We start from the raw sequence: 250645 nt of genomic DNA, 5'->3' as shown, positions 1-250645 counted from the left end.
AGTGGGAGGAGGATTTATCGCTGTGCCAGGGAGGAAGAAAGTCTTAATTTCAAATGAAGGGTTTAAAGTTCAGATCTTTAGAGAGGCCCCAAAAAGCTTTTATGTCTTTGTTCAAAATTTGGCATCCGCATTAGGCAACACGGCATTATCACTGCAGGGCCGGCAACAAAGTAGGAAACCATAGATGGAAACGTGATTCTGAAGTGCATTGCCTGGTATCAAAGGATTATTTATTTAAAAAAAAATAAAAAGCCAAATGGAGTTGTGGAGGGAGATACTTAGTATTTAAACAATACTTATTAAATAATGAGCTAAAATACCCAAAGCAAAACAAACCTTCTTCCAATACTGCATGCAAGATCTAGGATTGCACAGAACTGACTATAGAAAAGCCTCTCTTATAAATCAAGGCCAGTTGCAAACAGAAAACGCACTTTTCTCTGCATTTACCCGAGTGCTAACGATCTCAGAAGCAATCACCACAAATAAAACTGATGCCCTCTCTTAGCTCCAGCCAGCATCTTTTGCGATATAACTGCTTTACCACACAAACCTCTTTGCTTGAGATCCGATGTGACTCAGACATATACAGTAAAATTAATAATCCTACTCTGCGTTGTCCCATACTGCATTGATCGTTTCTTGAGATACCATTGCCACAGGAAAACTGCCAAACCATCCTGTCACTGTGCTTACATTTTTTTTGTGTTCTTGCGTTTTGTGCTGCAACAGTGGATTAACAGCCCAGAGTATAAATTCTCATCTCATAAGTAATTCTGGATTCCCTGCTGGAAGCATTTTCCCTTTTTAGCATTGGCAATGTTTTTCCAGGGCAGGGAGCAGGAAGGCTCATGGATTATGCTGGCAGTTTGTTCTGTTTTAGGAATGCAGCAGAAACTAGAGAGTGCTGCTATAAAGGGAATCACACAGCCCACTCCAGCAGTAGGAGCACACTGGAAATGCATGACATCCAAGTGCATACTTACATCAGTTTTAGCAGTTCAAACCACTCAAGACAGAGTGGTTTGGTTTCTTTTTAACTGCATACCTAGGCCTACAACAACCCCAAATTTTGAACCGTGAGGATTGGCATCCATTAACATTTATGTTCATTGATTGACTGCTTTACTCTAATATTATTCTTAAAAAAAATAAATAAATCCTAATCTCTATGAAGTACAGCAAGGGAGCAAAACTGTATACACTGCATTTGTCAATCCTTTGTGCTGATCAAGACCCGACTCTGGGAATGCAGTAATGCTGATGGTGACTGGGAACGCAGCCAAACTGACACACTTGGACTATCAGAGAGAATCAGCATGCGGCAGATAGAACAGAAGCAGCCTTAGAAAAGGCCTGAGGCCCTGTCCTCTTGATTCAAGGAAATGGTGGCCCAAATGCAAAAGGAAAATTTACAAACCTTCAGTCATTAGCAAGAACAAAAACCTGGAAAGTGTATCAGGCAGAATATAGCTTTTGTATTCAGCCACTGGGCTACTCTGTTAGACAAAAGAATTCTGCCAGGAATCAGCAGGGGAAAGCTTGAAATATCTTTCTCTTTACATTCTTGTCCACACACATATTTTGCAACAGGAGGTACAAGCCCTGCGTATGGACACACAGGTACACCTGGAAAATTCCGAAGATTTTGTCGTTAAGTCACAGTGTTGGCCTGTCCTACTGCAGCTTGACCGACTCTTTTAAGTAGGAGTGGTGAATTTTTTTCAAGGGGGAAGGGAAAGAAAGGTAAAGAAAACAAAGAAGAGAGGGGGAAGGTAAAAGCTTTGTTAAAGCAGAAGAGATGGAGGAGAGATTAGATTAGCCAGTATTTGTCCTTTTCAATGCTTTGGAGATGCTAAGGAAAAACAGAGCTGCAGGCAGGAAAACAAAAAAAAGCTAAAGAGGGAAAACAAATGAAAGATGGGAAGCAGGAATTCAGTCAAAAGGAAATTAAAAAATAGTGTTAGAAGTGCAACCCACTGTTCTTTGTGAAGAGCTGTGCCCGCTGTGCAGAATCTCCAGAAAGCAGACGCATCAAGCACCACAGTCTTGTAAGGGGACTGTGCTACTTAATACACACTGAAAGCCTCAAAATTAAACAAATACCAGTAAGGAAGTGGTTTGTCTGTATGACAGAAACGGGGCATTTGATATGTACTCCTACAGGGGGTGACTCATCACTGGCAGAGAAGAAACAGTAGGTGATGGACAAAAGGTAGAGCTTTAAAAATGACATTTTGAACAGAAGGAAAGGGGTAATGTCATATTTTTTCAAGGATAATGATAATAATAATTATAATAACAACAACAAACCAGGTAAGAAGTTGCCGTAAGGGCTTGTAGCTTGGTCCTGGATTTCCAAGGCATTGACTGACAAACCTAATCTCTAGAATAAGAACAGGAAACATTGTAATTCAGTGTCTTTCCTTTTAAGTGTTTTTCCCACTTTTCCGCCTTATCCTAAATGCGCCAAAGTATCAGTAACTGCTTAGAGACCAGAAGATAAGGCTGCGTCTGATACAGAATCCAACAATAAATGTCAATAAAGGCAGTTCTCAAATTTTTAAAAGTAGGCTGGATGCTAAAAATAGTGACCTACCCAAAAAGATTGGCAATCTTGTAAATTATCAGAAGCTACTGGAGAATGTGTTTATGGCTTTGTGGTCAGACACATGCTTGCATTTGTCTTTCTGAGCAATATCTTTCAATGCTTTTAGTTTACGTTACTTGTTCTGGATCATAATGGTCACACATAGTTGATTTTCTTTGTAACAGACACTGAATATCTAGTGTGTTATGAAAGTTTCTCTTGACAGCCATTTTTAGTATTCTGTGCTGCTTCCTCATTTACATTTCCTTCCAAAGAAAATCCCCACTTGTACTCAATCATCTTCCAAAAATACCTGAAAAAAATGCACCCTTGAGCCCCTTCTTTTAGCAGCTGAGCTTTTTTAAAAGAGGTGCTACAGCCTATGTTATCTTAAGGCATAAGCCCACACGTTTAATGTCTTTCATGCCCAATTTGAACCATTCTCTCTTAAGATTTAATAGCTGGGCTGTTGGATATCCTGTATAAAACAGGGTTTTCATTGTTATATATTCAAATTATATGTTCTATATTAAGAGCCTAACCGATACAATTTATTTCATATTTCATTTGCAGTGGAATACCTTTTCAATTGCCTGGAAAGCAGCTGGGAGACATATGCAGACACACTGTAAGTCAGACCTAAAAAATACCAGCCCTGTCATTGAACTGCAACTGTGTAGTAAGTGGGTTTATCGTACCTGCTGTGTGGTAACACCATAATGAGTCCAGCTCTGCCCATGCAGGGTCCGTGGCTGTGGGAATGTAAATACTCTGCATGAGAACTCTGCACAAAATCCCTAAAGAAGTCTGTGTTTCACCAAGGGATTCCTATACCCAAGTGTGATACATCCTGCATCAAGTAGTTATTCAGACATCAAGGTCTTTCCTAGGAAAACAGATGAAAGTTGCTACTGTAAGGCAAGAATTGTTTGGACCAGGTCTGGATAATGCTAAACTCTAGTCCTATTACTATGAGGATTTTTTCTCTTCTGATTTTGTCACATTCAGGATCATTCAGTTAGCAGTAATGACATACTCGACTTTTTTGTTGTCTTGTTTGTTTAATGAAAACTGTTCATCTCACATGAGAATCCAGCAGCTAAAACTCACACCAAATATATACACTGATGGAATTGCAAACATACTGTCATTACAGTAATTTTTCCTCTCTCATAGGCTTATGTCTTATCACAACCCACTGCAGATTTAGACTATATCACTCTCACTTTTAACTCAATTTCCGGCTCCACACTACATTTGGAGTCTGGCTTCAGTTTTAAGGCTCTGCATATTCACACCTTTCCCCTCCCTATCTGCTATTCCAATTCCTATATTCATCTCATTTTTTCAGTTTGCTTCTCACCAGCAGACAGTCCTTTCTTTTCCCACCACAAATGTTCAATACAGTCACTTTCACAAAGACTTAACCCATAGTTTCGGCAACTTTTTTTCTTTTTTTAATTAGCCAAACCCGCTTAAGCACCTGACTGTTCCTTCCAGCCACAGCACTCAGCTCAGTCACACTTCTGGCCAGTCTCTATATGGTTACACAGAGAACAGGATTGGTGAATCAAATATTTGCTGTGTTAACTTTAACCCAGAAAAGGCCCCAATTCACAATAGTTCACAAGGCTGCTGCGGTAACAGCTGTAGTGGCATGACTGAGAGAGCAGGAGTGAGCAGCTGGAGTTATAACTTAAACTATCACTTCCAATAAAAAGAAATGTTGTGAAACTCTGTTATCAAGCACTGCATCCATATTTGCACTGGATTTGTGATATTGACTAGGTTTCCTTCATGCACAAATGACACTGTAAATCTGTCCTTGTCTCTTCAACTTTAAGAAAGGGCAGGGAGAAAGAAAGAAAGCCCTTGAAATATAATCATGTCTCTGAAAAGAAGCAACATGTTTTCCAGCTGTGGCTTTGTCTTCTGAAGCCGGGTGAAAGACTTGCCCATAACTACCACACATTTTACTCACATTAACTAACATCTGCAGGAGCTGTTGAATCCATTTTAGCACCTTTATAGATTATAATTTTTCATGCACTGTTGGACTTACAGAGGATGTTTACTAACACTTGCTTATCAGGTGACAGAAATGAGGATACTCCTGTGCTAATATCACTGTAAAGTTTCTTCCAAAAGGGAGGCTTACTGTAAATAAATCTATACCCACATCAAAACCCATAGTTCTGTAAGGACTGTTAATTAGGTACACAAATGAATCTTAATTATGTGACTAGTCTGCAATCTTTTTTATTAAATGAACAGGAATATCTTTTTTTTTTAAAGCCACAATATCCTCATATGACATCAGAGGGGACAGATGTTGGCGTTTAGGTGTTTCAAAAGTGAAGTTGAATGCAAGATTTCAACCACATAAAGAGCAACAGAACAAAAGTATAGGGGAAATAAATATATTTCCGCGTTGAAGTGACTGTAGGCCCAAAGAGAACTCAAGCATAAATGTCAGTTTACCCTTTTAGAAAGTATTATACTGACTTCTTGCTTAATCCTGTCTTTTAAAGATATGCTGGAATATAACATTCCAGGCCCCACAATGCATACGGAAAACAAGTTGTGAGGCTACTGTGCTTTTCAGTGTCATTAGTTATTCAGGAAATGCCAAGGTATTTCACAGAGGAGGAAGAAGAAATCTGCAAATATTTCTTAAGCAATTCTATGCAACATCCATTCACAAACGGGGGATAAAATTAGTACTGCGATCCTTGTTTTACTGTCTCTCTCTCCATCTGTCAGCTGTATTTCTCTTAAAATCACTCAGATTTCAGTCCTGCAATCCGCACATTTTTAATCTCTTCTGTGCATTCAGATAACTGCTTGTTCTTTCAAGGGATGTGAGAATGTTTTTGGAAAACAACCAATCCTAGGCATTAGCACAGTGCAAACATCATAACACAGCAGAAAAACATAATTCGGGGGAAAAAAGTTCCTAGTTGTTATAATTCTGGTTTACAGTGTGTTTTTCTTCATATTTATGTGATGGCAGAAACATATTTAAAATACAAAAGGAAAACTTATACCAATCATTTTAACTTTAGGATGTAAAGCTAAATAATTTTCATGACCTAAATAAAGACTGACAAAGGAGATGCTTGCAACTTGCTCCGCCAAAATAATGTAAAGTGGATACAGATTATCAACTCCTATTGTACTCCCATGCTTGTATACTTCACATAGGGAAAACCATTAATTCAGGATGATGAACACTATGCTTTCTAAAGTGCAAATTTATCAAACTAGAGACACTTACCAGCACATGCATCTTGGATCCAGCTCCGGAATAAGGCCTTAGAATTTAGTTAAGCAAGAGGGTTATATTTTATATAAAACTCTATTGCCACCGAAAGGGGTAATATTGTTGTCAAGACCATTCCCAGCTACATATTCCAACTGCTTCCATTGCAGTGGGTTTTTATTTGTAGAAACCTGCATTCAATCAGTTCAGATGGCCCAGCCAGCAGAGAACTAGATGCAATGGTGGTGTTAGACTCTGCAGCCACAAATAGTAAAGAGAGAGGAAGGGAGGGAAGCAGATCACCCCTTTCAACAGTTAGAGGCAGTTGGATCATTTTGAGTCATCTGTACATATGTCTCGCTTTTCCCCAAAGTCAATGCTACAAAAAGAAAACTACATAGAAACATTGGCCAGCTCTCCAGACTTGCTTTATTTTGACTTCCCAATGGTTTTTACTACCTACAGTGGTTTGGGTAAGATCAGTTCTCTACATTCCCATGAGCAGAATGAACCTTTTAACACTTGGCCTATTCTGTTTTTTCTCTGTGAGAGTCTATAGTAAAACCAAAACAAAACCATGAAACACAAACCTCACAGTATATTTGCAGCCAACACTTAGGTAAATTTCCATGTGTATGCATTTGTTTAGGAAAATTTAGATCTTGATGGATGGATAGCATAGCATACTGCCAGCATTTCAGATCACATCCAAAAATTGATATTGACGTTTTCTCTGACAGCCCAGAAAAGAACAAAGGGACTGAATGATGAACAAATGTTATGCTCTCTTTTTAAGAACTGAGCAGCACGGCTGTATAAGGCAGGACTATCAGTGGAAAACTTGAATAAGTTTGTCTGTATAATTTAAAATATTAAAAACTGGTCTTATGTAACTCGTATATAATAACTGAAAATTCTCTTTAGCATTGCTCCTGTATGCAAAGATGTGTAAAGCAAATGCCGTAACAGGCAATTTCGAAATTGGAATTTCTTTGAAGTGTAAGGTTGCCATTCCTGCTTGTTCTTAGGACGTTTTTTTAATTACTGATGTCATCTACATACATTTTTACGTTTTGTTCTTCATATTAAAATAAGATGAATGTTTACGTAATTGTCCAACAAACAAATATTTCCATTTAATATAGTTTTTATAAGCACTTAAAACCAAGGTACATTATTTAAAGGAAAAACAAGCTCTAGTGCAGAACAACGGGGCTTGTCCTGTAACAAATTTCAAACCTGTTAGCTTTTTCGTACTTGTTCTCAAAGGAGTTTCTAAGACTGGAGACCTGACTAGACAACTCTATAGCTTTGTATACAGCGTATCTAAACTGTTCTTCACCTACGTTTGCATGTTATCTATTGAAATGGAATCCTAATCATGAGTTAGACGTTTATAGATGGGATATTTTAAGATTATCATATTTTTACATACATAAACACCCTGGTTCCTGGCTTTGGCGGCGGCGCAGCATCCCCTAGCGCTGATGTGCTGCCCTGCAAACTATTCAGAACAGTCTTTGCCACAGGATTCAATATTTATTTTCGCTTCCAGATTTTGGCAGAGAGACTTCACTGATCTCTGTGATAACCGTAAAAAAAAAAAATCTGAGGATGGAGTTTCCCTCAAGGGACACGGATGTCTCTTTGTTGCATCATCATGAAGAGAAGCAATCAAAAAGCATGTTTAAACCGGTATACTGGTCAGTGTCAACACCAAGATTACAGATGAGCCATCCTATACTGACCTGCCTGGCTCTTATCTCAGCAGTCACCATTCTGGGTGTCCAGGAGCGCCCTGGCTGTCAGTGTTCAATGCTTTCATAGTGAGGTAACCACGGAACGATGTCCTGCGCTTTGGTGGAAAAGAAGAGCTCACACAGCTCTCATTACGCCAAGGCATAATCTTCCTCTAGCCACATCAAATGTCTTGTGTAAATCTAATTCTAGGAAGACAAACGAGCAAATGCCAAGCTGCTCAGTTTTGAAATTCAAAAGCCAAAGGACTTGATTTGGTCCCATTCCCCTCAAAATCTTCCTATGTCAACATTCAGACAACTAGAGAAATATCTAGCAATGGTGTAGATGTCCCAGAATATTCCATTTGGCCTCTAATTTCTACTCTCCAGGACCAAGAGTCTCTCTCAAGTCCTGCGTCATGTGTGTCAGCCCCATGAAGACAACTCAGCTAATTTTTTCTAATTTTTTCTTTAATGCTTAATTGGTGTAGCCATTGCACGAGAAGGGAGATGATTCTATTATTTATGGAGTATAAGAGCAGATGCTTTTACTGAATATATTATTGGTCAACAGCTGTGACGGAATATTCTCTGCTATAGGATAAAAGCTGACATGAAAAAAAAGTCCCTGAAAGCAAGATATCAGGGTTTCTGTGCATCTGGCACTTAGCTGTTATTATCTGTGCTACCCAGGCTCAATTGGCAAATTGCATGTCTGTGATCTGAGCCCATGGTTTGTACCAACCTCACATAAACTTCCAATTTGTGATATGAACAGTGGTAAATCGTGACTTGAAATCCAGGATTAAAAGAATGAAAATCTCCTTTCAAGTCCCTTCTGAAGTCTGTGTTTTACTGTGCTTTTAGGAGTGATAAATGTCAATAATGGATTAATTTCTTTTTATTGTATTATCCCTCTTTAGGACACTTGCTGCTAGGCAGTTCCACAACTAAGCAATACCAGTGTAATATGCTGACACACTCCTACAGAGACACGAGCTCAGCAAATATCCAAGAAAGCATAACATATGTTTTTAAGTATAGACTTTGATACAACAATCCTTAGAAAGGTTTAAAAAATAAGGGAATTTATATCCACCCAGACAAAAGATAAGGAAACAACGGATTATCTTTTTTTCTTAAAAAGGCTTATTTTCAGTTTAAATTATTTCTAGTCATTAGTTTTTCCTTGACAGACTACTTAACGTATTAATGCATGAATGAAATATTAGTCTTCGCATTGCAGGGTCATCTATTTAAATATCACTTTAATAGCTTAATACATAAAACCCTAGGGTGAAATCCAGGCCCTATTATCTCTAGCAGGTCCAGAGTTTCACCCAGGATATTAATCTGTTTTTTCAGTGCATGGAAATTAGAGTCTTTCAAGGACAATAAAATCTTCTCTAGGCAAATTAAAAATTATTAATGTCTCTAAGTCCTTCTTGGTCTGTTGAGTAGGTTGTGTACAATACCAGTTAATAGAAATGTTGACAGAAATAATGAAGGGAATTGGAAGAGTTTTTCCAACTGCAGACTCATATTTTATTTTTTGTTAGTCTGTTTTCCTGTGTTACTGTTTCTACTTTGCAACTATCAATACTTTGTTTTTTTATGCAAAACACTTTACAAAGGTATTACTATGTCCATTTAATAAGTGGTTAAATCATGGAAGGAAGAGTAAATTACTGCCCCCACACACACTCTGAATGACAAGAGAGCTCAGTATCGTGACCTGAGTGATCAGCGTGGACTACAGAAGCAGGGAGCAGAGGGTGGGAGAAGAAGGGGTATGTTCTTGCTTCAGTTCAGATCCCTTTGGAGCCTCCTGACCCTCCACCAGATCTACGCTGCCACCCAGCTTAGTGTCATCCACAAACTTGCTAAGGGTGCACTCAGTGCCTTCCTCCAGGTCATTGATAAAGACATTGAACAGGGCTGGACCCAGCACTGAGCCCTGGGGACACCACTTGTCACTGGCCTCCAGCTGGAGTTAACTCCATCTCCCACCACTCTCTGGGCCCTCCAGCCAACCAGTTTCCCCCCCAGGAGAGTGTGCGCCTGGCCAGGCCAGAGGTGACAGTTTCCGAAGCAGAATGCTGGGAGAAACCGTGTCAAAGGCTTTACTGAAGTCCAGGAAGATCCATCCACAGCCTTTCCCTCATCCAGCAGTCGAGTCACTAATGTAAGAGCCTGAAAAGTTACCAATCTATTATCGTTACCCCAGCTCTACAGAACCCCCGCTCCCGGGCTCCTTTCCGCTGGGCGGAGGGGGGCGGGGGCGGTCCCGGGGCGGTCCCGGCGCGTGTAGCCGCGCGGTTCCGGTGGCCATGGCGGCCTTGGAGAGCCTGGGGCTGGTGGGGACGATCGCGGAGGGAGACGAGGGGCCCGAGGACCCCGAGTCCGGGAGCTCTGAGGATGAGCAGGTGGGGCCGCGCGGGGCCGGGGCGGGGTGGGGGTGTGGGGCCGGAGGGGCCGAGGCCGCCGCTCACCCGCGTTCCCGCAGGAGCCGCTCCGGGCGCCGGGACTCGGGCGCCGGGGCCGCGCGGGCGGGGACTTCAGCGCCGCCTTCGAGTTCGGAGAGGCCGAGGCCGGCGGGGAGGGCGCCTGGGCGGCGGCGCTGCGGCAGCTCCGCGGAAAGGTGAGACCGGGCCGGGCCGGGCCGGGCCGGGCGGGGGCGGGGGGGGGGGGGTCGCCAGTCGCCGCTCGCCTCACGGCCCCTCTCCCCTCGCTCCCTGCCCAGAGAGCGGCCACGACGCTGGACGAGAAGATCGAAAAGGTGCGGCAGGCGCGGAAGCGGCAGGTGAGCGCTCTTCCCTCCCGTTACCAGCGGCCCAGGGAGCTGGGAGCAGGTCTACATAACAAGCAGAGCTCACACGGATGGAAGGTTCTACTTTATGCCCTTTGTGGACGGTAGTAAACTGGGTGGAAGCGTGGATCTGCTGGAGGGTCGGGAGGCTCCAAAGGGATCTGAACAGGCTGGACCGCTGGGCTGAGACCAATGGCAGGAGGTTCAACAAGGCCAAATGCCGGGTCCTGCACTTGGGGCACAACAACCCTGAGCAGCTAGAGACTAGGAGAAGTCTGGCTGGAAAGCTGCCTGGAGGAGAGGGACCTGGGGGTGTTGGTTGACAGCAACTTAACAGGAGCCAGCAGTGGCCCAGGTGGCCAAGAAGGCCAAGGGCATCTTGGCTTGGATCAGAAACGGCGTGGCCAGCAGGTCCAGGGAGGATCTTCTCCCTCTGTACTCGGCACTGGTGAGACCGCTCCTCGAATCCTGTGTTCAGTTCTGGGCCCCTCACCACAAGAAGGATGTTGAGGCTCTGGAGCGAGTCCAGAGAAGAGCAACGAAGCTGGTGAAGGGGCTGGAGAACAGGCCTTATGAGGAACGGCTGAGAGAGCTGGGGGTGTTTAGCCTGGAGAAGAGGAGGCTGAGGGGAGACCTCATTGCTCTCTCCAACTACCTGAAAGGAGGTTGTGGAGAGGAGGGAGCTGGGCTCTTCTCCCAAGTGACAGGGGACAGGATGAGAGAGAATGGCCTCAAGCTTCACCAGGGGAGGTTTAGGCTGGACATTAGGAAAAAATTTTTCACAGAAAGTGTCATTGGGCACTGGCAGAGGCTGCCCAGGAAGGTGGTTGAGTCCCCTTCCCTGGAGGTGTTTAAGGGATGGGTGGACCAGGCACTGAGGGACATGGTTTAGTGTTTGATGGGAATGGTTGGACTCGATGATCCGGTGGGTCTTTTCCAACCTGGTGATTCTATGATTCTATGATTTTAAAGCTTTTTAAAATTCTTTTCTAGGAAAAAGAAGCCAAACAAGTTAAAGTGAAGGATGAAGATGTGGATGCTGAGGATGTTCAAACCGAAAAGAGGGAGTGTGAGGATGTCAGTAGGAATGAAGAAGATACAGAGTCTCAGTATTCACTGGATGATGAAACCATCTTCACCAAAGCAGGTATTGGCCATACACAGTGCAAGAATGTCTTGTCAGGACCAAGAATCTGAAAGATTGGCTCACTGGAGGAAAGTCTACAGCGAAGCTGTGCTGGAGTGGGCAAGAACCACTTACTTTTTGTTGCTTTCTTCTGTGACATTCTTTCTGATTTTGGTCAGGCTCATCTTAGATGGTAGCCATGGCACTTCAATTGAACTCATCCCCGAGAAAGGATATTTGCCTGGCATTTTACTCCATTGCATGCCTGTATTCATTCCTGAGGCTTCTCCCTCAAAAACTGAGATGAAGGGAGTCACCGTCTCTTGTTGTACATTTAGCTGTGATTGCTAATTCTTGTCACGTTTCTCTTTGCAGATACAGTCAAAGTGAAGGAGAAGAGGAGAGCAAAAAAGGGAGAAATGGTAAGTATTGGACAAAATGACACTAAATCATTCCGTAGCATTTCTGCTGGAGGAGTTTGACTTTGGTTAACAAACTAGCTCAAAACCCTCTCAGAGCACTGTGATAACAGGTTGTGTTGCTGCCCGTTTTGTTCCAGTTTTGTTGTTCTTGCTGTTTCTAGGAAGCAGAGAGCTTTTTCGAAGATGCTTCTCAATATGATGATAACTTGTCATTCCAGGATATGAATCTCTCACGACCTCTGCTAAAGGTAATTCAACTACTTCTGTTATTGCATATGTTACTTTGAAAAATGATGTACAGCCTCCTCTCTGAACTGTCAAATTGCTTTTTGCTGCCTCTCTGAGAAGGAAATTATGTGGAAGATACTGTATTCATGATTTAGGAGCTGTTATTCCCAAATAATGGATACCATTCTTTTTATTTGCAATGTCAATGCTATCTTAAGTGAGACTTGGCACAGAATTGTAGATTGTTTGAGTTGAAATGGGCCTTTGCAGCTTGTCTTGTCCAACCCCTGCTCAAGCAGGGCCTCCCAGAGCTGGTTGTCCAGGACTGTGTCCCAGTAGCTTTCGAATATCTCCAAGGATGGAGACTCTGCAGCCTCTCTGGGCAGCCTGTGCTAGTGCTCAGTCACCCTTACAGTAGAAAAAGGTTTTCCTGACGTTCAGAGGGAACCTCCTGTGTTTCAGTCTGTGCCCCTTGCCTCTGGTCCCATCTTTGGGCACCACTGACAAGAGCCTGTCTCTGTGCTCTTTTCTCCCTCCCTTCAGGTATTTATGTACATGGACAAGAACCCCCCCCAAGGCCTTCTCTTCTCCAAGGCTGAATGGTCCCAACTCTGTCAGCCTTTCCTAATACACAGGGTGTGCCGGTCCCTTCTGTCATCTCTGGGCCTTTGCTGGACTCTTTCCAGCATGTCCATGTCTCTTGTACCAGGGAGCTCAGCGCTGGGCACAGCAGACCAGATGTGATTTCTGGTACCAGAGACAGAGTTTAATTGCTCTATCTCCTTTGCAGGCAATCACAGCTCTTGGCTTCAAGCAACCAACCCCAATTCAAAAGGCTTGTATCCCAGTGGGACTTCTGGGGAAGGATATTTGTGCCTGTGCTGCCACTGGGACAGGTAGGGAGTCGAGCAGGGCTCAGGAAAAATGGAGAATTAGCTCCTCTCAATGATGCATAATTCTTGGTGATTCTTCTTAATTTTATTCTTTAGGTAAAACAGCTGCCTTCATCTTGCCGGTCCTTGAGCGTCTGATTTACAAACCTCGTCAGGCTCCGATAACACGGGTGTTGGTTCTAGTGCCAACACGAGAACTGGGTATTCAGGTGCACTCTGTCACCAAACAGCTGGCGCAGTTCAGCAGTGTCACAACTTGCCTTGCTGTAGGTGAGTATTGAGTTGCTTGTGTGAACTGTACGGTCCTGTACAGAACTGTGAATTCCTCTTGTGGTTATTGCAGGCCTAGTAGGTGTGCTGTGGTTTAAAATCTCAATTTCTAGTACCGTGCTGTACTTTTTATTTGTTGGATTCTCGAAAAAAAAGGTAGGATCGCTTCAAACTTTGACTGTGGTATTAATCTGAGTTGTTTCCCATTCCTTGGGCAATTTAAATCTGTGCTCTGCTGCATCCCGCTCGGTGAGTCAGTAGTCTATGTTTGCTCTCTTTCAGGTGGCCTAGATGTGAAGACTCAGGAGGCAGCTCTGCGTTCTGGGCCAGACATTCTTGTTGCCACTCCTGGGCGACTGATTGATCACCTCCACAACTGCCCTTCTTTCCACCTGAGCAGTGTTGAGGTGCTGATTTTGGATGAAGCGGACAGGTAGGCTAAGCAGGACAGCGGTGAAAAATGAGAGGGCATTTTTTTGTGTTCCTGTTCTGAGGCTATAGGGCAGTCTTTGTTGCCCTGCCTTAAGTCATGTCTCTTAGCTAGAAACAGATAAAGATGCCTTCCCTTGCTGTTTTTCCTCTGCGTAGGATGCTGGATGAATACTTTGAGGAGCAGATGAAGGAAATAATTAGGTTGTGCTCCAACCATCGTCAGACAATGCTTTTCTCTGCCACAATGACAGAGGAGGTAAGACGGGCTGCTGCAAAATATATTGAAGCAGAAGGCTGAATAGACTGAGAGTGGGGTTGTCCAGCCTGGGAAAGAGGAGGCTCCAGTGAGACCTTAGAGCACTTTTCCAGTACTGAAAGGAATACAGAAAAGCTGGGGAGGGGCTCTTGATCAGGGAGTGCAGGCATGGGATGAGGGGGAATGGTTTTAAGCTGAAGAGAGGGAGAGATTGAGATGAGATACTGGGAAGATGTGTTTTCTTGTGAGGGTGGGGAGGCCCTGGCCTAGGTTGGCTAGAGCAGTGGTGGCTGCCCCATCCCTGGAGGTGTTCAAGGCCAGGTTGGATGGGGCTTGGAGTACCCTGATCCAGGCAGGTGGAACTGGATGGGCTTTAAGATCTCTTCCAACCCAAACTATTTCACGATTCTATGAATAAAATTTGTCTGGTCTTTTACCAGAGATTATGTGGACACTTTTTTTTCTTACACTGCTTTGACAGGTGAAAGAATTGGCATCTGTTTCCTTGAAAAATCCCGTCCGAATTTTTGTCAACAGCAACACAGATGTGGCCCCTTTCCTGCGGCAGGAATTTATCCGGATCAGACCCAACCGAGAGGGGGACCGTGAGGCCATTGTATCAGGTTAGTGATGAGCAAAGAAAAGCTGGAATCAGTCGGTGACTGTGAAGCCAGCCTCTGAGAGGACTTTCTTTCAGCTCTACTGACACGGACCTTCCCCGATCATGTGATGCTTTTCACTCAAACCAAGAAACAAGCTCACCGTATGCACATCCTTCTTGGGCTGATGGGTCTGCGGGTTGGGGAGCTTCACGGGAACCTCTCTCAGGCACAGCGGCTGGAAGCACTCAGGTATTAGTAGGCTTAGTTGGCAATTGTAGGCAAAAAAGAAGTTAGGAGCTGGAAGTTTTAGGGCAGAAGTGGATTGCTGTATTCATTGCTGATGCATTTGCTCTCTCTGCTTAGGCGCTTCAAGGATGAGCAGATTGATATTCTTGTAGCCACAGATGTGGCTGCTCGTGGACTTGATATTGAAGGTGTTAAAACAGTGAGTATTGGTGGTGCTGAGCTTTCTAATGAGTCCTCCAATATTGTTTCCCTGCGAACACTGTTTCTGTTACAGGTAATCAATTTTACCATGCCCAACACCACCAAACACTATGTTCATCGAGTGGGTCGAACAGCAAGAGCAGGCAGGGCTGGTCGTTCGGTTTCACTTGTGGGTGAGGAAGAGCGCAAGATGCTGAAGGATATTGTGAAGAATGCCAAAACACCAGTGAAAGCCAGAATCCTCCCCCAAGGTACTCACTTTGCTGAGGCAAAAAGCAGGAGAGTAGGTGGGATGTCACAGTACAGAGGGACAATAAAAGAGGCGCTGAAAAACAGCATGAACTCTACATGAGCTGCTTCTGATGTTCATGCTGTATCATTTTCAGATGTCATACTAAAGTTTCGAGAGAAGATTGAGAATCTAGAGAAAGATGTGTATGCAGTTCTTTGCTTGGAGCGTGAGGAACGTGAGATGCAGCAGTCGGAGGCCCAGGTAAGGGTTGTTCTAGGATTTATTTATTTTTACCTTAGTTTTTATTAGGACCTGGAGTAGATTCAGTGCATAAGGAATTTACCCTAGTGTACTTAACTTGCCTTCTTTAGTAAGGGAAGCGATAGATATTTGTAACCACCGTGACCTTACTTCTGGCCTGTATTATCTCAGATCAATAAGGCAAAGAAACAGCTGGAGACAGGAAAAAAAGAGGCTGTGGGTGAGGGTTTGGAGCGGAGCTGGTTCCAGACGCGGGAGGAGAGGAAGAAAGAGAAATGTGAGTCATAATACTGCTATCATGGTAAATTCCATAGCTGAAACTAACTGGACTCTGCTCTGTACTTAAACAGATTCTTTATTCTGTGATTTCCTTTTTTCTCCAGTGTCTAAAGCCCTGCAGGAGTTTGACCTAGCATTACGAGGCAAAAAGAAGAGGAAGAAATTTATGGAGGACAGTCAGAAAAAAGTGCAAATGACAGTGAGTATATTTAGGGACAATTGGGACCCTGGCTGGACTACCCTGGCTTTCCCTTAGCAAAACCTCGCAGCACTGTGAATTCGCATTTTAACACTTTTCAGCCAGAGGAGAGGTCACAGTTTGAAATCTTGAAGTCTCAAATGTACGCTGAGCGGCTGGCAAAAAGGAATCGCCGAGCAAAGCGAGCCAGAGCCTTGCCAGAAGAGGAACCAGCAGCAGCACCAGCAGGTGGAGACATTTGTTTTACCTTATGTCAGTGACTTTGTTACCAACAGGTGAACTGAAAACATGCAGGGAGGCACTGATCTTGGAAGGAACGGCCTCCGTGCTGGCCAGGGTGTGTGCTTGCAGAGAGGAGCCATTGCTTTTCCTGACTGTTGTGTCTCTGTTAGGCCCCAAGCGGAAGAAAAAAGTTTCTGTGTTTGATGAAGAGCTTACCAACACAAGCAGGAAGGCTTTGAAACAGTACCGTGCTGGGTAAGGTCTTTGCAGTAGTACACTAGTCCAGACCTTAGCAGGCGGCTTTTTTTTGGATCTCTAGTTTCTCCGGGATAATTTGACTGATACTGGGGCAAAAAGTGGGCAGAGCAGAGAAAGGATTATTCAGTGGACACATTTCTGGTTTTTTTGTCTTACCTCCTCCCCTCCTCTCTCTTACGAAGTCCATCATTTGAAGATCGAAAACGCTTGGGCATGGCCCAACGCAGGAAAGGAGGAAACTTCAAATCCAAGTCCAGGTACAGCTCCCTTTACTTTCTTATTCATGACTTTTCCCCCCCCGCTTTCTGTTTCCCCTTGTGATTGTGGAAAGGTCCTCACTAAAAGTTGATTCTGCAGTAGCTGACCCGCCTACTGCAGGCCTGGTGCTGGGGTGATCAAAGATGGTGCTGTTAATAGTTGCCTAGAAGCAGCTCAGTGTTTTTTCCATCATTTCAAATGTTTTCTCTTCAGGTACAAGAGAAAATAAGAACTGTTGGCAGTTACCAGATGGGCAGTTCCAGACGCTTTTTCCCAGGCCTGGATTTCTTTGTACTGTGAGGAGACAACTTCAGTAAAACTTGCATAGTTTTTCCATCAGGTGGTGGAAGAGCTTTGGGATGTTCATTAATACTTCAGTGAAGACTTTGTGTAAAAACATCTTCAGCAGCCTATGCAATAAAGGATTGTTTTTTCTCTAAAACATTTGGTCTGTTTTGTAGGATAGCTGAGATCTTTATCAGACTTCTAGTTCATGCAAGTCGTCTTTAGGACAAAACCTGGAGAACCCGTATTGCTTTGTTCATACACTTCTGTGATTTCAAACTAACGTGGCTGAGCAGCAGAGCCTCTTTCTAAAACAGGGAGAAGTTTTTCAGGCTGTGTGTCACAAAGATGGCTTCAGAGGGAAGCATGAAAGCACAGCTCCCAGAGGCTGCGGAGGAAAGGATTACTGAGGGGGAGCTGTAAGCTGAGGCAAGAATGGAAGACCACAGCCAGAGAAAGGGCAGGTCTTAATGATAAGTTTGCTCATCCTGGTTTGTTTTTTTGTTTTTTTGACTAGAAGCAATGCAGCTTCCCATAAAGACTTAACAGGTTTACTGCAGCCTAACACACAGCACCAGGATCACTATTCCTCATACAGGCACCATTGTATGAGGGAGAATTAAGATCAGTAACTCAACTGTTGGACTCTGCGAATTTTTATTATCTCCACCATCCCAACAACTTTCTTTTCATCAGCCTTGCTAAATTTCTTTGATACAGACCTAAAGGACCAAAGTGGCCCAGGCCAGCCATGAATTCTGAGCTGTGGATACAAACTGTGGTTTTTTGCTTCAACCCTGCTCTATTGGGGTAACCAAAGTGCAGCAGTGAAAGGCAACAGCTGTGCTCCTGGAACAGTACAACAGTGGCTCCAAGGACTGGTGTTTACAACTTTTATTAAAAAGGGCAAACTTTACAAGCAGTAAATATAAAATATACATAGCTAAGCTGTGACAGGTGGTACTGCTCGGTGTATTCCCTTAATCCGTCTTCTCACAGCCCAAAGGTACACTACGGGATATCTTATGGCCTTGGTGGACGCATGCCAGGCGGAGGGGGTCCTAGGAACAAAGGGAAGAGCTGAATATTGAAGAGGAAAGCAGCAGCAAGGCTAAGCCAGACAGATGTCTTCCCCATGCCTAAAGCAGCCCTAGGAACACATTTTTGGCACAGAAGCATTTTCATAGAAACGTTAAGGTATTTCATAGAAACACTAGGTTGGAAAAGACCTTATTACAAGCACAACTGGGGAGGCACTGGAATACGTTGCCCCTCACATGTTCCATTTATGTTATGGCCTCTCCCAGCTTCCAGGCACTGAAGACGACCTTTGCTCACCTCTCATTCCTGGGGGTGGTGGTCTCATGCCTGGTGGGGGCATTCCCATAGGAGCACCTCGGCCAGGTGGCATTCCCATCGGTGGGCCCATAGGAGGTCTCATGCCCGGAGGAGGTCCCATCATCCCTTAAGCCAGAGAAAGAATATGCACGTAAATCCAGCTGAATATTCAAGGCATTAGTTAAGACATCCAAATAAGCTTCCATAATACCAGTTTTTGCCACGCGGTGCAAGCTCCTTGCTGCCTCATTCCAAGGAGTAATTTACCTGGAGGAGGAGCTCCTCTGCTCATGGGCGGAGGAGGACCCCCACGGCCCGGTGTGTACTGGGTCGGGGCTCCTGCTATGCTGGCAGTAGCGGCTGCAGCAGCAGCTGCCACTGTTCCACGACCCTGAGGCGTCATCACCTGCAAACAGAGCAAACGGGCTGGCAGGGAGAGCACACCATCTGCTTAACCTTAATAAGCACAATTTAAATTATCCCTTCAGACAATTAGGCCAGTCTCCTCTCAATGCATTAAATAATTCTACAAACCAATGGATGCCACTTGAATTCTGTGCAAAAAGCTACACTTTTCAAGCCTCTTCTTCCATCATAAGATAGAATTCCCTAGGGAAACCTCAGACCAAAAAAGCTTTGCTAGGCTCAAACTGCCAAGTGACGGAAACTCAGATTGTAGTCTTCCATTCCACCACATCAGTAACAACTATTAAAACCCATCCCAGCATCCAAACAATGCTTTTAACGGCGCACAGATTCTCACCTGCTGGGATGGTCCTCCCACTCCTCTGACAGGGCCAGCCAATCCTGCTGGCGCCTGTGGCATGGGTGCACCAGCCGGTACTCCCCTGCCTGCTGCTCTTCCAACTCCAGGTCCTCCAGCAGCTCCAGCAAGAGGTACCCGGGCGATTCCAGTCTGAAAAGAGACATCCCCCCAAAAGAAAGATCTATCAAAACGAGTGTCCTCAGATTCCAGGGATGCGCACAGCCCTCCTTTGTTCAATTAATGCCTGAGCCCACCAAGGAATCCCAACTTTCAGTAGTGAGATTGGCTAGACTGAGTCACAACAGCATCTGGTAGCCCGAGACAGTGCCGTTGTGGTGTTCCCCTGCAAGGAAGCAAATCTATCAGACATCCCTTCCCTTTCTCCTCAGCTCTGCACTCATTCTTCTTACGTCTTTTGGAGGTGGTCCTTCAACTGTCATGGACACCAGGTTTTCTCCTCGCAGCAGCACGAGACCAAGAACTCGTTTCTCTTCCCGCTCTGGCTGTTTCGAGTTTTTAGGTCTAGTGAGAACAGAAAGAAAATATTGCAAGACAGAGAACAAGAAAGTCAATGCTGTTCCTTGAATTTGCAACAGGACCCACGTAGCGATTAAGGCACGGACATCGTTGATGGGGGCGACAATTGAGATCAACTTTATTGAGAGGGTGCAAACCTTATATAGTGCTTCTGTATCCAGCAACAGCTACTCCAGCGAATTTCCACCCGTGAAAATCCCACAGTTCAGCGACAGAGTACAACCCCCCTGTTTTCCACAGATGTCCCCCTGATATTTGTGTTTTCTGACTAGTACATTCCTTTCCTATTAACCCACAGGTCTTAATAAAGGTTCCAAGGTCTCAACAACCTAGCAAGCATGAGAACATCAGCCGTTTGTTCTGTGCTTGTCGCTAATACTGCACGTACACCAAGGCATCAGCCATTTGCCCCAGCACACACGCAATACTGGAATCTTTATAGAATCACAGAATAACCAGGTTGGAAGAGACCCACCGGATCATCGAGTCCAACCATTCCTATCAATCACTAAACCATGTCTCTCAGCACCTCATCCACCCGTGTCTTAAACGCCTCCAGGGAAGGGGACTCAACCCCCTCCCTGGGCAGCCTCTGCCAGTGCCCAATGACCCTTTCTGTGAAGAATTTTTTCCTAATGTCCAGCCTAAACCTCCCCTGGTGGAGCTTGAGGCCATTCCCTCTCGTCCTGTCCCCTGTCACGTGGGAGAAGAGGCCAGCACCCTCCTCTCTACAACCTCAGACCGACAACCCAGGCTACTCCAGAGAAGAGAATCTACTGCGTACCCTGCATTCTATGTGCCTCAAAACGAGCACCCAGTGAAGTCTAAACACAAGATGCGCGTGATCTCCATGATCTTTTGCCCGTGATACTTAGCCACCACAGCGACTGTGGGAGTCACGCAGAGGCAGATTTTGGTTATTAGAAAAGAACTGAACAAAGCACCCTCGAGCCTCACCCCCTCCCCCGGATCAGAGCTGCTGGTCGCACACGCAGAGCCCCGCCCCCCCGGCCCGGCAGCCCCGCTCACTTGATCTTGCGGAACTCGTCGCAGTCGCAGAGGATGAGGTTCATGTGCTTGTCGAAGGCCTTGAAGGTGCCGATGAAGACGCGGCCGTCCTGCAGGATGCACCGCATGCGGTAGTCGATGTGCTGCAGCATCTTGCTGCTCTTCCCCACCGTCTGCAAGAGAGAAAGCGCCGTCACACCGAGCGGGGCCCGGGAGCCGGCCCAGGGCGGCGGGGCCCGCCCGGCTCACCATGGTTGCGGCTCCCCACGCTCCTCTCGCTGACACGAATCCCGCTCCCGCCGCCTCCGCCTCCCTCCCGCCCGGAAGTCGCTACGCGCGGCGCCCGCCACTTCCGCCCGCTGCACGCGGCCCCCTCGCCGGCGCCCCGCCCCTTCCGGCGCACGCAGGGGCCGCTTCCGGCGGGCGGGGCGGCCGCTCCGGGTTTGCCGCCGGCCGTGAGGGGCGGCGGGGGCTGAGCGAGCGCCCGGAGCGGCGCAGGGCCCGGCAGCCCCGGTCGCCGCCGCCGCCGCGGTCCATGGCAGCGCCGCGGGTGCGTGACGCGCGGGGTGAACGGCAGCCGGGGGGCGCCGAGGGCCGGGGCAGCGCGGAGCGGCCGCGGCGGAGCCGGCTGAGCGCGGGGGCGCAGGGTCCCCCCTGCCCGGGCCCGCCGCTGCCGGGCTCTGCGGGAGAAGCGCGTTCGCTCGTCTCGGGGCCGCGGAGCACGAGCCCCGCTGCGCCGCGCCCGGAATGCGGAGCGGGGCTCGGCCGAGCGGCGGGCGCCGGGCTGGCAGGCGGGGCGAACGCGCCGCCCTCCGGTTCCGCTGCTGCCCGGGGTCCTGTCGGCGTTACGGGGCGGCCCCTGCCCGGCTGCGCTGTGGTGCGCGGGGCCGGGGCCCGGTGCGACGCACAACTGCAGCGTGCCAGGCCTTTGGACGAATGCAGAGTTCCAGAGAAACTGAGCTGCCTGGTTCTCTGGTTTCCTTTGTGGAGTGTGATTCGCTCTGCCTGTTCTCTGAGGTGATGTAGAAGCAGCCCTCGGCTGGACTCTGCTGTCTGTCCTTCTGTGCCGCAGGCTCTGGGCAGCCCAGCTCACCTGCCAGACCCATTCTGCACCCCTCACCTGGCTGAGGGGCTGGCCCCCTTGTATCAGGGCCTTGCCGAGAACTGACCAGGGTGTTTTGTTGCATCTGCAGGATTCCGAGAGCTGCAGCTCAGCTTGTTGAGTGCACGAATCTACTAGACAGCTTTTCTTTTTCATTGAATGTTCTTTCATCCTCCTCATTTTCATTCTGTGCACAGCACATTTTGTTCTCTCTCTGTAATGAAAAGAAGACTGAATTTCTGAATAGGGGAAATTCTCTTTAAAATACTCTAGTTGTTTTGACTTGCGGCTTCCCAGAAGCCTCTTGAACGGGTGTGCTGTTCGTGGCTCTGCAGGTTTCTTCTTGCCTTGCAGCTACCCTGCACCACTGCTGTGTGTGAAGGAGCTGTCTCTGCAGAAGCAGAGTGCATTTGGCTTTGGTGCATTTCAGCTTGCCTGCCCACCTCCCTGTATGAAGCTGAGAATTGCTTACATGCTATTGGTGAGAAAACTGTGCTGTGAGAGACCTGTAAGGGACAGACAGTCACAATTATGCAAAAATGTAGCCTGTTGTTCTTCCCAAGAGCTTTTGAATGGTTGTTTTGTCAGATACATCACTGATGGGCTGCAGAACATCCATTGTAAAATTCCACACCTGGACTCAATGACCTCAAGGGTCTTTTCCAACATAAATTATTTTATGATTTCTGCAGAATTTCCCATAACATCCATGTGTTCGTTCTAATGTGCCCTTCCTCTCTCCAAATGATGCCTGTTCTTTGCAAGGGGGAAAACAAGGTAGAGATCTGTAAGGGCTTCTGCTGACAGTAATTGGAGCATCTGTGTTGTGGCATAAAGAGGGCTGGATTTCCTTCTGCTCTTCGTTAGCCACTCACTGAGTCCTTCTGCTCTTCATTAGCCACTTGCCGAGTAACAACTGCAGTACAAACGAAAGGCTATGACTGTACTCCAAGAGGCTGATGGGAGAAGTGGTAATTAGATGCTAATTACTCATGAGTATATTAGTTAATAGTTGCAAATTCAGTTCTGAATAGTTGAGGGAGTGATCTTTGAGCCCTGCCTCTTCACTGTGTATTTGCTGTGCCTTGAAAGCTTAATGGATTTTGATGGTTCCTCGTCATGAGCTGGATCAGTTGTGGGAGATGTAATTATTTGTTCAGTGATCACAAGCCAATCTTATGGTTGGTGATGACATGTGCTTATGCTGTATGGCTAAAATTTCTCAGGCTTTTAGGTTTAGGCCATCATGGGCTGTAGTTGCTCAGTGGAGAACAGCAAGTGGAATTCACGTGCCATTTGAGAACTAACTCTCTTTCTAGGCTTAGTGGATTGAAACCTATACATCCTGCAGGTCTGGGGTGTTGTGCAAATCGAGCACTTTGTCTGGAGAATATGTGCAGAGCTGTATTGTTGCTTGTTTGTTGTTAATTACCAGAGTGTACTTAAAGATCTAGTTGATGAATTCTACCTGTTTTGAGCCATTGCTGCAAAAGCCATTTGAAAATCTCCACCTTAGTATCTCTTTCCCAGTTGATCAAGGAGGTTGGGAAAGTACGTTAATCATGAACAATGTCCCTGCGCAGCACTGTCTCATCTCTTTTCTGGGAAAGGGAGATTGTGTTGCTCCAGGAGGGGAAATAGGAGCTTCTGTAGGAGCTGGGAAATGGTTCCTTGGATGCTTACCATCTCATTCAGCGTATGCTGAAATTGAGTCTGAGGAGCAGTCCTTAAGGATAGTGCTACTTCTGTGTCCAGTCAGATCTCATTTTTGACAGCTTGAAGCCTTTGTTCCCAAGAGCTGCTGATGGGGAGGGGTGTCTCTCTCATGGGACTTTCTCCCTATGGCTCTATGGGAGAGAGCGGGCCTACTCCCTCCACCCAGGCGAGTATTAAAAAGGAACTGATCAAGTGTGTTTCTTTACAGCCTCTTGCTACCGGATGAAGCGCAAACCAGCATGTCTGACAGCTGTCTGGGACCAAACCCTGAACACAAGCTTGTGCTCTAAGGCAGATAAAGGAGTGAAAGGTAGACTGCCAGAGCAAATGCTGAGTTTATTTTTGTTCTGTAATAAGTATTCGTATTTTGGATTTATGATGTTATAGGAAAGGAATGGGATAAAATTGCTACTCTTCCTAGAAGCCTGTTTGGGTATCTTGGGTGGATCAAGGTGTCCAACGAATATGAATGAGGCATCAGTAAACACCAGTCTGTGGGAGGAAGGCTGCCAGGACAGTATGTTCCCTCTTCACCTACAGATGGTAGCTGAGCTATTGCTTTACTAGACCTGGCACTACAGACCATGGGTGGGAGATGGGGCTTTGCTGAGCAGTGGCTCTCCTTCTCGTATGAGTACCCCAACAAACCCTCAGAAATATTCCTTAGGTGATAAGGTTGGACATATTGTCTCATAAGGTGCTTTTTTAGTATGAGGTCTGGATGTTTTGTCCCTAGCAGGCCCAGCAAGCCATTAGGCTGGTCTTACGTAGAGCTTTGAAGCTTGGTGTTTGGTGCAATGTAACAACTGGAATAGTTTTCAGAGAGCTGCTCGCTAACCTTTCTTTTGACAGGTGTGGAGGAGCACGCTGTTGTAAAGGCACTTGGAGGAGTCCAGAGCAATGCCGCCACCTTCGGACATTGTGAAAGTAGCTGTTGAGTGGCCAGGTGCCAATGCCCAGCTGCTGGAAATAGATCAGGTGAGGCCTGGTAAGCAGGTGGGGGAGGAAATGCACCACAAACTTGATAGTGGAACGTGGGGGACATAGAAGTGGGCAGTATTTCCTTCTGATTGAAGGGAATATGGCTGCTGAGGACTCTCTCTTTCTATTATAGAAAAGGCCTCTTGCATCCATCATCAAGGAGGTCTGTGATGGGTGAGTAGTTCTCTGGGTGCCCTTATGGAGAAGTCTGTCTTCGTGACAGTCCTTGCTGGGGTATCGTACAAAGTCTTTCTGCTTGTCAATGTGCTGCTAGCATGATCCATGCTGCCTGCTGCCAGTTTTGGCCATGGAATGGGCCAAGTTTAAATTGGGAAGAAAAGGTTCTCCTGGATAGCAGGGGCTTGGCATCCAGGTCTGAGTGTGTGCATATCTATGCCCATAGGGTCAGTGTCTCTGAGGACTGGCCCCTGAAGTGCAGGACTCTTCAGACATTCCATAGCTTGACTTAAAATAGGCTGAAGTCCCATTCAGGAGTAAGGTGTTTTCTCTCCTCTTTGGGAGAACTAATTTCCCTTTGCTAAAGCTTTGCTTGAGAGCTCTCTTCCATGCTCCTGGAATCAAGCTGTTGTTCCTAATGGATATCCAGATAAAAGAGGAGGAAGAAGCTTATGTATCCTTCTTCCTCTGCCAGGTGGTCGTTGCCAAACCCTGAATACTACACCTTACGGTATGCGGATGGTCCTCAGCTGTACATCACAGAGCAGGTCAGTGTGAGAGGCAGCAGTGTGCTGCTGTCCTGGGCAAGAGTGCAGAAAGCCTTGGACTAATGAGTGTTATGGAATAATACTGTCACTAATCCTTGAGGGGCAGCATCTCTGCTATCAGAAATACTGACTTGAATGGTGTCATTCCACTGAGAAGCCTTGCGCTTCTCCCTTTGCATGCCTGTAGGTGCAGGGACCTAGTGACGCAGTTCAGTATCATGAGCAGGGCTGTGTGGTATAGGAACCCCTTTACATGTGCATACGAATGTGCACTGTAGATCCTGCTGCATTCTTTCCCTTCACTTTTCTGCAATTTAAAAGTTTATGTTTACTTTCAGACTCGCTGTGACATTAAGAATGGAACTATCCTACAGCTGGCGGTCTCCCCAGTAAGTGCTGGCTCACATCCCTCTGTCTCGATGGCTGTCCTCGTATGACAGGCTGTTTCTTGCCTCTCAGCTTTCTTGTCTTTTTCTCCTCAAATTGCTGGGGCTTACCTTTTTTGTGGGCTGTCCTGCACAATGAAGTGCACCCTCTTGTTTTCCTTCCTGTTTGTGGTGTGTAGCTTTCCTTTGGATGCTTGAACTGTAGCTGTTGCTGAGTGCAGCCTTCTTTAGTCTGTCTTAGACCTGCTGACTGCTGCTACTTCCCTGTCATTGCTAGTGTCTCTGCCCTTGCTGCGCTTTCTCTGCCCATCCAGGGGCTGCTGACAGAACGCTGATGCTGCCACAGCTCAGCCTGTACCTGGCATCATCCCTCTTTCCTTACAGTCCAGGGCAGCTCGCCAGCTGATGGAGAGGATCCAGTCGCACAGTATGGAAGCCCGACTGGATGCCATGAAGGAACTTGCTAAACTTTCAGCAGATGTGACCTTTGCCACAGAGTTCATCAACATGGAAGGGATTACAATGCTGACACGGCTTGTGGAGAGCGGGACCAAGCTTCTGTCCCAGTAAGTTTCCTTTATTCCAGGACTCTGGAACTGGGCCTCAAATAAGGGGCTAATTTTCCTTGCTATAGTGGCAGCAGCTAACTAACTTCATAGCAAATGCTGGTCCATTCATTGAGACAAAGTATTTCTAGTCGTTTGTTAAACATCATGAGGCAAAAGAGGAGACGCTTACGATGTGTGAAACCTCGGTTGAAAGGTCACCGATAATTTAAACTACTTTTATTACCTTTCTTGTGGTCAAAATCTCCTCTAGTAGTTACTCTGTGGTCAAAAGGAGAAGGCATTCTGTGAAAAACCCACATGGAGTTGAATGTAGAACATTCCCGTGGAACAAGTGGTGGATCAGTGCCAGTCAGCAGCAAGCATTTTGCTGGCTCTTGTGTGTGTGGTCAGTGCTTTCTGACTTCCAGCATCAGAAGAGTTGCTATGAAGGCCAAAGGTCTGTTTGTTTACCTTAGGAAACAGAAAGGGCTGAAGAACTGATAGCAGAGAAAGTATCAGTCTTCAATCTGCAACAGTTTTCAACTTTTGGATTGCCTTAGCAGAAATTGTTTCTCTTAGTTTCAAGAACTTTTGGGTGTGTTTTCCATAGATTTTTCTTCTTCATTTTAACAACAGTTTATCTTTTTGACATGTACAGCACTGTGCGGAAATGAAGTTCTACAGTTAATTGTCCTAGAATATAGAAATACTTCCTTTATTTTAAACATGTTACCTTATTTGTTATGAGAAATTGTAAATTCTTCTGTCTTTTCCATACCATTCATAACCGTACAGATCTCTCTTTCATATCAACCCTTAACTGTGCCTTTCTTAGTGGTAGTCTTAGTCCATTAGCACTGCGACTATGGCAGCCACTCCGGAATGCTGATTGTTCTTTCCATGCTTCCCCTGGCTCTCAGCTTTTTTCAATACTATTGTGTTGTTGTGGAGAAATTTGTTTGTAACTTTTCATCAGTTTGAAACCTGACCATTTAATTTCTACCCTTTTGCTTCTTGTCTTTCAGTCAGTTATTAATGCGAGAAAAGGCTTTTGGTTTTACCTTGTAGCAGCTGAGTGGTTTGGGTTTTTCAAAATGCTTTAGTGAAGCATCTCATAAAAATCTTAAACATCCAGGAGCTGCACTTAACTGTTCTCATTCTGATTTCTTGATCTGTTCAGAGACCTTCAGTGCTATGGTGGGTTAACCTCTGCTGGCTGCCAGCAGCCCACCAAGCCACTCTCTCACTCCCCCTCTTCAACAGGACACCGTTCCCCTCCTCTTTCACCAACCTTGAGGTCTGCAGGGCTGTTTCTCCCTTGGTTTTTTTGCTTCTCCCACACAGTTGCTCTGTAGCATTTTTTACCCTTTCTTTAATGGTCTTACACAGAAGTGCCACCAGCTCCTCTTTGGCCAGTCAGTAGTGGGCTCATCACAGCATTGCTGGCACCCACATATCCAGCATGGTGCAGCCATGGGGCAAACCTATCATTCCTAGTTGTAATTGGTTCTTATGAGTCCATAAAACAATAAAATTATCTTCATAAATGCAAATACTTTATTGCTTCCTCAGCTCCCAAACTGTAGCCTGTTTTATTAGGTGATGGTGGTGACATTTTTCTCTTACACAGCTTATTCAACTTGGACAGGCTTTTTCCTTGCTACTGGATCTCTTGTAACTGCATTCTTCACTTTCGCAGTTACAGTGAGATGTTGGCTTTCACCCTGACTGCCTTCTTGGAGCTCATGGACCATGGTATTGTTTCGTGGGACATGGTCTCAATAACTTTCATCAAACAGGTGAGTCTGGATAGAGTGAGTGCTATTTCTTTTTGTGCTTTAAAGAAGCTTCCAGAAAGAGCAAGATGACTCTGAGAACTGAATATTCACTGAGAGCACTGTGCACCCAGCTTTCTGAGCCTTTTCTCCCTTATCTTGTCTCACTCATCACAAGGTTTACTGGATGTGCACTAACCTGCTGATTTCTCTGTTTTTAGATTGCAGGGTATGTGAGTCAGCCTATGGTAGATGTCTCCATCCTCCAACGGTCCCTAGCCATTCTAGAAAGCATGGTGCTAAACAGTCAGACTCTATATCAGAAGATAGCAGAAGAGATCACCGTGGGGCAGCTCATTTCTCATCTGCAAGTGTAAGTGTCTACCCAACAGCCGTGTGATTTAAATTTTATGACTATCTGCTAATCTGTAAACACATCCTTTTACATTTAAAACGCTGAAAGATGTGTTCTGGAAGCACTTGGGTAAATGAGTAGATGTCTCCAACAAAAATATTTTGCTTTAACAACTGCACAGGTATGTTCAGTGTTAGCACCAAACACACATTTTACTGAAACAGCTTCCCAAAGCTGCATCCAGTCATCTTTCACCTTCACCACTCTTTAAACTGTCTCTGCTAGAATATGGAAGCTCATTATCTTCTGGTTTTTGTTCTGCATATTAAGGAATAAAACAGCAGCATTTCCTGCCTTTTTTTTCTCCACCTCCTATTCCTCTCTTTCCAATTGAACTGACAAATGAATATCTGTTTTTTTAGGAAGTTCTCTTCTGTAAAAAAAAAAGCATGCATTTGTTATTGCTTTAAGTACTTTTTTCTCCCTCAAGCCTATTAATTGTGGAAATGTGGAAAAGCACCATTTGTGAATATGGTTAATATTAATCAACAAACAGTAGTTTAACAAAATTATATGTTTTGCATTGGTGTCACTGTGCACTTAGGGTGTTTATGAATTTGAACTTGATTAACAGAAAAAAAGTTCTCATGAACTCTGCAGCAACTTCTTTTTGCAAAAAGTATATGTTCTTTGAGCTTTATAATTTCTATTTTAGTAAAAGCTTATTCAAAGCACACAGGTAAAACCACAGACAGTGCATGATCTCAGAAGGGATTAAGGACCCTTTACCTGAAAAAGGTCTTCAGTGAAAATATGTGAGACGTGTGGGTTGGGCCCAGCTATTGAAGGTGGAAGGCAATGTGGTAGAGAGAGGCTTGCTTCCCCCTACGTTCCTTTTGCCTTTGGTGGCTTCCATTGACAAAGGGGATCTGTAGCCATATATCAGACTGCAGTATAACTAGGCTTTACAGAAGTGGTTTCAGCATTGGAAACAAACTCTGGTGGTGCTGAACTCCAGGCTCCGTGGGGCTGTGATCTACACTATCTTCTGAATAATGGAGGTATCAGTCAGTGATTTCTGTGAGATTTTTCCAGGCCTTACGAAGAGTTGAGTGGCATGAAAGTGGATTACTTGAATCCTGCTTTTCTGTTGGAATGCAAGATAGCTGCAGTAAATGTCCTCACGGTGCAACCAAAGCAGCAAGGTGTGGTGTTCTGTACTGTCTGTTCTGTTATGATCCTCCCATTTTCGTTTCTGCAGCTCAAATCAAGAGATTCAGACATATGCCATTGCCCTGATCAATGCCCTCTTCCTAAAGGCGCCTGAGGACAAGAGACAGGTTTGTTCTTGCTTTTTGTTATTAAACCTGAATAATGGTTACTGACTGGCTGTTTACTTCATACCTCAAAACTGTTCTGTCAGAGCAAGGAGGACCTCAGGTCTTGCCAAGAACTTTCATAGCTGTTTCAGCATGGCAACGTAGGAGAAAAAGTACCATCCCATTAATAATGTGTTGTGGAGTGGCACATCTATGTTTAGGAGATGCTCAGAAAGGAGTCTGCAAGGCCTTGAAAGACAGAAAGTAATCCTCTATACAGCATGACGATTGTTTTTGAGGAGGGTTAATTCTGTGTGGTAGAGATAGGCTGGGCAGAGTCCCTGGGATTGTATGTACTTCCTGAACAAGCACCCCACCTTCCCTCCCCAGCAAAGGGATCTATTTTAAGTCATAGAGGGGTATTTCTGCTGGCAAATCAAATGCCTGTCTAGTGCCGAGGAAACTCCAGAGATCTCAGCTACTTACAAGATGTGTACATGTCTGTATTGTGCGGCTTTGCTGTGTTAAGCCTTTCTTCTCTAGTACCCCGTTTGTGCCTTATTTCTGGACTCTGAGCTAAATCCTATCTGCTTCTCTTTGTGCCTCTTTCTGCTTTCTGCCAGCAGGACAAGCTGCTTAACCCGCTAGACCTGCCCATCACTGTAAGTAACTCGAGCCTTGGGGGCTGGTCATGCAGAATTTTAGTCATGTTAGCTTTTCCCCAGTTACACCTCCTTTTATCTCAGAAGTGATGGATATAGGCTTCAGGTAGTGGATGAGCCTATGGAGAAGAGCGGGAGGACTCCTGGGGAGGTACTCGGATTGTGAAGGGGAGAAGAATCAGTAGCAGGAGAAACCTTGAATGGCTTATTGTGCACACAAGACAATAAAGATGATTGTAAAAGGAAACTGATACTACAAAACTAACCAGGTGAACCAATTTTAAAACTAGTATTAGTTCTGTAGGAGTCTGGATCTCCTTAAACTTACTACAGCCTGATTTTATACCCCAAATATCGTGTTAATGACAGTTCATATCCAGCTGCGTCCTTCTGAAACAAAGCTGTTTGTCTGTGAAGAGCAGTCACAAAAATTGGTGCTGACTAGGGGCTAGCGCGTACATTCTGCCTAATCTGTGACTTCTCCCTTTGGGAATTGTACTATAAGAATGTTTTTTGCCCTATGCTGTCTTCAAGGGAGTTGCCATTCTTGCTAACAGGTTGATCTAGAACCTGCTGTACCTTGAGATGCTGGTACAGTTTTTAGATTTTTCTGGGTGGCACAGAGAATGCTGCACTTTTGCCAGGAATGCAGTGCCCTCAGGAGGGAAACTGTGGTCCCCACAAATGCTACATAATTTCTAAAATGAATGGGCATGCTTAACACATGAAAATAAGGAAGAATGTATTCCTCTGTTGGTAATTTGGCCAAGATACTAAACTTCATAGCAAACAGAATTCCAAGGGATCTGTCGCTTCTCTTTTCCCCTTGAACACAGCCCATGTGACCACAAAGGGTCATGAAGGTAGTGAAAGGACTGGAATAGAGGCTGCAAGATTTGGGATTGTTTAGCCTTAAGAAGAAAAGGCTCAGGGGGTCTTATCAATGTGTATAAATATCTGATGGAAGGCAATAAATAAGAGGGAGCCTGACTTCTCGGTAGTGCCTGCTGACAGGCAACAGGCAGAGCTTAAAACCCAAGAAATTCCACCTGAACACACAGACATACAAACACATGCAAACAAACAAAAAATAATATGAGCACGTTCAAACCCCAGGATAGGTTACCCAGAGAAATAGTGGAGAAATTAAAAATCTGACTGGACACAGTCCTGTACAACCTGCTCTGTCTGACAATGCTTGAACCAGGGGAGTTTGACTAGATTATCTCAAGACATCTCTTCTGATGTAAATGATTGTGACCCCCATCAAGCAGCAAACTGGCGTTATTGGGCTCAGCAGAACACAGATCCCTTAGCAGTGGTTAGGCTGTGTGCATGTTCATGCTTCTTACTATGCTGTTTAGAATTGTTTGGTTGTCTTTGTCCTTCCCCCTGTTTATCTGCTTCAGTCACCTGTTACTTCATCCCATGTAGAAACTAATTCCTTCAGAGCAAGGATTCTTTGCGTTGCATGTGTGAACAAATCCTAATGACAGGCCTTGTTCTCGTACTATGTCTCACAAATCATAGTGAAAAATGATGACTCGAAGGGCAATGTATTATCTCCAAAGCCACTTCCTGCATCATCTAGATGCTGCTTAGGTATCTTCCACTGGAGCACTGACTCATTTTGGTTGTAACATGAGTGCTGCTGAACTTGCAGCCATTATGGCTTGGCTATCAGCCAGTATATCACTTTCTTGGTTTAGGAGGTTTCTGTCTGGAGCAAAAGTGATAGCAGGGACTTGGAATGAAGCTATTATACACGTTTTACCAGACCCCTTAAAACTTGTCAAGAGGAGTTGATATGAGCAGTTGGAACAGTCTGGGATTGCTCAGAATGTACAGCTGATTGAGTGTAATTGTTTAAGACTGCACATCTGCTTCCAGCTCTCAGTCTGCGCTGCACAGGAATGTGAAGAGATCTCAGACTCTTCCAGATGATGTTTTGCCAAACAGATTTTTCTTACCCAAAGATTTTGCTTAGAACAGCAAACTTCTGATAATATTCCATCTTTACATTAGCGCTTGTGCCACTGCTTTTCATTGGAAGCTTTTCATTATGCATGAATATTATTTACCCTTTATTTTTGTAAACTGAAATGCTTCTGAAAAGTGTTCTTAAACTGACTTCTAAATGTGTCTTTAGGAACTGCAACAAAGGAAGTGTTAATTTCAGAGGGATTTTTTGAGAGGAAGGAGACCCGAACGCTGCTTCCTCAAGAGTTAACTATGTTACCTCTTGCCCTTGTTCTCTTGGGTGTATGCCTAGGCTGTGAAATGGTGATGGAAGGAACCTCTTGTAGATGACAGGTTCTTCTTGACAGCCTACAGTATGGTCCCTGCTGCCGCATCTCCTCATATTGAAGTACCTTTAGGTGACCAGTGTTAAGATAAATTTTCTTCTGATCTTTGACTGCCCTAGTGCCTTTCTCCACATTGATGATGTTTTGTAGGGTGGCCGTCCATGAGTTATACTGTATAAAAATGACCTTTGTGTCCCAACTCCACACTTGCTTCGTGGTGAGATGACTTGATATATTGACAGTCTATAGTAAAGGCACTTTGTTGTGTGCCAGTGCTATCTCCAATTCACAGGCTTAATTCTTTCTCTCCTTTCTGCACAATATGGGCTTTTTGTTTATATTTCACTTATTTATTTCTAAATTCCTCAACAGGAAATGGCTAATGCATTTGCTCAGAAGCACCTGAGGTCTATAATCCTGAATGTGAGTATGTCTGAAATGATGATGAAATGAATGCTTTCTATAGAGGTTTCGCCTGTGCAGAGTGTAAATTCTGCTGCCCTTGGGGCCCTTCCAGAAAAGTGACTCTTTCAAAGGTGAAATTGGAGCCACTTGTTCAAAAGGAAGTTACTAGGGCGCTGCTTTCTGCTGTTAGAGAGAGTTATTGTTACGCTTCTGATGGAATATGGAGATTAAACAGCTGAATCTTCATATACAGAGATGTTTATGGAGCCTGGCATATGCCTGCAGTATTAGTATTCTCTTTATTTCTACCTTATCCTTTATTTTGCAGCATGTGATCAGAGGAAACCGCCCAATTAAAACAGAAATGGCACATCAGCTCTATGTGCTACAGGTCCTGACCTTTAATCTCCTGGAAGAGAGAATGATGACCAAGATGGATCCCAATGATCAGGTAAGAGTAAGATCTGATAAAATGGGTTGTACAAGCAGCCTTATTCCTGAGCTTCTTAGCTCCATAGAATTTGCAACAGATTGCGCATAAAGTTTAAAAACCACCCCTCATATTGTAGTCCTTGAGATTACAGTGTGCTCATGAAAACCCTGCTGTATGCTGTGGGACTTTCAGAGACATAAGTGGTCGCTGGAAGCCACTTATTGCTTTCTTGACCAGTGTGATACCAGCTGTTGGACTCCACCTTTATGGAGGACACATCCTTTTATCTGCTTCCTTGCAGTATACAAAGAAGCTGGGCATTTTTCATATGTCTGTTAAACAGTTCTTAGATGTGTTGTTGCCTTGAGTGAGAAATGCCTTAGCACTGGGGCAGTTAAAGGAAAATGCAAATGAATATTACACTTTCCCAGTATACTGAAACGCGTACTTTTGAAATGGATTGCCTCTTCTTACATAAAGTTAATGACCTTTGGCATCTCACTGTATTCACTGTGTGAGCTCTTGAGAGAGAGGTGGGTTAGTGCATTATGTGAAAATACTACCCCCGTGATTGATTGCATGTTACCATTTCCCTGCCTTCTGTTCTTCAGGCACAGAGAGACATCATATTTGAGTTGAGAAGAATTGCATTCGATGCAGAGTCTGACAGCAACACCGTCCCTGGCAGTGGAACAGAAAAACGCAAAGCCATGTACACCAAGGACTACAAGATGCTGGGATTCACTGTATGCATCTACAGGGAGTGCTGACTGTGAAGCGTGTAAAGGCAATCTAAGCAACCTGCATCAGAGTTGTGGGGAAATAATGAACAGAAATAGTGTTTGCTTCACCATACTTCTGTACCAGAGTTTTAGAAATTCAGCTACACTCAGACTCCCGGGGAAGATCATTATGAACTTGCTAATGCAATACCAGGGCTCATTAGGCATGTTCTTTGGAGGCGTTTACTTACCATACGCACCTATTCTATGAAGAACTTGGAATCAGACTCTCTTCTAGGAATTTTGGATAGCGTAGTCAGCACATGTCCAAGGTTAATCTCTTGGATAGATGTGGAGGAGCGCTTGATGGACAGGCGATTGTACAATTCATTCAGAAAATGTTCTTACACAGTTTCTTTGAGCTAATTTTGGGTTTGGTTTCTTTCTACACACAGAATCACATCAATCCAGCCATGGATTTTACTCAGACTCCTCCAGGGATGCTGGCATTGGACAACATGCTCTACTTGGCCAAATTTCATCAGGACACCTATATCAGGGTAAATGAATCTGCTGGTTTTTGCAGATACAAACATCTCAGCAGCTGGTTTTAGTGTGTGTTGCATCCTCTTCGTGTAGATTGTTCTGGAGAACAGCAGTCGAGAAGATAAGCATGAGTGTCCCTTCGGGCGAAGTGCCATTGAGCTTACCAGGATGCTTTGTGAGATCCTGCAAGTTGGGGAGCTCCGTAAGTACTATTTATTACCCCAGCTTTCTGAGTTGCCGGGCTGATGCTTCTGGAAGTAGCTTATGGGCTGCCCAATATTCACAAGCATTTGTACCTCAAGTTCACTTCCTGAAGACTGAGCAGGGTGCTGTACTAAAAAAAAACCACTCTAGAAACCGTCATGAAATTGAGAAAAGTTTAGTAGCTCTGACAGTCTTAAAGCAGCATTCTGAGACAACGAAACCAGTGTAAGAAATTCTGCCAGAGAGTGGGAAACAACTGCAAGCAGTCATTTGCGGGAGTTGTATGAAAAAGGCACACGAGTCACAGCGGTTTGCATGGTGAAGCATGGAGATAGTTGCCATTCCCAGTATAGACAGTCTGTGGGGAGATGAAGCATCAAACTGCCTTAATCTCTTTGAATTAGTACTATTGTATACCATCTGGTTTCTGTCACTGTAGTGGGTTTTAGTTACTTGTAGAAGCTCTTGTGCAATGTGCTCACATGGTTGTGGTTTCTGTTTCTTCCTGAAGCCAATGAAGGACGAAATGACTATCATCCCATGTTTTTCACCCATGATCGTGCATTTGAAGAGCTATTTGCCATCTGCATCCAGCTGTTGAACAAGACCTGGAAAGAAATGAGGGCGACAGCAGAAGATTTTAATAAGGTCAGAGTGAAGAAGAGGTATTTTTGTACAACATTTTGCAGTGCAGCATGTGTTCACTCAGCTTGTACACTTGGTCAGAGAGTAGGGCACAGAAGGTATGGCAGGGCATTGATGTGGGGTGTAAGGAAGGATGGTCTAACTCCTCTTTAGTATGAGCTGAAGTCATTCTTTGTTTTTCAGGATCTTCAAAGTCACTAGTATGTTGACATTCCTGGCCCTGGCTATTCTGTGTCAGTTCTTTGCTGCCACTGAGCTGTACCCTGGTTCTCTGCTGCCATTAAGCAGCAAGAACGTGACTTGCTTTTCTCCCTCTCCAACCTCTTTAGGTTATGCAGGTTGTAAGGGAACAGATCACGCGGGCTCTCCCCTCTAAACCAAACTCCTTGGACCAGTTCAAGAGCAAACTGCGCAGCTTGAGTTATTCTGAGATTCTCCGACTACGCCAGTCAGAGAGAATGAGCCAAGATGACTTCCAGTCACCACCTATTGTGTAAGTGCCTAGCACTTCTGTGTTTGCTCTTATCTCCATTTTCTGCTTACTTATTCTTCCAATTTGATTATCAGGGAACTGAGAGAGAAAATCCAACCTGAGATCTTGGAGCTGATAAAGCAGCAGCGCCTGAACAGGCTTTGTGAGGGAAGTAGCTTTAGAAAAATTGGAAATCGCAGAAGACAAGGTAAGGTGACAGCACCTACTGCATTTTTTTTAATGTGGAAAACTTTAGATAAATAAAGTCTAGTGGATTAATCTGTCACCAGGCATGTTGCCAGAATGGAAAGCTAGTTACCTAGGCTGTCTATACCAGCCGGGTGTTTGGGATGGAACAGATAATAATTTCCAAGGATATAGCCATTCCCTCACAAACAGGAAGCAGTGCAGAGGAATTGGGGGAGTAGAGGGATCGGATGGGTGACTATAATGTAGTGGCTGTGAGACCTTCTGTGGATGATCTTGCTCAGCTTACCCTACCCCGTGTGTTCCAGAAAGGTTTTGGTATTGTCGCCTGGCTCTGAATCACAAGGTGCTACATTATGGTGATCTGGAAGATAATGCCCAGGGGGAAGTGACCTTTGAATCTCTACAGGAAAAAAGTAAGTCCCGATCTCAGAGCACACTGTACAGTGTTCTGTGTTCTGCCATCTGAGGCTGTTTTGAGTACCAGCCTAGAGATGAGAGAAAAAGAGCTGCGGCTGAAGCCCTGACTGCTCAATTTATGGTCCTTGCCCAGATCCTCTGAGTCTTGGAATTGCTTTATATTTCCTGTAACAGCTGACTAGGGATGTGTTGCTGTGAATGTGTTTTGGAAAACTTCAGTAACAAGCTACAAGAACAGGAACAATGCTGATTGCAAAGACAAAACAGTTCTCTTTTCATAGTTAGGATTTCTTGTTTGTAAGTTTCACTTTTTCACTGTTAGTTCCAGTTGCAGACATCAAAGCTGTTGTCACAGGGAAGGATTGTCCACACATGAAGGAGAAAAGTGCACTGAAACAGAACAAGGTAAGTGCTCCCTTTTTGCCTGTAATTAATATCCAGTGCTATAGAGCTGAAGACTGACAGCAAGCACCAGGAGCAAATGATGTTCTATGCTGCAGGTGATTGTTTGCAAAGCGTATTTCATACCTGGGCCTTTCCCTGGTGCTTATCTGTGATTGATGGGTGCTGTGAGCATGCTGTTTGTGCTCCAGGCTGTTCAGAGCTGCTGGGAACACTGATACAGGGAAGTGCACTGAGTGGCAGCTAGGCAGCTCCTCTGGGTGTGGTCAGCAGGCAGAAGGCGCTGTGATGTTTGTTCAGTCCGTGAGTGAAAGATTCTTTTCCATTCAGGAAGTGTTAGAATTGGCCTTCTCGATACTGTACGATCCTGATGAGACCTTGAACTTCATTGCACCTAATAAATATGAGGTAAGAAACATAGTGGCTAAACAGTAGAATATAAAACAATTAAAAGAAGGATCAGTGGCTTCTAGTAAAAAGCCTGAGCAGGATGTCTCCCACCAGGTTCATTCTTGGAAAATGTTACCAATGCTTAGTGTGATTTTTTTTTTTTTTTTTTTAAAAACTGGTTACCTTCTTTTTTAAAAAACCAATCATTCCTTCACCAATTTCCCTCAGTCTGGACTGCCCATTCTTTCCTCCTATGCAGTCAGTTGTCCCCACCTTCCCCATTCCATAAGAATGCTGATGCCTAAAATAGCTTTGCTTTCCTCTCTTGTTCTACCACAGCAGAAACTCTTGTCCCTCTCCTGGACCCATGGGGTCCTGCTTACCTCTGGGCTTCAGCCTTCCATTGGAATTCCCTGTGGGCACTGTTTTGGGGGTGGGTTTTTTCCTGTCCCCCATGGGTTAACTCCCTCCCACGGTTCCCGTTTCTGAGCTGTACGGGAGCGTCTCCGATGGTTGCAGAGATGGAAAGGTTCGACATAGACCATCACTGGTGCCTGGAATTGTGAAGGATCTTTTCCCCACAGTACTGTATCTGGATCGACGGCCTGAATGCTCTGCTGGGGAAGGACATGTCCAGCGAGCTGACCAAGAGCGACCTGGACACGTTGCTCAGCATGGAGATGAAGCTGAGGCTGCTGGACCTGGAGAACATCCAGATCCCCGAGGCGCCGCCGCCCATCCCCAAGGAGCCCAGCAGCTATGACTTCGTGTACCACTACGGCTGAGGGACCCGAGCCCCGCCGCTCTGCAGCCACAATAATAACCAGTCCTGCTCCGCCGCCTCCGCCTCTTTTGCTCCGGGCCCACCTCGTGCAGGCCCCTCCCGCCCCTGCGCGTCTCCCCCTGCCGCCCACACCCTGCCGCTTCCCCTCACAGGGACCCCTCGGGCTCGGGGCAGCGGCGCTGTTGCTTCATAGAATCATAGAAGCACCGGGTTGGGAAAGACCCACTGGATCATCGAGTCCAACCATTCCCATCAAACACTAAACCATGTCCCTCAGCACCTCATCCACCCCTCCCTTAAACACCCCCAGGGAAGGTGACTCAACACCCTCCCTGGGCAGCCTCTGCCAGGTGCCCAATGACCCTTTCTGGGAAAAATTGTTTCCTAATGTCCAGCCTGAACCTCCCCTGGCAGAGCTGGAGGCCATTCCCTCTCATCCTGTCCCCTGTCCCTTGGGAGAAGAGGCCAGCTCCCTCCTCTCCACAACCTCCTTTCAGGTAGTTGGAGAGAGCAATGAGGTCTCCCCTCAGCCTCCTCTTCTCCAGGCTAAACAACCCCAGCTCTCTCAGCCATTCCTCATAAGGCCTGTTCTCCAGCCCCTTCACCAGCTTCGTTGCTCTTCTCTGGACTCGCTCCAGAGCCTCAACATCCTTCTTGTGGTGAGGGGCCCAGAATTGAACACAGGATTCGAGGAGCGGTCTCACTAGGGCCGAATACAGAGGGAGAAGAACCTCCCCAGATCTGCTGGTCAAGCTGTTTATGATCCAAACCAAGATGCCATTGGCCTTGGCCACCTGGGCCACTGCTGGCTCATGGTCAGTCACTGTCAACCAACACCCCCAGGTCTTTCTCCTCCAAGCAGCTTTCTAGACAGACTTCTCCTAGTCTGTAGCTGCTCAGGGTTGTTGTGCCCCAAGTGCAGGGCCCGGCATTTGGCCTTGTTAAACCTCCTGCCATTGGTCTCAGCCCAGCGGTCCAGCCTGTTCAGATCCCTTTGGAGCCTCCTGACCCTCCAGCAGATCGACACTTCCACCCAGCTTAGTGTCATCCACAAACTTGCTAAGGGTGCCTTCAAAGCCTTCATCCAGGTCATTGATGAAGACATTGAACAAGGCTGGGCGCAGCACTGAGCCTTGGGGACACCACTTGGAACTGGCCTCCAGCTGGAGTTAACGCCATTTAGCACCACTCTCCCTTCCTCCAGCCGGTGGCTGTTCGTCCCGCGGGGCATCCCCTCGCTGTTGCTCGTGCTGCTCTGGCTGAGCTCCGGCGGCCGCAGGGCACCTCACCCGCGTGTGAAGGCACCCTCGCGTCCCTGGGGGTTTTGCAGCGGAATGGGAGGGCGAGGGTGAGCAGTGCCCATCGTGCGGCGTCTCTGTGGTGTGGAGCCGGGCTGAAATCACAGTGCGGAAACAGGAGCAGCTGACGATGTCCAAGATACGCTAGTACTGAAAAGTTCACCTGAGGGCAACGCTGTGTTTTTCTGTCTGCTTTGCTCTCTGTGTTTGTGGTCAAGAAGCAGGGGTCTGTTCAGGCTTTTTTTAACAGACATTTTCCAGGATTTTTTCTTTGATCCTTCAGCTCTATCAACTTCCTTGGATATTGGGCCAAGTAACTGGAGCTTTCTGTAGGTCACTGTCTCCCTGTGAGTACCAACAGCATCTTCCCTGGGAAGCCTCGGCTGGAATTAGAAGGTGCTTTGCCAGTTGCTTTGTTTCTTGAACACGTGTGGCTCGGTGGGGTCAGTGCGCAGGATCTACTACAGCTTGCTGGCAGTAGAAGTGGATGATTTGGTGGTTCCTAGCAGTATTTTGCTGGGAAGGACTGCAGTGGAGGAGGCTGATAGTGTATTTTGGTCCCTACAGCTACGCGATGACCAAATCCTCTGCCATTCTCTTTATCCTGCTTTTTTCACTACTCTTCGAGCTGGCCAAAGTGGTAAGGATCCTATGGGAAGGAGAAGATCAGGCCCAGGGAAGCAGGCAGTACATGCAAAAGACACACAAGTAGAGGAAGAAAGCAGTTATGTGGATGAATCTGAAAGAGCGGAGGTGCCTGCTCTGCTCCACGAGTCTGCGTTTGCTCTTGTTCAGAGGGCATCATTGCTACTGGTGGTTCTGCTTGTCGCTGGTGGGCTCTTCGTGTTCACCTACAATTCCATGCAGTACAAAGCACAGGGCTAGTGCTGTGTGCCTCTTTCCTTGAGGGTGTTCACTGGACTCTGATGCAGATACTTATGCAGAAGGCTGGACAGGGTTTGTAGGGTGTTAGGAAGGGGGTGATGCTGGTACCAGGGAGTAAGGAGGTGGTAGCTCTTGCTGCAGAAACAAGCCAACTTGTGCAAAGGACAGCATTTGGGACCTGGGCAGAGGGTATCTATTGATGGGTAATGAAGTTGGCTTGGCCTCTGCAGCAGCACAGATACAGGCATTACAAATAAAGTGTGTGTCTAGGAATGGTATTAATAAAGGCCGTAGGAGCTATATTATTCCCTGGCTTGTTGCTACCTGGTCTGTTACTGATTCTTCTCTGTCAGGACTTCAGAACCCCATTGACATCATGTTTCACCTGCAGTCATTCATGTTCTTGGGGCTCTTGCCACTCTTTGCAGTGTTTGAGGGTGCGTGAGTTAATTAGGGAAAGCAGTCATGGCTTTATAGAGTGGTTGGGAAGATTGCTTAGTAGCTTGTTTGAGATGTCATTTAGATAAGTGAACGGCTGTGAACTTTATGTAGTAGTTAGAGACCTGGAATTGTAAGGACACAGATGTATCTTATGCTGGCAGAGTGTTAAAGAATGCATAGGAATAGCAGCCTGACGCACTTGTGAATGAAGCCATAAATTCCAAAGGTGACTGTTTTAAATCCCTCTCTGTTTTTCTGTAAGCATTCTCACAGTGTCACTTAAAGTGACTTGAAGTTAAAGTGAACTTCTCATGTTCTGTTTAAGAACCTGAATAATTTTGACTAGACTGTCCCTCTTGGTCTTGCTTGATAGCTTTCAGATATGAAGTCCTGCGAAAAACTGAGTCATAGAAAACCGGGTTGGAAGGGATCTTAAGGATCACCTGGTCCAACCTTTCTTGGCAAAAACACAGTCTAGACAAGCCGACCCAGCACCCTGTCCAGATGAATCTTAAGTGTCCAATGTTGGGGAATCCACCACTTCCCTGGGGAGATTATTCCAACTGGTTCTGGAGAAGAACACTTTTGATGATCATCTTTTATGATGTGCTAATAGACACTGGTGTCTTGCTTCGGAGCAGACAGTAGGTGGTGCAGCCACTTTATGAAAAGCTATCAAACCAGCAATTCCAGTCTGGACTGGCAGATGAAGGGAACTTGTGCATTCAGTACGATGCCTGGAGCTGAGAATAGCTTGATCTGCCCCAGCTGGATTTTCCAGTAGCTGGAACTTGTGATGCTTACAGCAGGATTCACCCTGTTTACCCTACTGATAGGTGTAAGCCCTAAAGCACTGAATACTCGGTACTTGGTGTGGAGCAGGATGCTTTCTCCATGGAAACTGTGTTTAGCTACACTGCAGCTGCTCTTTGCATTTCACTTTCCACTTTCCTGGATCTGAACTTCAGGCATCCTTTTACTGTGTCACACTCAGATTGGGATTTGAGGTCCCTTTAAATCCAATGTAAAGGCAACTTTGTTCACAGGACAAGATTTGCATGACATACAGTGCTAGTAGATGAAATCTGATTGTGCCAATGCAAGTGCTTGTGAATCGTAGTCTGTTGTTTCCAGCCTTGTTTCTTCTTTAAGAGAGAGGGGATGCCTTAGGGCCTAGTGTCCACATTTAGCTTTCCTCATCTTGACACAACTTTTAGACAACAAATACGATACTGGCACTCACTTCAATGAAGGGTGCTCGGAACGGCTTTTGGGACAAGCAGTTCTGCACCCTTCCCTGGACAGTTACTTTCCTGCATACCTGTAGGAGATTAAGTTAATGGGTACATGGCTTTTCTACTCCTTTTTTGTCTGTTTTGTGCTAGAACTACTCCTACCATTCAGATGAAATGGCGCATTGATTTAATAACATCACTTGGGATGGTGTATTCCCTGCCGGTCAAAGCTCCAGAATGTTAGAGTCGCAAGATCTAGATTCAGTCAGGCTTACGAGAATAAGGTAGGAAGGGCATCACAGCATCTTCAGGACTCATTTGGGGCATAAAAGACAATCCCCTAGGTGAGTGTAATTGGAAAATACAATTTCTTTTTGAGCCTAAATTGCTTTGGGAGTCTTCATGTGATAGGACTCTTCAAATCACCTTGCCTGTGATTTAGCCACTGAATCTCTGTTCCATTAGCTTCTCCTTTAACTGTTAGATAAGAGTTGTGTTACAAGCAGAGACCCATCTCTGTACTAGCCCTGAGTCAGGTCGCTGTGACATGAAGGCTCGTGGTCTGCCCTCAGCATGTTACAAAGAGGTGAGAATAGACGCTGTTCACCCTCATTCCACAAGCGACCTAAACAAGCACGCTAACAAAACTAAGTACTCAGCAGGAATGCTAAACATATGTACCCAGCTGTGTATTAAAGACATGGTGCTGCCCTTTGGTTGAAGAGAGGATTTTTGGAGTCCTGTCAGGAACCATGCAGCCTGGCTAATTTTGAGAGTCTGCTGCGGCTAGGGGTTCTTTCGGCATCTGTGCATCAGTGTGTTTGAGCAATAGTCCTGTATCTAAATTGCATTATCTAGCCTGGAGCATTCCTGGTGAGATCTATGTGCACCCGCCCTCACAGTGCTGCCATGTGTGCAGGGGTAGCTGTAGATCTGTAATTTAGGAACTGAAATTTACCTTCCTCACTGGCTTTCAGAGCTCCAGCATGGAAGTTTGCATTTAAAAACAGCATAATATTGGGTGTAAATGTCATTGTTGCAGGTGCCTGACTTTGGTTACCAAACAATAAGCAGTGAGCAGCTCTGCCTAAGTCCTTTCATCTTCCTGCCATTAACTGGCCAAACAGAGGGGGCTTTTGCACTCCAAACTGTTGTTGAGCACTTGGTGTTGCCTGGGAAACGTGGAATGAAAATGAAAGGATCCTATTGTTTCTGGATTTATCTTGCTTTTGTAGCAGCTTCTAGTGTGAGCCTGAACTTTGCAAGAGAGGGAGCACAGTGTGTATGTTCTCCACTCCCCATATCTCCTGTCCCAGCACTGCTGTTCTTGGTCCAAGATCTGCTTGCTCCACTTCTGTTCACCTGCATCTACTGTGTCTGTCTGCTCTGCCTCCTCCAGCACCAGCAGGAGCACCATGATAGAGGGTGGGCACATCCTGCGATTTCCGATGAGTGGAACTTGCCACTCGGTGACCTGAAACCAGTCCTCCATCACAAATTTCAAGGCTCTGATTAGAGGAGATGCAGAGGTGTGAGGCACAGAGACAACAGAATAGGGAAGCAGTGTTGGTACTTTGGGGAAATGGACCAAGACTGACATCAAAGCAACGAGGTGCAGCCATCCTGTTGGCCAGAGCTGTCTTCCCCTATCCACTGGACCTCTGAGCTTTCCAGAAACACTTCCATTCCCTGCATTTGGAAAAGCAACAAGTTGTAAGCTCTATTCTTGCCTGTAAGACCAAGTGTTTAGGTCTACGCTGTTTTTTCCCCCCCTGCCCATTCCCCTAGGAGATCTCTTTATCTGAAGAACAGATACTTGGCTTCCTGCTGAAATTTCAGTACAGTGGACATCCCGAGGGCCAGGGGGAAGTGCTTGTTGCAAACCCCTTTGCATTCCTCTGGTCCTCTGCCCAGCAAACGTGGGGTCATCATCAAGCTTACTGCGGGAAAGCCAGCCTGGCTCCAAAGAACACAGGAGCAGCAAGACAGAGCAGCAGCAGAGGGCCTAGTGCCCAGCGGTGGAGCTACCTCAAGCCATGCTTCATTTCTTGTTTCTAGTTTTCATTATGTGGTTTGTGGTTGGTACACAGTGAGATGGGGAAAGAGGGGCTTGGGGTAAAGACAGCTGGAGGTCTGGTTAACCACCCAGCCTGTGGCTGCAAAGGGCTTGCATTCATATGTGATCTTTGCAGTAGAAAATAATTGCCACGAGCTCTATACCACTGCTTCTGCACAGAAGCTCTTGTTTTTTTTCATTGTTGGGGTATGCAGGCTTTCATGTTCACTGCCTTGGGTCTCTGCAGTCCAAGGCAAGTGTTTTCTCCAACCTCCCAATCTCATTTGTAATTATTCTGCACATCCTGCATTTTGTCAAAATCCTGGGCACCCATTTGCAGCACCGTGCAGGGGGGATCCTTGCCAGCCTGTTCCCCTCGTTGCTCCCCATACACGTCTCTGAGCCTGCTACCAGCGTATCACCTACCAAGGGTGTATAGGAGGCAAAGGGTGCTCTGTGTGGAGTAAAAATGACTCTGATGTGGTCCCATGAAAGACTAATTTCCCCCCTCTACTTGACGCTGGCCCAGGTAGGTCAACCTTCTCTTCATCACCCCCTGAGGTTCTCTCAACGCACTGTCTCTCCAGGTCAGCAGTTACTGGAGGATAAAAGACCAAGGAGCAGCAGATTTTTGCTGGGAATTGTGCCTACTGTTGTTCTCTTCCTGCCATCACCACACTACCCCTTCCTCACTGCCACATCACCCCCAGAAAGGCTGACAAATGGGGGCTTTGGGCAGAGAAGAGGGAGCAAAGGCAGCTGGCCAGGAAAGGTCAAGAAACCAGGCACAGAAAACAAGGAATGTGGGTGGTTAAGAGCCCACAGTCACAGAATGGTTGAGGTTGGAAGAGACCTCTGGAGCTCGTCCTGTCCAACCCCTGCTCAAGCAAGGGCACTCAGAGCTGGTTGTCCAGGACTGTGCCCAGACAGCTTTTGAGTATCTCCAAGGATGGAGACTCCACAGTCCATTTGGGCCACCTGTGCTAGTGCTCAGTCACCCTCACAGTGAAAAAAGGTTTTCCTGGTGTTCAGAGGGAACCTCCTGTGTTTCAGTCTGCGCCCCTTGCCTCTGGTTCTATCCCCAGGCTCCACCGACAAGAGCTTGTCTCTGTCCTCTTTTCACCCTCCCTTCAGGTATTTACGTGCATGGACAAGTTCCCCCCTACAAGCCTCCTCTTCTCCAAGGCTGAACGGTCCCAACCCTTCAGCTTCTCCTTATACGTGGGGTGCTCCAGCCCTTTCATCTCTGGCCCGTTGCTGGACTCTTTCCAGCGTGTCCGTGCCTCTTGTACTGGGGAGCCCGGTGCTGGGCACAGCTCTCCAGGCGCGGCCTCACCAGTGCTGACTAAAGGCGAAGGATCTCCTCCACTGAGCTGCTGTCAATGCTTTGCCTAATGCACCCCAGTAACATCAGTAGCATTTTCTGGAGGGTATGAATGCAATAACCTGCCCTGTCTAGTGCTGCACGAAGGTTTGCTGGAAGCCCCACCGTTTTAGCTTGTGCTTTCCAGCCCAGCACAGCTGAGTAATTGCCGTATCTATCAGAGCCCCTTGCATTAACAGGCAGTAATTGGCATCTGTGTCAGAGAGCCTGGTTTCAATTACTGCTGAATTGAAAGAGCTGGGAGGTTACACAGGGGAGAGCCAGTCCTGCTCCTGGTTACTCTCTGTCTTTCCACCAGGTGCTCCTCTTCTCCCACCATAGAAGAATTTTTAGCATTTCTTGCTTGTGCCTGGAATCTGCAAAACCACCAGCAAGGGCTGCATGGGACGTGTAACCATGTGCCTCCAAGGAGCACAGGGAACATGCTTGACTGGCACAGGGCTTGACTCTATTCATCCTCACGTGGATGCCTCAAAGCCTCTGCTGCAAATCCTGCACTGAATGGTGGGGTAGCGAGTTGTGGGAGGGAATTGGTCTTTGTAGATGGTGGTGTTCTCCTAGCCCCATGCAACAGCAATCCTGGGAGCTTTTCCAGACTCTTCCCTCAGCTTTCTATCTCTCTGGCTTCCTTTGCATCCGTGTTCTGCTGTATGCTGGGCCCACCCAGCCCCCTTCTGCTGCCATTCATCATTTCTGAGCCAGTGAATTACAGCACTGTTAAAATGCACAGGGAATTTTTTTTCTGTGTTTTAGAGCCATGAGCCCTTAAATTTCCATTTGTTTAGTGGGTGATGAATGGACAGTTGTGGTTGATGCTAGAGCCGCGTGGAGGGGTGGCAGAGCTCTGACTACAGTGCGACTGGTGCTTGCTCCCACAAGCTTTGCACCAATGATGCTTTACCATTTTGTGGCTGTGGCTGTCTGGGGCTCCCCTTTCCCTCAGAACTCCCTGGTTCAGTTTATAACAGGGGTAAAGGGAGGGGTTTGGAGGGGCTAAGGCAGAGTGTTCAGGCTTTATTCCAGTGCTGTGGGGAGAGCTTTATGTCTGATGTCTGGAATAGGGAAGGGATGCTAGGGCCAGAGCAATCAGTTGTGCTACAGAAGCAGGGCTGGGAGTCTCAGCACTGTGACTGCCTGAAGAATGTTCAGACAGTGGGTAGGAGTCCTAACATCAGGAAACAGAGATAACTGGAGATCCTCATCACAGAGTGAGAGCAGTGGAAGAAGGAAGAGGGCTGGCTGCAGGCATCTGGGGAAAGACTGTGCTGTTATCCAAGGAATGCTGTAGCTAAGTGGTTTCCCAGTGGTGGTGAAGGGAGAAGTCTTGCTGGATGCTGGAAGTTAGGTGGCTCTTGTAAGAGAACCACTGCTAACAGCAAAGTCCAGCAAAGGATTGCTGGGAGCAGGCACCAACCAACCATCCTTGGGGAGGCTGCTCTTCAGCAACCCCAGAATACAGCGACAGGGGAAGACACAAAGTGTTCGACTCGACAGCTGTTGTCCAGTGCTGAGAATGGCCCTGCAAAGGACAGTGAGGTTAGTTACCACTGATCTGTATGAGCAATAATAAATTCCTGATCTAAGCCTGTGCTGCTGATGCATTTCATTTTTTTCACCTCTTCCCTGCCTCTTCAGGCTGCAGGCCACTGGGAAAAGCCTGTGAGAGGCCCCTGGTTCTATTCTCTCTGCAGCACAGTGCAGCAGCCATTCTGCTGCCCTGCACTTTCAGCGCTAGCGTAAGTGGCAGGAGTAGGCACAGAAGGAGTTAAACAGTGCTGGAAAAATTGGTATTTAATCCATTACTGTCCCTTCTAGCAAACCTAGATGGGAAAATGCCTCCCTGTTGGAAATAGTACCTCTCGGAAATGGAAATGCAGGATGGCTGGGGATTATGGTGCCTATCGCTGGAAATGGGTTTCTTATCGTCTCTCTGAGCTGAATTGGTGGGACAGCCTCTGAAAACTGAATTGCCTTCCCCGTTTCTGTCTCTGCCATTACATTCCTCCTGTGCTCCAGGTTTCCACCTGCCTTCCCTACCTCTGCTCTCTCTTGTCTCTATCCTTAGCAGAGCAGGGGCTGCCTCTGAGGGGGTTCGTGTCTGTGGAGAGAGACTCTTGTGGCTGGAAGGTGGGCAGGACTGACTATAACTGGAAAGGTTAATCCTTTGGGTTCTCAAGGCCAGGAGGATGCAGTCCCTCATTCAAGCTTTCTTCTGAGTTTGCGAGGACAGTTGTGGCCTGGCAGAGCCTGGCAGCATGAGTGATCAGAAGACATCAGCACAACTGGAAATGAGAGCTGGTAAAGAGGAACTGGGGGTGCAGCAGTGAGGAGGCAGAGGGGTATATGAGAGTAGCTGGAACAGATCAAAGAGAGACTATGTTGAACACATCAGAGCAGGAATAAGAATGACTGTGAGACTAGGAACAGCCCAAACCCTGGGTCTTTGCTTTACCAGGTGCAGGCATCTCTTTCCCATCAGCACTCAGGCTCTGTCCTGGGATGGCCAAGGTGGTTCTTTCGGTTTCTCCTCGCATTCTCCATTTGTGGTTTGAAACATCCCACACCACAAGCATTAGCCAGGTGGTACTGAGCTCTGCGCTGGCTCCAGTTGTTCCCACAGAGCCTAGGTTGTCCCCTGCTCCCTTGGCCCACAGCAGGTTTGGCTGAACGCACTGAACACCTCCTTGCTGTGCAGACTGCAAGCTGCAGCCAGGGCTGAGGGTATCCAGGCACAGTGCCAGGGATTTGTTTCCAGGGTTTGGGATAATTGTATTTTACCAAGCTGCATTTTACCATAGGTTGCCAGCACCCGATTTTATCCTTGTCTCTGTCACAGTACATTTTCTTTTAGTTCCCCATCTCTGTTAGAGTCACGTGTGAGCCCTAAGCACAAGAGGTGCTGAGCGTAGACCCACCGATGGCTTTTCAAAGCACCAGCCTGCAGACATGGTGCTTCACCAGCACATGGCTGCTGCCCTTGATTCTTTGTCTGCCAGAACACATTGAGTTTGAAAATAAAAAATACTTAGGATTAATGGGGAAGGTTTTTTGCTGCTCTTACAGTGTTACCATCCATCATGGATAGAATCTGAAGCAGATCTCTCTTTCAGAATGGCCCCTGTGCACTGAGCCAGAATGCATGTAGTGATTGCCGGCCATCAGAGCAAACCCTGAGCCCAGGGCCCGGTTTCTCCTGCAAGAGCATGCTGTGCTGAGGTTGCAGGGGCTTGCTCCCTGCCCTGCGAAAGAGTAGAAGTCCTTCCTTCTACCTGCAATGTTGTTCTTGCCCTTTGTGGAAGTACAGACTCAAATTGCTGACAAATAGTAGGAAAAAGGTTAACTTTAATTGTGCAAGAGCTTCCTTACATGCTGAGGGGCAAACACAGCCAGGTTGAGCTGCATCAGAGGCTGGACGATGGGGCTTTATTTTTGCAGCAAAGGAGGTTATGGACAAAGGCATTATGTTATTTGAGGACCCTATTAAAGAGTAAATTCCTGGAGTGGAATGGAGGCTTGTTCATTGATCCCTAGCACCAGCCACACTTGCATGGCAGGACAATGGTTTGATAGGTGTGGTGCAGGCTCTTCCAGCCCTGCATGCTTCTGCGCAGCGTCAGACCTGCCCCATGGCCCTGTGCCTGGGGAACAGAACCATGGAGCATCCCAGGAGTATTTTGCGAGCGGGTTGCTTCCCCAGCTCTCGGTCCTGGGCCCTGTCCCCTAGTGTCCAGGTCCACCTGCATGCTGGCACAGGAGCAGGCTTGGTGGGGCCAGAACAGAGCTGCTCCTGTGTCCCCTGCAGCTGTGAAGGGTCACCTAGCTGGGCACTGCCATGCCTGGCATAGACGTATGTTTTGCCCTATGGGGCCATAAGAGCCCCTGCACGTGATTGTGTGTTTAACAGTTTATCCAAGGCAACTCCTGTTTCATTTTGGGTTAAAACTGAAAAATCAAGGTGACTTTGGGGAGAGAAATAATTCCTTTCCCAGGATTTGCATAATCCTGGCTGGTGATATGATAATGGTGTTTGTAAAGACAGAACACAATGAATTAATACTGTTAAGTTGCTGCTGCAAAATGCAAAGCAGGTAATTTACTGGGGATGCAAGGAAGAGTGGGAGTACAGCAGGCAGGGCTGTGGTAGCACTGGGCACAGGAGACTTGTTGCCACAGGCAGGAACAGGGTGTAGCCCACACTCAACCGCAGTTGCCCCTTACACTCTTCTGGGCTGGGCTAGAGGCTGTGCTGAGCTTGTCCAGGGAAGGATCACCTGTTTCAGTCCCTTTGCCTGCTCTCTCTGTGGGGCTGAGACCTGCTTTGTCCCCCAGATCACTCCTGAGAGTCAGCCACTCGGGACCAGTCCCTGCTTGAGGAGGGACAGGGAGCTGAGTGTGACCTGCATTGTGCTGGTGCTGAAGGGGCCTCTGGGCGCAGAGATGCCCCAGTGGATTTCAGTGATGAGGAGATAGGCCCTGGCACTGCACTTCGTGCCACCTTGCCCACCCCCACCAGCTAAGAGACTTTGATGCCATTCAGCCCCTGCAAGGTTTTCCTGCCCCTGCCAAGAGTGCAGGTCCTGTGGTGGATAAGTCAACCTGGAGATCTGCTGGCTCTAACCCCAGTCCTCAGCTTTCACCCTGAGCAGCCAGGCTTAACTGAGGGAGCGGTGCTGCAATACGAGCAAAGAGGAAAGGTTGGTATGAGGCAGAAGTGGAGAGAGGGGCTTGGGAAAGGCACACTGGTGCCTCATTCATTCCCTGGGCTGATGCTGCAGTTCCAAACCCCTTCTTGCCTGCCAGACCCCACTGGAATCCTAATGCACCGTTTATCTCTGCAGCTCCCCAGCTCCATCAGAGGGAGATGCTGTGCAGGAGCCAGGGCAGGATTTCAAGCTAATTGGATTCTGTGTCTCCGTGGTTTCCCGTGTAGGCGTGCGACAGGGATTAGTGCAGTGTTTCTGAGGAACAGAGTGAGGCTGACCTGCACAGGGATTTCCTCCTGCTGCTCCTTTCAGCAAAGGACTTCTTTGGACAGGCAGTTGAGGTGGAAGGGCCCAAAGCAGCGGGTCCCTGCTCTGTGGCAGCATTGCTGTCCAAATCACTTGTGCTCTTCCTAAATCTTTCCATCAGGTGCAGTCGCCATCCCAGGGCAGGAAACGGCTCCAACACCTCCTGAACCAAAGGAAGACTTGCAATAGTCTGGGCTCCCCTGCTAATTCTATGTTAATCAAAGAACTGGTGGCTCCTGCACACAGCCCGCCAGCTGCCTGGGTCTGCTTCCCCTTCTCCCCTCCACCCGTGCCTTCCCTGGCTGAGCTACTGTCTGGGAGCAGCTGAACCTTCTCCCCTTCCCCTACATTCCTAGCCTTGTTTTAGAGTCCAGCGTCTCTGCTGTGCTGAGGAACAGCCCTCAAGCACCTGGTTGATGGGATGGAGTCCTGGTGCAGCAAGAGAGAGGTCCAGTTTTCTCAGGGCTTCTTGGCTTCTCTGGGTGATGGGATCTGCTTGGAGTCACTGTTTCTTGGCTCCTGGCACAGCAGCACATGATCTGCGATTTGTGGAAAAATGCATTCCCCAGGTCCCATTGCTTTGCCAGATTCAGTGCTTGCTCAGACAGCACAGACTGAGACATGCGGAAAGCTGAGGATGGGGAGAGGGCCTGAGCCTTCCTGTCTGCTCCAAGCCAGACTGAGGGGAAATGGTCCCAGCACTAGAGCCAGGGAGTGATCTCATAAGGAGAGCTGCCATGTGGCTTGTTCCTGCCCTTGTCACTTACTCCCCACGGCACTACCAAAATGCCACCACCTCCTGAAAGCTCCCTGGCAGCCCCTTCCCGGCAAGAGGGCAGCTCTGGGGCAGCGAGGTGTCGGTGCAGGAGGATGCACCCAGTCAAGGGTGATTACTGGGCTCTGGGTGCAGGGGTGGCAGGTGCTTGCCCAGCCTGCTGCTGCAGTTCATAGTCTCTATTCTCTCAAATGCTTATCCGAATGTTAATTTTGTGGATGCCTTTGTAAAGCTTGCAGCTTTTCTATCACAGGCTACATAGATTTCATGTTGTTGAGAGGTGACACTTCTGGCTTTTGATACCAGGCTATCCATATTAACTCGCAATTACTCTGCTGCTCCTTCCTCTAACTCCTTGTGCCATCTGAAATCCTAGGATGCTGAATCAGTGCCTCAGCTTCTGGCAGAGCCACAGGCTTGGGACAGCAACAGCCAGAGACAGCCTCCCAGCTGGAACAACTGCATGGTTTCCAAATGGTGAGCTGCTCTTCTGCTTGCCAAGAAGATGGAGGTTTGTGCCCTCTCTGTTAGACCTAGAAATCTGGAGAAATGCCTGTATCCCACCTCCGAGACCCTTCTGTGTGTGCTGAGCAGGGGACACCTGTGAGTCTGCCAGCCACACAGCGTATTGATTTGCCAGGCTGAAAGGAAAAGCATTTCTCTGTTTGCTGGGAGACAGCCTTGCTGCTGACAGGCCTGAAAGAACATGTTTAGTTCATTCCATCAATGTAAAGGTTAAATGTTCAGCTGCAGCAATTGAAAACACAGTAACAGCAGCAGCAACAACAGCAAAAGATTTGGATGCCTTATCAATGCTTGGGTTTAAGACCTGCATCGACACACCTACCAGCTACAGTGCACTGAGGTCCTCCCTGGGCACTCTCAGCACTTTTTCACCTCTGGGCTGCTGTGCAACAGCTCAGGCCCACTTCACCCCAGTTGATGGCTTTGCAAAATGGATTTTTGGCCTCAAATTTTTGCCTGGGGATTTTGAAGAAGCATCTGATGTTTTTAAGCATGTCCATACAATTTCTGCTCTTTCTGCTGATTAAGAGGGCCTCTTTATGTTGTAGCCTTACTTTCAGCCACTTAACTTCTATGAGAATGCCAGTGACCTACTCAAAGAGTTATTTGTATATAGGTCTTCTGTTGAGTAAATACGGTCCTGAAAAAGTAATTTTTCTACCCTGCGCATCTACTGTTGCAGTAAATCTCTAGATTTCTCATACATTTAACTTGTATTGCAAAAACACTTTATATTTTAGCACTGTAAAGCAGGGTGTCTTTTAGACAGCATGGTGCACAGCTTTCATGACTTCATAACAACTTGCAATACTCATATTATTAACAGAAAAAAGAACCCTAAAACCTCATCATGATGCAATATGTTCAACAATTCCATTCCCTCTTCCTGTCACGTTTGTGGGCATGTCACAGCAACTATCGTGCTGCCAGGCCATTGCCTCTGGAGTCCAGGCTCACCCTTTGCAGTCCTGTGCCTAGAAGACATGCATAATCCAAGGTAAACTTCAGGAGACACTTCTTTCAAGACAGGTCACAGGTCCTGCTCCATGCTTATTCCTCCCTGTGCTCTATCTCTCTGTGTGCTTTTTCTTGTCACCCTGTCTGCCCAGGGCTGAAGCTCTTCCAGGCTCTTGATGGCTTTGTGTGCCTGCGATTGGGCCCGTTGTGCTTCAGCTGTGTCCCAGTCAAACTGGCTGGCCCCAGTGCCAAGAGAGGCAGAGCAGGCTGTTGCAGGGACTTAATGGAAAAGCTCTGTGGGGAAGCAGAGCCTTGTGGCTCTGCCGACTCATAAACTGGGCTCCAGCGTGATGCCCTGGCCCCAAGCTGCTGTGCATCAGCCCAGCCACAGGGTGCAGCCACGTAAGGTCGGCTCTGGTGTGCAGGCACCCGGCGAGCACCCAGATCCCAGCTGAGCTGTCACCTCAGCGGCAGCAGTAGATAGATGTGGAAAGCCTTTGAATTCAGCACATGATCAATACTAAACTGATCGTCTGGAGTCTCTTATGCGATTACCCCAGCCTCATGCATCCAATTGTAAAAAAAATCACTCAGCACGCTAGGGAGATGTGGGAAACGCCGCAGACCCCATTTAGGATGTGCAGAGCCAGAGTAAGTGACTTCACAATTGTTTCTTGCAGTAAATAATTCATCCACTTTACATTTGGTTTTATTGCTACCCCCATGCCTCTACCTCAGTTGCTTTCTAACAGTTTCCCTCTCTTGTCCTGAAATGCCTGTGCGTGGTAGTTTCTGTCATGATTCCCTACTATACACACGTGTGTGCTTGTACACACACAGACAGACACAAATCTGTCCCAGCCCAACTGTTACTGATTGCTGTGCCAGGGAGAACGGTGCTGGGGTAGAGACAATGCTGTTTTGCTGCTCAGTGTCACAGAACAGAGCTGGGCTCAGTTGCAACCCTGGCTGGGCTTTGCCACCTTGGCCTCTGCCCCACCTGGTGCCAGCATGCAGAACTGTTTGGAATGCATTAGTGATGCTAATAGCACTTCTATACTAATTGGTAAAGTCATTTGAACAAACTTCCTCTTATGACACCAATTATCAGCCAGCCTGGTGCAGAGCAGGGGCTGCAGCTGAGACACAGGGAGCAGCAGTGAAGGGGTAGAATGCTGCACAGAAGCAGGCTGTGGTGGGCTTACCTCCCCTGCTGCTCATCTGGAAGCCCTGGGCTTCCTCGCGTGGTCAGAGCCAGGAGCGACAAGACAGCAGCTGGTGTGTGGGGTGATGGTGTCTGGTGGGCTCTGCCTCGATCACACACATGTCACAGTGTGGACTCTGGTGCGCTGGCTAAACCAGGCGCCTCATGGGTCAATGAAGGTTGCTACAGCTACTGGAAGCAGATTGGTGGGAGTCTCTGCCATGGAACCAAGGTTATCTGGCCCTGTCACCTGAGGCATATCTGTTAGATGCATCTCTGAAGCCCTTGGCAGCATGCTAGCTCTTGGGGCATCCTAGATAGTTTGTGGAGAGAACATGTGGCATGTGTCTCTGAGCTGAAAATTGTTGGAGTCTAGGAGAGCATCAGGAAGGGCATCAGGCCTGCTTGCCCTTTCCCTGCTCTGCCCCTTCCTGACCACTGCTGCTCCCTGCACAGGGATCTGTTTGCAAAGGGGCTGCCCTTCAGCGAGGTGTGAGTCCAGGGCCTCCAGCACCTTGGGCATGCAGAGCATTGCACTCCGAGCAGCTCTGGGTAGGTACCTGCACCTCACGGGCAGCGTCTAAGCCGTGCAAAGAGAGTCTCCACCCAGCCTTGGCCTGAGGTTGCCTGTTGTGATCTCAGCAAAGCCTGGTCCCTAACCTGGGACCCTAACAGCTTGGGAAGGATGAAGAGGGTGAGGCCACAGTGCTGCTGGAGGAGCATAGGGCAGGCACTTGGCATCTCTGCAGTCTCTGGGCCCAGACCCTGGAGCAGAACACTCTGGATCCCCCTGCAGATGACAGCTGGTGGCACTCAGCACCTCTGGAGCCATCCTCAAAGCTCTCGGTTTGCTTTCCATTGGAGGCGTGTGTCTGGACCGGACCCCACATGCTTCCCATGGGTTTAGGCGCGCAGTGCCATGGGCTGGTGGCTGAGCCCCAGCATGGCACCAGCCGGGGGGCTGCGGGGCCGGGGCTGCATGCAGCCACATCAGGCTGGGCTGACAGGCCTGGCGTGAAAAAAGATGAATGGGCTGAAGTTGGTGAAAACGATTCTAATTTATAATCTGCTGCTTTGTGGAGCTCCCCAATTAATTCTCTGTAGATACGTAAGTAGGCCACATGTTTGCTTTGCTTCAGATGTAATAAACATTGCACTCCATCCCCTGCTTTTGGTGCTGGTTCCTGTCAGAGTGTTAGTCCCTTTAGCTAATTCCTCACACCTGTCTCCCTGGCTCCTGGGACCTGGGCTGAGCACGAGGCGGAAACACAAAGCTCTAGGAAACTTGTGGCATGGAGAGATAAACTGCTGATCAAAGGGCTAGTGCACAGTGCCTCTAAATATTTAGTTGCAGGCAAGGCAGCCCAGCCCACTCAGGAAAGGGCTTTGTTCCTGCCCAGCTGTGCCTGGCTCTGCTCTGCGGCAGCGAGCAGCTGGGGTGGGATGAGGTGCTAGGATCTGCACACCCGCGGGTTATGGAGAACTGGCAAAGGGGGGGATCAGTGGGGAGGCTGTTCTTTGCAGCTCTGCTGTGGCCTGGATGTCATCACCATAGGGCTGCTGCAGAACTGAGTCACTGGCCTTGTGCAGGAAGGTCTCTCCAACCACTGCAGAAATGTCAGCTGCATCCATCTTCAGGGTAAGAGTGCTGCCTGCTTTGGCATCGTGTGCTTCTTGCTGCTGCTTCTACCCTTCCCTGGTGCTGTGGGGCAGGAGCTGAGCACAGCCCGTGCCATGGAACCAGGTCGGGAGCTGCTGCTCTGTTGCCCAAACCTCCTGGAAAAGCCAGAAAGAGGTGTAGAGGGTCCCAGCAGGTAGTGGGGAGCCTGCTGGGACATTCGGGGCCCTGCAGTTCCGAATTGCCCAAAGAAAGGCCTGTACTACCTTTACAGCCAAGAACAGAACCTCCCAAGAGTTTGGGCACTATTGGCCCAGGAAGCGCTGGTGCCTTTGTCAGGTGGAAATAGAGGCAACAGGCAATCCCTTCGTATGCATCTGAAAATAGAACCAATTTTGCAATGCCTTGCTGATCTCCCTCACCTGCTTCCTTACCTGCGGGGATGGAGGTTGATTCAGATTTGTTTATGACAAAGGTGCAGAGAGGTTTGCATGAGAAAAAAACAAGTGCTGGACCTTGGTCTTTAGTTGTTGGTTTGATGTTTTGTGACTGATCTTTACTGATCTTTGTTTTGGGACAATCTTTACTCTTTCTGCCTGTTTTTTCTACTTGCTTCAGGTAAAACCATTGTGGTCTCTTCACCTACTTAACAAATCTAGCCCACTTAACAGGCTCTGAGTGCACAAAGGGTTGAAACCCCCAGATTTTGCCTTTGCCATCAAATAGATCCTCCATCTATAAATTGCAAGAATGAGTCAGCAAGTTGTGATGTGGCAGCACGCATAAACTTTTGCTGAACTAGTGACTCTCCTTTTATGTCCTGTTCCCTGTGGCTTCCATGGTCCGTGGGCATCAGGAGACCTTTCCCAGACCTTCTTCCCCTTTCCACACCCAGTCAACATCCTTCATTCAGCCCCAGCCTGCTCAGTACCCTGACCTTTCTTTGGTGCAGTGTTGGTTCAGCAGGTGAAGAAACATAGAGCTGCTTTTCTTGTTGAGATGCCTTTGGTGGAAGTTGAATGAATTGGAATTGGTGTGTGCTGGGTGAAGGTGCCCACTTCCATCTGGTTTGATGCAATGAAGAGTTATTGACTGCTGTGCAGAAAAGTGGGGGCAATTTACTTGACCCTGTATTTTCACCATTTCACCACCTCCAGAGAAAGGGAACTTTAAAAATCAGTTTAGAGTGTAGTTTAACAGTGAATTTCAGCACTCCTGCCACTAATAGCCAGGCCTTGCTCTTCTCTCTCACCTGGCTTAACCCCTTGCATCCACAGCTTCTCTGCTGGCATTGCAGTGCAAGCAAAGCACTTGCCTGGCCCTGGTCTCCCATCTGGCCCCGGGTGGTCCAAAGCCAGCCACTCCATGTCCTTCTGTCCTCCTCAAGGCAGGTACAGAATCCTTGAGCCCTGGTAGGGAAGAGGTGCTGGTTCCTCACTCTGTGCCACAGCATCCAGCTCTGTGCTTGCTGTAGGCATCACGAGCCTGGCTCAGCATCTGCAACGTGCCTGACTGCACCACAGGTGCGCAAGTCCCACCTGTGCTGTGGGGTGAGCATCCACTCTGCCCTCCCTGGGGAGGTTCTAGCAGGAGGAGACGTGTTCGTGTCTCTCAAGGACAGAGATGCCAGGCTGGCCTCAGGGCACATGGTCCCCCTTTTCCTGGAGCCCTAGACAGTGGCACTGGTGGGCCCCATGCAGGTCTGCCAGGGAGAGGAGCCAAGCAGCAGCTGTTATCATGCACACACAGATCTCCCCATCTGGCTGCTTTTCTGAGGAGTGATCTGTGCTCCCTGCAGGTGCTGGGCAGCCCTCACTAGGAGGTGTAGACAAGATGGGAGGTGGAGCTGCTCTGTCTGCAGAGTCTTGGGGAGGAACAGTCTGAGCTTGCCCCTTTCATCTTAGGCGGGTGCAAACCTGGCAGTGCCTGCAGCTTCCGTCTGCTCCAGCAGTGACTGCTCAATCACCTCAGATATGCAGCTGGGAGCTGATATGGAGCCCTGGGATTTGAGTCAGCTCAGGCAGTTTGAGCTGTGTCGCAAGCTGCTGGAAACAAAAAGCTCAGCCAGGGTGTGGGTCCAGAGCACTGAGGATAGGGCCCGTGGGCTGCAAGAAGAGGGTGCACAAGGTCCTTGAGACTCCAAAGCTACCACTTCTCCCAATTGCTGTGAGCGTCAGTCCTCTCCAAGCCCTCCCCTCTGCCAGGGCACGGAACACCTGGGAACAGGAATCTGCTGGCAGGCATGGTCAGTGTTGCTTTGATGCTCTCTGTCTGTTCCCCTCAGCCATTTGCAGCTGAAGACCTTCCTGGTGGTGTTGTCAAGCTCTGTGACTGCAGAGCTGCTGAGACTGCATCAGGACATTGTCATGTCTCCTGAAGCTATCTCCAGAGGCTTTGGGAAGGGCTGGCTATGGACCCTCAGCCTGGGCTGGACACTCCTAGCACAGCTCTACTCCCTCTGCATGTGTTTCCTGCTCTTTTCTCACTCCACCTACACCATGGAGAGAACATAAAAGACTGTGAGGAGTTAGAAGAGTTAACAGTACTGAGCATTCACAGAATCACAGAATAACCAGGTTGGAAGAGACCCACCGGATCATCGAGTCCAACCGTTCCCACCAAGCCCCACAAGCCTTCTCAGCCTCAGGTTCCCTCAGCTTTTGTGGTACCCCCTTCATGCTCAGAGAGCTGCCAGTGTCAGAACCTGCTTGCACCCAGCTTCCTCATTCTGGTCTGGCTCCTGTCCTGACTGTATTTTTTACACTTTATGAGTCTCAGAGGTTTTTAAATTTAATGGGTTCCTTTTTTTTTTTCTTTCTTCCTTCTTATCACCTGAGTTGGATCCTCTCTGAGCTGCTGCCAGCTCAGGGGATTACAAGTGAATAATTTAGGTCTGATGGTACGTTTGAAGTTTTAGGAGAAGGAAGTGGCATGTGTAGGCTGCTCCTCAATCCGTGCTCCAGGGCCATGGTGCAGGCTGCTGCTGTTTCCCAAACACAATATCAAGGATTCCCTAAGGAGCCAAATATTGAACATTGAACATTGTCACGGAGCCAAACATCGAACATTGCATAGCCCTGCTCAGACATGGCCTTCCAGATCCTCGCATCCTGGAGGCCGGGATGCAAGGCTTTAAGGGTACCAGAGGGACAATGCCTTCCTTTTCAGCCAGCTGCCCGTACAGCCTGCTGCTCTGCAAGGAGGAAGCTCCCCAGTGCCAGCACTGGAGGCTGGCTGTGTGCTCCGCCGAGCGAGCCACGGCACCCTGCCTGTGTGAGCGACTCAGAGCCTCGCTTGCCAGCCCAGGGCCAGGAGGGGTTGAATGCCATACCAGTGTGTGTGTCTTGGCTGCTGTGAAGCATAGTGAAGGTGGCAATGGGCAAACATGACCTGCTGGAGAGCTGACTAGCTGCCTAGCTGCTGCTGGTCAAAAGAAGATGCCTCTAGGGTCACCAGTCTGTTGTGTCCGATAGTGGTGGAGGGAGGAAGGACTTGCAGTGGCTGAGCAGTGGCAATGCCAAGTTTTTGCCTGGCTTTCTCATCATTGCTAGGTGCAGAACATGCTGCTGCTTGGCTCTCCTAGGGTGCATAGAAGTCTGCAGGGTCTGGAAGCAGCCCCTCATGTCCTGGAAGGCTGCTGCCATCAGCGGTCTCTGTGCTTGCACAATGTCAAGTGTTGCTAGTTCTCAGAACAGGGAGCACAGAAAGATACTCTGAGAAATTATTTTCACACCCCTGGAATTCACTGTTCAGAGAACTCAGTCAGTTCTGCCAAGGCTGGTTCAGTAGTGCCGATGGAGGCAATCTTTGCCTCATATATAAACTTCTCTGTGCAAGGTGGCTCTGACATTTATGTATGAACTTTAGTAGTGTCCAGAAGCTCTCGGAAGAACTAACAAGCATATCGCAGAGTCCAGTGTTAAATCCTTCCCTGCTGGGATGCACTAGAGAACAGAAACTGTCAGGCAGTTTGAGATCCACTTAATAGCAATTAGTGCAGATGAAAGAAGCACTAATGAGAAAGGCCCAGTCTCTGTGCCTCAGGTAGGAGGAGGAAAGAAATGTGTAAGAGAAAATGTAAACATGACAAAATGTGGCTCTGTATCCTACAAAACAATGAATCATTTTAACATTTCCAATCCTTTTCGTGCAAGCAGAAACAGTCCATCAATATGTGACAGAATTAAAGACCTGCAGTAAAAGCTTGGAGCTTGGGGGATTCGTGAGAATTGTTAATACACACTGACTGGTGGAATTCTGCATACAGCATGAAAGTAAAGACAAGGTGTATGTATAAGAGCTAGAAGCTGCAACAGCACAAGTCTGCTGGGCAAGGGGGCTCCTCTGCCCACCCAGAGGTGCACCCATTGGAGAGCAGAAACCATCAATGGCAATGGCTATGGAGCACCTATAGAAAGCAGGAGTATTTCCCAGAAAACTCAGAAGTTACAACCAATATGACCCTAAACCGTATCCTTGTAAAAACCTGCAAAATGTTGTTCAGAATGCGTGTTCATAAAAGCTGCAGCCACAGCCATGGCTGTAAAGGACATTTGGACATCGAGAACACCTTATAGACTTCACCCTGTCAAGAGATGCCATTCTATGATTCTGTACAACAGCTAATATCAAGATGAAGGCAATTTCAAGGTAGGTTAGTAGGTCAGTATCCCTGGAAAAAGGAAAGGCTAAACAACAGCTAAATAAGTGAATACTTAGGTCTGTGCGTAAAGGGTGTGATGGACTGTGTTTGAATCTGTTCTAAAAGTATCTGTTCTAAGCCATTTGAAAAGTAGCAGGGGAGGCACAATTGCATGGTTTGGAAATACTAATGTTTTTAGAAAGATAGAATCATTCTCTGAATCCTGGTAACTCAGTGAGCAGAGGAGCTCAACATGATGCACTTATAACATGTCTTTTGGGAGGTTCACATTCCTGCAGTTGCACTTTGGCTAAGCTATAGAAGCTTATTGTATACACAGAGAAGCCTGCTACTGGCAACAGCAACAATTTGCGGCACAAGGAAACTTTAAAGAGAAGTCAGTACAACAGGGGCTGCCAGGGGATTGACTGGATATACACAGATATTGTGTGTTAAAAGTAGTGGATCTGATCGTGGTGGCGGCTGAGCAGGATTTGAGTCAGAAGGGACTGGGCACGATAGAAGATAAGCTGAGCTGGGTCTGATGCTGCACCTTCCAGGCATGCACACTGGATAGGGCTTCCTTTCCCTTCAGTGTAGAACGGCTTTGGTGGTCCCTCCCAACCACATCACGGTAGTCTTCCCAATTCACAGTGCCTACCCGTAAGAGTTCTGGACTCAGTACTCCAGAAGTGGTCATACCACATTGCCTTTCTGGGATGTGAGTCCAAAGACCATCCCAGTATCAGAAATAAACAGCCGTTTTCCAGCTTACATCCTCTCTACAGCTTTTTGCAGCCAGATTGTGGCTTTCACTTCACCACAGTTCTCCTACCATTGTTAAAGGATGATTCCAATTGCTTTGATCCTTCTTTATCAGCTCTTGGCTGGTGTCAGGGCCACAGAAGAGTGTGTGTATGTGTGCGAGAAAGAGAGAGTGTGCATGCATGTGAGTTTACTAGGGAGAGAATGGCAAAAGGAGTTGGTATCATGCTACTCCTGCCAGTTAGCCCCATTCTAAGCTTTCTGGCTAGCTGGGACCCTTGGATGCAACCCAGACCTGATAGCCTGAAGCTGCACCTTTCCTCTGTTTTCTTTGCTCCTTTATTATATTGCTATCTGGGGCATAGCTTCAATTATCCACTCTCTTGCAATGCCTAGGTGGGTTGCTGTGCCTCTAGCTGTAGGTCTCGGGAACAAACAACTTGGAACAAGTGCCTGTGCCACCAAGGGAAGGGATTGGGTGAACACGTCCCACAGCAGGGACTCATTCTTCCCAGCTCACCTCTCAGTCATACTGGCTGCCTGCCCACTAGCAAAGCCAAACACTTGCCATTGGGCTTTCTTCAGGCTGTAGTCTGGGACTGGACCAGCAAGGCAAATGCTGAATGACTGCTGCATATACCTACCCCAACCATTAATTTTTACAGGCTGAGTGGCAGCATTTCATGCTGGGCACAACCAGCAGTAGAGATGAAAGCTCGAAGCCAAATAGATGTCACAGAGCCAGTAAAAATGCTATTTATTAAAGAAATATCTGGATTGCAGAGGAAGCAGAAAGGTGTGTCTTGAAAGGAAACTTTAACACCTGTGAGTGAAAAGCAAGAAGGGCTGGGAATCGGGGTCAGCTGCAAGAGGCAACAGCTAATGGATCTGGTCCTGGGCAAGCCGGCAGCACAGGGCTGGGAGCCAAAGGGTAAGTTGTGCTGCTTCTTCCGTAGCCATAAAAGCCAGGGCTGAGTGAAGGGGCTGATCTGAAAGGTAAGGAAGTGCTGTTGGGGAAGGGGATAGCTCATGCTTCCAGAGGGGCCTGCTGTTCATTACTATGGTCTATGCAGAGAAGCTAATAACCACGCACTCCTGTCAGCAGGGTAGTCTGCGTTTCTGCAGGCTTCAGCAACAGAGCTGGCCCTCCGGCTCCCACCATGTGGTCCAGATCCAGTGCCTCAGCTGCTGAGCTCATCTGAGCAGGCTTCCCATCCATCCCTTCCCAGTGTGACAGCACGGCCACTCCAGACTAAGCTACACACCCTCCTTCCCCCATCACTGCACAGAGGCCTGTCTCACGCAAGGGCAAGTTTCCAGCTTCTGACAGCTAACCAGTCTCCCTCTTCCAGGTGTATATAGCCTGGCTGTGTTTAGGGTATTCATGGGGGTGTGTCACACAGGCTGCTGTCACCTTCTTCCCCAACATCTCCCTGGCCTCAGGCCTCACGCTTTCCCTTGCTGCCCCCCGAGTGCAAAGCAGCCCACCCCATCGTGCCAGTCTCTCCGCTGGTGCTGCACACGCATGCCTGGCCCCAGCCCCAGAGTCGCTCTGAGCAACAGAATCCGCTGCATTAGGTCGATTTCAAGAGCCCCTCCAGGTCAGTTAGCAATTACCTGCACCAGATACGCGCTTGGGAAAGAGCTTCTGATCTCTTCAATGCACTCGTTTTCCTCTTTCAATTTCAAATTCGCCTCACTGGAAATAGGCACTTCAGCCTCTTTTACAGACCATGGTAAATTAGGATTTCGTCCAGTTCTGTTGGTTTTGCTGATACAGATGTTTTCCCCTACAGAGGCAACACCATGGCCAATCCGAGGTGTGTCCAGACTCCTTCCTTTCAAACACCTCCAGCTGAGCCTGCAGGTGATGTCATGGTACCCTGAGTATTTCTGCATGGACTGCTGCCCACTGTGTGCTGAGAAGCCTCTCCCAGGATGGGCACCCGGGTGCCAAAGCTCTTGTTATCAATCCAGACTAGTACCCTCTGTTGTTGAAATGTGGCCAGAGAGCAAAGGCATTCGCCTACCTTTGAAGAGTCAGCTGCGGTGCAAGTTTCTTATCTGCATACTCCAGTTTTGTCCTGGAAGGAAAAGGACTGGAAAGAAGGCAAGTCAGTGTTTTCGCATCTGTCCTTAACCTTGTGTTGAAACCTGACTGTCAACAACTTGTCGCAAAGATGTTTTCTACAGTGACATACTTCGTGCTCGCCTTTTCATAGAATCATAGAATCACCAGGTTGGAAAAGACCCACCGGATCATCGAGTCCAACCATTCCCATCAAACACTAAACCATGTCCCTCAGCACCTCATCCACCTGTGCCTTAAACACCTCCAGGAAAGGTGACTCAACCCCCTCCCTGGGCAGCCTCTGCCAGTGCCCAATGACCCTTTCCGGGAAAAATTGTTTCCTAATGTTCAGCCTGAACCTCCCCTGGTGGAGCTTGAGGCCATTCCCTCTCGTCCTGTCCCCTGTCACTTGGGAGAAGAGGCCAGCTCCCTCCTCTCCACAACCTCCTTTCAGGTAGTTGAAGAGAGCAATGAGGTCTCCCCTCAGCCTCCTCTTCTCCAGACTAAACACCCCCAGCTCTCTCAGCTGTTCCTCATAAGGCCTGTTCTCCAGCCCCCTCCCCAGCTTCGTTGCTCTTCTCTGGACTTGCTCCAGAGCCTCAACATCCTTCTTGTGGTGAGGGGCCCAGAACTGAACACAGGATTCGAGGAGCGGTCTCACCAGTGCCGAGTACAGAGGGAGAATAACCTCCCTGGACCTGCTGGCCACGCCGTGTCTGATCCAAGCCAAGATGCCATTGGCCTTCTTGGCCACCTGGGCCACTGCTGGCTCATGTTCAGTCACTGTCAACCAACACCCCCAGGTCCTTCTCCTCCAGGCCACACTGGCCACACTGTGGGAATGCTCCAGCTGATAGGCTCTGCTGCTCAGCTGGGGAACACACGTTCTCCTGCTGGTTTCCAGGACGTGCTCCCAAGGAAAAAGAGCTGCCCTGCAATCTTGCAGCTGCTGCATCGGTGGCGGCTGGGCCCCAGTGCAGACTAGCCCCTTGCTCTCTGCTCCACGGGCTTGGTGGGGAGCGGCCAGGCCCAGCAGGCTTCTGGGAACGGGCTCCCACGAGTTGCTGCCAGCCTCTTCACAGGGCTCTGGGGCCTGGAGTGGCCACACAGTGCCTGTCCCAAACAGTGGTTCAGTGCTCAGAGGCAGAAGCAATTTTATATGAAGTTCAATTAAATATTTGCTTTATAATTGTGCAACAAATTATTCATAAAGGCATTGGAATCTAATCACAATGTTGACACCGTGGAGTCTGCAAATGATACGGTACTTGGGGAGAATAAAGATGGGGGAAGCTGCCAGGCTCTGGTGACAGGCAGGACCTAAAAATGTGGGATAACGGGACTGCTCCTAGGAAAAGGCTCAAGCCGCAGCAGCAAGGCAGGGCTGGCTGGCTGGCAGATGTGCCTCTGGGCAACTGACTGGGGATTTTGGCCCATATGTGCCCAGCAAATTTAGGGCAGCACTGGGCTGTACCCTTGCCAACCATGCTGTGGCAGTTCCAGCTTTGCATGGCCACGCTCCATGGAGTGGTAAGGAATGGCTGAGCAATGCAGGACCTGTATGAGCCCAGAATTGCTGCCTATCTCTAGCAGGAATCACAGTGCAGGGCCGTTTTGGGGGAGTAGAGGCATCTCCCCAGCTACGGGGTATGAAGGAAGTCATGTGGTGCAACCAGCCCGTGGGGTTCATCTTTCTAGACCTGTGTCAGAGCAGCATCCAGGAAAAGGCAAGAAGCAATCTGGGCATGTAGCGTGGCATCCTACGTTGCAGCCCCCAGGAGATGGGCAGTGTGAGGCAACGACACTGCTCCAAAGAGGTGGCTGCTAAGCACAGCAGGAGCAAATGTGACCCCCCAGGGCCCTCTGCAGGGAGTTTGGCAGAGGGACTTGCTTGATGCAGCCTTCATGGCATCGTGCGCTGCAGCTCTGGGAGCAAATCCATCTCTGCCAGCCCTAACACCCAGCGTTCAGCTCCTTTCAGGGTGATCTTGAAAGGCAACAGGCTGAATCCTGCACCCCATGAAGAGCAAGACTGGTGGGACTGAGCTATATGAATCTGTTTGTTCTACAGAGATGAGTCGGGGTAGGGTCAGAGAATGAAAACAGGTAGATACTGAGACCAACTGCCACTGTAGCCATACGTGGCTTTGCCTGGCAAGCATCTATCCGTCCCACTGTCTGTCCCCTGCTGCCATCCTGGGCTGCAGATTGCTCCCATCCCACCAAGGAGAAGCCCGTCAAGGCACCCAGCATGAGGGAGGCTCTGACTGACAGGGGAACTGGATCCTGGAGGGAGCTGGTCTGGAGATGGATTGCCTGCCAGCAAAATGTAGACATGAGACAGAGAGTTAGATTAATGGGAGCTAGCTCTGCCAACAGAGAGGTGAGTCACAGAGCTTGTCCTGTGTTGAATCTGTTTCTCCAGTAGGGAAGAAGTAGGATTTAGTGAGATAAATCTCATTGAGTTGTGAGAATAGCCAGGATTCATACGCTTCTCAGCAACAAATTTTTAAGTAAGCAGACAGCACTTCGATTTGCTCCATATGACGCAGCACATATCTATACTGGTAACTCTGTAATTCCTTGCCACTGGTCACAGGTAAGATCGACCATACTTCCATACTCACGTGTGAACCCTGCAAAGCACAGGCTGCACAGAAGCATCAAGAGAGCAGTGGCTCCAAAGCACTCTTCCCTGAATTTTCCTAAAGTCATTGCCCACAGCTGCTCTGTCCCAAACAATGCAGAATGCTGCATGTAACACACAAGAAACTGGTAAGAAAGAACTCTTTTTGGCAGCTGGGAGGAGTTGGTGACACATCACCTGAGAGAGCTTGCCATCTCTGCATGAAGGAGAAGCAGATAGCAGGAGTGGACCAGAGCCAGAGCATCTTTCCTGGTGCGATCAACTCTTCGCTCTGGCTCACAGTTTGTGATGCAGCAGGAATGACAAACCTGGCAGAAGCTGCTAGTGGGAGGGAATGGAGAGCTGGTCGGTCATGGCTACCTATTGGCAGGACCTGATGGGGAGCCCTCTGGCACCTCTGTGTCTGCCCCTCCCAGCACTGAACTCACCAGGGAGGAGGGTGAGGCCAGGAAAGGAAATCTTGGTAAACACCTTTGTGTTGTGTTTACAGGGACTGTGGAGAAAAAACTTCAGTGCTAGTGAACCAGGGAGATTTCCTTGGAGAAGGCCAATTTCCATCCCATTTTGGGAGTCCTGTTTCTCCCTGATATTTCTTTAGTTGTTCACGTCGTGGCTCTTCAGTCTGAGCAGTTTTACAAATGTGTGTGGAGATGAAAGCACCAGGGAAAGCTGCTCAGGATCAAGTTGGAAAAGCTTTTAACTTTCAACTCCTTACAGACAAAGGTACGGGGGGTGGGGGTGGGGGGTGGGGGTGGAAAGGGGGAGTGTAAAGACTGGGAAAAGGAAGAGGAAGAAGCAAAAACAGATAAGGAGAATAGATGAGTGAAAGGGACAGAGCAGAGCAGAAAAATCACAACAAGAAAAGAAGTCACTAGCAGAAAGAAAGGGAGATAGGCAGAGAACAAAGCAAAGGGAGCTCAATGAGATGGGGAGAGTATATCAGAATAAGGGAAGAGTGCTGCAAGTAGAGGAGAGCTAAGAAATACAAAAGAGCTATTTGAATGCTGGGATAAAGCAATGATGGGAATAAGAGGAAAGGAGAAGCCAGATGAGGACTAAATTCCCATGAAGATAAAGGGGATGGCAGCAAAGTCAAAGGCTAAGCCATTCGTCCTTCTGTGACTGAGAACAGAAGACATGACATGGAAATGACAGGTCAGCTTTGGAGAGGCTGTGGGATGGTCCTGGCCTGTGCTGCTGTGTGACTTGGGCATTCTCTGAAGCGTTGCTGGTTCCTGGGCTCAGGGAAGGACTGTTGTATTGTGCTCTCTCCCAGCGCTCTCGGGGAGCTGGGCTGGGGCAGGGCTGGCTGCCCTGCTGGGCAGCAGCAACAGGGCATAGAATCACTGAATGGTTTGGGCTGGAAGGGACATCTAGTCATCTAGTCTGACTCTCACTGCAATGAGCAGGGACTTCTTCCACTAGATCGACTGGGCATGGAGCAGCTGTGGCACGGGAGAGCGGGTGATGGCAGGAGAGACAAACCTTCCCTGGCTCAAGGGCAAGGAGATCTTAGCAAAAACAGATTGAAAAAGGGCACCACAACTACAGACAAGTGCTGGAACCATCTCCACATGGTATCACACCAGCTTATCGGGTGCTTTCTGCCAGGTGGGCTCAGCTCCCTCAGTGCTGCTGCGCTGTGGGATGCAGCCTCTTCAGTGTCCCAGGGAAAGGATCTGGGTATTCCCAGTGCCTGTGTCAATGTTGGCAGAAGAGCCTAGCAGCTGCCCTAGGGCTAGCCTGGCACTGAGAAAGGCCTGTGTTTGCAGACAGCGTTAGTGGTGGCGCAGCTGTGCTCCGGCCTTTGCTCTGTTCCCTACGAGAGCATCAGGCACAAGTGGGATCTACTTTGGCAGCAGTGCCTGCAGCAGGGAGGTTTCTCACTCCAGTGCTGGGGTTGAAGATATTTCTAGATGTTTCCGTGTCTGGAGGGGCTGGTATAGAGCATTTCCTAGGTTTTTTTCAGGGCCCCATTGGCCTCTGAAGGTGGGAGTCATGCAGCAGTCTGAGGATGGGAAGCCTTATGCTGGTGGAGAGGAGAGCCGAGCCTGCTACTGGAACCATGCCCTGCTGAACTCGGTCACGGAGAGGAGTCACTCCTGGATTCATGCTGTAGCTATAACCACACTCTTTTTGCTTTCCATGGCAGGGGCAATGGAACCGGATGATCTTTAATGTCCCTTCCAACCCAAATCATTCTATGATTCCATCCCCTGACCTGCTGGCCCCCTGCCTGTGGAGGAAGCACCAGACCATCATCTGCTCTGGCTTACCGCAGTTTCTTGGCTATATTGGCCAAGCAGAGGATTTGTTGGCCTTGTGTAAGGCACTGCAAATGTGGAGCAACAGGGCATTCCCTTCTCTCAGCCATTCCTCATAAGGCCTGTTCTCCAGCCCCTTCACCAGCTTCGTTGCTCTTCTCTGGACTCGCTCCAGAGCCTCAACATCCTTCTTGTGCTGAGGGGCCCAGGACTGAACACAGGATTTGAGGAGCGGTCTCACCAGTGCCAAGTCCAGAGGGAGAAGAACCTCCCTGGACCTGCTGGTCATGCCGTTTCTGATCCAAGCCAAGATGCCCTTGGCCTTCTTGGCCACCTGGGCCACTGCTGGCTCATGTTCAGTCGCTGTCAACCAGCACCCCCAGGTCCCTCTCCTCCTGGCAGCTTTCTAGACAGACTTCTCCTAGTCTGTAGCTGCTCAGGGTTGTTGTGCCCCAAGTGCAGGACCCGGCATTTGGCCTTGTTGAACCTCCTGCCATTGGTCTCAGCCCAGGGGTCCAGCCTGTTCAGATCCCTTTGGAGCCTCCCGACCCTCCAGCAGATCCACACTTCCACCCAGCTCAGTGTCATCCACAAACTTGCTAAGGGTGTATTTGATCCCCTCATCCAGGTCATTGATAAAGGCATTGAACAGGGCTGGACCCAGCACTGAGCCCTGGGGACACCACTTGTCACTGGCCTCCAGCTGGAGTTCACGCCATTTAGCACCCGCCCCAGTTGCACCTGCATCCTCAGCCCCAACCGCAGCCCCCGCGGTGCCGACCCCGCCTGTAGTGCCCGCAGCGCCCCCGCAGCCCCTGGGCCGTCAGGCTCTGTCCCCCCCCAGGGCTGAGAAGGGTGGGCTGGGGTCTCCCTGCGCTGCCGGACGGCCCGGCCCGGCGCCGCTCTCCCACGCACTGAGCTTGCCCGCTCTCAGCCCCGGGCCCCGCTCAGCGGTCGCTCTCGAGGGTCCGGGCGGGGCCTGGGGTCAGCGGGGGCGGCGCGGGGGCGGTGCGGGGGTTCGGTGCCCGGTGCCCGGGGCCGGGCGGGAGCCGGCGCTGCATTCTCAGAGTCTCCAGCAGAGGCTGGGCTGGGCTGGGCTGGGCTGGCGGGGAAGGCAGGGAGCGAAGGCAGCGAGAGGGAGGAAGGCGGCTCCCGCCGCACATGCATCCCCGGCCGCGCACCCCGCGCCCCGCCTCGCGCCCTGCCCGCCCGGCGCCCGCAGCCCCCGCGGAGGGGGGAGCCGGGAGACCCGCGAGACCCGCTCGGAGCCGGGGGAGCGGGGCCGCCGGCAGATCCGCTCGGAGCCGGGGGAGCGGGGCGCTCGCTCGGAGCGGGGGCTGCGATGCCGCGGGCGGCCGAGCTCCCCGCGCGGGGAGGGGAGGCGCCGCGGCCACCGCCCCAGGTAAGGGACCCGCGGGCGGCGGGGGCGGCTCCGCGGGCACCGGCCGCCGCAACTTCGCCGGCCCCGGCCGCGCCGCAAACTTTGCCGGCGCTCGGCTCGGTGGGGGGGGGGGGGGCGGGGGGGAGCCCCCCGGGAGCCCCGGACTCCGCCCCGGAGCGTTGGGGCGGTTGGGTGTCGGGGCGCAGGCAAAGCCGGGGGGTCGTGTCCTTCGGAGCATCGCTCCCCGGGTTCTGAGTGCGCGGTGCTGGGGCTCCGGCACCTGCTCTGCCAGCATCGGGGCTAAGGCACAGCCTTCGCTTAAAGCGCTTGGGTGCGTACGGAGCCGCAGCTCTTCTTTAAACCGGTGCTGCCTTAAAACACCCTCTCCGGGCTCCTTCCTAGCCAAGAGCTGCCTCCCCATCTTTCTGAGCAGAGCCCTCGTGCCAGTTCCCACGGGGGTCGTGCTGGGGGGGTGTGTAACGCAGCCGAGATGCCTGAGGAGTCCTGTCCGAGTCCTTTCAGCAGGCAGGGTACATCTGTCTATTTACAGAGCCACGTTTTTTCTAACAACAAACTAAAAATAACTGTGCTAAAACTAGCACTTTCCCCATTTAAGACGTGGTTCCCAAATGGCTGCACACAGGCCACCTGGGAACAAGTACTGCAGCCACGGCCGCTCCCGCATCCCAGCCACGGCCGCTCCCGCATCCCAGCCACGGCTTCTCCTGCATCCCAGCCACAGCCGCTTGCCCAGGCCCCGTGCTGCACGCCAAGCCCCTTGCTGAGTGTCCTGGGAGATCATCCTGTGGCAGCCAGGCTCCTGCGGCCGCTCGCTGTGCCAGTGGGGCAAGGAGTGATGAATTACATGCCTCTGTTCTCTCTTTTGTTGGATTTCTGACAGTTGTAACATCCCTTACAATCTGGGGTGATCTGCATTTGTCTTTTCTTCTAATCTCATTTTATGCTTAAACAAGACCAGTTAAAGGGATGGTGGTGTAGATAATAGCAAGGAGGGGCAGGCTCAGAGTTCAGACGTAACTTCATAAGACAGTGCGGTGCATCTCAGAGAAGCCTTTGGACCTGGGAGGGCTGAGAAGGATGGCTTCACTGGAGCCCTGGTTCTCCAGAGCTTGTTTGCATGGCCTGACAAAATAAATGGGAAATTATACCTCTCTCTGCCCTGCTACTGGGCTGGTACCGTGCTGTTGAAATAGGATGTATTGGAACGACAGCCAGTCCCATGGTCTTGCATGATGATCATCTTGGATGGTGACTGTTTCTTTGGGTCCTGTTTCTATCTCTTCAGAGTCCCTGATGTGTTCAGAGAATGGCTGAAGCCTGCAGACTCTGTACTTGTGGCTCGTGTGCCCAGCTCAGAGGGAGCCTGGGCTTTGCCAGGTTTTCCCTGTGAGACTGGTGGACGCTCTTTCATGAGCACGGGGTAAGGAGTATTGGTAGCAAACGATTGTCAGGGTTGGAGATCACGATCAAGGTACATCAGTTTTCAAATAGTGATAATAAAGTGCTTCCCTGGCTTTGGGTATCGCCTGGCAGGGGAAAATGGAAATGAATGTGTGAAATGGCTTTCCTGTGCTGATACTGTGTTTGTGTTCAAGGCCAGAGGGCAGTTCTGCTCCTAAGTGATGAAACCCCTGGAAGTGTTGAAAGTGCAGTGCAGGGCAGAGCCCACTAAAACCTGGACAAGCTGTCCCAGGTTCTGTATAGACTCTTGTATTGCCTGCACCCCGTCGCTCCAGTGAGGTGGGGTCCGATAAAGCAAGGTTCAGTCTCTGTATGAAATGCCGGTTGTTGTATAATACAGTGTTGAAATAGGTAGGCTTGGGAAAGGAAAAGTATGTGCTGTTTCATAGGTAAAAAGGGCCAGCTTTGTTCCTGCAAAAAATAAGCCCTTTGCTTTTTGGTGCACGGACTCTTAATAATGTGATACTGTGATTTCATGCCTAGGATGGAAAAGTGGCCACTGAAACAAGGTAGATTTTAAAACTCTTTTTCAAAAGAAGCCAGCAGGTCTCCAGAAAAAACAGAAAAGGCTATCAGTGGGTTAAAAATAACAGTTAATATCCTGTTTTTCCCTGTTCTGTATCAACTAATATGATATTTTCATGATTTAAAATGCAATATCATATTTGAAAAAGTCTATAGTTTCTTGCTTGTGTGTAAGGATTCTCAGAACAGGGTCATCATTTACTGTTTGTTGTGTACATTGTCCGATCAGCTTTTTGGCTTTTTGCACGTCAAAAATGATATTGAGCTAGCAGACTTTTTGCCTTGAGAATTTTAATTTTGTGCTCGTAATCACTAGCCCGCAGTAGTAAAATTGGGTTGCAAATACTGGGGGGGGAATGTTTGTTGAAACCTGTTTTGCTACCCGTGGACTTAGTTTCATTTGTTTCATTAGATTGTTCATGGAAGCTTTGAATCAAAACTGGACTTTTAAGTGGGATTCAGTCCAGTCTTCCGTATTTTGGAATTAATTGCTTTTTTATTCTAAAAGCCCGTATTTGGAAAGTAATGAAAAACAGATTGAAGAAGGAATAGTGTGGTGGCGGGTGTGTTCTTTTGGCTTCAGGTTGCTGAATGGTGTTTATATGTAAGAGTACAACCGTGTATGAATTTGCATCGCTGTCTTTTACCTGTGTGTTACGCAACTGCGTTTGGGTTTATGGGCAGTGACTTCTCTGCGGATAAGCCCATGCATACACTGAGGCACAGGCCGTTTCTAGTGGGCTGCTTTTTCCAAACAGCACATGGAAAGTAAGCGAGTCTCAACAAGAGTCTTTGCCAGCAGTGGGAGGGGAACAGGGCGTGCAGGACCTTGGTGTTCGTGAGGTCTTTTTGTCCCTGCCCCCAGTTTATTTCATGGCCTCCCATTGCAGGGAAGGCTGGTGATGGGGAAGGCTGGTGATGGGGAAGGCTGGTGATGGGGAGGGATGTCACCCTGGCTGTAAGCCCTGAGTGAGCCCTGCCCTGCACCCTGGGCATGTGCTGGCTGCTCTGCCGCTGGCAGGACCCCCGTTCTAACTTGTCCTTGGCCAGTGTCTGTGTGTGGCTGTGCCCAGGGCTGCCCGTGAGGGTGCAGAGTTCTCCCCCTCAGGTCTGGCTGCTGTGGCATTTGCAGGGCTTGCCTCGTTGCTTGTGAACACAGTTCCTGCTACACCCTGCAGAAAAAGCTGGGGCTTGGTATCTGGATTTGGGCAGCAAATTGCTGCCTCTCAGCCTTCTCTGCTCCCATGCAGACCTGGCACAGGGGGAGCTTGCTTCAGGGGTCTGGACAGGACTCACCCGCTCACCTGGCATGGGCTGGGTGCCCACTGCCTGCTCAGCCCGGCGGGGCATCTGCATTTGCAGTGGTGTCCAGTTTGTGGGTTGGCTTCTGCTTCAGAGAGCTGTGGAGGGGCTCTCTGTTCCTGCCGGTAGCCACCGCAGGCACCCAGCCTCCCAATTCACAATTTCTTTTTCATTTAACGATCATCTTTATTATTTGCCAAGTCTGTAAAAGGCATACAGCACATTACAGTAATTTCAGCCTTATCCTTTGCAACAACCCTGTTTGCAGAGACTAATCCAGACTTAACTTTAGTCTGGCTCTGTGTCTCCTTAATTTTTCTTTATTTTCATTGTCTTTTGTGCTGCAGCTGAGAGCAGGTTGTTCTGTGTTATCCTGTTGGGGAAGGGTCGTTGGATGGCACTTTATTGCTGGTTCTATAGTGCAATGTCTGGGTAGCAAAAGTAGATGCCTTCAGCAATCTCTGCCTTCTCTAATCACACAAGGGATGCCCACAGAATGTGTAGGTTCTTTCTTCTTCTGTGAAGCTGTGGGTTTTTCTCTTGGTGATGCTGTTCCTCTGAGCCTCTCGCAGTGTGGTTTGGGTTCTCCCTGCACATGAATGCGTGTGGCTCTTTGACAGCGTTATGGCACCTTCTCTCTTTTCCTCGGAGGGCCTGTGGGACTCTGCGGGCATTGGCTTGTGGTGGGTGGCAGACAGGTGCAGAGCTCGCTGCAGCTGCATGACTCCCTTTGCTGTCAATATTACCTGGTATGTGTAAGGCACATGGGGATCCAGGACACTACCAGGAGGTGGGAGTGTGAGGAGAGACTGTTCACAGTGCGTGTGTTGCCTGTGCCTCAGTGGGCTGAGCGTGGCTTTTACCTTCCAACGCTGGGTTTCAGGGTGCTGGCTGTGCCACCTCCTTGCTGTGTTCCCCAGCCTTTGCTCGTGCTGCACCAGCGTGGGGAAGCACCACGGCGGTGAGCGTGGGCACTGGTACCACCTGGGAAGAGAAGTAGCCCCCAGAGCTTTTGTAAGGACTCGATGAACAAGAGGTGGAGGACAGACCCTGCTCAGCTGAAGCCCCATGCTCTTTTCTGAGAGGTGGTGGAGTTGCGCCCTTGGGCACAGGGAAGGCAGCCAGCCCAAGGGCAAATTTGGCCCAGATCATCCACTGCTGCTAAAGCTGCCAGCAGTGCTGAAAAACAAGGTGCTTTTCAGAAAGTGTCTGCTTTCTGCTGGCTGCCCCATCTCAGGTCCGCTCACTGAATGCAAGAGAAGTGTAATTCTCATTGCAACCTAACAATGTTTTTTTTTTCTGGGAAAGGGCAGCACTTCTCTGAATGCCCAGTCCTGCCCTGCTTCTCTTGTCTGTGGGAAACCTGCATTTGCCTCCTCTCTGCATGTGGTGTCCGTTCTGCTGCCCTGCTTTTACGGTCTTCTTGCCCCTCGCTCTGACTCTGGCAGTGCCAATAAGCCTGGAAAAATAAGCCCAGCAGAACTTACTCTGTTTTGACTTTACTTAGCACTACACTTCCTAATTTCAGCTCTCTTGTGAGAGAGCTGTGCTTTAGCTCACACACTGCAGACTGAGACTAGGCAAAGTACCTATTAACACTGCTGTCAAACTGCTGTGTGGAGGGTCTGCTTCACAGAGAGCAAACTTGCCTGGCTCACACACGCTCTGTCGCTGCTGTTGCTTGTGCTGAATTCCTCCCCGACTGGCTGATAATGGAAGCTGAGGATGGGATGGAGGTGATGCTGGGCCTGGTGCTTGGCAGCAATGGCCATAGCTCTGCAGCTGCCCTGTAGAAACATTTAGCCAGGTGCTTCCCAAGCAAAGCTGAGAGCACCCTGCCCCTGGATTGGGAAGTGGGGTGTCAGGGCCAGCCGCTGCATAGGGTGAAGTGGTCCTGTGCTCTGGCTACAGCAGCTGTGTGAGTCATGCTGGTTAGGAATTCCTTCCAGGTAATCGCAAAAGCAGGACTGTTTGTCCAGCATCTTTCTGCAGATACCCTCTACCTCTCTTTGTTGCTCCTCTCTGCTACCAGGGTCCAGGGGACACCAAGGGAAAAAGAGACATGGGATCACTGTTCATTATTGGCTGACATTGCCTATTCACCATTGCCTTTTCAGGTGGGTTTTTGTTAATCTCTTCCTAATTAACTGTAGCTGGTGGCATTAACAACTGCAGGTGACTTGAAGGCCTTCAACTCACCTGAAGCTGTTGATGGCCAGAAGCTCTCTGCAGCCAATGATGGGATGTGAAGGGAGTCGCCATAGAAACATCTTGGGCAATAAATGGAGCCTCAAAAGCTTTAAACTTCTTTAACATAAGCCTATGCATGAATGTGGGCACAGGCAGGTAGTGGTGTGCGTGTGGATGGGGAAAAGTGTGTACACCCAGCAGAGCGAGGATGTGAGACGTTTGGAAACAGCAGCTGCAGGAGCAAGTGCAGGATTTAAACACCACTTTGGTAAGTTAGCATTTCCTTGAGGTTTTGCTTGCACAACTAAATCAGAGCAGGAGTGTGTGATGTGGTCCTGGTAGTGATCTGGCAGGAGAGAGCTCATTCTTGCAGATGAGCTGAGGCCCTGTGCCCACCAGAGAGGAGCTGGAGTTGGATATCCTTGGACATGCATTCAACACCCCCAGGCCCTCTCCTGGCTCTGCTCTTCTCTGTGGCCCCCTGCTGCCTTTTCTGGATTCCTCTTGCTGGCTGTTGGCTCACAGGTCGCTTAGGGGCTGCGTGTTGGCTGGGGAGCCTGGGCTTCCTGATCATGGGCTGTAGGACAGATTGTTCCTCTGGGTCTGAGTCTCCCCATGGGCCAGTGTCGGGAGGGACAGATGAAGGTTTGGCTGCTCCAGAGGCTTAGAAACCCTTATGGACTGGCCCTCCTAGGACAGAGAGATGCTGGAAGCCCTGGACCAGGCCCTTGTTCTGGCAGCTGCTTTCTGCTGTGGGACAGCTGCACCCCTTGTGCGGGATGCCCTGTGGTAGACAGTAGCTTCTGTGTGTGCCTGGGGATGCTGCAACCCCTTCTCCAGTCCTGCTTCCTTGCTTCTCTGTCACACTGGGATTATCTCCCTCTACTCCTACTGCAGCTGCTTCCTGGAATCCTAAATCCCCAAAATGCTGTTACTCCAGTAATCCTTGTCATTAAAAGTGGTTCCTAAGCTCAGAGCACCTCCTCCTCTCCACAACCAGCACCCTGTCACCCCCTCTAGAGAGCAGCAGTTTGAGACGGGCACATTCTAAAAGTGAGCAAATGAGGTTGTTAACCTGGGACGGAACCCTGTCCTCTGGTACAAAACTTCAGAGTTACCTTTGGCCTTGGATCCTTCTGGATTTTCACTGTTCTACTTTTTAGCAGGATGAAAGCAACCCCAGTTGTGGTGGCTCTGTCGTGGCACGTGGCTGTTGGTGATGGTGTCGTGCATGTGTGGGAGAGGGAGTTGTTTCTCCTGTCACTGGAGTCTAAAAGGTTGAGGAATGTGACGAGTTCCTTCAGGAGCAGGACTTCACCAGCTTTCCGAGCTTGGCTGCCTTCCCACTTATGAAATACAGCTGAACCTTTAGATAGCAGGCAGGTAAGAATAGCTGAGCATCAGCAGAGTGCTGAAGAAATTATGTCCCCGCTTAAACTTCTAAAAGTCAACCGAACACTCGCTTGCTGCAGCCCTCCTGGGCTGGTCCCCAGTGGCGGGTGCCTTTTGCAGTAACGGTCCTGCCGCAGCAGAGCCGTCCCGAGGCAGGGGACGGGATCCTCGCTGCCGGGTCTCGAACCCCGGTCCCGGGGGGGGCGGGCGGCGCGGTTCCCGGGCTCTCGGCGGGGAGAGGGCGGGGGGCTCCTCCCGGGCCGGTGCCGGCAGAGGGAGCCCTGCACCCTCCTTTCCCGTGCGCAGCCCGGCGGCCCAATTAACGAGTTAATTTGAGAGGTGCAGGGAGAGATGAGATCAGAACCAGGGTCATAGAATCACCAGGTTGGAAAAGACCCACCGGATCATCGAGTCCAACCATTCCCATCAAACACTAAACCATGTCCCTCAGCACCTCGTCCACCCGTCCCTTAAACACCTCCAGGGAAGGTGACTCAACCCCCTCCCTGGGCAGCCTCTGCCAGTGCCCAATGACCCTTTCCGTGAAAAATTTCTTCCTGATGTTCAGCCTGAACCTCCCCTGGCGGAGCTTGAGGCCATTCCCTCTCATCCTGTCCCCTGTCACTTGGGAGAAGAGCCCAGCTCCCTCCTCTCCACAACCTCCTTTCAGGTAGTTGGAGAGAGCAATGAGGTCTCCCCTCAGCCTCCTCTTCTCCAGGCTAAACACCCCCAGCTCTCTCAGCCGTTCCTCATAAGGCCTGTTCTCCAGCCCCTTCACCAGCTTCGTTGCTCTTCTCTGGACTCGCTCCAGAGCCTCAACATCCTTCTTGTGGTGAGGGGCCCAGAACTGAACACAGGATTCGAGGAGCGGTCTCCCCAGTGCCGAGCACAGAGGGAGAAGAACCTCCCTGGACCTGCTGGTCACGCCATTTCTGGTCTGAGCCAAGATGCCCTTGGCCTTCTTGGCCACCTGGTCCACTGCTGGCTCATGTTCCGTCGCTGTCAACCAACACCCCCAGGTCCTTCTCCTCCAGGCAGCTTTCCAGCCAGACTTCTCCTAGTCTGTAGCTGCCCAGGGTTGTTGTGCCCCGAGTGCAGGACCCGGCATTTGGCCTTGTTAAACCTCATGCCATTGGTCTCAGCCCAGCGGTCCAGCCTGTTTGGATCCCTTTGGAGCCTCCCGACCCTCCATCAGATCCACACTTCCACCCAGCTTAGTATCATCTGCAAACTTGCTAAGGGTGCACTCGATGCCTGCATCAGCCATCTCCTCTGGGCAATGGCTCTGCTGGTCTCACTGAGGCTTGGGAGTGACCACATCTTTCCCAAATCCCTCCTCTCTGCGTGCCCCCTGAGTCCATCTCCCAGGTTAACCCTTGGGGGGCTTCATCTGGCCTGGCTTCTGGGGGCCCTGTAGAAGGGACCAGGTATGGTGAGATGCCAGCACTGTGGGCAGCAGGTGAGCCACAGGCACCGGTGCAGGGCTGTGAGCTTCCCCGGGCTGTGGGATGAGTGACTGGGGGACTGAGGCTGGCCCTCAGATGTGGCCGTGGCCTTGCTTTGCCTTGCCAGGACTTGCCGATGGATTAGCTAAGGCAGACGGGAGATTGTGAGCTGGAGCTAGGGCTGAGGACTGCGGCATCGTCGGTTCTGTCTCAGCTGGCTGTGCTTGGAGGTGATGCTGCTCCTTTCCCTGGTACCACAAAGCGGTTGAGGCATGAAGTGCAAGCACTGAACCTTCCCCAGCTGGAGGAGCACCCACAGGTGAGCAGTTATGGACTTGGTCTGAAGAAGCTGTTTACATTTTTGTGCAATGGGATACTTGTGTCTGGCTTGGAAGGATGCTGGAACCATCAGTTCAGGCTTGAATTCATTCTGCATCTACAGTGCTGATGGGCTTTGGTGAATTAGAGATAGATGCAGGTTGCTTCACTGGGAGTTGCTGGCAGCTGGATGCTGGTGGTGCTGGGCTGCTCCAGGACAGGAGGTATGAGCTCACCTCACAGGACTGAAAGGCTCAAAGTTTTGTGCAAGGAGAGTGGCAGCTTCTCTCTGTGCTGTGCCCGCTGCTCTTTGGCTCCTGCATTCAGAACAGGGTCAGTCTGACTTCCTCTGCCCTGGCAGCGAGCATGGCCAGCAGTGGTGCTGTCGGGTGTTCTGGGACTGTTATGGGTTAACCCTGATAAGCAGCCAAGCACCACACAGCTGCTTGCTCACTCCCTCTCCTACTTCCAAGTGGGACGAAGGAAAAAGAAAGGAAGAGTTAAAGAAAGTAAATGTGTGAGTTGAGATAAAAAATGGTTTAGTAAGTGAAGGAGAAGTAAAAGAAGAGAGAAAGAAAACAAAACAAGGGATGCAAATGCAAACACTCACCACCTTTCATGGGTAGATCGATTCCTAGCCAGTTCCTGAGCAAAAGGTGATTAAGCCTTCTGAGCTCCCTCTCTCCCATACTGTTGCTGAGTATGATTTTAGATGGCAGAGGGTACCTCTTTTGTCAGCTTGTGTCATCCGCCTGCTCGTGTCCCCACCCCAAGTGCTTGTGCACCCCCAGTCTCTCTACTGGGGGGCAGAGTGAGAAACGGAGAAGGCCATGATGCTGGGCAAACACTGTGCAGCAAGAGCTAAACCATTATATTATCAGCACTGTTTTGGTCACAAAACAAAGCACAGCACCATATGAGCTGCAGTGAAGCAAATTAACTCCATCTCAGCCAGACCCAAAAGAGGGATTGTTAAATATCTTTTATTTACCATGCCTTTGGGGTTGCCTGCGCTGTAGGAAGGTACCTGGTGGCCTTTGCAGAAAAGCCCTTGTCAGACCTGAGCAACGCAGTGGAGATGTGTCCTCTGCCCTGGGGGCTGATGGCAGAAGCTCACCCCTGCCTGCAGTGCTGCCGCGCGTGCTTTCTGTTATGAGCTAGAGGCACAACCAAGTGCCAGGAAGCAAGCCTGACCGAGCAGGGCTTCCCTGCACGCAGTGCTGCTAGCTCAGGGGGTGTAAATCAGCCAGAGTCCATCATAGTGGTGGGGCTGCAGGACAGGATCTGACCTGTGACCACTCTCAGGGCTGTGACTGCTCCCGAGTGTCTTCCAGGGCCTGGGCACAGGTTTGGTGTTTCTAGGGAAGCCTTTTCCAAACCTTGTGCCATCCCAGAACCAGAAAATCCTGCAGCTGAGTCTGTGTTGCTTTTACCAAGGACTGTCCTGGTTGTGAAAAGCTGTCTGCTGGGACATAGAAATGAGAGGGAGGGACTGTGAAGCACCAGGCCGGGAGGCCTTTTCTTTAGACAACAGCTGAGCTGGGCTTACGCAGAGGTAGGACACAATGTCTGGTCCTGGCTTCCATGAAGCAGCACGTGAGTTTCCCTTGTGAGCCATCAAAGGCTGGTACTGAGACTCCTCTCTGTCTTTTTTTATCTAGTCCATCACTGTGCTATCTGATGACTCTCAAGTATATTTAGAAATAGTAATGACAGTTTTTCCTTCTCCTTTTCTAGCTGGTGCATGAAGTGTTTATTAATTTATACATCTTATATGTTTTTGTGCGTGAAGTGTGAAGTCTACCTGCATCTCTGTGCACCAGGGTGAGGAAAGCTGCCTCGTGAGTCAATGCTTTTGGTGCACCTGGCCGTGGGGGGCGGAGGACTGGACAGATGCAGTGCTCAATCCTGAACCAGCTGAAAGTTTGGTATCGGCTGTGTCTAAGACAGCTGTGTCTTGTTATTCTGTTTTTGAATCACAGCGACTGCATGTTCAGGAGTGAGTTTTGGTGTTAATTCACTGTGAAGTCCGGTAGGAGAGGTGGGTGGCAAGAGATGTGAACAGCTCCCAGATTGATGTGGAGGAGAATGGCTTTTTGACTGGACACCACTTGGCTTTGGAAGCCCAAACTCTGCCTCAGGTTGCCAGCCCAGCAGCCTGCAAAAAGTGGTTGTTTGGAGGGGAGGATACAAAGGAGCATGTTTGCGTTGTGTGCTCCTATCTGACTTCAGCTTAGTTGGCTTCAGCCAGTCCAATGTTTACCTCCTCTGTTGGAAATGATGGGACCTGGGGGATGGTGGGGGGACGTACAGGGAATAGCTGGAATAAAGGTGCCTGTGCAATTCCAGATGTCAGTGCTTTTGCATCTTGCTGCTTGGATTAAGGGTGGTGGGTGCTGGGTGGAGCTGTCCTACTCAGGCACGTATTAGGGACTTTGGGGTTATATGTATGAGTTCTAATGTAATTGTCATCAAACAAGCTACAGAGGAGTGTGGAGAGGGAAGGGGACGTGAAATAGCCCATGGAATAAAGGAAGAGACAGCAAGGGTCTGCAATGTAGTGACAGAAAGTGTAGGATGTACACGGACAAAGTGTGTGGGGATGACAAAGCCAGAGAAAGCCGTGTTTGCATGTGGGGAAGTGGGAGGGTGTGTGAGTGCTGCCAATTCTTCCCTCTCAAGTATGGAACTGCTATGGTGAAAGGGTGGGCACTGCTGGTGAGCATACTCGGAGCCAGCTGCTTTCCAAATTTTGGCTGTGAAGATCTTTCACTGTTACCAGTATGGAGTGGCCATTGGGCTGTATGCTGGATGGAGTGAATTAGGACATGGGAGTCCTGTGTGGGATTCGTAATGGGGGAGGTCCTTTGCTGAAGCAGGTCAAGGCTGCAAATGTGCACCAGGTCTGAGGAGTCAGAGCTGCAAAGCACTGCACCAGCCCGGGTGGTTTCCATGCTGCCTCCTGTGTGGAAACACACACGCACGTGTTCCAGCATGATCCTACCTGCTCACGTGTATGCATATCTTTCCTTGGCTCTATTCTTTCACATGCACTTTGTCCATTTGCTTTTCTGTCCTCCCTGTTGCTGCTGTAATCTCTGTCTCTCTTTTTTCCTCCCTTTGTTCCCTGGGCTGCTTTGCTGCCTCTTACTTCACCATGTCCCTCTTTATTCTTTTTGATAATAATAACATTAGAACCTACATACAAGGCCCCAAGGTCCTTGCTTTGTGCAGATACATCAAGAAAGGCCCTTCAAAGCCTGTGTGCTGAAGAGAGAAGTTTCTCATAGTCTCACTATTGCCAGGGCTGGCTGAGGCAAGGGGTCTGAGTGTGAAATATGACCTGTACAAAACCCCACATCAAATCCTGTGTCCATCCTGGAATGTCAGAGGTGAAGATGTTGGTCTTGTTTGATTGAATTTTACACCAGAGCTCTGAACCTTTCTGCCTGATTGAGGAATTGGCCAGTCAGTCTCCCTTTATCATCTGTGCTGAGCAGAGTGATTGTTCCCAGAGTTCCGAGTCTGTCCCTCCCTCATTGTACCATTGGTAGTGATGTTAAGGTGAAGCTACCTGTGGACTCTGTTCTAGTCTGCTGTATTCACATGCTTTGAGCTACAGAGATGTTCTTTTCGAATGCAGTTTGGCCTCCGCTGAGAGCTGATGCTTCTGTGGGACGCTGAAGTCTGATGGCTGGAAAGCAGCGTTCCTAGTGGCACACTGAGACTATCTTGTTTTGTACAGGTGGGACCCACTACATTGCCTCTGCTTAAAGGTCCTACGCGAGTGCTGGATGCTGGTCCACAGTCTATGCAAATACAAAACTGAAAGGGGTGGAGGAGGAGGAATAAAGGTTTTTTTTCACGTGCAAAAGTGGTCATTGTCTTGCAGAGGGAAGGCTTGTACTGTATCTTGCTAGCAGAATCCTATCCAGAAACCTATGGTGTTCTTGTTGATTTAGTGTAAGGACACAGCTCTGCTGTGCTAGTCCATCATGATCTTGATTCAGACTCTTGCCAGGGAAAGGACTTTGGAATCAGAAGGAAGAGTTAACACTGTAATTTTTTTTCCTCCTAACGTCCTCCAAGAAATGTGCATCCTGTCTGTGGTGGTCTCTTTCAGCTTTGCTCAGCCACATTCCACGCTCTTCTGATGCTGTTTCCACTCTTTCATAGGTGGTCCTGTGTCATGCATGTGTCAGTGCTTATGTCCTCAACCTCCTTGCTGAGAAGTGGGTTTTGGAAAGGGCGAGCAGTAGGCAGTAAAACCAAAAGTTATCACCCATTCTGGGAGTCTGCTGCTGCCTGCAGCCCGTTTGATTTACACACAGCAAAGGTCATTGAAGCAACAGGCCATTTTGGCATATTTGCTTACCCTGTGTATTCTCTTCCAGCAGCACGACCTGTGTGGTGTCATTACTTGAGAAGAGTAAAGTGAAACTGGGGGTGAGGTAAACCAGTTCTTGTTGCTCTCCAAGAAAGGGTAGAAAGCTCAGGGAGGCTGGGAAGCCCATGCCAGCTTCTTTCTTGGGCATTTCTGGTCACTTTTTTCTTGCACTTATGTTGGTGGCTGTATTGGGACTGGCTGCCATCAGGACCATCTCCTCATCTTTTGGGCTTTGAAGGGTCTTTCCTGATGTATGTGCACGGAGGATAAACTTGACCTCTTCTGAGCCACAGACTTGGGGGATGGTGTCATTTGCTGTGTCAGCAGCAACACTGGCAACTCTGCTCGGTCCTAAACATGAAGGTGTTGGGGATCCAGACGGGGAGCACCTGTAAGTCAGTGCTGGCAGGAGACAGCAAAGCAGGAGGGTACTATAGTGGGTGGCCAAAGTCTCTCTTGATGAGGTGTCTGGGTCCCATCCCAGGCTCATCATCCTCCAAGAGAGGAATGGATGATTTGCCTTTCTCCAGTGTTGCCTGTTACTACCCTTAGATGTGCCCATGGCATTCAGAGTTCTCATCTGCTCTGGGCTGATCTGCGCCTGCCTGCAGCTCTTGAAAGAGCCTCTCATAGCTGAAGGTGGAGGAAGGAGAGTGATAACTGCCTGGACAAAGGCTTGCTAGTAAAAAATTAACTGGATCTGGCCAGATGAAGTCTTTGAACAGCACCTGTAAGTACTGATGGTGCTGCTCTGTGGTGTCTGTGTCTCCAAAGGTCTGTGTACCTTTGGACTCAGGCAGAACTTGTTTGCGATGTGGAGCATGACAGGCATCAGCCTGCTTGCAGGGGGTATGTGAGAAACATGATGGGGCTGGCAAAGTAGGGAAAGCCTGTGACTGGCCAACACAGGGCACAGTCTCTGGGCCACGCCAGATGTGGAGCAGAGCCTTGTACCCCTGCTGTAGCTTTTCCTGGTGCGTCTTGGAATGCACGTCTTGGATCTGCCCTTCCTTAAATGGAGGTGAGAGAAGCAGTGCTTCTCACCTCTCTGCACTGGGGAAAGCAGTGGGACTGGCATGCTTCTCCTCAAACTGTCCCTCCTTGGTTTGCAAATTCTTCTCCTCTGGCTAGTTAGTATTAGTATTCAGTTTGTGGAACGGGCTGCGCAATTAACACAAAGGTACAGTCATTCATTCTGACTTCAGGGCTCATGGGATCAGATGTACTGGGGATAGGAAGCGGAGGCTTTCTGCTGGGAAAGAATGTCACAGCACAGCGGACACAGAAATGAAAAGCTATTAATAATGATCCCGGAACTTCACTTCCATCAGCTGTTTATTTAAAGGTGCTCCGTATTCAAAGCCTCCTGATTTATGTGGGCAATAACACTCGCAGTCTTGGGATCACTTTTTTAAGCAAGGCTAATGGGGTGAAACCATCATACCGCGACAGTAGAGATCAAGCTGGGAAAATGATACTGGAGAGAAAAATAAACTATTGCCTAGATTATCCAAGAGCTGCGCTGGGCTGGGAGTTGATGTGAGCTCTCTGCTCTTCCAGCATTTATTAAGGCTTTTACTTCCGTTTTTCTTGTTCTTTGTGAACAGAATTTACCGGGCATGGGAGGATATAAAAATTTGATCCTACCAGGCAGGATGCTAAAAGCTTCTGGTTTTGCATTCAAGTGCAGTGTTGTACGTAGAACGGCTGCGTGTAACTGTTCGGCTGTGCGAGGCCCTGGGGGAGGCAGCCTCCCTGTCCTTGTCTCCAGGGGTTCCCATCCTGACTCAGCCGTGTTCCTGGGGGACTGGTCCCTCCGGAGAAAGCAGTTTCTGCCCTCTTCTGTCCTATGCTTTGGTTTTTGCTTGCACAGCTGTGGTATCGGGGCACCTCTGCCCTCGGCTGTGTGCCTGGAGGGGTGGAGATGGAGTGTTGGGGGCTGTGACAAGGAGGAGGTGGAGGGGCCACTCTTCTCTGACGGGAGGGCAGCTTCCATGCAAATTTTCATCATGACCCCGTGAGCTTTGGGACGGCACTGACCTGGCTAGTGGATTTGACACAAACTTGTAATGTTTACCTCTTCCTGCAGCAGAGAGATTGGGTTGCAGATGCAAGGAGGTCTTGGGGTGGGAGGAGTGCGAGAGCGCTGTGCCAGTTTCTTCTGAATCTGCTGAGCAAGCCCTTAGGGGATGAGAGTTGGTTTCATAGAATCACCAGGTTGGAAAAGACCCACCAGATCATCGAGTCCGACCATTCCCATCAAACACTAAACCATGTCCCTCAGCATCTCGTCCACCTGTCCCTTAAACCCCTCCAGGGAAGGTGACTCAACCCCCTCCCTGGGCAGCCTCTGCCAGTGACCAATGACCCTTTCCGTGAAAAATTTGTTCCTAATGTCCAGCCTGAACCTCCCCTGGTGGAGCTTGACTCCCCCTGGACATCTGGCAGTGTGCAGAATGGGTCTCTACCAGCTTGAGTGCCCAGAGGCCCTTTTGGGTCTGTGAGGCTCTGGTGCCTTTTCTCAAGAGCACCTGTGTGTTACTGGCCTATTTCTGCTCCAAATGCAGCCTTGGGAATGAGCAGAGGGACCCAGCAGGGCTCCGATCGCCTGGGACAGCCCCAAGGGGTGTGTGCTGGCTCAGTTCTTGCTGTGCTCCTCTTGCAGATGCAGACTTTCAAACAGACTTTGCCAAAACATGATACCTCTAGGAGAATCAGCTATTAGGGATTCCTGCCACCTGTGATAGATTTTTCTGAGCGACGCTGCATCTTAAAGAGTATTTGCTTCTTGTTTGGCTGATGAGGCTGTGCAACGTTTTTGCTTTGGGTTCCCGAATTTCTGTGGTGCTAAGATTCCTTCCTTTCTCCCCATTGTGTTTGCTCAGGAATTTCTGGAGAGTGGGAAGATGTGGGGCTGGAGCATCTTCTTCCACATGCCAGAAAGCCTGTGTTTAGGCAGGGCAGTACTGCACGGGTGGTGGTGGTTGATGGTGATGACTATTTATGACTGACGTGTGCTGGCATAGTGCACAGATGCTACAGAAAAACATAGTGGCCTGGGTGGCTGAGGAGGGCACATGCAGAACAGTGGATTTTGGCAGGACATGCTGCAGAAATAATTTCTTCTCTGTTATACTATCTTGTTTCTAATTATTATTTAACCAGCTCCTCTGAAAATAAGAAATTAATTGTAACGGTTTTCTTAAGTGTGAATGATCAGACTGGAATTGGCATTAAAGAGACTAATTACTCTCATTCTTCCACCTTTCTGACAGCTATTTATTGCTGCAGGCTTTGTCCTGAGGTGCTGAGGAAACCACTTTGCCTCTTCAGGCTGCTTTTGGCCGAAGGCACCTGCAAAATAAACAGGGTGACTGGTGCCTGCTTCTAATTTGGACTGTGCACAACCTGATTGCCCTGTTTCACAGGAAGAAAGCACCCTGAAGCTTCAGGTGTGAGACCTGAAGTGCAGCTCCCCTGGCTTTGTCCCACTCCTCACTGCTCTCTTTTTCTCCCCACTCCGGCCCAGGTGATCCTATGCTGGCTGGGTCTTAGCCTCAAAATGACAGCGCTGCCACGGGAAGGGAGTCCCTGGTGGTCTCACACATTCTGTAAAGGGGCTTGTGTGTCTCCTGCCATGAGGATTGAGAGATTTCCAGGGACAAAATTGCCAAAAGGATTGTATAGAGAAGAGTGAACAGCAGACGGTGCCTGCCATGGTATTGATTTAGGCAGAGGACAGACTCCGAGCCTGACCGCAAAGCCTGAGGAACAAGTTGAAGGAATTTGCTTTGAACCCCTCTGGCTCAATGTAATGCCCACTTGTTATTCTCTGTAGGAGTTTGGGGAGACTTTCACAAGAGGTGGAAAGTTGCAGACAAGAAAACTGTGAATATCTTCAGTTTTCCATTTGATCACACAATATTGAATGATAAATAATTCATAAATCTGCCAAACGTTTGCTTAAAGGAACCAAATTCCCTCCACATTTGTCAACGTAAGAATTCAGGTTTGTGTTCTTTTACTTTTAATCTCCTTTAACTCCTCTGCAGATGCCCCCTTGTCTGGGCTGCCAGCCTGGATTCCACTCGCCCTGTTTTGGGTGCTTGTGCCTTGCCTTTCTTGTCACTTCTGGCCTCTGGGGCCCAGAGAAGTGGCAGCAGGAGGGGAGCAGTGGTGGTTCTTGTGTGTCTGTGGGCTGTGCCGTGGGGATCAGCTCTGGTGGTGGCAGCGGCTTGTGGGGTTCTGCCCCGCTGTATGGGAACATTTCTGGCTCTTCATGAGGCAGCAGGGCATAAAAGATGTGAGGCTGTTGGGAATGCAAGGTCTGAGCCTATACAGAGCGTTTGTAAGGGGATCACTGTCAGATGCATCTATCTATCCAGTTCCTAAAGCTCAAGACTCACTCTGGAGCTTTCACTGCACAGCAGCAGGAATTCTGCCCACCCCAGTGTTGTGACAGATGCTGCCATGGCTGCAGACATCCTTCCGATGACCAGAGCACCCTTGGCCTGTGAGGGCAAAGGATCTCTGATGCTCTCCCTGCTGGTGATGCTGAGCCCAGGACAAGGATGTGCAGGGAGTGTGGTAGCTGGGCCAGGGTCTGTCCGTGTAGGCAGCTACTGAGGCAGTAGCAATGTCAGTGTCCTCCTGTCCAGCTAGAGATGGGGACTCCATGTGCCCTCTTTCAGCCTTACCTGGGTTTTAACACCAGTTTGGCACCAGCTTTCAGTTCTGTTTGACCAGTTCCCTGGCTCAGTCCAGTTCTTTAGAAATTTCTAGCAATAGCCTCAAATAAGATAATCTAACTTATGGATTTTGCTCCTATGTGGGGTCCCTTGTCATTTTCTGCCAGCCATGATTGAACTCATTGCTTGTTTTTTCCCCCCTTTCAGTTTTTATCTCCCATCTGGGCTCATGGCACCGGGGCTTCTCTTTTCATTTGGTTGGGTTTTTTTGTATCTCTGAACAGATCTGCTGCCTTTCCTTCTCTGCTGGAGCTGATGGTGAGTCCTAGCACGCATGGTGCCCGGCGCCAGGCAGCTTTCTTCTGCAATGGAAAGGCTAGCCATGCCCTGTCAGATCTGAGTGCTCAAGTGCTTTGTTTTGCTTGTTCAATAGCACTTCAGGCAGTTTGTCAAGCTCGCAGGAAAGTGTGACTTGCCTGCAATCCCCTGAATCATCCCTTGGGATGAGTTTTCTCTCTCCCATGGGGTCAGATGCCAGTGCTGTGGTGCGTGGGGCTCAGTGGGTGGCAGCAGGCATGTGCGCTGCTGGGGCTTTGTGCTCTGCCAGTGTCTGTGTCCTGCTGTGTTGCTGCTGGTGGGGGTACCCTGAGCTGCCAGATACCCAGGCATTAGTGCCGTACCGAGTTGGAGAGGGACAAAACGACCAGGGCCTGCTGGCACCTTGTTGCCTCTGGTGTTGGAGGCTTCCAACTGGAACAGGCTGCCCAGGGAGGGGGTTGAGTCCCCTTCCCTGGAGGTGTTTAAGGGATGGGTGGACGAGGTGCTGAGGGACATGGTTTAGTATTTGATAGGAATGGTTGGACTCGATGATCCTGTGGGTCTTTTCCAACCTGGTGATTCTATGATTTTTCTGCCTCTGGAGCAAGCAGGGTCCTGAGGGGAGAGACAGAAATGAGCAGGAGGGGCTGGTGTGGGGCTGCCAGGGCTGATGTGTAACAGATGGGCAGTGCAAGCACTTGCAGTCCCTTGTGTGGAATGGTGGGAAGGGACCTGGTGTGCTCAAGGACTCGGAGGGGAAACCACAAGCTGCACAGCAGAGCAGTGGCTGCTGTCCCCGGCTTCAAGCAGTTCCTGGGCTCTGGACAGAGACAATAATCCTGTCTGGGCTGTACCTGCTCCCATCTTTGGTGCTGGGAGACAAGAGTTTTTGCGTGCTCAGCTGGGGCAGTGGTTTGTCCTGGAGGCTGGTGGCTCTGCCTGGTCGGTTTATAGCACTGCAGGCTGTGGTCAGCTGGGGACTGGTCTAGGGACACTGATGGTGCAAAACTGTTCCTGGCATTTGCCTCCATGGCTTGGATGTGGTTTCTTCTAGGCCTGCGCAGAGGGAATCGTGCATGTGTTCAGGACCACAGCCTTTGCTTCCACCCCCTCTCAGAGATTGCTTTTAAAGACAAATTAAAAGTATTGTATTCACGTCGACAAGGCGTGAAAATTCCATATTTGGAAAAGAATTGCTGCAGAGCGAGACCGTTATGGCTGTAAAACCCGCTTCCCTAAGGCAGACTTTGAGATTTTCTTTGCAATTAAAATTTCTTTGAAACTTGGACCAAAGAAGATTTGGAGGAAAAAATCTCCTGAACTTTGAAAATACTTCTTTTTTCCAAACAATGCTTGCGTGAAAGCTTTAACAAATCCTGTTCCTCCCAGTGTGTCTGATAGTAGAAAGTGACTGAACACGAGAAGTCAAAAGGTTGTGAATAGCTCCTGCTTTGACGGTTGCTGCACTCTTCTATTAGAATTTCTTCAGGCAGCATCAAGAGGGACAATAATTAAACTTAAAGCAACTTAAAAAGAAGGAAGAAAATAGATGTTTAGTCATACAGTCCTGAGCATTGTGTAGGTAGAAGTTCCTCTGGAAAAACAACTTTACTAGGACTGTGTGCAAGTTTATCTGGAGAAAAGCAAAGGAAGAAGTTCCCTGCTGGGAGAATGATTCAAAGGAAGCAGAAAGAGGAAACCCAGAGATTTTCTCTGAGAACAAGCACGACTAAACTTTTGTTAAGTATAATGGGCTTTCTACTCTGTCGTCAAAGCTGAGGCTTGGGTGACATCAGTAAGAAAACGTGATTTCACCATTATCTGCCTCTCTTCTGTCTCCTGCATCAGGGCTGAAGGCAGATTGCTATCAGACTTTGCTTTGTGCTATCTGGACCTGCATTTGGGATATGTTCATCCAGTAACTGTGGTTACACAAGCCTTTCACTGCATAAAGAAAAATAACAGTATTTTAAATATCCTCTTCCAAAAGCCTCCACAGTTTTGAATCCTTTGGCCACTTATCTCTAGTGTTTAAATACACTGTGATGCTATGTGCTCTCTGGATCAATATCTCTAGCCATCTCTCACTTGATTGGCAAAATGCGATGAGATTTTGGAAAGGACGCTGAACAGGAGTCTGCCTCCTGCAGAATGTGTTTCAGCAGAGTGATACTGGGGGGGTTCTAGAGCTTGCTGTGCTGAAAAGCCCTCTACCTTGCAGGTGATTTCTGCAGCACCACAGTGTTCTGAAATGTTATCCTGCTTTGTTTTATCTGAACATTGGGCCTTAAGTATTGCATCACTGATGAGATCCGCTATGGAATGGGAACTTGCAGTGCAGTGGCTGTGATCGTAATCTTTGTCAGTCGGTATCTCATGGCTTTGCTCTCACTAGTGCTGGTGTCCCACACAGAATTAGCAATGAGTGTTAATGTGTTCCAGCCACAGATGGTGGTTTATGGTGACTGTGGGTTCTGCAGTGGGAATTGAAGCAGCAGCTGGGTTACAGTGTTGGTCCCTAGTGTTTTACATTTGCAGAGCACTCCCTGTGAGGCAGAGGGCTGGATGCTCTGACTACTCCATTGTCCAGCCCAAAGGGGTAATCTTACAATTCCTCTTGAGGGCTAGGAAGGAGCTATGGGAAATTATGGGGATATAGGTGGTGCTTGGCCATGGTGCAGCGGTTCAGGGTTGGTCTGCTACTGAGATGCATTGTCAGAGGCAGCATCTGGAATGTTGGATGCTTGCATGTGGTATGCTTGCCATATGGCCTAGTCTGGCCTTGATAGTATCTTATGTCTGGGAAGATTGCCTCCTCCGTCCTCTTTAGATTTCCAGAAGTTCATATAAGAGAAAGTATCTTTGCCTCATCTTGTCTTACAATATCCAGCGCAGAAAGTGAGCTCCAGAGAGCCTCCATTCTTGTCTTAGCCTTAGGTGTGGAGATTATGAACCACCTTAAAGCTTTGCAGCAGCCTCGCCATGCTTGTATTACCTCCATATGGGAGATACTGGAAGTGTGCTCTAGCCGGCTTGCTCCTTTTCCCAGGAAGAGGAGCATTAAGTGGATTTGAGTTCTGTTTAACAGGAGGAGACATGGTTACACACTGCGTGCTGCACTGTAGGCAGCACTAGAGAAGAATTGCTGTTGAAGTAATTGCAGGCTTTTTGCTGCCCTGTCTCCCAGCAAGATCTGTCTGTGGCTGAGCTGTCGTGCCACCTGCATGCTTGGCTGGGAGGCGGGGCTCCCTGTGGCTGCAGGCTCTGAGTTGGCAGTGGTGTGGTCCCCAGAGCTGCTGCTGTGCTTGCTTGTGGCCTCGGCTGTTCCCTTGCAGCTGACACTACTGGCACGCATGGACTACTGGCACGCGTGGGTGGTGCTGGGACCTGTGCTGGGCTCCCTAGTCCCTGCTGTTATGGCTGCATGCAGGAGGTGGCAGAGCTGCCCTTTGGGCTCAGCCTCTGAGCTCTTTGGTAAAGGTAATTTGGGGTCAGGAGGTGCTGAGCAGAGAATGGAGGGGCCCGGTTGATGCTGGAGGTCTGCCCTGCTGTTTGGAGAGGTTCTCCAGGTAGACTTGTGTGTCTGGAGAAGGGCCTGGTGTGAAGCTGTGCTCTTTTGGCTGCTCTGACAGCGAGGCATTTCTGGCTGCTTGTTGAGGAGCCCGACAGGAACTGTTGTGCATCTGACTTCTGTCTTGGTTTGTCTCCAAAGATGTTGTCCTGCCTGTTGGAAGCAGCACTGCAAACCGCTGACAAAGCTGTGTTTGTGCCTTGCATCCATGTCCCACCTGCCTTACATGTCCCCGTGCTTTTCTCCACACCCTTCCCATATAGAAGCTATGCTTGATGCCATGCAAAATCAGGAGAAGATGCAAGCTTTTTGGAGCTCCTGTGTTGTGACTCGTATTCATTCTGTGGCTCTGTCTTCCTGAGGGTGGCACAAACAGTGCCTTACTCTAGCCTTACTTCCCAGCGGCTTTTGTAGCATCCTTGTGGCCATTCCAATCAGATGAAGCAGTCCTGGTCCTTGTGCACGCAGATCAATGCAGCTCTGCTGGAAGGCGCCCATACATCTAGTTGGGGTCAAGGAGGGAAGCCTCCCCTACCACTCTGTTGCATCTTTTGTAGCTGATAGGGAGCTTTGTGTTTTCTGATAATAAATGCTTGTCTTACAGGAACAGCACTGGTGAAGCGGTCCTTCCAGTAGAGCTGCAGGCACAGGGAGCTCCCTGAGCTCCCAGGGCACTCACCTGGCCTCTGATTGGGATTGCCTGTCCCGTTGCTCCTGAGGCACTGCTGCCCTTGCTCTGGGACTGCAGCTCTGCTGGGCAGTAGTGCAGTTCGGAGGTGTAGGGCTGTGATGTGTTGGGCAGTGCTATCTTCTGTGCTGTTGCTTGCCAGTGTTTTACCTCTCCCCCTGCCTGCATTCCCCTGCATCAGCCTGAATTCGTAAAATGAAATAAATATTGACACGGACGGGATGCTATTCAATTTGTCCTGATCACTGGGCTGCGGTGAGTTCTGACAGAGCACAGTGTAAAACATAAGCTCAGGATGTAATTTCTACTGTCAACATGATGTACAGTATGGCTGTGCCAAATACACACCGACAAACTGCACAAGCTCTTGTGGAGAGGGGAGGGAAGAGTTGTGCTGAGACTTGGGAAGCGGGGCTGGCAGAGCAGCAGGGGAGAGGGCGTCAGCCTGGGCCTGGGGCAGTGTGAGAGTCTGATGCTTCACTGAATGCATGAAAGCCTGCCTGGCACGGACAGTGCCTGGGCACGCTGCCACACGGGTGCCTGCATGCCGTGCACCTGCAGCCACCACATGCTGCTGCCTGCTTGTGATGCTGTGCTCTGGGCTGGTTCTGGCTGCCACAGCAGCAGCTCCTGCCTAGTTATTCATGGCTGTGTGCTCATGTATGGCAGAGAGAAGTGGCACTTGAAGCTGTTGGTGAAAGGTCTTCGATAATACAGGGAAATAAATGTTGTGCTGCTCTTGGCTCCTGTGCACAGGACCTTCTGTGGTGCTGTGCAGCCCCTGGGTGCGTTGGCTCCTGCTGCAGCATGTGCAGGCTACTGCAAGGACACAAGTGGGACTTGCAGCTCTTGGCTCCATTGCCCTGGAAGAGGTCTGCGATGTGACAGCCAGAAAAAGAGAGATGGCACTGACCCTGGCTGTGGCCTGAAGCTGTGACAGAACAGAAACAGGCTGAGGATTTGAGTGGAGAAGAATCCAGTTTGAAGCCGCATTAGTTCAGACGTGGCAATAAGATGAGAGATCTGTTGAATGTAAAAAGCAGAATGATGGCTGAGACTGAAGCGCAGGGTTGTGGTTCCCACAGCAACAGCAGCCCAGCCCATGCATACTCAGTGGGACTTTCCATGGCAGTAGCTGCTCTGTGGAGTCCTCGGATGCAACAGGGCTGAGCAAGTTGCCTTGGGAACTGTGGGCCACCTTGTCCACCGGCCAGGGAGCAGTTATACTGGAGCTGTGCTCGCCTACTGCGGCACCTTTTGCCCTCACTTCCCTTTCTCTTCTGTCTTGCGCATTTAAATTGTTGCTTTTACTGGTTTATTGATACTGCTTAGGATTTAGCTGCTTCCATTTATATGCTATAACTCTGGCCAGACTGAAAGAAAAGTCTCGGTGCCTGTTTTGGAATGAGTAGCAGAGCCATCCCTGCATGCACACAGATCTGGCTTCAGGATGGGGCTCAGGCTGTGGAGGCAATGGGCGGCTTGCAGCTCCACTCGGGTGTGAAACAGTGGGATGAGAGGAACGAGGATGGCTCTTGCTGCCCTCCCAGAGCCAGTGTGGATGCTGTTTGCCAGCTGTGTGCACCGAGCCCTGTGTGCTGGAGTTGGCCAGGTCCATGTACCTCCTTCCTGCCAGCTCAGGCCCTAGGGTGCTGGCAGCACTTGGAGTGCCTGCATTTGCACCCTGGGGTTGGCTTTCTCTCAGCCTCCCCACATGCTCAGGAGGTTGTCAGTGGTTGCAGAACTGCTCTCTGGCAGTTGCATTGCTGCCTTGTCAGGCTGCCTGAAGGGCTTTATAAAATAACGTGGAGCAGCCTGGATGGCAAGGAGAAGATGTTAGGGTGGGCAGAGTGGGAGGCATCAGGAGCTGGTAACTGCCTCTTCCCAGGGCTCTGCTTGCACAGCGGTCCTGAAGAACATGTGCAGACGGACTAGTTGTTCCATTCTTATTCTGGCAGTTACATTTACCAGGTACAGCCTGTTTGTACTTGGACTTTGTGAACGTCTGGAGGCATTGCCCACAGAAGTGCTGCGGAGTGGCAGGAAAGAGATGCTGGATAAATTGACCCACGCTTACCATTTACCTTGGGTGCTGGCCTGAAGCTCTTGCTCTGAGTTTGGTTCCCTCGCTTCTGGGATACCTGTGAGGCTGGGCTCTGTTGTGGGGCAGAGCAGGGTGGGAGATGTTGACCGAGGCTGCAGGGGTGGCACGGGGTCCTTCTCTCACACCAGCACTGACACCTTGGCCTTTTCCAGGCTCCTGAGGATACTGCCAGTTGCCCTGCACCTCCCTGCATGAGCCAGCAGAGGATGGAAATGACTGGCATCAGCTGGGCAAAGGACTCTTCACCAGATGCTGGGATGGCATCCCCCTGAAGACAGGAATTACAAATGGGCTTGTGAACTGCATGTGCAGCACGGACACCTGCGCTTCCAGACCACTCCTGCAGTAGTTTGGGACAGACGTTGGCAACAGCAGCTCATCCTGGTAACTTCTCTGTGAAACTGTGGAAAAGCTTCCCTTGCTGCCTGTGAATGACGGCTGCAGGTGCCTGTGCCCTGCTCGCTGCTGCGGAGCTCCTTGCCTGCTGGGAGAGTGGGCAGCAGGCCGTGTGTGACCCTGCTCCCCGGTGAGACCAGTGACAGCCAAGCACGGAGCCAGGTAGCTCTGTCCCAGGGACAAATGCCAGCTGCCAGACTCTTCTCTGGAGACCCAGGGGCAGCCTGCAAGGCACCAGCACTGACTGTTCCTGTGATAGCAGTGGGCAGTCTGAGACACCTGTTGCCACTGGTGTGACTCCAGCCTGCTTGGACAGGAGTGCTCCAGCTGTAGGACACGGAATGCAGCAGGGATGGAGGTGCTCTGCATCAACCGGTGAGCCTCACGCTGCAGGTGTGGACTTCCCTCCTCCTTTTTCCTAAAGGATGCTAGTTGCCAGTCCAAAAGCTACTGCTCATGCAGCCTGCTAGAGTGCAATGGCGAAGGGTCTGCAGGGCTTCTCGTGGACCATGCTGCTGCTGTTCTGCGCCATCCAGGAGCTGGGGGCCTGGGCCATGCACACAGCGGTGGAGGGCCCTGGCCTAGGGCAGCCGGGGGACCCTACGCTGCTGGCCAGTGGGCGAGTGAAGCGTGGCTGGGTCTGGAATCAATTCTTCGTGGTGGAGGAGTACACGGGCACCGAGCCCCTGTATGTGGGGAAGGTAAGGTAACTCTGTTTCTACGGGGCTGACCAAGCTAGTGGCTGAGCAGGGCACGCTGACAGCATTTTCGAGCCTGGTACGGGAGGGAGGAGCTGCATGAGGATTGCTCATGGGGCTTGGTTAGAGAAGTACTCTGTGGACTGGTCTTCGCTGGGGAGCGAGGAGTTTAATGTGCTCCCAGGGAGCCTGTGGCAGGAGCACACCGAGATTCGCATCTCTGTCCTTCCTGTTGTGTGCTGGGTTCCTTTGGTGTTTGGGGTGGGTGCAGCTCTGGGTGTTGTGGGGGCAGTGGGGAAGGCTCAGCCCCATCTCTGTGGGTGGACCTGCTGGGCTGGAGCAGATGAGCAGACTGGGCTGGGGAGGCAAGGTGGGCATTTGCTTGTGCTGATCCCTGCTGTGTCTTGGGAGTCAAAGTGCTGCTGCAGCACCAAGGGCCTCCCAGCCCCAGCGGTTACTGCAATAGGTGCAGCCCTGACTTCCTGATGGTGGACCGTCCGTGGTCCTGTAGACCTTTCAGCTCCAGGATGATGTTTCTGGGTTCTGTGGCCCCTCCCTGTGGATCCCTCCTGGTCTGGGAAGGACTGTGCTCCATTGGACCTGCAGGCTGCAGCTGATATTTCCTAGAAAATTTTCTCTGCAAACTGAAGCTGGCAGAGGAGGTGTCCTCTCTGGTTGTAGTGAGAAAATCCTGCTCTTGTTTATGGCCAGAGTGAGGTTGTTGCAGGATTTATGTATCTCAGGCTGGCCTGCACTGTGCAGTGTGGACGGTGGTTGGTGTGGGTGTGCAGGGCTTAGAGGGACCCTGAGGGCCGGCACTGGTGGTGAAGCTTTCCTGTGGCTTGACAGGAGCTCTGCCCATCCTGCCTGGACTGCGGGCGTTCGGGGGTCCCAGTGAGAGCTGTGCTGTTACTCTCGTGCTCCCAAGGCCAGAGCCTTGCTGGACTTTGTGCAGGTGTTGGCACTGATGAACTTCCAGGGAGAGGCACTGGGAAATTTCGGGCTTGTTATAGCCAGTACATCCTACTCTGCTGCGAAGGTTTGATTATGGTTCCTGGAGCACGTTGGTCTCTCTGTGCTGGCAGAGCCCTGATCTCCCTCCAGCAGTCTCCCGTTTCTGCAAGGGGGTGGCTGTTTGTGCTGTCCTGGCTCTTGCTGCTGCTTGTGCACCCTGTGGAGGAGGAGCGCTGCAAACCTGGAGCTGCTGGCTGCACCAGTGCCTTGCTGGGCAGGACTGGGGCTTTCCTGGGGAACTCGCTGTTCTCCGGTGTGTGACCTGCTGGGGCATGGGAAGGGTGGACGTGGACCTCTGCTCCCTCTGCACCTGGAGCATTTTGCCTTGGGGTTGCTGGGCTTTGTCCTGTTCTGGGAGCTGTGGAGAAGCTGCTGTGTGGCTCCTACGCACTGGGAGGCTGTGCTGTCCGCGTAGGGATGAGTGTGCTGCCAGCAGCTGGAGCTGTCCCTATGGGGGCACAGGCTCTTCCCAAAGGAAAGTGCCCAAGAGCTCCTGCAGCAGGGCTGTCTGATGGCCTCAGTCTTCTGGTCCAGGTCTGAAGGAGGCTTGAAAATGGGCTTCTTGGCTAGGGGCCAGCTGGGATTTCAGTGGTGATTTGTGTCCGTTTCAGCAGACACTTGAAAGCCGCACTCCTCTGCCACGACGCTCAATGCAGTTACAGCTAATTCACAGCTCCCCTGGGAAGCGACTCGAAGCATCAGGCCTTGTCAAACTCCAGCGGTAGCCTAGCAACCACCTCATCTCCAAAATGAACCTGGGAACCTACAACTAACCCATTTTACAGCCCCTTTCCACATCATTCACCACATCACCTACCCTGCTCAGAATAAACAGCCACCCTGTGCTGGAAACCATTCCCAGGGAATATTGCTCCCAAGGGCCAAAAGCATCCTGGGGCCAAGATTTTCCCTGGGGCTGACAGAAGCTGGGGTGCCTGCCTGGGAAATTCAGAGCTGGCGTGGTCCCAGGGCAATGTTCCAGCCCTCTCAGCACAGTCTCTGTACCCAGGAGCTTTCCTGCACGGGGCACGCATGGCTCCCTGTGGCATAGCTGGGGCTTGCCCTCTGTGCATGCCTCTTGCACACCTACGTGTGCTTTCCGAAGGACTGATACCATTTCCATAAAATCTGGGTTCTCTAGCTAATCCTTCCTCTGAACTGTAATTTCCCCTGAGGCTGCTGTCAGTTTGATGTGGATTTCTTTGGGTTTTTTAAATAGAATTATGGGGTCAGCACTAGTTACAAACTTCTGCATGTGGACAGATCTATTTTAGATAGAGGAGAGGATTAAAGGGAAAAAAAGCAGATTTAATTAAGTTGCTAATATTTAAAGAGAATTGATGAACTCGGGCTTTATGAGTTGGAGCAAACAGTGTGCTTTTATTGCAGGCTAGTTTTTATTTAATTTTTTTTTTATTTTCTAGCCTCAGAGTAATTTTTTATTTGTATATCTCTGCTTTCTGCTTAACCTCTTTTAATAAGGAATGTGCACCTCTGTTCATGTTTAATTTTGATTTAATTATTAGTAAGTAGTTAATAGATTTGTATAATTCCTGGCTGTAGCTTTTTAGGGCAAGGAAACTATTTTCCTGTGTGTCAGTCTGAACAGATCAGCCTCTTGTTCGCCTCCCAGGCAGCCCTGGCTGCTGCGGATGCTCCTTCATCTGGCCAGAGGGGCTGAGCTGTGGGTGACCCTGGGGTGGGAGGCAGCTGGGGCAAAGTTGCAGTGTCCCCAAGGCCAGCACAGGTCTCTGCACTGCCAGAGCTGCCTGGCTGCGCTCACCTGTGTGGGAGTGTGGTGCTCTGTGAGGCTGCCTGCTGCAACGGTGAGGCCAGGCAGGAGAAAGCATCCCTGGGATGCAGTCTGGGCCAGTGGCATCTTCCCGCAGATGTCTGCAGTCTGTTACCCGGCCCTCCCCCATTAGTTGTTGTTTAGTCAAGCAGCACAGATTTAGCTCTTTTAATCTTCCCTTGTAAATCAATCTCTGCAGCCCCTTGAGCCCAGGCTCCATTTTTCTTCCTAGTGTTCCAGCGTGCAGGGATGCCGGTGTCTGCTCCAAGCAGTCAGCGATGAGCAAATATGTGAAGGGGGTGTGCTGAGAGCTCAGTGTGGTTCTGGGAAGAGGTGCTGGGTAGATTATCCCTGGCATAATTATTAATCACAAGCCTGGTGTGTAGCAGAAAAATGCAGGTTTCCGTTACCGGTGCTGTGCAGACCAAGAGCACTTTTTTCTTTCTGAAAAGCTTGATCTCCAGCAGAGTAGGTGTGAACATTAGAGAAGAGGGTTATAAAGTGGGGGGGATGGCAGGGCTTGAGCAGGATGGCCAGGGCAGGATGCTTCTGCAGGCTGGGGCAGAGCATCCCTGCAGGTGCTTTCCAAGAGTGTTGCCCCAGCAGGTCTGTGGCCAAGCTACCACAGTGGTCCTGGTGCTGGGCTCGCGGCTCCGTTTGCCAGCTGAGTGAAGGTCCCCTTCCCAGGCAAACCCTGGGAGATATTTCAACATGGGCAGTAATATGTGAATGGTGTGTAAAATACATTGAATTGTCTAATGCATGGGCCCCTCACTCATGAAATAAATACATAAACTATATCTAACAAGACAAATATAATGAAGGCATCATAAAAAAGAGGCAGCTCTGGTATAAATTCTTGCTGGTGGAGCTGTATCTCTGAAAGGTGGATTATAGAACTGCAGTTTGGAAGATTGAATGGCCCATAAACATTTTCATATTTCATTAGCCGATTAATGGACGGCTTTTTTCTTTCTTTTCAGCGGGGACACACACACACAGACACACACGCACACGCACACAAAACTTTGCTGATTCTAAGCAGAAATTATAGGAAGCAAATGAAAGCAGTTGATGAAACCTTTCCGGAGGCCTGTCCCGTTATGGATTGTCCCAATTAATGCCCATGCTGCTCTCTGTCAGGATGCATTCTGCCTGTCCAGTTACTGTTAATAGATTTCTCATAAGTGGCTGGATTGTAAAAACCTCATAACTCAGTTTAATGACACCAATAAAATTATCTATGGACGTCTGGCCTGGATTCCAGTCAGCTCCTTGTCTGTGGGGAGCTGCTATTCACCCTTTCTTTTCCTAGTTTCAAGCCTTGTCTTAATTAGAAAATGAAGCAGAGATTGGCTACAAAAACGTCTTCCCCTAGGGTCTGTTTTTCATACTGAGCACAGGCCTAATTTCCTACATTATACTGCGGGCTTTGCTCAGGTGGGTGCTCTGGGTGGGATGTTGAGGGGCTGACCCCCCTGCCACCTTGCCATGTAAAGCACATCATAGATGTGCAATGAATGCGTGAGCTCTGGGGCAGGGAGACCTGTCGGTACCAATTGCACAGCAAATTGAGGCTGTGGCTGGAGCAGAGCTGGCCAGTGAGGATGGGCTTTGTGCTGCTGGCTGAGCTAACCAGGACAGATGCTGGTGGTGAGCTGCCTCTGCAGCCCAGTCTGCCTCGCAGCATGGAAGAGGTGATGCTGCACTGACAGCGCCCTGGGTCCTTGACCACAGGGAAGCCTCTTATTCTCAAGTGCTGTTGAGTTGTCCTTCCCCTTTCCAGCATTTCCTAGCCTCACAGTGGTGGGGTTTGTCGCTTGGTTTGTGGTGTGGGTGGGTACTGACAGGATTTATGGTTTTCCAGGCGTACAGGGGCATAGACAGGACTGAAGTTCCAGTTTATTTGGCCTTGCTCCATGCATAGGCATTGTTTGGTGCTCTGCACAGCTCCCCAGTCCAGCAGTAGCAAAGGGAGCAGTCAGGCATCATGCAGGGTCCATGGCTCCTCGCACCAGGGGCTCCACACCCATGTGGTCTTGGCTGTGGGGGCACAAACATGGCCCCGGCCTGCTCCCTCTGCACCCTCTCCCTCTTTCCCTGGCAGATTCACTCGGACTCGGATGAGGGGGACGGCTCCATCAAGTACACTATCTCCGGGGAGGGCGCAGGGACTATCTTCCTCATCGATGAGATCACAGGTGACATCCATGCCACCGAGCGGCTGGACCGGGAGCAGAAAACCTTCTACACCCTACGGGCTCAGGCCCGTGACCGGCAGACGGACCAGCTGCTGGAGCCAGAGTCAGAGTTCATCATCAAGGTGCAAGACATCAACGACAGCGAACCACGCTTCCTGGAGGGGCCCTACATCGGCAGCGTGGCTGAGCTGTCCCCCATCGGTAGGTCTCCTGGGTGGGAGGAAGTGGGCTGGGAAACCCTTGTGTCTCTCCTGTCAAACTCCCTGCAAATCCCAGAGATTCCAGCTAAGACCAGAGCTAGGGAGCCAAAAGGGAAAAATAAATAAAGTGGCTTAAGGAAAACAAGTGAATAAATCCTCTGAGCTGATTGCTAGCATGTGGCTGAGCGTTCAATCTCAGCCCTAAGCTGACACTTAAAAAGGAAGAAATTTTTGACTCTGAGTATTAGACAAGGATCCCAGTTCTTTGAAAATCACTAACAATTATGGAGCTGCCTGATCAGACTGATGTGAACAAGACATATCAAAGGAGACAGTTTCTATGCGAAATTGGAGATCAGAGGGAGAAAGAAACATGGTTTCACAACATGAAAGGAGGCGATTCCTGCAAATTAAAATACTAAGAAGTTAAAAGTAAAGAGTAGTGCTGTGAACAGCATGGGCTGCGCGTCCAAGCTGCATGCTCAGAGAAGGGAGCCAGAGCCAAGAGCCTGTTCTGCTTCCTAGGCTTGTGACAACTTAGAGTTTTCTGTAGCCTGGTCACCCCAGAGAATGTAAGGGCTTCTGTGTAGCAGCCTAGCCCTGGAAATGGCCCAGCTAACGGGGCAGGAACAGCTTCACACAGCATTTTCAAGTGGTGCTGCTGCATGGTCCCCTGCAGCACGAATGCAGAGCTGGAGGGTACCCATGTGCTGCTGCTGCACCTCCTGGTTCTCCGTTCCTTTATAAGTACTGTGCCCAGGAACAGGCAGCACAGAGGACAGGATGGACATATCCTGTGAAAGCATAAACAGGCCAGCCTGAAAGGAATTTTCTCCTCAACCCTCTGGAGTTCAGCAGCTGCCCTGCCTCCTCCACCGTGGTCCTTGTGGGGACACAGAGGTAGAGGGGGCTGGTCATGGACCTGGTGTTTGAAGTTCCAGCTGCTCTATGAAGGGACTGAGGAAACAGGACATGGGATGCTGCCTGGGTGAAGAAGATAAAGTTCAGGACCTTCTTATGGGTAATACTCTACTAGACCCTGTTTGTGTGGGAGCACTCTGCTTGTGTCAAGGCCTGGTGCAGCTGTGATCATGGCTCTGTTGTGGTTGGTATTGGTAGTACTGTTTGTCTCTGAGCCGGACAGGTCATCTTCCCTAGACCCAAGGGGTGTTTTCATAGGAGTGAATGGGGAGCGTGCCTCGCTGTCTTCCTGAATGCAGATAGAGGTGATCCATACCAGCCAAGCAGAAGTAGGAAGGTTGAGCAGCTTGGGGAGAGCTTGGATTGGCGGTTAATACATCAAGATCAAGGTCAAAGCTTGGGAACCTACTGGTGAACATGCCTGGTCTTGGCTCCATTTGGGTTGACGTGTTTTCCCAGTCTCCAGCATTTCTGGTTCAGCTGTGCTCTCTGCTGGGGAAGGGGCTGGGATAGGGCCACTGCAGGATGCAGGGCTACTCTCCAGCTTGGAGCTGCTTTGTAGGGGGCTGTTAATTCCCTGGTTTTGCTGTGCAGACAGCCTTTTCTCTGCAGCACAGCCTGAAAAATGAAGGGTAACCCCCTTCTTCCTCCTCTCATGCTCTTGCCTTCCCAGAGCTTGCTGGGGTTTGTGCTTGGGGCTGCCAAGGCGGGTGTTTGTTCTCACTCATGGCAGCTATCAGCTGCAGCTCCCCATTCCCTGCCAAAACCTTAATCCCTGCTCCCAGAGGTGGGTACCTTCCTGGAGCATAAAGAGGAAAAAAAAACAAATGCAGTCAGATCCGCTCAGTGACAGCAGGAGCAGATCAAAGGACATTATTTGCATAATGAAGGAGTACTAATTGGTAGGGAAAGTCATTTGATTTCCTAGCGTCTAAGAGAGATGAGACAAATGAGAACTACACAAACTCTTAGAGTAGCTGGGAGTGCTTTGCCTGCCCCTTGCTCTGCACTGGAGCCAGGGCAGCATGTTTTGGTAGTGACAGCTTACGTGCTGCTTGAGACTAAGTCAGGCTGAACTGACGGGCTTGCTCTTCCAGGATCTTGTCTTGGCAGTAGTCAGAGTGGATGCTGACAGAGCAGGAGGAATAGCGTACACAGCATGTATGATTCTCCTCTTAATATGCACAGCCAGCAGCCAGTTCCAGCTTGGAGATTTCTTCAGCTGTGGGTGGTTTCCATGGGTTTAGGCAACTTCAGTGTCCATCTTCCATGAACTCATCCAGACTCGCTGTAAACCTCTGCAATGAGGAAGGGAAAGGGCTTGCTTTTGCTATCTGATGGATCAAAAATGTCAGCTGCAAGGTGGCCAGGAAGGTAAGGCTGTCCTGTCACCTCCAGAAGAAACAGTGGACTAAGAGCTTGCAGGCTGCTCTGTGTTGGCACCTGGTGCTTGTCCACTGCATGGGCACCCCAGTGCAGATCACTCCAAAGTGTCTGAGTTGAGCAGAGTCTAGTACCTAAGAGACATGAAGGTGCAGAAGAAGGTAGGATGCGACCCAGGCAACTGCCTGGGAACTGCAGGAACTTCACCTTGTAACAGGAGATGCTAAAATGAGCTGTGTTTTGGGACTCCCTTCCTGAGCTCCCTAGGGTCTGCTTAACAGTTGTCTACTGAACAAAAGCACGAGCCCAAATCAGCACACGCTGTCCCCTGCAAGGCAACTCCATTAGTTGCACAGAGTGGGTATTGCAGCCCAGAGCTTGCTTCTGAGCTGTCTGAGGAGCATGCAGAGCCTGGAGTGAAGCAAATGCTAGGAAATGTGCATCCTTTCATCAGAATAGCACTTCTTCCTTGGTGCATTTTGCTCTCCCTTATTTCTGTGTAGCACCAAGTCCAGATTAGAGATGATTTGGCTGTACAGACAGAAACTTGGGGTCAAGCCCTGAATCTAGTGCAAAGCTGGCTGAATGCAGAAGTGATTATTGTGAAGAGAAATTGTTTAATCTCCATGCTGGAAGCAGAGAAAAAGACTTTGTTTAACGTGTAGGCAGCACATTTGCAGGCAGTCTGATCTCTTTTTTTTTTTTTTCCTCCTTGATAGAAAGTGCTAAAATCACTTGTATGCATCTGGAAGCTGCTGGGGCAGCAACTAGCTAGTACTCAGTGAGAACACTCTTTCCCCTCCAGCACTGCACTCTAAATCCATGGTGCAAGCTCTGAGCTCTCTGCCCTGCATGTCCAAGCACCTTCTGAACCCTCTCATCCAGAAACCTGTGCTAAGCCCCGTAGTGAACACGTGCCTTCTTCATTTAATGCTTTGGTTTGCTCCCCAAGACACCGCTTTTACTTGCTTCATGCCAGGAGCTGGGATGCCTCGTGCAGTGCATTTCTCTGGCCAGACATTCCAAAGAATGTTTCCATAGCTGTATATTTGAATGATTCCTCTGCAGCCAGATTGGCTCCCTCGGGCTTGTCCTACAGGGCTTGAGGTCTCTGCAGTGAATCTCCTCTGAGTTGGATTTGGCTTTCTACCAAGTCAGGATGTTCCTGAGACTGCAAGAAACTCACTTCTGCTCCAGTAATTTTTAAGCTCAGCTCCTCTGGTGTATTTTCTTCCTGGATGTCCTGTTTCTGGGGTGCATCAGCCACTGCCTGTGTTGGAGCAAAAGGAAAGCTCTAAATCACATTGTTTATAAAATCTCAGCTGCTTCCCACTCCCACAGCAGCCACATCCCTGAGATGAGAGTGCTGCACTCTGGCATCAGTCCAGGGCATGTGGCTTTGTGTGCCAAAGCACTCCTCTCGGGTCCTTTATATTCTGCAGGGCTGAAGTGACCACGTGTGGTCTTGGAGGTGGCTGGCTCTACACAGAAAGGTGCTCTAAGCATGGGCAGCGCATTGTCCCTGGGCTCAGGCTGGGCTGGAGATGCAGGCGGCAGTCCAAGAGCTGGGCTGGAGAGCTGCTTCGGGCTCCTGCCTGCAACAGGGTGAGGGCTGCCCTGAGGAGGGGCAGTCACATTTAGTACATGTTGGGTTTTCCTGTGCTGCTTTGGCTCTTTGCAAGTCTGGAGGTTGGCTATGCTGCTGTCCCTGGGGAAGCGACAGGTCCTGCTCGTTTGCTTTTGGATTCAATCTGGGGCCTCTTTACTCTTGGATGTGTTTGGAGTTTGCTTGTTGACATTTCCTCTGTGCTCGGCACTGGTGAGACCGCTCCTCGAATCCTGTGTTCAGTTCTGGGCCCCTCACCACAAGAAGGATGTTGAGGCTCTCGAACGAGTCCAGAGAAGAGCAACAAAGCTGGTGAGGGGGCTGGAGAACAGGCCTTATGAGGAATGGCTGAGAGAGCTGGGGGTGTTTAGCCTGGAGAAGAGGAGGCTGAGGGGAGACCTCATTGCTCTCTCCAACTCCCTGAAAGGAGGTTGTGGAGAGGAGGGAGCTGGGCTCTTCTCCCAAGTGACAGGGGACAGGATGAGAGGGAATGGCCTCAAGCTCCACCAGGGGAGGTTTAGGCTGGACATTAGGAAAAAATTTTTCCCGGAAAGGGTCATTGGGCACTGGCAGAGGCTGCCCAGGGAGGTGGTTGAGTCACCTTCCCTGGGGGTGTTTAAGGAACGGGTGGACGAGGCGCTGAGGGACATGGTTTAGTGTTTGATAGGAATGGTTGGACTCGATGATCCGGTGGGTCTTTTCCAACCTGGTGATTCTATGATTCTATGACAGGTGTCCAGGACAGTTGTGGGTGGGGAACAGGGATGGCAGGGCCTGTGGAGCTGGAGGATGGTTGGTGGCCAGGGTCTGTGTATTCTCCTGCACTCAACCTGTAGGTGCTGGGTCAGCCAGCTGCTCTGTGGCCCCAGCGCAGGCTGCGGGGGGATTGCTCTGGAGGTCTTGGTCTCCCTTCCCTCTTGGGGAGAACACAGTTTGTTTATTCTGCTGTGCCAGATCGCTACCTTGCAGCAGCAGAGTGAGAATTTAATTCTGACTCATTAATTTTTATGTTAAATTGTTGGTTTCCTCTGATTCTGTGGGGTGAGCTGGTGAGGGGAGGAACTGAGGTCTTTATCTCATTTTACGTGTTTAATTATCCCTGTGGATATGAGTTTCAGCTTCCTGGTTAAGGGAGGTGGGCTATACAGTACATGACGGATGTTTAGGTTTTATTTATTGTATCTTTTATGGCTAAGGTACATGCCAGAAGACTAAATAGAAGTCGTACACACTGTACTTGCTGCGGGCAGTGCTGTGCCTGTAGAGCAGGGACTGGTATCAGAGCAGAGGTGGGAGCCGGTGTTCCTGGGCTTGTCTCTGCAGCAAGGAGGGGATCAGATTAAACCAGAATTCAAGACCTTTGTTCTTCAGATTGAAAGAGAGGGAGATGGAGGACTGGAAAATTGCTAATTAAGGTTAAGAGAGGAAGCTGGAAAATTGGACTCCGAGATTCCTGATATCCTTTAGGTAACCTTGAGCGGGCTGCATTGCATCTTCCCAAACTGGGAGTCAGGGGACAAAGTGGGGCCGATGTTCCCTACCTGCCCATTATTGCTTATCTGTTAGAGGTGCTATGAGAGCAAATGGGGAATGGCAGAGCCTTCGTCACCTTTGGGGTTGCTGGCTTCACCTAAGGGCAGTGTGCCATGATCCTGCTGCCTCTGAACTGAAGGTGTCTTGCTGCAATGCTCCTCACGTTGCTTGGTTTCCCCTCGCACTAGAGTGGAAAGTGCTGATTCCAAATATGCAGCTCACATTTAGGACCATGCAGCCTTGTTGGTCCAGTGCCTGGGAACCTCCTGTACTGGCACTGGAAAACTGAGCATTGCAACCCGCTTGGCTTGTCCAGGGCGTGGCTTAAAATTGAGAAACAGACCTCGCCTCTGAGTGGGCGTGGGTCCTGCCTTCCTGTTGGGCTCTGGCACCAGTGCAGTTTTGTGATGTTCAGGTCAATACTGGAACCCAAGGAATCTAGCTGTTTGATAGGGATGGATTAGTAGGTGAATTATGCATCTGGGGAGAAGCAGCATGAGATGCAGAGCCTGATTCAAAATTATTGTGGCGTAGTGCCCCACTTTAGTGATCACTGAGCTGGCACATGTGGGGTGACAGCACTGAGGTGGCTGGATTGAGGGCTGGGGCACAGTCTTAGGGGCACTTGCTCCATCTGCATGTGTGCAGCCCTGATGCAGGTTGTACAGGGTAAGTGCATCAAATAACTCTGATGGGGTTTATGTATGAGTTTTGCATCTCCTAACACTTTGCCTCTGAGGTGCCTAGGCAAGAGCAGGTGATTCTTGGAGTGTGGGATGTTTGTGCAAGATCAACAGGTTCTACTTTTGGTGATGGTGGGTGCTGCAGGTTGCAGGTGGAGTGCTGCTGTGAACACTGAGCATGGACTCCAAGCTGGCTGCTGCCAGGTTGGGCACAGAAGGAGCCCTCCCTTTTGCCAGGGGCAGATGCTGCTTTTCTTGATTTTCAGACTTCGGCACCTCCAGCATCCCTTGCAGGGTTTCTGTGCTGCAGCTGGGAGAGTGGTGCTTGGAGACCCTGGTGCCATGTACTTTCCCTTCTCTGATCCCTTCCTTCTCAGCTTTTTGATCAGAAGCTTCCCAAGGGGATGTGCAGGTACTGGTGTGCGTGTGATCTACCTTCGCTCAGATCTGGTGAAGGAGTTGTATGATGGCAGGCACGGGAAAGAGGAGGAGGAGGCAGAACAAACCCATTAGAGGAAATGCAGCAACTATTTCTTCAACAGTCGTTTGCAAGGCAGGGAGCTAGTGTTGCTGTGGTGTAATCTGGATGTGCCTGGCAGGGATGCACCGTAACTTCACTGGAGACAGCAAAACATAAATAAGTCAACTTGAACTAGCTTGTTGCTGAAGACCAGTGAGGGGGATTCTCATGTTATCAGCAGAGCTGCAGCTCTGAGAAAGAGAGCCAGGGAGAATGAAAAGCAACCATGGTAACTGATCATTTTCTTCAGTGAACATTCTTTCCAGGAGATCAGAAGTGAACTGGGCTGGGGGAATGTGTGCATCCCAGCTGCTTGCAGTAGTGTTGCTCCACTGTGTCATCATCTGACTGAGTCCAGGCTGGGCTGGTGCAGAAGCGCCCTGTCTGCCTGGCTTGCCTGCAAGCTGTAGGCTTGCAATTTCCTGACTGGAGGATAGGAAGGCACCAGGGACTCAAGGTCCTCATACTCCATCTGGATGGTTCCAGCTCCATTTCTGCCAACTCTGACACGGGAGCAGAGGCTGCTCCTGACTTCATGTATCTTGTGTGGGGCTATTCTTCTCATCCTGCACCTCATTCCACCAGGCAGGTGACTGGTACCAGTGCTTAACCTCTGGGGCATGGATGCTCTGAGTCTCATGCTAGAGCTGGAAGTGGGTAGCCTGTCCTCACAGGTCTTTGGTCACACAATCTCCTTTCTCAGAGGTGTCTGTAGGTAGAATTAGGCTTCCCCTCTTTCCTCCCTCCCGTTGTGTTTGTAAGATCTCAGCCCCTTTGCTCCTGGCCCCATTCTCCTGCCCTGGGTCCTGCTTTTGTCAAATTAAACATGATGTCAAATTAAAGCTATCACAGGGGCAGTTGGAGTGAAGCATCCAGTTTAATGAGGCGGCGTTGAAAATCAATAACTTAATTGCAGATGTTTGATGGACTTTTACCAAATTTATAGTCGTCCTGCCCTGCTATATGTAGAGCATGAGGACGTGATGCTGTGTCTGGCCTGACCAAACAAAAGCCTTTCCTCTCCCATGGCCCTTGTCCCTTTGTAGGTCTGCCTGCTGCACAGATGTGGTGCTGCAGTGTGGTTCAGGCTCTGTCTGGAAGGTCCCCTGCAGGCTGTGGGGGACAGTGTTGCTCAGTGCTGATGGGAAAGGGGCAATTGTGGTGGTAACATCTCATCCCCAGCTCCTTCCCAGATGGTTCAGTAAAAGTCTGCTGGGAGAAAACCTCCCAGCTGTCCAGACCAGTGATTTGGAGAGCAGGTCCTGCCCAGACAGCAAAGCCAAGGTGGCCCAAGGTCTTGGCCCTCCTTCTGCTCTGCGGGACAGCAGGGGCCTTTGCAGCAGTGTCTGGAGTCCTGGCTCTCAGGCTGTCGTGGGAGGGGGGTGCTGCATTTACACCCAACTGCTCTCCTTTGCATCAGCATGGGAGTGATCAGTACTGGCCCTTGCTCTCCTGTTCCAGCAGCCCCTGGCCCTGAGGTTTGCATTGCTCTTCTTGCCTGCTCCCTGACCTTTTCTCTTCCTCCTTGTCTCTGCTGCAGGCACCTCAGTGATGCAGGTGATGGCATCTGATGCTGATGACCCCACATACGGGAGCAGTGCCCGGGTAGTCTATAGCGTGCTGGACGGCGAGCAGCATTTCACTGTGGACAGTAAAACAGGTGAGCAGCACCCAGCAGAGCTGGGGTGGCCAGGGTGACATCAGGAGATTGGACTATGGTCATGTGTCCTGAATCAGTTTGGTGTAGGGCTGTGTGCTGGGAGGCCTGCACCTCTGTGCTGGCCATTGGTGCTGGGGTACCTGTGCCATGGGCATTGCTGGGTGGTGGGGAGGAAACTCGCCAGCCCTTCAGGCTGTTGTCCAGCTCCGTGCAGCACCTGTAGCAGGCAGCACAGTGGAGCAAGACCTGTGCTGGCCAGCCCAGCGTGCTCTGCCGGTGTCTGCACCAGCCAGAGCTCCTCTGTGCTCTGTGCCCAGAAGAGAAGTGCACCCGCAAGCGTATAAAACCTCCGTGTGAAAGGTTTAAGCACTATCAGAGGGGGCCTTACCAAAGGCTGCATTATCATCGCCATGGCTTTGATTAAAGGTAACACTTTAAATTAAGGATCGGTTTATAAATGTTCTATTAATATTTAATGAAAGAACAGTAGAAGCTGCTCCATTCCTTAATAACTTATAAGAGAGCCTGTTGTAAAATGCCTCTGTAATAAATCCCTAGCAGATGATGCTCTGACATACTGGTTAGAGTAGACCATAACCAGGAGATGTTGGGGTATATATTCTCCTTGCCTCCTGGGAGTGTGACTCTCATTACCCTTAATGGGAGCCTTGCAAGCTTTCTAAAGAGGGAAGACAGTCAAATGCTAATAAGAGGTATTTAAGCCACAAAGCATGCAGTAAAGTACCCACAGTTTAATGAAAAATTGCCAAGGGACAAGCAGGCTGGGTCGCTGCAGCTGGTTGGAAAGATGGACAGCAAAGTGGTTGTCATCTCCCCATTGCTGAACCGCAGTGTCACAGGCTGAGATCAGCCCCTGGGCAGAAGTGCCAAGTCAGTGTCAGGCTGACCTGTGTCCGTGTAATAGATACTTTCTAAGGCTGTTTTTATGTATGTCAGTGAGATTTGTTTGGAGGCTCTGGCTTGAGGACAGTGTAGAGGAGGTATGTGTGCCTGCGCCTGCACATCTGTGTGAAACCACACACACCCTGAAAACCGAGCTGGTGTGTGTGGGCAAAGCCAGTCACAGCCCTGTCTGTGCTATCAGCCCTGGCTGGCTGCTGGGAGAAAGCTCCCATTTGGCAGCTTCTAAGCACACCTGACAGCAGAGCTTGGATATGTGGTGGAAAATGCCATTGTCTGGGAGGAGGCTGGTGTGACGAGGAGAGTGCCCAAGAGCAAGCTTGGAGCTGCACCCACTCCTGGCCCAGAATTGGCTGCATATGGGCTTTCTTCTCTCCCAGATTTACTTTGGAGCTGGGTGGGATGGGTGAACAACAGGCTAAACACTGAAAAATCAGGTCCATGTGAGATGCTGTTAATCTGAGACAGCTTTTTGTGCATGGAAGCCCTGCTGCTGGAATGAAGAGGGACCTCTGGGAGCAACATGCACAAGCCAGGACATGCAGAGGCTCAGCTTCCTGCAACAACATTAATGCTCTGTATTAAGGCATAAACTAAAATGTGCTCAGTGGGGCTGTGGTGAGAATTAATGTCTCTCTGGGCATCCAAGCTCCTTGACTTTGTGTCTTAATTTCTTATCCTGGCCGTTTCATACACTGAGGGGGTTGTGTTACTGTTCTTCTTGCTTGTGATTCATAAAATTGGGGACATTGTTTTGTCATGTCTCTTTGATACTGGCCAGGAGCCAGCACGTTGGCCCAAGCAAATCCCATCCTGCTCCCTCTCTGCACTTAGGTTTTTAGTGCTCCACATAGGAATCCTGGCCTGACAGCCCTGGGTGGCCTGGCTTCTGCCCTGAGCATAAGATTTAATTATCCATAGCAGTAGCATAACTCTCAGAGCCACCATTGTTATTAATGGCCATAAAAAGAACCATAAAAACCTGGCATGTTACATTTCTTATAATATATGGTAATGAAGAACAATTTGTTTTCCCCTTTTCGTTTTGACCTCCCTCTCTGCCTTTTCTCACAGATGCTTGTGCTCCCTTGTATACTGTCTCAGCCTGTGACTCCTTCCAGCACAGGCTCTCTCTTCCTTCCTTGCCTTTACAACCAGCTCTTTTCACACTGTCCTTCATAGTGCAGGTGTTGCAGGTACAAGTGTGTTTTGCACGCTTGAGTACAGGATATGGACCACGTGTAGGGTGCTTACTTTGTCTCCTGTTCTTGGATTCGGCTGCTGGATTCAGCTGGGATTTCAGATCCGATGGAGCTTTCAAAGGCAAGCCCAAATGATTGGATGCCGTTCTATGCCAAGTCCTACCACTCAATAAGCCCTGAATTCCCATACTGTCTCAGATGTCTCTTTTGGCAGGGGATTAGCAACTAAATGGCCCCACTGGGGAACCGCAGCATGGCATTTGCTGGTGTCCACAAACCTATGGAGAATAATTCCAGTTTCTGCAGTGCTGAATGATGATGAAGAAAAAGCACAGCTGATGCATATAAGCTTTTCTTTGTTTCATATATACCACTATTTCTTTTCATACATAGCCACTACCTTTTATCCTTTGAGAACTAAGCTTCAGACACTGAAGCTGTTTGTGGGTTTGTGTTGTGTATCCTACATCAGGTCGCAGAACTTACCCCACACATGTTGAAGGTCTAGGCTGGCTTTTCTGCGGTATGAGTGGGGAGCTTCGTATGCACAAACTTTGGAGGTGTGATTTTTCTGTGCCAGCTATGAGAATATCCCCATGGCTCCTTGCAAAGCCTGCAAGCATTAGTTGTATTTAGGCTTTCTGCTGCCTTCCTCATTCAGATAGGGTGCAGTTGGTCTTTGTCTGCTCTTTGTAACAGGTGAGCTGTGTTGCATTGTTCTGTGGTGGCCCCAGTCCTGCTGGAAGAGGCTCTGTCTTTATAGTAGGCAACACGTATGTGTGCTTTGCTGCTGCTGTTGGGAAACTGCTGCTTCTGCTGTGAAGTTGGGCTGATGAACCATTGGTTTTGTGGGATGCAGTGGTGGGAGGCAGGACGTGTTTCTCTGCTGCTCTTGCCAGTTTGTTAAAAAGGCTCCTTGGTGCCTGGAAACACAGATACCAGTATGTGCATTGTTTGTATGCACTCATGGACTTATGCAGGTCTGTGCCCCATCCCACAAACTTATTTGCTGAGCTGTGCCACAGGGACTCTGAGCATGGGTGATGAGTCTGCAGGGAAGCCATGCTTATTTAAAGTGATTGCTCTTATTAGCAAGATTGAGTGTTAACAGCCCTTTTCAGAGACTGGTGCAGGAACTCCAGTTGATTTGGGACCAAATCATACATTTGGTTATCTTGAAGAAATTAGGGTATATCTACCAATGTGCAGAGGGAATTAATATTAAATGATGAGGGATTTAGCTGCTAAAAGAAGGGACAGAGGTTGAGGGTAAGTGTGCTGGCCCATCTGTCAGAGCTCACTGCAGGTGCCTCCCTCCAGAGCACTGCTGCCTCTTCTCTGGCATAGGCAAGGCTGACTCCAGCCAGGATCACACCCTGCTAGGTGCTGCTCTTTGAGCAGTGACGGTAGCTCCATCTCCATGGGTGCTGTCCTAGAAGCTAGGAGGCACATGGATTTGAAAAGGACTTGGCCACCCACTATGAAATATACCATGTTAGAAATCTGCAGGCTGCAGCATCCCTCAGCCTCAGTAGTTGTGTGGCTCTGCACCCTTCACATTAACTTTGCTGATTAGCTTGGTTATGCTGATGCAACCATAACATTTCCATTTCTGCATCTCAGGTGTGTACCTTATTTGCTGAAGGGCCGTGAACCTCCTTAAGCTTCTGCCTAGTACCTTGCTTGGAATGCCTGTAGCTTCTGCCTCCCAAATTGTTCTGGGCTGAAGGACAGGAAGGGGGGCTCTGCGTGTAGGGTGGGGTGAAGTGCTGGTTCTTGGGGCTAAGACTCCATCTGCAGTGGGCTGACTTCCTCCAGGATACAAATGCCTCAAGCAGAACTTGTGGTTGGCAGATTTATCGCTTTAACTGACCGGACTGCTGGGAGGGGTGAATCTGTTTTATCCAGCTACCTAGTGGGAGGGGATAGAGAAGACACAGCCAGACTTTTCAGATGTGCACAGTAAAAAGACACAAATGGGAGGAAGACTTATCCTCATGAAGGTGGCACTTCCATCCTTAGAGACGCTCAAAACCTAACTGGAAGTGGCCCTGAGTGATCTCATCTGCCTTTGAAGACCGCTCGCTTTGAGCTGTAGGTGGAGCCATGACCTCCTGAAGGTACATCCATATACGTTACTCCATAATTTTCTGGCTTTGCACTTTGTGGCAGTGAGTGTGTCATTCCCAGTGCCCGCAGGTGGAAGGAGCCTTGTCCAAAGGGTCTCTTGGGATATGGGCATCTGAGCTGGAAGTGTCCGAGAGCAGAGGAAAATCCATATGATAGGAGTCCTGGAAAGATGTTACCTGATGAGTGCTTTGTCCTGCTGTGTTTATGACCAAAAGAGCATCTGTCGTTTGAGCAGGTTTGATGGTATTTATGTGATGCTGTAAGTGTCCCCTTGCCTGGTAATTATACTGATTATTCTGGATCATGCTGGAAAGCTACATGTGCCTTATACCAGAGGGTATGCCACCACGCATCTGTGTTATTTGGCTATAACAGATGCTGACAAGAACTAGGGAGACGAGTCTGAGCTGGAGGTTGTTCTTGCTTTGTTAGCAGTGTCTGGGAAGGACCAAGCCTGGCTTTTTTCTGGCTAGAAAGAAGGTGAATCTCAGGAGCTGGCAGCAAGGACTTGTCCCTGTTCTACACACAGTGGTGAAGGTCCCTGCTGGTTCTGTCTCTGCCCCCGAGAACCGGTCTGCCATGACGTGCTGCTGCTTTTGCAGAGTCCTTGGGGGTTAGGTTTTGGGACCTGAGGGTTTAGGAGGTGGGACCGTACCGATCTGCTGCTGGTGGGTGTTTGTGGCAGCACTCAGTGCCATGTTCAAGGAACTGGTGTAGAGTTGTTTGGAGACCCTGATTTGTCAAGGCCACTAGCAAATGGAGAGTGGTACTTCAGCCTAAAGGACAAAACCAGCCTGACACTGGGGTAGTAGCCTGGTGTGGCCCATGCTGCTTTAGAGGGACCAGCATTCTTGGTGGCAATCGTGCTCCTGGGGCAGTTCATCTGTGTCAGACACCGACTTTCCCAGGATGGACTGGGCAAACAGTGTACGTCTTGACAGGAGGTGGTTTGGTTTCTGCTTTCAGTCTTCACCCCCGTTTAAGAGGAGGATTTTGTCTGCATCGTGCTACTGGAAGAACTGGAGCTGGCTGGGGCCATTTGCCCTGCTCTGCATGTGCCAAGCAGCCTGGGGACAGGACGCGTGACCTTGGAGGTGTTCTGGAAAGTGCCTGAGCACTTTTTCTCCCATCTCACATGGCGTAATGTGAACTATATCATTACAAGCGGCTCGGTTAAGTCATTACAGCTCTGGTGAATGCAAGCGCTTTTTCCCTCTCATCCCAATTCATCACTATTGTGCTGACATGAATCATTTTCATTATAAAATGCTTCAGACCCCGTTAATTAACAGAATTGCTTAAATTTCAATGAGATAGTGCTTGCCCAGAAATAAGGGTTTTGTATTCATAGTGGAGTGGCAGGAGAGAGGCCTATGAGCACGACCAGCTGAGGCCAGCCCCACGCAGCCCTGGTGCCGGTGAAAGGCTGCTCCTGCTCTCTCAGACTTGAGGCTGTGGTTCTCACTGGGATGTGTGCCTGGAGGTGCATTCATTGCTCCCCTGCTGGTGCTCCCCCAGCCCCACTGGATGAAGTAGAGTGGCTAGATGATGGTCAGGTGGCTTCCTCTGAACAGCTCTGAGCTGAAGCGGGGAGCCAGTGCAGACCCTGGGCCCCATCGCAGGGTCAACATCCGTGGTCTTCCTGTGGAGGGTTTGAGATGCTCCCTAGCAGGAGTTCTCTGGTGTTCTGTCTGTCTTACCTGCATGCTGACTGGGGGTGTGGACATTAGTGGCTGGGTGGTAAAAGGGCTGAGAGCTACCAGAGCATGTGAACAGGCTGATGTTGGAAGTGCTCGAGTGATGGTGGATGAGGCAGAGCTTCTTCTGCATTCATGGGGCTGAGGGCAGTGGGAGTCGAGGTAATTACAGAACAAACGTGACAGAGGGACATGGGATGGGTAAGATTGTGCCTATGCATGAAAGCCGGGGAGCTGCAAGATTCTGAAACAGTGTCTGTGTCTTTGTAATAAATCTTAACAATGATAATTGTTGGCATAATAGCTAGTTTCAGAAAGCAAGGAGAGGTAAATGTGTCCTGAAAGGTGTTGGTGGCTTCTCCTGCACTTGTAGTGTCATGCAAGGGCTGGGGATGGAATTCCATCCTCCCAGCTCAGTGGCGTTTCTGATTTTCTTTGGGCCACAGTGCCAGCAGCTCCTTGGTGTGAGCCACACACTCATGACCCTTTCTGGGAGGTGTACAAGGTCTCATCAGACGGGCGAGCTAGGAAACCGTGGCAACCTGGCTGTGGAGGGTTGAAGCCTGGGACCCCTGTGATATGTCCCTAAAACCATATTTTGCCTCCTTGCAGCCCACTGGCTCCCAGCTCTCCCCTCCCCTCTGCTTAGGTTGTGCTGAAGGCTTCCCAGCAGTGTCTGCCCTGAGCCAACTGACTCAGAGGGCTGCGCTGCTCTGCCATGGCTGGTTTTATGAGTGGATGTCTTGCAAGGTGCTGAGGGGAACTGGATGATGCTCTCCTGTTTGCTTGGCAAGGGAGGAGCTCCTTGTTCCCTCCAGGCTGGACCCCTTGTAGAGACCCGCACCACAGCCAGGCACCCCTCTTGCAGCATCTTCCTTAACACCAGGCAGGGTTACTGGTGAGACAAAGGAAATCCTGGAAGAGAGCGCAATTACAAAAATGGAAAACAATGTCTAAATCTGTGGGAAAGTTAAATGGAGCTGGAGGGGATTTTAAGCTGATTCCTAGCTGTTCTGAGGTGCTGCTGGTATAGTGGGACTGGGAATGTTTGCTGATGACCTTTTATCCATGTATGCACTTCTGTGTACCCCTGGTGCCACCTCAGGGCAGAGGCATTTCTTTTTTTTTCATTCTCAAAATAATTCTTCTCTGCTTTTTTTCCACGTAAATGAATCCCCTGGGGCGACACAGGAGTTTCTGGGGTTTACTACTCTTTGTTTATTTTCATTCCTTTATGCTTTAGTCCTGGTCATTTCCCCAAGCCCAGATGGCTACTGAAGACCTATAAACACTTTTTTTAAGAGACTTAATTTCATAAAAAGTACTAACACCATACATTTTGTTAAGCTTTATGGTCTCTGGTGCGTTCTTGGCCACTGATGTGGAGCAGTTTATCATCTCTGGCCTCCTTACCTTGGAGCGATGCTGGAAGATGAGGGGTTTTTTGCAGACAAACTTTTGGAAATACACTGACCCAAACCCATTCTTGAAATGGAGGGGTGTTCCAGGCATGTTTGGGCTATGAGGCACCTGTGAAATGGAGCTTGGTGCTCTGGGCTTGGAGCACAGATACGCTGTTAGGGATGCTGCGCTGTTTGTTAGGGATGCTGCTGCAAGCCTGGCTCCTGTCTGGGCAGATAAGGATAAGTGGGCTGTTGCAGATTTGTGCCAAAGGGGTTTCGTGACTCAGCCTGGGTTTTTACACATCCTTTCTCTGCAAACCTTGAGGCTGGCCCCAGTGCAGCCCCTGCATCTAGGCTGGCTCCTATGCCTCTGGCCCCGTCACCCAGCTCTTGGCCTCCCTGGAGAGAAGTAAAAACCTCCTCTGAGATGGCGTTTAACCCAGTCGGAGCTACTGGCAGCCTGCACTAGAAGCAGCAGCCAGGAATCTTTCATGAAATGTGCCTGCAAATTGGCCACAGAGACTTGCTGGAATCAGGTTGGTCCCATGGCCATTCCTAGGCCCCCTCTAGGGGCATTTTCAGGATGTTTCTGCCTGGCTGATGATCTGCTGGGCTTGTTCTTCTCTCCAGAGCCCTTTTGTCCCCTCAATTGGCTTTTGCTTACGTGATCTCTCACTCCCCTTTGCACTGAGGCCCAGCAGATGATGTTTGTTGTTGCCAATAACGTGCTCCTATGGCAAAGGCAGCCAACAGCACCTAGGGTTGTGTTAGGAAGAACATCATCAGCAGTTGAGGGAGCCAACCTGTCCCTTCTGCTCAGCACTGGTGAGATGACCCAAGTACTGTGGTTCTGGGATGCCACATAGAAGAGACATGAGCATACTGGATTGAGTCCAGGGAAGGGCCATGAAGATTGTTGAAGTATTGAAGCATCTGCTGTATGTGAAGAGGCTAGGAGATCTTGCTGATCCTGCTTAGAGATGGGGCTTGGATGAAGTAATCACCAGTGGCCCTTTCCAGCCTCACCCCATCTGTGATTCTGGATGCTCTGCGACCTGCCTGTGCTCACACTGTCCTGCCGGTTTCCAGGTGTGATCCGGACAGCCGTAGCTGACCTGGACCGTGAGACACAGGACCGGTATGAGGTGGTGATCCGTGCAACGGACATGGCGGGACAGCTGGGTGGCCTATCTGGATCCACCACAGTCACCATTGTGGTCACTGATGTCAATGACAACCCACCACGCTTCCCTCAGAGTAAGTCCTCGCAGTAGCGGGGGGGTGAGCACTGGCCCTTGTCCCGGTCCTGGCCCCATGTAGGTAGTGGGAGAGAAGCTCGGCTCCCAGCACAGCCTGGCGTGTGTCTGCAGAGTGAGCCAGCCCAGCTGCCTGTGCTGCTTGCAGGGTAGCAGCACCACGGTACCGTAGCACGCACAGCTCCTTGCCTGGGTCCAAATGTGTCTCTGCCTGGCAGTGCGATAGAGGGGCAGCTGCCTTGGCTGAGCCTGGACAAGACTCCTGCTCCTGGTGCCAGTCCTGATATCGAGCAGGGCTGTGTGATGAGGAGAGCGGACCTGGCCCTTTCCCGACCCCTCTGAGCAGTGCTGAGGGAGAAGGGCAGCCTGGTTTGTCATGCTGCTGTCTCCTGGGAGCTCGTGCAGGGACTCGGTTATCAGCCTGGCCCCTCCTGGGTGCTGTGTCAGAGATTGGCACGCTTGGCCCTCTGAGGCACAGTGACACTGCTCAGCTCACGGACAGCAGCCTTGTCACGGGGCAGCTCTGCTTTCCACATCACTGCTAGTGGCCTGTCTCTCATGCTTGAGTCTTCTTTGGGACCTTTCCAAAGGAGGAGGGCAGGTGACCCTGCTGCAAAGAGAGGGATGTATGGTTTGTACCTTGCATGCTGGCTGCAGAGACCACTAGTGCCTGGCTGGCAAGAAGAGGTGCTGCAGCTGGGGGTGGCTCAGCTCTTCAGCTGCATCTCCTAGAAGTCAGAAATGGTAAAGCTTGCAAAGGATCAGAGGCTGCTGATTGCAGCACAGTGTCCATACAGAGATACCTGGCACTTTGAAACATCAGTGCTCCCTGGTTATCTTCCCTCAGCCCTTGTTTTAGGCTGGGTTTGTGTTTCTCCTGGTATGGTGTTGTGGGCTATAGACACTGGTAGAGTCTGGGCAGCCCTGGTAGTTTAGGGGTGCCCTAAGGAGGTGTGCAAAGGACTGTATCGGGCATAAGCAGTTACATCAGTACCTTTTTCTCCTCCAGAGATGTATCAGTTCAGCATTGTTGAAACTGCCCCTGTGGGCACTGCCATCGGGAGGGTGAAGGCAGAGGACTCTGACGTCGGGGAGAACACGGACATGACATATCAGGTGAAGGATGAAGAAGGGGTGGAGATGTTCAAAGTCACCACGGACAGCAATACTCAAGAGGCTGTCATCACAGTACAGAAGGTGAGAGATGAGGAAAGCTGGTTGGGTAGGGAGGGCACAGATCTCCATGAGGGCCCTTTCCATTGGGAACGCCTGCTGCCCAGTTGAGTTGAAATAAATCCTCCTCTGAATGCTGCTCTAGTAGCAGCAGTTGCATTTTTGTGCCTCTGTTCTGCTTGGATGGCAAGAGGCAGACTTGTATCTGGGAGGAAAGTCTGGAGTGGAGCAGCGACAGAGCACCGCTGGAGCCTGCATAGGGCAGCTCCCTGGGCAGCAGCGGCACAGCGAGCCGTGCAGAGGTGAAGTCGTGTGCAGGGCTGTGGGGACGAGCGCTTACAGCTCTTATTGATAGCACCCGTCAGGGGACAAATATGCCCACCTAATTCCTGTACCTGGCCAACAGCATTTTACTGTATGTGCTTTGGTGGCGAAAACAATCAAGCAAAGACTTGACGCGGGCAAGAAAGAATGATTGTTCACCAAGGCCACTGTGCTCAGCTCGCCTCCCTTGTAGAAATAATAGCAGGGTGATTAATGATCAAAACTTGCTTACTTGCAGCACACAGTGTGCTGTCTTCCTGGTGAATCCTAGCTGCCTGTGCAGCCTGGACACGCTCTGGGGAGTGGGCTGGAGGCTTCCTCTTCCTCTCCCCACCTCAGTGTGGGTGCTGCTGTGGGAGAACAGAGCATGGGCATGAGAGCTCCCAGCCACAGCAGAGGTGCTGCCTAGAGAGCAGTGGCTTTAGTGCTGCCCTCAGGCCTCCGGTGAAAGAAGGGGCAGCAGAGGGGCTCCTGGGGCTGGATGTGGCTAACCCTCTCCTGTTGTCCCAGCCTCTGGACTACGAGTCAAAAAAAGTGCATACTGTCGTGGTGGAGGCCCTCAACAAGTTCGTGGACCCGCGGTTTGTGGACCTGGGCACCTTCCGGGACCAAACCATCGTACGGGTCTCGGTGCTGGACGTCGATGAGCCCCCTGAGTTCCGGCCCCCCTCCAACCTGATGGAGGTCCAGGAGGATGCACACATTGGGTCTGTTGTAGGGGTGGTCACCGCGCTTGATCCAGACACAGCGAATCATCCTGTCCGGTAAAGCAGCTGCCTAAATCTTGCATCATCTCCGTGTGGTGGGTGTTGGGAGCATCTCAAGGGATGCTTATGACCATGTCTGAGGCAAAGAGGGGATGGCAGAGGAGGGATGGCAGCACAGGTGAGGGTGACAAGTGCTGTGTGCATGGCTGAGCGTGTGAGTGTGTCCTGTGTGACAGGCAGCTGCCAGATGAGTGGCAGCCTCTGCATAAGTAAGAGCCACCACCTTGGAGGTGACAGATACGTCACTGGCAAGCGAGTGGCAAGGGAGTGTTGGGAAAGGTGGCCAGGTGATGCCTGCATATCCTTGCTGCTGACAGTGAGGCATCTGCAGTGGCACCTTGGATGAGTGACCAGAAATGACAGGAGGGCAGTGGTGAAGGATGATAAATGAGGTGAGGCTTGGGCAGCACAGAGCCACAGCTTGGCTGTGTGTGCGTGTGTGCACAGGGATCAAAGAGCAGAGGAGCTTATATTTGGGCAGGGGACATAATCCAGGCAGCAGCTTATCTGCACAGGACATTTCCCATTTCCATTTAATTTGTGGCTAAAGAGATTGTTACCTTGTTAAATTGTTATTACCTAAGGCACAAAGCAGCCTTCTGGCTCTGCCAACTGGCCTGAGCAGTTGGGATGGAAAGCTGGTGTTCAGAAAACGTTCTCAATGTGTGGAAAATTTCCTTGAAATGTGTGTTCTTGTGCCAGGTGACGACAGGGCTGCAGGCACCTTGTGCACAGCCGCTCACTTCAAATGAGTAGCAGTGGCTTTGCAGTTGAGAGCTCTGTAGGGAGTCCACCACAGGCAACAATAAACTGGGACACAGCGGGGACAGGATATGGCCACGGAGGGCTCATTTACAGTACTGATCCCATTCAATGATGTCCCAATGCTGCCACATAGGGTGCTGAGCTCCAGCGCTGTGCAGCCATGGGGAACACACTGATTCAAGGTAGGGTGAGGGGTTATCTCCTGCTCCTCGTGGAGATGAAGATTGAGATGTTTAGAAAGCTCAGAAAAGAATTTACACATGGAAAGCTGCCATCTACAGATGGCTGGCAGCTAGCAGAGTGTTGTGTCACAGAGCTGGATGCTGAACGTTGTCTTTAGGGTGAATGTGAATGCAGTCAGCCTTGGCATGCCAAGAACAATGTGTGAGAATTGCACCACTTGCACTGGTTGGTGCTGTCTGTTCGACCTGTTCTCCAAGTACCTCTGCTCACCCTGCCACGTGACCGCCCTCTTGATTCAGGCTGTCCCTCTGATTTCTTTCTTTTTGGCCTGCCCCAAGCATGTGGCTGTTCACTTGCACGCTCCAGATCTGTGCAGTCTCCACACACCTGTGTGTGTACATGTGTGCATGTGCTTTCTCATTTTACTGTTTCTAGCAGTGCTACAGAACATAGATTTTATTTTCTGATCTGTAATTGTAGGAAAGGGGCCTTGGGGACAGAACTATTCTTATTCTTGTCTTTTCTTGTTCTTTGTGCTGCTTCCCTGTGGAGCTTGTTGCATTGTTTGCAGACAGAACAAAAGAAAGCAGAGGAAGGGAGGCTTTCTACTGCTGTGCAGAAGGTGATGGGGACTGGGAGCAGAGAGAAGCAGATTCAAGTACTCGGCAGGAGCCAAGAGGGTTGGAGACCAAACTTTGCTATGCAAGTGTCTCTCTTATAGCAAGCTTAATGCTAGACAAGGCAATGCCTCGTGCTCAGGCACGAGGCCCCAGCCAGCAGGACGCCCAGGCATCTGCTGCAGCTTGGGAATTGCAAAGTGTGTTCCTTTGTCAGGCTTGATGCATTCAAATGTGTCCTCCCTCCAGCTATCCCCAGGCAGGAAGCTCTTCTTGCATCACCCATGCTCCCTTGTGGCGTTTGGTCTCTCTCTGTCCATCTCTCCACTCCCCTCTGTTCTTATAGTGCCTGCTGCTATGAGCAGTGGCAGCTCTGACCCCTTGTGCTCCCTTGGTCCTTGCCTGGGGAGGGAGGATGAATGGGTTGGTCCCACCAACGTGGCACCAATGCAGGAGGAAGGTGCTGTTGGATTTCTCCTGCTTTCCTGTCTGCTGGCTAGCCAGGTAATTTGATAAAATACTTTGCCACATAGGCAGCTGTTCACAGCTTCAAAGTGGTGCACAAACATGAGTGCAAGCATCCTGCAGCACCCTGCTGGGAAGTGACACAAACCTGTCAGCAGGAGACGGCACTAAGTCACCTCGCATTTCAAGTGTGCTAGTCCAAAATACAGTCAAGAGAAGCCAGCAGTTGTACTTCACCTCTGAACATTAGAGAGCAACTGGTCCTGACAGCACAACCAGTATTTGATCTCAACCTCTTGAAGTTGATGTGAACCCTTTTAAGTTGCTGCACTTCAGTGGATCCCTTTAATTTCTGATCCTCGTCTGCTAGAGTCAGGAGCAAAGACGTGGCTGTGTTTCTGCAGTGGCTTCTCTCTCCTGGACTCTGGTCTGTGTTGGCTTTGCCCTGTGAATAGGGGAGAGCCACAGCCTTCTGTCATGACAAGAGGCACTCTCCCCTTGAGGGGGGAGAGAACAAGGATTGCCAGAGACAGCAGAGCAAAAACCAGCTCTCTCAGCATTTCTAGGTCCTGCTGACACCAGGCTGCCAATAACAAGGTTTGGGAAGTATTTTTAGCCAAATGGGAAAGGAGGTGCCCTTGGTCTTCATTTTCATCCCCAGAGCAGCACAAACAGGGCTGTGCAGCTCCTGCTACACCATCCAGCCTGAAGCAGCTGCTGGAGGCACATCTTGGCCTGGTGCTCCCTGCCCTCCTGCTGATCCACTTGTCCCCACAGGAATGCAGCCCCTTGGTGTGAGAGCAAATCCCTTCCAGATGAGTTGGGCTGGATCTCATAGTGGCCTGTTATGAAGACCTGAAGGTTGAAGGGATGTCCAACTCGCCTGTTCTTAGGAGGTGTCCCTGAGGATGCTCACTGCCCTCTCCCAGTGGCACATGGATGTGAAGTGGGAGCTGTGCTGAAGTTTAGCCCAGCAGAGGGGCTGTGCACATTCTCAGGGGGGGAACTTGAAAACCCATTAAGGTACAGGCAGGAAAGGCCTTTCTAAAGGACTGGTGCTTTTAATTGCATTCTATCCTAGTTTGTTGCCTCACAAAAGCTGGAATTACTCTTTTTTCAGAAGGAATCTAGTGTCCAGTTGGCTTTTTGGCTTTAGCTGTACATTTCCTGGGCATAGTGCTATTTTTCTCAGCTGAGCCATTGTATGAGTTAATACAGTGATGGACTGACTGTGTACATGAGGCTGTTTGTATGGGAGCCTTTTGTTTTTCTCTCTGCAGTAGAAGCCTGTGCTCTGATTGTGTGCATTCCAGGCTTTATCAGCATTGGGAAGATGTTACTTGGGATTTAAGGTTCTCGGAGATATTCTTGTTTGGCATTCACCAAATCCGGAGACACATGTTGGACATGGGCGTTTTATAGACTCTAACGGCACAGCAAGAATTGCAACCTGCTTCAACACAAAAGGGAGAGAAGGCAAACCAAACACAACAAAAAGCTTTTCACACAGCCTTTGAAAAGCTCCCTATTAACAAAACACATGGCACAAAATGTGCTCCTTGTTGCATTCAAGGGGGAGAAGTGAAACAAACTGCTTGAGAAATGCATTCACGGGAAAGATGTGCACCAAGAAAGCTGTCTGAATTAAACAGTCACTTGTAACATCCAAACCAACAGGCAGTGCAAGCAGGAACAGAAGAAAATGGGTTACAAGGTCCGCATCCCAATCAGAGCCAGGGACTGCAGTTCCAGGTATGGAGCGCCAGACAGCTTTTGGAGGAAGGAGTGACTGTTATAGCCCTGAGTACTTCGATACCTAAAGGCAGAAGTATCAGGAGGACTCAGGGATTAATTTCTACCCCTTCCCACATGAGAAGCACTGTCTGACTTCAGTGTAAGGGGTGAATATGCAGCTGGACTACTAGAGCTTGTGATGGTCAGCACAGGTTTTGGCTGGTTATGACTGCATTGCACCGAATGGTGTAATAGCTTCTTGTTTTAGTGGCTCTAGCACAGGGTTAGCCACAAGCTCTTGGAAGGGGTGGTCTGTCGTCATGTAGAGCATCTGCAGCTCTGAGCTGGTTGTGGCTGTGGCTTTGGGGGAGTAGATGGACATCCCTGTGCCTCCTCAGTCCCCAGCTCCAGTGCCAGCCCGGTGCCTCAGAGCCTCACCAGCACTCTGTGCAGATGCAGAGCTACACACTCACCTGGACCATCCACCTCCAAATCGCAGTGCACAGAAGCAGGCTCAGCCCTACTTTTGTGGCAAATGCAGGCAGTGCTCAGAGCTCTCTGCCCCTTTCCCCAGCCACAGTGTTGAGAAGGTAGCAGCTCTCTGTGTAGCAGAGGTGACAAGGGAATCAGATTTATGATTTGGTTTGTGCCCTGCCACAGGCCGTGGGGCATCAGTCCTCAGCAGACAGTTGGGAAGTGATGGTAGACAACCTTAGTGGCAAAACAATTAGAAGCTTAACGAAAGGTTACCAGTGGAGTGAGGCAGAGCTCCTGGCCAGCCTCCTGCCCTCTGGCCATGCAGGCAGCCTATCTCGCATGTTTCCAGGCTCAGTGATCTCTCCATCACTAGCTGAGTTTTTCTGTGTGGCTATTTTTTGCAGGCATCTTTGTTTATGCAGCAGTGACATGGGTGTGAACAAAATAGGCATGTGCTTAGTAAAAGCAGGGAAGGCATGTGGTGAGCAAAGAACCATCCTGAACTCTAACAGTATTAAAAGGTGGAGTGGAAGAGCAGGTTGTGTTTGAGGTGAAGTGATGTGGGAGAACGATGGAAGCTGTTATGTAAATGCATCGGTTGTGCTAGTGGAAAGATATTAGGTGTTGTCATCCTAGTTTCTGTGCCTCCTTCCAGCAGTACATTAGACTGATGTGTGTAAGTCAGAGTGGCCAGACCTCTCCTGTCCTTTCCCTTCACAGTGAGTGAGTGCAGAGTGGATGAGAGGCTGCAGTATGTGCCAAGACAGTGTCACTGTCCCTTCTGGGGCTGGCTTTGTGCCTGTAGAGGCTCTGTTTCCTTATGGGAGTTGGGGCAGAAAAATGCGGGATGGCTAGAAGTCTCTGGCAGTTGGTTTTAAGATGTCTAGGCTTGTACCTGGCTTTGTGTGGCAGATCCCCATCGCCTCTAGCAGCAAGGAGGCGGGAGGAAACCAGCCACACGTGCAGAATGTCCTCAATAGTGCGCAGGCGTGGACACAGTTTAGATAGTGATTTATGAACATTTTTCATTAACTACACGCAAGTGCTGTTGTGTTTTCTCTCTCATCCCTCTGTCTGAAAGGGAGAGAGCAAGGGAGCATCATCTGGTACTATGTAACACATTAAGCAGCATAGAAATGCCTTAATCCGTCTCCATCAGAGGCTGAACTGTGGGGCAGTGTGAGTGGGCACTCCTCTGCAGCTGCTTCCCCAGGCATGAGGCAGAAAGGCGTGGAGTCCATCAAGGCTCCTGTGCGGAGTGGCCATCCTTGCATGCAGAAGGTGTTCCTTGGCTGCGAGCCACGGGGATGATGGACAAACAGACCACAGCTAGATTGTTCCAGGCAAGATGCAAGCATTTGGAAAAGCTGCTCCGCAGTGTGCAGAGCCCCTCCAGCATCTAAAACGTGCTTCTAGCCTAGAGCGCGTCCTGCTCTGCTCCTCTTGTATGACCTGACCTCTCAGTACTGTCCTGTCTAGTCAGCTTTCCGGCTTGCTTTGTCCCTGCATTTATCTTCCTTCTGTTGTTGGAACATGTGACTGAAGGCTTTAATTTATTCACAGCCCTCGTTTTGGTAATTTATCCTTTGTACTCTTTGCTGTCTTGTATTATTTAATTCTGTGAAGCATTCTGGGATACAGTGTGTATGGAAGATGCTGTACACAATAACATTATGCTGTATTGTTTGTGATTTGCAGACCTTCTGGAATTCAAATTCTGATTGCAGTGGTGGCGTGTGTTTGTGTAAAGGCTGAGCTTGAGGTCCTCGGATGGATCAGGCTTCCCTTCCAGTCTCTGCCTCCAAGGAGCACACATTGCCCTGCCAGCAGTGCCCTGCTTTAGTGTTATCTTGCTTTATTCCCTGTGTAATGGTTGGAATGAAGGATGTGCTGCTGAGACTGATGGTGTGGACTTGTGGTGCCATGGCTAAGGTGCAAGGCTAAACCTGTGTTTCTGACTCTTCTCATGAGCTGAGCAGTTCCCCTTCCAGAAGACCAGGGAGTTGTGCTCCCCAGAGATGGCACAGGGAGTGGGTGAGCTGTTGATGGGATGCCCAGGAAGGGGGCTGCTTGGGGCAGCACTGGAGCAGCTGAAGGAGAAAAGCAAGAGCTGTGTGTGAAGGGTCTCTGCTCAGCTGCTAAAGCTTGTTGGAGCTGGAGGAGCTCTTCAGCCTGCTCCTGTGAAAGTGTGAAGCTCAAACCAGGGCAAATCTTGGGGCTGCTGGGGATGATGCGCTGTGCTTATTGTGGGGATGCTGGCCATTGCGCACCTGTGCTGCCAGAGCTCTTGCACTGATTGCAGAGGTTCAGCCTGGATGCAGAGGAGACCTTGCCACTTGTAATGGCTGTAGCTGCAGTTCAGGTTACCTGTAGCTCTGGCTCACAGCCTGCCTGCATGCTGCTGTGCTGTCCTCCAGGTCTCTTGCATGGGTGGGTGCTGCAGCAGGATTAGGGGAGAGGGTGGTGGATGAGATGGGCTCCTGCAACAACCCCTTCCATTTGGGTTGGTGTTTTTTTCTGAACCTATAACTCAGAAGCTTTCTAGACTCTGGAGTGGAGTTGCAGACTATGATTTGTATATTGCTGTCTATCCTGAGCATAAAGTTCCCATCAGGAAAGGCTTTTCCCCTTGTCCACAGTCTGTGCTTAGTTCCACTTTATGCACCACAAGCCACACTTTAATTTTACTCAAGGGCTCTGGGCTTGCAGCCTGGTAGAAATATGGCCTTTGCGTACCATGCTGCAGCAGAGGAACAGTGAGAGTGGTGGTGTAGGACCTGTTGCGTTAGATCCCTGTACCCCAGGGGCTGATGGCAAGGTTGGGCTTGGCACATCCAGCTGTTGAGTTTCCCCTTTTGCCTGCTCTCAGGTATGCCATCGACCGCAGCACAGATGCAGATTGGATCTTTGACATCGATGCCAACACAGGTGCCATCGTGACGGGAAAGGTCTTGGACCGGGAGACGGCAGGGTGGCACAACATCACCGTCCTGGCGATGGAAGCAGGTGAGATAGAGGAATGCTCTGTGAAGCAGAGCGTCTGTGCTGGGGTGGAGTGGGGCAAAGGGGGAAATATGGGTATGTTCACTGCAGATGTGACCAAGATGCAAGTGTTAATGTAACACTGAAGTAAAAAAATACAGCAGCACTGAGTCTGACATATCCCTAGACAACCTAAAAATACTCTTCCTGACTTGAGCATTAATAAGGAGCATGGTCGAATAGTATATTTGATGAACACTAATCAAATTTGTGTTATCTATGCGCCAGCTCTGCCAGTCATCACTGTGCAGCTCACTCCCTGCGTTCACAGCTGCTGAGCGGCTTGAGGGCTCCCAGGGGGGGACTGTGTTCTCATCACCTGCATCCCCCCAGTTCAGCCACGTGCTGTGGATGGATGCCCCATCAACTGGAGCCCTGTGGTGCAGATGACTGCCAGCATTCACTTCTGCTGGGAGTTCACAGTGGGATTTTCAGGCTGTACTTGCACACTGGTTGTTATGGCTCTGGATACCTCCCATGCCCTTTCTCCTTGCTCTTCCTGCCCTTGATGTGGCTGCAGGCTAGGCAAGGCATAGCAAGGAGTAGATGGGAGGTCCCAGCACTGCAGCAGTGGGAAGGGACTATGAGGGCAAGAGCATCCCTGAGCCCCGTGCTGGGAGTGAGGAGAAGCAGTGCTGCCAGGGTTGGTACCTCCAGGCTGTTTGGCTTTATTCTGCAGGCCACCAGGAAAAGTGACAGGTAGAGGAAGAGGTGAAGCTTTTTTGTCCTCTTCTGAAATTAGCTCCTTTCTGACCCTCCCATGAGAGCCCTGGTGATGATCTTTCTTCCCTTATGGCTGTGCTATCCTTTAGTCTGTATTTACAGTAGCTGCCAAATCTGCTCACACCCAGCTGAGAGAGCCTGGAGGAAACGGCTTAGTGGCTCTGCAGGTTTTGTTAGTTTATCTTCCCTCTGCGTGCCGGGGGAGGTAGAGCCTGGTGTGGATGCTCCCAGAAGTTGTTTGTGTTTTCTTCTCTACCGAAGAAAGAAAAAAAGAAAACAACAAACCAAACCTGGGTCGTGCTGTTTAGAGAAGCTCCGAATAAACTCCTGTTGAGGAATTAAAAGAAAATAATAGCAGCAAAGGGCAGGCTTTGCTTCTCTGCTGATGTTCTGCTATGGGAAGGAAGCCAGTGAGGCATACCTGGGCATCCGGCTGCCCTGTTGTGCTGGCACAGTGTCTTGGCTTATGGGCTCTGAGTGTTCTACGTTCCTCTTTTCTGAGCCTGAAGGTGGAGAAGGGGCTTCAATTCCAGGCATCATGCTGTGAAGCAGCACGGCATTGCTGTATTCTTCAGAGTTTTCCACATTTAGGATGTGCAAGTTGCCAGGGCAGCCTGGGACCTGCTGTGCTGTCCTGTACCACAGCAGCTGGTGCCAGGGAGCTGCTGTGGCTGCAGAGCAGCTTCTGATGTCTACTGACATGTGCCGAGACCTGTCTGTCTGAAGGCAGGAGCTGCCTCTTGGCTTTGCTCCAAGACCCCTCAGGAGGTCTGGTTCTCGTTTCTTTGCTTGTTCTTCAGCAGGAAGGTGCTGTTCACATTCAAGGAGCAGGGCTGAGGCCGGCTCAAGAGAGCCAGAGATCAGTTCCTGCTGTGGGGCTGTCCTGCCATGGCAACAGCCATCTGCTCTGGTCATGCCAGAGAAGGGGGTGCAGCCCTGGCCAGCTCTGTCTCTGGGTTCACTGTGTCTGAAGCCCCTTCTGTGCCGATGCTTTGTGCCTGCTGGCTTGCATGACCGCTGTGCTGTCTGGCTGTGAGCCTGTGGTGAGCCCTGCCCTGCACGCCTGGGCATTCCGCTGCTGCCCAGCGTGTGCAGCAGGCTCTGTGGGGAGGCTCTGCCAGCAGTGCCAGGGAGGAGGGGATCACAGCGTTGTGGCACAACTCAGCATTCAGAGGAAACGTGAGGTGACAAGAATCAGAAGGACAATATTTACACGCAGCGGCTAGGATTTCAGAACAAGTCAGTAAATGCTGCAGCTCCCCTCCGGCAGGGAAGCCTGTCAGGCTAGATTGCTTCAAAAGCTGAGGAGACTCTTCAGTGCTCTGACTTCTCCCATCGGTGAGCTCTGACTCATTCATTTAACTGCCCAGACATTCCTTCCAGTGACATTATCCTCAACGTTTTGTAATCATGAAATATTAATGACTGATATTGAATTTAAAGTACAATTTATGTCTGAATCCTCTGGCAGAAAGGGCAGTTGTAAAGGTACAGCCTTCTAAGTGATGGAGGGGGTTTGGAGCAGGGCTGTGCAGCAGCTGTCAGGCTATGGCTAGTGCAGGGTGATCAGCCGCACAGCATGAGCATGGAGGACGGGGTAGCTGGGAACTTCTGTGCTGCTGCTGGTGTGTCCGGCGTGGCAGTTCCCAGCACACGGGTCTCTAGGACGAGGGGAGCTGGCAGAGCGCTGCAGTGTTTGCTGTGGGCATGTGGGTTGCAGGTGGCTGCCACGGGGTCTGCTGCACGGTCAGGCAGGACACTATCAGCTGTGGTGGAGGCGAGTGGTAACATATCCTTCCTTTTTCCTCAGCGAGATGTAGATTTTGCAGAAGGAGGAGGATGGGCCCGCCAGGCATCCTACTGCCCAGGCTCATGTCTGGTGCCCCGGTTCATCAGGGCGGGTAGGAAGCCAAACTCACTTGATGCACATGGCCTGGAGTGTGTTGCACCAAGGCCTTGTGGCCACCTCAAGCTGCTCTCCCTGCCTGCTGGCAAGACTGCCTTGAGCAGGGCTTATCCAACAGCCGCTCATGGGAAGCTTGCCTGCTGCAGCTTGTGAGATTCGAGCAGGTCAGTACAAGAGATGTCCCCCATCTCCAAGAGCCACATCTGGGACCTGGTGCTGCTGCAGCAGAGACTGTGTACAGGGCTGTGTGCCCCACAGGTAACCAAAGAGAGGGGGCTAGCACCTCAGGAGCAGGGATGAAAACTGCAACAGGTGCCTGGCTGCACCTGCGGGGCCAGCCAGCAGAGCAGAAGAACAGGTCTCCACCCACAGAAGAGGCTTCCCAGAATGAGGTGCCTTGGCCCACGTGGAGCAGCAGGATATTTGGCCTTGCAACATAGCAGCAGCAGGAAGCAGAGGGGCTGTTCAGCAAATCTGGCCTGGGACCAGGCCAAGCATTTCCAGAGATAAATCTTCATCTCACTTGCAAGCTGTTTACCTTCCTTGGGCTAATATTAGTGATTCTCTTCCTGTTTTCCTCCTTGCTCATGTAAAATGATGAGGCCTTGACTGCTGTGTCCACTGCTGGTAATTGAGATGATAAATCTTCCTGCTGGAGCCCAGCTTTAATCAGAGCATTGTGTTTGGATGCAATTTAATGACTCTCACGCTGCTGAGTTCGGGCAGGACTCAGGAGAGGTGAGAGCCATTTATATGTTACTTGGCTTAACTGCTGCTTCCACTTTGCTTCCTCTCAGCTGGGAGCCACGTTTTCAGCTCCAGCCTCTGATGTAGCTGCCTATGTCCTGTAAGCCGTAACCCTGGCAAGCCCCTGCACTGTCCTTGCCATCAGCGCTCTGCTCTGCAGTCAGGCAGCTGCACTGACATCTGAAAAAGCACCCTGTGCTTCACAGCCATGGCACAAATGCTGGAGAACAGAGTGGCACACCCAGTCTTCTCATCTGCATCTTGTTCTTCCAGTTTGCTGGCATAGTGAAGAATAAATTCCACCCTTGCCTATTCCAGTTAACCTACTAATGTAGAGATTTTGAATTCAGTATTGTACTGGTTTGATCCTGAGGCAGAAGAGTGGGTCATGCACTGCACCCAGCAGCACCTGTGAGCGGTTTCCTCCGGTGCTGCAGCCAGACAGCAGCCCTTGGTCCTCTGAGCTTTCCTCAAGCTGTGCCACAGACCCCAGGAAAGCTGCAGAGCGGCTCTCTGCGTGTGATGCTGGTGCACAGCTGTGTGTGCAGGAAGGAGTGCAAATGGGGTGTGTGCTTCAGCAGTGATTGGGTTTGGAGCTGCACACTGTTTGTGTCAAAATGAAGAGTGCTTCATTTTTAAGTTTGTGTAAGGGCTTGGAGGGATAAGGACTGGATCCCGGTGCAGCCGTAACCATGGAAGCCCTCCTTTCCTGCTGTCCAGGGGTGGCTGAGCACCTCGGCAATCTCTTCCCATTGCTGTGAGCTTCTGCTGCAGAGCTTTCAGTGATGGAGTGCAGTTGTCCGGAGCTGCCTGAGGTCAGTTCAGGAGGCAGGTGGCTGCTGGGAAGAGGGCAAGTTTTGGGCATTTTTCATCTGAATGTTTAAGATGAGAACAGTGCCTGCTTCCAATTACTTATTAAGAAAAAGTATTTTGGGATGTGGCTGAAGATTGAGCTGGAGCACTTGAGTCTCTGCCTCAGTGTCACCAAGCAGCAGGACCTAGCTTTCTTCTGGCCCAAAGGCAGGGGTGTTGCCTCTCACTGCTCATCTTGTGCTGTGCTGTGCTGTTTGCAGCGTCTGCACCATCCTCAACGTTGCAGTGTGGAAGCGATGGGCAGGACTCTGTCCTCCACCCCTGCCACACTCCAGTGTCTTGAAAATAATTCAGCCCATGCTGGCAAAGGTGGCTGCCAGTCACCAGCCCGGAGCTCCCGCACTGCACTGCTGTGCTTCCAGTGTCTCCCCCTTGTTCTCTGTGTTTTCCATGTCTCTTCCTCAGTCTTTTCAGATTAATAGCATTCCAGCTCCTGGAGGAAATGCAAAAAACTGGCATGTTTAATTTTAATTTAGGAAAGCATTTAGGTAGCAGCATAGTTTCCTTGCTGTTGTCAATCAGGTTTTCTCAAGGCTGACATCAATTAGTTTAAAAATATTGAATGTAATTTTGCCTGACACAACATATTGCAGCCACTGCAAAATATAATTTATTTTAGAAGAAGAAATAATTAAACTAATTTGCATGTCAGTCAGCTGAGCTGGAATACAGAGGAGAGATGCTGCAAAGGAAGATGAGGGTTTTTTTTTTCCCCTTCTCTCATTGCTCTCAGCCTGGCACGTGCAGCCCTGCCCAGGTGCTGCTTGGCAGCAAGCACATTTCTGTGCCTTCCCACAGACCTCACCCACCCAGCCTGCTCTTCTGGCACTGGGCTGTGCCTGCTGAGCATTTACTCTGGCTGGAGCGTGCGCAGGGGTACGTGCATACATTTCTGCATCTATGTTAGTAGAGGGAGCGTAGGACAGAGCTCTTGGCCTTGCAGATGCAAAGTCTGCAGTGGTTAAGCACATCATGCCCTTCATCACAGATGGAATCCAACAATCTTACTCGCACTTGTGACCAAATTCAGTTTATGCCACACAAGTTACAGAAAACATATTTGTGAGATGGTTTGGAGATTTTTTTTCTACCCATAAACCCAGGTGCTGGCTCAGAGGAGGAAGGAGTTTGATTGAGAAAGCATTTGAGGAACCTTCAAATGGATCATGGTACAGCCAAAATAAAAAGCAGCTGATGTGTGCCTTGCTGGAAAAGTAGACAGCGAGGATGCAATGGTTGCATGTCTAACCTTGACGTTCTGGGAGATGTTAGATGTTAAACCTATCTCTGAGCAAGGAGTACGTGTGAGCCTCAGGCTTCAAGCAGTTTTGGAAGGGGCAGAAGGAGAGCTTATTTATGACAGGGTACATTTAGAAAGGACAACAGTGCTTTAAGCTGGGCTCAGGGGAGTGGAGTGTTAGTTATGGCTCTGGCAGAGGGGTCGGCACAGGTCCTTGACACTATGCTGGGGTGCGTGGATGACACCACTGGTGTGCACAGCATAAAACACTCGCTGCTGCTTGCTGATGCTGTGGAAGAGGACAGACTGATGCTTCTGCCCAGCTCTAAATATGCTGACTGCATCCCTCCTGATGAGTCTGTGAGAGGTGTTCTTGAAGGGAAGCTGCCGTGCTTGGGCTCACCCAGGTGTCCGATTTCCCACAAAACCTCTGTAGCACCATGGAATGCACCATGCCAGGAGGTCCTGCAGAGAGGTTGGCAGCACTGGGATTGGCTCCTGCTTGCAGCAAGCTCCAACACCATGGCGCATCAGAGGAGGAACCGCTTCTCCAGATGGCAGTTAAGAAGGGAAAGAGATTGGGTCCTGATCCCTTCCCTTCTCTTTCTGCCATTCCTCCTCTTTCTCTTGGCAGTGCCTGCAGGGCAGTGCCAACTTGCTTCAGAGCTGAGCAGTGAGGATGGCTGTCTTCCTGCAGGTGGGGAGGAAGGGTGATGAGATGCTGACATCCTCCTTCTTGCAGGGGTTGAACCCTTTTTTCTGCTGGCTGTTTGTGGCCCCGGTGGGCGTCAGGCACCCCCCTGCACCTCCTCTGGGCTGCCTTCCCACCCCACTGCCTCCCCCTCCTTCTCTCCCTGAAAGCAATTGCAGTTTATTTCACTGCACCAACATGCCTTTTAAAATAACACGTCGTTCCAGGCTTTTAGTCACGACTTCTGCCTCCCTCCCCTGAAAACAACCATCTAATCACCAGAGCAGCTGGTCTGGGTGAGAAGGAGTGATAACGTGAGAATAGGGTGAAGGCAGCTCTGGGGAGGGGGCTTAGGTTCCCGGCTAATTATGGAGCGGCGTTAAATCTCCTTTCCCCTGGGTCCTCCCTCACCTGATCTGCAGGGGCCAGCATTAATTTTATAGACAAACAGGCAGCAGCACTCCTGCCTGAGCAAGCAGAGAGGCATCGGGTCTGTCACAGTTGCAACCTCTGGGTAAAACAAAGGAGATGGAGTACGAGAGAGTTCTCATTTCTGGAAGTGCACAAAGTGCTTCAGAAAGCATTAGGCCCTCCAGAGTGATTTATAATCCTATAGTGAGGGCTCAGTATATGTTTGTGGCACATGCCTTGGGGTAGCGCAGCACTGCAGTCAGTGGAGCTATAAATGCAGTCTCCCACGAGCGGAGGTGAGCCCAGAGCAGCACGATCGGCTGGGAGGGGAGCAGCCTGCGAGCCCCCCAGTACTGCTGCCTGCCTGACGCGTAGGCTGGAGGGGGTGAAGGGGCTGCCCTAGATCCTACTGTGTGGCCACGCTGTGCCAGCTGGCAGCGCAAAAACCCGTGTCAGTGTGCAAGGCTCTGGTCCTAGGGCAGGGCCTTGTGTCTTGACAGGGAACATTCAACCCTGAATCACCTGCGTGTGGTGGAGATGCATGGCACCGCCCTGTGCTCTTAGTTGATACTGGCTGTTTCAGGTCCCAGCTCTGCTCACTTGCCTCTCGGGTGCTGCTGCCAGCCCCTGGGGTGTAAGGCTCAGGATACAAGTCAGGGTGGGACATTCTCATGTCTGAATTTGGTTGTCTCCTCTTGTTGCTGTCTGGCACAGATGCTCGTTAGTAGTGACTGACCCTTATTGTGGGGCCTTGTTTGGGGCTGTTCTACCTCTTCCAGGGATAGAACAGGCCAACAGCAGCATTTCGGGAGTCCTTGGTACGCAGCCCAGCAGTTTGTGTCATTATTGGAAGATGGTTGTGGTGAGGCTGAGTGATGCTCTGCAGGCACCTCTGGCCCATAGACAGAGTGTGCTGGCAGCACATCCTCTGGATGGACAGACACAAGAAGGGTTTGCTCCCTGCTAGTAGTAGATGGTGTTTCCTGCTGAAGCTCTGCTTCTTTTTTTATTTCAGATAATCATTCACAGGTGTCAAGAGCCTCTCTCCGTATCCGTATCCTGGATGTGAATGATAATCCACCTGAGCTTGCCACTCCCTATGAAGCTGCTGTGTGTGAGGATGCCAAGCCAGGACAGGTAGCGGGTGTTCCTAGCCCTTCTCCTGGGTCTCCGCTGGCTCATGGAGTGGTTGCATGCTGCCGGCAGTGCTTTGGACTAGTGCCATCCTGCCCGGCCTTCTCCTTCTCCCTAAATGTCTTCCCATGCAGCTGTTGTCATGCTGGAGCCACTTTGCTGGTGTCCTAAGCCTGTTCATGGGGGCAAAGGCTTGTTCTTTGCTGTGGCTGAAGCTACTAATGTTTGGCTGGGCAGGACCTTGCAAGTGGGACCTGTGGGAGGGGCTGCAGAGGCAGCACTGGTTCTCACCTCTGCTTTCTCCCCATAGCTGATCCAGACAATAAGCGTTGTGGACCGTGATGAACCTCAGAGCGGCCATCGCTTCTACTTTGCATTGGCACCTGAAGCCAGCAACAACCACCATTTTTCTCTGCTGGATATTAAGGGTAAGACCAGCCGCACCCTTCCCTGTTCTGCAGCCTCCATGCTGGGCGGCACAGCTGGGAGGGAGACGGGGCTGTGAGCGCATGGTCCATTTGTGCCAGATGGAGCTCAGGATGCTCTTGGCACCCTGCAAGGCTCCTTGCCAGCCTGAAGTGGTGGGGCTGGTCTGCTAGGAGTTTGGATTTCCTCAAGGAGGCTTTGCCAGCTTTTTCTCTGCTGCAAACAAGTCCAAAGCTCCACTTCTGCTTCAGTGTTTTCTGGGCTCTCAGACCCTTTTTTGATGCAAAATCTCCTGTAGACCAGGAGATGATGTGGCTTTACAGATGAACACATTCCCATTTTGAGCATGATGATTTGTCCCTCTCCAAGGCAAATCCTGGAACATGGGTCATCCTGGGGCCACTGTGTGGGTGGGCAGCCCCTGTGTCCCTGACAAACAGGAGCAGCTCAGGAGTCCTGGGAGGCAGTGGGGCTGTGCAGCAGCCAGCCCTTGGCTGTTGTGGATTATCTGGGGTGCAGCCAGCAGAGCCCAATTCTTCATTAGGTGATGGCTTAAGAGCGCAATTCCTCTTCATTTCCTGAGGCTCATCCTGTTATTTGAGCAACACAGCTGGGCAGGGCTGGTCCGTTCCTCTGGGAAGCTCTGGGGTTCTTTGCACATCTGAGCTGTGCAGCTCCCAGTGACTTACTTGGTCCCCGCCTGCTGCTGTAACCAGCAGGATGTGATGCAGGTTTTGCTGGCTGAGCCAGGGCTGCTATTTGGCTTTGCAAACTGCAAGGCCCGGCTGCGTTTCTGTGGATGATAGCAATCCAGAAAGGTAGTTATCAGGCTGCTTTCTATTTTTGACTGGTGTTTCAGGTGAATTTAGGTGCTGATTGCAGCAGTAAGTACAGCAGGGACCCTTGGAGGTACTGGCATCTTCTCCAGCCCAAGTAAATGTGCTTACTTGTCAAAGGGGCCAGCCCAGATAGAAGCCAGCGGACCGTGTTGAAATGCTTCTTTGGTTTTGGTGTCTTTAAAAAAAAATTTTCTTCTGTTTTTGCGGCATCATCTGTCAAAAATCTGAATTAGTTCGTTCTGAGCTGACATAAGGTGCTGCTTGCTCAGTTTGGTTCAGCATTATTAGAGGTGGTCAAAGTGGAAGAAAGAGCTTCAGGTATATTTATAGAAGGACTGATATTGCTTTGTGTCCTAAAAAGTGTGGCTGTCCCTGACCTGATTCTCCCCCTCCCGCACACACAGGGTAGGTCTTAAAAAGAACTTAGCTTCTTATCATGTAAGCAAACTTTAATCTTCTCGAAAACCTCGCCCCAGCCCAGCAATTAACTCCATTCACTTTCTCTGAAGGGCCTTATGAAAATGTGCTTGAGCATGCTGAGACGTACCCCAGTGTCTCTCCCTACCAAGACCCCTCCAGAAGCTCAGAGGGGACCGGGGCCGCAGTCACTGCTCTGAGCTGGGATGTTTGCCATGGCTGGGTTGCCATCCTAGAGCTGTCCCTGTGGCTCTGTCTGTCAGGAGGGACCTGGCTGGGGTGGCTCGAGCTCTTTGGGGGCTGCTTTGCTGCCCGGTGCTGTGAGAGGGTTGGTCCCCGTTCCTGCAGCCGATCTTCACCTGCAGAATCCCGAGAGCTGGTGGTTCAGGAAGGCTCAGGACACAGGCTCACATGCTGCTGTCTCCTCCAGAACTGCTGCTCTCTTGAACGGGGCGAGGCTCTCATTGCATGGGGTAATCCTTCGTGCTAAATGATGCCACTAACTTTGCATGTGGTGCAACACTGCATAAAATGAGTAAAAGCTGGCATCACCTCCTGCCTTCTGTTCTCGAGAAAACAAATGCTGTCGCTGCAGGGTTATTCCCGGTGTGTTTGGAGACTCTCCCAACTGCCAAGCGATGCTGTCTTCAACAGCAACTGCAGGCAGCTGCCGGTGCAGATGGAGGCACCCTTCATTTTTAAGGGGTGTGTGTTTTAGCATCATCTCCCTTTGATTCCCTCTCAACCGCCTGTTGAGTATGCTGGGTTCTTTCACCTTCACCCCTGCTCTTGCAGATTCCCTTTCTGCGTCCTCCTTTGTCTAGCCCTTGCCTCTCTCTCGTGCGTTCACCCCTAGCACTTCTCTACTCCTCCGTATAACTATCAGTGGTGACAAACTGCTACCACCGGCCCATCTGTTTCTTTGTACAAATTTGTAGCCAGTTTTGAGACATGATTTATAAATATTGCTTTTGCAGCCAAGGAGTGACACTGATGGATGTCAGCACAGATGGATTCACTGAGCTCTTGCTTAAATCCCTCTTCTTTCTTTTGCTTTGCACCTACTTCCCTCGGCTCCTGCAAGGCAGTAGAAAGGCACCTCGGGAGGCTGACGTGCCCTCAGCACGGCAGGGACCAGCATCTGCTTGGGGGGGCTGGCTACTCAGGTAGGCTCCTCCTGAAATGGTCAGGGTTGGAAGGAACCTCTGGAGATCATGCAGTCCAACCCCCAGCTAAAGCAGGGTCAAAACTGATCCTGTAGGAGGCTGGAAAAGCAGGAGGAGCAGAAGCCAGTGAAACATTTAAGTGCAGAGCCCTGTTGCCCAGGTGGGAGCAGAGCCAGGCTGGGTAGCGCAGGACGGCATGCTGAATGCTGGCATGGTTCTTCCAGGGCTCCTTGCAGGTAGTGTGGAAGAAGCCTGCGGGGGTTTTAGGGAAAGCCCAGGGTAGCTGATGGGGCAGCGTGTCCATCGGACAAAGAGCCTGTGGAGTACCTGCTGGTGAGTGGGCATCTGGCAGTGCTCACAGGGCAGATCTGCTGCTGCCACGATACAGTCACAACGCTGCCGCCTGCCCAGACCCTGCTGGGTCAGGCCCCACTGCAGCCAGAACCCCACAGATTGGGGTCCAAAGTGCCTACATTTGACACCCACAGCCGTGTTTGGCAGCTCCCAGTGGCACATAGAGCTCTCTTGGCATCCGATCAGAGATACATGAGTAAAAGGTGACTTGCAGTAGCTGAATTATAGCTGGTTTTCAGAGGTCAGGCTCTTAGAAGCAGTGCTGTTTCCTACTGGTATCTCTCTTTCCTTGGTTTTGCTTTGTCCGAGGGGTGCTCAAGCACTTCCTAATTCATCAGACAAGGAATAGATGTCATGTGGCAACAATGACCCTAGTCCAGAAGGAAGACACTCAGCAAACGATGTGAGATACAAGAAGAAGAGTCGAAATTGGAAAAACTGACCTTACCCAGGTCCAACTGGTGATATTCTAAAGGCATTCACCATCCTCTGCCTCCAAACTCCCCTCTGCTGGGTCTTTCTGGCCTGAGAAAATTGATTACAGAAGGATCAAAGGCGATTAAAGCCTGAAATAATCTTCTCCAAGAAATGCTAATTGTGTTGGAAGGGATGGCAGAAAGCATCCAAGCCCAGCAACCTGGAAGGGGCGATAGATAATATGCAGCGACACATGGAGCTACTGACTCCAGAGCTCGAGGGCTCGGCAAGCAGATGTCTGAACTCTCTGCAGGTCTCATTAAGAGCACGTAATGGGTGATAGAAGATCTGAAAACTGTAACAATCAAAAGCAAAATGTTAGGATTTGAGGATTGCCTCAGGGTAGAGTAGAGGAAGCCTCTTCCAGGCCTGCAGGGATTCCAGTCTCCCACGAGCAGCGCAGGTGCTGATCTGGCAGGTCTGAAAAAGTGCATCCAATCTCCGAGGGGGCTGAGCAAAGGGTAAATGAGTAACAGTGGTGCCGTGGCCGAGCACCAGGGAGCTTGGGAGAAGGAAGGGGCAAAGGGGAAAAATCAGATTCTTATCCTACCAGCTGCACTCACCTGGGGCTGAAGGAGGCTCAGCTCCTTCTGGGGAGCGTGCTGGGGCAGCGGGCAGCTCCAGCAGCAGCGTGGGCCTGGCCAGGAGACCTGGAGCCTCCCCAGAGCTGGCATACCTGGGCACCAGAGCTGCCAGAGCAGCAGCCAGAGAAGGGGAAGGCAGACACTCGTGGGAACATGGGAGAGGGCAGGGGTATTGAAACCCAAGCTGGAGGTAGCTTGCTCTCTTCTGATCCCGGCACTGTCTGAGACAGAGTTATGAGAAGGATTGGTTTGTTCTGGCTTTGAAGCTGCCAAGAGCATCTTTGGAGGGGGAGTCTGAGAGACTTAATTATTCCTAGTAATGTTACACTGCCACTAGAGTATATTGTGTGCCTAAACTCCCCTCTTGCAGCAGTTTTGATGGGCCCCTGCACATTTGTCTCATGCTGTTTTCTGCCTTGTCTGGTGACTTGTTCCTCAAGCAGGTGGAGGTGCCATCTTCTGTCTGCCACACAAGGTGATATGGTGGGACATAGGATAATGTCCCTGTGTGGTCAGGGGGAAGGTGGCTGTAGAAACTTGTCATAGATACATCAGTTTGTATACCAAGGTGGTAATGACAGTAAATGGTTTGGCCAGGTCCTTCAGAGAACACGTGGCACAATTTTCAGAGTGACATGAGTGTAGCACAAAGCACAACCTTGTGTGGACTGGCCAGGAGGACAGGAGTGTGGAAATCTAACCTCATCTGCGCAGGAAAGCTGTGGATTAATGCCTGCTCACATTTCAGTACCGCCTGCTGGAAGACGCTGCTTTTCAACCTCATGACCCAAAAACTGGACTTAGCAGAAAGCTTAGCAGAAAGCTGCTGCAGAGGAAGAGATGAAGAGGCTGCAAGCCCAGGCCTGCGCGTCTCCACTTAGCAATGACTCCCGCTGTGCTGATACAAACAAACCTATGGCGAGGCACAATATCCTGAGGCAGCTACCTTGGGTCGGCAGTGTGGGGGTGCAGTTTCCAGGATACATTTTTGCAGACCTAGGCAAAATTTTCCTCACTTCTATGGTCAAATAGACTCTGTTGCATGGCAGCAGCACTGCGCTTTCTGGAGCATCTTGGAAGGGAACGCAGAAGTTTCCAAGTAACAGGGTTGTAAACATTCCACAGAAGACGGTTGCTGGGGAGCCGTGGGCAGCTGGGGAGGAAGCTAATGCTATCTCAGTGCCTGGTCTCTGCCAGGCTGGGGTCTGACTGCCCAGCCTTAGTGAGCAGTGTTGTAGGTATAGATGTGAACTTCTTGAGGATCTCCCCCCTGTAGGGAGTGCTTGTGTCACCTTGTTCAAGAGAGAAAATGTAGTTTCATGATGTTTGAAATAGCATTTTGTAGTTCTCTCTTCCTTAGCACTAAGTCTTGGGTTAAACAGTCACACCTCAGCCCCTTTCTGGGCTGTTTCTCGAAGCAGAGCTGTCTGTCTTGCTGCCGATATATTTAAAGTACTGGCTGCTTTATTTTGACTTTGTGGGTTCAGCAGTGGAAATATTTCTCCTTCTCCCGCTCAGAGGTCTAGGGACTCAGCAGATGTCTGAGCAGTCTCAGCTGAGCTGAGGTTAGTGGCTGCCTTTGCCCCTTGCACATCTATTTCCCCTTGATTTCTAGAGTCTGTTTCTAAAAATACAGTGTGCCTTGTGGCAGGTCCTCCTCCTGCACAGCAGCTGACTGTAAAGAGAAGGGAGTCACCAGCCTTCTGCTACATTTCTGGAGAGGTGAGGAGCTGGTGCTGTGCCTTCATTTATGCAGCACTAAAGGGGTGTTCGTCCAGGCAGCTGAGAGACCTCCCATTTCATCAGATCTGGGCCAGAGACTGGCTGAGCAGCATGTGGAGGTACAGGGCTGTGTGCACAGGGATCCTCTGAGGCAGGATCTGATCAGGTGCACAGGCTGGTTACTTGGCTGGTGTGAGGTGGGCTGAAGGCCAGAGCCTTACTTGGTTGCAGCAAATGGGTCTGTCCCATTTGTCCTGTGACTTCATCTCCACTGAATCTGGATGCCTGAGGCTTCTTTTTAGCTGGGCCAGTTAGGAGTTAGTCGTGGCCTCTTGCTGAGACAGTGCATTAATGTTATTTATACCTCCCTGCTATCTGCTGCAAGCTGAGGGCTGACACCAAATAAGATCTTGTTACCTCTGTGCAAATTGTAAGCGTAACAGTATTGTTTTCCCTAGCTTGTCCTTGGTAGGCAACATCTTCTCAGTAGACTTTCTGCCACTTGCTTCAGCCTCCCTGCCATCTGCGGGGCTGATGCTCCACTGCTCCTCCTTGCAGCTCCGTGCTGGGGCCACGTGCTGCTCCAGGAGCCACAGCTGCGGTGGTGAGATCAGGACCGGGTGGCTGCCCAGGTAGAGGGGTGGTAGTCCCTGCCTCGAGTACAGTGAAGCCAGGCAACATGTATGGGGCAGAAAGATTGTGCTGTCTGCTGTGGGCTGTCGTCTCCCAGGGCTGGTGACATAGCGGCACTCGGATCACATCAGACTGGGGAAGCGTGGGTCAGTGCTGGGCACTGCAGCCTTCCAGGTGGAGAGCTGGCACTGCAGGCCATATCTCCGTTCTGAAGCAAACTGGCCCCTGATAGACTCATACAAGCATTTATCTTATTGCTGCCTTCTGCTCTTGAGGATATTGCCTGCCTGAAGTCTGCTGCTGCAAGCAGGGATGAATGAGGTTACCTGGAAAATTCCCTTAATGGATAAAAGATGCTACATCCAAAGGAAGAGCTTTTCTAGTGACCCGCAGCACAGTTCCATATTCATAAATAAGATCTGGGTTGGAATATCACCCTTGCGATATTCAGTGCACCTTCTAAATGTCGGCTGGTGTGGTTTTCTCTCTGGTGTTCTTGCCTTTTCCACATTGAGCTCTTCAAGGCAGACCTGTACTTTCAGGTGAATTGGAAGAGAGGAGTTTCTCTCTGTTTCCTTTATGCTGGAATCCCAGCTCTCCCCAGCTAGAGTGCCAGAAGCTCTTCACTTCCCAGCACAGCTGTATTCTGACAACACAAAAAAACTGTGGAGGGCCGAGTTCAGGAACGTGATGAAGCAGTGACTGGTATGAACGCTGTGACAGCTGAGCACTGTTCTGGGCACAAGCCCCTGCACTGCTCCCTCTGGGCCCAGGCAGCCCATCTTCCTCACTCTTGCTGCACCCAGCCATGCTCAGCTCTGGCATGGGTTGGATGGGCTTCTCCTCTGCACCTGCACATCAGCACAGCGGGCGAGGATCACCCAGCTCTTCCTCTTCCAGACTGCCAAGGAGCTGAGATGAGGCTTGCACTTGGTCTTTGTGGGGTTGGATGCAGTGGTCCTGCGGGCAGGTCATCTGTGCCTTTGCTGTTTGTATTCCCATGTGCCTGGAGATCGTCTCTGCCTGCAGCTTGGGGTGTGCCTGCCTCCTGCTCTTGGCTCGCTTCCCGTCCCCACTGGGTCCCACGTGTTCCCATGCATCACCCGATCCATATAGCAGTTTCCGTGGTGGCAGGCAGCCCAAGAGCCAGTATTAGAATTAGAATAGATGTCTTTTCCAATCGAAGAGCTGATTGATACAGAAAGGGGCTAGTCTGGCATAAATCAGGCTCAATGAGGAGAGAGTCTGTAGGCAGCAGCACCTTGCTGCAAGGGGGCCAGTCTACATTTTATTAGGCAAAGACTGCAGACAGTCGTCAGCAACTTTTGACATCTGGCCGCAATTGTGCAGCTACTGTTCAATCCCTTCCTGCCTGCTCTGCTGCTGGTAGCAAGCAGCACACATGAGCAGGGAGCTGAGTTGATTTCCAGTCCCTGTTCCTACCCTCCCTGCTCCAGGCCGCCTGTGCACAACTGCTGCTTGGGTTCATCGCTGGCGTTGGAGGCCCTGAAGGAGCCCATGAAGTGGCTGTGTTAATGGGATTGTAATGGGTTATGCTATGCTGGCTGAGCTCCTGAAACAGCAGGGTTGGAGCAGACGGAGAAGAGGATGTCTGTCTGGCTGGGAGGCTTGGAAGGAGCTCTGCCTGTTCCTTGAGAAGTTACAAAAGATCCTAGGGATATTTGACCCTCCAGCTGAGGAAGGACCCTTGAACCGTGGTGCTTGGGTTTGGAAGCAGTAACTGCTCTTGCAGAGTCAGTGCCATCTGCAGACACCATGTGCTGTTGCTCCCATGTCAGGTTTGCTGTGCCCTGGGCACTCAGCGGGTGAGATGCTGGGCTGACTCGAGGCACCTGGTGAAGCAGCGTGTGCTGGAGTGGAGCGGGCTGCCTCCGGGTGCTCAGGTTGCTGAGGGGCTGCAGTGCAGGGGAGCTATGAGCTTGCTCCCTGCTCCCCTGTGATGGAGAAGAGGGAGACCCTGTCCTCTGTTTGGGCGTTTGCTGGAGTTGGTGCACAGACAGCTGCTGTGTGAGCGGTAGCAGCCCACTAGCACCCCGAGTGTTAATCTCGAGTGTGGGAGAGCTCATGGTTGTGCTGTGGGAATGACTTTGCTGTGGGTTTACCTGTTCCCTGCAGACAACACAGCTGCGGTGCACACACAAAGAGTGGGCTTCAATCGCCAGGAGCAGGATGTGTACTTGCTCCCCATTTTGGTGGTGGACAGTGGCCCCCCAGCCCTCAGCAGCACGGGAACTCTGACCATCCGCATCTGTGGCTGTGACAGCAACGGGGCCATCCAGTCTTGCAACAGCACAGCCTACGTTGTATCCGCTACGCTGAGCCCCGGTGCCCTCATTGCGCTGCTGGTGTGCGTCCTCATTCTGGTCGGTGAGTGCTTGCCTGTCCTATGATCTCCTCTCCCGTCCTATTCCCTCTCCTCTCTATCCAGCATCATATGAACTAGCACAGATGGCTGCTGTGGGCATGGGGCAGGTTCCTCTGCTGCCTCTCTCCTTGCTGGTAGCTGCAGTGTGGTGCCAGGAAGTCCCCTGCCAGCAGGGAAGCTACCGTGTTTGCCCCAGGTCCTGCTGAGCTTAGCGGGGCAGCCAGAGCAGGGCTCCCTTGGCACAGGCAAGGTGGGCTGCTGCCTAGAGGAGGCTGGAGAGTTTCTGGTTTCCTCCGTGACTCCCTAGGCAGGAATCATAGAATCAGAATAACCAGGTTGGAAGAGACCCACTGGATCATCGAGTCCAACCATTCCTATCAAACACTAAACCATGCCCTTCAGTGCCTCATCCACCCGTGCCTTAAACACCTCCAGGGAAGGTGACTCAACCCCCTCCCTGGGCAGCCTGTTCCAGTGCACAATGACCCTTTCTGTGAAAAATATTTTCCTAATGTCCAGCCTGAACCTCCCCTGGTGGAGCTTGAGGCCATTCCCTCTCATCCTGTCCCCTGTTGCTTGGGAGAAGAGCCCAGCTACCTCCTCTCCGCAACCTCCTTTCAGGTAGTTGGAGAGAGCAATGAGGTCTCCCCTCAGCCTCCTCTTCTCCAGGCTAAACACCCCCAGCTCTCTCAGCCGTTCCTCATAAGGCCTGTTCTCCAGCCCCCTCACCAGCTTTGTTGCTCTTCTCTGGACTCGAGCAGAGAGCCGCTGACAGGTGCTGTGCCGTGCTCACATGCAGGCATCCTGCAGCAGCCACGGCCTGTGTGCACCCCAGCGTGGTGGCCAAGGGCAGCAGGTATGGGGCACACAATTGTGCTCTTACTTCGGAGCACAAAGAGGGTCGGTGTTGGAGCATGCGTGAGCGTGTGGGTTGGCCGTGGAGCTGGGATCCACACATACCAGAGCATTGCCCAGGTCGGGACCAGCACCCTGAGAATGCTGCCACTGACAGATTGGTATGAGCTGGTGCTGGGCTGCCAGGGCACAGGGCGACGGGGAGGGGTGTGTGTGGGAAGGGGCTCAGAGAGTGGTGGTGTGATGTCCTCAGGTTTAGCCTACGGCAACTGATGGACACTGCTGCTGAAAGTCCTCCGGCATCACTGCTGGCTCACAGCTGGCTCTGAGGGCTGTGTGGACATCTGTGGGAGCCAGCCCTTGTTCAGTGAAAGCTTCTCTCCTTGGCACATCGCTGCTCCCCGTCTCGTGCCATGTCTCTGTTTAGAAAACCCTTTCCCACAGGGTGCACTTTACACTGGTTTCATTTTCCAGTGCAGCGCAAACAAATTTCTGCCTAATTGCCCAAACGAATAAAGTGCACATCGGTGCTTTAAAGGTGATGGGATGAATGGATGATGATCCAGGACGCAGCTGCGGCTCATTGCTCAGGCTCTGTGCCATCTGCTCCACATTCACCCTCCCAACATTTGGCTGCTGCTGTGATTCATGCACCCCCTTTTCCTACTCATCTTCTCCAGCATCCATCCGTTTGTCTGTCCAGCCATGTGTTTATCCATCTGTCTGTCCCTCCTGCCTCAGTGGTTGTTCAGCATGGGAAAGGAAACTCCTGGTCTGCACTGGAGCCCAGGCAAGCCCCTCTCCCAGCCAGTAACACAGCACAGCTGCTACCTGATGTGCCTGGCTGGTTGGAACCAGCTGGCATGCCGGTGGTCTCGGCTGCAGGGCTCCCCGTGCTGGAGGGTGCTCTGTGCCTCCGCTCACTGCTGCCAAGCACGGGCACTCGCTCTGTGGGAGTGCGGCTTCCTCAAGCCCCTGCGCCTGTCTGACTGTCTCTTTCTTTCCCAGTGCTCGTCCTTCTGATCCTCACGCTGAAGCGACACCATAAGAGCCATCTGACGTCTGAGGATGATGAAGACATGAGGGACAATGTCATCAAATACAACGACGAAGGCGGGGGCGAGCAGGACACCGAGGCCTATGACATGTCAGCCCTGCGCAGCCTCTACGACTTCAGCGAGATTAAAGGTGGTGATGGAAGCGGGGGACCAGGAGAGGGGGGCCTGAGCGGAAACCTGGCCTCTGAGCTCCACACCCTCCCGCAGTGGGTGCAGAGCCCAGACCTGGACTTCTCTGTGTTCAGAGACTATATCTGCAGGAAGGTGGAGCAGGCAGACGAGGACCTCTCTGTGCCGCCCTATGACTCCTTCCAGACCTATGCCTTTGAGGGCTCAGACTCCCCTGTGCCCTCGCTGAGCTCCCTCAATACCTGGTCCAGTGGCTCGGAGCAGGACTTCTCCTACTTGGGAGGCTGGGGGCCGCGCTTCCGGCAGCTGGCAGCACTTTATGCCGGGCGCAGGGGCGAGGAGGACAACGAGGAGTCCTAGTCATCCTGCCAACTCCTGGTGAGGCTCCCGACACCTCCTGGACCGAGGCTCTGTGCTGCAAGGTGACAGCGTGGGCCTGCGCTGGGCTCTGTGGGTGCCAGAGAGGGGCTGCGCTGAGCGAGGGGCTGCCGGGCGAGCGCTGCTCCATAGCATCTCCTCTTTGGGGCCTCTCCACCCAGACGGAGGCTGGAGCACCCAAAGAAGCTGCTGCGGCTGGCATAATCTCCTTCATATCCGTCTCCATTAAAGCACTACACATTAATTTAAGAAAATATAATTCAAGAGAGTTTGGAGGGGTTTTTTTTCCCCCCACAAATTATCATTTAAATAGATCTGTTCAGTGAGCCCGGTTCAGGAGAGGAAGAGCAAACCGGGAGCCTTTTGTTGTCTAAATTGTTTTTGTCACTCCAGTCAGAGGATTTGAAGAGCTTTGATTTCTTTTAGAGTTTTCCTTGCAGAGGGAAACAAGCTTTTAACTTCTGTTCAGCTTTTTCCCCTGTGCTAGCTTTATGGAGTCCTCTCTGCTCCCCAGCTCCTGGCAGCACCTGGCTGCTGCCGTGTCAGAGGGACTGTGCTGTGCTGGCTGCAGGCTTGGGGTCACGTCCTGCACGGAGCGGCTGCTGCACTAGAGCTCATTTCAAAACACACTTTGCTTCTAAGCTGCAATTGCTTTGCCTCTCAGTTCTTAGACCTTTCCTGTGGTTATTGAAGATGCTTGAGACTTGAGGGGGCTTTCCCTCCCTGCACAGCAGATGTGGTGTGCGAGGTCCTGGTGTGCCCCACGGCTCTGGTGATGGGTGGGGACGTCCCACCCACTGCCAAGGCACAGAGCAGCCAGTGTTGCTAGGGGCACTGCCAGGGATGCAGAGCAGTGGTCCCCAGGTTGGCTCTGGGGACATTGGCACACCTGGTTCTTCTGTGGTGGGAGAGAGCTGTGTTCCTACTAGAGGACCATGCTGTAGGGCATGAGAGAACCCCGAGCTTCTGGTCTGAACGGATAAATCCTGCCTACACCCAGATGATAGCCAAGTATCACCATTGGCAATAGAACAGCCATCCCCAGAACATGTGTGTGAGGCCAGATCCTGCTGGCAGTGCTGTGTGGCCGAGCTGGTTGCTGTGGGCTGAGCAGTGGGTGTGACACCCCGGTATACCTTGTGCGTCCTCGGCATGGTGCCCTGCACAAGACCTGCACAAGCTCCCTCAGCAGGGCTGTCTTTGCACAAAGTCCACAGTTCTAAGAGGAAGGTCTGTAGGGAGCCAGCAGGATGTGGCATTGCTCCTCGGGCTGCAGGTGATGCCGAAGGAAAGTGCTCAGTGCCCTGCGCCTTTCCAGCCCTGCTGACTTCCCCCAAGGTAAATTGAGCAGTGCTTTGAGCAATGCCCTCTGGCAGTTTCTCAGTCCAAACTGGGTCATGCAGCTCCTTGTCTGTTCACGTTGGAAAAAAAAAAGTCAATTATATCATTGATAGGTAACTGATAAGGTCTCACAAAGTCTGTCACATCCTGGGCTTGTCATTGGGTTTGTCCTTTTAGTTCAGCCACAGACGGTGTTTTCTATTCTTGGAGAAGGTTTAAATGTAAATGTACAAGCATGCTCATTTTTTACTGTTTTGCTTTCCCGGCTGTTAGTATTGGTCCTTTGGCTGCAGGCAAGACCTGACAGTGGAGATGAGCAAGACACATCTTTGCCACGGCTCCTGCACTTAGCTGCTCCTGACCTCAGCTGCCACGGTCGCCCACACAGGAACCACAGCTTGGCTTTCACACTGGGACTGGGAGCTGTTCACGTCTCAGGGTTACTCTGGTCCCCGCTCTCACAGAGGTGGCAGGTGCCCTGCTGCCAGCACTTGTGCCCCAGCGTGCTGCTGGTTCACTGTGACAATTCTAGGGAGGCAGTGGGACCCACGGGCTGCTTTGCGCTGGCCCTCGAGTGCTGGGTCTGGCCACGCCACCTCAGGCAGGTGATGCCCCAAACCCTGGAGCAGGAGAATGGAGAAACCCCTCTTTTTCCTCAGGAACATGTTTGTGTTTTCTCCCCGAGCTGAAGAGCTGTGCCCACACCCCTGCAGAGCTGGCCCTTCTTCACAGCATCACTAGGTTGGAAAAGACCCCCAGGATCGTTGAGTCCAACCATTCCTATTCTTCTACCAAAAGTGTTGTGCAATAGCAGGGCTCTGTCCGTAGGAGATGGGGTCTGACAGGATACGTGTTTAGCAACCCTCCCACTGGGTTTCTTTCCATCCCTGACCAGCCAGTCCTCCCCAATACGCATGTATGCACTCTTGCGTTTTAATTTCTATCCCACGTGTAAATATGGGAGGAGCGCGGTGCCGAGCAAGCCGGCCGCTCTGCACAGCACTGCCCTGCACTCCCTGTCCACCCGCACTCGGCAGGAGGAGCTGGCAGCTGCCACAGTGTCTAACGGAGTCACTTTGGTTTCCTACCCAAATGAAATTAGGAGGTTGATGTCCTCACCCTTGTTATTTTTTCAAGGTCTTTCTAGGACCTGGAAATAAATTATTTCCTTGTAGTCTAGCCTGAGCCTTATTTGCTTATTTCGTCTTGTTTTGTTTCCTTACATTGCATTGCCAACTTGGTCCCATCAGCGAAGAAATGACACTCTAGCCTGACCACAGATAAATCAATTGCTGTTGGTTTTCTTGGTAGTCAGGGACTGGGGAATGAGCAATGCATTAATGGCAAACGAGTGTGAATGTCCCTGGGCTCTAGCAGCCTTGTCAGGGCGCGTCGCTGCGGATGCTGTGGCACCAGCGGATGTCGTCACGCTACGGAGGACTGGATGTGGCTCACAGCTGCTGCTCAGCACATGGAGAGGGGGCTGTGCTCTAAATTCTGTAGTGGCATCACTTTAGGTCAGCAGATAGCACAGGTAGAATTTAAACCTCTCCATAAAGTGACAGTCATTTAAATAGCATCTTGCAGTCCTCACTGAAACAGGCTTATTGATCCCTGAGGTCTTTTAAGCATTTCCGTATCCTTCACCATCCCTGTGCCTCCACACCCCTTCTACTCCCTTGATCATTCACTAAATGTTATGGAGGAAGCATCTGGTGACCTTTGATGACGGCAGTTAGAGCGATGCTGTAACAGAAAGGAGGAGTCTTGAGGCTGGAGGGTTTTTCAGATGCACAAGGTGTGCTGCTAGGCCTTGACGTAAGCACTGTTTTCCTTTTCACAGCTGAAGCGAGCGCCTCTATAGCTGCCAGCCTTGAGGAGCCCTTTTTGCGAGCATTATCAAGTGCCCCCACACAGTGAGCGTGTCAGCAGTGCCCTCGCAGCAGGATGCTCAGCTGTCCTGGACACACTGGGCAGTTGCTGTTTGCAGAGAGCTACTGATGTTTGCTCTGTGTTTGCACCCCAGGTTTTCAGCCCAGGTCTTTAGCAACAAGAGCTGTGGCGTTCCAGCTGCAGCCAGTGCAGGGATGTGCTCTCTTGGAATCCTGCCGTCCAACTTGAGGCACCAAAATGAGCAGCCCAGCTACCCCAGGACTCTGGGGATCGGGTGGGCTGGATTGTTTCCGATACTCCCTGTTGACTGAGGAAGCACCTGCAGTTGCTGTGCTCCTGACCAAGGAGGTAACAAGTGCTGAGGATCAAGTGTGATGAGCTTCAGCTGTGCAGAAGGATTTGCTGCCTCACGCTGTGGAGGAATTCAGAGAGCTCAAAGCAACAAATTGCCAGCCAGAACCAAACTCTTCACTACAAAAGAGGAGGATTATTGAGAGCTCTGATTGCAGAAGCATCTGTGAAGATGTTTTAAGAGCTCCGTGGCCCCTCAACACAGCCTCTTCTAAGGAAATTTTCCTGTAGCAACTTCTCTCTTTCCTCGGGCTCTTTCCAAGGCAGAGCTAGGGCCGGTTGGAAAGGAGAAAAGGAGGTGGGTCCAGGGACCAGACAATCTCAGATCCAGAGGCTGAGCTGGCCGGCTGGACAAACCTGGAGGCGGCTCTGCTGGTGAGCGTGGAGTGAAAAGATGCTTCTTGCAGGTCTGTTTTCTCACATCAGAGACAGCCCCAGGGGTGTGGAGCTGGCAGCATCATGGGCCAAGGCCTCCCAGCTTGTTAACGATACCTTGCCTGTTTGGAGAGGGGCAGTGGGCGCACTGGGCAGAGCAGGCGTGTGGAGGTAACTGCTGTGTGTGTGGAAGGGCAGTGGTGGTGGTCGGAACCTGGCCAAGTTGTGCCCTGCATGGTGATACCTGCAGCTTTGGGTGTTCCTTTGCCTGAAGGAAGCCTGCTGCAGCCACCTGCTTTGCAGGTCAGAGCAGAGCGGCTCCAGTGGAGCTGCATTGTCTAGTGGTTTTGCCAGGGCAGCTGCTCGCTGGGTGTCCTGGCTTCTGTGATGCTCCACATCCTTCCACAGGGCTCCAGGCCCCTCCGTGCAAGTCGCCTTCTCACCACTCCCTCTGCGGTTAAGGCATGACCTTCACCGCGCATCTGATGGCAGAGGACAGTGGCATTTGCTGCTATTGCATCCTGAATGAGTCCTGCAAGGCTGTTGCCCCTGTGCTGCGACGGCAGCTGGATCCTGCAGCTCCGCTCCCAGCCCCGGCACTGAGACGCCGCAGCGGTCACCTCTAGCGGCTTCGCTCCAAGCCAGGGATTGCTCCAGAAGGTAAGGTGTTCAAGCCTCCTCCAGAGAGTTATTTACATGAGATGGATGTGATCCACTGGGATCATTAAAGGGAAATGAAAAAAGGGTAGTGATATCTGAACCCCCAAGTGAAAAATACATCTCTGGTAACTGAGTGCAGGCACGGCCTTGTAAACCTCCACCTCCCACTCACGCTGGTAATGTGCTGCTCAGGAAGGTGATCGCGTTTCCCCATAACCTCTGAGGAAGCTGCGCTGTCACCAGAAAGCTGCCTTCTTTACCCACCTCTGCCACAGCTAATATCACAGCTCCCTCCATCCTTCCATTTATCAAGCCGTTGAGCTTCCTTTAAAGCCGGTATCAGTGACTCGCTGCTCAGCATAATCTCCATTGTGCATATCTGCTCTTTGTGCTCGGTGCAAAGACGGCAGCTGGGTCTCGTTGGAGGTTTCTTGCTGTGCTCCAGTTTTTGCACTTTCCTTGTAGTAGCTCTGCTGCCTCCCAGCCCATCCCAGGAGTGTTTCCAGCATCCTGGAGGTGACCTAGGCTCATGGTCTGCAGCAGCAGGTAATCACAGAATCACAGAATAACCAGGTTGGAAGAGACCCACCGGATCATCGAGTCCAACCATTCCTATCAAACACTAAACCATATCCCTCAGCACCTCGTCCACCCGTGCCTTAAACACCTCCAGGGAAGGTGACTCAACCCCTTCCCTGGGCAGCCTGTTCCAGTGCCCAATGACCCTTTCTGTAAAGAATTTTTTCCTAATGTCCAGCCTAAATCTCCCCTGGCTTGCTTGCAAGGCAGGTGCGAGTTTTCAGGCAGCTTTCACATCTGCACTGCCACAGCCAGACAAGTCAGAAAGGCTTTCTCCGAGCCTTATCACCCTTTTCTGCATCAGCATGGATTTAATGACTGTCCCTCAAATTCTTAGGGAAAGACTTTGGGCTTTACAAAGCTGGATCCAGCACAGGCAGGCAGAGTCTGGGCTATGCAGCCATCGTACCAACAGAGAGAAGCCAGACACGGGGATGCTGCACAGCAATCGCGCAGCCCCAGCCGTACAGAGGGTCGAGCCCTCCCTCACCTCTGCCCTCGCTGTTGCTGGAATCGATGTATGGGGAGGATCAGCATCTGGCATTTAGTGTCGCAGCACTGGGTAGCAAAGAAGGTTAAACATGAGAGCAGGAGCTGCGTGCCTTGGCGTTTGCCTCTCCCGGGTTGTGCCGCGTGGCGTGCTGCCCACCAACCTCTTCTGCCAGCGTGTTCGCCAGCCGCTTGTGGTTAGGCTGCCAGACAGTTGTGCTCAGACATCCCTCATCTGTTGCCAGTGACAGCGAGTGTTTGTGGCTCGGGGATTGTTAACTGCCCTGTCCAGCTACACTGCAGTTTTATGGGCACATTTTTCATCCGTCTTCATGGTTGTGGAGGAGGAGCTGCTCAGGTGAGCACAAATTACTCTGGCTGTTAGCTAAGGGGAGCAGACACCAGCCGTTTCCAAGCAGGGTGAGTCCCCTTAGCGAGTGTTTTAACCACAGTAATTGGAGAAGTTTTAATCCCTCTTCTGCTGGGGGAAGCACGCATCACTAACAGAACCGCGCCAGCCCACCGTGGCCCCAGCGGAGTCAGCCCACGGCAGCTTCCTCCGGGGTCAGAAGTCGCTCACCTTTAGCCAGGAGCCAGGCAGCTGCTGAAATCCCTTCACGTTGCACGCAAATTAGGCATTGAAAATACTCATTACAGCCAACATGACACGCCTTCATTATTTCAGAATAATTGTCTGAAAGGCTCAGCTCACAGCACAAGCTTCGCTTGGTGCAGAAATGTGATAAAAAGAAAACAGGAAGTGCAATCAATGCTTGTAATCCTTTCAAATAAAAAGGTACTTGCTAGTAGCTGCCAACATCTTTAAAAAGCTGTGATTTCCCTGGAGAGAGCCCTTATCAGCTTTGACTGCGTGTCATTCTGGCTGTCTGTCAATCCATCAGACTTCAGTGCCACTGACATTAAGAAGCCAGGCGTTAAGATTATCACATTTAGCCATAATGTAGCACAGATTGTGTTGACATTTGGAAAGTATTCCTCCACGGAAGCCATTTGACTTCTGTACTTTCTTCCCAAAGGAAAAAAAGGCTTTGAAATACTTCAGGGAGGGAGCCGGCTGTGCCCTGAGCTGGGTGTGAAGGCACCAGTGCGATGGCCATGAGCAGGAGGGACCTGGGCACACAGCACCAGAGCCAGGGACAGAGCTGTGCTCTGCTGCTTGCAGCTTTCCCAGGAGCCCTTCTGTGCACCCCTGCAGGCCTTCTCAGCCCAGCACATCAGGTTGGGGATGGCTTTTTGCAGAGGGTATGTGGGCACGAGGGCTCCTTCCTTGTTCCTTGCGCTCCTCCTCCCAGGAGAACCTCAGCTCTTCCCACAACAGAGAGGGGGATGTTACAGGCCATGTGCTGGGGGGGAGCCTAAGCTATAGAAACAATGGCAAATGGCCTGAAATGAACTGATTAATCTCTTTAAATAACTGTGAAACCATTTTCCAGAAAAAGTTAATCTACTCTAAATGGCTCTGGTGCTTTTCCTCAGCTCCAATCAATATGTGGTCGCTTGCTTTTCATGTGTAATTCACAGTAATTGTAGAAGAGCATTTTCTGAAGAAAATGACATTCTGCGAGTAGAAATGCAAAGAGACACTAGGAACAATTACCTTTAAATCCCAGAACAAGCTTTCTGTCGGATGCACGGGCAAGCTGGAGATGCCACAGCAGCATCGCAGCTCGGTGCCCTGGGCTCCTCTCCAAGAAGCTGCCAGAGGTGCTGGAGCACGTCACGTCCAGCTGACTCGCTTGGTAGCCTCTCCTGCTTCCAGGCTGGGCTGTGGGGAGCCTGGGCTGTGGGGAGCCTGGGCTGTGGGGAGCCTGGGCTGTGGACCCTGAGCCCACCAGCTGCAAAGCAAAGGTGGCTGCAGGATCACAAGGCATCACAGCAACAGGCTGGGAGCTCTCCCACCACCCCGGGGCTGCTGGGTGACCAGTCTCGAGCCATAGCTTGCTGATGGGAAGACAGGCACCCCCTTCAAGGAGGCCATTGTTGCTCTGTCATCTGCTGTAAAACCAGAGTATAATTTTCCAGGATGTCTTTCTAATTCTGAGGGGAAAGCTTATTACTTGTGATTTACCCATAAAAGATCTGGTGACTTATGGCTGCCAGTCCATCCCAGGGGCGGCGGGCAGGCTCTCCACAGGGCAGGGCGAGCACGGTGTAGCGGCTGAGGTGGGAACGCTGCTGTGATTGACATGCTGCTTTTGCCATCCATAAAGCCTCTGACATATTCCTTTTGGCTTGGTGCAGATCCGCACTGCTGAGCTCCAGCACAAATGTCATTAAAACTTGTTCTACCCATGGTACCTATAAATAATTGAGGCAGCAGGTCTGTGCTAAGCTCTGAGCTGCAGCTTTCTGCTCTTTCAGTGAGGGGGGCCAGGAAGATGGCCTTTCCTTCTCCTGTTTACTGTCTTTGAAATGAAGGGCTGCCTGGCTCTTTGTGCCCCTCCACATTTCTCTGCCGTATCCCCCAGGCTGTGCAGGATACGCCCAGGGTCTTGCGTGCTCCGTGCCACGGGGCGAGCACAGACCAGTTGGACTCCAGAGCTTCTCCTTAAGGGCAGCTGGGTGGAGAGTGGTGCAGAAAGCCGTAAGCGGTGCGTAGCTCCTTCCCTGGGTGGTGCTGCAAGTGGCTGGGTGGGAAATGCCTGGCAACCAAGCAGAGGGGTCTGGTTGTATCGGTGACCCGAGCCTCCCGGGGATGGCAGCCCTAGCCCTGCACGGTGCCTCCTGGCTGCTCACACACAGCCTCATCTGCACAAGCTGCCCACTCACGGGTCCCACTGCACAAACACACACACGTGTACAGTGAACACCAGCTGAGAGAGCTTAGCATGCTCAGATGTGTGTCCAAAAGTGTCACTAAACATGTGGGAGATTCACAAGCCTGGCTGGGAAACCCATGGCTGAGAACGTTTGCTGCTGCTGTGGCCTTGGCAGCGCCTGATCGGAGCAATCTGTCCGTGGTCAAGGTTGGTGGCAGCGTTCCCTCTCTGTGAAAGACACACCAGACTGCTGGCACTGTGGGACAGCGCAACGCGTGCCACCCGTCCTGTTCCCAGAATGGATCACCCTGTCCATTCTCCTTGTCCTGGTGCAAAGGGCAGGCACTGTCCTTGACCCGGGCTCCTGCAGGCCAGCAGACACCGAGCGTGGCCCATCAGCTTGTAGGCAAAGCAGCAGTGTGGGACAGCAGCAGGGTGCTCAGCCCTGCAAGCAGGGGCCTGGCTCTGGTGAGAGGGGCGAGCTTACACCTTCAGCATCCCCACTGCCACGCAGGTGCTAGCTCCCTCTGTGCCCACAGGCAAGTCACTTCTTTTCTCCCTCCTCACAGCAGCTACCAGCTCCCCCATGTCACAGGGAGTCATTAGCAAGCCTCATGGTGGGAACACGCAGTGAAGACGCTGGGTGCTGATATCACCACTTTGCGGAGCTGGGAGCAGCCAGCCTGCAGCCAGGCTCCTTCCCCGCTGCTCCAGGTGAGCGCAGGTGCTAGAGACCTTCGTCCCCACGGGTGGAGGTGTGCACACCCCTGTCACCCAGCACAAAGGCACCACAGCAAGGTGTTCTAGTGATGGAGGAACACCCCTGTTCCCCTGCAGCAGACCCACGCATCATGTCCTGGGCCAGGCTGGTGGCACCATGGAGCAGGGCTGAGCACGTCTGCCCTGTCCTCACCCCAGTGCAGCAGTGGCACATGCAGGGGCAAGTGCTGTTTGTTGTCTGCGTGCAGAGGCGAGCAGCAGCGGCACGTGCGTGCTGAGGCACAGACACTCTCCTGCACAGCATGCGTATGCCCTGACAGATCATGAAGGTTTATTAAATAGCAGCTGTCGGGCTGTTTCTAAGCACAGCGGTAACACGGTTGGGACCATTGTGATATCGTCTTAATTTAGACTTGTGTTGTCTTTCAGCCACACGCTAATGAGGGCTAATGGGGAGATCAGCTCGCTGTTTGCCAGCGCCACTGTGTGCTCTGCCATGGCCCTGTCACTCCTGCAGTTTGGCTGTCCTCGCTAGCTGGTGCCTTTCCCCTCCGGTGGTGAGAAGTACTCAGGGTCTGCTCCCCAGGGAGCTAACTCCACCTTGGCATGTCAAAAACCTGTTCCACTGAGCTGTCTTCTCCGACCACAGAGCAGCAGGACTCAGTTGGGGAGCTCAGGCTCCTTGTGCTGATGGGGGGCAACACCTGCTGTCTTTAGGGCTCCCTTTTTCGCAGCAGCAACAGCCCCCAGCCCCCTGATCACCTGCAGTACTGGTGTGGCCCCTCTTGCCCCAGGGCAGCTGCATCCTTGGGACCCCTCTCGCAGGGAAGAGGCAGCCAAATGCTGATGCGGCCTGAACCAGCCTCTCACACTGCCCCACCGTTCGTCTGGGTCTGCGTGCGTCACAGCAGCCTCTGCTCACCAGAGGGGTGACAGCGCTGTCTGGTTTGCCCATGGCTCAGGAGCTTCTTGTCACCTGCATGCCCATCCCAGCTTGCGTGGCTGTGGCACTGGCGCTTGGGGATGGAGCAGCTCTGCATGGGAAATCTCTGCATAGGCGTCATGGAAAGGATGGAGCTCTGGGAGCAGCTCTGGGGCCCATTGTCCCTCTCCCTGCCTGGCTTGTGCCCCAGGGCTGCCTGCTCTCCCCTCTCCACAGCTGAGGGTGCAAGGTACACAGCAAGACCTTGTCCCAGGGGCTGTGGCAGGGAGCTGACAGCCCCGTTGGGCACCGCTGGTGGACGTGCAGCCTGCTGGGTGCCCGTGCTAGCCAGTGGGAGCAGGATCAGGGCACTGGAAGCTCAGTATCCCTGGAGCTTCTTCTCCCAGCCCACTCTCCCCAGCCCTGTGCTGCACTAATCCACATATTTATGAGGATTAATGAAGCATGCAACAAATGTATAGGCAAGGCAAAGCAAGAAGCAGAAAGACAGAGACAATGGATGACAGCAGGCGAGGAGGAAGATAAAGCAGCGTATTGTGCAGAGCTGGGGAGCAGTACGAAGCCACAGGGTCACTCGCTGGCCAGGGCTGCACGCGAGCAGCGTGTGCTCCTTGTGCACAGGCTCCCAGATACCTGTATGGACATGAGGCACTGCTCATGTTCGCTCACCTGCACGTGTCTCCCACACAGGCATAAAGAAAAAGAGACAGTCTTACCAGCCATCAATGTTTAAAAAAAGCCATCGGATACTAAACCAGCCACTTACGCTGTATTTGCATACTTGCTTAATAAAAAATTATGGCTGTTCAAAGCCCAATCATTAATTATCCAGCATATTTTCTTTTAACTCCCTCCTTTTTTTTATTACAGACTAAGCTGTTTTCCTGCTTATTCAGCAAAAAACTCCTCCCTATTCCACCAGGACAAGATGTGCAATAAATATGTACTTATTAAGTGTGCATTACAACTACACGGGCTGAGCGAAGTAATAACAGGCCCAACATAAAGCTGAAGTATTTATGCATGTACCTAGGGCCACTTTAGCTATTTATTTTCACAAAGAAATTAAATTAGATAGTTTGATAGCTCTCAGTGTGATGATGGTGGGAATTCACTTCAGGCCCAGCCTGGCAGGTGGAGAAGTGTGGGGAAGAACTGGAATGTACTGAGGATGGGCTGCGGCCACGCTGGGCTCTTCTCCCAAGTGACAGGGGACAGGATGAGAGGGAATGGCCTCAAGCTCCACCAGGGGAGGTTCAGGCTGGACATTAGGAAAAATTTTTCATGGAAAATTTTTCATTGGGCGCTGGAACAGGCTGCCCAGGGAGGGGGTTGAGTCACCTTCCCTGGAGGGGTTTAAGGGACTGATGGATGAGGTGCTGAGGGACATGGTTTAGTGTTTAATGGGAATGGTTGGACTTGATGATCCGGTGGGTCTCTTCCAACCTGGTGGTTCTATGAGTCTATGATTCTATAAATAACGTGGAGGATGCACAGGTTTTGTAGTGTCAGCACGAGGGAGTGACAGGGAGCTGCTGGGAGCCAGCCCGGACCCTCTGGTGACAGTATCCTTTAATTACAATTGATAGCTTGGCCTCTCCCTCCGCTGGTGCTTATCACCTTCCAGGGGGACGTGGGCTCCCACGCCCTGTCCTGCCGGCCCCCTAGGCTCAGGCAGGGTCTGCTCTGCTTCTTGCTTTGCACAGGCTTTATCTAATCAAAGTGAAAGATTGGCCTTCCAAGGAGGCAGAGGCGCCACTTGGAGACATGCCCTGCGCCTGCCGCTCGGGGCACGCCGTGGGGTGGCAGTGCCTGCGCATCCTCTGTCCTCTGGCAACTGCTTGCAGTGGGGGCTCCTAGAGGACCAGCAGCTTTCGGGCGTGGGAGATGGTGTGTACTGGCAGCAGGAGTGGAAGGAAAACTGCCTCTGCCTTGGGCACGGCTGGGGTGGGAGCCAGCGGGCTGAGCGGTGGGGCTGACGCGGTATGTGCCAGGTTGCCAAGAAGAGTGCGAGAACCGCTGCTGTCTGGTGAAGCAAGAGGGAGCACAGCTCAGCAATTACAGCACAATTAGCTCAAACAGCAGGTCGTTTGTAAATTGCAGCTCTGTGCCAGCTACAAGTGCGGAGTGAGCGGCGGGCACAGAGCTCTCCTGCAGCCCTGCTGCCTCTGCTCCTGCCCAAGCCAAATTGGAGCTGCAGGGCCACGACCCCAGCACCCCCGTGGGTTAAAGCTGCCTGGAGGAGAGGGACCTGGGGGTGCTGGTTGACAGTGACTGAACATGAGCCAGCAGTGGCCCAGGTGGCCAAGAAGGCCAATGGCATCTTGGCTTGGATCAGATATGGTGTGACCAGCAGGTCCAGGGAGGTTATTCTCCCTCTGTACTCGGCACTGGTGAGACCGCTCCTCGAATCCTGTGTTCAGTTCTGGGCCCCTCACCACAAGAAGGATGTTGAGGCTCTGGAGCGAGACCAGAGAAGAGCAACGAAGCTGCTGAAGGGGCTGGAGAACAGGCCGTATGAGGAACGGCTGAGAGAGCTGGGGGTGTTTAGCCTGGAGAAGAGGAGGCTGAGGGGAGACCTCATTGCTCTCTCCAACTACCTGAAAGGAGGTTGTGGAGAGGAGGGAGCTGGGCTCTTCTCCCAAGGGACAGGGGACAGGACGAGAGGGAATGGCCTCAAGCTCCGCCAGGGGAGGTTCAGGCTGGACATTAGGAAAAATTATGTCCCAGTGGTGGCAGGGAGGGACAGGGCTGGGTGTGGGCTTGCCTTGAAGAGCTCCTGCAGTTGAGCAAAGGAGAGAGAGTGTTTTGCTGCCAAGGGATCAAGTGACAATTAAATTTTGCTCCTTCTTTTCTGGGAATGACCCTGCCTCAAAGCAGCTTGTTCCCTGCTGCCATCCCAGGGAGCTGGGGGTGTGCAGGACACCAATGCAGAGGGGCCTGTGGGGTGATGTGGCAGGGGTCCTGTGCAGCCCTGGGGAAGGACAGGCTTCTGGGGACACTGCACCAGAGCTCCACATGCTTGGCTGTGCTGGGAGTACCTGTGCCACAGGTACAGGAGGACACAGTGCATAGTCCCTGTCCCTGGCACAGCACCCCTTGAAGGGATGGCTGGGGTGCTGCTCCCAGCCAGTGCTGGGGATATCTGTGCCCTCAGCAGGGTGTCACGCCGGCTCCGTCCTGCATATCGTGCAGGATGTAGGGCCAGTGTGCGTGGAGCTGCGTGCTTGGCTGGACTCAGCAGATGAACACCAAGTCTGTGCCGAGGAGGGGCAGGAGGGTCTATATCCTGGCTCTCCCTTCTATGTGGGATGTGGAGGAGCCTGGGGCTGATGGGGGGCAGCGCCTGTCAGCCTGCTGAGGCTGATGCCTTTCGTCTCCGAGTTACTGGCTCGTGTCAGGGCAGAGCTGGAAATGTCAGGGACTGCTGCAGGGTGACCGTGCAGAGTGGCAGATGGTCAATGATGGATTTGTCACTTCAGATTCAGGCAGTTTTTAAATATTCAGCAGAATCGGAGGTGACAGCTTATGGCAGCAGGCAGAATTTCTGTATGTCTCAGTGAGACCTCCTGGTCCCCTGGGAGGGGGGCACAGCAGGACAAACTCTGGAACCTCGAGGCGGTAGCTGGGGACGGTGCAGCCTGGGACTGTGCTGCTCCTGGCCAGGGCTCTCGTGTTCCACATCACTGGTGACCTGGTGGCTGTGCAGGCAGGAGGCTGGCACTGTGTCTGCCCTGCCCTGGCTGCTCCCTGCGAGCCCAGGGACTGGAGCATCCCTGCAGCACCCACGCTGCCCATGGCCACTGCACTTTGTGAGCACCGGCCAGGCACGGGCATCTCCTGAGCGCTGGGGGCTCTCGGTGGCTCCACACAGGGTGTTGGCGCGTCCTGGCCCTTAGGTGATGGCTTTGGCATCCCAAGGAGAGGGACAGCAAGCAGAGGCTACTGGACTCGGAGGAATAGGGGCCACAGGCAGAGCCAGCCGTGGGTTTGGGTGGGTGTGCGGAGTTGCCTGGAGCAGGAGCGTGGAGCAGGCTGTCAAGAGAGATTCTCCTTCCAGAGCTGCCGACAGCAGCCCAGACCCAGCTGACTGTTATGGGGGAACAGTCACCAGTCACTTCTCCCTCGAGCTTAAGAGAGCCCCGTGGCACATATTGCTGTGCTAATACCGCTTTCTGCCCAGCCAGGGGCCTTGCAGGCTGTGGGGAAGAACATGGACCTACAGAAGGACACACGAGCCAGCATAGGGAACTGTGTCAGGAGGAGAAGAGCCAGGACAGAGCATGGACCCTGGCTGATGGAGGGACGTGGGGCTTCCCCTCCCTCAGGAGATGGAGCGTTGTGGCTTTACTATAGATACTGGCAGGGGAGGGAGGCCATGAGGTCATACTTATGAGGCCTTATAAGGAACAGCTGAGAGAGCTGGGGGTGTTTAGCCTGGAGAAGAGGAGGCTGAGGGGAGACCTCATTGCTCTCTCCAAGTACCTGAAAGGAGGTTGTGGAGAGGAGGGAGCTGGGCTCTTCTCCCAAGTGACGGGGGACAGGATGAGAGGGAATGGCCTCAAGCTCCGCCAAGGGAGGTTCAGGCTGAACATTAGGAAAAAATTTTTCCTGGAAAGAGTCATTGGGCACTGGCAGAGGCTGCCCAGGGAGGGGGTTGAGTCACCTTCCCTGGAGGGGTTTAAGGGACGGGTGGACGAGGTGCTGAGGGACATGGTTTAGTGTTTGATAGGAATGGTTGGACTCAATGATCCGGTGGGTCTTTTCCAAACTGGTGATTCTATGATTCTATGATACGCTAGTGCCCAATGACCCTTTCCATGAAAAAGTTTTTCCTAATGTTCAGCCTAAACCTCCCCTGGCGGAGCTTGAGGCCATTCTCTCTCATCCTGTCCCCTGTCACTTGGGAGAAGCGCCCAGCCTCCTCCTCTCCACAACCTCCTTTCAGGTAGTTGTAGAGAGCAATGAGTACTGGGAGGTGGGACAGGCAGTGCCCTGCCAAGCCAACCCTGGACAGCACTGCTGCCAGGGCAGATCTGCTGCCCCTTCCTGCTGCTGCCTCTTCCCTGACAGCATCATGATAAGCAGGCAGTGATTAATGCTAAAGTAAAGGCAAAACCGGTGGTACTGGCCCTTCCCACCAGCTCCAACCTGGAGAGAGCTCTGCATCCGTGCTGCAGCCTAATCCAACAACTCCCCTGGAGCCAGCGTGTTCATGGACCACCCCAAATGCACCCCGCCTGTCTGCAGCACCGCGTAGCTTTGCAGAGCTGACTCCTCTTCATTACTGTTGTCTGCTGTCAACAGCTTGCGCCTGTCTTCAGTGTGGTCTGCGTGATCGCAGCAGCTTCCAGCAGGGCCAGTTCTCTGCAGCCCAGCCCAGTGCCAAGCTCTTCTTCCTCCATTAGGTGCTTCTCTGATCAGCAAGCAGAAGGCAACTTGCTGGCCAGAATCTCCTGAAGAGCTGAGCTTGGCTCAGGCTTTAGCCCATGCTTTGAACAATTAAATATCAGAAGCAGGAGGGGATGGGGAATTGATTTTGGTTGCTGCCACCCCTCCAGCCACACCTGCGGGTGTGTGTGTGGTGCCACGCACAGCAATGTGCTGGCTCCCTCCTTCCTCTGCTTTCACAGCTGCTTGAATTTCCTCCCCTGCCTTCATTACTCCTCGTGTTAACTGTTTCTTGGCCATCAAATGCTGAAAGGACTGCAGTCTGCTCTGTCCAACAGGCTTTTCCTTCTGGTGATGGAAAAAGCGGGAAGCTCTCAAGGAAGCCATGAGACATAAATCAAGGGCTGCAGCAGCATCAAGCAGTCCTTGTCTCCAAGGGGGTCATGCAGGGCTCGCTAGCAGAGCGCAGGTTCTTGGTGGTAAGTATCCACTCCAGGGCACTCACAGTCCTGAGAGACACAGAATAAAACTCTCTGTGGAACTCTCGCTTGTGTGCAAAGGCAAGGCTTTACCGCAGAGCCGGAATAGGTGGCCAGCAGTGTTTCCTGCCCAGCACATGCCAGCATCCCTCAGGAGAGGATTGAGCAGGCAGGGCTGCCTCAAGAGCGTGCTGTGGACAGGCTGAGCTCACCAGCGAGGTGGGTCCGTGCAGCAGCAGAGTCAGGTTGGCATCCCACCAAACGTGGCAGCGCAGGGCATGTCCCAGCCAGGGCCAGGGGTGGGGAGGCCATCGGGGTGTGCTGCCCAAGGCACTGGGGCTGAGCACTTGCCCCGTGGAATAGCACACGGCTCTGGATGGCTCTGAAGAGGTTAAATCTTTCTAATCGCTCAGTAAGACCTTATCTAAGAATTTATCTACTTTGTGCCTTCCAAGAACATATGGATAAAATCCCCCTGAGCGGGACTTACATTTATAGCATCTATTACTGAGATCAAGGTTAATCCAGAGTAATCTAATGGGGTGAAAAGGACTTTATATAAATCTGTTTTAATCTACAGGACATGATAGCCTGACAGGGCCATCAGAAAACTCACGCGCCACAGCTGGGGCAGGGAGAGGTGCCAGGGCTGCTCGGGGCGTGTGCAAGGGTAGAGTTGGCCAGTCAAGCGCCTGTGTGTGTGTAGTGCAGCAGGGCAGCAGCAAGCGGCCGGCAGCGCTGGGACGTTGCTCCCTGGGCCAGCGCTGTGCTGGCTGGGCTGCTGTGCAGCTGCTGCTGGTGGCTTCGGAGGGATTTAGCGGCTCTGCGCCTGTTGGGGGGTCGTGCCATGGGACAGGGAGGCTGTAAATGAGGAACGGCTGAGAGAACTGGGGTTGTAGAGGCTGGAGAAGAGGGGAGACCTCATTGCTCTCTACAACTACCTTCAAGGAGGTTGTGGAGAGGAGGGAGCTGGGCTCTTCTCCCAAGTGACAGGGGACAGGACGAGAGGGAACGGCCTCAAGCTCCACCAGGGGAGGTTTAGGCTGAATATTAGGAAAAAATTTTTCCCGGAAAGGGTCATTGGGCACTGGCAGAGGCTGCCCAGGGAGGGGATTGAGTCACCTTCCCTGGAGGGGTTTAAGGGATGGGTGGATGAGGTGCTGAGGGACATGGTTTAGTGTTTGATAGGAATGGTTGGACTCGATGATCCGGTGGGTCTTTTCCAACCTGGTGATTCTATGATTCTATGATTCTATGAAATGCTCTTCCCACTAAGTTATGAGCCAGCCCTGCTACGTGCAACTCAGCTGCGCTTAGAGATAGGGTTTGTTCAGCAGGGAGAGAAAAAGGTGAACTTCACAAGGCTCCCAGCGCTGCGGCTGCAGCCTGCGTGTGTGCCCTGTTCTGAAGATCAGTGCTGCCAGGCAGGCCAGGCAGGAGGAATTTCTTGCTGGGATGTCCCGCTGCAGTCGATGCTGCACCTTGTTCCCCAGGCCAACACACCCTCTCTAAGCCCTCTGGTGCTGACTGGTGCTCCCGCTGCTTTCCATCCTGCCAGCCCTGGGCTCGCTGCAGCTGCTCCCTATGTGGTTCCCGGCACCCCGGGATGCGCTGAGCAGCCCCGTGCGGCACAGCGAGGCGCACGAGTAAGTCCTGCAGACAAGGGAGGCCAGAGACAACAGCTCTCCAGAGCACGGCATGTCATTTTACATCTGCTCAGATGGAGACTGAGTTATCCACGTCCCTGAGTCCCAGACCCGCCAGAAGACAGTATCTCAGCTAAACGATGCAAAAATGATTTAATGGAGGGAACTAATCAAGGAATCCGGAGAGACTGCTCACCAAGGGCTGATGCAAGATTCAATTAAACTCTAGCCTTTGTGGGCTCACCATTTTAATTTTCCACAAATTAGCTTAAAAAAGGTATGGAAATGAAGATATTAGATTTTTTTTTAAAGTCAAAAGCAAAAATCCTTTGAGGATTATGTTAGCTCTTTCGTTTTAACAAACATCATTTCTATACTGATTTTCTTGTTTTAATCTCAGCTGTTGAGATGCTGTTTCCATTCCAAGTCTGGTGTCGGTGTTCTGAGAACAACGTGGGAAACCTATTAACCCTTCCAGGAGCATCCTGGCTGCCACAGCTCCACAGGCTCCTGTGCTGGTGTCACTGCAGTGAGGGCGAGCGCAGTGGCCCAGGCAGCCCTGCCAGCCCCTCTGGGAGCAGCTGGGTGCTGATACAGGAGCACCTGCCACATCTCCAAAGGAAGCTTTGCCACCCGGCTCTGCTGGCTGCTGCAGCACAGGTGAGTACAGGTCAGCTCTGCAGAGGTGCAGCCGCTGGCGACAAGGCTGGGTGGGATCAGCACAGTCCCAGGTGCCTCACGGTTTGCTTGGGACCTGCAAAGCAAGCCCGTCCTTGTCAATGCGTCTCCCCACACGCGGCTGCATCTCAGGGGGCAGCCCCCAGTTTGTTAGTGGCAGCTGGCCCCACGATAGTGGGGGAGACGCCTGCCTGCCCAGCACAAGGGTGAAGTTCTACATGGCTGGTTGGGCAGAGGCTGGTGGTGTGCAAGCCTGGAGCTGGGGCCATGGATCTGCTCAGGGCTGTTGCAGCTCTTGGCTCCAGGCATCCCCACTGTAACTCCACATGCTCTTGCCCTCAGGCATCTGAAGATAAACACAGAGAAAGTGTTGTGTGTCAGCTACGATTTGTCTACTGCGAGTCTGCCTTGCGCTAAGGATCTCCTGTGAATAATGACAGCTGCAGTTAGACCATAACTGGGATCCACTTGCCTGGCATCGCTATCCTCTCCATGCCACAGCCCTCGGCACCAGCTCCTGCTCCACCAGACGCTGCAGAACCAGGCTCAGCTGAAGGAATGGCACTTCACAAGCAGCAGGGCTCGTGCCAGGTCACCAGACTTTGCCTGGATGGACATCCTGCTTCCCAGCTATTTTCCTGTCCCTGGGTTCACGGCTCATCAGTGTGAAATGGTTTCCCGGCAGCATTGCTCGGGCAGTACCATGGTGAGTCTGACAGGGCCACCCTGGGCAGCACTGGCACGGCAGGGCCACAGTTCCAGGCACTTACCACGGTGCTCAGAAGCATGACCCATAGCTCCCTGCTCACCCTCCCACAGGGTGGGGACGGCTCCTGTCACCCTGCTGCCTGCACCTCTGGTGCTGCCCATCTGGGTCCCGTACCCACTGTCCCACCCTGCTCGTATCCTCCTACCCTGCACCATCCCCTCCCAGGCCCCCTCACCCCATCATCCAGCTCCTGCATGACCTGCAGCTCTGTCTCCTGGAAGAGCCTCCCTGCCCCCTTCCCTCCGCGCCTCGAGCTGGAAGGGAGCTTCATTTATCACTGTCTCTTTTGAAAAGTCCAATCTCTTCCGCAGGGTCACCTGGCTGCTCTGCCAGCAGCTCCTCGTGCTGGCACAGCTCTGCTGCAGCCAGCACAGCTGCCAGCCTGGGACACGTCATCCCTGTCCCCTTGTCCTTGGGGTCCTTCTGTGGTGCCCCTCTCCTTAGGGGCAAAGGAGCATGCAGAGCTGGGGCTCGTGGGTGGCTGCAACACAGACCCTCCATGCAGAAGATGTGCCAGCCAGGGTCGGGCTCCATCCAGCGCTGCAGACGTCTGTGGGGCTGCCCCACGGAGAAGGTCACCACTCTGTGAACCCCACAGTGTGCCGCGTGTGGAGAGGGGCTGCAGAGCCAGCTGGTGGCTCCCAGCCCAGGGCGGCCAGGGGATGTGGGGCTCTCCTGCATCCACCCTCCAGGAGATGATCCTGGAGCATCAGGTTGGGAAGCCTCAGCTTTGCCCCATGGCACGAGTCTGGTAACGGAGGCTGTGGCCGAGACGCTGCTGCTCCACCGGTCCCTCCCTGCCCTGCACATGCTGAATGGAGCTCAATGCGGGATTAATTTGTCATATTGACACTGATCGTTTATTACGGAGCAGAGTGGAGCCCATTCATTTGAACAGAAAACATTTCATCTTATCTCCTGCCTTTTCATGCCTCAGCTCTCACTCTTTAACCTTGGACAACGAGACATTCATAATTTCCTCACTGGTTCTATGGTTCCTTTAGATAAGAAACTTATTTTTTCATCTTTCTTTCTATTGAATTTTAAACATGTTCCATTACAAAACCTGACGCACATAACAACATATTTTGCCCAGCATTAATGTGGCCACGCCACGCTGCAGCCCCTGCTCCCAGCCAGGCTCCCAGCCCTGCTGTGTCCTGCAGGGTTTGATGGCCAAGGACCAGAGCTGCTTGCCCAGGTGGCCGCAGGGGATGCCGGCAGGGGCGTGAGGAGCAGCCTGGCCTGCGTGAAGCTGTGCAGGGGCCCTTCAAGCACCTAATCTGGGGTTCAGTATATGCATGAGGGTGCTGCCAATGCCCACAGGGGCAGTGCACGGGGATGTGGGGCTGGCTCTGCTACCCATTGGGGCTGCACAAAGGTGGGCAGCCAGAACCACCACAAGAGGAAAGTGCTATTCCTGGCTGATTCTTTCCAGTAGTTTCCGTTTGCTCTAACATGGTTTAAGTTTGGTGGGGGTTTGTTGATCAGGGATGGTTGCTGGAGAGCCATTGTGTAGCCAGGAGCCTTTGCAGCCCCACACATCATTCCCACTGCTGCCTCAGGTCTGGCTTGGCCATGGAAAGACTGATGGCATCTCCGATCCATGTAGCCACAGCTCTGACAGTAAATAGCCCCACCAGGGCCCCTACAAGGAAAGGCCACGATTGCTTTCCATGTGCGGGAGAACTGCATAGATAAGGCTTTCACCTCCAAGGCTCTGCTGAAAAATTAGGGAAGGGAGGTAGGAGGGAGCAAATTGAGATAAATGAGCACGCTGCGTGGCATCCTGCCCACAGGATGCTGGAATAAAAAATCAGTAAATAAAAAATCACCAGTCTTTATCTGGTCAGAGCCTGAATGGGCTGTGTGATAACTATAACGGATGATCCTGCCGTAAGGGCCTCTGAGAGGGACCTGTTGTCCCTCATTGTGGTGCGGGAAGGCACCTGCCGCTGCTGCTTTGCCAGGGATGTGGTTGCAGCGTGTGAAGCGCCGGGGCCGGTAGCTCTGCTGCGGCACACTAGGTCCTGTCCCTCCCAGCGCCGCAGTGGTTTCCTTGCATGTCCCAGGCTTGGCTCCTTCCTCAGCATGAAATGCACTTCTCCAAGTTGTCCTTCACAGCGAGGGAAAAGGCAGATCAGATGCTGAATTAGCCTGCGAGAGCCGTGTTCCCGTCTCTCTTATCTAACTCACTGTAACAAGCTCTTTGCATTTATTCTACCAAATGTGCTGCAGAATTGCGTTACAGCTCATGGCTGCGAGCCATCTGTGGAGAGAAATCCAGTTATACCTTGTATAATAAGTTCCTGACAATCTTACAGAGGACTCTGGGTCATAAAAGTCTCCCAGTTTTATCGCCAGTAACAGACATGGAGAGAAATTAAGTTGTCTTATCAAATTTAGATAATATATATCCCTCTGGAGTGGAAGGTTTCTGATGGATCTTTTACAGTATTAGAACATTTAGAGGGGTGAACAGAAATGCACAGCGAGGGTGGGAGAGCGCTGGGGAGCAGAAAGCCCTGCGGCACCCAGGGAGCAGGGGTTCGGTAGCAGCCGGGCAGAGGTGGGTCTTGGCGAGCCCTTGAAATGCAAAGCGAGGTGGAGGCTGTTGGCAGGCAGGAGCCGTGCTGAGACACGGGCTCTCCTTGCTTACCTTGAGCACTTGTATGCCAGCTATTTATTGAAACAATAACCTCCAACAGTCCTGCCATGCCAACTCCTTCCCGCTGCCTCCTGTGCTACTTGTTGTGGGAAGGAGGAGCTATGAGATATCTGCTGAGTCTGGGGTCTTCTGGAAAGCAGCAACCAAGACCTGCAGGGAGGTTGGACACCGGTGTCTCCACAGTGTATTCTGTGTCCCCCAGGGTACATTGCTTTGAGCCGGTGCCCCAAGTCCCTGCCGCCTCCCTGCTGTGGGCAGGCACCGTGAGACGGCTGGGGCAGGAGAGGAGCATCATCGGTGCGGAGGAGGATCCTGCAGCCTTTGCTGAGCTGTTTGGTGCGCAGCGAGGTCCTGGCTGGGCTCTCCCTGCTACTGCTGGCAGGGAGAGGAGCTCTGCTCCACTCAGGCAGCATTTTAATCTCCCTAGAGAAGGGTCTCCAGCTAAGCCTATTGCCTGGACTTCTTGACCTGGTCACTGCTACCTGGCTCAGGTGCAAAGTCTCCTGTGGCCAGGCACGTGGGGTGGGATGCTCACCGCCTCCCTGCCTGCGGAGATGGTGCTGATGGCTTGGGAGGGCTGGGATCCTCCGCACACCTGCTCTCTGTTAAATATTTAGTTTCAGTAGAAGCAGAGTGCAGTAGTCATGGTAATGAAGCGGGCAGGCCCGGCATCGCTGCCGTGCCATTTATTAAGAGCTGTGCAGTCTCAGGCACTGGGGATGCAGACGCATGCCTCCCCGGAGATCCCTGTGCTAATACAAAAATGAATCCTCACTTACTGAGCTCTGCTTATTTAGAGACTGGTTACTCCGTCTTTTCCATTTTTATTCACCTTTTAAAAATCTATCTTCCCCTTCAGTGCAGAATTATCTGTTTAGCACCATCGTTACTTTAATCACAATTAGCTTTCCCACTCCATTAATAAGACTCCAAATGGTGCTAGATCAAGGGAATGGGCCTTCACATCTTGGTGTTTTGCCAAGTCTGATGCCTGGGATTTGTTCTCCCACCAGAACCAGTGGTTGGCGTTCCCTGTGCCGTGCCCCACGCTCCCCCCTGGCCCCTCTCTGTGCCGAGCCCCGTGGCCACCAGGCTCTGGGGACGGGCAGGAGCTGGCAGCATTTCCCAAGCAGGACTGGGAGCTGTTCCTGCTCATCGAGATGGGAGCAGAGAGGCTGGGAATTAGAATTTAACCAGAAGAGCGGGTCAAGAGCCTGCCTCGCCTCCCCACATCTCCTCTTCAGAACGGTTGGTGAACAATGCATGCAGAAGGCTTTTTATTTTTGTGTAGGAACGTGTGTCTAATGAATTAGCCACGGACTGGAGCCTAACATGGGTAATTTACACTGAACACTCGCTTGCTCAGAATCATCCATCAATTTCGTACCACATTAAAACCCATGTCCCACCCTGGGAACACGCAGCTGGTGCTGCCTCCCCACAACTCCCTCCCTGTGTGCCCCTCGGCATGGGACAACAACACAGGGATCCCCATCCTGCAGCCTCTGGCAGTGGGATACCAGCAGTGTCTGGGGGAAAGGGGGGGTTCACCTCAACCCACCGGCCACTCTGGGTGGTGCAGCAGGGTCCGAGGTAACCAGCAGAGCCCTCAGCACACCCTGCCCCAGCGTGGGAGCAGGACAGGGAGATCTGGCCATGGGAAGCCCTGCCCTGGTGCTGGGTACCCACTGCTGGGGTGCTGAGCCTCTCCCAAAAGCACAGGCAGCTCTGCAGCTGTGTCCTCTCAGCTCATGGGTAAGCATGAGCCTAATTTGCTCCCCGGATCATCAGTGCCAGGCCCAGGGCAGGGCACTGATGCCAGAATTGCCATGGCTGGAGTGTGGAGCTGCCTGCAGCAGGGCAGACAGGGGCTGACACGTGCTGGAGTGCAGTGGGGAGCTCACCACTCTGCTTGGCAGCCCCAGGTGCCCTCCTCCTGCCAGCCTGCCCACCGCTGCAGGGACACCCTGGGGAGGGAGTACATAGGGAATCATCACGTAGAAGTAATTGCTGCGATAACTGCTGAATGTGGAGTTTGCAGATAAAAAAATGGAGTGGCTGGGGTCAGTCATAATTTATAAATATTTGTCTAGCTAATCAAAAGGCCTTTTAATTAACAATTTTGTTCTTGCAACTGGTTTAGGTTTTTTTTGAGAACTTCTGCAGAAAGTCAATTAGACCCAACAGATGGTGAAGAGCATCCCAGCATCAGCACTTCCTGCCATCTGCCACCGCTGGGAAGTGGGTGACCCTGCACCCTACACCCCGCACCCTACGGTAGCCGTGGGACTGCACCTGCCCCACATGTTCCCCTCCACAGCTGGCGCGCTGCAGGTGCAGCTGGTGCCACTACAGGCGCAGAGGGTGAGCAGAGTGGCCAGGACCTGCCTGAGCCACACATGCCGGGGCTTTCAGGGTTGCGGATGTTCCCCAGGGCAGTTTAGCCTTCCCACAAGCAGCTCTTGTGAGCCCTGGTCCCAAGCAAGAGTCAGGCAGTAAGGGCAGCTCTGTGTTCTGTCATGGCTCATGGCTGGACCTGGCAGCACCAGCAGCTGGCACGGCTCCCTGTGCCAACAGGTCCTGGTCCTGAGCTGAAGACCACAGCCTCGTGCCCCTGCCCTTCCCTCCTGCACACGTTCTCCAGGCCGTGTGACTCTGTGAGGCTGGAATAACACTGGCAGCTCTTGGGAGAGCAACGGGACACAGGGCACTGCTGGGCTGGCTGCACCCCTGGTGTAACCTCCCCATCTCCGGAGAGCAGGAGGTCCATGGGGCTTGCCCCCTGCTGCACCCTGCTGCCCGCACGCTGTTTCCCCCCCTCCACATCCCTGCTCTCTGCAGGTGAGCTGCAGCGCCCGCACATGCTGCTCTCCACAATCAGGAGATTGCTCGGCACAAGAGGTGCCTGACGTGTCTCTTCCTCAATCAGCCGCTCTTCATGCCCAGCTCCGTGCCACTTGCCGCTGATTGCCCTTTGTCTCCTGCAAGGCTGCGCTCTGCAGCAGTGCAAGCAGTGAGGACTCGTGCTCCCTGGGCAGGCACAGCGCTGCTCCCAGCGTGACTCTGCCCTCCTCTCCCCATGTTTCCCATATTCCCCATGTCCCACGCAGCTCCTGGCAGGGCAGGATTCTGGAGCTCTTCCAGCTCCAGGGCCTTATCCCAGCATGGGCTGGCCAGGATCCCCTGGGATGAGCTCTCTGATGGGTGCTGGCTCCAGCTCCCCGGGGTGCAGGGCACTGTTGCTCCTTCCCGGCCCCTGCCCACGGGAAGGCAGCCAGAGAACACATCTGACCAGGTCACTGGGTCTGTGCGGAGCCCAGGTGTGGTGTACACAGCCAGTCCTGCAGCTGGCAGGGCAGGAGGAGACGCAGGTGAGCAGAGGGCTGGGCGCAGGGCAGAGCACTTGTGCACCAGGGCTGAGCTGGCAGCAGGGCAGAAGGGGGCACAGCCGTCCCGAGCATCACCCCAGAGCTGTGCCAGTGGAAAGCATCCAAGCTCCAGGGAGCAGAGCACCTAAATCTCTCCTGCCAGGCCCTCCAGAGATGTCCCCCCTTTATTCACAACTGCTTTTTAATTGCCTTTTGTCAATTACAGCGAGATGGATCGTGTTCCTCGGGGAGGCAGTAATTAGTGCAGGGATGAATGCCGAGGCAGCCAAGCTCCGTCTTCACGCAGCAATGGTGATTTGTAAACCTGTCACCGAGACACCGAGCTTGGCTCCCTCTTGCACCGTGCAGCCTCCCAGGGCAGAGGGAGCACCAAGCACAGCTCTTCTCCCAAGTGACAGGGGACAGGACGAGAGGGAATGGCCTCAAGCTCCACCAGGGGAGGTTCAGGCTGGATGTTAGGAATAATTTTTCACGGAAAGGGTCATTGGGCACTGGCAGAAGCTGCCCAGGGAGGGGGTTGAGTCCCCTTCCCTGGAGGGGTTTAAGGGACGGGTGGATGAGGCGCTGAGGTACATGGTTTAGTGTTTGATAGGAATGGTTGGACTCGATGATCCGGTGGGATCATCGACCAACCTGGTGATTCTATGATTCTATGGTTAGCAGGGCAGAGGAGCTGCACACGAGCCCCTCTGAATGGGCACCACTCCCACCAGGAAGAATTAACACCTACAGCTTCCAGCTGTCTGTGCCCAGCCTCCTAATTAGGTTTGGTGACAATGGCAATTACTCATCCAGGTTCCCAGTGCGGTGCCAGGTGCTCTGACCAAGTTGCTGCTCTCCACTGCAGGCATCGTGCCCGCAGCTCAGCCTGCACAGACACTCAGCCCAATGCTGCCAGGCCCCTACAGCCTCTGAGCTCAGAATGGTCTCACTCACATCGCCAGAATTCACGGCCAGTCATAGGACAACCTGGGCCATGGTCATCTCTGCTGCAGCCAGAGAGACAGCCTGCCAGGGCTTGCTCTCATTCAGCCCTGTCTCCTCCTGGCACTCACCAACATCTGCCACAATCCCAGTCCCAGGTCTGCAGGGCTTTGGGTGGCTGAGGCGTGGTGGCCACCAGCCATGGGCCATGGCCAGGCTGCAAGGACAAGACAGCACACCTGGCCCACCTCGGATGAGCCCGAAGGATGCTGCAGGCTGGAGCAAGAGGGAGAGGAGCAGCCTAGGGGCTCCCAGTGCAGGCTGCTTGGCACTAGCTCTGGGAGGGCAGAAGCTGCTGGAGGGTCCGGCTGGAGAGGTACAGCCGAGCCCTTTCCACCACGGGGCTCTGCTCACTCTGGGGCTGCCATCAGGTGCCACCTGCGCTCCCTGACTCCCCCCGCCCTCCCTCTCTACTTCATGGCTTTTGTCTAATTCCCTATGCCCCTTTCCTATTTTTCTTCTGACAGAAGAAGCAGACTCATGCATCTAGAGACTCCACAGCCCTTTCTTGTGGCTGTAGATTAAATTTCCCTGTTCAGTGTCTGCTGGTCGCTGGCTGAGTCAGTGTGCACGGGTGTCCTCCTGGTCCCTGGAGCAGAGCACAGTCCTGGCAGTGCCAGGTCCTCGGAGCGCATCCGTGCAGCGGCACGGGGTGATCCCTGCCAGAGCCAAGCCCAGCCAGCTCTTTGGGCCACAACTGTAGGCAAAGACAAGGGATAAACCTTGCGTGGGCCCAGCAGCCAAACTCTGCTGAGCATCCCCCCAGGTCCTGCTTCCTTTGCTCTGCTGTCCTTGACCCCAGGGAGGGTGCAGCATGTGGAAGGAGCCTGGCTGTTTTAATTAAACCATGTTTGCAAACTCCCGTGGTAAGCATCACTAATTATAATTAGGGAGAACAGATCCGCCTTCCCTGCCTCCTGCAGACACGAACAAGCTCCCTGCATGCTGACCAGGCTTGGAGGGCACCGAGGGCTGGCACGCAGCACTGCTCGGCATTCCCTGGGCCAGGAATGTGCACCGGGACAGCAGCCATGGGGTCATGGCTACACTGAGGACCTGTGGGCTGGGGGTGGTAGGGACAAGGTGCTGTGGTGGGGATGGCACTGGCCCCTCTGTCTGTACACGGCGTGACTGCTCCCCACTTGCTCGGCACGCACTCTTCATGCTTGATCCACCGGCCCAACAATTTCAGGTTTCTCCCCGTTTTCCCATATTATTATTTGTCGTTGTTCCCGTTGCAGTTCAGTGACCATGAATTATTGAACGTCTGCTTGTTCAGTAACTCTTTACTTCCACCTCGGCACACTGCTGCCTCACCGCCTGTGCGGGATGCCCGCTGGCTCCTGCCCCCAGCCCCACCGCCTGCTGCCACGAGACCCCTCGCTGCCCAGCCTCGCTTGCTGGAGAGCCTGAAGGTGAGGGCTGCGCAGGCTTCTGGCTCCAGCAAAGTGATGTTCCTGCGCTCTGGGTCTGGGGAAGCCCAGGGGAAAGGCATGTGGTGGACGGGGACACACGGAGATGCACTGGGAGGCCGTGTGAGCAGCAGGGGCACCCAGGTGGAGCTCACCTGTGCTATGAGGTGTCGTTAGGTGCACATGGGCTGATTTAGGAAGGTGCTCAACACCTCCCTGCCAGATAATAAGAGGAGGAGAGTGGGGCTGGAGAACAGGTCTTATGAGGAACAGCTGAGAGAGCTTGTTTAGCCTGGAGAAGAGGAGGCTGAGGGGAGATCTCATTGCTCTCTACAACTACCTGAAAGGAGGTTGTGGAGAGGAGGGAGCTGGGCTCTTCTCCCAAGTGACAGGGCACAGGACGAGAGGGAATGGCCTCAAGCTCCACCAGGGGATGTTCAGGCTGGACGTTAGGAAAAATTTTTCATGGAAAGAGTCATTGGGCACTGGCAGAGGCTGCCCAGGGAGGGGGTTGAGTCACCTTCCCTGGAAGGGTTTAAGGGACAGGTGGATGAGGTGCTGAGGGTCATGGTTTAGTGTTTGATAGGAATGGTTGGACTCAATGATCTGGTGGGTCTCTTCCAACCTGGTGATTCTATGATTCTATGACCCTGTTCTGTTGCTCAGCCTGGGGTGGTGGAAGGAAGCCCAGCCTGTGCTCCCAGGGAGGAGAGGCTGACTGGAGGGAGCAGTGCTTGGTAGAGTGGGTGGCAGGGAGGGTGTAGGCATGATTGTGGTGGGTCTGCACTGCCACTGAGGATTGCTGTGTGTGCCCGAACCAGAGCTTCCCCACAGCTGCTTGTGCATTCCTCGTGCTGATGCTGTGTACTGCAGCGGCTGTACCTTCACAGGTACGTCTGGATCCCCTGTAGGGCTTGCTTTTGCCCCTCCACTCTGTCTCTCCCAGGGCTGTGCTGGGAAGGCGCTGGCTGTTGTGGCTGCTGCTGGGTCCCTGCTCTCGGGAGCTCTGTGCCCACTGGTGGGAAGGGATGTGCTTGTGCTGAGTTACCTGGCGTGGGTGGCAGGACAGGGGCTAGAGATGGGTGTGTGCCACAGCATTTGCAGGAGTGAAGAGGTTCTTGGCAGGTGACAGTGTCTGGCCAGGCCATCAGAGCTCAGGGAAGACTCGGGCAGAGGCTACTGGTTCTCCCAGACAGTGGCACAAGAGCTGGAGATGAGCAAGGGATGCTCTTGCTGATGCTCAGCCCTTTCTGAGAGGACAGGGCTTTTCCAGGGCCAAGGAACCTTTCCCTCCCCTGTGCGTAGCTCAGAGGGTGTTTGCTGGGGGTAGAGAGGAGCCATCGGGTTTAACAGGCCCTGAATGGGGATGAGGACGTGGGTGGGCCCAGTGCCAGGCTGAACTGTACCCATGGGAGCTGGTCCTGCCAGCACCAGGGCAGCTGGGATGTGCCGCGTCTGCCTGGCACCTCAGCCCTGCAAAGTCGTGGCTTTCTCCACGCTGCTTTTGTGCTTACGGGAGAAATCTCTTCTGGTATTGTGGGATTTCACAGAGGTGAAGAATAAAGTCTCTGAGCTCCCTACAATTGCATCTTTTGAGCACTGCAACACTCTGATACACTGAAACACTATTAAGCACCTGGTACTGGGCTATATCTGCAACAGTGTCCCCTAAATAAATCCCTTCCCAGTGCTGAGCCGTGCTAATGGCCCATTGTGGAATGCCCAGCCACCACAGGATAAGATGAAGCTATTATTTTTTCCAGTCATCCCAGGAAAAACCTGCCTCTCCAGCACCTTTTCTTGTAGGGTGAGACTGAAAGCAGGAGGCTGCAAATCCCAGTGCCATGTGCTTGCCTGGCTGTGCCCTCTGCCCTCTCTGCAGGGGATGCAGGGAATGCTGGTTGCTTGGTGCCCACCTTGTGGGGCTCCTCATGGGAAGCGTGCGCTGGCATTGAGCACTCTGTGGTGGGGCAGGGTGGTCCCTGGGCTGGGGAGCAGCATCAGCTCCTCCATCAGGGATGCCCGACCTCCTCGGGCTGTTGTGGATCCACAGGATCCATTGGCCTGCCCCATCATGACCCTGTGCAATCATCACCTGCTCTGCTGGGGCCACCAAGCTCTTCTCCATGCCCCCATCTGCAGCCTAAGCTGCCAGGAGCTTCTCAGTCTGGCAGCTGCTGTGCCCTACGCGGGCTGGCATGTGCCTGGTCCTGGCTCTTTGCACACGCGTGTGCAAGGTGCTGCCTCCAGCCCATGCCCTGGCCTGGCTGCTCTCCGGCGCCCACGCGCTTGTCTCTGCCTGCTGCGATCTTGCGCGTAAGTGGCCTCCCTGGGAGACTCGCTCTATTTTTTTTCTTTAACCTTGAAATGCAATTTCCTCCCCAAAATACCCTTTTTTCCTGTAAACAACATCTCTTTAGTGAGATTACAGCAAAAATCCCTGAGCCACCAGGTCTGGGGTGCTTTATCACCCGGTGAGCCCCATCCGTCACGGCCGCGCGTGTGTTCCTGCGCCCCGCCCTCACTGCCGGGTGATGGTCTTTTCATCATTTTTACAGATTTATTTTACAATAATTTAATTTCATCCTCAGCCCCGGGAAGACAAATTGGCCCCTGATGTGACTGGGGATTCGGAGCCAGTCTCATAAATTTGCTGCCTCTACACAAAGCTCTTTCTGGAGTCCCCACCACAGCCGTGAGCAAGAGTCTTTAAACAACAGGGAGCAAGCTGTAAATCTGGTGTGGCAGAGGAAGGATGCTGCTGGTGCTGCTGCTTCTCCCTGGGCTGGACTTGGTGGTGCTGGGTGGCTGGCAGGGCTGGGGCAAGGGCATGGAACAGGCTGCCCAGGGAGGGGGTTGAGTCACCTTCCCTGGAGGGGTTTAAGGGACGGGTGGACGAAGCGCTGAGGGACATGGTTTCGTGATTGATAGGAATGGTTGGACTCGATGATCCAGTGGGTCTCTTCCAACCTGGTGATTCTATGATTCTATGGGTCTCGGCAGGCTGTCTAGGCAGGTCTCCTGTGGGACTGGAAGCTGCTGGTGGATCCATGGGAGCGGGCAGCGCCCATGTGCTGGGGCGCTCTCTGCATGTCAGGATGCTCGGGCATCTGCTGCTGGGGGCGACCAGTGCCCAGTACCCACCTCCATAGGCACGTTCCTGGCTCCCCTGGCACAGCAGGGGTGGTGCTGTGCTGGGCATGGGCTTCAGGCGGTGCTGCCAGCCCTGCTGCAGAGCTGTGCCTGCTCCTGCTACATCTGCACTCATGGCGTGTGGGACTCGTGGTGCTTTTGCTGTGAAAGGCTTGCCAATGTAATTAAACCCGAGTGACTCCCCTGCCCCCAGGCACAGCCCCTCATTTCCCTTTGATTTATTATGTCTTCTTAATTTATTTAAATGAGTCTTGGTGTTTGCATAGGCTGGGAGGGTGCTGGCTGGAGCTCTAATTGCTGGAGCGAGGGAAAGGCAGCAGGAACCCTGCAGCTTGGGCCAGGCACATATCCACCCTGAGCACCCACTGGGCTCCACTGCCTCCTGGCATGACTGGACTAGAGAGCCTGAGCTGCAGGAAGGGCATGAGAGATGCCTTCAGAGCAAAGTTCCCTGTGCTGGAGGGGCTGGTTTGGTTCTCAGTGATTTGCTGGTGTCTGGGGTTCTGCCTCAGTGGGGCTGCAACAGGAAAGGTTGAGCAGCTTTTGCAACCAGTTTAGGGGCTTCTCCCTGGGGCACCACAGGGCAGGGGGACAGTAGAGGCTTGGAGGACCCCTTCTCATCCCCATTTCCAGAGTGTGCAGGGAGTAGGGTCCAGCTGGACCTCATGCTGGGGGAGGTGTGTAGGGCCCGGAGAGAGCCTATGGCACCACTCCAAGGGGTCCATCTGTGCTGGAGGTGGTTCCTCTCCTCCCTGCAGAGCCTCTCGCTCCCTGCATGGTTCCTCCTGCCTCCCTGTGTCCCTGTCCCCCTGGTTTCTGAAGGAGCGCAGGCTGAGTGGGCAGCGTGCCTCCTGCCCGTGCGCCTGTGCCCTCCCGTGCCCTGCTGGGCTCTGTGCTGCTGGCCTCACCATCCCCAGCCAGTGTTTGCACAGCTGATTGTTCCCAGCTCCGTGAACTGCTTTGCACTTGTCCCTGTTGAATTTCATCCTATTTTTTCCAGTCCATTTCTCCAATTTGTCAAGATCATTTTGAATTCTAATCTTGTCTTCCAAGATACTTGTAGTCCCTCCCAGCTTTGTGTCATCTGCAAATTTAATAAGTGCTTTCTCTATTCCACCATCCAGGTCCTTAATGAAAACATAGAGCAAATCAGAACGAGGGTGAGCCCGGGGCCATCCGAGCAGCCTGACATTCGCAAATGCTTTTGCTGCCCAGCTGTGATGGGGATGGTGCCAGAGCTTTGCCACGTCAGCTGTACCCCACTGCGTCTCCCACATCATGTGGGACTTCTCTGTTTCGCTGCCCCAGAGCAGTGCTGGGATCACGATGTGCTGTCAGTGCTGCAGTCCCCAGTCTTGGCCGAAGGATGCAGGTGCTGGAGTTGAGGTGAAACTGGGAGGGGGCAGAATTCTGTCTTCAGGAGGGCTCCACACCTGAGTGCCCCCCAGGTCCCCAGCCATCTCTTCTTTAATTGATTGTTGAAAGCAATTTGCAAAACACAAACTGCTGCCTGTGCCAAGCTCTGCGTGTCTGGACAGAGTTTAATTTCACAGTAAAATTTCAAATGCAACGAATGGCTTTTCCCAGCACCAGTCCATGCCCAAGCCAAGAGCTTTGAAAGCTGCATGGGCTGGGCTGAACAGCCTAGAAATAGCTGCTGCCCTGCCCTGCCCAGGCCGGCTTTCACCATAGCCAGGACAGCCCTGCCAGTGCTTATCTGCCTGATGCTGCCAGGGTCAGCTTGGCGGTGTGGGACCCGTCACATCCGCAGCCTGGTCTGTGGGGAGCTGCAAGTACTGGCTCACCATGCAGTAAGCTGGATGCAGACCTTGCTGCAGACACCCCATGCGATGCTGCCTCTTCGTGTGGCTACTGGGGAGTGTCCCAGCAGGCCTGGCCACCGCTGTGATGGCAGGGACTCAGCTGAGAGTTGGTGCTCCTGCATTGGCTCATCTCGTGCCTGAGTTCTAATTTCATGGTCAGGGTCTAGGAGGCTTGTACACACAGATGCATTAGTTCTGCATTTAGTGATACTTGAATAATTGGTGTCACATCAATTAGATCGGTTCTTGGATACTGTGGTGATAAATGCTGTGCAAAAGCCTCTGGGCTGCAAGATGTGAGGAATCCCAATGGCAAGCAAGGCTGGTAGGGATGTCAAGTGTTGAGAAAGTGACAGGGGTACATGGTGCATTCATCCTTTGCAAGGGAGCAGCGAAGCCTGGAGCTCTCAATGTGGCCAATGCCTGGTGTTGCTGTGCTGGGGGATGCTGCCCTGGCAGTGCCGTACAAGGTGCTGCTCAGGGAGGTGCTGCCAACATCACAAACCTCTCAGCTCCTCTATGCCCCAGTTGTCTCATCACAGTGCTCCTCTGTGTCCAGTCACTTGCTGGGTACCTAGTTCAGCATTGTCTGCTACTTCCCTCATCCCTTTGAGCCGCTGTTGCCGCCCATGGCACAGGTTTGTACGCGTGGTGGATTTCCTGGCACAGCGCTGTCTGCCCTGACAGCTGATGGGGAAGGGGCTCAGGTGGGTCTGGGGCAGCACAGAGAACCCCATGGCTCATGTCCCTGCAATACAGATCAGCACCGTCAGTCCCATCCCCCTGTGGGCTGTTGGCAGAGGTAATTTGCAGATGACAAATATCCCTGACAGTAAATGGTTTTCCCACCCTCATCTTTCTACAAACAGATAAGGTGGCAGTGTTGTGGCAATACCACTGCTAGAGGGAGACAAGCTCTTTGGCAGTCTTAGAAGTCTATAGTGTCCCCACAATTAAACAAAAAGAAAGCAAATAAACACAGAAGGGAGCTGCACAACTGCTTTTGTTATGATAGTGATGTGATCTGTCCCTCACACCCACACATGCGTATCTCCAGTGCATGGGACTTGCTGCTGGCAACAATCAAAACCCCATCTCGTAGGAGGCAAGGCAGACTTGGAAGTTTTCCCTCTTCTTGCTGACTTGGTGATGGGCTGTTTTCCCCTACAGTGACCCAACTGCACAGCTCCCCCAGCACCTTCTCACCCCTTGCCGAGCTGGAGAGCCACAGCACCCAGAGTGCCACAGGGTCCTGGGTGCCTGCACAGCAGCGTGGTCCCTCCTTGGCACACCTTGCGGCTGCTGCGTCTCTGATCCTGGTAGCAGCAAGATGTGGAGACTGCGTGGTCTTTGTCCCAGTAGAGCAGCCCCAAGGGTGCTGGGTGCCTTGTGGGGAGCAGGGGTCCCAGCATTGCTTGCAGGGAATGTGAAACTGGCTGGGTCCTCCCCAGGTCACGCAGCTCCCAGGGTGCAGGTGCTCCCCACTGCCAGGAAGGGTGCAGAGCCGAGCCTGTTGGCTTTCCCTGCCCTACATGGCCAGGACCTCCCATCCCACACCACTGCTGAGGACAAAAATGGGTGTATTTGGAAGTAACCATGTTTGGGACCCGGGATTAAATGATGTGGCAGGAAAGAGCAATGGATGTCACCACTAATGAGCGCATTTTTCCAGCCTGTGGAGTGGAGATGCCAATGAGTGAGAAACACTGACTCCAGCACGGGAAGGGGTCAGGAAGCACTGTGCTCTCCTGTTCAGTGAGTGCCTGGAGAGGGTTCTGAGTACTGTGGGAGCCTGCAGAGGGCCTGGGGGCCTGGCAGAACAGGACCACCCAAAGGGGAGGGCAGGAGAGCTGCAGGCACAAGGCTCAGGGTGCCTCAGTGTCCCTGAGTGAGCTGCCATTTGTGTGGTACTGGGGCCCTTGACCAGCCCCAGCCTCCCTGTGTCTCATGGTGCTTGCCTGGCATCACCTGGCCCCACAGCTCCTCCTTACGTGCGGGAGTGGGGCACATCCTTGCCAAACACTCAGCCTTGTCTCCGTAGGATCTCCATCCAGGGACGGCACTAGGACGAGCTCTCCATCTGCGGGCAGCATCCGAAGCAGCAACGGGGAGCCCTTAACTGGACTGGAGAGTGGGATGATTTTTCATTGCTTCCTCATAACAAGAGGACAGGAGTAAGTGACTGGTACAGTTCGTTCACTTGGTAAAGATTTATACAATCACTTCATCCAGTAATTGGTATTCTGGGGAGAGAAGGAGCTGCAGCTCCAGCATCCGCCTCTATTTGTTTTCTCTCTGTCTTTCCCTCTTTCTTTCCCCTTTTCAGAATGAGTAATTCTGTCCCTCACAATCCCATTTAAACAGCGTTTGCGGAGTGAATAATTAGTTACATTCAATTAGGTTTCACGCGCTCTCCCTTCTCACTTTGGGGGACAGACGTGCTAATGAGAAGGCACATGTCTGACATGTGGGAGCAGGCACTGAACGCGTGTGAGCCAGCAGGGAGAGGTCAGCACCAGGAGAGGTGGGGAGCCAGAGGGCCAGCCCGCTGCCGTGGGAGACAGTCCTTTGGTGACCGTGTGGGGCCACAGGCTCCATGTCTGTACCCACGTAATGCAAGCCCTATTCAGCAGGAACGAGGGGCATGTCTGTCCCCAGGGCTGTGTGGTCACTGGGCTGGTGCCGAGGGGATGCTGCCCAGCCCTGGGACTGCCCTGCTGGCACTGCCGGGAGCCCCGAGCCCTGAGTGGGAGAGCTGCTGACATGCTTTTATCTCCCTTATTAAAGCTAACATTAGGTTTTAAGAGGAGCCTTAAATAATCTGCCACTGCTTTTACAGTAAAAGTCATTCTGTGTTGCAACTCTGGGATTTACAACCTTCCATACGCCGCGCTGTGTGCGCTCAGGTGGGTCACGGGCTGCAGCCAATTCTGTGCCTGGAGCCCGTGCAGGGCTGGGTGCTGCTGCAGCCCAGCCGCATGCCAGTGAGTCAGGGCTGTTTCTGATCCAAGCCAAGATGCCATTGGCCTTCTTGGCCACCTGGGCCACTGCTGGCTCATGTTCAGTTGCTGTCAACCAACACCCCCAGGTCCTTCTCCTCCTGGCAGCTTTCTAGACAGACTTCTCCTAGTCCGTAGCTGCTCAGGGTTGTTGTGCCCCAAGTGCAGGACCCGGCATTTGGCCTTGTTAAACCTCATCCCATTGGTCTCAACCCAGCGGTCCAGCCTGTTCAGATCCCTCTGGAGCCTCCCGACCCTCCAGCAGATCCACGCTTCCACCCAGCTTAGTGTCATCCACAAACTTGCTCAGGGTGCACTCAGTGCCTTCCTCCAGGTCATTGATAAAGACATTGAACAGGGCTGGACCCAGCACTGAGCCCTGAGGACACCAGTTGTCCCTGGCCTCCAGCTGGAGTTAACTCCATCTCCCACCACTCTCTGGGCCCTTCAGCCAACCAGTTTCCCCCCCAGGAGAGTGTGCGCCTGGCCAGGCCAGAGGTGACAGTTTCCGAAGCAGAATGCTGTGAGAAACCGTGTCAAAGGCTTTATTGAAGTCTAGGAAGATCCATCCACAGCCTTTCCCTCACCCAGTAGCCGAGTCACTTTGTCATAGAAGGTCAGGGCACGAGCAATTGGGCTGCAGCCGCTGTGCGCTCCGTGCAGGCCGCGCTCAGTGGGCAGGAGCCCTCCCAGCGCCGGCGGGGGGCGGTGGGAGCTCGGGGGAGCGCCGGGAGGCTCTGGGGCCGCGCTCGGTGTCGGGTCTCCTCCCTTCCCGGCGCTGGTGGGAGCACCCGGACCCCGGGAGCGCCTCCCGGGAGCGCCCGCGGAGCCCCGGGGCCTGCAGGCCGCGCTGCTCACGCACCTCGGAGAACAAGGAAGTTTAATCGCAGCCTCGCGCAGCGCCGGCGAGGAGAAGGGCCGAGCCGCGGGGCCGGGGGCCGGGGGACCGGGATGGAGGGGGCGAAGCCGGGGAGCCGGTCAGCCCCGCGCCGGTCCCACAGCGCCACCTCCCGGCGCCGCGCGGGCTCCGTCACCGGCCCCTCCGGGCCCCCCCCGCGGCCCCGGCCCCGCTCGGAGCCCGCAGCCGAGCTCTGCCCCGCGGGGCCGGTCCCGGGGCGCTGCCGTTCCCCCGGGAGCGGGGCCACACGCGAGGTTTCCTCCCCGGGGCTGGCCCCGGTCCGTGCTCCTGTTGCAGGCCGCCCTCACTGCTTCTCCTGCTCCGAGATGCGGCTCTCCTTGCCGTCCTCCTGGGCCACGGGCTGGTGTGCGAGCAGGGTCTCCTGCACGGGGAAGACTTCCCCCTGCTCCATGGGCTCCAGGTTCTCTTCAGGCTTCCCAGCCCCGACCTGCACAGGGGCAGGGGTCAGGCAGCGACATCCCCTACCTCTGCGGCCACGTCTTTCCCCAGGCTCCTGCTAGATGCCCCTGCAGGGCAGGGTGTCATCCTGGTGTCACCCTGTGTGGGGCCCTCCTGTCTCAGCATTTGTCAGCAGCATCCCAGGGGTGCCCCAGCCCTTGTCCTGACCCAGCTGGTCAGGTCTAGGACAGCCCCCACCCCTCCTGCCCCACAGAGCCTCAGCCCCCCTTGCTCTGCTGCTGGCATGTCCCCATCTGTGCCCGGGAGGGACCCCAGCCCAGTGTTGGAAGAGGGCTCTGGGCAGACTCACCTGCTTCAGCACCTGTCGCTTGGGATCTGGATGGAAAGAGGGACAGAGAAGACAACGGTAAGGGGGGACCTCTTCCTGAGCTGCCCTGCAGCGAGCTCGCAGGGATCAGAGCCAGAGCTGGCACTGCTGCCATCTGGCCAAGGCTTCACTTCCCGTGTCCCAGCCCCTTACCTGTGCGGACCAGGTAGTAGATGCAGATACCCAGGAGGCATGTGATGACCGCGGCTGTAATGGGGATCAGCACCGACAGTGAGGAACGCCTGTTTGACTCTGCCGAGGGAGACGAGGTCAGTGAGGCACCTGCAAGACACTCCCAATGAGACACCAAGTGCCCCAAACTGCTTCTGCTCCAGGCCCCAGTCCTTTGGGGTTCCGTCACGAGGACAGTGAGGAGCAGGAAGGCATCGTGCCAGCAGTACTGTCAGACTTTCCCCTTCCCCAAAACCACATGCAGACCAGGCCAGCTCCTCTGAGCTGGAGCACCAGGAGATGTCTGCCTGCAGAACCCAGCCCAGGGCACCAGGCACTCACCACAGATCACATCCGAGGTGTTTGTCCCTTTCACCTTCACCACCAGCCCCTTCTCCTCACAGCTGCAGGGAAGAACAAGACCACATAACCACAACAGCAGCGGAGTGCATGGAAAAATCCTGCAGAGGAAAGGCTGCGCAGCCAGTAGAGCTGCGTGAGAAAGCATCCTGTGCTGACCCTTCTGGGCTCTGGAGGGGCAAGAGGCCCCCAGAGCCTGTTCTTCCTGATGGGACACCAGGTGAAGAGCAGGGCCCCACCCCACAGTCCTGGTCTGGAGCTGCTGAAACTGATGAAGATGGGGCCAAGGCACAGGAGGGACCAGATATTTGAGACCTGCGTGGTCAGGGAGGCCCTGGGGCTCAGGAACCGCTGCTATTGCAAGTGCAAGTGCTGTTGCCAAGGGAAGTTGTGGATGTCCCATCCCTGGAGGTGTTTAAGGCCAGGTTGGATGGGGCCTTGGGTAACCTGATCTAGTGGGATGTCCTTGCCCATGGCAGGGGGGTTGGAACTAGACGATCTTTAAGGTCCCTTCCAACCCTAACTATTCTATGATTCTATTGCAGGACTGTTGACCACTGAGAGATGACTTGACCACAGACTGCAAGTGGCTCCATGGGAAGATAATTTCTGGCATGGATAGAAACAAAGTGAAATCCAATGGCTGGCAGCTGAAGCGAGACTAATTCAGCCTGGAAATAAGGCTCACCAGGGAGTTTTCTACCAGGAGTGCAATTAACCCTTAAGCAGCTTTCTAAATACAGGGACAACCTGCCAGCCCATGGCATCCTCAAAGCCAGACTTGCCACAGAGAGGGCTGGTGCGTCAGCTGATGGCTACAGCCAAGGAGCATGCTAGGAGAGTGCCTGGACAGGCATGGGGGTTCCCGGAGCTCATCATCCCTTGCTTCCCAGCATAGACAACAGTGTGGACATCCCTGCCACGGCGAGCACTCTGTGCACACGCTGAGGGACGGTCACAAGCACCTGGACGTCTGTCTCAAGCTCAGCCACACTGCCCTGCACCTCACCAGCCTCAGCGGCGCTCCTGGTCCCCAGGGTCCCTAAGGATGTTGCCAGCAGAGGACATGCTAACAGGGACTGGGCACAGCTGTGGATGGGTGAAAGGTGCGGCCAGCGCCCAGACAATACCTTGTCCAGGGATGGCACGGCTCAGTTTTAGAAGAGACGTTGGAGAAAGTGCCTTCTGCACAGGGCTCGCAGGGGGACGATATCCGGGCCACAGCCTTGGCTGGAGACAAGCAGAGGTTGCAGGAAGGTCAGTGGGGGTCAGCAAACGGCCCTCCCCATGGCAAACCTGCCAGATCTGGTGTCAGCTCTCCCAGAGCCCTGCTATGGGGACCACGCTGGGGGCGTCCCCCTTCTCTAGAGGACCTGAGGTCAATCCTGCCAGGCCATCGCTCCGGCTGCAAGGGAGGAGCTGCCCAGACTCACCTGCAACAAAGCCAAAACCATGCTGGCAGGGCTGGTTCTCCACGCAGGTCTGGCAGCTGGTGTCAGAGCAGTGCATGCCGGCCCGGCACTGGCACACTGTGTTGTGTGTTGCGTTGCCTTGTGTCTTCACGATGAGGCCGGTGTCTGGGCAAAGGGAGCACACAGACAAGGTGAGACACAGGGCGGATGAGCCTAGGGGAACACCGGCCCCTGCAGCCTCCACAGGCCAGGCCAGTGGGCACAGGGAGCACTTACTGTCATCACAGACGTGGTGGGGAGCACAGTCGCTCTCCCTGGTCCAGCTTGGCTGATAGTGTCCGCTCTCACAGGGGGCACAGACAGAATCTTCTGTGACATTGCATTCTGAGACCAGCTTTTCCCCTGCAATAGAGGCTGGTGAGGAGGGGCTGAGGTGGCTTTCCCCCTCCCCAGCCAGCAGCCAGTCCCCAGTTGCTCTAGCACTGAGGTGACACAGGGAGATGAAGCTGCTAGCGCTGCTGGCAGTGGGGTTGGGTGGGCTCAGTCACAGCAAGCTGGGCTTGCTCCACTGTGGCTGGTCAGGGGCTCCTGGCAGAGCGGGACCCAGGAAAGGAGAAGGGGTCTCTGTACCTGGCTGACAGCGGTTGCAGCACCAGCCCTTGTGTTCATATTGCTTATCAAAGCATCTTACGGCATCACCAGGCTCCCAGAACTGGAGGAAACAAGACCTGTGAATTCATGCTGCTCCCCAGCACTGCATCGCCTCTGCAAGCACATGTGTGCTAACCTGTACGCTAACCCATGTCGTGAGGTGAGGGCTGCCTCACGCTGTGCTTCCCATGCCTGCACCAACCACAGACCGCAGCAGCGCCGCCTGCGCTGCTTGGTGCCAACCGTGTTCTCTTTGAAGTGGGGAGGCAGCGATGCCAGAAGGGTGACCCCACGTTTCCTCAGGTTTCCTACCAGATGGCAATCGTGCACCGCCCCAGGGAAGGGGACACAGGGTTAACCAGGACTGATGCACTGGCCCTCAGGGGCAGGAAAGCTCCAGGCAAGGATATCATCCACGAAAAGCCAGCTAAAAGCCAGCTAGGGCCCTTCCTTGCGGATGGGGAAGGGAGGAGAGGAGGCAGGAAATCAGATCTTGGACAGCCTTGGCGCAGGACACCCACAGCAGCACAGCATCTCATCCCCAGCAGCTCCTGGCACACCTGCCCACCCCAGGGAGCGGGACGGAGGCTCCAGCAGAGCCCTGGGGAGAGGCGACTGCAGGCTGCGGGCTGGTGGGTGAGGGAGCCATGGCCCAGCTGACCCCGCAGGACCCCTGGGGCAGTGATGGGGCACGGCCACATCTGACCTGGCAGAGGGAAACCGGACTGGGATTGGGCTCTGCCACTATGCACGGCTGACAGTGGTACAAGGGGAAATGAAACGGGTGCAGACAGGTTCACCCCGCAGCGCCTGGCACCCCGGGCTGCAGCCCCACCGACGGCTGCCGCTGACCTCAAATCCCGGGCTGCAGACCCCAAATCCCGGATTGCAGACCCCAAATCCCGGGCTGCAGACCCCACAGGCCCCGCTCCGTCGGGGAGGGAGCACGGAGGGGGTCGGGCTGAAGGGGCTGCAGGCAGGGGCTGCCCCGCCCGCTCCTTTCCCCGGGCCGGCTCCGCCGTGGCCTCTCGGGGGGCGGGACACACCGAGGGGACGGGCCCCTTCCCGGAAAGCAGGGCTGCGGTCGGGGTTCTGTCCCAAGAGAGGGACGGAGGGAGGGCGAAGCCCCTGTCCGCAGCCGCCCCGTGCCGAGGAGCCCCTGCCTGCCCGCAGCCCCAGTCCCTGCCCCAGCCCCAGCCCGACCCCCAGCCCTCAGCCCCACTCACGCCCAGCAGGGGCGTCCTGAGCAGCCACAGCCCCTGAACCATCCCGCTCCCCCTGCCCCGTCCCCGCTCCCCCTGCCCCGTCCCAGATCCCCCTGCCCCATCCCCGATCCCTCGGCCCCGTCCCAGATCCCCCTGACCCATCCCATCCCATCCCCCCTGCCCCATCCCGCTCCCCCTGCCCCAGCCCTGCTCCCCCTGTCCCATCCCGCTCCTCCATCTCACTCCCCCTGCCCCATCTCGCTCCCCCTATCCCCATCCCGCTCCTCCATCCCGCTCCCCCTGCCCCAGCCCCGCTCCCCCTGTCCCCATCCCTGCTCCCCCTGTCCCATCCTGCTCCTCCATCCCACTCCCCGTGCCCCATCCCGCTCCCTCTGCCCCAGCCCCGCTCCCCCCGCCCCGTCCCGCTCCCCCGGCCCCACTCACGCCCAGCAGGGCCCCTCCGAGCAGCCCCAGCAGCCCGAGCCCCTTCATGCCGCCTCCGCCGCCTCCGCCGCCGCCCGCCCTATAACGCCCGGCCCGAGCCCGCCCAGGAAAGGGGCGTCCGGGCCGCCCGCCCGGGGCTTCCCCGCAGCGCCTGGGGCCCGGGGGGGCGGGGAGCGGCTCCACGGCAGCCGCCGCGTCCCGGGAACGCCCCAGCCCCCGGGACCACCGGGACGCGACAAGCCGGCCCCCGGGACCCCCGGGACCCCCGCCCGGAGCACGGGTCTGTCCACGCCACCGGCCCTGGAGCAAAGCAGCCTTATTGCCGTCTCCCGGCGGCTCCGTGCGCCGTCTGAACTACAGATGGCCTAAAAGATGAGACCGGTGAGCCCTGAGGTCCCTTCCAACCCAGCATTCCATGATTTTCCGGGGTGAGGAGGTGCAGCCGGGCCGGAGCGGCTGTAGGAAAGCGTCCCCGCTGCCCCCACCGGCTGCTTCTCGAGGGAGAAGTGCGAGGTTTCACTTCATCTTCTCAGACAGCTCAGGGCTGGGTCCCGGAGAGCCCCCCTCGACCTCAGGCTCTGCAGGGACTCCCCGCAACTGCGTCACCCCAGGAGTGGGAAAGAGTGGAGGCCTGGAGCCGGCCGGTGGCTCTGCTTCGCTTCCCTCGAGCAGGCCCCAGGGAAGTTCCACGGGATTCTCCCCGTGCTCCCCTCTCCAGCGTGGCTGGGCACGGAGCGGTGGCTGCTCGGCATCGCTCTGAGCTCCGGCCTCCGGTGCCCGTGCCAGGCCATGAGCCGCCAGCCGGGCAAGTGGGGCTGAGCCGGTGACGGTAGCTGTGAGGCCGAGCAGCCGTGAGACCCGTGTGTTCCGGTTCCTCGGCCTGGTGCCACTTGGAATCATAGAATCACCAGGTTGGAAGAGACCCACCGGATCATCGAGTCCAACCATTCCCATCAATCACTAAACCATGTCCCTCAGCGCCTCGTCCACCCGTCCCTTAAACCCCTCCAGGGAAGGGGACTCAACCCGCTCCCTGGGCAGCCTGTTCCCGAGCCGCTGCGGTCCCTCTGTGCCCGGGGCCGCCGGGGAGCAGCCTGGGGCCGCCTGCTCCGGCCTCCCCGCCCGCGCCACTTCCCGGCACCGGCTGAGAGCGAGGGTCCCGGGGGATCTCGAGGGCGGCGGCAGAGGCACGGAGGGGATTTCTGAGAGCGGGCTTGGGCCGGGAAAGTCCCCACCGAACGCGCAGGAGGGCGCAGGAGCCCGGCCCCGGCTCCCGCCCCGGCCCCTACCCTGACCCCAGTCTCGGTCCCAGCCCCGCTCCCGCCTCGCGCAGAGGCCGCTGGCGCCCCCCGGCGGCCCCATCCCCGCCGCTCCCGGGTGGGACTACAACTCCCAGCCTGCCCTGCGGCAGAGGCCCCGCGCGGGGCACGCCGGGAGCCGGGTCCGGCGCTCGGCCCCGCCCTCCGCCACGCCTACCGAGGCCGGAGCGCCGTGCGCGTGACGTCAGCGCGCCGCGCCGTAAAGCGCGAGGCGCCGCCAGCTCCCCTCCCCTCCCCATTCCTACTTCCCCGTTCCCCGTCTCTCATCACCCTTTTGCGACGGTGCCGCGCGGCAGCCGCGGTTGGCGCCTTTGTCCTGGCGGGCGGCGGCCTCGGGCGCGGCGGGACCGGCGCGGTGAGCGGGGCCCGGGGCCGGGGGGAGGGGGAGCGCTGGGGGGGCGCGCCGCAGGGCTCGGGGCCGCCGGGAGCCGCGGCGGCGGGATCCGGCCCAGCCCCTCGGGCGGCGGCGGGGCCCGGGGCGGGGTCCGGGACTCCCGGGCCGCGCCTCGCCCAGAGCCTCGCGGGCCCCGCCGCGAGGTTTCCCCGGTGCTGGGTGAGTTTCGAGCTGTGGCGCTGTTGTTCGCAACTGCGCTGGCTCTGAAGATAAGACGAGGGAAACGGGGCTCTTCGCAAGGGCCTGCGGTGATAGAACGAGAGGGAATGGCTTTAGATTGGAAAGGGCGAAGATTTAAATTGGACGTTAGGAAGAAACTCTTCATTATGAGGGTGAGGAGGCCCTGGCCCGGGTTGCCCAGAGCAGTGGTGGCTGCCCCATCCCTGGAGGGGTTCAGAGCCAGGTTGGATGGGGCTTGGAGCAACCGGATACAGTGGGAGGTGTCCCTGCCTGCCCTTGGCGGGGGGGTGGAACTGGGTGTCCCGCCCAAACCCTTCCGTGATGCTGTGAATTAACTCTCAGAGGGTTTATTGGCACCAGAGCTGGTGGGCTGTCCCGCCAGAGGAGCGTGCTGGGTTTCTGTGCTGGGTTTCTGTGCAGGGTTTGGCAGCCCTAAGCTGCCCGGGTGCCTGTCTGGCTCTTCCAGCTGCTCTCGTAGAAATAAGCCATTCCCCTGGTGCAGAATTCATAGACCTGAGATAGCATTTGTTTATTCTGTTTTAAGATTACTAATCAGCCCTTAACTGTATAATCTACCAAGTGGAAAATAGTAAGAAGAAATAAATGCTCTTACATGGAAACTCTCTAGAAGTTTGGCCTGTTTGAGTGTTTTGGATTTGTTCCTTTGTTTTGGAAGTCGCTTGCATGTGGAAAAAGAGCTCCCTGTTTTCCCTCACGTGGAGTGTTCCTGCTCCCTTTGCCCAGCCACCCCTACTGATCCCACCCTTAAGGAAAAAGAAAGAGAATTTCTTAGGGCTTTTTACCTTTGTGTCCCAGCAGCAGGCATGGCTCCTGGTGCCCCTTTGCTGCGTGACCTCCTGAGGCAGCAGACACTGGGCTGTGCCACCTGTGCCAGTGCTCCGAGTCCCCTTCCCTGGGAGCACTGGAACCTAGCTGGAGAAGGCTGTGACAGCTGGATCCAGCTGGGACATTGCCCTGCTCCAAATGGGACCTTGGGCTGGTTGGGTCTTCCTGTGTTTTATGGTCATCCTGGGAAGATTCTGGAAACTTCTTTCCTCTGGTCTCGTGAAAACTGAGCTGTAGTAGTGGAATAAGGGTTGGGGTGGGGAGGAGGTCTGGTGCTTTCCTAAGGAAAAATAGGACAAGATGCCATACTTCTGACGGGAAAGGTAGAGCTGTGTCCATGTGGAGACAAGGTCATAGAAGGATTGAGGCAAATATGGGAGCAGAAATGACTTATGTTTTGTTTGGATGTTAGTTTTTTCCCTTGCCGCTGTTCTGGTGGTTCAGTTATTTCTAACAGGTTTGTTAGGCTGGGAGCTGTTCTCCTGTCCCTGCAGGGTTGCCTGAAAGAAGGAGAAAAGGGATACAATATGAAGTTGATTGACCTTAAACCCTTCTGGGTTTTCTCTCTGATCTGGAGGAGATATGTTTTCTGAGTTGTGGAAGTATTTATGTAAGGCTGTTTGATATTTCTGGGTGTTTGAATGTTTTTTTTGGAGGCTCCTTTTAGACTGTAACAGTGGGAACTTACAGCTGAGGAGTGTGTTGGTTGTGGGTATCTCACGATTAACAGCACAGGCTTCTGTTGAAATCATCAATTTCACCGTTTTCTTTTTCCAGGTTTCTTGCATGTTATAAACAGAAAGTCTCATCTTGCGTTCCTGTAGATGAGTGTGTAGGAAGTTAGTACAACTTTAATAAAGAGTTTCCAAACTTTCACGGTCATCTTGAGAGTTTCAGCGCTCTTCATTTATTTGAGCTTCAAACCTGGAACCCTGAGGGGGGTTGGTTTGGTGGAGTTGGTGTTGGGCTTTGTTTGTTGGGGGTGTTTGGCTGTAGCTCTTTGGGTAAGTTTTTGCAGGGAACGTTGCTGGCTGTTCCTGCTGGTACTGTGGGTTAGTGAGGTGTGCGTTACGATGCCGGGGAAGGTGAGGCAGTGAACAATGTTTTCTTGGGCCTCCTGGAATCCTTGGCCGTGGACCCGCCTGTGGTGGGAGCTGACCGCGTGTTGGGTGATGGGCTGGGGCTTTAACAGGGTTGTGGCCGAGGAACGGGGTCTGCTGATGCTGGGTGTAGTGATCCAGGCATGGTCACTGAGGGGATGCAAACGGTACCGCCCAGTGCCTCCTTCAGAGCTGGTGCGGAGGCATTTGGGTCCTGTTGAGCAATGTAAGGACGAGCGTTTCCTTTCTGCTTATTAAAATACTGCTTGAATTTTGACACTTCTTTACAGTGGTTGCAGAAATGGATGTGACAGCAATGGGTGTGTTGAAAAGCTTAAAGTTAAGATGTTTTAGTGGAAAATCAGTTTTATTTGTGTATTAGTTTGGAACTAAACCATTAAAGCCTATCTGCAAAATATTTTGGTTTGCTGCCTGTCAGTATCCAAGCAACGCTGCGATGTACACTTTGCCAGACTCTTATGCCACTTGCATTAAGGCTTTTCTGGAGTGAAGCTTGTGTCAGGCAGACCAGACTGGCTTCTGGTCTGCACAGCTACTGCGTTTAATCATGTTCCAGCTGAATTTTAATGTTGTGGATTGAAATTATATGCATGGCCCTTTTTCTTTTTTTGCGAAGAGCTGGATTTGGAACGAGAGCAAAATGGCTCGAGGACGCAAGAGCAATAGCATCAAACAGAGTGACTTCACTAACAGCAGCAACCCTCAGGATTTAGAGAGAAGACTTTTTGTTGGCAATCTGCCCACCGACCACATGACCCGTGAGGAGATGGAAGAGATATTTTCAAAATATGGCAAAATCCGGGGTCAGTATTATCGCCTTCTGCCTTTCTGTGGAGGGAGTTCAGTGAGCAGTGTAACTGTAGTGCTTGCCCCATACTGTTTGGTGCCCATGGGAGGAGTGATGAGCGTTGCTCCTAAAAAGTGACCTTTAATGGTAACTTTGCCTGTGTTTTCACTGGGAAAATACTTCCTTTGGCACAGCTGAAGCGTATGCCTGTATGTCAGTGCTGCTCTGGCCTTTGGGGTTGCGTGTGGTGTCACTCTCATGACTTCATAATTAAACCTGGGTCACGTCATTGGCTCTGTTTTGGTCACTTCTTTCTCAGAAGGAAGCTGATCTGCGCAATTTATTTCAGTGCCTTTAAGCTCTGCACTCTGATCCCAGTGGATGTGGCATTGCGCGGGCGCTGGTGCGGTTGGTTCTGGGCAGAGCCCCTTTGCTTGCTGCGCTGCCGGGGTTGCGTGACAGCCGGGGTGTGGGTCAGTGCTGTCCCGTCCTTGTAACCGGTCTTGCCCTGCTGTTAACTTTTGCAGCCCTCAGCATGTACCATGGCTATGGGTTCGTGCAGTATGACCGTCTAGAAGATGTCCAGGCTGCTCTGGACGGTGAGAAAGGTCGCCTTTATAAAGGGTATAGATTAGGTAAGGAAAACTGCTCCATGCTCCCCTCCTGACCCTGGCATGCGTTTCGGTAAACAGAGGGCTTTTGTTTGAAAGCTCTCTGGAAAGATTGCTGAGTGAACTTGCCTGGTGCTAATCTGAAACCACCTCCACTGGGTAGGTATGTCGCTTCCAAGCTGTTTGTCCTCAGCACTGTGGTTCACCCCCAGCGTTTCCTCTTCCTAGGTCTTACTCTGAGCTTGTTTATATGCCTTAGCACTTGAAAAGCCCTGCCCTGTGTGAGAAGCTGTTCAACACCTGAGCCCTGGCCAGCAGCCGTTGGAACCTCACCCGTACAGCTTTAAAAACATTTGTTAACAAATATTGGCCTCATCTTGGTGGGTTCAGGGGGGTTGGTCACAGCACCTAGCGGCTGCTTGCATTGGTAACCTTACCTTGGTATTGGTCTGAGCAGTGCTTAAATACTGGGTGCTTTGAACAACCTCTTCAGTAGCTGCTAAATATGCTGGGAGCAAATGTAAACAGAAATGAATGGTTAGAAATCAAGAGTGATCTGTTAAACAAATTACTTTAGAAGTAAACCCATACCAATTTAAAGAATAGTTTGACTTAGGGAGGAGTGAAGAGAGCAATAACTAATGACCTAGGGGAGGGGTGAGGGGCTGTAGAGCAGCAAACACTAGCCCAAAGGTGGAAACAGAGGCAAAACGACAAGGTAGAAGGGTGCAAAAAAAAATTATGACCAATGTTGTTGAACTTTTGAAGTTTAAACAGTAGAGACTGTGGCTGATTTAACAGCTGAGGTGTAGCTGTGCGGAAATGATAACATGTCTTGCTGGAAAGGGTGGCCTAGCCACCAGTTAATGTTCCTCTCTTCTCAAGAGGCTGAAGGTGCTGGGTTTGCAGTATCTGCTTCAGTAGCAAGCTAGGAAAGGTAAAACAGCAGCTGCTAAACTAAACCCTTCCAGAAATTAACTCTACCCAGCATCTGCAAGGCTCTTGCAGTGATGACCTACCTGGGCTTTTGGTGTGGGTTTTCCACAAGCCCTGGAAACCTGGGGAGTTTCCAGGGAGCCAGCAGTGCTGCACATGTGCCAGAAGGCAGTGTAAATGAGGATGAGCCTGGCACCAGCCCCTGACAACCAATGGGTTCTTTCACCTGACTCATCTTGAGAAGTGAATTAATTAATGACAATCAAAGTAAATCCTGTCAAACAAACTTATTCTTACACTAATGCAAGTTTTATGGCTGAAAGTCGCAGTGTTGATGTGAAAGACTTCTGTAAGAGGTTTGATTTGATTAAGAAACCAGAACAATTAAAACCAAGATAGGGTTGAACGGATTTCAGATGAATCTTGGTGTAGCAGGGATGGAATCGCTCAGCCGTTTGATTGCTGTTCTGGAAGAATTGATTCCTGGCCATGCCATGCTGCTGTGACTTGGAGAGAAAACACCCAGTCGTGTTTTAAAAAGACAGAAGGAAATTATGAAGATGGAGTCACTGATAGTGAAATGACCTGAGCTGCTTCCTGAGCTGGGTGTGGGCAGAGCCGAGCTGACATAGCCCAGGGAAGAGCTGCTCCCACAGGGGGCTTTGATCACCCCAAGGTGTGCAGGACAGACTGGTCAGCAGGGAGGGTGTTGTACCACTGGATTTTGCTGCTGCGGTTGGTTCTGGTGTGCCTGCTTCAAAAAGGACAGTGCCAAATGGGAGAAGCCCCAGGAAAACACAAAGAAGGCTTAAAGAGGTGAAAAACAAGCCCTAGTGAAGCCTTGGAATGGAGGAGTGATATGACCTGTATAGTGCTCACAGACCTGGAGATAAGCAAGTTCTGATCTGACAGGTGTAGGTGTGACAAGTCCTTGAATGGAAAGAAATCCTTCTCATTAACAGTGAAGTAGATTCCTTCTGGAATACTTACTGGAGCTCGATGGTTTCTGTGCCTGAAGACTTTTAAACTGGAATGGAATGCTTTGCAAAAGCTAAGCTCTAGTTCCATGCCACCGCTGTACCTGAGGTAGTGATGTCACTTGGGAAGCTCTTGGCACCTGTGTTTGTCCAAGGGTCGCCCTGCTGGATCCCAGTGACGCTGCCATCTCACAGCCTGACACCACAGAAAAGTGGTGTAAGTTTTGTCAATGTTCACCTAATTAACCTGTAAATTCTGTTGGCATTAAATAAAATGATACAAAATCTCTTCCTTTTTGCACAAGAGGAGGATCCCTGCCAAAGGTGTTTTTTCTTCTAGGGAAATATTTTTGTTCAAATTTAAATGCATTTTTTTAAAATTTGAAATGAATGTATGATATTGAGTGTAAAGATGATAGGATTCTGCAATGGCATCTTAAAACAGCAAATAAACATAATCTTAAACCAAAGAAAGCAGGTAGTGTCTTGCTTAAAGATATCGCTTGATTTTAAGGGAGAAGAAAACTTCTCAACTAAAAAGTAAACACAAGGAAAGCGTTTGCCTCAGCTACACAGGCTAAGTATTAAATGCAATTGCTAATAACAGACTCTGGGTAACTCCAGTGTTGCATTATAGTGATACTTCAACAAATGCGAAGTAGTGTTTTCACATCTTTAATGGGTAAAACTATGTAGGGAATAAAAGCCCATCAGATCCGTTTGTGACTGCAGGCCATGCAGCTGCATGTGGTCCTGGGAAAGTTCAACTGCATTTGTAGTCAATGTTCAGTTTGTGCTGCCTCTCTCCCCCCAGAAAGAGAACATGCTGCTGCCTGGCTGATAACAAGAGCAAAACTCAGAGCTGAGCCCTTAGTTCTAACTTTAATCTGGAAGGCATGGAAGGACAGTTTGAGAAGCTACAGAAGACGTTAGGGCAGAGTTTGCCTGAAGACACTGAGGTGTTTGTTCTCTTGCAAGAACTGTGGAAGCCGTTAATATACATGACTAATAACCAGCTTTGGTAGTTGATAGACTCTCAGGGACCAGATAGGAACTGGGTTTGATTTGTTCCTTTCCTTAAAAGGTTCTCTGAGCCGAACATCTGTAGTCATTTCTGTTTGTTCTTGCCCCCTTCAGTCTGCTCTGGCAGAAGGCTTTGTTTCTTCACAGTAGAACCCTGTGCGTCCCCGCCAGTGCTGGGCAGCTTCCCTTGTTCTGGCTGAGAACAAGGCTCACTCTTTCCCCATTTGTAACTGCCCTGTATCCTATCTCATGGTATTTTCCATGTAGGTGCTCAGAAGCCAGATGATTCTCAAATTTCTGACCTGTTCAATCAGTTTGATCACATTAGCAGTGGTGTTCTGAGTGCACCCTCTTGCCTCGTGCTTCAGGCTCCTTGGATCCCGTTTCTTCTGTGCAGAGGCTGTACAACTTAGCACTGCAGCAGTCCCTTGGAAGGCAATTCTTTGTGCCACTTGAGAACCCTTAGCTTGTTTTCAACAAGGGTAGTGGCATGCTTCATTGTGCAGGCTTGGCTGTGAACTTCAAACTGTGCTGGCCATCAGCTCCCTTTCTCAGAGGCTTTCAGACTCTGCTTTTTCTCCTAGAGTCCATGAGTTGCTTTCCGCTCTCTCATAGACTGCAGAAGAAAGAGGTTCTCTTATGGAATGAAGAGTCTGGCCCAAGCTGTCCACCCTATTCTGAAGCCAGAAATCCATGAAATCCTTATGTTGTAATACCTAAACTTAATAAAGAATTGTCAAAGTGACAATGTCTCTGCTGAATGCATTTTCTTGCCCCCTCTGGATGTGTTTGAGGTTAAGATGCTTTCGTTTGAATTGTGCTGATGATCTGTTTGTTTGTTCCATAGCATTCAACAGATGGGTTGATTATTCTTTACAGATATTAAGAAAGCAGTGGAAAGAAGAAATATGAATAAGACTTCATCAAGGTCCAGTCCGGCACGAAGGTAAAGTACCTGGAAGCAGTGAGTTATACTGGGAAGGTCAGGCTTTTGGGGCGTGAGCCCTGCCGCCTGTGCTAAATATCTATGTCTCTTCCCTACCACCACCTCCTCAGTCAAACGGAGATGCTCAAGTGAACAGTCGGGACATGACTGCTCCACCTCCAAGAGCCCTTCTTCAGGAGGCACAAGGGAAGCCTCGTGTCTGCCACTGTTACTACGGCTGAGTGTTATGTTTTGCAGCACAGATTGTAAGGGACTCGAGAGGAAGAACATGCTTGATGTTTGCTCCTGCCTCAAGTATCAGAGAAGCCAAGGCACATCTTGACAACACTGAGGGGCTGTAGCGCTGCCAGTGCCTTACCGCAAATGACTCTGAGATCTTGCCTCTTAACATCTCCAGTGCTGAACTGAGGCTGGAAAAGAGCATGAGAATGAAGCACAAGACAGAGCAAACTTCTTTTTTGCGCTGTCCCGTCTGCACTGCTTGTCCGTCAGTACGTGCACCAGTCCGCATCTGTGCAGTTAGCAATATGTACCTGCCAGCTGCTTCTGGTTCCCCACCCCTGAGCAGGCACAGTCCGTGCCGCTTCTGCACGTCCTCTGTGTGTGAAGTTACAGACAGGCAGAGAAGACACAGGCTGTCCTGTCACAGGAAGGTGGCTTCCTTTCCATGGTGTTACTGGGGCAAAGAGGTCCCATCGTTACAGCATCTTCCATGCTCGCACTGTACTGCTTTCCATGCAGAGGAAACCTGCCGGTGGGATTTGCAGGTAACCAAGCTGTTGCACATCTGCTGTGCTCTACCTACTTGACCTCTTAAATTACCAGATATGGGCAAAAGTGCAACTAGGAAGACATCTGCCACTAAAACCCACAGAATGAGTAGCTGCAGTTCTTGGCATCATCTAGGTCTCCTATGTGGTGTGAGCCTGCAGAGACTAGCTTGTGGGCATTGCCTGGGAAGTGCTTTGGACCCACAGCTGAGAGTTCTCATCCAGCAAACCCTGGGCCGGGGCAGTGTCAGGTGTGCGCAGTGTTGGCCTGAGGCCCTTGGGAACACTGCCAGTGCCCGAGCACCAGGTGGTGGTGGCATGTCTTCAGCCTTGGTGACACTGCTGGTTATGCCGAAGGCTGCAGGTAGTGCGGGTGTGCAAGGCGGGCGCCTGTGCTATCAGCATTCGTCCCTGGACCTCACCCACTGACAGCAAGCACTGGTGCCGTGGGTAGTGAGACCTGTGTCATCCTGTGTGTATGCAAGAGCAGATGCCTTTGTCCTGGCCCTAAGGAGCACCAGAGATACGGGAGCTGTGGTGCCGTGGGCACCTCATTAGACTGGGCTGCCACCATGGCTGCCAAAGACTTTTGTGCTGTTGTGACAGGCACTGGATTCCAGCTGGCACTGCAGACACTGTGGCCATCGCACGTCACTCACACCAGGTCCCCGGCAGCAACATGGGCGTGAGTGGCAATGAGGTCAAGGCCATCGAGCCCTGGGTACGGCTGTGGGCACACAGACAGCAGACGCAGGACTCCGGACCACGCTGCAGGCGTATGAGCCACAGCTGCTGATGCTGGGACACAGAGCCCCACACTGTGCCACAGACAGTGGTGCTGATGCCGCAGGAGTTGGAGCGTGGTGACAGAGGTGTGGAAGCAGGAGGCTGCTGTGCCTTCGTGCTGTTGCCTCTGCAAGCAGGAATGCAGTGATGCAGGAACAGAGGGGACCTGCGCCACATCTGTCCTGCGTTGCAGTTGTGTGTTGATCATTCCGGATCTCTTTGTCCCTGCAGATGATGAATGTGGCTTGTTCAGGTCACCGCCACTCCTGTTGGAATAAATGCCATGTGCCAAGCAGTTCTGCTGCCTCTGGCTGTTTACTCTCTGGTCTTACAGCTACAAAAAGAGCAGCCCCTTAACGTCCTGGAGAGCAGATCAGGGAGTTCCACTGGGCTTCTGCCACAGCTCCATGCAGGCCAGGGAAGGGGTGGTGACGCAGACCTCTCATGGGACGTGGCGACCATGCAGATCACACACAAAAAGTTGATCTGTGTGTCTGAGAGGCTGAGGGTGCTTACACTCGCTTTTGTGCAAGCACCACGCTGCTTTTACAGGAGGAGCCTGCGTGCGCTCTTGGTGACAACCATGTAGTTTGTCCCAAGATCTGTTTTGTGGTGGAAGTAACCATAGGGCAACAGCACTATGTGTGTCCCTGGCGTGGCTGGGTGTCACCACCACGTGTGGACTCTGCACCTCTATCTCATCTCTGCCTGCTCTCCCTGGTGCTCAGCTTGGGCACCTCTGTCTCACTGTCTCTGCTGCTCTCTCTGGTGCCTGCTGTGGGAATGCCCTGAGTGGAAGCAGAGCCATGTTCTGCTTCTCTCCCATAAACTCAATTAGGCTGGCCAAGGACTCAAGTCTGTCAAGTTTTGGAAATAAAAAGATTCTAAAAGCTGGGTTTTTTTTCTGATGGTTGTCACTGTCTTGGGGAAAGAAAGTTCCAAACACACAAAGATCAGTAATTTCTCTGCAGGATCTCTTTTTATGTTTGGCTTCAATGACAGCAAAGTTGCAGGTTTTTTTCTGGAAAATAAAATATGACCTGTAAAAAACTCTGCTGCTTTGGGAAAAGATGAAGACCGGAACATTATTCTTCCTTGCCTCTGAGGGCAGTGGAGTACCGAATGTGAGTGAAATGGATCATGCGGTTGCAACGGAAAAGCCTGTTGCCGAGGATGTGGTGCTGGACAGGTCTAGTACCCTCTTATCTGGCATTGTAAACTTAGGACTGTTTCTATATAGAAACTGTCCCTTCAATTCTAGGGCATACAGGAACCACCACAGCATTCTGCCACCAGCACGAACCCGCCGCAGCGAGGAACCAACGCTGCCTCCGGTCACAACCACCTCATTTTTCAATCGTGTGCCAGTAAAAAATTATCTCAACATTCTGCTGTCGCTGGTGAATTCTGCGGATCCCTTGAGCGCTCCTGGGCATCACGTGTTTGCAGGTGTTGGGCTGCAGCACCGTGAATTCTCTCAAAGAATTCGCAGTCCCATGCTTGTCTGACAGGGAGGCTGGAGACTCAGAACGGTGGTCTCTGAGGTGCTTGTTGCCTGCCTCCACAGGAGCTCTACACTTTCAGCGATGCTCTGTTCGGGAGCTTTCTCAGCCTTATTTGGCCATCACAAATATTAAGAAGCTTCTCCAGGCTGCTTCAACAAATCTCTTTTCTGGGCAGTTCTTGCTGTTGTGAGCTAGAGGGAGGATTCCACAGCTGAGAAAAGGGTCACTTTGGTACCTCAGGTAAGATATCTGGAGTGACCATACTCGTGTCATTAGCAGTCTAATGGAGTTTCCCTGGTGTTTTCCTCAGGGAGCCATATGCCTATGGGGACGGCCGAGATGCCAGGCGGGACCGTTCCCCTCTGCGGGGGAGCCCACGCAGAGACCCCAGAGATGGCAGGGATGGTAGAAATGGGCGAGATTCCAGAGACGCTCGAGACATCCGAGCCAGAGACATGCGTGATGCCAGAGACCACAGGGACCCCCGGGACCTGCGAGACCCACGGGATATCAGGGATCCGAGAGACTTGCGGGACCCTCGTGATGTTAGAGATCTCCGTGACCCACGGGAGCCGCTGTATGATCGATACAGGGATCCACGGGATATGAGAAGTCCACGAGATGTGAGAGATCCACGGGATATGAGGGATCCACGGGACATGAGGGACCCTCGGGACCCTTTGTACAGGTAATCTCCACAGAACTGTATTTGGCAACATGTTTTCATGGCGTTCTTGCCTCAGTGGCTGCACTGGTTTGAAGGGTGCCAGGCACCTAAGGAAGTGGCTTTGGCTGGGACAGCAGGGTGCCTGCTCTGAGTCCTGTGGGTAGCGCGTGGGAGCTTCAGGAGTGAAGTGTGAGGAGGGTCTGTGCATTGCATTGGCAGAAGTTCCTGCCTAAGGTTGTGCTGCAGTGTGAAAACCCTTGCTACTTCTGTAAATGCTGCAGGCGCGATGAGGGGTATGACCGCTACCTTCGCCTTGAAGACTACTATCGGCGGAAGGATGACTCGTACTATGACCGCTACAAGGAGCATTTTGACAGAGCACCAGTGAACTCGGAAGGTGAGTGCGTGTAGTGTTTTGATGGGTGGATTCACCCTCTTTCTTGGGCAGGGTGCAGGAGGTGCCTTGCTTTGCCTTTCCGTGGTGATTACATAGGTCCAGATGGCATTTTTGTTTTCTTGTTGCTTTCAGACCGCCTCAAACGTGAGGAGCGGCGCCGAGAGGAGCTGTACCGTCAGTACTATGAGGAAATCAAGAGGCGTTTTGATGCAGAGAGACCCGTGGATTGTTCTGTGATAGTGGTGAATAAGCAGACAAAGTAAGAAAATAGCTACCACCGTTTTTGTTATTGCATGGTAGAAGAAAACGGAATTAAACTTAGTCCTGCCTTGAGGCTCTTAGTTTTACAGGTTGTTTCTGAGGAGGGTGGCTTTAAGGCTGGTCTGAGCATTTGTGTTGATGGGATGGAGAAATGCTGTATGTTGTGCTTTACTTTTATTTCCTTGCCACCTACCACTGTGCCCTCTCCTGGTCCTTCTCTGCTTGCTGTGCCTATCAGCCTGCTGTCATGACAGGCAGTAGTGGCCTGTATGTGTTATTCCTGGGTTGGATGATAGGGAATTATTAATGTGTGCCAGGCAGCAGATAGTACAGAGTAGTCAGGGCACAGTCATGGGGGCATTTGAGAGCTCCTTCAGGCTAGTTATTAGGTCAGGCACCAGTCAATAGCGTCAGTGCGATGTGCAAGACCTATACAATCATTGCTGAAAGCAGTTGTGATCGATACCCAAAGCATGTGTCAGCAGTAACCGGGGTGATCCCTGACCACTTCTGAGGTGTCCCCCCTCAAACGCTGTGTCTTTATATTGTGCTAAATGTGAGATTGTGTAGAAACCAAACCACAGGCCCTCCCTCTGGGCTTTCTCTTGGCACATAAGATCTTAAAAGAACTTCAGGAGCCAAAGGGGCCTGTGTCAAAAATGTCAGCATGTCCTTAGTTGGGAGAGTGGGCGCTGTGTAGGGAACAGAGAGGTGCACATGTGCCTGGGATGGTGGAAGGTGGCCATAACACTGACACCGGGCTGGCAGCTGCATCTTTGCAAACAAATCAATGGGAGAATAGCAAAGGTGTAAATAAATCATAGATCTGGAGTGGTGACTGAAGGAAATATCAAATTTAAAGGTCTGTGTCTTTAGCCTTTTGGAAAAAAGATCAGGAGTGGCTTGTTTTTTACTGTGCTCTATCTGTGAGGCAGGAAGAGAGAGCTGGGACTTGTCTGATCTGATGTTAGAAGAGGGAACAAGATTCGGGACAGGGGAAGCAGCGAAACTCAAAACACACTGCTGTGGTTTGCTTTTAATGGAGTTGTTGGATGCTCCATCCCTAGAGGTGTTTGAGGCCAGGTTGTATGGGGCTTTGAGCACCCTGATCCAGTGGGAGGTGTTCCTGCCCATGGCAGGGGTTGGAACTGGGTGGGCTTTGAGGTCCTTTCCCATCCAAACCACTCCATGATACCATGATGAGTTGGTCACCTATTGGAACTAATCTTGACAGGAAGTTTTAGATTATTCATCCTTTGGTGACTAAAAGTCTTTGGCAGATATTCCAACAGACCAGGAGTTGTTGTACTCGATACAGAGAGACCTTTTTAATGTAAGAGGATCGGCTCAGTCTCCTAAGGAACATTTTGGTCTGTAACAGCTACAGACCTTAAGAGCTGGAGCATGTTAATAACTGTGGGGTGTATAATCCTTGATGTCACCTGTCACAGACCTGCTGAAAGGTGACTCCCACGTAATTCAGACGCACCTGGAAAGCTGTGAAAAGGCAGTTGGTAGGGAAACAGTTTCAGTCACCGTTACAGTACAGTGTTTGCATCCAAAGAGGATAAACAATCTCTTCCAAATGGTGTGGGTACCCACAGATGGGGCTCCTCCGAGCACGGGTGCAGGCAGTGCTGTGGTTGTAGTCCTGTGCACAGCGAGCTCAGAGACCTGAAAACGTGAAGCTCAGGCACGGGGCTGTGTTTTGTGTTTGGAGTGGGAAACGTGTGGGACTGTGGATATGGGAACAGGGGCTCCCTAGGTGATTGGTTAGAGCAGAAAGCAGCGAGGAGATGGAAAGAGCAAGAGGAAATGTGTTTGGAACTCAAGTGAATCTTTGTGGATTGGTTGTTAACCTCTGCAGATGAATCTTCAAGTACAGAGGTTGATCAGTGCTGCAGTGAATTGGAATAAGGTTCATTTGAATGGTTGGGACCCTGAATGCAACACCAGTACCTGTCTCCTACAGGTCAGCGGCTCTGCCGTGTGCCCCTAAGAGTGCTGCAGGCATGAATTACCACGCTTAATGTGTTCAGTTTAAACACATCAATATGAAAGCAAATTTATAATGGTGTAAATCCCTTTGCAAATGCTGTTTCTCAGCTGGGCTGAGGCGTGATTTTTAATCTATTTCAGTTAACTGAAATGACTGATGCAGATCAAAACAAGGGTAGGATATGAGCTTATATGTTATCATAATGAGATTGCTTTAACACTGTCCTGTTAAGCACAATGAAATTTGGCAGCCTGTCAGGAAAGCAAGTCTGAGGTGACAAAGAGGGTGGATGTACCAGGGTTTCAGTTTCTGTTTCTGTATGTGACTGACTTGTTAAACTCTGCTGGCTTTGCTTTGTGGTAGGGAGTACGCGGAGTCGGTGGGGCGGAAGGTGCGGGATCTGGGCATGGTAGTGGACCTGATCTTCCTCAACACAGAGATGTCCCTGACTCAAGCCCTGGATGATGTGAGCAGAGGAGGGTCTCCTTTTGCCATTGTCATCACCCAGCAGCATCAAGTTCACCGCTCCTGCACTGTTAACATCATGTTTGGCACCCCACAAGGTAATGAGATCTCAGGAGGCCACGTCGCTCTGTGGTCACTCCCAGCCGCCCTGAGTGCTGCTTTAGAACACGTTCTTTCCCATAGGACAAAGCTCATCCTAGCTGTGACATGACTTGACACCGGGTATAGGTGTGAATAGTGTTATTGCTGAGTTTCCGTAATACTTCATTTGTCCCTGGTCGAAAGGCTGTCTGTCATTTCTGCTGGGAGAGAATCTAGGCTGCCTGCTCAGCACCCGACAGCACCAGCCTTTGCATCTTAGGGCAAGCCATGAACAGGCTTAAAGAGCGTTTGGAATGTGAGAAATGATGGGACAGATTCTGAAACCAAATGTGATTTAAGAACAGAACAAGGCTGGAGTTTTCAGGCAAGGGAAATGTCTCATTGTGAAGCTGGGAGGAGTTATAAAAAGATACAACTATAAAGTGATTTGGTGTATAGGCTCCACCTTCTTAGCATTTCAACACCATTTACACTTGTCACATCACTTCCCACGTCAGGGTGTGACTTGGTGGTTGTGAGGGAGGGTGTAGGTATTAACAAACGTCAGAACATGGGCTCTGAGAGCAGCCTTTAGCTCTGCTCAGGCTGGCTGTCTTACTGGGCTCTCCAGTCCTGTTTTTGAGGTTTATCCAGGGGAGCAGACCGAATGCCCAGCCCCGGGTTTTTATGTGCATATTGAGGGAAGATGCCCAGTTCCGTTTAATATCACATGCAGATGTGATGGGTAGGAATTTTCTCATTTTCTCATTTTCTGCAAGAATACAGCTTGTACACACTCACTGGGCTTTCCACTCCTTTAGTTTTACACCTGTCTTCCCACCAAAGCCTCTCCTGGATCTTGCGGTGCATTAGATCACCGTCTCACCCTCAGCTCTTCACAGAGATTAAACACTCATTTAGCTGCGTGCCACAACCTTTCCCGTCTCAGTTGTTTCAGGGAACTCTTTCACAGCCTGTGCAGAGCGTAACGTTAAAAGAACTCCAGACTCCTGTTCCCAGGGAAAGGCTGGCAGGACTGAATCTGCAGGTCTGAAAACTACCCAGAGCTCTGGGCATTCTTTGGAAGGCAAAAGCCTTCTCTTTTCTCTCCTTACTTAAATCTGTGTTCAGGGGAGTATGTGTGTGTGTGCTTTGTGAAATGGAGATAGTGACCTCAAAAACTTCAAAAGAGAAGCACAAACCCCTTCCAAATTGGAACTGACTAATCTGTTGCATTGCAGAGGAACTCGATTGCTGCTTATTGTCCCAGTAAATGTAAGCTGTGATGTGAGATGGAGACAGTGCTGCTGTCCTTTGCATCTTCTGCCCGCACACACGTTGTATGAAGGCATTGCCAGTACAGAACCAAGGAGTATTCCCATACCTGTGCTGCTCTGGGAAGCTTTTGCAGCCTTAATATGGCAGCACTGGGATCTGTGCAAGCCTTTAGCAGCAGAGTGGCTTGAGCTGCCTCCTCTGGGAGCACAGAGAATTTATGAGAGGTAGAGGGAGCTGCTTTCCCTTTTAACTGGGTGAGAGGCAAGCCAGGCATCTCTTGAGCTGATATGGCGTCTTCCAGAGCCCTCAGCTAAGGAAGGAGAGGATGACAGCCTTGAGCCGTCTGAAACTGAACCACTACCTCATGCCTAGAAAGCTTCCCAAGGGAGCACTCGCAATCCCAAGGCGAAGGCTGCCTGTGGAACACAAAGCAGTGGCGTGCGTGAGGCCGGGCTCTCCACTGTAATGCCACCTCAGTTCGCTTAAAGCATCTCTTGTCCTTGTGCAGAGCACCGCAACATGCCCCAAGACGATGCCATGGTGCTGGTGGCCAGGAATTACGAGCGCTACAAAACAGAGTCCCGGGAGAAGGAGCGTGAGGAGATCGCCCGGCAGGCGGCCAAGATGGCAGATGAAGCCATCCTGCAGGAACGAGAGCGCCCGCCGCCTGTGGAGGAGGGTGTCAGGGGAGGACACCCTCCTGGCATTCAGACTCTCCTGAACCTGCTGGCAGACAATCGCTACCTGACTGCAGAGGAGACCGATAAAGTGATTAATTACTTGAGAGACCGGAAGGAGCGGCTGCTGAGGGGAAGCAGCGAATCCCTGCAGGGTAAGTCAGCCCCAGACACAGCTGTTGATCGTGTGGTTCGTGGGCCTTCTGTGCTGAGATGTGAATGCAGTCCTGGGGCTGCACAGAGGTCCTGCTGTCATAGCCTTCTCACACGGGGCACCATTTTACTGAGGTGGACGTGTCCTTGGGAGTCCAGAGACAATTTGGGTCATTCACATGGAAGAACATCTGTATTGGGTTCTCCCAGGGAAACCCTGGGGTTGCCATAGCTGTTCGGGCAACTGCGTGAGGACAGCCAGTCTGTGGAGTGTTTTGGCTTCCCAGTGCTGTGCCGTGCTCCTGTTTGGAGGGTTGATGCTTGCCGTCACTCTTGTCTGTGGTTCCACTGGTTTTCTCAGGTTCCACTTCAAGGGCATTTGCAGGGCTTTAACCTACTTTCCTTTCTTTCCCAGCATCCATGTCAAGACAGTCTCTGGGGGCTCCCTCAGGATCATCTCTGGGGAATCAGTCCAGCCTTCCAAGCTCTCAGGCTCATCAGGGTTCACAGCCTCTGGTCTCTGCTCCTTCGGTTCCGGTCTCCTCTCCTAACCCTCAGCAGGAGCTTCAAGCAAAAATCCTCAGTCTCTTCAACAGTGGGGTGGCAGCGGCAGCGGCTGCTGCAGCAAACAGCAGTTCTGCTGCCTCTGCGGGCGCTGCAGGTGGCACTCCGAACCAGAACTTTCCTAACATGGCCAGCGGGCAGGCCAGGTCAGCACAGATGGGTGCTGGGAGTTTAAACCAGGCTCAGCAAAGGTTGCAGACTCCAAGCACACAGCTTCCTGCTCTCCAAGGCCCTTCAAGGAACGCAGGTCCAAGACCCGGAGCTCCTCCACAAGCTCAGTCGCTCTATGGTCAGCACCAAAATCGCCTCCCTGCGCCTAGCAACGTACCTGCTCAAAGGCCAGTCTCTTCTGGTATCAACTTTGACAACCCTAGCGTGCAGAAAGCCTTGGACACCCTGATCCAAAGTGGTCCTGCGCTTTCCCACCTGGTGAGCCAAACCGTGGCCCAGGGGCGAGCAGGGTCCTCGGCCCAGCCACCCATGGGGTCCTACCAGCGACACTATTAGAGCTGAGCTGGCAGCCTCTTTCCCCTTCCCTTTGCCATTCCATACTTCTAGCTGTTTAAAGAGTCTCCAGTCCTTGACATGGGACAAAAGCCCCTGGATATGCATGTCCTCTCCACTTTGGCGAGAGCACACCCCCAGTGGCATCGCTGCTGACTGTTTCTGGCACTGCCCTGCCTCGCCTGGTCCGGTTAGTGGTGTCTGGAGAAGTGTGCTCAGTCTCCTCAGTGGCACGATGTGCCGAGAGCTGCTGTGGATACCTGGAAGCCGCTGCAGTGACAGCCCTTCTGCATCTTCCTCACTCCCAGTGTTGGTGCGTCATCGCACTGCAGCATGGTCTGGTCTCCCTGAATGGCCTTAGTGTGGTTTGGGGTTGGTGGTAAGGAAACAAAACGGTAGTGAAAAGAGTGAGACACTGGCCAGGGCTCCTTAATGAGCTACTTTCTTGGAATGGATACTGGTTTTCTTTGGGTTTTCTAATTTCTTTTCATTAAGGGTGTATCAGCCAGTTGGGAAACTGTGTCAGCACCAGCAGCGGGACTCATGATGCACAAGCCCGGCCACTGCTGAGTAACCCAGGGCATTTGGTCCTTCCACAGCCACACTGTCGTGTCCTGGCAGAGCAAGGCAGGGAAACGCTCCTCCTCTTGCCTGGCTCACAGGAACAGGCAGCTTTGATCTGAGACACAAGAGCTTCCAGCCAGGCAGAGGTTTCAAACGGCCCGTCGGTTCTCCTCACCAGCTAGTCAGCATTGAGCTCAATCTGTTAAGTGTGGCCTATTAGCCTCCTGTTCTTACAGCCTTGCTTTGGGGCAGTTGCTTACTGCAGCCCAGCTGCAGCCTCGCTGGTGCGCTGGCCCCAGAGGGTGGGACGTCACTGCGCTGCGGTGGGCACTTGTCCCTCTGAGGTGGCGAGGCTGCAACAAGATGCAATACCAGGATTTTATACATTTTTTCAACACTTCGGTAGCTGCCCTGGACGGTCAAGAGGAAAACCAGGTAGCAATTCTTCTCCGTGTTTTTAACCAGTGTAACACACTTTGATACCAGAACCCAAATCTCTTAACTCTGTGGTCCTCCCCACCACAGCCTTCTTAGAGCCTGCAGGCTTCCGGCTGAGAGCCAACAGAACCTAAGGAAGCGGTGTTTGTGGAGCAGAGGGCTCGCTTTGTCCCAGGTGGTTTGTGTTGTAGCATTTTTCTCTCTGTGCCGTTAACAAGAGGACATTACTTTTTAATAAAAAGCAGGAAAAACATTGTGTTGCATTTTTGACGCTTGACAGCTTGAGTACCGCTGGATACTTTATTCCACTGCGCTTGCCTTCGCTCTCTTCTTCCAGACGAGCTCTGTCAGGTGCTGCCTGGTGAGTGGAAGGCATAATGACTGCGGTGTGGCCCACATCTTGTCACCTGTCTCCATTTGTAACACTTCGGTGTTAAAAGTGCAGTGAGATTCCTGTTCTCACCCAGTGGGCGTGGGGAGGCTGGGACAGAGCTGCCCATGAGCTTATCGAGAGATTCAGCACGGGCCAGCATGAGGTCGGAAGGCAGCGTGAGAGCTTGGAAGGCTTTCTGGCTGCTGGTGGTGGGACAGGAGGGCGTGCGCTCGGGCCACTGGTGGCTGTGCCGCAGTTGCTCTCCAGCTGCTGCATGCAGCTCAGGCTGAATCCCTGTGCCTCTAGCACTGCCCTTCCCTGGATTCCTGCTGCTGTCACTACACAACCTGGAATTGGATGGGAGTCTCTCTTCGCCAGCGCTGCTCCTCCAGCTTCTCTCTGTTTGATTCTTCTCTCCCTCTATGGCCCTGCAGACAGGAGCTGTGGCTCAGCAGAAAGGCTGTTCTGCATCTGCTGCTGCCTGTCGGGGCTTGTTCTGTGTTGTGCAGATGGGAGCTGCCAAGTGCAAAGTAGCTGTGGAGACCCTGGAAGCAAGTAAAAACTCCCCGTGCAAGCAGTGAAGGGTGTAATAAAATCATTTATTGCATTTTGTGCAGACAGGAGTCTAGAAAAATGAGTACAGGTAAAGCAGTAAAGCATTAACAGGGAGCATTCAACAGCCGAGGAGCCACTCCTCCATTAATACCCGCACAGAGAACATGGGGGCTGTGCCGAGGCGGCCTAGTGCACAACACAAACACTCACAGAAATTAAATGCAAGCCTAATACTCCTTTTTTTGTTGTTGTTGTTTTTTTGTGGGTTTTTTTTTTTTTTGGTTTGCTATCTGTTTTATTTACAAGGTTTTAAACTAAATTGCATTGCTCTGCACACAGATTCTCTTAAAACACAAAGCCTACTTAGGTCACTACGTGTCTATTGAAATATTGCACTCGAATAAAAGTCACTTGGATGGACGTAGAACATCAAGCTACAGTAAGTAAAAGATATCAGATGGGCCGACTGTGGTAACATTCATAACAAATATATTGCACAGGTAGCACAGAAAGTGGTGTCACCAGCAAATCTCAGACCCTTTGGTCTTCCTGCTAGGTTTTAGTCCTGCTACACAGAGGAGGTCTTGATGCTTCTAGTGCAGCTCTCGCCCTCGTGCAGTACCTCATTTGCCCTCTCGCCCCGCCGAAGACCCACGCTGGCACGGCTCGGCGCTGCCTGTGCCGGCACCGCAGTGGCTGCAGCGAAGGGACTGGAGCCTGCGCCATCGCCAGCCTGGGGTGCAGCGCTGGCCGGAGGCGGCTGCGAGCCCCGTGCCAGCTGGGGAAACTAATGGGGGTCAAGACCTTCCTGTCTGGAACAAAACCCAAACGTGTCTGCGCATGTGCCAAGGAGGAACTTGCATGTCTACCGGAGGAGAACACTTGTCTTCACAACGGTGGAACAGCAGAAGGGTGCTCCATGGGAAAACCGAACACTCGCAGAGGCCAAACGTGCAGGGCTGGGTTTGTAAACTAACATGCAGTGCTGTCTGCTAGGACTGGCCCTCTCCAGCGCGCTCCGGAAACCAGCGCCTTGCTTGCCACAGCCAAGTTGTGCCTGGCAGGGGTGTTGCGGCAGCCCTGGCTCTGTCTCGAGCCGTGCCCCTGCTCTTGCCGGGGAATGAGGAAGGGGAATGCCTTTTTCCAGTGGCAGCAATGGAAAGGGTTCCCCTGGGAAGCCAGGACTGCAGCGTTAACCTGAGGGGCTGAAGTGCTGAGGGGGGACAGGACCCACGGGTGATGCTGGGGAGCTGATGAAGCGAAGCTGAGCTGAGGAGCGTGCCCTGGCCTGCAGCCTGCGCTGCTCTGCAGGCACCGCCTTGAACCCCCAGCCAAAGCAGGAGCGAGCCGAGGCAGCGCGGCAACAGCCAGGCTGGAACTGGAGAGGGCTGCCGGGAGCGGGTAGCGGCTTTTGAGCGGCAGAGCTGCTGGCAAGCGTTCTAGGCCCAACAAGCGTGGTGCTGGCATGTGCGGTGAGTGGGCGGTTGCTGCGCACGCCTCCCTGTCGCTGCAGAAGGGCCTCAAATAATTGTAGGAGGCGGGAAACGGCACGTGAGCTCATGCATGGTGGCGTAGGAGCAGCTTCAAGGGGCAGGGCAGCCAGACACCAGCAAATCCTGGTTCCCATGGGGCTGCCCTTCCCAAATCTCACGGAGGTTTCTCCTTGCCTGCCGGCTCCGTCGGCGCCGGCAGGACCGGAGTGCGGCACTGTGTGTCCGCACCATTGATCAACCTGCAGCTCTCATGCTGCAGCCAGGTCTCAGTTTACCCTGATGGTCACCTGCAAGCGCTCCCCGTGGCCCCAGGCTCAGCTCCTGCACCAGAGTCTGCAGCAAAGGCCAATGCAGCCCCGCAGCCAGTTGAGCTGCCACAGCAGAAAGTTGGGCTGGGACTGAAGGGAGGCACTTTGGGAGTGATGGAAATGTAGGAGCAGGGTCTGAGCAGGCACAGCTGTACAACTGGGGCTTGAGTTTGGTCTGGGAGTGTGAACAAGTGGTATCCTAAAGCGAAAAAGCCCACCCCAACATCAAAAGCCCTCACTGTTTTTTATCCCGGTGGCCCTAAGCAGCTTTGGCCTGAACCTGGAGTAGCAGAGGAGCTCTGCAGAGGGAGCAGGGATGGGAGCCACCCAGTGCAGAGGGAGTTTGCTCCCTCGGCGAGGCAGGAGCTGAGGGTGCCAGTGGCTCTCAGAGGTGGGCAGGCTGGGCGCAGCTGTAGGACGCTGCGGCAGCAGCTGCTCCCTATGTGCTGGCCAGGGCGGTGCTGGGCAGCGGTTTGTGGGGCGAGGAGGGGAGGGCACCAGTGCAGGGGCTCGGCTCTGGCTGCGGGACAAAGCGCTGGCACGAGGCAGCCAGCGCTGCCAGGAGAGGGCAACTCTTAGCAGGCTGCACTTCGAGTGGAAGCTCAAATCTGCAGTGAAACAAGTTCAGAAAAGTCTGTGACTTCTTTTCCCTGAAAACTCTTAAAAGCTAAGTTGAGAAGAGAATGAACCTGCGACCTGGCCCTTTCCCAGGGGCTGCCGGTGGCCGGAGCGCCCGGTGTGATGGGTGGGCACCCGCTCCGTGCAGGAGCAGCCTGGCCGCCTGTCCCCATGGCCCGGCACTAGCAGAGCCCTGCATCTCTCTGAATAGATATAGATCTCTATATATAGACTTCATCTGGTTCTATTAACATAAATATGATCACTTTAAAAATACATGTACTGTATTATCTACACTATGTACATGGGGCCAGGGCGGGCACCGGTGGGCGCGTTGGCTGCCCCGGCACCACTTCCTGCGTGGTTCCTGGAACCATTCACATTTGTTAAAAGCTCCTCAGTTTCTCTGGCATGAGAGATGCTGGGGTGGGGACACGGGGGCGACCCTGCAGCTGCTGCCAAAGCTCAAACGTGTTTGAACCATCCCGACTGCAGTGTGGGCTGGCGGGAGGGGACAGAGCCTGGGGCTGCAGCGGCCTCGTGGCCGGGTGAGGCCACGCTGTGATGCTGGGGAGCGGTGGGACCCCAACAGCCACCCCTTGCTGCAGGGTCCAACCCTGTCAGACCAGCAAACAGACTGCTTATGTTAAACTCCGCAAAGCTCAGAACTTTCCTACAGCCTCGTGGCACCATCTGTGACCGCTGGGGCTGGAGCTATGGAGCAGCAAAGCCCTGGGGAGCACAGGCAGGTGCTGGGACCAGCTGGGCTGGTGGTGCCAAGAGCCCCTGGTGGTGCCAAGAGCCCCTGGTGCACCCAGTGCAGCGTGGTCGGGGAGAGAGTGGGATGGGATGGGACTGGACAGGACTCTTCTGCACCCAAGCCAAGAGCAGGTGCTGGTGCCCAGGGGTCCAGCGGCACCCATGCAGCTCCAGCAGCCAGAGAGCGGCCCTGGCTCACGCAGCGCACTGTGGGGCCTCTGCACGGCTCAGGACACTGCAGCTCCACACTGCGACCACTGCATAAGCACCAGGAGAGCACCAGGGCAGAGAGAACCTGGGGTCAGTGGGAAAAGGGACAGGGAGCACCTCTCGCCCACCCAGACCAGGGCTTGTGCTATTGCAGGATCGCTGCGCTCCAGCACCTGACCTCCCACCGTTGCCTCCCACCCTCTGCCCCCTCCAAACCGTGACACTGTATCTCCACGAGCTCAGCCCACGGCCTCCAGAGACGAGCAGCGCCAAGGCAGCAGGGCAGTGGGGTTGTCTGGGCCCGTCCTGGCGAGGGGCAGCTGGGGGGCAGTGCCGTGGGGAGCATCCCCGGGCACTGCCAGAGGTAGGGAGAGGAGCATCTGGCGAAGAAAGCGTGCTGGTGGCCTCTCTCTTCTCCCAGCGCCTCCGCGGGAGGCAGGGTGCGAGCGGCGGGCGGTCACAGGGCACAGGCGCGTCCGGCCAGGCTCCGCGCGGGGGTAGCAGCACGGCGGGGCTGGGCGCCCGTCTTGGCACAGCCGCCCTCCTGCCCGTCCGGGCACTGAAGCAGCAGCGGTGGGGCTGGTGGGGACGGGCGGTGGCGGCAGCGCTGGGCTCTGGTGCTCAGTCCGCGGTACAGTGTATGTATTTATATATAAACAAGGACAGCAGTGCTGTGATGTTGCAATGAGGAACAGCTGCTCTGGTGCTGGATGCTCCCGGAAGATCTGGTGCTGCGATTTGAATGGAGAGATCAGGGGCACGGCTGAGGGCGGGTGAGGTTTCCGCACGCCGGGTGCCATCAGGCTTTTCCTCCTCCCCTCCAGGAGTGTGGTGCAAGGGGGTGGCGGGGCGCTCAGCGTGCAGACAAACCTCTCTCTGGCACCATGTTTCAGGAGTAGATGGTGATGACCTCCCGGCCGCCGCCACGCACCAGGAGCACTCGGTCCAGGTGCTCTGTCAGCACCTCCAGGAACTCCATGTCTGCACGTCTGTCAAGGAGAACCAACGCCACGATGGAGCACGGGGACAGCTCTGTGCCATCCCTGCCTGCCTGTGCTGGGGGAGGTGAGCCTGCACCACAACAGCCCTGCACTAGAGCCCAAGATGAAGGGTCAGACCTGAGCCGAGGGGCTGGGGAGCCTGCCTGCACTGGCAACACAACACAGGGACCACGGCTGTGTGGATCCCTGCCCACATCCTATGATGTGCTGTCATGTTATATGTGTGGGTGCAACACCCTGTGGCCCCACCAGCTGCCCTGCATGCATCAGACAGGCAGTTGGTGCCAACACAGGCTGTTGGACACAGCCAGAGGCAGGAGGAGAATCATAGAATCAGAGAATCACCAGGTTGGAAGAGACCCACCAGATCATTGAGTCCAACCATTCCTATCAAACACTAAACCATGTCCCTCAGCACCTCGTCCATCCGTGCCTTAAACACCTCCAGGGAAGGTGACTCAACCACCTCCCTGAGCAGCCTGTTCCAATGACCCTTTCTGTGAAAATTTTTTTCCTAATGTTCAGCCTAAACCTCCCCTGGCAGAGCTTGAGGCCATTCCCTCTCGTCCTGTCCCCTGTCACTTGGGAGAAGAGGCCAGCACCCTCCTCTCCACAACCTCCTTTAAGTTAGTGGGGGGTCCAGGCTGGACCTGTGCCCTGACACTCACATACGAGACTGAGCAGCCTTAGGGGAGTCACAGCCCCATGTCCCACTGCAGAGAGGGGTGTTGGTGCCAGCCTTGAGGCAGCAGCCCTGCAGGAAGGATACAGTTCTCGTCTCCTTTCCGGTTGCGGGGAGGCCCTGGCATGTTCAGCAGGACCAGCTTGGCGTCCTGGGACTTCTTCACAATCACCTCGTTGAGCTTCACGGCCGTGTGCATCCTCCGCACGTTGGACTGGTTCCTGCGGGTGACAGTGTGCGTGGGCGCAGGAACACATGCAGCCACCCCAGAGCTGCGATGCCAGCCGCCCTCCTGCGCAGAGGGGTCCAGGGCTGGCCTGCAGCAAGGGCACAGGGAGCAGCAAGCTTTGCCTGGCACCAGGGGCTGTGAGCTGCTCAGGGCTGAGCCATGTGGGAACCAGTAGAAACCAAGAGCACGGGTGATAGTTCAGGTGCCCAGCCCTCCAGGGAGCTGCTGGCAGCCGGGGAGCACACGGTGCGGGCACCGCATGGCACACAGAGTCTGCGCAGGGGCCAGCAGCAGCCGTGGTGACGCACAGAGCTACTCTTATGCATGGGGGCAACTGCAGTGGCTCCAGGTGTGTTGCCCCCCGCAAGCCGTGGCCCAGCTCCCCCCACCCTGGGACCCAGCAGCCCCCACCCTGGGACCCAGCACCCAGGCAAACCCAGACTTACAGGTTCTCCCACTCACTGCCAGGATCACAATGCAGCCAGGGAGCAGAGAGAGAGAGAGAGAGAGAGAGAAGACGTGAGCACCCAGTGTGCACCCTGAGTCCCCGCAGTGCGCACCCTGAGTCCCCGCAGTGCATGCTGCCCGCGTGCCCCATCCCTCCTTGGCACAGGTCTGTGCAGGGACCCCCCCAGCCCCTCTGCAGGGACAAGCCCAGGGGACTCGCACTGCTGGGGACCCGCTCAGAGCAAGGACCGAGCTGGTGCAGCCAGGGCCCTGCGGGGAGGGCAGGGATGGCCAGGGCCACAGGGTGTGGGTGGACAGGGTGGCAGGATGCAGGGCCATACGGCTTCATGTTGAAGAAGTCCTTGATGCCCTCAGGGCTGACGGGGCTCTTGGCCTTGTTTTTCTCGGTCACAGACTTCTCCTTGGTCCAGGTGAGATGCACCTTCTCGGGGGCCGCTTCCACCTCGTCGCCAGGGGACTGGGAGCTGCTGGAGAAGGTGGTGGTGGTTTTGTCGTGGATGAGCTGGACCTGCAGAGAGGAGAGGGAGATGGTGGGCAGGGGACAAGGCCAGTCACCTACCCAGACCCCATCCTGGCACAGCCCCTCACCTCTTCCTCTGGCTTCTCCTCGCCATCGCCCGCCTGCTCCTCAGGGACGTTGAGGCGTAGGCGGGTGTTGGCTGGGTTCTTGCGCCGGATGGAGCCACGAGACTCATCAGTGATGCTCTGGATCTGTGCGGGATGGGGTCAGCCAGGGAAGTGGGGCAGCCTGCAGCCCCAGCTCCCCAGCAGGATGAGTGCGCAGAGCCAAGCGGCAGCTTGGCTGGTGGCACAGCCACCATGGGGCTTAGATCCCACCCAGCCTGTTCTGCAGCCTCACCTCCCGCTCTCGCTCATTCTTGGTGAGGTGCATTTGCTTGAGGATCTGGGAGCGCTGCTCCATCACTAGAGTCTTCTCGTAGGTGTAGGCAGAGATGTCGCTCTCATGCTGCAGGGGTGGGGACAGGAGAAACCATGGGGCGGTTTGAGCTGTGCTCAATGCTTCCAGCCTGGCCCTGTGTGGACCTGCGTGTCCCCCATGACACTGCGTCCCCAGGCAGGGTCTGTCTGGCTCTTCAACGCGCAGCATCCCAGCCTGTGGCACAAGCCCCTACCCCAGCACTCACCATCTCCACCACCTCCACCTCCGCGTTGATGCGCAAATGGTACAGGAACGTGGTCAGGTCCTTCTTCATCTGGATGCTGTTGTCATCCATCTGCGCCACCGTGAAGATGCGCATCTTGCACTTGCGCCAGACCTGCGAGGGAGGAGGGCATGGCCATGGCTCGGTGGGGATGCCCCTGGCCCCGTGCCCCACGCCACAGAGCCTGGGGTACCTTGTGCTGCCGCAGGAGGAAGGGCAGCAGCATGAGCATCCCCCCATCGTGGACGATCCACCAGACGTCGATGTGGCCCTCTGAGAACCGCTCCTGGTTGCTCGGGAACATTGTGACATTCTTGGCCACCAGCAAAGCGAGGTGCCCGGCCGTGGTCTCTCGCACCAGCTCTACAAGGGGAAGGGTCACATCAACCAGGGCAGCTTGCAGGCCCCCAGCCCTGCTTGCAGCCCCCCTAGACCCACTTACAGCACCTCCAGCCCCACTCAGAGACCCCTCCAGCCCCACCATGCCCACCCTCCGCAGCGCGTACCGATGAAGTTCCTCCAGGTCTGGTGGTCTTCCTTCTGGCGCCAGTTGCGGGGCCAACCCACCAGCACCGTGTTGTGCTGTAGCCCTCCCAGCCCGCTGGACTGGATGAGGTGAGACATGCCGTCCCGCAGGTTGGAGGAAATCACCACCTGGCAGAAGCCCTTCACCTTCTCCGCTTCCATCAGCCGGCGGATGGACTGGCAAGGGGGAGAGGGGTCAGCTGCTGTGGGGCCAGGCGAGGTGCAGGGGACAGGCTATGGGGTGAGGGGTGCAGGGTGCTGGGTGAGGGGTGCACATCCCCGCAGGGTGCCCAGGGCTCCGTGCCCCATGGCACGCTGGTGGCCCTGGGCCAGGAGGGGCTGTGGGAGCTGGCGCGTGGCTCTGTGCCGTGCCGAGCAGAGCATGTCCCTGTGCCAGGGCTCTGACGGGCGGCAGAGCAGCAATTAGAGTTATTTACTCAGAGAAATTATAACACGTCTGCATGGGAGAGAAACTGTTTGCTTCCGAGGGCTTAATCTCATTAACGTGCCGCCCGGCTGGTGTGGAGGGGGAGGGCTCTCACTCCGGTGCAGGAAAGCTCCTGTCTCCCACCCAGCCTGGCACAGGGGCTGTGGGGAGAGTCGGGGCTGCAGTAGCTGTGGGGCAGCTGAGGGGCGGCTCAGCACAGCGGTCGCTCGCCGGGCACTGTGCCATGCTGTGCCGTGCCATCCTGTGTCAAGCCCTGCCAGAGCTGGCCAAGATTAGGACCAGTGCCTGGTGTCACTGGTATCTGGGGAGGGGACAGGGGTCCAGAGGTCCCTGCAGTGCCCCGAGCACCGGTGAAGCATGGAGTCACCGAGCTCTGCCCCCTGCTTCCCCAGTGCTGTCCCAGTCAGCCGGGGCCAACAGCCTTGGCCAGCGGACAGTAACCCCCCCAGGCTCTCAGGGACAGTCGTAGGCACCCACTGTGGGCAGGATCTGGCCCCAGCACAGGGACCTCTCACCTCCTCTGCCCTCTGTGCCTGCGGGTGGTTGTCCAGGAAGGTCCCTTCCAGCACAGAGGCCACAATGGTGAGGCCCTTGCCAGCCTTGAGCTGTGACGTGAAGGACAGGAGCTGCGGGTGCACCATGTTCTGCTCTTGATCCACACGGACCAGGACCAGCAGCTGTGGCCTGGAAAGACGGTTCTGCAGTCAGCACTGGCGCCCAAACCGCCCCACCCCGGTGGCCCGGCCCCCCAGCCTTACCTCCAGTTCTTGGTGTGGGGGGGACCCTCCTCCAGCCGCAGCAGCGCATAGCGGGCTGCGCTCAGGGACAGCCCCCGGATACCGTCGCCCCACTCTTTCTCCGCCCTGTGGGAACCAGCAGTATAAGGGACGCCTGTGGCTCCATCCGTGGCACAGCGCTCTGGCACCGCAGAGCATTCCAGAAGGAGCAGCCCCACCGAGCTGAGAGGGGTGTGAGGAATGGCTGTGGGTGCTGGGCAGGGTCTGCACCCTCGGTCACTCTTACCCGCGGTACTCAATGTACTTGTAGATGAGACCAGCGATCAGCATGGCCACGAGCGCGTAGTACCAGGAACAGATGAACATCAGCGCCAGGCAAAGGCTCATGCCCAGGAAGGAGAGGGTCCTGCGGGGAGCACCGCACTGTCAGTGTGCCCAGCCCCATGGGGGAGTCAGGGTCCCCAGCCCCAGGCAGCCCGAGACACCCCTTCCCACCCCATCCCATCCTGTGGAGACATTTTACAGGGAAGAAGGACTCGATGTTGTGGGCCTTGTTGATATCAAGCAACTCTGACAAGACCTTGAAACAGAGAGCCGAGACAAAACCAAGAGCTAGTTCAGTGGGAGCAAGTACCAACTGAGAGAAAAGCAAAAGAAGAGAAATATCAACATAGTTAACTTTAGCGTAACTTGTTTTTTTAGCATGCACGGTTGTTTAGCCAATAATATGTTAGTAATAGCGTTATGGACAGCTACCTTTAGCCAATAATACACCGTAGGTAGCCTTGTGGACAGCCTGTCATGTAACCCAAAAGGGTATATAAAGAAACAGCTAACTCAATAAAGGGTCTTCGATCCATCAGACTGAAGTCTGTGCCTTAACCCCCTCACCATCCCATCCCAGCTCACCAGTGGTAGTAGCGGAAGCGGGGCCGCCAGTTGGGTGTCCGCAGCAGCGTCTGCACTGCACATGCCAAGTTGACGAACATGTAGCACATAAGGAAAAACCTGCAGGAGTAAGCATGGGGCTGAGCCGGGCGCAAAGGTTGGGCTAGGGTCGCAGCCAGATCCCAGCACACCTCCCAGCCCCGGGGCAGCTGGTGCTGGAGTGGGTCCCGCTGACAGACAGGTGAGTTGAGGCCATGGAGCAACCAGGCCACCCCACCAGGTAAGAAGGATCCTGGGGCTCCCTGTGGGCTCCCCCCCGTCCCCAGGCAGATGCATCGTCCCCCGGGGAGCAGAGACCCGCATGCAGCTCCCGCCCGGCCAAGGAGGGTGCACGGGCCCGTCCGCCTCTCGCAAAGGGGTGCGTGGACAGAGCATGCTGCCTACATGGAGAGGATGGGAGCCACCTCGTCCAGGGAGGCAATCAGGATCCCGATCTCGCAGATGCAGGCTGTGAGCAGCAGGGCCCACGTTGGCTCCCCGTTGGCTTTGCCGTGGCCGAAGACCTGGAAGCGGGGCAGAGGGAGAGGCACATCAGGGCTCTGCAACGCCAGTGCGAGGGTGCTTGGTGCCACCCGACAGGACTGGACCCTCTCGCGTGCCCTGCCCTGGCTAGAAGTAGGGACTGGGTGCAGCAGGGCTCTGCAAGCACCATCGTGAGCTGGCGCATGTCCCGAGCTGCATCCCGTTTGGAGCAGCAGTCCCAGAGCTGCCAGGGTTGACCCCTGCTGCCAGCACAGCCCCATTCCCAGCAGAGCCCACCACCCTCCCTGCACCCAGAGCAGCCCCCGTTCTCCCATAATCCCCACCCGGGATGAGCTCATCGGCACCCCTTGCCTGGGATGGACACACCACCAGTGGAGAGCAACTCCTCCTGTGGCTGTGGGGACACGGAGGGGACTAGGCGTGAGGGTGGGGGCTGGGGGCGCGTGTCCGGATGCATTAGAGGCCACGGGCAGCGTGAGAGAGTGAGAGCTCAGGCTGGGGCTGGCAGGGTGAAGGAGGGAGGATAAAATTAGCCTTCTCTTCCCTGGGGGAAGCTGTCGGGTTGGATTTGGAGAGATGAGGTTGTGAGAACGCGTCTTCAGAGAGCAGAGAAAATATGAAGCGGCACAGCAGCAGGGGGGAGGGGATCCTGACCTTTCCCGGCACGCTCCTTCCACCAACACCACAGCTGAACGCGCTGTGGCCACCCACCACCACACCGATGCCGGTGGGGCGAGGGCAGCAGTGCCGGGAGGAGGCAGTGCTGGCGCCCACCGGTCAGTCACGCTCGCGGGAGCCACCGTGAGTGGTTGTGGCCAGTAGTGCCGTGCTCAGCAGTTGCCTACCCTGAGGAAGGGCACGATCCCATCCCTGGAGATGGCTTGCAGGAGGCGAGGAGCTCCAGTGAGGCTCTGCAGCCCAGCCCCACACGTGGAGAAGAAGGAGCCGATGACAATGACCCACGGGGATGGCCACGCCAGGGTGCCAACCACCAGGTTCCCGTTGACAGCTTCACCAAACCTGCAAGGGCAACAAGATCACCCACAGCCCCATCCTGTGAGCTGTGAGCGTGCCAGCACGGCAGCAGCCAACCCGGCCCAAGGGACACCGCTGGAGGGGGACAGGGCTGCCGATGGCCCCCAGACCCTGAGGCAGAGCAAGGGAGAGGGTACTCAGGTAGCTGGGGTCCATCCCCACCCCCAACCTGTGGCCCTGGGGGGCGAGGGGGCGGTGTGGGACAGGGGTTCCCCATCCCCTGTGCTGGGAGGTGGCTGGTTAAGACTGCCTGAGGTTGGATGCTGTTTGTGTTGGTGCTGGCGACCCAGAAGTGTCACCTGCCGCGTGTGGTGAGCTGTGCTGCCCCAGATACGCAGGCAGCCCTGCCTGTTGACAAACAAGCACGCTGCCTGCAGCCCCGGTGTGGGAAGGAGGACTGCGGATACACAGCAAAACATGGGGAGCTCGGGGCATACACGAGCCCCAACAAGTTCAGGCCCCTTCAAGAGCCCTCTGACTCCAGGACCCCTGTGAACCCTTGAGTGCCACCCTGTGTGCCCAGTGTGTCCTGGCTACAGTCCCCACACCCCGCCTCCCCTGCGGCTGCCCCAGCCTATTCCCAGATGGTGTTCCCGAGGTACTGCTGGGCTCCCCCCAAGACCCCCCCAGCTCCAGGACACTCACTTGTCACGCAGGACGACCCCCTCGATGCACGCCCCAAAGAGGACAACGGAGCTGATATCTGTCGGGCGGTCAAGGAGAGCCAGGAGGACACACCGAGTCCCACCTGCCCCTTGTTAGTGGGGTGCAGGGACCCCCATCCCCACCTGGCACAGCGAGCCCCCCCTGCCCTCAGCCCAGCAGCACAGGCTCAGGCAAGCCCTGAAGGATACAGACCGTGGAGGTGGTGGCGATGGCCAGGATGGTGCCTGTGGGGATGGACTTCTGGGCGTCCCGGAGGTCTCCGGAGCGGTTGGAGCCAGCCATGATGCCTGGGGAAAGAGGGGACGGTGCCACAGTGGGCAGAGCCCTAACCCTCACCCATCACAGCCAGCAGGATGGTTCATGCGGGCACTGCACGAGCCCCAGGAGCAGCCAGGCACTGGGCTACCAGGATGGGGAGCGGGCACACCACTGGCTTTGCTGCTGCCCGTGTCCCCCAGCACTTCCAGAGCCACAGTCCGAGGTCACTCAAGGATTAGGCTGAAAATGCTGGTAATGACTCGTCTCATTAGCCCTTAATTAGTTCAAGCAAGGCCAGTGAGTGGAGCAGTGGCAGGGACAGGGTCAGGCCCTGGCACCACTCCAAGGAGGGCCAGGCTGGGACACGGCTGTGCCAGCAGCTCCCACCATGGAGCACCCACCACGGCAGCCGGGTGGCCACCCCGCCGTGCCCGCAGAGCTGCACCTGCAGCTGGGATGCAGCACCTGAGGCTCAGCCTGTGTTACAGAGAGGACACATGCCTTGTGCCAAACCCAGGACCTACCGGTACACAAGATGGTACCGGTGGCCGCGTGCCAAGAGGCGTCACAGGGTCTGTCCAGTGCCAGCTATCGCGGTGCCTGGGACAGCCCCTGGGCACCAGCAGTGCTGTGGGTGGCATCCGGTGGCTACACCCCACGGCAGCTCCGCAGCGGGACTGGGACTGGGACGGGGTGGGGGGGGGAGCTCCTCCACCCCCGGGAGCTATAAATACCGGAGCTGCGGGACGTCAGCGCCGCGCCGAGCGGCACCGTCAGATCTGGAGCATGGGCGGCTGCGTGGGATGCGCAGGATGCAATCCACCCCCAAGCTGCCACCACCGCCGCACCCAGCGCGGGGGGCAGGCAGGCGGGGGGCTCTGCAGGAGCACACCTGGTGGCACGTGTACAGCCAGTGCCCGCCGCACGCAACCGAGGCCGGCGGCAGCTCCCACCTGTGACCGAGGGGAAGTAGATGCCGACGAGCAGGGTGAAGTAGGAGGTCATGTCGCTGAAGACGTAGGGCTGGTCCATGTCCACCGGGGTGTCGGGGGGGCTCACCGAGGGCAGCCCCCGCTTCTCCACGATCACGCCCTTGGTCAGGTATGAACTCCAGAGGTTCTCTGTGAGGAGGCAGGAGGCCGGGCCCCACAGCAGGCGTGAGGAGGTGCCGGAGATCTGCCTGCACCCAGCACAGCACCGTTCCACCCCACAGCCCAAAGGGATGGAGCGCAGGGGGTCCAGCGTTGCCTCCCTCCACCCCAGAACCAGAAGGCATCCAGCAGGTGAGGGATAGGGCATCCCCAGCCCATCAGAGGTGTGCAGACACTGGGCCTGGGGACAGCGCAGGTGGGACACCAGAGCAGGTCCATCCCACCACTGGCATCGTCCCTGCAAGGTACTGGAGCAGCTGACGTGGGACTGGAGCAGCAAATAATTAAGAGGGTAATATAATTAATGCTGATCAACACAGGTTTAAAGAAAGTGGATCGTGTCAAAGTAACTTGATAATGTTTTTGATGGGATTACGACTGTGGGGCTGATGTAACAGGCTTAGTATCCCTCCACGTGTTGCCTTGGCCACAGATCGCAGCGAGAAACTGGAGCAGCAGAGAGCATCCAGCGCCCAGGCACGGCGGGAAGAGGCTGACAGCCCTCGGCAGGGCATTGCAAAGGGGATGCTGGGCGGCTCCAAACGGGCCTGGCTCTCACAGCACCCAGCACTGAGCATCCTTCCTCAGCTGCGTGACCTCCCCTGACTGCTCTCGGGTGAGAGACAGGGCTGGCAGTCCAGCCTGGCTCATGGAAAAACACGTTTGCTCCCACAGGGAGACCCAGCGCCTGGGCACAGCCAGGCTCAGACACCTCTGCCAGGGCTGTACAGTGACAACTGGTCTCAAGATGCTACCAGACCAGTCACCCTTGCCACTGGGCACCCAGAGGTGGTCCTGGCTCTGCCCTGCATGCCCGATACATTTGCTACCCACTGCCCTGACACAGCCCAGCATGGGACACCACCAAGAGCCTCCCAAACACCCTGTGAACACACTCCACCAATTTGCCAGGACACAGCCTGGCAGTCAAAGCCCCAGGTGCCACGTGCTAAGTGAAGTCTGAGCTCCCATGCCTGAGTCTATGCAGCCACCGTGGCAGAGCTGGGCTGGAGTGGGCTCACAGACACCCGGCACAGCCTCAGCCCCCAGGGCTGCCTGCAGTGAGCACCAGCCGTGCCTGGGACACCCAGCTCCGTGGGACACACTGGGAGCAGAGCCACCGTGAGCTCACCACATGCACTCGCTGTGCTGCACAGCCAGCACAGCCACCGCCGTACACCCAGCCTGGCACCACAGGGTGCTCAGCCTGGCTTCTGCTCCCCAGGAAGGGCTGATCCTGCTCATGGCTCTGCAGGCAGGGAAGCCTGATGGGTGCTGTTCTCCTGAGCCCCGACACCAGCACCGTAGCACCCAGAGCATCTCCTGCAGGCACAGCCCTGCAGAGCAGGGGCCAGCAAATGCCCTCCGAGTGTGGTACTGAGCATCGGCCTCTGCCACTCACCGCGCAGTGTGAGCACCTGGCAAATGCACCAGCAGCTCTGGAAAAACAGGTCAAAAGTGGCTCCTCCCAGTAAATTCACAAGGTTTTCTGCAGCTCTGGCCACTCTCTCTGCACGGCTGCGGCCACAGCAGCTAAGTGCCCCCGAGGGGCGATCGCTCCTCGTGAAACCTCAGATCGATACCAGCCTTTCTGAAGGCCAAGAAGCAGCAAAGGGAGGATTTATTGCTCCCCAGCCTCTGGGTATCTTTCAGAGCGGTGCTGCTGCGGTCTGGCTGGCAGAGCCTGCACATGGGCGGCTGTAGCAGTGCAGGAGCCCTTCTCGCTGCCCAGTGGAGCAGGGCTGGCTGCGCTCAGGAGGCAGAGCAGCCCCCAGCAGGGATCACCCATGCATCGCTCCCCTGGGCTCAGCGCTGACCGCCCATCCCCTCACCACCTGCCTGGCACGTCAGAGGGCCAGCTGCCCACATGCGATGTCTCCCAGGGCACTGGGCCCTCCAGCAGCAGAGCTGCCCAGGAGGCACAGATGCTGCCCCCACCACGGCTCACGTGGGGCTTGTCCTGTGCCACCACCTCCGTGTCCAAATTCCCGCACCTCCATCCCCGTGCCGTGCTTACCTTGGATGAGGCCACTGGCGGCGCCGGGGATGCCCTCGATCTCAGTCACGTTGTTCATGGTGAAGTACTCATCACAGGTGGCATTGAGGAAGCGGGAGGTGCAGAAGAGCTCCCAGAGCTTGGAGCCCACTGTCTCGTTGCCCTCCATCACCATCTTGGTGCAGAGGTCGAAGCCGTGGCGTGAGAGGGTCCTGTTGCCCAGGAGGCAGATACTGGAGGGAAACAAGCACTCAGCCGTGTGCCTGGACACCCCAGCGCCGCCACGGCACCACGGGACGCCGTACTCACGGGAAGCTCGGTGGGTCGAAGGCCGACTTGATGACTCCAGCATAGATGGCGAGGATGGAGAGGATGACACAGCCCAAGAAGACCAGGGCAAACTTGTTGACATACTTGACCCCCACAAACACCACGGTGGCCATGCAGGTCAGCACACAGGTGCCGTACACACGCATGTTGTTGAGCATCGCAGCCGCCTCCCCGCTGGCATCCTCGGCTTTGAAGATGGCCATGCCTGGGAAGATGTAGGCCTGCGAGAGAGTCAGGATAACGGCTCCATAGAGGGGACCCCCCAGCAAGGGCCCCTTGGCCCCACCTTGAGCCCCCAGGTCCCTGCTGGGCTGCGAGGAGTGGGCAGCAGGGGCAGAGCTGCCCTGGCAGGAGCTGAGCCCTTGCGCCCCACAGGGGAAGGACCAGACACGTACCAGCAGGATCTCAATGGTGCCCAAGATGTACATGGCGCCGGCAAAGGTGGTGCCCAGGTAGAAGCAGAGCCCCACGGCCCCACCAAACTCAGGTCCCAGGGAACGTGAGATCATGTAGTAGGAGCCACCCGCTGCCGGAGAGAACAAAGGTGGGTCCCAGCCGGACCCAGGGCACCCCTAGCCCTGCCAGGAGAGCCAGGGGCAGGGTGGCACCATGGCTCCAGCAGGGAGCAGGGCGCCACCCCCAGGGCCTCGGCACAGCGGGAGCAGCCGCGCTGGCAGAGCCATTCCCCGGGAGTCCAGGTGTGATGGCCTCGGGGACATGTCCCCTGGGATGCCAGGCAGGTGCTGGAGCCCCGGCACACAGGCCCTGCCTTGTCTGTCCTCTCAGAGGAGCCCTTAGAGCTGGGTGGCTGGGATCAATGGTCCCACTGCAGCAGCAGGATGATAAATAGTTTTAATTACACCCTGCGCTGGGGCTGTCAGCGCCGAGCCCAGCCCTGTGGAGCAACCAGGTCAACATTGCTCACCTGCTCCCAGCTCCCCACGGTCCTGTGGGGATCGGCACGCACTGGGAGAGGCAGCTCGAGGGCACGCGCAAAGCCAGACCCTGCTGGTGCCTCCCTGGGGCACACAGCAGCCTCCTCGTGCCCAGTGTGGCTCAGGGAGGCTGTGGGGAGAGGCTGCCCCAACGCTCAGCCCTCAGCACCCAGCTCCCCATCCTTCTGCCGCATCTCTCCCCAGCTCCCCCATGGCATTGCCAGTCTGGCAGAGGGAGGAGCCGTGGCTGGCAGCTCTCGTTGCCATCTGTACCTCACGGCTCCGGGGATGGGTGGTGGCTCCAGCTCCACGCTCCTCCTCAGGCAACGAGGGGTCTGCGTGGGCTGGTGGCAGAAGGCAGAGGACGTCCACCCTCCCAAGCACGGCACAGGGCAGCACCCAGAGCTCGGCCAGCACAGCCCAGGAAGCAGGATGGCTTTGGGGGATGCTCTCTGGGAAAAGCCCTTTGCCACACTCAGCCCAGCCCTTCTGGGACACAGGGGCCCCTGCTGGCACCCAACCCTGCAAGAAGCCAGCTCCCTTTGCCCCTGCGTGCACAGGGACACAGGCTTTGCTCTACCTGGCACCACGCCGTTGGTGGCGATCGCGCTCATGGAGATGGCCGTCAGCATCGTCTGCGGGGAGAAGCACAGTCAGCGCCTGGCAGAGCTCCCTGGGGAGCGGGAAGGGAGAGCTGGGGCCACGCGGGGACATGGGGCTCCCTGGGGCCACACTGAGATGTGCCACTGGGTCAGGATGCCGCAGCTAGAGCTGAGTGGATGGATGGATGGATGGATGGATGGATGGATGGATGGATGGATGGGCAGCAGGCAGGGCTGCTGGCCAGCAGCTTGGGGCTGAACCCCTTAGAAGGACCAGCAGTGCCATGAGGGTCAGAGTTCCCACAGCAGCCCAGGATGCTGCCTGTGTTCAATCTCGCCAGCCTCTGCCCCAGGGTCTCCATCCCAGTGGGGTGGCTTCACTGCATCACGGTGTGCAGGGCCAGGGCCCGAGACCCCTCCTCCCCCATCCCCACCACATGGCAGCTACGATCTGGGTCACCATTTGAGCACCATTCTGCTGCTGAGTCCTTTGGGAAGCCAGAGGCTTCTCCTTGCTGTAAGTGGGGCAGGGGCAGGCAGGTGGGCTGGCAGCTCATGCACCTCTCCACAGCCCAGCCAGCCTGGCTGGTGACCCCCAGATCCCAAGTATGGTTGGTGGGAGCCTGGCAGGCTCCGTCACTCACGCAGGAGCAGCAGAGGAAGACCATGCAGAAGGATTCCATGATGCCAGCAATCCCCACCACCCAGGTGAGACGCAGGAAGAGGATGACCCCAAAGATGTTCTGGAGGCAGGGCAGGTAGACGCCCATGAAGGTGCCCATCCGCGGGGCCTGCCAAGAGAGCGGGCAGATGTCAGGGCTCACAGGTCCAGCTGCCAGAGGAGTAAGGAATCCCGCTCCTCCCGCAACGTGGCCGGGGATCCCAGGTGAAACCACTTCACAGCAGGGCCCAAGGGTCCTGGCCATGCCCAGGGTAGCCCTTAGACTGGCACCACACAGGCAGGGGTGGGACAAGGGGCTGTGTCCCTCCTGTGTCCCTCACCTGCACCGGCTTCTTCTTGCCCCCGTCATTGTTCTCAGCCTCCTCGTGCTCCCGGCTGCCCTGTGGCAGGTTGGTGTAGTTGGCCAGCCCGCTCAGCAGGGACGAGACCATGGGGATGGTGTCCATCTCCTCCTGCAGACAGCAGAGCCCCGAGCAATGAGGACAGAGCCTCGGGACCCTGGCCAGGCCCAGGGACTTTGCCCAATGCCAGCCCACCACCTGCCTGCAAGGCTGCAGCAGAGGGGGAGCCTGGGCTAGGGCTTCAGCTCGGCCCCTTCTACAGGGACCCTCACTGCCCCACCGCCTGCGTGCCTTACCTCGAAGAGCGCCATGTTCTTGCCATCATACTCTTTGCCCTTCTCCAAGTCCGTGCTGTTGATGAAAGGGCTGCTCTCCTTGGGATTGCCATCGCCTGCAGAGACACCGCCGGGTCAGCTAGGCACTGCTGCACCAGCTCACACTGGGAGAGCACCCATGCTCCCACGGGAGGGCTGTCAGGACCATGGGGACCATGCTCGTGGCCAGTTCCAGGTTGGCGATGGCAGCCCCTGCACCGCAGCCAGCAGCATCACCTCCCAAACCATGCACGGGCAGGGGCTGCCAGTGCCCAGCCTGACCCAGCCGGCACACGGACCTGCCGGAGCGCATCCACGCAGTGAGGCGAGGAGCGTGGATCCCAGGGAACCCTCCCAGCAGGACAGCTGGCAGCAATAACTCACAGCGCAGGGTGCCTGCAGGTGAGCGTGCCAGGGCTGCCCGCAGCGCTGCATCTGCAGGGGCAGGACCCGGCCAGGCGCTCGGCGTGTCACCACGGAGCGGGGCAGCCCCAGCACGGTGCCTGGGAGAGGGGCGAGCAGCTGGGTCTCTGGTCGTGCTCCCTGACATGCACCACGGGAGCTGGGGCCAGGGCTGCACCACAAGGCAGGGAGGCATCGGCGGTGCCGCCACCGAGGGCAGGTGCTGCCGCCCTGCACGGAGTAGAGGAACCACCTGCAGCGGTGCAGAGCCCGCAGAGCTGCTGGGACAGAGCTGCGGCTGCTCGCTGCATTAACGACCTCGTGCAGAAGAAACCCAGAGTCGGCTTAATAGCAAGGAAAACAGACGAGCTGCAGAGCAGCAGAAATAAATCAGGCTGGAAATGGAGCGGCAGCGAGGACGGTGCCACCAGAGAAGCGCAGCCCTGAGCGAAGGCCCAGAGGGGACGGGGACAGGGAGCCAAGGGACACAGTGCTGGGCAGAGCAGCTGAGTGGGCGACAGCCCTGGGGCACAGGGAAACACAGGCAGCTGGGTCTGGTCCTCCGCCCCAGGCAGAAGGAGAGGGGCTCCCCCACAAACCCATCCCCACTGCCATGGCCAGAGCAATTGCAGTGCCAGCACCGCCGGGAAGGCTGCCCTCACAGGCAGGGTTACAGACCCACTGTGCATGCCAGGCCTGGGGCAACAGTTACCCACACCGCCAGCTTCAAGCACAGAGCCCTGGAGCGCAGGGATGGCGCAGGGGCTGCCCGTGGGCTGTGGCGGTGCAGCCACCCATGAACCACAGCCACCCGGGACAAACCCTGTGACCATTCGGAGCAGCCCAGTCTTTCGAAGACTGCCTGCCTCCTGCCAGTTGACTCATATTCAAGAACCTGGGAGCCGGTTTGCCTGTGTACAGTGGTGATTCACCATCTGCAACCTACCCGGCAGACACGGCACTCCTGGCTGACCAAGAGGTGAAGCCCCAAGCGCCACAGGTGACACTGACCCACAGGCTGGCCCCCATCTCCCACCGGTCCCCGGGCTCCTTGGACGTGGGTCAGCGGGGTGGCAGTGTCCCTGATGGTGCAGCTGAGCTGCAGGGCAGAGCCCGCAGGCTCCTCCTGTGCGGGACTGGCCATGGCAGCAGCACCGGACACTCTGGTCCAGGGGTCTGGCCTATCTCACTCTGGACCCTGCTCTGTTTGGCACCGCTGGCACGTAGCCTGCCCCATGTTCCCCAACGAAGGATGCAGGGAGGGCTCTCGGCACAGACCCAACATGCCGCTTGCTCTGGGTTTGGTTTGAAGCCCCGCACCCAGCAGTTATTAGGTCACCGCAGCAGCGTGGGCTGCACCCACACACTCCCACAGCACCCACCCACCCGCACCAGCAACTGGGACGGCGTGGATGCAAGACGACACACCGAGGATGCTCTCACGGGGCCATCCCCAGCACGGGGGCAAAGAAGACGGAGTCTGAGCCCACGTCCCCGGGGCACGCAGGGGCACGGAGGGGGTGGGATGTGCCTGCAGCCTGGCGAGGTCCAGGGACCCCACCGGGAGCGCGGAGCCCGCGGGGCCTCGCTTCTCCGCCTGGTACCCGGCCGACGACATCACCGTGCTGGTTTCCATGGCAACGGCGAGCCCCGGCCGCCTCGGCTCCCGCTCTTATGTAACGGCCCCGCACAGCACCCGCACCCCACGGCCCCGCACCCCGGCTACCGGCACCCACCGGCACCCGCACCCCGCGCACCGGCACCCCAGCACCCACCAGACAGCACGGCCGGGACCCCCAGTCCCACAGACTCCACCCAGCTCCGCACCAGGTGCCAGCAGCACCCAGGGCGCACACACTGCACCCCAGCAGCACCTCCACTGCACCCCGAACCTTGCAGCACCCCCTGCCTCACAGCCTGGGGCACCTCTCCGGCACTACAGGGACCACGAGGCTGTGCTGGCACCATCTGCACTGCCAGGGCTGGCCAGGGGACTTGACCGCTCACCTGGTGGTGACATTGGCACCAGGAGAGGTCCTGGGCTGGCAGGATGTGGGGACATGGGGATGAGCACACAGCACAGCTCCAGCATCCCCAGCACTCGTTCCGGGGGACCCTCGACCCCCTGCCTCACCCCAGCCCCACAGGCTGGAAGGAGTTAAGCGCCAGGGCCGCGGGGTCCCAGGTGACTACGTGCTCCCCGCTCCTGCCGGAGACCATTTTGCCGCAGAGGGGCTGCTGCAGCCTCTCCCCGGCGGCTGCCACCGGATTTGTGCTCCGTGCAGGCAGGGGCAGGCTAGGGCATCGCACCCCGTCCCCCACCCGCCACCGCCACGGCCAGTCGTGCCCAGCAGCACCGAGGGATGACACCTCCCAGCCATGGGGACACGTGAGCCACCAGTGGGCATGGAGTCCAGGACCCCTGAGAGCCCAGGGAAGGAGCTGGGGCTGCCGGCGCTGAGGCTGGGCAGCCTGGCAAGGGAGAGGTGGCGTGAGCCGAGCAGAGCTGAGCTGTGCCAGGCTTCGATCCCGGCACTGAGCCGCCCCCCTCCCCAGGGATCACTCAACATGAATCGGCCTTTTAATTTGCTGCGGCGGCTGGAAGGGCTCACGGCGGGATTGCTGCCAGGAACCCGCAGCCCCGCTGTGGGCATCACGCAGTCCCACTTGATGCAGGGGTTACCACCAACCCTACCTGCCCAGGGCATCCCAAAACCAGCCCTGCTCCCCATCCCGGCAGCCCAGGGCCCCAGAGCCAAAGGACCCTCCCTGCACCCTGGGCAGTGCGCCCACCCCACCAGGCAGCACTTGAGCTGCAACACCAGCCACGATGTGATCTCCTACTGGCTTCTTATTCAGCCCTAAATTGGGTTGGGAAGCATCATGTCCCTTATCCCAAATCCTCCCTAATTGCTTTACATGGCGCAGGGCACAGAGCGCTAATGGGGGGAGCCCAGGCAGCCAGACCCTACAGGCTAATTAACCAGGGCTGCTGCCTGCTCCTGCCTGGCCACAGCCAGCCCGTCCCCTCCATATCACCCAACAAGGGCCAGGTCCTTCATGGGCACCGCGCACGACGAGCCCGGGCCAGGGACACTGGGTGCTGGGGCTGCGGCACTGGCCGGAGGAGCAGCAGGAGAGAGGGACACGGGGGAGGGTAGTCCTGACTCCACAGGGGTGTGACAGCTCAGGGACCCCCTGTGCGGGTCTGGCCGTGGGCCCCTCCTGCACCACCCACTGCGCCAGCCCTGCCAGCCCCTGTGGCAGCAGCAGCGCGGTGGCCGCTCACGGTGCCAGGGGTGCCCCGGGGCTCCCCAGGAGGTGCATGGGGCACCTTGACTTTTGCCAGAGTGTTCGGCAGCACTGGCTAGCAAGCAGCCTCCTCCCAGTCCCTGGGGCTCTGCCTGCAGCAAGGAGCACCCCAGGGTGACCCCAGCAGCCCGGCGAGCTCACGGGTGAGCACGTGGCCCTGGCTGATGTCCCCAGCTGCTGCAGTTTTGCAAGAACTGCTGGCTGAGGAAGGCCACAGCACTGTTGTGTCACCCCTGGCCATTAAGAGGACTCAGCCACACGTCCACTGCCCTGGCCCTGAGCTGCTGGCCTGGGGGTGCCTAAGGCAGACAGGGGTGGCCAAGGGGCCCTTATGGTGGCTGGCACCTCTGCTCCCACCTAGGCTTCTCATCTGAGCAAGGGTACCTGACAGCTGCCCTGGGTACAGTGGCCTCTAGGGAGGCCACAGAGCCCCCACAGGTCCTGCCGAGGCAGAGACCACTCTGACTGACTGCAGCTCCCGTGGCCGGAGCAGCGCTGGCTCCTGCTGGCAGTGCACGCAGCGCTGTCAGCCCCCAGCTGCAGCGTGAAGGTAGGGTGGGTGGGGTGCGGTGGGGAGGGGTGTGATTTTCCCCTCATCCCAGGTCTAAACTTTGCCCCCCTGGCCTGCAGGCACACCGAGTGGCCTTTTGGGCTGGATTCTTTCGCTGCCTGACCCAAATTGGACCAACTGCTACTTCAGACCTATCCTCTTCCTTCCTAAACCCAGGATTATCCTCCCTTTGATCAGCCGGCCCTGCAGGCGCAGGATTTCCACCACAGGCGCTTTGGCTGGCTGCACTTAAACAGCTTCCCAGATTCTCCCACAGCCTGAGCCTTGCCTTGGAAATGGCTGTGGATGCAAGCTCCAGCAAAGCCTCCCAGCCCCGGGTCTCCCCATCTCAGGCAAGCTGGAGCACCAGCAGAGCAGCCTGCAGCGGGGCTGCGTCTGACATATCCACACCCCAGACAGAGCAGTGCAAGCTGCCAGCCCGGACACTGCAGGCAGCAGCCCTGCCTGCTCCCCACCACCTCCCCAGAGAGTCTGCCAGCGGCCCAGCCCTCGATGGGCTGCCAGGGCTGGAGCCCTTCCAGCCCTTGTCCGGAGGCTCCTGCAGGCTGCCCAGCATGGAGACAGGAGTGGTCAGACAGAAACAGCCTAAGTGGCACCCAGGGCTTTGGCGAGCCACTGGGTTGGCAAGTCACGGTCCAGCCAGCATTGGAGCAGACAGGTCATGCAGGGAGGATCCCATGCAACAGCTCTGCCACCCCTGAGGTGTCCACAGTCCCCGCAGGCAGACCCCACACAGGGAGCTCAGCATCCTCAGCAAGGATGGGAGCAATCCCACTCCCCAGCAGCCGCCCTCGGCACAGGCGTGGGACCCCACCTCACAGATGCTCCCCTCCTCTCCCAGTCCCCGCAAGCCTCTGCCCCCACCAGCCCTGCACCCGCCGGCCTCTTGCCAGGCTCGGCTCCAGGGACAGTCTGCCTGGTCCATCTGTAGTGGCACCGTGTCCAGCCCTCCTGCCAGACCCAAGCAAGGCACAAGCGCCGCCGGCACGGCTGCGATGGAAACGCAGCGAGTGGGACAGATCCTGCTGCAGCAAAGAGCAAGGAGAGAGCAAGAGCTCAGAGAAGGGCACTGTGGGGGCCAGTGCAGCTCCCCAAACCCCAGCAAGGTGCCCCAGAAGAATCCTGCCAGCCCTGACCTTGAGTGGAGCTGTGAATAAACAAGTAAATAATCAGGTTCAGGTCGCTGGAGCAAAGCAAACACCAAAAGCTGTCGCGGCTGTGCCCAAAGCCTCACTGCAGACAGCCGGGGACTTCTGCAGCGACCGCCAGAGCCAGCCATCCACTCCTGGCTGGGGCTTTCAGCAGACCCCTGAGGGGACCCGGAGTGGCTGGGGAGGCACTGCAGGTCCCCGCGGTCACATCGCTGCATTTTCCTGGCTCTAGCCCATCCCTGTGCCCGACACAAACACCTGCAGGAGAGGGAGCTGTGCTGGCCCCGCTGCCCGGGGCTGGACGCGGCAGCCCGACTGTTGGCGAATGCCCCGGGAACAGCTCAGGCCAAAGTGCCAGCAGCCTCGCAGCTGCTGCCAGGGCCTGGCAGCCCCACCGCCCGCGGGCTGCAGCCCCGGCCCCTCGCCTGCAGCGGCCCTGCCCGCCTGCACTGCGCCGGGGCTGCAGCACGGCACGGCTTGGCCGGGAACGGCACGGCTTGGCCGGGAATGGCACGACTTGGCCGGGAACGGCACGGCTCGGAGGGGAACGGCACATCACGTCACGGGGTAGACCGAGCGGATCAGCTCGGCACGGCTCAGCTGAGCTTGGCACGGTTTGACTGAGCTCTGCTCGGCACGGCTGGGATCGGCATTGCAGAGCGCGGCGGCCCCGATCCGAGCGGTCCCGGCGGCCGCTTCAGCACCACGGACAGCGGCAGCGACTCCGAGCCCAGCAGTCCCGGCGGCCGCTTCAGCACCACGGACAGCGGCGGCGGCCCGGGGCGGCCAGAGCCTCTCGCGGCCCCGGGGGCGGTGTGGGGAACGGCAGCAGGGAACGGGGGAACGGCAGCAGGGAATGGGGGAACGGCAGCAAGGAAACGGTACGGAGAGCTGGGGGGGCGGGCGGCAGCAGGGAGGAACGGGGGAGGCGGTAAGGAGGGCTGGGGAGAAGGCAGGCAGCGATGGGGGGGCGGTAGGGAGGGGTGGGGAGGAGGCAGCCGGGGCAAGCGGGGCTGTAGCCGGGCGCGGGGTGTCCGGAGGGGTAGGGGGAGAGGATCCCGGCCGGTGCCCGGGACAGGGCAGGTGCCGGCGATCGGCGCGGCTGCCCGGAGCGCAGCCCGAAGCCCCGTCCCGGGGGTGGTCCCGGGTCCCGCCGCCGCTCCCCGGGGCTGCCGCAGCGGCGTGCGCGGTGCCGGAGCGGCGGGAGCAGGCCCCCGCACCGGCCGCCGCAGCCCCGCGGGGCCGCCGAGCAGGAGCCGCCGCTGTGGCCGGTGCCGGCTCTCCCCGCGCGGGGTCCGGCACGGCGGGCACCGCCGAGCTCCCGCAGCCCCGCCGGTGTCCCGGCCTCTCACCTTGGCTGGCGCCGCCGTCGCCGTCCTCGCAGTCGGCCAGGTTGTTCAGCATGGCGCCGCCGCCGCCGCTGCCCGAGCCGCCGCCGCGCTCCGCAGCCGCGCGCCCCGCGCCGCCCCCCGCGCCGGTGGGAGGGGGCTGCAGTGCGGAGCCGCCCGCGGGCCCGCCCGCCCCGGCACGTATGCGGCAGCGCCCCGCGGGGGCACAGCGGCGCCTCCCTCGGGGGGGAACGGGGGCACGGACGGCGCCTCAACGGCCCCGCACCCCGAACGGCCCCCAACGGCCCCCGCAACCGCCCCCAACGGCCCCGCTGCAGCCGCGAGCCAAACACCCGTTTGGGGGGCTCCAGTAGGGCAGATCCTGGGGTCAGGGCCACCCCCGGAGGCAGCTCCTGTGGGGAGGGGGCAGCACCTGAGGGAGGAGGGAGAGGCAGGTCGCGGTGGGGCAGTGCCAGCCACGCTGAGCACCTCCCTGCAGGCAGCAGGGGCCTAGGTGGGGGCTAACGCCCCCCGTCCCAATAGCAGGACCGGCCCCCACCATCACCAAGGTCCTCCGGGGAGGAGGGGGCCGCCAGACCACCTGGCAGCAGGCACAGGGTCTGCAGAGGCTGTCAACCCCGCTCTGCCCCAGAGCCCTGCAGAGGGGGGAGCGTGCTTGGCTTGACCCTCAGGGCTCCAGGGAGTCGAGGTCCCAGCACATCCGGAACCCCCAGCCCAGCCCCCTGAGCCCCCCAGGGCAGCAGGTCTGGGCTGACCCTGGCGCAGGGCAGCGATGGGGCTGCCCCTCACTGCTGCTGCCTCCAGAAGGGCTCGTACCTCACAGGGCTCAGGCTGCTTGGGGATGGGGGCTGCCGATGGGACCCCACACCACTGACCCAGGGCCACACACAGCCCCCCTGCTCTCACCACATAATCCAAGAGGATCCCAGAGCCAGAGCTGGCGGCAGCTCCCGGCATCTCCTCTGGAGCAGGCTGAGATCATGACAGCCCGCTGGCGTTAGTTACTCCTTGACGGCTGTAATTAATTGTTTACTTTCTCCTGGTATGAGGCCAGCTGCTCCGCAGTGTGGAGGCTCCCCAGCCTTCACCTTGCGGGGCAGGAGGCTCGGACCCCTCGCAGTGGCCCTGCCGGCAGCCCCAGCCGCTGTGGCCACGACCTCTGCGCCTGGCGTCCCCCGGGACCCACAGCGGCATAGCCACAGCCAACGGCACAGGATGACCTGCAGGGAGCATGGGCAGTGGCACGGGCTGCCCCAGCGTGGTTAGAGCGATGCCAGCCCCCTCACTCAGCCCCCAGCCCTATCTCCCTGCCCAGGACCCCATTCCATGATTCTATGGGTCTATGATTCCGTAACCCTGTGCACTAGCTGCTCTGCGGGGCTGCTCCTGCTCAGCCGCAGCAGCACTGGCCCCTCACCCCCACATCCTTAGCCTTGAGTGCTGGAGCGAGGGGGTGGCTTGCTCCCAAGGGACGGCACTGGCCCCCGCACGCTGCCCGCATGGCCAGGGCTGCGGGCTGGAGGCAGTGGGCACGGCTGCTCTCCTCGGTGGTTGTGGGGGCGTCTGCAGAGCCCACTCACTCACGGGGGCCATGGCCGGGCAGTGGGGGCTGTGTGGGGGCTGGCCGTGGCGAGCACAGAGATGACGGTTTGCGCAGGAGGCCGCAGCGCGTGGGCTCGGCCCAGGAGGGATTTTCCTGATCAAACAGATGGGGGAAGGGAGCACGTGAAAGACCACTAATCCCCTAATCCCTGGATTATGGCTCCATTTCAGGGGCTGGGATTTGCCGGCAGCGCAGGGGGGCTATGCTAGGGACTGCACTTGCTTGGCCCGTGTGTAGGGTCCCACCTGTATGGGGAGCACGCAGGGATGTCCCGGGGCAGAGCCAAACCAAGGGACTCAATCCCAGCACCACGCTGAGCAAACCCTGGCCTGTAAACAGGATGACCTGCCCGGCGCACGTATCCCGGCAGCTGGCGGCACAGCTCTTGCCTCTCCTGTCACTGGCAGCGGTCAAACCTCCCAGGAGCCAGACACGTGCCAGAGGTGCTGGGAAACCTCTAGAGGGCATGGAGCGGGCAGCCTGGCCCTTGTCTAAGGGTGGCCACACTGTGGTGATGCCAGTGGGCGCCCTGCACCCACCTGCAGTGATCTCTGGTGCAGCCTGCCAGACCCACACCCTCCCTGCATGGGAAGACTCCATCACCCCAGGTCTTCAGGGCTCTCCTCGCAGCACTCGGGGCTCGAGGATGCGGGACCAGGTCCCCAGGAGAAAGAAGAGCTAGGGCAGGAGAGAGCCTAGGAGGATGGGGAGATGAGGCAAAGGGAGCCTGGAGGCACAGAGGGGTGCAGGGGCAGTGACATACACACAGAGCCAGGGATCCCATTGGAGGGTTTGCATTATGGCACATGCCACATCGCTCTTGTCCTGCCGGGCTGATGACCAAGGCATCATGTCCTGCAGCACCTCAGGGGGGATAGAAGGTCCCCACTCAGACAGGTCAGGGATCTGCCACCAGTACCAGGGCAAAACTAGGGTCTGGAAGTGATGCAGTCATCAGCTGGGACCTGCCCCCACCTCCAGGTGTTGGGGGGAGGGGGGGTAAGAAGGGAGGGATGGTGTTCTGTGGGTTTGGGAGCAGAACCGTGGGGAGCCAACGCAGCTCCCGAGACCAAGAGCAGAAGGGCGGCAGGGCAGAAGGATACAGGGCAGGGAAGGAGGCAATGGGGCAAGGCAGGAGGGGATGTGAGCTCCTGCGTCACGAAGGCCCTGCACCGCGTGCAGCCAGCGCAGCATCCCCAGCTGCCCAGCCCAGATGTTTTGCCAGAAGCAGGGCCACAGCAGCGGGCAAGCGGGCAGCCCCGCACACAGATGAGCTGCGGAACCAACCTCCTCCCACCCAGGAGCCCCCGAGCAATCCCTGTGCCAGCCGCAGGGCCCCTAGGCCCCTGTGCTGCCGCAGCTGCACGAGGGCTGCAGGGCGCGCTGCCAGCCGGGCAGCAGCTGTGCAGCCCCTGCCGCGAGCTCCCGGGAGGGTCAGGCGTGGGAGTGCAGCGGCTGAGGCTCCAGGGGGGTCCTGTGCCCCACATGGCACCCCCGGCCTCCCTCCACAGCATCATCAGGAAGGTGGTGCAAGTGACAGAGGGGGCTCAGAGATCCCTTGCCCCCCAAGGAGCCGTCCTGCACCCTCCGTGCCACGCAGCCTCTCCGCAGCGCGGACCCCTGGTGCTTTGAATGGTACCCTCATCAGCGCCCTGTCTCCTGCCAACCTGAGCTGCGCTGGGGGAGCCGGAGGTGCCAGGGGACCAGTGGCAGCGGGGCCACTGGGCAGGGGAAGCCAAGTCCCCCACTCCCCGATAATCCCAGAACCAGACCCTCACGCATCCCATGCCCCATGTTTAGGATGAACATTAGGAAAAAACTTTTCATGGAAAGAGTCATTGGGCACTGAAACAGGCTGCCCAGGGAGGGGGTTGAGTCACCTTCCCTGGAGGGGTTTAAGGGACGGGTGGAGGAGGCGCTGAGGGACATGGTTTAGTGATTGATGGGAATGGTTGGACTCGATGATCCGATGGGTCTCTCCCAACCTGATGATTCTATGATTCTATGATTCTATGCCCGGTGCCTCGGTGCGGGCTGCAGGGGCTCCGACCCCTCTCCGGGACCCCCTCTCGGGAAGATTTATCCCCCCCTCCATCCCTCCCCCGCGGGTCCGGGCGAGCGGCTGAGCCCCCCAGCATCGGCAGGGAAGACACTGGGCTCGGTTTCCATGGCAACGAGAGAGGCTCCTTAACCAGTTGGTTGCCATGGCGACGGCCGCCGAGCCCGGATGCCTCGGGACGCGGCGGGGGGGGCTCCGCTCCGAGGCCCCGAGCCGGGGCGGCGGCTCCGCGGGGCGGGGTGGGGGGACGCGGCGGGGCCGGGCGGGGCCGGTCACGCCCGTCCCCGTCCCGCAGCGCCCTCTGGCGGCCGCGCTCCCCGTCCCGGCTCCCCGGGGGCCTCGCGGGGCCGCTCCCCGTCCCGAGCGGAGCCGGCCGGGAGGGGCGGCGGGAGGGGCGGCCCCGGGCAGGGGTCTGTGCCGGGTCAGGGGGTCCCCGCGCCCCCCCCCCCCCCCCGGCCGCTCCTGCACGAGGGAAGGGCCGGGCGGCACCATCAACGCCGGGGAGCCGGTACCCGGCCCCTCGCAGCCCCACGGCGGCCCCCACTCCCGTCCAGACCCGGGGGGCGGATCGGGGCGGGGCGGGGGGGCTCCTCGTTACGTTGGAACGACGCAGGGTGCGTGGATCGGGGCAGGACGGGGCTCCCCACCCGCTGGAACGATGTGGGATGCGGGATGGGGTCTCTCGTGCTGCCCAGAGCCTCGGGCACACACCCCGCCAGGCTGCGCCCGGCCCGGGGCGCGGGGGGTGCCGGGTGCTGGCGGCGGGAGCGGGGCTGGCTGTCCTCTGCGAGGGCGCAAGGTCACAGCGCAGCCGAGAGGGCCCCCGACGTGGCCCCTGCCGCCCAGCTCTCCCCAGCAGGCCTCCCTCCTCCCCCTGCGAGTCCCCAAGCCAGCGACCATTCCTGGGAGACGCAGGCTTTGGCCACGGCTCTAGACGGCACAAGCCACGGGCCAGGGCCAGCTGCCCACGCGTGTCGTGGGGTGACAAGGGGCCCGGCACTGCCACCACGGTGATAAGGGCCTGTGATGCCACCATGGCTGGGATGCAGGCAGGGGGCAGAGAGCCCACTGGTTGGGACACAGAGCCCGTTGGTGGGGACGTGGAACCCACTGGCAGGGGCCACAGAGTCCACCAACATGGGCACAGGGCCCACTGGATGGGGCATAGATCCCACTGGTGGGACAGAGCCCACCAGTGGGGACACGGAGCCCACCAGCGGGGACACGGAGCCCACCAACAGGGACACAGAGCCCACCAGTGGGGACACGGAGCCCACCAGCGGGGACACGGAGCCCACCAGCAGGGACTCAGATGGCTTGGGTGTCACAGTGCCCATCAGCAGCTCGCTGCCTCCCACCAGCGCCCTTCGCGAGGGCGCAAGGTCACAGCTCCGCGCAGCACGGTGCTGCTGTCGCTGGATTTCTGCGATCGATATGGCTCCGGTGACAGTGCAGCCCCGCCACCACGTCCCCTGGGCACCGCACGGCGACGGCCAGCCGGTCCCAGCACCCGCCACAGCCAAGTGGGCCACCACCACCACCGAGGGCCACCACAGCCCACCCTCCTGTGCAGCCACCAGGACCATGGGGCAGTTTGTGGCCCATAGCACTCGCCCCATGGCCACGGGGCAGTTTGTGCCCCATAGCCCTCGCCCCATGGCCACCCTCCTCCATGGCTCCTGAGGGGCAGCAGGCAGCCTCGTACCCCACAGCCTTGTGCTCCACAGATGTCCCCCCACATCCCAGCCCCATCCCGCTGCCCATCCCTCAGGAACGGGGCTTTACTCCCACACACCACTGGGATGGAGATGGGGCAGGGGAGCCCCTTGGGATGAGGGGTCCCGTCCGGGCAGCCGAGCCCCACTCTCTGCTCCAACCCCCCCAGTCCTCCGAGTCCCGCAGCCCCACGCCAGCCCCACTCCGGGGTCCCCACCGCCTCCGAGGAGCCCGGGCAGCCCGGGGTGGCTCCACACCCTCCCCCAGGGTGCCCCGACGGCACTGCCCTGCCCCACGGACCCTGGACCGCGGAGCCTCCCCACGGACACTGCCCCATGGACCCTGGACCGCAGAGACTCCCCGCGGACCCTGCCCTGAGAACCCTGCCCCGCCGGACCCTGCCTCAGGGAGCCCCCCACGACCCCCCCCCCCCCCCCGCCATGGACCCTGCCCCACGGGCCCTCCCTGATGGACTCTGCCCCACGACCCCCTGCCCCACGGAGCCCCCCACACGCCCTGCCCCGCGGAGCCTGCTCCGCGACCCCTGCCCCACGGAGCCTCCCCACGGAGCCTGCCCCGGGGGCCCCGTCCCGCGCCCCGCGCCGCTCGGAGCCGCCGCCGCGGGTCTCACCGGTGCCGTGCGGGTGCGGCGGGGTGGCGGTGCCGGTGTCGTCGCCGCCGTGGGGCGGGCGGTGGGGCTGCCGGGGCAGCGCGGTGACGGTGAAGCGGCCGCTCATGGCCCCGCGCCGCCAGTGGCGCCGGCTCCGGCCGCGGCTCAGCCCGGGCCGCGCGGGGTCCTAGCGCCCGCCCGCGGCTCGCACCGGCACGGCACGGCCGGGCCCGGGTCGGCTCGGGTGCGCTCGGGTAGGGTCGGATCAGTTCGGTTCGGCGCTGTTGGTCTTGGATTAGTTCGGATTGGCTCGGCTGGGCTCGGTTTGGCACGGCTGGACTCGGGTGGGCTCTGTTGGGCTCGGCTGGGCTCGGTTCGGCACCGCCGGACTCGGATCAGCCCGAACGGGCTCGGATGGGCTCGGGTGGACTCGTATCAGATCGTTTGGGTTCGGCTGGGCTCGGTTCGGCTCGGCCGGACTCGGATCAGCCCGGATGGGCTCGGCTGGACTCGGCTGGGCTCGGATCAGATCGGGTTCGGGTGGGCTCGGTTCGGCTCGGCTCCGCCAGCAAAGTGCTGGGAGCGGACCCCGCCGCCCTGGGGGTGCTGGGTACAGCGCAGCCGCTAATTACAGCTCATTACAGCTAAGTGCAGAGCTAACTACAGATAATTATAGCCTCGGGGCTGAGGCTGCCCCTTTCTGCCACGGCGCCGGGCAGCCCCAGGCGCGGCCCCGCCGCTGGGGGTCCGGGCTGCAGCGAGGGGGGGTCCGGGCTGCAGAGGGGGGGATCTGGGCTGCCGAGGGGGGTGGTCCGGGCTGCAGAGAGGGGGATCCGGGCTGCAGAGAGGGGGGGTCCGGGCGGCAGAGGGGGGGTCCGGACTGCAGAGGGGGGAGTCCGGACTGCAGAGGGGGGGGTCTGGGCTGCAGAGTGGGGTCTGGGGTGCAGCAGGGGCGCTGCCACACGCCATGCCCCAGCCTGAGAAGAACGCCGCCCCTCACCCCGGAGTCGGGGCCGCGGGGGAAGGCTGGGGGCTGGCTGGGTCCAGGGGAGCCAGAGACGGGGGAGCTGGCGAAGCGAGGGCAGGAGGGGCTCTGGAGAGGCGGGTGTGGCTGGAGGCAGGGGATATTGGGACAGAAAGATCCCTGATCCCAGCAGAAGGGGGCTTGGCCGCCGCCCCACGCCCCCTCCCCACCGGCGCGGTACCCGGGGAGCGCTGAGCTGACGGAGCCCCCGGACGCAGCGTCCCAAGGATCGTTTTTATTGCAAACGGGCTGGCAGAGCGGGCAGCGCCCGCGCCCCTGCCCCGCCGGCTGCCCGGGCACCAGCTCCGCGGCACGGCCGGCTCGGGAAAAAGACGAAATCGCTCCAAATCCCTGTGTGGTTTGCACCAGGCAAACGCCTCTGCGCGACGGAGGCAGCGCGGTGCCCGCCGCGGCGAGAGTCCTGCTGCCCAGCCGGGGGTGGGGGGGGACCCCGGGACCCCCTCCCGCCGCCCCGCGGCCACGGGGCTGGGCGGCCCCCGGGTTCCAGGCTGCGGGACGGGAGCCCCGGTGCCGGCGGCGACGGGAGGGTCGCAGAGGGGCTGCCGGGTGGCGCTCAGTGCTGGGGACACTGCAGGATGTCGTACTTGACGTAGCCCACCCGATCCACCTGGTAGCGCGGCGTCATCCTCCAGTAGAAGCTGCCCCGGCAGAAGTGGTAATTGTCTGGAGAGGAGAGAGGGGAGGGACGGGAGCGTCAGCAGGGACCAGGCTGCCCAGGGAGGGGGTTGAGACCCCTTCCCTGGAGGTGTTTAAGGGACGGGTGGATGAGGTGCTGAGGGACATGGTTTAGTGATTGATGGGAATGGTTGGACTCGATGATCCGGTGGGTCTCTTCCAACCTGATGATTCTATGATTCCGTGATTCTATGACCGACGCCGTGCCCTGCCCGGGGGAGGCTCGGGGAGCCCGGTTGGGGGTGGGGACAGCGCGGCCACTCTCACCTTGGTAGAGGAAAACGTTGCGTGCGTCGAGGGGGACGCCGGTGAAAACGTCGTCGGTGGCGCGGGGGTAGCCCTTGTCCACTCTCTGCACCTTCACGTCCAGCCTGCGGGGCGAGCAGAGCCGCGCTGAGGGCTGTGGAGCCCCGAGCCGCCCCGAGCCACCCCGAGCCGTCGGTCCCGCTCACCTCCAGTAGCTCTCGCCGCTGAAGAGCAGCACCTTGCCGCGGCCGCGCTGCAGGGCCCCCGAGATGCGGCCGGCGTCCTTCCCGAGCCCCAGCTTCTCCACGCTGCGAGGACCCAGCGCCGTCGAGCCCGAGAACACCCAGAACTGCCGACCTGAACCGGGAGGGCGCGGGGGTCGGTGAGGCGGCTCGGCGGCACCGCGGTCCCGGGGCACCGACGGCACCGGGCGCAGCGCTCACCGGAGAAGAAGAAAACCCTCTTGGTGAGCACATCCTGGAAAGCGGCATCGATGACCGCCGGGAGGCCCGGCCAGGTGTCTGCGATGGAAAAGGCCCCCTGGATGTCCGAATTCCAGAAGGATGAGCGTGTCCAGTATTTCCTGGTGGGGAAGTTCAACCGCCTCAGTAACCTTGGTGTGGCACAGCCCCGCGTCCCCCAACACTCTGTGTCCCCCCATGCCCCCTTGTTGCCCTGACTCCGGGCGCTGCCGCTCACCCATCCTTGAAGAAATGCAGCTCCCCATTGATCTCTGTGATGGCATCAAAGTCCTTCTCCGCGCAGGCATCCCGGCTGGGGTCCACGGGAATGGGCTGAGCTGTGGGCTCCAGAGTCTCGTAGTCCTCCTCCTCCTCAGTGGTAGAGGTGCTGCCAGCCTCTGTGGGCAAGGGCTGGGGCTCCTTGGTGGTCACAGGCACAGGGGCAGTGGGCTCTGGGCCAGAGCCACGACCTAGAATCATAGAATCATAGAATCACCAGGTTGGAAAAGACCCACTGGATCATCGAGTCCAACCATTCCCATCAAATAATAAACCATGTCCCTCAGTGCCTCGTCCACTCATCCCTTAAATCCCTCCGGGGAAGGCGACTCAACCCCCTCCCTGGGCAGTCTGTTCCAGTGCCCAATGACCCTTTCCATGAAAAATTGTTTCCTAATGTCCAGCCTAAACCTCCCCTGGTGGAGCTTGAGGCCATTCCCTCTCATCCTGTCCCTTGTCACTTGAGGGAAGAGCCCAGGTCCCTCCTCTCCACAACCTCCTTTCAGGTAGTTGGAGAGAGCAATGAGGTCTCCCCTCAGCCTCCTCTTCTCCAGGCTAAACACCCCCAGCTCTCTCAGCCATTCTTCGTAAGGTCTATTCTCCAGCCCCTTTACCTGAATGAATACAGGGGAGGGCATGAGGCTGGGGGCCTGCCCAGCACCACAGGACCCCCACATGCCCGGCCACGGTGATGCTGCTCACCGTAGAGGTACTGGATTCCCTGGATATCATCGGGGTCCAGCTGGAAGTCCTGAACGTAGCTGTACATGGGGTACATGAGGGCCTCGCGCACGCTGGAGTGGTCCAGCCCCAGCGAGTGCCCAAACTCGTGGGCAGCCACCAGGAAGATGCTGTAACCTGGGGGAAAGCACTGGCCTCAGCACCCGGTGGGATGGAACCTGCCAGCTGGAGACTGTGACCGCGGTGGGGAGCGCTCCAGCATGGCTTGAGGCCGGAGGGTGCGGGCAGGGGGGCTGGTACCTCTGTCTGGGCAGAAGCCCCACTTCTTGTCGGTGTCATAGTTGCTGGTGGTGGCACACCAGAGTTTGCCATCCTGGCGGCCCTGGCTGGTGCAGGCACTGTACGACTGGCCCAGGAAGGTGAAGGGGAAGATACATGGATCCCCCTGGGAGTTGCCGCCGATCACCGCCGTGTCTGCAAAGCAGCATCAGTGGGGTTGGCTCTGGCTCCAGGGCCACGGCTGCCCCTTGGACCCTCAGGTGCCCACACTGTGCACCACGTCTGGGGACCAACCCCTCTGCGTGCCTGCTCGCACCTCGGTTGGGGCAGAAGCCGTATTTCTTGTCCTGGTCAAAGTTGGCAGTGGTGGCACACCAGCGGTAGCCATCAGAGCGCCCGTCCGTGGTGCAGGTGTCGTAGGAGGTGCCGTCGAAGACGAAGGGGAAGACGCAGGGGGACCCATCGCTGTTGCCGCCGTTAGTGTAAAGGACTGCGAGGTAAGGAGGAGTGAGGACAGACCCTGGCACCTGTGAGGCCAGGTAGGGGCCGCAGCTGCTGCTACTCACGTTCGCTGGGGCAGAAGCCGTATTTCTTGTCGCGGTCGTAGCTGGCGGTGGTGGCACACCAGGGCAGCCCGTCTGACCGCCCCTCCGTGGTGCAGTGGGAGTAGGAGCGGCCCTCGAAGATGAAGGGGAAGTGGCAGTCGGCCCCCTTGGCGTTCCCGTGGCGGGTCTTCACCACTGCCGGGAGAAAGGGCTCAGTGGCACGGCTGGGGTGGCCACCATCGGCCCCATAACCCATCAGGCCCTGCCCTTACCTAAGCCATTTCCCAGTGTCCAGAACTCGTCGTCGTCAAAGTGTGCATCACCCTGGATCCCCCGTCCCGGGGGAAAGGCGTGGGCCAAAAGCCCATCCTTGCCGTCGAAGGGGTACCCGTCCCCGTGCTCTGTGGGGACAAGCACCCTCAGAGCCAGCCCTGCTAGAGGACCCCCTATGCCTGTGGCTCACACAGACCCCAAGCACAGCCCTGCCGCCTTCTGCATGCCCACACACGTGTGTGTGCCTGTGGCAGAGGGACCCTGGGCACAACGAGGGGTGACAGTCCCATGGGAAGGGCATGTCGCCGTCCGTTTCCTCACAGCCTCCCCACGGGACATCACCTTGACTGCCAAACATGATCATGATGTCTGCCTCGCCACTGTATATCTGGGTGAAGGTGAGGGGGGTCACATCACTCCACACTTTGAATGCTCGCTTGAAGGCATCGTCGATCACAGCACGGTCCAGATCGGGGGAGTAGTTCATCACCCTGGCAGGGGAGGTGGGGGTCAGTGCTGCCGGATCCCGGCTCATGCTGCAGGAGTGACTGGGGAGGCATCCTCACGCCCCAGGAGAGGACGGCAGCGCTGGCACGGCTGAGCCGAGCAGCCGGCCACCACCCTCAGGCCAGGGCACAGATGCTCTCCCGGATGCCAAGGAGCAGATGCTGCCACTGTGCCAGCTTGGCACTGGCTGCACCAAGACCCAGCTGTGCTGGCAGCTCAGAGGCATGGCCGGCGGGCTGGGCTGGCACCGAAGCTGCTGCCCTGCCTGGTCCCTCGTACCCATCTCCATCCCCCGGGGACCATCGCCCTGTGGTCCATCTCCTGGGGCAGGGACTCACCGATACGTCAGGTCCATGTGGTCCCACTTGAGATCCCCCTCGAAAGTGAGGAAGGTTCCCACGTCGGGGACGCCGCAGCGGGGTGCTCGCATGGCCTCCAGTGTGCTGGCATCCAGCTGCCCCGTCTCCTCCAGGCCCAGCTGCTTCTGCATCTTGCGCAGCGCCTTGGCCAGGGACACGTGCTTGCTGCCTGTCCGCGCCTCCACCTCCGTGGTGTAGCCGAACCGCAGCAGGTAGCTCTGGGGAGGAAAGGCAGCCGGGGGGCTGAGTGAGGCAGGAGGGGGCTCAGGCAGCACCGGGCACCGCAAACCTCCAGTGCCTGACGCTATCCTGAGCATCTCTCGGGGGTCAGGGATGCTGGCAGCCCCCATGCTCAACGCGCAGCCCCGCGCTGCCACCTCGGGAGCCCCTCGGGAGCCCCTTGGGCCCTGCTGGGAAGGGGCTGTGAGGCCACATGCCGCTCACCTCTGCCAGCTCCCGGTCGGACAGGGTGCTGACCAGCTCCCCTGGGAAGGTGACCACCGCCTGCGGCTTGCTCTGCAGCGGAGCAGCACAGCAGGAGGCGGCCAGCAGCCCCATAGCAAGTGGGGCCAGGAGGATGAGTGCCATGGCAAAGCTGTGCTGCGCTGCTCTGGCTGCCGCGGGCTCCCCTCTTATTTATGGTGCAGGAGGGCAGTGAGTCACCCTCAGACCCCTCGGTGCCGACTCACACTCCCTTCCCACGGTGACGAAACACACACTCAGGCTCCTCCGTTTTCTGCCTTAACTGTTTCATCACCTTGTTTACTAAACACGCCAGGTCCCACGGCCACACGAGGCACTTGGGTGGGTGCAGGGGAGAACGGCTGCGCTGGGCATGGCACAGAGGGGCATCACCCTGCCCAAAGCCAGCAGCAGGGACAGAAGAGGGTTGCAAAGGTCCAACCCTGCAACCCCAATGCTGCACTGATCACACTACACTGGGCCATTTGAGAGCTAGTGCTGCCAGAGCCAGGCCCATGAAAACCTGGGTGGGCACCAGGGTGGTGTGGGCAGAACCCTCGCCCAGAGCCCTGGCACTGGCAGCCTGGCATCCAGACATCAGAGCCCAGACCCTCATGGGGACACACTGCCTGTCCCCATGTCCCCCCTGTGGCTGCATCACCCCTCTGGGACAGGGTGCTCCCAGCACAGGAGGTGCCTGTGGTTCATTGCCCCACGGCTGCTTGAAACCCACTCGCCAGCAGTCACATGGCAGAGCCCCCACGGGTCCAGGGCCAGCGTCTACCCAGGTGGAGCTCCGCACCTGGGGATCATAGAATCATAAAATGGTTTGGGTGGGAAGGGACCTCAAAGCCATCCAGTTCCACCCCTGCCATGGGCAAGGACACCTCCCACTGGATCAGGGGGCTCCAAGCCCCATCCAACCTGGCCTTGAACACCTGCAGGGATGGGTCAGCCACAACTGCTCTGGGATGTTCTGTGCGGTGCCGTTGGAAACAGGGGTCCCATGCTCACTGCCAGCTGCTCTGCAGGGCACTGCTGACTCAGGTTCCCACCTGGCACAGCACAAACCTCGCCATGGGATGGTGTTTTCCTGCTTCTCCCAAAGTGCCGACGCTTGTGGGAACAGGAGCGGTGAAGAGGAAAGCAAACAGAGACAAGGAGTGAGGGGGAAACAGATGGCAGAGTGGAGGGAAAGGCGCAGCGTCAGTCGGGGGAAGCGGGCAGGCCAGTGTAGCCCAGCAACACTGCCTGAGACACAGGTCCCAGGATGGGTCATTGTCCCCATCCCTCTCTAAGCCCAGGCTGTGCCCTCAGCTTGGCATCACCCTGGACTCTGGCTCAATGAGGCTGGTGACAGCAAGGCTGAGGGCAGCGAGAGGAGGGAGCTGCACTCCACTGTGCCCTTGTAGAGGAGCCGCAGTGCCCGAGGGAGGGCTCAGCCCTGGGGGAGCATCTTCCTGTGGGCAGATGGGTCAACTGATGGGCTCACCCCATGCACGGGCTCTAACCTGGACCCCTCCCCACCTATCTGGGCTCCCATAGCCCTGCTCCCAGCCCAGCACATGCAGAGCAGCTGCTGAGCGACGGGTCCTGCTGGCAGGATGCAGCGCCAGGGCCGCGGCTGGACGGATGCGGGGAACTCACCAGCAGTGAGACCCCGTGGGAGGAAGCGGCGCTGAGAAATCGCGGGGTTGCCTCACTCCCCACCGCAGCCCTGCAAGAGCAGCCCCTGTTCCCAGGCGGAGGAAGTTGCTCCACAAGCAGCTGCCATCCTGCACCCCGATGTGACAAACACATCAAGACCATGGTTGCCAGCACACAGCCCCCTCTGGCAGGACAAAGGCCAGGGACCCCATGCCTGGGCACCCCCGCATCCTCCGTCCCTCACTCCTGTGCCCGGCTCTTTGCAAGGCGGAAGGCAGTGATGCCCCGCGCTCCCTGCCTGGCCGGCAGCCGGAGCAAGGAGAGGGCTCTGCCCAGGTGCCCCAAGGCCCTCACTGAACCTGACGGCCCTTGAGAGCGTCCTCCCCTCTCCAGGCTGCCAGAGCCTCAGCCCACCGAACACGGAGCCGGTGCCGGAGCTGGATGCAAGAGCATCACTGGAAAGATGCACCCCTGAAAAACCCCAAGCAAAGGAGCATCAGTCTGACTCTGGGGTGCAGCCAGGGAGGGCAGATCCGGCTCTGGCCTCCCTGGTGCTGTGGCAAATCCCTGGGCCTTTCCCATGTGATTTCCTTCCTTCATTTCCATCACATGCAGGAGCCGCAGCTCCCACAGCTTGGGCACGCTGCCATGGCACCGCACACACCGTAGTGCCCGCAGCAGCAAGAGGGCTGAGCAGAGCAGAGCAGCACTGAGCTGGGGTGCCAGGGAGAGGCATGGCAGTGGGAGCCAAGAGCTTGCACCCTGCGTGCCTCATCGCCCATCCTGGTGAGCCAGAGCTTGGCCAGCTCTGGAGGGCACTGGTGGGTCCATGGCCAACAGTTCTGCATAGCCCTGAGCTGGACGGCTGCAGTCCCAGCCTCTCCCATTGACTCATGGCCCCACTCCAGCTTCCTCCTGGTGTAGGGGATTTTCCGATGACTCTTTGGAGGCTCCACTGGGAGAGCAAGGGCAGGGCTGGGGCAGCAGGGAAACCCCGGTGTCTGGCAGGGGAGCTCCATGAGGACAGGCTTGGCACTGCCAGCACCAACTACAAGTGTCTGAATGGAGGTGGTGGAAAGGTGGGTGCTGGTCTCTTCACCCAGGTGATGGGCGATAGGATGAGAGGGAATGGCCTCAAGTTGCACCAGGGAAGGTTCAGATTGGACAGTAGGAAAAATTTCTTCACCAACACAGTTCTCAAGCAGTTGGAACGGCTGACCAGGGAGGTGGTTGAGTCACCACTCTTGGAGGTGTTTAAAAGGTGATTAGATGGAGTGCTTAGGGATATGATTTAGTAGTGGACAGGGACGGTTGGATGTGATGATCTCAAAGGTCTTTTCTAACCTAGGAATTCTATGATTCTGTTGCAGAGAGAACCCCGCAGGCAGCCCTGACCCCACGTGGGACCAAGCTGGGGCACGGGGGCAAGGACTGGATCCTTCACACAGCACACACAGAAGGATGCGGAGGCATCCGGGTGGGAGAGGAGGGCAGTGCAGAGGAGGAGGGGTTTTGGCTGCCAGGGACACCAGGAGCACCTGGGTGCTGTGCCCAGCCCGTATCTGCTCAGGGCACCATCTGCACCCACAGGCCCTGTAAGGACAAATGGTATGGAAAAACCTACGTGGACATCCTCCAACCCAGCCGTCTGCTGAGCCACGAGGCTGCCTGTCACCAACACTGCCACTGCCAAAAGGGGAAGGAACAGCCACCGCAGCCCCGTCCCACGCCCCTGCTCCCACAGGTGGGAACAGGGGAACCTCCCATGGGAGCCCCAAGCTGGATGCCTCGCCAGGCTACAGCTCTCCAGCTGGGAGGGCTTGGTCTGGGGGGACAGAGTCAGGGACGCCCAGAGCTGCGTCTGGACCCTCCCCAGCTCCACACCTCCTGTGCAGACAAGCGGGTTGGGGGCGAGCTGGGGAGGGGGCGCAGCACCAGCCAGCACAGGAGAGGAGTAACAGCCACAGCCACGGGGTGCACCAGGATGGCAAAGGCAGTGGGAGAGCTGAGGAACAGGGACAAGCAGGCACCCAGGTGCCTCACTGCCTCACACCTGGGAGCTCAAAGATCTGAGCAAGACACAAGGAAGACGAGGAGCAGCTGAGAGAGCTGGGGGTGTTCAGCCTGGAGAAGAGGAGGCTGAGGGGAGACCTCATTGCTCTCTATAACTACCTGAAAGGAGGTTGTGGAGAGGAGGGAGCTGGGCTCTTCTCCCAAGGGACAGGGGACAGGACGAGAGGGAATGGCCTCAAGATCCGCCAGGGGAGATTTAGGCTGGACATTAGGAAACAATTTTTCCCAGAAAGGGTCATTGGGCACTGGCAGAGGCTGCCCAGGGAGGGGGTTGAGTCCCCTTCCCTGGAGGTGTTTAAGGGACGGGTGGACGAGGTGCTGAGGGGCATGGTTTAGTGTTTGATAGGAATGGTTGGACTCGATGATCCGGTGGGTCTCTTCCAACCTGGTTATTCTATGATTCTATTCTATGAAAGGGCAGGCCCAGGCATGCAGATGGCACTGATGCCCCCCTGGTGCTCAGGGCCAGGCAGGAGCAGAGCAGAGCGTGGCAGAGAGGAAGCAGGGCAGCCGAGAGTCACCGTCTTGTGCGGGTGAGACGGCGCTGGGTCGGGATAGCACAGCACTGGCCGCCATGGGGAAGCGTGGCCCATGCAAGGGCAGGGACCTGCTCAGATCTGTCAGCCACCACACACAGCACCAGTGCCACGGCCACTGCGGCACAGCCAGATCCCCTAGCCCGTGGGCAGGGCACCAGCATGTGTCCCCAGCCAAGCCAAGCAGCCACAGCTGGCAGCCCAATGCCCTGAGCCACAGTGCCCCGAGCCCGGCCCCACTCCCATCCCTCCGGCTCTGCCAAGCCCAGGGAGCAGAGCTGCCACCCACGTGCCAGCTGCCCCAGCCAGCATCAGGCTGCCTCAAGGCACCGTGTCCCGGGCATAGGGATGCTTGGTGAGGAAGTGAGGCTGAAAGCAGCAGGAACAGCTCTGCGTCAGAGGCTTGGAAGCCCCATTACTCTTGCTCAAGGGCTCCAGACAGAAACAACATTCCTGCACACACTTCCCAATCTGCTGCCCCGACGCTGGGTCACGCGTGGGTTGGAATTGTGTCCTCCAGCTGGGCCAAGGACACAAACTGGCAAACCATGCTGCATGCCACAGCCCCACAGTGCTCCCAGCACCCCGGGTCCCATCCCCATAAACTAGCTCCACTGCCTGATGCTCCCTGGATGCACCTGCCCACGTCCCTGCCTGTCCCTGCTCACCCCTGCCTGTCCATGCCCGTCCCTTACCTCACCCGAGGAGGTCCCCACCCCCTCGACACCAGCTCCTTGCGTATCCTTCACCCTTGTTTGCCCTTGCAGCCTCTTGTCTGGGCGAGGATGATGCAGATGGTGTCAGGATCACCTCCACCCTGCAGGCACTGAAACCAGCACGAGTTTCATCGCTCAGCAGCACCAATCCCAGCTGCAGCCGCCCACGACGGATCCGCCAAGCCATCACCTGCGCCAGGTGCCCAGGTGTGTGGCACAGTCATGTCCTCCCAGCGGGCTGGGACATCCCCCTCCATGCCTTCCCTGGCCCCTTCACACCCTGTGAACCCCCCAGGGATGCCGGGGCAGGAATCTCCTGCTCAGCCTCTGCTCCTCCAGGCACCAGACCCGGTGGTGGGCACACGGCTGTGCTGAG

General features: G+C 53.9%; 8 protein-coding genes across 16 annotated transcripts; 4 read left to right on the top strand and 4 right to left on the bottom strand.

Annotated features, from left to right (window-relative positions):
• The first annotated feature begins 9876 nt into the window (after window positions 1-9876).
• Window positions 9877-17227, top strand: DDX27 (DEAD-box helicase 27). 2 transcript variants are annotated; one of them, XM_069872053.1, is made up of 21 exons: window positions 9877-10017; window positions 10098-10232; window positions 10335-10394; window positions 11394-11547; window positions 11902-11948; window positions 12110-12196; window positions 12967-13072; window positions 13166-13339; window positions 13622-13772; window positions 13928-14027; window positions 14509-14650; window positions 14725-14878; window positions 14993-15074; window positions 15150-15327; window positions 15463-15569; window positions 15741-15846; window positions 15953-16047; window positions 16149-16275; window positions 16440-16524; window positions 16710-16784; window positions 16999-17227. In XM_069872053.1, exons 1-21 carry the CDS (start codon window positions 9922-9924, stop codon window positions 17012-17014), a joined length of 2277 nt encoding a protein of 758 aa, XP_069728154.1. In that variant the 5' UTR covers window positions 9877-9921; the 3' UTR covers window positions 17015-17227. The 2 variants fall into 2 exon arrangements, with proteins under 2 accessions (XP_069728154.1, XP_069728155.1); XM_069872054.1 differs by lacking the exons at window positions 16440-16524; window positions 16710-16784; window positions 16999-17227 and having other exon boundaries at window positions 16118-16153.
• Window positions 17228-17949: 722 nt separating this feature from the next.
• SNRPB (small nuclear ribonucleoprotein polypeptides B and B1) lies at window positions 17950-21062 on the bottom strand. Its single transcript, XM_069872086.1, has 7 exons — window positions 20969-21062; window positions 20741-20892; window positions 19585-19696; window positions 19172-19324; window positions 18676-18814; window positions 18409-18534; window positions 17950-18131 (listed from the first exon to the last, which is right to left on the bottom strand). The coding sequence occupies exons 1-7, from the start codon at window positions 20969-20971 to the stop codon at window positions 18094-18096; spliced, it is 723 nt and encodes a 240-aa protein (XP_069728187.1). The 5' UTR covers window positions 20972-21062; the 3' UTR covers window positions 17950-18093.
• Window positions 21063-21171: 109 nt separating this feature from the next.
• On the top strand, window positions 21172-38279 carry ELMO2 (engulfment and cell motility 2). Of its 3 annotated transcripts, none has more exons than XM_069871483.1 (23): window positions 21172-21269; window positions 23746-23847; window positions 24390-24515; window positions 24652-24692; window positions 25171-25243; window positions 25582-25632; window positions 26014-26195; window positions 27883-27976; window positions 28174-28325; window positions 29569-29647; window positions 30253-30288; window positions 32967-33017; window positions 33328-33450; window positions 34044-34178; window positions 34610-34714; window positions 34794-34902; window positions 35416-35552; window positions 35879-36042; window positions 36117-36229; window positions 36537-36644; window positions 36971-37053; window positions 37381-37458; window positions 38025-38279. In XM_069871483.1, exons 3-23 carry the CDS (start codon window positions 24438-24440, stop codon window positions 38223-38225), a joined length of 2193 nt encoding a protein of 730 aa, XP_069727584.1. In that variant the 5' UTR covers window positions 21172-21269; window positions 23746-23847; window positions 24390-24437; the 3' UTR covers window positions 38226-38279. The 3 variants fall into 3 exon arrangements, with proteins under 3 accessions (XP_069727584.1, XP_069727583.1, XP_069727585.1); XM_069871482.1 differs by having other exon boundaries at window positions 27877-27976; XM_069871484.1 differs by lacking the exon at window positions 30253-30288 and having other exon boundaries at window positions 27877-27976.
• A 31103-nt stretch (window positions 38280-69382) lies between these two features.
• Window positions 69383-145737, top strand: CDH22 (cadherin 22). 2 transcript variants are annotated; one of them, XM_069871893.1, is made up of 12 exons: window positions 69383-69402; window positions 93944-94888; window positions 99799-100093; window positions 108279-108398; window positions 116841-117008; window positions 118017-118204; window positions 119015-119268; window positions 126382-126518; window positions 134161-134282; window positions 134590-134707; window positions 143034-143263; window positions 145147-145296. In XM_069871893.1, exons 2-12 carry the CDS (start codon window positions 94664-94666, stop codon window positions 145159-145161), a joined length of 1872 nt encoding a protein of 623 aa, XP_069727994.1. In that variant the 5' UTR covers window positions 69383-69402; window positions 93944-94663; the 3' UTR covers window positions 145162-145296. The 2 variants fall into 2 exon arrangements, with proteins under 2 accessions (XP_069727994.1, XP_069727993.1); XM_069871892.1 differs by having other exon boundaries at window positions 69384-69402; window positions 143034-143285; window positions 145147-145737.
• A 62-nt stretch (window positions 145738-145799) lies between these two features.
• Window positions 145800-239717, bottom strand: SLC12A5 (solute carrier family 12 member 5). Of its 4 annotated transcripts, none has more exons than XM_069871885.1 (27): window positions 239507-239716; window positions 226695-226789; window positions 226378-226509; window positions 226020-226166; window positions 225354-225408; window positions 224234-224364; window positions 223818-224059; window positions 223530-223741; window positions 221315-221482; window positions 220292-220390; window positions 220083-220140; window positions 219248-219422; window positions 218304-218422; window positions 217881-217979; window positions 217258-217377; window positions 216993-217097; window positions 216750-216918; window positions 215768-215963; window positions 215455-215624; window positions 215244-215375; window positions 214958-215065; window positions 214687-214809; window positions 214419-214606; window positions 214077-214091; window positions 213489-213622; window positions 212589-212699; window positions 208582-212449 (listed from the first exon to the last, which is right to left on the bottom strand). In XM_069871885.1, the coding sequence occupies exons 1-26, from the start codon at window positions 239610-239612 to the stop codon at window positions 212608-212610; spliced, it is 3390 nt and encodes a 1129-aa protein (XP_069727986.1). In that variant the 5' UTR covers window positions 239613-239716; the 3' UTR covers window positions 208582-212449; window positions 212589-212607. The 4 variants fall into 4 exon arrangements, with proteins under 4 accessions (XP_069727990.1, XP_069727986.1, XP_069727988.1 ...); XM_069871887.1 differs by lacking the exon at window positions 239507-239716 and adding an exon at window positions 233501-233652; XM_069871886.1 differs by lacking the exon at window positions 214077-214091.
• Window positions 182310-187242, bottom strand: CD40 (CD40 molecule). Its single transcript, XM_069871646.1, has 9 exons — window positions 187154-187242; window positions 185484-185565; window positions 185130-185255; window positions 184875-185018; window positions 184572-184671; window positions 183424-183485; window positions 183064-183162; window positions 182893-182918; window positions 182310-182571 (listed from the first exon to the last, which is right to left on the bottom strand). Exons 1-9 carry the CDS (start codon window positions 187199-187201, stop codon window positions 182428-182430), a joined length of 831 nt encoding a protein of 276 aa, XP_069727747.1. The 5' UTR covers window positions 187202-187242; the 3' UTR covers window positions 182310-182427.
• Window positions 188734-207655, top strand: NCOA5 (nuclear receptor coactivator 5). 2 transcript variants are annotated; one of them, XM_069871891.1, is made up of 10 exons: window positions 188734-188827; window positions 191630-191816; window positions 192328-192435; window positions 196227-196293; window positions 199665-200042; window positions 200303-200418; window positions 200551-200677; window positions 203042-203241; window positions 205011-205334; window positions 205748-207655. In XM_069871891.1, the coding sequence occupies exons 2-10, from the start codon at window positions 191654-191656 to the stop codon at window positions 206401-206403; spliced, it is 2139 nt and encodes a 712-aa protein (XP_069727992.1). In that variant the 5' UTR covers window positions 188734-188827; window positions 191630-191653; the 3' UTR covers window positions 206404-207655. The 2 variants fall into 2 exon arrangements, with proteins under 2 accessions (XP_069727992.1, XP_069727991.1); XM_069871890.1 differs by lacking the exon at window positions 188734-188827 and having other exon boundaries at window positions 191159-191816.
• Window positions 239718-240729: 1012 nt separating the features above from the next.
• MMP9 (matrix metallopeptidase 9) lies at window positions 240730-245454 on the bottom strand. The gene is made up of 13 exons (XM_069871859.1): window positions 245280-245454; window positions 244815-245053; window positions 244312-244460; window positions 243969-244097; window positions 243718-243891; window positions 243468-243641; window positions 243173-243346; window positions 242894-243049; window positions 242151-242382; window positions 241895-242034; window positions 241658-241808; window positions 241473-241576; window positions 240730-241193 (listed from the first exon to the last, which is right to left on the bottom strand). Exons 1-13 carry the CDS (start codon window positions 245421-245423, stop codon window positions 241084-241086), a joined length of 2076 nt encoding a protein of 691 aa, XP_069727960.1. The 5' UTR covers window positions 245424-245454; the 3' UTR covers window positions 240730-241083.
• Between the last annotated feature and the right edge of the window lie 5191 nt (window positions 245455-250645).

Source organism: Phaenicophaeus curvirostris, chromosome 18 (genome assembly GCF_032191515.1).
Source record: "Phaenicophaeus curvirostris isolate KB17595 chromosome 18, BPBGC_Pcur_1.0, whole genome shotgun sequence".
Lineage (NCBI taxonomy): Eukaryota > Metazoa > Chordata > Aves > Cuculiformes > Cuculidae > Phaenicophaeus > Phaenicophaeus curvirostris.
Note: the sequence above shows the minus strand (reverse complement) of the source record. Positions and strands in the feature narration are given on the sequence as shown.

What these genes read in the sequence shown, in the direction of transcription:
- DDX27 (XM_069872053.1), top strand. Translation starts at nt 9,922, where the DNA reads ATGGCGGCCTTGGAGAGCCTGGGGCTGGTGGGGACGATCGCGGAGGGA. An exon ending in TGCGGCAGCTCCGCGGAAAG is followed by an intron (nt 10,233 to 10,334) that starts GTGAGACCGGGC and finishes CTCCCTGCCCAG; the next exon opens with AGAGCGGCCACGACGCTGGA. An exon ending in AGCCAGAATCCTCCCCCAAG is followed by an intron (nt 15,328 to 15,462) that starts GTACTCACTTTG and finishes TATCATTTTCAG; the next exon opens with ATGTCATACTAAAGTTTCGA.
- SNRPB (XM_069872086.1), bottom strand. An exon ending in AAGGACCACCTCCAAAAGAC is followed by an intron (nt 19,325 to 19,584) that starts GTAAGAAGAATG and finishes GTCTCTTTTCAG; the next exon opens with ACTGGAATCGCCCGGGTACC. An exon ending in ACCACCCCCAGGAATGAGAG is followed by an intron (nt 18,132 to 18,408) that starts GTGAGCAAAGGT and finishes CTTTGTTCCTAG; the next exon opens with GACCCCCTCCGCCTGGCATG.
- ELMO2 (XM_069871482.1), top strand. Translation starts at nt 24,438, where the DNA reads ATGCCGCCACCTTCGGACATTGTGAAAGTAGCTGTTGAGTGGCCAGGT. An exon ending in TGAGGTCTATAATCCTGAAT is followed by an intron (nt 33,018 to 33,327) that starts GTGAGTATGTCT and finishes TTTATTTTGCAG; the next exon opens with CATGTGATCAGAGGAAACCG. An exon ending in CCTGCAAGTTGGGGAGCTCC is followed by an intron (nt 34,903 to 35,415) that starts GTAAGTACTATT and finishes TTCTTCCTGAAG; the next exon opens with CCAATGAAGGACGAAATGAC.
- CDH22 (XM_069871892.1), top strand. Translation starts at nt 94,664, where the DNA reads ATGGCGAAGGGTCTGCAGGGCTTCTCGTGGACCATGCTGCTGCTGTTC. An exon ending in CACTGTGGACAGTAAAACAG is followed by an intron (nt 108,399 to 116,840) that starts GTGAGCAGCACC and finishes GCCGGTTTCCAG; the next exon opens with GTGTGATCCGGACAGCCGTA. An exon ending in GTGCGTCCTCATTCTGGTCG is followed by an intron (nt 143,286 to 145,146) that starts GTGAGTGCTTGC and finishes TTTCTTTCCCAG; the next exon opens with TGCTCGTCCTTCTGATCCTC.
- CD40 (XM_069871646.1), bottom strand. Translation starts at nt 187,201, where the DNA reads ATGAAGGGGCTCGGGCTGCTGGGGCTGCTCGGAGGGGCCCTGCTGGGC. An exon ending in CCGTGCCATCCCTGGACAAG is followed by an intron (nt 183,486 to 184,571) that starts GTATTGTCTGGG and finishes TCTTCCCTGCAG; the next exon opens with CTGTGAGGAGAAGGGGCTGG. An exon ending in CTACTACCTGGTCCGCACAG is followed by an intron (nt 182,919 to 183,063) that starts GTAAGGGGCTGG and finishes CTTTCCATCCAG; the next exon opens with ATCCCAAGCGACAGGTGCTG.
- NCOA5 (XM_069871890.1), top strand. Translation starts at nt 191,600, where the DNA reads ATGCATGGCCCTTTTTCTTTTTTTGCGAAGAGCTGGATTTGGAACGAG. An exon ending in AGGTCCAGTCCGGCACGAAG is followed by an intron (nt 196,294 to 199,664) that starts GTAAAGTACCTG and finishes TGTTTTCCTCAG; the next exon opens with GGAGCCATATGCCTATGGGG. An exon ending in CCTCGGGACCCTTTGTACAG is followed by an intron (nt 200,043 to 200,302) that starts GTAATCTCCACA and finishes TAAATGCTGCAG; the next exon opens with GCGCGATGAGGGGTATGACC.
- SLC12A5 (XM_069871885.1), bottom strand. Translation starts at nt 239,612, where the DNA reads ATGAGCGGCCGCTTCACCGTCACCGCGCTGCCCCGGCAGCCCCACCGC. An exon ending in AGAACATGGCGCTCTTCGAG is followed by an intron (nt 226,510 to 226,694) that starts GTAAGGCACGCA and finishes TGCTGTCTGCAG; the next exon opens with GAGGAGATGGACACCATCCC. An exon ending in AAGTACATTGAGTACCGCGG is followed by an intron (nt 217,098 to 217,257) that starts GTAAGAGTGACC and finishes TGGTTCCCACAG; the next exon opens with GGCGGAGAAAGAGTGGGGCG.
- MMP9 (XM_069871859.1), bottom strand. Translation starts at nt 245,423, where the DNA reads ATGGCACTCATCCTCCTGGCCCCACTTGCTATGGGGCTGCTGGCCGCC. An exon ending in CGGCTTCTGCCCCAGCGAAC is followed by an intron (nt 243,642 to 243,717) that starts GTGAGTAGCAGC and finishes CTTACCTCGCAG; the next exon opens with TCCTTTACACTAACGGCGGC. An exon ending in CTGCATTTCTTCAAGGATGG is followed by an intron (nt 242,035 to 242,150) that starts GTGAGCGGCAGC and finishes CTTCCCCACCAG; the next exon opens with GAAATACTGGACACGCTCAT.